This window comes from Lepidochelys kempii, chromosome 20 (genome assembly GCF_965140285.1).
Source record: "Lepidochelys kempii isolate rLepKem1 chromosome 20, rLepKem1.hap1, whole genome shotgun sequence".
Classification (NCBI taxonomy): Eukaryota; Metazoa; Chordata; order Testudines; family Cheloniidae; genus Lepidochelys; species Lepidochelys kempii.
In genome coordinates, this window is record NC_136399.1 from 6,213,990 (window position 1) to 6,455,877 (window position 241,888).

Genomic DNA, 241,888 nt, shown 5'->3' on the forward strand with positions numbered 1-241,888 from the left:
TGTGAGGCTGGAACTAGGTGGGAGACTGTATGGCTGGGTCCCCATGGTGTGCATGTGTGACTGTGTGACTGTGTATGTGTGTGAGAGAGAGAGAGACGGGGGGGGGGAGGCCTGGGGGCAGCTTGTGCACGTGTGTGTGTCCGAAAGCCCGTGTGTGTGTGTAGGTGTGCCCTCCTCTTGCTAGCCACGCCCACTCTGTCCCAAGCCCCACCCCCAGCCAAAGGCGTTTGCTTTTCCAATAGGTACCCAGCACTAGCCGCTGGGGCTCACCCGAGGCGCGTCCCGCGCAGCACCATTAGCCAGTGCCGGGCTCTTTTGGGGAGGTCCCAGTTGATCCTTCGCCCCCCCCCCGCCCCCAAATCCATCCCCCCCCCCGCCGAAGTGTGGCTCTCGCCCCCTGTGGTGTTGTGGGGGAGGGGGGCGCAGCAGGGATTCCCTCCCCCCACCCCCGCTCAACCCCCAAATCACCCCCCTCCCCGCCGCGATGTACGACTGCATGGAGGCGTTCGCCGTCGCTCCGCGGCAGCTCTTCGATGTCACCAACCAAGGCTCCTGCATGCTGCGCAAGGCGAGCATCAGCCCCTGCTTCGGGGCGCTGGATCCCTTCGGCTGGCCCCAGCCGGCCAGCCTGCAATGTAGGTGGACCCCGGTCCCTCCCTGGGGAAGGGAGGGGTTGGTGGGGTGGGCCGCGGCTTGACTGATGTGGGGCCGTGGGTGGGTTGCCACGCGTGGGGCTGGGCCGTGGGTGGGTGTTTCCGTGGGGAGGGGCGCACGCCCGTGGCTGAGCGCTTCGGTGCGCCAGTGTGGCCGGGCTGCCCGGGGGATGGGGCGCGGGGTTTATACATGTGCGGCGGGGGGGGAGGGTTGTTACGCGAGTGGGCGGGGGGGGGGAAGCAGAGAACCCACTTCGCGCCCGCGGTCTAGCCCCGGCTCTTCGCTTCGCTCGTTTCCTGCTTTAGAACTTCACGCCGGGGGGGGGGGGAAGTTTGGTGAGAAGCGTTTTTGGAGAGGGGTTGGGGGGGGCCCGTGGGTCCCCCCCCCCGTCATCCTCCATCCATGGCCTCTCTCCGCTTTACCCTGCTGATGGGGTGGGGTGCAGTGCGGGGGACAAAGTGGCTCGGTTCCAGGAGCCCCGGGGTCCCCTGCCTTGTTTGGCTGGGGTGGGGGGGCGCGTGTCCCTTTCCAGTCCCCCTTTGTCTTCAGCGCGTTAATGAAAAGCCCCGGAGGGCAGGAAAATGAGGACCAGATGAGGGTGCGCTTTGAAGCCAATCCCAGGGGACCTCGAGCAGGGGGTGGGGGTGTGAATGGGGGGCGGGGAGCAGGGCAAGAGGGGTCATTTCTTCCATCCTTACTAGCCAGAGCCAGGGAATTTTTTGTTTCTTTCTTTTAAATATGGAAATTTGGCGGCGATCCACTGAGCCGTGCAAACAGGATGAGGGATTGGAGAAGTGCTGGGAGAGGAGCCCTGTGGCCGGAGGTATAGGGGGCACAGCATTGCGTCTTGCACCCCACCTGTAACCCCCCCGGCAGGGCCAGGAGCAGGGAAGGGGAGTGGAACTAGTAAATGGAGCCGGGGGGCAGCGGGGGGGAGGAATCTTCCATCCCCAGGACCCCGGGCTGCTCTCAGCCCACAGGCTCCCTTTGAGTGGCGGCCAAATCTCTCCGCCTTTGGCAGCCACCACTACTGTTTACAAGTTGAGGAACAGGCTGTTTTCAGCAGCCGGTTGTAGGGCAGGGCGAGCGCCCGTCTGCAGCCCCGGGCACCTAGCAGGGCAGAGATGGGCATAGGGATGGTGTGGGGCACCCCCCCCCAAGTAAATCTGACCGTTTCTCTGTTCCATCTCAGCCCCCCCCTTCCAATGGTTTCATTTCAGAGCCAGCCCCACCCCGCTCTGCCAAGCTTTTTCCTGCCAAGGCTGCCCCTCTCTCGCTAACTCCTCGCTCCAAAATGTGGCACATAACCCTTCCTTAGCACCCTGGGCCTGGGAAGCAGGTCGAGGCCTGGCCGAATCCCTAACACGCCACCCCCGCAAAGTTCCCATCCAGATGAGTTTTTTTTAGACTAGGAATCCATTGCAAAGCCAGGACCTGTCTAGCATTCAGAGCCAGGTGGTAAAGACACCCCAAAACACTGTGGGGGGATTGGGGCCCCCATGTGTGTGCCTGGGGGGAGGAGGGTGACTGCTTTTCCTTTCTCTCCTTCATTTGCTCCCAGCTCCCAGTCTACGGTACCCATCCCCCTGGAGTTTTTAGCTTGGGCGGGACCCCACCTCTCCCAGGTGTAGTGGGGATGCTGATTAACCTGCTCCCAGCTTGGGGTCTCCTCCCCACTCTATGGCAGGAGGGTGGGAAATGACCCAGCAGTCCCTGCTCCCAGGAGCCATGCTGGGGGACAGCTGCATACAGATGTGCCTGAATGGTTCTGTCCAGACCTGGTGCAGACTGCCCCAGAGAACAACCAGGGCTGAGTGCTCACCCAGTGCCCACCCAGCTGGGAGAGCCAGTTCTCTTCTTGTTACCTCAGCCATCTGCTTTCACCACAGTGGGAATCAGGGATCGGGGTCCAGGGATCGGGGTCCGGTGGAACATGCATGTTCCTGTGGTTGTTTAGAATAGTAGCAGCTAGATGCCTCAGCTGAAATCAGGGGCCCTTTGTGCCAGGTGCTGCAGCAGAGCCAATCCCTGCCCCAAAGAGCTCATTGACGTCTGCATAGACGAAGGGAAACTGAGGCAAAGGGTCTTGCCCCGGGTCAGTGGCAGAGCTGGGAATAGAACCCAGGTCTCCGCATCCTGGGTGTAATGAGTCGCTCCTTGGCACTGGCTGTGTGTGACACCTAAAATGTTCTCCTCATTTGCCTGGAATGAGTGCCCCCCCTTGCATTAACACCGCTCCCTGTACCCCAGCGACCTCTCTGCCCCTCGGTTCCAGCTGGCAACCCAATGTCAGAATCCCCCCTCTCCTTGCCCCAGCCCCAGCCCCAGCCCCAGCTGACCCCCAGGTAGTTTGGAGAAGCAGCGCTGGACTGGCCCACCCAACCGAACTGTTCTTTGCTCGCCCCTCCCTTTCCTGAGTGAGGACACACCTCTGTCTGTCCTCATCTCTGGGCTGGCAACTCCTCTGGCTCAGGGCCTAGCTGCTAATCTCCCCCAGTGGAGCCAGGCCAACCGGGTTGTCCCCACCTTGGGGCTGGCTCCTCTGCTGTCATCCCCACTGGGAAGGAGGGGCTTGTGGTGCTGCCAGATCAGAAATCCCACTCTGCCTGGCTGCCAATCACCCTACAAGGGGCATAGCAGGGGGAATCAGGCTGGGTAGAGGGGTGGCCCCTGCTCTGTGCACACTGGGGGAGCTGGGGCCAACCTCACCCCTCAGGCAGCAGGGTACACAAGGCTCATGGGTGCAGGTCTTACATCAGCGTGGCCTCACTGAGATGAGTGACCAGGCCCCAGGACCCCTATCCAGACCCTAGGTGGAAGAGTCCTATTTTGATTTCCCTGCCTTCCCGCCCCTATCCCCTCCCCACCTTGGCAGCAGTCTTCCTGAGGGCAACTTATGGGGTAGTTCTCTTCAACCCCCCTGTTCCACTGAGCCAGATGTCCTGGAAACCACAGTGAGCGAGGTCACCAGGGTGGCCCCGGAGCGGCTGTTGTCAAAGGGAGTAGGAGGGAATTTGGGGCTGGGCTGGCAAAAGCAGTGGCTACTAAGCTTCCCAGCCTGGTAGCCTGTGGCACCTCCCGGGCAGGGAAGAGCTGCTGTAGTGATTGATCAGGGACGTGGATGTGGGTGAGTGTGTGTCTCCTAGACAGCAGAGGAGCATGCATTTGTTTGTGTGTGTTGGTTTGCATGGGTGTGTCTGGGCATGGGGTGGAGGTGCGGTTCTGGGTGAGCCGGGAGCCCTGCCCCCGGCTGGGCTGTGTGTCTTTGCTTGAGGCTGCAGGCATGTGTGGGTGTTTGGCTGTGGTGTGTGTCTCAGTGTGCGGGGGAGAGGGGGGCCGTGTGTGGATTACTCCCTTTGTAAAGTGTCAGGAATGCAGTTACTGAGACAAATGGCTTATATAGCGACCCAGCTGCAAACATTTTACGGCCGGTTATAAATGGCCTGTTTGAAGCTGTGCGAGGCGAGGGCAGGAATTTCCTCAATTTCAGCAATTTAGGCTTTAAAAAACAAAAAACAAAAAAAAACCCCCCAACCTCCACCAAACTTCCTGCCCCAGGTCAGGCAGCGGGAGAACTGGGAGTAGGAACCTTGGCTGGGCCCAGCAAGAGCAAGTGGGCTGGGCCATCAGCACCAGGCTTGCGGGAGAGCTGACCCCATGACATCTCCCTCAGGAGGCTGCCCAGGGACCTTGTATTAAAGGGTTCAATAGGGCCGTGGATTGCCGCTGATCCTGGCATGGTCCTGGCAGATACCAGTCAAGAGCTTTGCAGCCTCCTGTGAGCATGGGGTGTCCTGGCTGCCAGGTAGAGCTGTGGGACCACAAATGAGCCCAGATAAGATAACTGGTCCCCAGTGGTGTGTGCCCCTAAATGTTCTCTTGCTGGAGGGCAAGACTGCCCCTGCCCTTCTGCCTGCCATGCCTCCAGCTAGTCCAGGAGCGGGGCAAGCAAGGTGGGTTGGTGTCCTGTGGAAGACGAGCTTTGCAGGGGGATTCACAGCCCAGAGCCGCACACGCAAGGCCCCTGGCTACCAACACCATCATAGCGACTGGCATTAAGCAGCCCTGCTGGTGGGCAGAGAGGCCAAGGCCTGAACAGGCCGGCCTGGGGCAGCCCAAATTCCCATCTGACCCTCCGGGATGGCCCCCAAAGGATTCCCCCAACAACTGAGAACCGAATGCCCCACACCCCAGGAGCCGTGGGGCGGAGTGGGCCATGACCCCTTCCAGTGTGCTCCTCCAAGTCTCTGGGGGCATTTGGCTCTTTGGAGACTCAAGGGGTGAGGATGCTGGGGCTAGCGCCTGTTGGTGCAAGGGGTGAGAGATGCAGGGCGGGTGCCGCGCAAGTGGGGTGGCTGGAAAAGCCATGGGCGGCGGGGGCTGCTAAGTAGTGGGGGGATCCTATGGGGTGAGTCACTGGCTGCTCCTCCTAGAGGGTTCAGAGCTGTGGAAGGTGGTGCTGGGATGGGAAAGCAGTGCAGGGCTGAAGGAGGAGGGGATGCCAGGCAGCTGAGCCAGGTTGCAGCATGCGGGGAGGGGTAGCTACAAGGCTGAGCTGGGGTGAAGCAAAGGGGGAGCAGAGACAGGGCAGGGCCGAGCTGGGCACAGCACCTGCAGTCCTTCCCCCTCCAGCCCACCCTGGCCAGCTGGGGCCTACGTCGGCTGCAGAGCTCAGCCCCAGTTAGCTCGGCAGCTGCCTCTTCTGTGCTGAACGTTTCCTGCCGGTGGCTTGGCTCCCCTGCCTACACCCTCCTGCTGGTGCCCGCTCTGACGCGGGCATGTGGCAGCGGGCAGGATGCAATTGGCTAGCGAGGGACCCTGCCCTGGGGTGACGCCACCCCCGGCCCCTCTCTGATTGGCTACTGGGCGGGTGGTGGAGGGGCACCTGCTGCACGGAGAGGAAATGACCCAGCATTATAGGAACAGGCTGGCAGCGGGGCCATGGCAGCGGGGCCATGGCAGCAGGGCGTGGGGGGGAGGAGGGGAGTACCGTGCGTCAGGTGCCCACGTGGCTTTGGCAGAGAGACGATTGCAAGCCTGAGCTGGTGCCTGGGGAAGGAGATTGAATCACGGGAGCCCGTCGGCGCCTCCCCGGGCAGCCCCGTGTAAAACAGCCTGGGGCCGCAGCAGCTGTGGCTGCCTCTGAGTGCTATGCCCCAGGATGCGCGGGGCCTGGGCCCTTCCTGGCTCCCGGCGCTGGGTCTGCAGGTGGGGCTGTCAGATTGCCAGGGAATGGGGTGACAGGCTCCACGGATCTGTCCCTCCGTCTGCGTGTCCCTCCATCCCACACGCATCCCCAGGGGAGTGGAGCGCCCAGCATTCTCCCTCTGGGGTTGAGGATTTAGGGGTGCAGGTGGGGTGGTTCAATCCACCCCTTCCCCAAAGTAACACCCCCACCCCAGGGCTCCTGGGAGGGTTGGCGTGTTGTGTACAGAAGCTATTAGGAAGGGATTAAGTTAGGGTTGTAATGTGATTCTCTCCAGGAAATGACAGGCCCGATAGCTGGTGGCCTCAGCGGGCCAGGAGCCTGTCCCAGCCTCTTGTAAAGTTACCAGCAGGCTCCAGATCTGATAAGAAGCCAGGAGCTGGGCCCCTTTTTCTCTCTCACCCAATGGATGGGGAGGAAGCGCTGGGATGGGGGTTGGGGAAGGGCAGGGGCAGGAGGGGAGGAAAGCTGATGGGGGGGGCAGGGGGGAGAGAAATGTTGCATTCAGCCCTGGATCCTGGGGCCAAAGGGATGGACATGCAATGAGGGGAGAGAGAGGGAGCTGGATGTGTGGGGTAGGCGGAGGTGGGTGAATGCCAAGGGGCAGAGGGATGCGTTACAGGGGGTGGGATTAGGAAAAGTGGAAAAACATTGTGGCAGGAGGACCGATCCAGCCAGAGAGCGACTCTCCCCCAGGGGAAAGGCTAGGAGCCCCATTGCACTGGGGCCAGGAGCTGGATGGATCTGACAGGCACGTTGTCCCTCCAGGGGAAGGGCCAGGAGCCCAGGTGCTTTAGGTCAAAGCGATGTAGTAGGGACCCACCCTGCCCTGGCTGGGAGGGCTGCACTAGACACCACCAAGGGGCTCTTCTCTGCTCCTAGATCCCAAAGTCCTTACTCCCCGCAAAGGGGAAACAAAGCCCCTGGCAGTGTTAGGTCAGTTACAGATACAGACCTTGGGTCTTGGCCACCTGCTCTCTAGGAGGAGAGTACAGCAGGAGTGATTCAGGGCACTAGGATTCCATTCCCAGCTCTGCCACTGACCTTGGTCAAGTCTCTGTGCCTCAGTTTCCACCCTCTGTCTAGACTGTCAACTCTTTGGGGGCAGGGGTCGGCTCTCACTCTGTAGGGTGAGGAGGTGCAATTGAGAGAGTGCTGTCTGGGTGCCCATGCCATCGCTGAGCCCCTTGCAGTGCCAGGGGCAGAGACCAGAGAGGGCCCCAGAGCTGAGCCTGTGTGTGGGGAGAGAGGTTGAAATATAATGGGGTGTATGAGACAGGATTGCCCCCCTCCATGTAATGGGAGCTGGTGGGGTGCAGCGGGCACCTCTCTGCCATCCACACTGTTGCTTGGGCCAAATCCAGGGCTGGCACTTTGATCATCCAGAGCAGCAGAATAAACAGCTTTTAAACTGTTTCACAAAGGAGGTCAGTGTATTATCCCCATTGTATAGCTGTGGAAACCGAGGCACAGGGAAGTGACTTACTCAAGGTCACACAGCAGAGCTGGGACTAGAACCCAGGTCTAGCCTGAGTCCCAGTCTAAGGCCATAGCCATTAGGCAGCACTGCCTCTGCTTTACCCCCATGGTTTTGCCCCACCTAAGCCTTTGCCTGGATCTGGTTTTGCATCTGACAATTAGGCTGGTTGGCAGAGCTCTGAGCTCCACCAGAACCACCATGAACACTCCCCTGGCCTTTCCCCTCTTGGCTCAGTGAGCGCAGACATTGGGAGGCAGGGCTCCTGGGTTCCCTCCCCAGCTCTGGGAGGAGTGATATCTAGTGGATAGAGCAGGGGAAGGGAGTCAGGCCTCCTGGATTCTCTTCCCGGTTGCTCCAGGAATTAGCCATGTGATCTTAAGCCAGTCAGTTCCCCGCGCTGTGCCTCAGTTTCCTCGTGTACGAAACCCCCGCTCTGCCTCCCGGAAGCTTAATTAACAAGTGTCCGCGGAACGCTTTCAGATCAAAGGGCAAAGGATCAGTGTTATTAATCACTCTGGCAGGTTGCTGCTCGCTGCACCTGCTGGCATGCGGCAGCCACCTGACGGGAATGCAAAGCCCTGCTCCACGCTTTGACTCCCTGACATTGCCTGGCCCTGCTTTAACCACCACCATGGTGTTTGAACAGCAACCAGTCCTTTTATCCAGCTGCTGCAGACACAGGAACGATCCTGGGGGGGATGAGAGCATCTTCCATCCTGTACCAGAGCGGTTTGGATTGAAAACACAGAGGCAGATGCCCCAGTAGCAGCCAGCTTCGTGGCCCACATGCAGTTACACGCCACCGGGTGAAGGCAATGTCTCAGGGAGACCGTGGGGAGCCATGGAGCAGCCCAGGGCCAGCTCTGACCGGAACCCTTTGCTGGTGCAGCAGTATTGGAGAGGGGGTGATTTTTAATGGCATTTCTATGCCAGCCAAAGCCCCAGTGTAGACGTGACCTGGTGAAGACCTAGCCCAGGCTGGGAGCTAGCGAGCCAGAGGCCTGGTCTATGCTTGAACATTTGGTCGACCTAGCTAGCTACATCGCTCAGGACGGTGAAGAATTTCATGGCCTAAGTGCTGTAGTTCAATCAACCTAACAAAGTAGGAAGTGTCTACATCATGGGGGGAGGGATAGCTCAGTGGTTTGAGCATTGGCCTGCTAAATCCAGCGTTCTGAGTTCAATCCTTGAGGGGCCATTTAGTGATCTGGGCCAAAAATTGGGGATTGGTCCTGCTTTGAGCAGGGGGTTGGATTAGATGACCTCCTGAGGTCCCTTCCAACCCTGACCTTCTGTGATTCTGTGTGCTTAAGTGGCCCATCGGCAGTGGCGTGGCTGTAGCAGCTGCCATGTAGACAGACCCAGAGACAACGCCAGGATCCTATCTGCGTCCAGCCGCCTCAGTACAAAATCCTCTTTATACTCCTCACAGCAGAGTCCCATCTAGGACTGATGCCCTAAAAGGTATCCAGGATCCAGGCAGATGCCCCTGGAATGGAGCACAAGTCACATTGTGGTCGCCATTACACCTCACTGGGCTGGGTCATTCATAAGCACATAAGAACAGCCATACTGGGCCAGAGCAATGGTCCATCTAGCCCAGTATCCACAGTGGCCAGAGCCAGATGCTTCAGAGGGACTGAACAGCACAGGACAGTATCAAGTGATCCATCTGTTGTCCAGTCCTAGCATCTGGCAAACAGGTATAGGGACACCCTGATCAAGGGATTTTGAGCCTGACCATCTTGGCTAATAGCCATTGATGGACCCATCCTCCATCCACGTAGCTAATTCTTTTTTGAACCCATTTATACTTTTGGTCTTTACAACATCCCCTGGCAATGAGTTCCACAGGTTAACTGTGCATTGTGTGAAGAAGTTCTTCCTTATGTTTTTCTGCAACCTGCTGCCTATTAACACAAAAAACAGGGATCAGCCAATAAAATTATGTGGAGGGGTAGATACCACTTCCTTATTCACTTTCTCCACACTGTTCATGATTTTATAGCCCATTATCACATCCCCCCTTAGTCATCTCTCTTCCAAGTTGAACAATCCAATTTTTTAAAATCTTTCCTCATATAGAAGCTGTTCCATCCCCCTAATCATTTTTGTTGGCCTGCTCTGTACTTTTCCCAATTCTAGTATACCTTTTTTGAGATGGGGTGATCAGCACTGCACACAGTATTCAAGATGCGGGTGCACCAGGGATTTATATAGTGGCAATACGATATTTTCTCTATCCCTTTCCTAATGGTTCCTACCATTGTTGGCTTTTTTGGCTGCTGCTTCACATTGAGCCAATATTTTCAGAGAACTATCCATGAGGACTACCTGGTCTCTTTCTTAAGTGGTAACAGCTAATTTAATTCAGATCAGGATCCTTCTCCCCTCCAATAGCTGAAAGTCTCTAGGATACTGCTTCTGGGGGCTGAGGAGATGATAAAGGGTTGCTAAGAGTCTCCATAGAAATGCAAAGCTCTGTTGTCCATCCGGGAAGCAGGAGCCTAGCACCTTACGTTGGGCCTGGAAGCCCTAGAGGAGAGACACCGCTACTTGATTTTTGTTTATTCCCCATCAAGGAACGAACTGCTTGTCCACATGGGAAGTTATACTGATATCATCATCCTGGGATAAAGGGCTCTGGCTACCCCAGTTTAACCTCCTATGTGGACACTCTTAGGTCTGGTCTACCTTTGAACTGTAGATCGACCTAGCTACAGTGCCCACTATGAAAAACTTCACCCCCCGGAGCCTGTAGTTAAGTCAGCCTGGTCCCGGGGGGAAGATACAGCATGGGTGATGGGAGAATTCTTCTGTCGATCTAGCCACTGCAGCGCAGGGAGTTTAGGGTTGCCAATTTTGGTTGGATGTATTCCTGGAGGTTTCATCACATGACATAATCTTTAAATGAAAGATTCACCTTTAATTCCTGGAGACTCCGGGACAATCCTGGAGGTTTGGCAACCCTCCATCACTCAGGGAAGCGGGTTGCCTCCATCAACGGATGAACCCCTCCTGTTGATGTGGGAAGCATTAACGCTGTGGGGCTGCAGCAGCATCGCTGCAGCTGGGCCACTGGACCGCCCGTAGTGTAGACGTAACCTTAGTCCAGAATAAGAGTGGCTTTTCTCTGACTCAGTTTAAATCACTTCCAAAGTGACATAAGCTATATCGGATGTTAGACTGGGATAACTATAGTGGTTTCAATTCCCCCCACGTGCCCCCATCCCTTAGCTTATCTCATAACTTCCCATGTTTTTGGTTTTGAACCTATTTAAGTTAAACCACAGTAAACTGCTCTTAATCTGAGACCTTGTCTACACAGGAAAGATACACCAGCTGTATCAAATCCGTCTATCTGGCTGGGTGGATGCCTGCTTGGTACACCGTGTTTGTACCCATATAACTGTGTTGGTTGGGGGGGCTGATTTTTCACGGATCGTGATACTGATATAAGCCCTCAGGTGGATGCAGTTATACTGGTATATATTCCCTTCCCATCTGGGAATGAGCTACACCGGCACAGATCCATTTGTACTGGGATAATTGTGCCAGCCCAGTAACTGTGTCTGTGTGTGGTTACACTGCTTTAACTAGATCGGTAAGGTTCAACCACTACAACTTCCTAGTGCGGATGGAGGCCAGGAGTGCCTCAGGGGTGGGGGGAGGGGGGTGCTAGACCAGGGTAGCTTTACCGGTGCCTTCAGTCATACTGAAAAAATCTCTTGTGTAGACAAAGCCTAAATCGGTTTCAATTCGCATCTTTTAATCTGATGCTGTTTTGCCCTGTAGACAAGGCCTTGGATTTGAAATTAACATAACAGCAACTGTATGGGCTCAGACTGCTGCTTGCAAGTCTTCTATCTATCTATCTATCTATCTTCATATGCACCCAACTGTCTCTTTCTCCTCCCTCCACATACATACCTCTCTTCCCCTCCTGGACTTTTCCCCATTTATGTCAGCGGCAGCAGGATCGCTGGGGCTTTCTTTATAGACCAAAGTTGCCTTTGGTAAATAGCAATAAATAGCTGAAGGAAACGGCCCGCCCCCGCCAGCCAGCGTGGCGGGATGCGTGGTGCCGGCTGCAGGAAGAGATGCTCCTTTTCCAGCACCGCAAGGTATAACATACACACGGGTCAGAGCGAGTCTCCCAGCGTCTGGGCATTGCTTATTAAAATCTCCCCTGTGTCCTGCCCCTGAGATGAGGGGTCTTAATCCAAGGGCTTGGTGACCAGATCCCCGCTTGGGCAACCACTCCAATGAGAAGAGATTCTCCTGCACGGTCCCTCACTAAAACCATCACGCAGCACTGCTAACCGGCTGCTTTGTTCCTCCCCAGAGGCAGCTGCGTCTAAGGACTGCTCGTGTTTGTAATGGGTCCTCTGGGAGGAATGTCCTGTGGAATCAGTGATGGTCCCTGCTCCCCGCATTTGGGGGAAGGGGTGTCTTTGGATAAGTGGGTGTAGTTTTGACTCTATCTAATAACAAACACTGGCAGAGAACTTCACGTTAATCGTATTATACTTCGGGGATGTAGTGGTTTGCCTAGGATCACACCGAGAATCAATGACAGCTGGAAATAGAGTGAGTCAGGACTCCTGGGTTCTTTAACCACCATACTGCCTCCGAGAGCTCAGACTAGAGCCTGGAAGTCTTTATTCCTTGGCCCCTGCTTTACTTAGAAGACGCACTTGCCTAGATTCACAAGCCCCAACTGTGTTCTCCATTGCCACACGCCTCACCCAAATCCAGGATTAGAACCCAGGAGTCCTGGAGCCCAGCCTTGGGCTCCACATACTAGGCCATGCTCTCCCCCAAGATCTTTGGTTAGAATCCAGGAGTCCACTAGGCCACACTCCGCACCCAAGCCCAGGATTAGAACCCAGCAGCCACCTGCTACTTCTCGGTGCTGTGAGTCTGGTGGACTGGGAGTCCCACAAGTAGTGGGGATCCTGCCCCCACATCTCTAGCCCCTGAGCTGGCAGCCCTATTCCACCTGCTTGGAGGCAGAGTGGTCCCCAGCAAGGGCTGGGAACACGTGTGGGTTTGTTCGTCCGGTGCTGAAAGGCACAGGGCAGAACATCAGATGGCTGGCGGTGCAGGGGGGATTTATGACCCGCCCGGCTCTTCCCCTCTCCTCTGCGGTGGGAGGCCCTGGGCACAGCATGAACTGTCCTGACACTGGATTTATTTCCTCCCCTCTGCTCCCACCTGTTGCAGGGCTCCGGGTTTATCTCTGCTAATGATGCTGGAGCCTTGTCAGCCTGGCTTCGGGGCTGCAGCCACAGGGCAGTTGGGGGCCCCTGGCTGTGGTTTGTGGGGTTTGAGCATCACCCTGATTTAGGAGGGCTCCCCCGAGCAACCAGTTGGAAAGATATTTCCCTCTCTCTCTCCATCACACTTTCTTTCTTTCTTTCTTTCTGCCTCACACGCACCCTCTCCCACCACTCTGCTGCTCCAGGCAGGAAGGAAGGAGGCTGTAAAATGCAATCAGGAGGCCAGGAATTTTGTGGCTCAGTTCTTGTTGATGAAATGGGTGAGCCCGGTTTTGCCAAGCCTGCTGAGGGAGGGGTTTATTTTGAGAGCAGTGTCTGGGGGGAAGTATCTGGGAGGAGCAGAGCTGTGTCAGGGGATGGTATTTTGGGGGGAACAGGTATGCAGGGGGTGGTACTGGGAGGTGATATCTGGGGGGAGCTGTGCCGGGGGACAGTATTTTGCGGGGACTGGTATGCAGGAGAGCGGTACTGAGGAGTGATATCCGGGAGGAGCAATATCCAGGGGAGCTGTGTCGGGGGGATGGTATTTTGGGGGGACCGGTATGCAGGGGGACAGTACTGGGGAAGGGATTAGGGAGCTCCTAGGCTGGATTTCCAGAAGGGTGCCCCCCTCCCTGGGGACCAGCCCTCTCTCTTGCCCACAGCCAGGCCTGGGTATCTCTGCCAGCTCTGATGGATCATGGGGCTGGGCAGACGAGGCTGATTCGGGATGGTTTGTGGGAATGGATTTGGGGGCAAGGACAGGATAGACTCATTGCCTCAGGGGGCCCCCTCAGAATCCAGCTGTGTCCCTGGGGGGTAAGGCCTTTCCCCAGCACCTTTCAGCAGGACCCTGTCACAGCACTGGGCCCCCTGCTTCCCAGAGACCTGCCTCCTGGTGCTGGTGTCCCAGCCAGAGGATGGGGGCCAGGGCAACACAACGAACGGTGGCTTTGAACCCACCCCTGGGGTGGGGGACCAGGCCTCCTCCACACACATGCCCCTTCAAGGGCTGGGGCCTGTAATGATCACTAGGAGCCCAGCCCCACGCCCAGCTCTTGCATGCTTATCAAGAGATGGCAGCTGGGGGCAGGAGGGCTCTGATCCATGGGTTGGTGACCCATGTCTGCAGCTTAACCTTGGACCCACTGGAAGCCACATGGCCAGTGCAGTCCCAGCTCTCAGACCCCAGGCTCCATAGCAAGACCGGGGGAAGGGGCGGGGAAGGGGGGGCCTGACCCAGTCCTGCATGGGCCTCGGGCTGAGTGTGATGGAGTGGGATTGGTCCCTGGGGCAAGATCCAGTCCACATCGGATTTCCCCACTCCCTTTGCCCCCCATGTAGCTTGGGAACTGCTGTCTAACCCTACCCGGACCCCAAGGCACCTTCTCTCCAGCACTCTAATTCCTGGGGTCAGCTGAGCACTGTCCCTGCCCCAGGGGCCCGCGGGAGGCTTCTGGAATATTGCATGGGTTGGGTGTCTAGGCAGTTGGCTCCCATGGGTCAGATGCTGGTAAGGGAGGGGCCTTCCCTGTCCCATGGAGACAGATCTCTGGGGGATGGGGCTGCTGGTGGGGGAGAGGAAGCTCTAAAGGGGGTGAGCAGCCTATCCCGGCAGGGAGCAAGGGGCAGGAGTCCTGCAGCAGCCCTGAGATGTTCCTATAAAGTGGGTGATACATGCATGTAAGCACTCACCGGGAGCGTGCACACCCAGAATCAAATCAAGACGTGCTCACCGGGGACTGCGCCCCCAGAATTAAAGCCAAACATGCTCACCAGGGGTTGAGCATACACACACAATCTGAAGAAGTGAGCTGTAGCTCACGAAAGCTTATGCTCTAATAAATTGGTTAGTCTCTAAGGTGCCACAAGTCCTCCTTTTCTTTTTGCGAATACAGACTAACACGGCTGTTACTCTGAAACACACAATCAAGCGCACACATGCGCTCCCATTTCTGCACCCACACAAACACAATCCACACAGGCACACTCTCTTGCAGACTCACAATCAACTCCGCTGATGTAGAGATACACACAGCATTCCCATGCCTTTCAAAGGCGCCTCCCTGTGTGTTTATGGGTTACTTTCAGGTAAATAAGAGCCTGCAATTGAGATATAATCACCTTACCCTCCCCTCCTTTGTCTCTCTGCTGATCTCCCAGGCGGGAGGGGAGGCACAGGGAGAGGTCTCAAATCCCCTATTGTCTTATTGTAAAGAAGGGAAAAAATGCAGAGGGTTAAGATTCATGAGCCTCTAATCGTCCACTTGGCCTGTCTGTCATGGAGATGAGGTTGTCTCCCTTGTGGGGGAAGGGACAGGGATGCATGGAGTCAGGAGCTCCCCCATGCATCAGCCAGAGCAAAAGGCTAGATGCTCCCCCGGGTGAGATCTGGGGTGCAAGGGGTGCAGGAGAGGGGCATGGAGTGTGGGACCCGGAGTGCTTGCAGGTAACTAGTCCGCGGGGCCAGCCACCAGCTTTGCCCCTAGATCTGAACCCCCGTGGATCTTTGGGGGTTCAGAGCTGAGGTTTTGGCTGGAGGCTCTAATTCTGTTTGGCAGAAGTTGGGGCAGAAAGGAAGCCTGGTGGAGAAGCGAGTGATGGCAGCTTGGATGGCCTGTGAAACTGAGGCCTGTTTCTTATTTATGTTATGGTGGGAGTCACCAGGTGGTGCTGTTGCATAGTCATGCTAGTTCTTAGCCTGCGGGCAGTGCTCTGCCTTGGAAGAGATGCCCTATTGTTTAGTTTGTTGGAGGATGGACATGCATCTCCCAGAGAGCTGTTGCAAGCAGCAAGAGACAGTTTGCACCCAGGGTGCAAGGGGGCTGCCCCCTGGCCACAGATGGCAGAGGCAGAACCCCACACCCTGCAGTTGGGTCTGCTCTCTGCGCTATGCCAGGCTCAGCGGTGCCCAGGGACGGCAGCACTGGGGTGGTGTTGGGGGCTAGTGCTCCACACTTAATGGAAATATTGTTTGTGTGTATGTGGGAGGGGCTGATGTTTCTGCCTCCATGTGTCATTCCCTGTGAACTGCGCACATGCATGGGGGGCAGGAGAGCAAGTGGGATTTAGAGGGGCTGGGGTTGCCACCATGACATCCAGGAGCCCATAGAAACCCTCCATCTAGGCCCCCTTCCTTAGTAAACTTTAGCTGTGGCCGGGTTTGCTCCCTGCCCTAATCTCTCCAACCAGGGTTAATTATTCTTGAGGGAGTCTTGCTCCCTGGGAACTGGGCTTTGGGGTTGGGGTTCAGATTTATTACAGAGGGGGCTGCCTGTGTGCCGTTTGTGACCGCCTCTGTTCCAGGTCTGGCGAAGGGACCGTATGCAAGATGCACTAAGTAAACTACCTAGTCCTCTGTGCTACTGCTTTCTCTCGCATTGGGAAGCTGATCAGCGAGGCCCTGAGATCCACACCCCAGTATTATAACCGCTGCTACAGTCATGCCGAGAGGCCCCTGCTGTGATCGGGGCCCTGGTGTGCAAGGTGCTGTGTGCACTGCACAGGGTCGCCAGTGGCAGTGGTGGTGCTGGAGTGTTGCTTTGCCATCTCCGATTCCTGGCCGCTGAGGATTTCTGCCTGAGCTTGCAACGGTTGTTGGGCAGCAAGGGCGGGCAGAGGATGCTGCTCCCCTGCCCATGCAATCTGTGCCCTGCATGGGACCAGCACGGAGCAGGGCCCAGCTTGGGGGCAGCGCTGCCTTTCTGCCAGCACTAAATGGGGCTGGGAGAAGTGAGGCAAGCGAGGACATGCCCCTTGAGCCTGCACCCTGCTGTGGGTGGTGGCGATAGAAGAGAGGATCCCAGTAGTCTATGTGCCACCTACCACCGTCTCTAGCCCGGCTGTATGCTCCCAGCGCTGGGCAAGGGCCGTGTCTGGGGTGTTGGGTGGGGAGCTGGGGAAGAGCCAGAGCCAGCATCCTGGGAGCAGGGGGAATTAGGCAGGTGGTAGAGGGGGAGCTGGTATCCAGGGAGGGGGAAAGGATCTGAGCAGGGGGCTGTAGCCAAGGAAGGCAGCTGGAGAGGGTGCAGAGTGGAAGTAGGGTAGTGCCCATTGACGGGGCAGGGTACTGAGGAGGGAGCCTGGGGAAGGGGGTGTGGGTGAGGGTCCCATCTTTCAGCCAGAAGCAAATGTCTGGGGTGTGTATCTCTGAGCGTTTCAGGATGAGACTGGAAAGATGTGTGGACACCAGGTCAGCAGCAGGACCTAGGTGTTCTGGGCTCAGTCCCGTTGCTTGTGGCTGCTTCCCCGATTCCCACCCTTTTCCTGGGTGGGCTGAACAGTGCCCAGTGGAAAACCCTCCTCTCTAGAGGGCTCACCTTGTAGCCTGATTTACCACTAAAGACCTCAGGGAGAGGCTACAGCCTCAGGGAAAGAACCTAATCCTGTTCTAGTATAACCCTGGCTTCTACTGCTTGAGCTACAGGAGCGTCCCCCCTTAGCCGCTAACAGTACAGGGCCTATGGCACACAGCTGGACAGTTCCGATTGTGTTCAGTAGAGGGCAGCATTGCACACATGGACAGCTCTGCTCCTCTCTCATACTATATAGGGGCTAGTGGCCACTCAGGCCACAATTTGCACAAGAGGAGCAAAGCAGTGAATGAAATACGCTACCAGTTTAAAATGTCTCCCCTAGAAAGTTCCTGGTTTTCAGGTATCCTGTGGGATGCTGCTGAACTCTGGTAGTTGCCTGGAAACTTTGCACCTGTGGTATTTCTCGGTCTGTTTCATCATTAAGTTCCAGAGTTAACATCACATCAAAAGGGAGCAGTTTGAGTTACTGCTTTTGGCTGGCTGGTTGCAGACTCAGGCCATGCTTGTGGTCGTGTTTGGAAGGTTATTGATATAACTTGAAGGCCTGGCAACTTAAACTTAAATTTTATAGAACCCCCTCACCCCCCAAAACCCAGAGAGAAGAAAGATTGCTTGGAAGTTGCAAACTCTGCCATGCTGGTTTGTTATTGTTGGGTCTCTTGTGAGTGCTGGACAGGGTGTACTAGTGTGTTGTTGTAGGGTTGCTTCTTTGCACAAGTCCGTACACACTGATTTATTTTAGAGCTGCTCAGGGGCATAGGACTCCACACGCTGGTTTGTTATTGTAGGGTTGCTCAGACTCTCTGGGCTGCACTGGCTGGTTTGTTATTGTAGGGCTGCTCAGAGGCCCAATGTTGTAGGGTTGCTATTGTTTTCCTTTTTTAAGAAAAATGAATGTGGGATGCTGGCCCCCCGCCCCCTGGCTTTGCAAACAGGGGAAGCTGATGCTTTGGAGACTGTCCAAACCTAGGCAGCACCCAGCTCCCCCCTCCCCGTTCCATTGCGGGGCTCCACCTGGGCTGATGGGGTTTCTGGGACTCAGCTGCCCTTCCAAGGGGTAGGGTGGGGATAAAACAGCCAAAAGGCAAGAGGCGGGACACATGATGCCCGGCCCTCTGTGGAGGGATAAGCCCGCAGTCCCCCTGGGGTATGGGTGTGCCCCCTCCATCCCCCTGCGCCCCTCCTCGTGCTGTGGGCCTGGGGGAAGGGGGATTAGGTTACACGGCTCTGGTAACAATTCCAACCTGTTTGGACTGGAATGTGGCATTTAGAGCCCGGCTACAGGAAATTCGCTCTGCGCTGAAAGACAGAATTGAAAACAGTTTGCAGCCCGGCCTGGGGGCGCCTGGCTGGCTCAGGGCGGGGGCGGGCAGGGGAATGGGGGTCTGGCTCTGGCCTGGGGTGGAGGGCAAGGGGATGGGGGCCTCGCTCTGGCCTGCAGGGAGCAGAGAGATTGTGGGGGCTGGTTCTGGCAAGGGGGAGAGCAGGGGGATGGGAGGATGCCTCTGGCCTGGGGGGAGAGCAGCAGATATGGGGGCTGGCTCTGGCCTCGCGGAGCAGGACAGAGGATTGGGGGGCTGGCTGTGGCATTGGGACAGGTTGTGGAGGGATTTGATTCCCCCTCCCTTCCCTGTTCCCCTCTGGTTATTTTGGCCAGTGCCAAATACCTAGCAAGTGGCCTTGGCTGCCCCAGGCTGGAGGGATCCCACAGAAGCATGTTCCTTGGGGCCCCTCCTGACCCTCCTCCCCAACTCCCAGGAAACCCCCATGATGGGAAGCCCCCAGCACCAGCACTCAGAGAAGGTTCCTTTCAGAAGTTGGGGGGGAGGGGGGTTTACCAACCCCCCTCTCCCCCACGCTGTCAGGGCCATCCCTGATCGCCTGGGTCTTGCGGCCCTTGGAATTTACCCGGACGCTGGCTCCTGATGCCCCTGCCATTCCCTCTCTCATCAGCCGTGGAGACCCAGAGCACGAGTTCGGAGGAGATGGTGCCGAGCTCGCCCTCACCACCCCCGCCCCCCCCGCGTCTACAAGCCCTGCTTTGTCTGCAACGATAAGTCCTCTGGCTACCACTACGGCGTCAGCTCCTGCGAAGGCTGCAAGGTAACGGGGACCCCCGCCCTTGGGGCCCGCCGCACGGCTTGGGGCTCAGCCAGCTCCTTGCTTTGCCCCTCTGGAGCCTGGCTCTCCGTTGGGCACCCCTCCCAGCTGAGATTGGGGCCCCATTGTGCAGGGCGCTGCACAGACCCCAGCTGAGATCAAGGGCCCGTTGTGCCAGGCGCTGCAGAGAACCCAGTTGAGATCAGGGCTCCATTGTGCCAGGGACAGTCCCTGCCCCAAAGGGCTCACAGTGCAAACAGAGAGGAACAAAGTTTTGGAAGTGCAGTCATTATTTTGCAGGAAAAGTGGCTTTTAGTCCAAAATCGAGTGTCCAGTGGGTCACTGTTCTGGAATAGCAGCACAGTCTGAGGGCCTGAGCGCTGGGCGAGGGCTTGGGACCCCTGGATTCTAGGCCTGGCTCTGTTGGGTGACCTGACCAGTCACTGCCTCTCTTTGTGTCTCAGTTTCCTCACCTGTAAAATGGGGCTAGTGATAGGTACCCCCTTTTTAAAGTGCTTTGAGATTTGCTGATGAAACAAGCTAGGTGTCATTATTATTTCAGTCCATTTCCCCATGTAGACAAGCCCTAAAAGAATGACCAGGATAGAGACAATTTGTGGGGCGTGAAGGCCGAGGGGGACTCTTGACCCATTTAAAACTGATCCCAGGGAAGAGCATTTTGAAAATGATGACCCTGTGGAACTCACCACCACTGGATGTTCTTATGCAATAGGATCTGTCAGGGATGGCCTAGATATATGTGCTCCCTCAGTGCAGGGAGAGGGACTGGGTGACCTCTTGAGGTCCCTTCTGGCCCTACATCTCTACGATTCTATAGGATTTAGAGAAAGGCAAGGGCGGGGAGGGATAGCTCAGTGGTTTGAGCATTGGCCTGCTAAACCCAGGGTCGTCAGTTCAGTCCTTGAGGGGGCCATTTAGGGATTTGGGGGATTGGTCCTGCTTTGAACAGGGGTTTGGACTAGACGACCTCCTGAGGTCCCTTCCAACCCTGATAGTCTATGGTTCTATGAAAAACCAATTACATGAATAGTGAATTGCATAGGAGGCCAGGATGTGCAAAGGGGCCCAGGGGGTTGGGCGCACTGCATTTGGGCACCCCACTCCCTTTGTAGATCCCAGCCAGAAGGCCTACACATTCTCCTGTTGACGGCACAAGCCAGCTCCTAAAAGCCAGGGGTCAGGAGGGATCAGTCCATGATTGCCTGTGAGAAGGGGGTTGAGAGTGTCAGAGCTGGAGCACCGGGCTGGAGCGGCCATTGCTCTTAGCTGCTGCAGCGACTGGTGCTCCAGCAGGCCAGACTGGGGGGTTCTGTTTGCGTTTGGGGGTGCAGCTTTGCCAAGGCACCTGCTTGGAGCTGTAGGGCACATGGGGTAACCCCTTCCCTGCCTCTTCTCCCCCCACCACATCCTTACCTCTGAACCCCGCTCCCCATGACCTGCATGTCCCTGTCTCCCCCCACCACCTTCAGGGATTCTTTCGCCGAAGCATCCAGAAGAACATGGTATACACCTGCCACCGCGACAAGAACTGCCAGATCAACAAGGTGACCCGCAACCGCTGCCAGTACTGTCGGCTCCAGAAGTGCTTTGAAGTCGGCATGTCCAAAGAAGGTGAGGAGCCAGGGAGCAGCGGGAGGGTGGGGGCAACAGCCATGGGCGGCTGGGAGGTGGGGGAGGAATCCACCTGCAGCGGGATCAGATGGAAGGTTGGATCCAACAGGGGCATGGCCCCATGCAGAGAGACTGGCCCACATGCACCTGTTCCCCTCCCCCCCAGCCCTCTACTCCTGCATGCTCTTGTGTTGCCCAGGGCCCTGCCCCATGGCACTGCTGTGCCCCAAGACTGGAAAGTCACTGGCACTAGAAGTGGGAGAGCAGGGGCTCCTCCATGAGCCCCATAGTGTTTGGTGAGAGCTTTGCCCGAGATCTTTGCCCAGCTGGCACAGATGGGGCCGGACTGTGACGGGGCTAGGGCATGGCATCCAGGCCTGGCTTCGGATCATTTGGATCTAGGGTTCGAGTTTGGCCCAGTTCAGGTCTGTGGCCGGGGGGGGGTGGGAGTTTGGATCCAGGCTCTGGTTTGAGGCCTGTCTCATGGAAGTCTGGTGCCCATGGCAAGGCCACGCTAGGACATGCTTCCGATACGGGTAGTTCTTGGGCTGGCCGGGCCAGGGTAGCCGGAACCAGGTGGGAACAGGACACGGGCCAGAAGTGGATCCGAATCTCACCGGGATTCAAATCCTTGGTTCTGGCCCCTTGGCAAAGTGGGCTTTGAGGCCCAGCACTTGGAGCCATGGTTCACAGGTGCCACCGTAACCGTGCCCCCATGGTGGTGATCTCTCGTACCCACACCCCGTCCCCCCGCCCGCTTTGCTGAGTCACGCGGGAGTTGGCGGAAGGCTTGGAAGAGGGCGGCTGCCCCTTTAAGAGTGCTGTCAGCCGGATGGTCCATCTGGAGACAGAGTGCCTCTTGGCGGCTGTTGCTTTTACTCCCGACTGCTAAGGCATGTCCTCACGAGCCGGCCAGGGTGGGGCCCCCATTAATCACTGTCTCTTTAAGAGCCCGTAATTAGGAATGTCTGTCTCAGCCCTGGCCATTGATTTCCAGGCCCCTGTCGCTTTAAGGGCGGAGGGTTTTTTGGGGCCGGTGAGGGCGAGATGTCTTGAAGGCGACCGGAAATGGGTGGTCTGTGGGAACTGGGCCAGGATTGGGCAGGGGCGGGTATCCTTGGCATCCCTCCCACTCCCCCAGCGCTGGCCCAGCTAGAACTGAATGGGCTGCAGGACGCCCCTCCCTCCCCCCCCGAAAAGAGATCAAGGGGCTGCCCCCCTTGCCTCCCTGACAGCTGGTGGGCATGTGAACAGCACTGCATGGGAAGACTGGCACAGGTCCCGGATCTGGGGGACCTGCTGCCTCTCTGAACTGCCCTTCCCTGCTACCCCCCACTCCACACGCCTGCTAAGCTTCGGCTGTCTCACCTGATTCTTCAAACAACCCCCCCCACACCCGGCCTCCATGCGTCACCCTGGCTTTCGATGGGCTGAAGGTGCCAGTAGATAGGGTGGGGGGGCAGAGCAGCTCCCCCCCGGCCCCATGCCATGGCAGCCCAGGTGGTTGTGCATCTGGGGGGATGGGGCTGGATCCCCAAGGTAGTGGGGTGTCTGGGGGGGGGGTGAGCTCTGCTGGCAGCCCCTCCCTGCCGGCATTGTGCTGGCCGAGGCTATAAGTGGATATCCTGCCGGCTCGCGTATCCTGTTGCCAGATTCCCCCTGGCGCTCCGTGCTGGGGTGAGCCGGAAGTGCAGCCTGGAAATGTGCGGCCACAGGGCGGGCCGGGAGAATGTACACGCAACGGGAATGCTGGGACCTGGGGGGGCGGGGGACCCTGCTGGGCTCGCTGGGCCCCAGGACTGCTGGTGCCCTGTTTTGGGGATGGCAGGGATGAACTGACCCCCACCCTCCAACCCCCGGGCATGGGGCTGTCTCTATCCCTCTGGCTGAAGCCTAGTTCATCTCCTTCCTTCCCCCTGCCACCAGGAGGCCAAGCCAGGACGGGTCAGGGCTCAAAGTACTTTGCAAGGGGCCCGCCTGGACAGGTGCAGCAGGAGGGCTCCCCGGGGAGCAGGGCCGGGGCGGCCGGAGTGGGGCAGAGGGAGAGCCGGGAAGCCCCATCCTTCACAGGGGATACCGGGCAGCCAATCCGGTGAGCCACGTCAGGCACTGCCCCGTGTGCTAAGCCGTGTGGCCAGTCAGAATCCATTGGTGCTGGGCGCCTGCACGTGGTCTCAGACTTTTGTACTGGCGACCCCTTTCACGCAGCGTGTGCGACCCCACCTTATACATTAAAAACACTTGGTTATGTATTTAACGCCATTATAAATGCTGGAGGCAAAGCGGGGTTTGGGGTGGAGGCTGTCAGCTCATGACACCCCCCACCCCCCCGTGTAATAACCTCGCGACCCCTTGAGGGGTCCTGACCCCCAGTTTGAGAACCCCTGACGTGGTCAAAGCCGGACAGCCAACCAGAATCCATTTCCATTGGTTCTTAACCCACATTAGAAGCCGGGTAGCCAATCAGACTGGGCTGCCAGTTGCCAGTGTTAGAAGCTGGACGGCCAATCAGGTTCCAGCCTCCCCCCCAGGACACATGCCCCAGGGGTCTAGCCAGCTGGGGCACTGTGAAGACAGGGGCTATTGGGGTGCCGGGCAGGCCTAAGGGGGGGCAGCTATCATGAGCCAGCAGCCAGCAGGCTTTGGCGTGATGGGATCCCTGGGCATATGCTGTGGGCAAAGGGGGAGAGCCTGGGGGAGCAGGCAATGCCATGTCATCCCCCACTCCCATTTATCCGAGTACCCCCCACTCTCCTCCCCCCCCACCCCCCGCGCTTTATCTGGCCTCCCTGTCCGCTGCTTCCTGTTTTCCTTGGGCTGAGCACAAGCCTCGGTGTTTCCCAAGCGAAGGCGGGGAGGGTGGCTGGGAACCGCGGTGGGCAGGGGCCAGCTGGACTGGCCGAACCGCCTCCGTGGGTCAGGATGGGCGAGGGGTGTAGAATCTGCAGGGGGAGCATGGGGACACCAGCCCAGTGCAGCCTGGCTCGGAGGAGGTGACACCCAGACCAGCTCCTACTGGCCCTCCCCTTGCCGACCCCTGCATGCCCATCGTCTCGCTGGCTGCCCCCAGGGCCACGTATGAAAATGAGCCTCAAGGGGCACCCATCGCTAGGGGAGGGGGCTGGCAGGTTGCTGTGGGCAGATGCTTGCTGGGCCATCCCCGTGCCGATCGTGCGCATTAACTGCTGGGAAAGGGGATAGAGCGCCAGAGTGTATAAACCTGGGTTACCAAGGTTGGCCCCGGGGCAGGGGGAATGTTTCCCTCTGCAGAGACAGGATTCGCTTCCCCCTGCCCAGGAACTGGGACATGCACCAAATGCTCCCTCACCATGGCAATGCAAAAAATACCCCCGTCTCACGGGGTGCACTGTCTAAATAGAGCACTTGGGGAAACTGAGGCATACAGACAGCAGTGAGTCGCTCATGGTCAACCAACAGAGCTGGGACTAGAACCCAGGTCTCTCCTGCGGGCACAGCCGCTGCTCCCATCACTAGCCCACACTGCTTCAGAACAGCCAGGCTGAGAAGGCGCGCCCAAAGCGCGTGATCCGGCTGGCCTCAGTAGCAGCTTCCTGGTCATGTGGCCCCTCCAGCCCCAGCCAGGGTAGATCAGCGTCGCTGCGCTGCAGTCAGTGGGGCCAGATCCCCGTAGGGTGTAAATGGGCGTCGCTGCGCTGCAGTCAGTGGGGCCAGATCCCCGTAGGGTGTAAATGGGCGTCGCTGCGCTGCAGTCAGTGGGGCCAGATCCCCGTAGGGTGTAAATGGGCGTCGCTGCGCTGCAGTCAGTGGGGCCAGATCCCCGTAGGGTGTAAATGGGCGTCGCTGCGCTGCAGTCAGTGGGGCCAGATCCCCGTAGGGTGTAAATGGGCGTCGCTGCGCTGCAGTCAGTGGGGCCAGATCCCCGTAGGGTGTAAATGGGCGTCGCTGCGCTGCAGTCAGTGGGGCCAGATCCCCGTAGGGTGTAAATGGGCATCACTGCGTTGGAGTCAGTGGGGCCAGATCCCCGTAGGGTGTAAATGGGCGTCGCTGCGCTGCAGTCAGTGGGGCCAGATCCCCGTAGGGTGTAAATGGGCATCACTGCGCTGCAGTCAGTGGGGCCAGATCCCCGTAGGGTGTAAATGGGCGTCGCTGCGCTGCAGTCAGTGGGGCCAGATCCCCGTAGGGTGTAAATGGGCGTCACTGCATTGGAGTCAGTGGGGCCAGATCCCTGTAGGGTGTAAATGGGCGTCGCTGCGCTGCAGTCAGTGGGGCCAGATCCCCGTAGGGTGTAAATGGGCGTCGCTGCGTTGCAGTCAGTGGGGCCAGATCCCCGTAGGGTGTAAATGGGCGTCGCTGGGCTGCAGTCAGTGGGGCCAGATCCCCGTAGGGTGTAAATGGGCGTCGCTGCGCTGCAGTCAGTGGGGCCAGATCCCCGTAGGGTGTAAATGGGCGTCGCTGCGTTGGAGTCAGTGGGGCCAGATCCCCGTAGGGTGTAAATGGGCGTCGCTGCGTTGCAGTCAGTGGGGCCAGATCCCCGTAGGGTGTAAATGGGCGTCGCTGCGCTGCAGTCAGTGGGGCCAGATCCCCGTAGGGTGTAAATGGGCGTCGCTGCGCTGCAGTCAGTGGGGCCAGATCCCTGTAGGGTGTAAATGGGCGTCGCTGGGTTGCAGTCAGTGGGGCCAGATCCCCGTAGGGTGTAAATGGGTGTCGCTGGGTTGCAGTCAGTGGGGCCAGATCCCTGTAGGGTGTAAATGGGCGTCGCTGGGTTGCAGTCAGTGGGGCCAGATCCCCGTAGGGTGTAAATGGGCGTCGCTGGGTTGCAGTCAGTGGGGCCAGATCCCTGTAGGGTGTAAATGGGCGTCGCTGCGCTGCAGTCAGTGGGGCCAGATCCCCGTAGGGTGTAAATGGGCGTCGCTGGGTTGCAGTCAGTGGGGCCAGATCCCTGTAGGGTGTAAATGGGCGTCGCTGGGTTGCAGTCAGTGGGGCCAGATCCCCGTAGGGTGTAAATGGGCGTCGCTGGGTTGCAGTCAGTGGGGCCAGATCCCTGTAGGGTGTAAATGGGCGTCGCTGCGCTGCAGTCAGTGGGGCCAGATCCCCGTAGGGTGTAAATGGGCGTCGCTGGGTTGCAGTCAGTGGGGCCAGATCCCTGTAGGGTGTAAATGGGCGTCGCTGCGCTGCAGTCAGTGGGGCCAGATCCCCGTAGGGTGTAAATGGGCGTCGCTGCGCTGCAGTCAGTGGGGCCAGATCCCCGTAGGGTGTAAATGGGCGTCGCTGCGTTGCAGTCAGTGGGGCCAGATCCCCGTAGGGTGTAAATGGGCATCACTGCGTTGGAGTCAGTGGGGCCAGATTCCCATAGGGTGTAAATGGGTGTCGCTGGGTTGCAGTCAGTGGGGTCAGATCCCCGTATGATGTAAATGGGCGTCACTGCGTTGGAGTCAGTGGGGCCAGATCCCCGTAGGGTGTAAATGGGTGTCGCTGGGTTGGAGTCAGTGGGGCCAGATCCCTGTAGGGTGTAAATGGGCATCACTGGGTTGCAGTCAGTGGGGCCAGATTCCCGTAGGGTGTAAATGGGTGTCGCTGGGTTGCAGTCAGTGGGGTCAGATCCCCGTATGATGTAAATGGGCGTCACTGCGTTGGAGTCAGTGGGGCCAGATCCCCGTAGGGTGTAAATGGGTGTCGCTGGGTTGGAGTCAGTGGGGTCAGATCCCCGTATGATGTAAATGGGTGTCACTGCGTTGGAGTCAGTGGGGCCAGATTCCCGTAGGGTGTAAATGGGCGTCACTGCGTTGGAGTCAGTGGGGTCAGATTCCCGTAGGGTGTAAATGGGTGTCGCTGGGTTGGAGTCAGTGGGGTCAGATTCCCGTAGGGTGTAAATGGGTGTCGCTGGGTTGGAGTCAGTGGGGTCAGATTCCCGTAGGGTGTAAATGGGTGTCGCTGGGTTGGAGTCAGTGGGGCCAGATCCCTGTATGATGTAAATGGGCATCACTGCGTTGGAGTCAGTGGGGCCAGATCCCCGTATGATGTAAATGGGCGTCACTGCGTTGGAGTCAGTGGGGCCAGATCCCTGTATGATGTAAATGGGCATCACTGTGTTGGAGTCAGTGGGGTCAGATCCCTGTATGATGTAAATGGGCATCACTGCGTTGGAGTCAGTGGGGCCAGATTCCCATAGGGTGTAAATGGGCGTCACTGCGTTGGAGTCAGTGGGGCCAGATCCCCATATGGTGTAGGTGGGCATATCTCCATCGGGGTCAGGCCAGAGCCCCACCTCCTACAGATCAGCCTAGCCCCACCGAAGTCAATGGTACCACGCCAGTTTACACGGGCCAGGGATCTGGCCCATAGGGTTGATTTGGTGATCTCTGTTTTAAAGAGGAGTGTCCCAGCTGTGGGGGGTGTTTGGGCTGGGTCAGACCCCCAAGGGCCAAATGCCCCCCCGACCGTGTGGCTCCCACACACACTCCCAGCTACGGACTCTGAGCCAGGGTCAGGGCTGGTCACTCGGGGCCGTGTCCTCACCCCCGCCCCCTCTCCGGCAGCCGTGCGGAACGACAGGAACAAGAAGAAGAAGGATGTGAAGGAGGAGGTGGTGGTGGACAGCTACGAAATGACTCCCGAGCTGGAGGAGTTGATCCAGAAAGTCAGCAAGGCCCACCAGGAGACCTTCCCCTCGCTGTGCCAGCTGGGCAAATACACCACGGTGAGCCCCCTGCACATGGCACTGCCCGTCTCCCCTAGCTCACCTGGGAACCCCCTTCTGCCTTCCCTGCTTCCGTCATTGGAACGTGCCTCCGGGTCCCTGCACCCCGAGCCCCAGGGCTCAGCCTGTGGGAATAACAGAGCCGCCTTTTACCACCCCGGGCTGCCCACTGCTGTCACAAGGGGGAGCTGTTCTCAGCCAGGCTGCTCGGCGCCCCCGAGTGCGCAATCCCCAGGGAATGCAGCGCCGGGATTCTGCACAATGGCTACCAGGTGGCACTGGTGCCCCTTACAGACCCAGGTTCTGTGCCTGGCTCTGGCGTGGAGACGGGGGTGGGGCACCCAGATGCCATGCCCAGCCCAGTGAGGAGCGGGGGTCAGGGTGCCCAGTTCCAGCCCTGGCTGGAAGAGGGGGTCAGGGCACCCGGTTCCATGCCTGGCCCAGCAAGGAGAGAGGGTCGGGGCATCCAGGTTCCGTGCCCAGCCCAGTGAGGACAAGGGGTCAGGGTGGCCAGTTCCGGCCCCGGCTGGAAGAAGGGGTCGGGGTGCCCGGTTCCGTGCTTAGCCCAGTGAGAACGGGGACAGGGTGCCTAGTTCCGTGCCCGGCCCCGGCTGGGAGAGGGGGTCGGGGCGCCCAGCCCCATGCCTGGACCTGGCTGGGAGAAGGGGTTGGGGCGCCCGGTTTCATGCCTGGCCCAGCGAGGAGAGAGGGTTGGGGTGCCCAGGTTCCATGCCTGGCCCCAGCTGGAAGAGGAGGTCGGGGTGCCTGGTTCCGTGCCTGGCCCTGACGGGAAGAGTGGGTTGGGGCACCCAGGATCCATACCTTGCCCAGCGCAGAGAAAGGGTCGGGGTGCCTAGTTCCAGGCCTGGCCCTGGCAGGGAGAAGAGGTCGGGGTGCCAGGTTCCGTGCCTGGCCCCGGCTGGGTAATCTCCCAGCAGCCGCAGGTCACCCTCTGGCTCTTAGTTGCAGAGGGTAGGAGACGATCCCCACCTAGGCCCTGTGGTGCAGCACTAACCCCTCTCCCCCATTCCCTCCCCCAGAACTCCAGCGCCGATCACCGGGTTCAGCTGGACCTGGGGCTATGGGACAAGTTCAGCGAACTGGCCACCAAGTGCATCATCAAGATCGTGGAGTTTGCCAAGCGCCTGCCGGGTTTCACCACCCTCACCATCGCCGACCAGATCACCCTGCTCAAGGCGGCCTGCCTGGACATCCTGGTGAGGAGCAGCCTGGGGGTTTAGTGGGGGACTCAGCTGCCTAGAGTCTCTTCTTCCTTGGCCCGTGGCTTGGTGAGACCCTGGGCCCCTGCCCAGCCCAGGGCTCAACAGGCTTTGCCCACTGTGTGGGGAGGAGCTGGCCCAGTGGGTCCCGGCGCTCACCCCACATCCCATCCCTGGCAGATGCTGCGGATCTGTACACGCTACACACCAGAGCAGGACACCATGACCTTCTCGGACGGGCTGACCCTGAACCGCACCCAGATGCACAACGCCGGCTTCGGGCCCCTCACTGACCTGGTGTTCGCCTTCGCGGGGCAACTGCTACCCCTGGAGATGGATGACACCGAGACGGGGCTGCTCAGTGCCATCTGCCTCATCTGCGGAGGTACCGGGGGTGCTGGGCACACTGACGCCATCACAGCTGCTGCAGCCCTGGCCTCTCCAGCAGGGGGCGCTGTAGGGGGTGGGGCAAGAGCACTGGCCATGGGAGGAGCTCCCAGCTACATCAGCCAGGCCTCTCCCAGCAGAGGGCGCTGTGGGAGTGCTGGCCATGGGGGTTTGAGGGGGCTGGGTATGGGGATGTGACAACCAACGTGTGTGTGCCCCACAGATCGGATGGACCTGGAGGAGCCAGAGAAGGTGGACAAGCTACAGGAGCCGTTGCTGGAAGCGTTGAAAATCTACGCCCGCCGTCGCAGACCCAGCAAGCCATACATGTTCCCCCGCATGCTGATGAAAATCACCGATCTGCGAGGCATCAGCACCAAAGGTGCGGGCTGTCCGCTGGGCACTGCTGGGGAGGAAGCTCACAGCACTGGTGCTTCCTGACACTGCTGGGGTGGAGGCTTATGGCACCAGTGTCCTTGGGGTACTGATAGGGCACTGCTGGGGGGAAGCTCCCAGCACCCGTCTCCCACCTGGTACTGACAGGGCACTGCTGGGGGGAAGCTCCCAGCACCCGTCTCCCACCTGGTACTGACAGGGCACTGCTGGGGGGAAGCTCCCAGCACCCGTCTCCCACCTGGTACTGACAGGGCACTGCTGGGGGGAAGCTCCCAGCACCCGTCTCCCACCTGGTACTGACAGGGCATTGCTGCGGGGAAGCTCACAGCCTCCTGCAGTGCCGGCTCACTGCTCCTTTCTTCTCCCCACCCCCATCGCAGGTGCGGAGCGAGCCATCACCCTGAAGATGGAGATCCCTGGCCCCATGCCCCCCCTCATCCGGGAGATGCTGGAAAACCCCGAAATGTTCGAGGATGACTCGTCGCAGCCGCCCCCATCGGCAGAGCCCCCCAGCTCTGAGGAGAGCCCTGCCGAGAGCAAGAGCCCTGAGGAGACCCCCTAGCACCCTGGGGAGTGGGGGGTGGGGACTGGGAGAAGCCCCATCCTCAGGCACCCCACCCCCTTTCCAACACCCAGCTGGTTCGAACAAGCCAAAGCTGCCTTCAATCTGCCCCCCATTGCTGGGGGGGGCAGGCATGGGCTGGGGGGCAGCTAATGGAGATTGTCTGTGTGCTGCCTCAGAGGTGTAGCTCTTGCCTTAACCTTCTCTCGGGAGGGGGGGGCAGTCTGGAGCCTCTCTTTTTCCCCCCCCCCAAGCTTTTTTGTTTTCCAAAGTCTGACTCCAAGCCAAAAATCTAGTGGGGGCAAGGCCGGGCCAGGGAGCTGCCTGCCTGGGGTGTGGGGCAGATCCCTGGAAATGGACCGAGAGGGGTTCAGCGGAGCCCCCCACTCTGTCCCAGCACTGCAATTGCCCGTCCGGCGGGGGGTGCCCTGGAGCCAGAGAGAGAGACTTGGAAGTGAGCCTGGGCTGGGATGTCGGGGTGTCGCCCCCCCCACTCTGCATCCCCAACGATGCTGCCTCCAGATTCCTGGCTCATGATCAGTCAAGACCCTGCCTCCTAAACGGACGTTCCCCGCTGGAACCCAGGCATCCGGGACAACTGATGCAGATCTCTGAAGCGGCGGATTGCTGGGGAACAGGCGGGGGTCGGAACAGCCCCTGCCAGCCCGTGGAAAGCCCAGAACACCTGGGCGTGTTGGGAAAGGAGGCTGAGCTGGGGGGGGCGTGGGGGACTTTGCCCCAGCATGGATGCTGCCCGTCACCCAGTGTCCTGCAGGTTTCGGGGGACGCGGATCTCAGAGGGGGGCGGCGAGGTCCAAGTTTGGGAGGTTTATTTTATTTTATGTTTTTGTTGTATAACGTGCTAATGGTTTGGGATAACTCCTTGGCGGTGGGGGATGAGGGGTCACTGTCCCGTCTCCTGGGGGCTCTGCTGGGATGGGGGGGGGGGGCCCAGAGGCAGGGGGCCAGGGCTGTAGGGCTGTATCTGGTTTTGCTTTTGATGCTGTTCAGGTTTGCTACAGTTGGGGCGTCTTTTGCTCTTGACTCCCCACCCCCCCATAACCTCCAGTTCCAACCCTGCCCCTGTGATTCCCCCACTTCTGATTCCCTACCCATAACCCCCCCCCCCCATGGCTTCCCATAGCCTGACTAACCCATTTCCCCCTAACCTTCCCCTTCAATCCTGACCCCGCCCCCACAATCCCCCTCCCCAGCCTCACCCCTTGGTGCTGATGATTTTGGGAACACAACACTAGAGACCAAAGATGGGGGGGGGCACGGGGGCAGGGATTGGAGGGCAGGAGCTGGTGGGGTCACATGGGGACAGGGAGCTGCCACCTTCCCAGGGCCTCAGCCCCCCCCCCCCCCCCAACAAGGCTGCTTTATGATGTATCCATGGGGAACATCCCCCCCCCCATGCCCCTCGGAAATGGGCACCATTGGGCACTGCCAGCTGGGACCCTGCTCCCTGCCGGGGGTGAGGGGAGCACCCTAACCCTTTGCACAGCAGCCTGGAACGCGGCCCCAGGGGGCAGCACGGGGGGGGGGGGGGCCTTCGCACATCATCCCCAGCCGCTTTGGGACCCAGCTGCTCTACAGCACCCCCTGTGGACCAAAGTAGATAGCACCTCTACCCTGACTCCCCCTATAATCCCCCCTAGGGCCAGCGTCATCCCCCAAAACCTCCACTCCACTCCTTGCCCTGGAGGAAATATTGTCACCCACCCCCCGAGTCGTCCCCCAGCTGGGCGGGGGGGGGGAAGCGGTGGCGGTTGAATCCGCCCTCCCCACCCAATGCACACAGCCCCTGTGGGCTCCCCCTCCCCTCAGCACCCCCCAGCTGTAGGGGAAGGAGCCCTGCAGGGTCGCTGAGCTGTTACACTACAGAATGGGGCGGGGGGCTCGCCCCCTCCTAAGGCCCCTGTTGGTCCTGGGGCTGCAGTTCCAGACTCCTGCAGCAGGGGGCCGCTGCCACCCTCACAAGCAGGTTCTGCATCGTGGGGGGAGGGGTTGGCCCCGTAGCATGGGGGGGGGCAAGGGAGGTGCCCAGACTTTGCCACCTTTGCCAGGTGTCCCATGCCTGCGAGCCTGGCCGGGGGTGGGGGGGGCCTGCAGGGGCAGGGTGAGCTGTAGCCACGTGCTGACCCCTGCAGCCTCTGCAGCTCCCAGCCTGGCAGCACTTTCCCTGTGTTATTTATTGGCCTATCTTCATCCTGGGAAAGGGACCCAGTTGCCCCCTACCCCAACAGAGAGTGGGGCGGGGGGAGCCCCAGGGGTCCCGCCCTGGCATGAGACACAGCCCCATCCCCCCCCCCCCCAAATCTCTGCTGCTCCCTGATCCTGTTGAGCTGCCAAAAAGAAATACCCCAGACCTTAAACCAAAGCCAAGGACCCTGTTACAGGGGGGATCTGGGAGGGGGGCTTTGCACCCCCCCCCACTCCCCTCGGTCATGTTTACAGCCAAGCTTTACATGGTATTTTAAAAGAAAAGCCCCTTTCCCATTGCCCACCCCCTTGTTGCCCAGCTCTCGCAGAGGGGACTTTTCTATTTTTGCAAAATAAAGTGATGGAAACTCAGCCCCGCCAGCTCCTGCTTTGGTGTGTGGGGCGCCCCCACCTGGCCATCCCAGCCCGTCAGCACCCACCCGGCCGCGGCCTGATGGGATGGGCGGCGCTGGCCTAGCGTCAGGAGGCACCAGCCTGTCTCTGCTCCAAAGGACTCCTGGTGGAGATGATGCAGCTGCCTCTGGGGTGGGGCATGGGGGCTGTTTATACAGGGTTCCCTTGCCCGGTGCCGAGATGCAGCTGTCTCTGGGGTGGGGCATGGGGGCTGTTTATACAGGGTTCCCTTGCCCGGTGCCGAGATGCAGCTGTCTCTGGGGTGGGGCATGGGGGCTGTTTATACAGGGTTCCCTTGCCCGGTGCCGAGATGCAGCTGTCTCTGGGGTGGGGCATGGGGGCTGTTTATACAGGGTTCCCTTGCCCAGTGCTGAGATGCAGTTGCCTCTGGGGTGGGGAATGGGGGCTGTTTTTACAGGGTTCCCTTGCCCGGTGCCGAGATGCAGCTGTCTCTGGGGTGAAGCTCTTTAACAGCCTACAAGTAACGCACAAATCCTGCCTCATAAAACACCCCTGTGGACGCTGCAGGCGGGGAGAAGGCTCCATGGCTGGACCTCCCAGGAACACAGCTAGGCTGGATTTGGAGGTCTAATCTACCGGGGGGGCGGTACCCCCAGCCCCGCCCGGGTTCGATGTTGACACAAGAAAGGAGCACCCCTCCTGGGTCTTAGTGCTGCCTGCAGCTTGCTGAGCCTGGCCATTAGCCAGCCCAGCTCAGGGCCCCGCTGTGCCAGGCACTGCCCAGAGCAAGAGACGTTCCCTGCCCGGTGGAGCCCAGGATCCAGCTAGACAAAGGGAGCGAGGGGAAACCGAGGCACAGCAGGAGAGTGACGAGGCAGGAATAGAACCCAGGTGTCCTGGCTGTGCCCTGCCTTCCTGAATGCGGATGGTTCTGCAGTAATGACCCCCACACAGACACACCCGGGCAGTAGCCCTCGCTCCACCCCTCCGCTGTGGGCTCTCCCAGCCACGCCGCATCGTCCCGCACTGGAGAGCTTCCTGGCATGGGCTGGGCCCGTCCACACACCACGACGTGCTGCAAACAGCCCCAGGGTGCAGGGCCAGAGGGTGGGGGCTGCTGCATCAGCCGTGGGAAGAGCCCCAGCAGCTCTGCCCAGCCCGCCATGCAACACCCAGCCTGGGAAGGGGGGACCCTGCTGCAGCCCCCGGAACCGGGAACTCTGGAGATGCAAGAGGAGCAGCTATGGGGAGCAGGGGGCAGGACTGATGTGGGGCTGATGAGTCCCCCCACACACTTTTTTTAAACTTGTCAGTGCCCCCGAATTCTGAGAACAGCTGTGCCCCCCTCCCCCCCAACTCTGCTGGTGCCCCTCACTCCTGACCCGCAGCCCCCCGCCAGCTCTCCCAGCCCTGCCCCCCTCCCAGCTCTGCTGGTGCCCCTCATTCCTGACCCACAGCCCCCTGCCAGCCCCGCCCCCCTCCCAGCTCTGCTGGTGCCCCTCATTCCTGACCCACAGCCCCCTGCCAGCCCCGCCCCCCTCCCAGCTCTGCTGGTGCCCCTCATTCCTGACCCACAGCCCCCTGCCAGCCCCGCCCCCCTCCCAGCTCTGCTGGTGCCCCTCATTCCTGACCCACAGCCCCCTGCCAGCCCCGCCCCCCTCCCAGCTCTGCTGGTGCCCCTCATTCCTGACCCACAGCCCCCTGCCAGCCCTGCCCCCCTCCCAGCTCTGCTGGTGCCCCTCATTCCTGACCCGCAGCCCCCCGCCTGCTCTCCCAGCCCTGGGCTACCCAGCGGCCAATGCCATCTCGAGCTGGCAGTGGGTCGGGCTGGATCTGGCTGATGCTAGAGGCCTCAGGTCTCCTAGCTAATAAACGCCATGGGGCTAACGCAGCTGCCCCTGCCAACCCAGCACAGCCACCAGAGGCCAGACCTCGGCTGGAGCCGGGGGGGAAGACCCCGGTGACATCGCTCCCTGGTCCAGGTCAGATCTCAGCGGCTGCCATTCCTGGTCTTGCAGTGACCCCTGCCGGCCACTGGGGGTCGCCATTCCCCAGCTTTGTGCGGCCCCGTTGCTTTTTGCGTCACTCCCCTCATGCTCCCACCGGCCTGGGCCAGCAGGGGGCAGCAGAGGGGCGGCAGCTTCGCGTGGTGGGGGGGGCTGGAGGTAGATTCTAAACACTCGACAGTGGGGGTTATTGGTTAAGGGGGAGGAGAGCGGGGGGGGGGGACAACCTCCGTCCCTCTGTAGTGATGGAGGGGGCAGAGAAAAGGAGGGGTGGAGACAGCCCCCTGCAGCACAGCGCCCCCTACTGAGCCCCCCAGCACAGCACCCCCTACAGAGACCCCCCCCACCACTCCCTGCAGCATGGGACCCCCGACTGAGCCCCCCCAGCCCAGCTCCTCCTACTGAACTCCCCCCGCTCCCTGCAGCATGGGATCCCCGACTGAGCCCCCCAGCCCAGCTCCCCCTACTGAACTCCCCCCGCTCCCTGCAGCATGGGATCCCCGACTGAGCCCCCCAGCACAGCACCCCCTACCGAGACCCCCCCCTGCTCCCTGCAGCATGGGACCCCCGATTGAGCCCCCCCAGCCCAGCTCCCCCTACTGAACTGCCCCCGCTCCCTGCAGCATGGGATCCCCGACTGAGCCCCCCAGCACAGCACCCCCTACCGAGACCCCCCCCCACTCCCTGCAGCATGGGACCCCCGATTGAGCCCCCCCAGCCCAGCTCCCCCTACTGAACTTCCCCCCCCCCGCTCCCTGCAGCCAGGGACCCCCGACTGAGCCCCCCAGCCCAGCTCCTCCTACTGAACTTCCCCCCCCCGCTCCCTGCAGCCAGGGACCCCCGACTGAGCCCCCCAGCCCAGCTCCCCCTACTGAACCTCCCCCCGCTCCCTGCAGCATGGTGCCCCCTACTGAGCCCCCCCAGCCCAGCTCTCCCTACTGAGCCCCCCCCCCGTTCCCTGCAGCCAGGGACCCCCGACTGAGCCCGCCAGCCCAGCTCCTCCTACTGAACCCCCCCGTTCCCTGCAGCATGGGACCCCCTACTGAGCTCCCCAGCCCAGCTCCCCCTACTGAACCCCCCTGTTCCCTGCAGCCAGGGACCCCCTACTGAGCCCCCCCAGCCCAGCTCCCCCTACTGAGCCCCCCACTCCCTGTAGCATGGGACCCCCTACTGAGCCCCCCAGCCCAGCACCCCCTACTGAGCCTTCCCTCCCCCCCCTCAGCATGGTACCTCCTACTGAGCCCCCCAGCCCAGCACCCCGTAGCGCTGTGCTGGGGCATTGGGGGCCAGCACAAATTGCGAGGAGACAGCGCACCCTGCTGAGCCCATCCCCTGCTCCCTGGGATTTCCGGGGCGTCTCTCACCCATGTACTGACCAGGCCCCACCCTGCCTGGCCTGTGAGTGGTGACAGATCTTAGTCCGGGGGGGCAGGAGGGGCAGGGTGCAGAGCCCCTTCCCCCCCCATGCGGGGTGCAGCCTCCCGTGTCCCTCCCAGCTGGCTCCATTCCTGCAGCCTGGAGGGGGGTTCATGTATCTCTCCAAGCTGGGGGTGGGGGCGGGGGGGATGCAGGCGCGGCGGGGGGTGGGGGGGCTGCTGCAGGAGGCAGTTAAAGCTGAAAAAACCCTCTGTGGCCACAGGGGCGGGAAGTTTTCTAAGAGCCAGAAACCAGCACAATGGGGGGGGGGGGCGGTTCACTCAGCCTGAGCAGCTGCGACCTGCCCAGCCCCACACCTCCGTGCTCTGCCCACATCCACAGCCTCCCTGCCCGCCCCCAGTCCTGCTCACAGCCCCCACCACGGCCATGCACATGCCCCACTTACACATACGTGCAGCCCGCTACAGACATGGTCACGCCTGCCCCCTCCTGCATACATACAGCCCCCCTCCCCCAGACGCTTGTACATGTCTGACCCATGCTCAGTGTCCCCCTCTAGTGGCTGGGCCACAGAAGAGTTTCATGGACTGCTATTGCCTTACTGGTGCCCCACAGAAGGTTTCGCTTCTGAACCCAGAGGCTGCGAGGTCAGGCCCCCGGGGTGTCACGGCCTGACCATGGGCATCTCAGTCCTGACTACTGGCCCAGCCCTGGGCTTCCTTCCCAGCCCTGCTGACACCCCTCAGTCCTGCCCGACAGCCCCCCCCCCCACTGGCCCAGCCCTGGGAACGCCCCTGTATCTCCTTTCAATCTTCACACGGCTCTTTCCTTCTCTCCCCCAGCCCCCTGTGCTTCCCCACCCAGCCCCCATGGCACCCTCCCCCTTGCTCTCCCCCCCCCCAAACCATTTCCACTGCACTGCACGGCTTTGGTTTCCTATCACAAAAGATTCATGCAAATTGCAGCCAGTGCACAGCTGCCTTTGAAGGAGGAAGGACTGTGGCTAGTGCAGCTACACAGCGCCCCACGGCTGGCCGGTCCCCAGGAGACATTGGGATCCCCCTTTCCCGGGGGCTCCATTCAAGCCGGTGAGTGCCCTTGTTTGCTATCCCACTGCTGGAACCAACAGCCTGGGTGCTGGGGGGTCTGAGCTGTGAGTGTTGACCCAAACAGCTGTCCGGGGCTGGGCGGGTCAGGGGCCGCAGCGGGGTGGGGGTGGCGTGACACTGATCTGTGTCCAGTGGCCCAGATCTGACAGCCTGGCTCAGGGGGAATGTAGGGAAACTGACACAGCGGCTAGACTCTCCCAACGGGACTGCTCACTGACCGCTCAGGTAGTGGCTACTCCTGCCCTGAACAAGGTGGGTTCTGAACCCCGGCACTTTCCATCCCCCCCAGTGTCATGGTGCATATGCCCCGTACTGATAAAATTCTCCCCTTTGCAAACATTCTTCCTTTTACATCTTGTTAAATGTTCCCTTGCGCTTATACTGTGAGAGCATGAAAGGTGAACACCCGATCCACAGCCTCTTTCTTCCCGAGAACGAATCTAGCTTTCTCTTTTTGTATCTTCTATCTGTTTCTACCTTCCTTTCTCTATCAATCCATCCCAATATACACCATTTCTTTCTTTCTTTCTTTCTTTCTTTCTTTCTTTCTTTCTTTCTTTCTTTCTTTCTTTCTTTCTTTCTTTCTTTCTATGTAATGTACTCATCTCCTTAGTATCCAGGGCCCCATCTGTGCTGCTTTGCACACACAGCTGGGATCGCTGCCCCCCACTACCCCGGGCCGGAGAGGGGTGTGTCTCTGCCGGCCAGGCCAGAGCCATCCCCCACTTCTCGGGTTATGAGACACAGCACTTGTCCACGGGGCAGGGGTCTCCACCCAGCTCTGTGCTCTGCAACTGGAGTCAGCCGTTGCACCTGGCATCAGAAAGTCGCGAGGCTGCAGCTGGGCTGGGGTGGCTGCACCTGGGGTCTGGGAGCTGAATCCCATGGGATGAAGGCTGTGCCGTAGATTCCAAGGCCCACTGAGATAGACTAGCCTGACTCCACAGCACAGGCCTGGGACATCACGCCAGCCAGCCCTGCATCCCCCCGATCCCCGGGGGCTGAGCTAGAGCCAGGGCTGTAGAGCGTTGGACCAAAATCAGCCTCAGCTCCCCCTCAGTCTGAGCCTGCTAAATCCTCTCCACTTTGCCCCAGGGGTGGGGTGATATTTCCCCACTGTGGGCAAGGAGCCCGATCTGCCTCCAGCCAGCTCCATGCTCTGTCCATTCACTGTCGGGGTTCGCACAGCTGTACCAAACCCTGTCTTACCCGGGTGTGGTGCAGGATGCTGTGAGGTCCCAGGGCAGACAGATCCCCATGCAATGGGGATATAGAACCTGTGTGATCCAAAGGCTTTGATCCCACCCCTGCCCCGGCACTGCCATGCTCTGAGGCCCATAAAAAGGTGACCAGCAACGGGCTTTTAGCTTCTTGATGTTGAATGTGCAAGGTCTGGGGAGGGGTCTGTGAGAGCCAGAATTGGCCTTGCTGTTTGTTTGCATGTTAGAAAGTTCAATTTTTTTCTCCCCTGGGAAACGCTAAGGAAGACTAGGGAGCTGGTGGACAGATGGGCTCAGACACTGACTGCAGATGCTGAGAGGGGGAGAGATTTGTATTCGGTTTGTTTAAAACCCTTAGCTGTCTTTTCGCCCCTATGAAACTCCAGCACCCAATGAACTCTGTGGAGAAAAGCGTTCTTTGTTAAATTTGAGGTTTCTCAGCCTTCGGGTCCCAGCTAGCCAATTCACACCCCAGAGACCCCCAGCCCCAGGAGCAGAAAGCTGTGATGCTCATTTCAAGCTGGTCTGGTGTAAATTCGAAGCAATTCCATTATTTCCAGGCTAGTCTGGGTGGGAACACTTGTACCCAAACCGACCTGAGCTGAGGTCAGGAACAAACTGCCTTTCACTCCCCCAGCTTTAGCTGCTCTGATTCCGAAGGGGAGTGCTCACACCCCGAAATGGCAGAGTTGCTTTGGATTTGCCCTTTTTGCTGCCAAGCCTGTGTGTGGATTGGCCCTGAGGCCCAGGGGGAATCAGTTCAAACCTTTATTCTTTCATGGAAAAATTCGGGCAATGTCCCACGTTGGTGAACGCTCCTATGGACGTCTGGCAGAGGGCTGTGCCAGGCGACAGACCTTTGTGTCGTGCCCTAGGGTGCGGTTTGGGTGTTGTACCCCACTGGGGAGTGGGATATCTGACCCCCATCCCATGCCCGAGCCGCAGATGGGTTGTTGCAGCCTCTAACCAGTGAGTTTTGGGTCTTTCACTCCCTCTGGAGCATCTTGTCTTTTAGCTCTGGTCGTCCCCGGTTCAGTGCCTGGTGGGTTGGGCCAGGGGCTCTCAGCCGGGTTGGAAATTCGTTCCCCTAAAGCCAGGGGCCCTTTCCCAGGGCGTTGCTGGCCTCTGTGTCACGCTGTGGGCTGGAGCATCGAGGATGTTGTTTGTCACTGAGTTTTTGTTATTTCCGATTTGTAGACTTACGGGAGCCCTGGCTCCCAGCTTCCCGCCCCTCCCCCGCTCTAACTGATTGGACCCCACCCCCTCCCAGATCTAGGGATGGAACCCAGGGGTCCTGATTCCCAGCGCTAACTCCCTACACCCCACTCCCCTCCCAGAGCTAGGAAGAGAACCCGGGAGTCCTGACTTCTCCAGCTCCCGCCCCACTCTAATTCTCTAGACCCCACCTCCCTCCCAGAGCTAAGAAGAGAACCCAGGAGTCCTGACTCCCAGGTCCCCCTGCTCTAACCGATTGGACTCCACCCCAAAGCCAGGGATGGAACCCAGGGCTCCTGACTCCCAGCTCTAACTCCCTACACCTCACTCTCCTCTGCAAGCTGGGAAAGGAACCCAGAAGTCCTGACTCCCAGACCCCCGCTCTATCCACTAGACCCCACTCCCCTTCCATCTCCTCCTAGAAGTTTGGTGCTCATGGGAACAGAACCAGCCCCAGGGGCCGGCTGGTTGTAAAGGGGAAGTGCCGCTCTGCAGCCGAGGAACTAGCAATGAGCGAAATGGTGCCGCAAGAGCTTTGCTGGGGACCAAAGGCTGGTGGGGGAGTCAATCCTGGGCCCGACGGGCTGCTGTTATGGCCTGGTTAAATGCGAACCGTGCAACCCCATGCCCTTTAACCCAGGCAAATGCCAGGCAAGGTGGACGCCCAGGTGACTGCCTCCAGGGCGTGGGCTCTGTCTGGGGATGCTGTGCCCCCAAGAAGGATTTAGGGGCCATTGTAGATAATCGCCCCAGTGTGAGCTCCCAGCATGACACCGTGGCCGGAAGGGTCAGTGCGGTCCCTAGGCGTTGAAGGGGACTGGTAGGCAAACATAGGGACGCGCTCGCACCTCTGCGCCCGGCGCTGTACTGGAATCCTGAGGCCAGTGCCGGGCGCTACGCTGCCGGGGGTGGAGCGAGTTCAAAACACAGATCCAGGGGCTGACAAAGAAACCTTTTGATGAGAGGCTGAATGGGAGAGAAGGCTGAGAGGGAGCTGAGCTGTGTGTCCGGTACTGACACGCCGCAGAGAGGGCTGAGGGCTGGAGGCTTCTCTCCACCTCGCTGCCAAAGGAAGCTGCCTTTTAAAACCAGGCTGGGGCATGTTCGTTTAAGAGGTCGGCTCTCAAAATGAGCTGGGGGCAGTTCTCTGGCCCAGGCTACGGGCGCTCAGATTAGCGGATCACAACAGCCCCGTCTGCCCTTGGAATCGCTGAATCTGTAAGATCCAGTTGCTAGCAGCTGCAGTTGCAATAAGATGCAATTTCCTAGCTGGGCGGGGCTGGGTGTCAGGACTCCTGGGTTCTAGTCTCAGCTCTGCAAGGAGAGTGGTGTCCGGTGATTAGAGCAGCAGGGGGCAGGGCTGAGTGTCAGGACTCCTGGGTTCTATTCCCAGCTTGGCCTTGGACGCATTCTGTATCTGCGAAATCAATCACCTTCCTGTTCCTCGCCTGTGCGTTCTTAGGAGAGGGTGGGAGGCTGGGTTCATTCGTGTCTAGCTCCAAATCCCACCGGCTAGAGGGGGAAACTGAGGCACAGAGCAGGGCCACGCCCGGTGAGTCAGCGATGGAGTTAGGAACAGAACCCAGGAGTCCTGGGTCTAGTCATGTGCTCTGACCACCTGCTTCCGCTCTGCCGTGATCGCGTGTGGAGGGAAAGTTGGGCGAAACCTGTGCTAACCACAGCTCCTGCCTCTGACAGGCACCTGGCGTGGGGGGAGCAGGGGGAGGCTCTGGGCAGGGCTGTGCCTGAGGCCCGGCTCTGGGCCACCTCTGCTCATATCCCTTAGGTGGAAAGGAAGCATCAAAAACTCGGGGGCACGGGGGGAAGCCTGGGCTGATGTGGTCACACAGTGCACGGGGAGAGGGCATGTGTGGGAATCTCCAGGGCGGTGTGTAGCTGGGCAGGTGGGGGCATGGGTTTGAGCCAGTGTCCTCACTGCAGCAGAAGCGGTGGGGTTTGTGTGTGTCAGCTCCTGTCCCCACAGCCCACCCTGGGGTGACCCCAACCAGCTCCCTGGAGGTGAAAGCCCCTGGGCCCCGTCTGCACTGGGACGGCTCCCTCCCAGGCCAAACGCCATGGCTACTGCTGCAGGGACGCCAGAGTGTGTGTGTGAAGGGTGTGTGTGCGAGAGGCCTGGGTGCACGTGTAGAGTGTGTGTCTGGGTGAGTGTTTGTTTTGTCCTGGTGTGTGAAGGGTGTGTGAGTGAGGGGGCCTGGGTGCACGTGTAGCTTGTGTGTGTGTGTGTGTTTGTGTCTCTGGGTGTGTACAGGGCGTGTGTGTGAGGGGCCTGGGTGCACGTGTAGCTTGTGTGTGTGTGTGTGTTTGTGTCTCTGGGTGTGTACAGGGCGTGTGTGTGAGGGGCCTGGGTGCACGTGTAGCTTGTGTGTGTGTGTGTGTTTGTGTCTCTGGGTGTGTACAGGGCGTGTGTGTGAGGGGCCTGGGTGCACGTGTAGCTTGTGTGTGTGTGTGTGTTTGTGTCTCTGGGTGTGTACAGGGTGTGTGTGTGAGGGGGCCTGGGTGCACGTGTAGCTTGTGTGTGTGTGTCTCTGGGTGTGTACAGGGCGTGTGTGTGAGGGGCCTGGGTGCACGTGTAGCTTGCGTGTGTGTGTGTCTCTGGGTGTGTACAGGGCGTGTGTGTGAGGGGCCTGGGTGCACGTGTAGCTTGTGTGTGTGTGTGTCTCTGGGTGTGTACAGGGCGTGTGTGTGAGGGGCCTGGGTGCACGTGTAGCTTGTGTGTGTGTGTGTCTCTGGGTGTGTACAGGGCGTGTGTGTGAGGGGCCTGGGTGCACGTGTAGCTTGTGTGTGTGTGTGTCTCTGGGTGTGTACAGGGCGTGTGTGTGAGGGGCCTGGGTGCACGTGTAGCTTGTGTGTGTGTGTGTCTCTGGGTGTGTACAGGGCGTGTGTGTGAGGGGCCTGGGTGCACGTGTAGCTTGTGTGTGTGTGTGTCTCTGGGTGTGTGAGGGGCCTGGGTGCACATGTAATGTGTGTGTGTGTGTGCAGGGCGGGTGTGTGAGGGGCCTGGATACACGTGTGTGTGTCTGGGCCTGCTGTAGGGAGGAGGCCATTTACCACACTGCATCCTGTGTCCCTCCCTCCATCTGCATCAATACGGGGTTGAGAGAGATTTTCCATCGTTCCTGGGGTGTGGGGGGGGAAGAGGGGGCAGGGGGGAGAGGTTCTCCAGTATTCCCAGTGTGAGGAGGGGGGGTTTCCCTGTTGTTCCCTGTGGGAGCTGCCCAGAGCTGAGCCCCTCTATGGACTGGGCCCCATCCTGGAGCTGCCTGGCCCCAGGGAGTGGTCTAGGGATCCAGACGGTGTGTGTGTGTGTGGTGGGGGGAGAAGTGAAACTCCCCAGGCCAGGGTGGGGGGGCCAGGCCGTGCCCCCCGCTCAGCACTTTCACTTCCCCATGGCAGGGAGGCCTGGCTCTGGGCAGGAGACACCTCTGCCTGCCGCGGGGAGGGCGGGCAGACAGCTGCCCCCCACCCCTAACCATCTCCCCTCTCTGCCAGACCATGAGGGGCACCGGGCTGGTGGCAGGGCTGGGCCTCCTGCTGGTGCTGGCGATGGGGCAGGAAGAGAAGGCGCTGGAAACAGGTAAGGAGAGGAGATGGGGGTGTCGGGGTGGGGGGCATGGGGCAGCATGTTGCTGGAGGCAGTGGGATGGCCGGGGGGGGGGGCACGGCAGGAGACTTGTCTCTGGTTTGTCTGGGCCCTGCAGCGGGTGAGACGCCTGTGGGTGCTGGGGAAGGGACTGGGGGTGTCACTCAATCCAGGGGCAGCGTGTGGGGAGCCCTGGCCTGTGTCCATTTTGGGGCCCCATCGGTGAGGTCAGGGAGAAGCCTCTGGCTGAGTGGAACCCACCCACTGCCCCGCCCCCCCGGGGTAGCCCAGTATAGCCCCCCAATCCTTGCCCAGCCCTGCCTTGTATCCCAGCCTGTCCCCTGCTCACCCGCCCAGCCCTGTCCTCCAAGCCTCCCCGCCAGCTTTGTGCTGCCCCCTAGCCTGCCCCTCAGCTCTGGCCCCACTGCCCTGCCTCCCCCAGTCCTGCCCTGCTCTCCCCCCCGTCCCCCAGCGTGGCCCAGGACACTAGTCCAACCTGGCCTCACTCCTAGTCAAGGCTTTTGCCATGGCAGGGTTGCTCTCCTGAGTGCCCGGCTGCAGGGCAATGCATGTCTGGGGAATGGGAGTGATGGGAGGCGGGCTGGGGGCTGTAGGTCACGGGCTCTGAGCAGTGGGGGATGCGCAGTGGGGGGCTGTGTGGTGGGGGACAGGGTCAACACAGTGGAGGTGAGGGTTGTATGGTTGGGGGGCTGTACAGTCGTGGGGGGCTGTGCGGTGGGGAGGGGGGTCTCCCCAGTGGGGGGGTTGTATGGTTGGGAGGCTGTGCAGTGGGGGGCTGTGCGGTGGGGAGGGAGTATCCCCAGTGGGGGGGGTTGTATGGTTGGGAGGCTGTGCAGTGGGGGGCTGTGCGGTGGGGAGGGAGTATCCCCAGTGGGGGGGTTTGTATGGTTGGGAGGGCTGCGGGCTGCGCTGTACGTTGCGGTCGGGGTCACTCGGACGGTATCCCCGGTTCCCTGCAGGTTCCTGCTGGCCCCGCGCCTCCTGCCGCGACTGCATCCGCTCCCAGCCCAGCTGCGCCTGGTGCAAAGCGCTGGTAAGTGCCCATGGGCACTGGGGGGAGGGAACACACGCGAAGGGATCCCCCCCAGCTGAGAGCAGAGCCGGCTCATTGAGCAGCCCCACGGCCCCCAGGGAGCCCAGCTGGGGCCAGGGGCTGGGCCAGGGCAGGAAGGATCCTGCTGCTCATGGGGGCCCTGGGATGTTCTGAGCTGCAGTTGGCGGGGTCTCCTGCTCTCCTCCCACGGTACCTTCTCTCTGGGGGGCTCCTCTCCCCTCCCATCCAGCCCCACTCTGAGCCCCAGACCCACTCCCCCTTGGCCTGAGGTCCACCAACTCCAGAACAGGGACCCCAGGATGCTGTCAGCCCCACTCGTCTGCCGCAGCCGGACGCCACGACCCCCTGAGCCTGGAGAACAGCCCCCAGCTCCACCAGTGCCCCTCAGCCCTGACCCACAGCCCTCTGCTGTCCCCGCCCTGGGCTCCCCCCACACCTAGCTACGCCGGTGCCCCTCAATCCCCCCCCCGCCCTCTGCTGTCCCCGCCCTGGGCTCCCCCCACACCTAGCTACGCCGGTGCCCCTCAATCCCCCCCCCGCCCTCTGCTGTCCCCGCCCTGGGCTCGCCCCACACCTAGCTACGCCGGTGCCCCTCAATCCCCCCCCCCCGCCCTCTGCTGTCCCCGCCCTGGGCTCCCCCCACACCTAGCTACGCCGGTGCCCCTCAATCCCCCCCCCGGCGCCCCCTGCTGTCCCAGCCCTGGGCTCGCCCCACACCTAGCTACGCTGGCGCCCCTCAATCCCCCCCCCCCGCCGCCCGCTGCTGTCCCCGCCCTGGGATCCCCCCACACCTAGCTACGCTGGCGCCCCTCAATCCCCCCCCGCCCTCTGCTGTCCCCGCCCTGGGCTCCCCCCACACCTAGCTACGCCGGTGCCCCTCAATCCCCCCCCCCGGCGCCCCCTGCTGTCCCCGCCCTGGGCTCGGGCTGTCAGACAGAAGTGACTTCTCATCCCAGCCGCGGCCTCTGATTCACCCTCGACCTTTTCCTGTTCTTCCTCTGGCTTCTCACGAACTTGGTGTTTGTGAAAATAACACAGTGAGTCAGGCCGACTCGGCTCTCCCCCACCCCCAGCTCTGCTGGTGCCCCTCAATCCCGACCCGCAGCCCCCTGCTAGCCCGGCCCTGGCCCTATCTGGAGCAGGCACCTGTTAGTGCTGTGGGCTTTGGGGCTCGTACAGGGGGCCTGGAGCTGGATCCCCAACATCCCCCTCTCTGGGCGCCCCCCTCCCACGCAGCCAGAGCATTACCCCGAGTGCCAGGGAGCCGTGCAGTCTGTGTCCAGCTGCCTCGGCCCCCCCAGGCGCGATGGGTAGGACCCCCCCATGCGGAAATCCTCTCTGATGCGTTATCCCAGCCGGGGGTGGGGGGTCCCAGCTGGCGTGTGACAGCAGCTCACCACATCCTGTCACCCAGCAGGGCAGGAAGCCGGGGGGGGTGGGGGAATCTCCGAGCATGAGGGGGTCGTGTAACTTAACAGCACCGTCCCCATCTCTCACCCCTTCCGGCTGAGGGGCTCAAGGTGCAGCACAGACAGGGGTCCGGGGGGAGAGTGTGCGTGGGGGGAGGGAGGAAACTGAGGCAAAGAGGGGGGGGGCGTGACTTGATGAGGCCCACACAGTGACGGTGGCAGAACTGGGAAAAGAGCCCAGGAGTCCTGCCTCCCAAGGCCCTATTGTGGTTGTTCGGTTTGGTGCCGCTCTGTCCTGCAGAGAAACCGGCGGCTTTGCCCTCTCGGGAGCTCGTGCCATGGGGTCTGGCCAGCGGGGGGGGGGGGGTGGAGCACAGATCCCTGGGGGACCCTCTGCCTCCTGGCACAGACAACCATGGGCACCAGCCACTGGGCCAAGCAGACCAAGCCCTTCCCTCCCCTCCGGGCATGGCTGGGCTGAGTGGAGGAGCTGCTGGCGAGGATGGGAATGGGGGACTGCCCCAGCAGTGCCAGATGTCCCCCGCCTTGCCTGCCAGCTCCACTTGCAGGGGGCTGCACATATTTGCCAGCCTTGAGAGGGGGCAGCGTGAAACCCCAGTGGTCCCGCCCTGGTGTGGGGCAGCAGGAACAGCTCCCAGTCACCCCCCCTGCCCGCTACGCCCATGCCTCCCAGCCATGCAGCTGGGCTGTGCACCAGTGTAACTGCTTGGAGAGATGGGTCAGTGCAACAGAGAGGATAAAAGACCTACTACCAGTGCTGGCCGAGGGAGTGCTCCCATAGCTCACGGGGCCGAGGAATGTGCATTGGGAACGGAAGGATGGGGGCATCCAGTCCAGCTGTGTCAGTGGGGGCGGTCTGCAAAGGGCTTGGGGGGGCACGATGGTGAAAGCCCCCCAACCCCCAGACATCCCATCCCCCACTGCTAATGCTGTGGTTTGTCACCTACAGCAACAGGAAACCATCAGTGAGAAACAGATAAGATAAACGCCACCAGCAGCACGTCTCGCACATCCCGGGGTGGGGGGGGAAGGGGGCAGCCAGCAGTGGGGGGTCTCCTGATAGCACCCTATCCCTAGGGGCTTGGAACGGACCACAGGGAGTGCCCCCTTCTGGGGCAAAGCGGTAGGGGGGTGCCCCCGCTGCTCTGCCAGTGGGCCTCAGAGTGGGCGAGGGAGCTGGGCTTGCCCAGCAGGTGCCCTGGGTGGTGCTGGTCAATGGGGAGAGACCTCAGGGGGGCAGCGTGTTGGGGGGAACAGAATTGGGGGGAGGTGCCTCCCGGCTGCTCAGGCTTGTGGGCTGAACCCCCCCCTCCCCTCTCCAGAACTTCACCAAGGCGGGCGAGTCGGACGCCACGCGCTGCGCCACGCGGGGGGAGCTGCTCCACCGCGGCTGTGCCCTGAAGGAGGTGGTCGAGCCCCGGAGCCGGCACCAAGTCCTGGAGGACGCGCCCCTGAGCGACAGCGCTGAGCAGGAGACGGTGACCCAGCTGGCACCCCAAAAGATCGCCCTGTGGCTCCGACCCGGTGGGTCCCACTGGAGGGGGGAGGCTTGTGGTTAGAACTGGGCCCCATGCCAGGCTGGGGGGAAGAGCGGTGCTGGGGCCCAGCTGTGGAGCTGGGTCTTCTCTGGCCTCCCAAATCCCCTGCCTGGGGCTGCTGATGCCTGGCTCGCCAGCCCATGTCGGTCACGTGTCTCTGCCAGCACCATGGATCAGCCCTTTGCTGGGGTCCCAGGGGTTTGTGCACCCAGGCCACGAGGTGCCTCTGAGAGACAGGGGGTGTGTGCCTAGAAATACAAGCACTGGGGAGATAGTGATGAGACAGAGGGATGTGGGATGGATGGATAGATCGCGGGGGTGGATGGACAGGTATGTATGCAGCTGGGTGGGGAGACAGAGGGGTATGTATGGGGGTGGGTGGATGAGTGAGTAGGTGGATGAAGGGGGCTGGGTGGGTGACCAGAGAGGTGGGTGGGTAGACGGGTTGGTGGATGGGAATGGAGTATACATTGCTGGATAGAGTGGTATGTATGGGGGATGGATGGATGGAGGGGGTTATGGGTAGATAGAGGTGTGGGGTGGCTGGATGGGTGGAGGATTGGGTTGGTGGATAGAGTGTTGGAGGAGTGGGGCAGATGGATAGGTGGAAGGATGGAGGGGTTGGGGGGATGGATGGAGGGGTGGATGGGTAGGTGGATGGATGAGGAGGAGGAGGTGGTAGGTAGGTGGATGGCTGGTGGGGGATGGATAGGTGAGGGGATGGGTAGGGGGTGGGAGGTAGGAGGATGGGGGGATGAAGGAGTGGGGGATGGATGGAGGGTGGATGAAGGGTCTCCCCACAAGCCCCTGGCCTTGCAGCGTGATTCCCTGCTGAGCTGGGTCCTTGGCTTCCCCCCCTGCCCTTCCCAGGAGAGCAGCATAGCTTCTCGGTGCGGTTCAAGCGGGCCGAGGGCTACCCCGTGGACGTCTACTACCTCATGGACCTGTCCTACTCCATGAAGGATGACCTGGAGAACATCAAGAAGCTCGGCAATGACCTGCTGGCCGCTCTCAGAAACGTCACCAAGTCAGTGAAGATTGGTATGAGGCAGCACCCCACAGTGGGGCGATGCCCCCCTGTTCTCCTCGTGCTCCACTCCCCAGGCCCCCATGGGGTGATGCGCCCCCATTCTCCTCATGCTCCACCCCCCAACTCCTCGAGGGGCAATGCCCCCCCACTCTCCTCATGCTCTGCTCCCCCCATGGGGTGATGTCACCCTGCTCTCCTCAGACTCTGCCTCCCCCACCCCCTGTGGGGTGGTGCCCCCCCCACCCCTTCCTCACGCTTTGCTCCCCCACCATGAAGCACAGATGGAGCCATGAGCTGTGGGAACCTGGCCCCCTCCCTGGCCCCATAGTCAGAGCTCCATGGGGCTGGAGGGCAGCTGTGGGAGAAGTCAGGGCAGATGGTACAGGGCAGGGGATGGTGGGTCTAATGGTTAGAGCGGAGGGGGCTGGGAACCCAGACTCCTACATACATACATACCCTTCCTGGTTCTGAGAGGGGAGTCTAGTGATTAGAGCAGGTAGGGGCTGGGAGCCCGGACTCCTGGGTTCCATACCTCACCCTAGGAGGGGAGGAGGAGGACTGGGGTCCATCCGGCACAGGTGGGGTCCCCCTGTGGCGACTGTGGGGCCAGCATCTGAACCCAGCACCGCCTCTGCCCCGCCAGGCTTTGGCTCCTTCGTGGACAAGACGGTCCTGCCCTACGTCAGCACGGTGCCTGCCAAGCTGCGGAACCCCTGCCCCGACCGCTACGAGCAGTGTGACTCGCCCGTCAGCTTCCGCCACGTGCTGCCGCTCACCGACAACGCCAGCGAGTTCGAGAGCCGCGTGAGCCAGCAGCGCATCTCGGGCAACCTGGACTCGCCCGAGGGCGGCTTCGATGCCATCATGCAGGTGGCCGTGTGTGAGGTGAGCCGCCGGGGGCAGTAGCCACGGGCTCTGGGTGGCGTGGGGCGTGGGAGTCCGGCTGTTGGGCATTCCCTGCCTTTTTGTTGGCTCCCAGTATGTGCACGGCTGTGTGAGTGCGCAAGTGTGCAAATGGGTGTGTACAGGCACATCGCTGCCAGGGAGTGTGTGTGTGTGTGGGTGTGCACGCACACACACGGGTGTGTACGTGTGCATGGATGCCAGGGTGTGTATTAGTGTTGGTGTGTGCGTGGCTGGGTGTGATTGGCTCTGTGTGCTCAACGGGTGTGACTGTGCACGTGGGGGGGGTGCACGCACGGGTTATATGAGCACAAGGACACCTGTGCACGTAGGAGTGTGTGCATAGCTGTGGGAGGGCACGTGCTCACACGTCCGTGTGTGGGCACAAGGGTGTGCATTGCTGCAAGGCGTGTGAACAAAAGTGCATGCGTGTGCCCACGGGTCTGGGTCGATGTAGGGGGTGGCACCAGTGGGAGGCCATTGTACCTGCTCACCCCCCACCCCCGCCCCACCAGAAGCAGATTGGCTGGCGGAACGTGACGCGCTTGCTGGTCTTCACGTCAGATGACGTCTTCCACACGGCAGGGGATGGCAAGCTGGGTGGCATCTACCTCCCGAATGACAACCAGTGCCACCTCGACACTGACGGACTCTACAGCAAGAGCCACATCTACGTAGGTTTCCCCCCACCCCGTTCGGTGCCCCTCGGGGGGCAATGGGGCCGGTCCCTGCAGCACCCTGCACCCAGCTGGGGGAGGCTGGGACGAGGACGGGGGCAGTGAGCATGCCCTGTAAAAGCGAGGGGTGCAGCCGGAGTCCAGGAACGGCTGCCCGGATGCCAGGGTTCTATGCCTGGGTCTGGGAAGGGAGTGTCGTCTTGTGGTTTCAGCAGTGGAATCTAGGCTGCCTCTTACTACACCCGGAATGACCTTAGCCTTTTTCGCAGCTGACTCATATTCAGTTCGTGATCCCTGCTAACCACCACATTTTTTTTCAGCACTGACTCCCCAACCCGGCTGCAGTCATGCGTTTGATTTTTCCTTCCTAAGCAAAGTACTTTGCACTTGTCTTTACTAAATTTCAGCTTGTTGATTTCAGACCCGGTCTCCCACGTGTCCGGGTCATTTTGAATTCTAATCCTGTCCTCCAAAGTGCTTGCAACCTAGGGTGACCACATAGCAAGTGTAAGAAATCGGGACGGGGGTGGGGGGCAATAGGTGCCTATATAAGAAAAAAAACCCCAAATCGGGACTGTCCCTATAAAATCGGGACATCTGGTCATCCTATTGCAACCCCTCCCAGCTTGGTGTCATCTGCAAATGTTACATGCCGCTACTCCACTCCATTAGTCAAGGCACTAGTGAAAATATTAAGTAATACTGGACCCAGGACTTACCCCTGCAGGACTGCCCCCGCCCGGCCCCCAGCTCTGCCCTCCCTGTTTGAGAGTGAACCCTCCATAGCTTCTGTTTGAGGACGGGCTTTCAACCGCTTGTGCACCCACCTTATCGTAATTTCACGGAGACCGCCAGCTCCCTAGTTTGCATGTGAGACTGTGTGAGAAGCCGTATGAAAACCAAGCTACGGCGCTTTGACAGCTTCCCCCATCCGCTAGACCAGCAGCTCTGTCAAAGGAGGAAATGAGGTGGATTTGTTCTTGATAGACCCGTGCTGGCTATTCCTTATCCCCTAGTCAGAGGTGGGCAAACTGCGGCCCACGGGACCGTCCTGCCTGGCCCCTGAGCTCCCGGCTGGGGAGGCTAGCTCCCAGCCCCTCCCTCGCTGTCCCCCTTCCCCGCAGCCTTAGCGCGCCATGCCACCAGCACTCTGGCCCGCCGCTCCTGCTGGGCAATGCGGGCAGTGTGGCTGGCTCCGGCTGGGCGGTGGGGCTGCGAGCTCCTGCTGCTCTGAGCAGCATGGGAAGGGGGTGCGGGGGTTGGATAAGGGGCAGAGGGTCCCGGGCGGGGAGCAGGGGGCGGTTGGATGGGGCGGAGGTTCTGGAGTGGGGCAGGCAGGGGATGGGGAACAGGCCGCATTGGATAGGCATGGGAATCCCGGGGGTGGGCTGTGAGCGGGTGGGGGCATGGATAGGGGTTGGGGCAGTCAGGGGACAGGGAGCAGGGGGGGGTTGGATGGGTCGGGAGGTTCTGAGGGGGGCAGTCTGGGGGCGGGGGCCAGGCTGTTTGGGGAGGCACAGTCTTCTCTACCCAGCCCTCCATACTGTTTCTCAACGTCGATGTGGCCCTCGGGCCAAAAAGTTTGCCCACCCCTGCCCTAGCTGCTTACAGATCGCTTGTTTAATAATTGAGTCCAGCAGCTTTTCAGGGGTTGAAGTTAGGCTGGCTGGGCTGGAATTCCCCGGGGCCTTTGTTGCCCTGTTCAAAGCCCAGCGCTATGTATGCCCTTCTCCAGGTATCTCACTCGGCCTCCATGACCTCTCCGAGTTAATCGCGATGGGTTCTGAGTGCGCCAGCTAATTCCTCAGGCCCTGCCGACCCTGGGTTCCGTTCCTGTGCTGGGAGGGGTCAGAGCCCGGACTCCTGGGTTCGACTCCTGCTTGGATGCCACCCTGGGCTGGCAGTGCTGTGTGGTGACAGGTGGGCGCTGCCTCTCGTTGCAGGATTACCCCTCGGTCGGGCACTTGGCCCAGGTGCTCTCAGCCTCTAACATCCAGCCCATCTTTGCTGTCACTGGCTCCACGCTGCCCGTGTACCAGGTGAGGGCAGGGGTGGGCCAGGGGCGGAGCTGGGGGAGGCGGAGCTGGGGGGCTCACTCACTCACCCGGCCTCTGCCCCGCTCCAGGAGCTGAGCAGGCTGATCCCCAAGTCGGTGGTGGGGGAGCTGAAGGAGGATTCCAGCAACGTGGTGCAGCTCATCTCTGACGCCTACAATGTGAGAGGGAGGGGCAGCTCAGGGGGAGGGGATGATGGCATGTAATGGGGGTGGGGCTGAGGGTTTTGAGGGATCCTTGAAGGCCCCCCCCGGCCCCAGCACCCAGCATATACCTGCAGGGCGCCCTCTGGCCTGGGCACCCCATGCAGGGTCTCCTTGGCACTAGTGGGGAAGGTGGAAGGGCTGGGTGGGGGTGTTGCCTAGTGGTCAGAGCAGTGGGGCCTGGGAACCAGGGGGGTGGGTGGAGGGGCTGACTACCCAGCCAGCTGGCTGGGGGCTTGGAGGGGCTGGGTGGGTGGTAGGAGCTGGGGTGGGCAGGGAGCTGGCTGGAAGCTGGTGGGGCAGGCGGGGTGGGTGAGCCAAGGAGGGTCCCTGCAGCCTGAGGCCCCCCCCTGCTCCCGCGGCTCCTGGACGGCTCCCTGTGCCCCTCTCCCCCCAGAGCCTGTCGTCCACGGTGAACCTGGAGCACTTCCAGCTCCCGCCCGGCGTGAGCGTGGCCTACGAGTCGCACTGCGAGGATGCCACCCGCTCCCTCGGGGGCCACAGTGGGGTCTGCTCCGGCGTTCGCATCAACCAGCTGGTGAGCCCCCCCCTTCACCCCACACCGAGCCCTGCTGGGCTCTGGGGACCCCAGGCTGAGCTGCCCCTATGGCCTGGCTCCTCTCCCCGTCTCTGACACCCTGGGGTGGGGGAGGGCAACCCAGCCCAGGCCCTCAGTTGGGCCACCAGGCTTGGAGGCTGGGGTCGTCCTGGGCAGTGTTAGGACAGCCTGACCCACTGAGGGGGAGGGGGGGCTGGGTAGCTTGTCCCAGTGGGGAGAGAGGACAGGCCAGCTCAGTGGGGGGAGGGGGGCTAGGGGAGACAGGTGAGGGGAGGGGGCAGGCTCGCTCGGGGGTGGGGGGAAGCTGGGGGCCCGCTGAGGAGAGGGGGCAGGCTCGCTCCTGGGGTGGGAAGCTGGGGACCTGGTGAGGGGAGGGGGCAGGCTAGCTCAGTGGGGGGAGGGGAGCCCGGTGAGGGGAGGGGCAGGCTGGCTGGGCGGGGGAGAGGGCGGCAGGCTGGCTCAGTGCGGGGAGGAGGGCTGGGGACGGGGACAGGCCAGCTCAGTGGGGCATAGGGGGGGGTGTCTACTCTAGGCCTCGTGGCCGGGGGTGTGTGTTTACCCCTCCCCCACATGCCCGTCTCCCCCAGGTGAATTTCACGGTGACGGTGCAGGCCGACACCTGCCTGGAGGGTCCGCACGCCTTCGCGCTGCGGGTGCTGGGCTTCCCCGAGGAGGTGCACGTGGAGCTGCAGACACTGTGTGAGTGCCCCTGCAGCCAGCCGGAGCCCCACGCCACCCACTGCAGCGGGGGCCATGGCACCCTCACCTGCGGAGTCTGCAGGTAAAGCCCTGCCCAGACGCAGGGGAGGTGGGGGGTGGGGGGGGTGCAGATTGGGGCAGGGGGAACAGACTGCTCAGCAGGATGGGGTTGGGAGTCTGGCCTAGTGTGGGGCTGGTCGTGGCCTGGGCTGCAGGGAGTCGGGGGGCATCCCTGCTGAGCGGGGAGGGGCACTGGGGGCAGCCCAGAAGGGGGGGGGGTAGGAGGGGGCAGCTAGGCTGTGCGTGTGTGTTGGTGGGGCTGCAGGCCTCTTGGCCCAGTGGCTTGGAGGGGGGGGTAAGAAGCCCCCCCCGACATGTTCCCCTGACCGCCTCCCCCACCGCCTTGCAGCTGCAGCCCTGACCGCGTGGGCCCGCTGTGTGAGTGCAGGCTGGCGGACGCCGCGTACCTGCAGGAGGGGTGCCGGGGCCGGAACGGCACGGGCCTCCTGTGCGACGGGAAGGGGCAGTGCGTGTGCGGGCAGTGCCAGTGCAACAGCAACGTGCGAGGGCAGCACTGCGAGTGCGACGACACCAGCTGCGAGCGGCGCGACGGGCAGCTCTGTGCAGGTGAGGGCGGCGGGGCCGGGCGGGGGGCCTGGTTGCCGGGGCTGCCAGGCTTGGGGAGGCCAGAGCTCCGATGGGCTGGGCAGGCCCTGGGCAGCTGCTGCCTTGCCCGGTGGGAGAATGGACGGGGGGAGGGTGGCTGGTGGGTTTTGTGCAAGGCGAAGGAGGAATAGAGAGAGGGGCCGGGTTGGCTCCCAGACCGAAGCGGGTGCTCGCCCAGGCTGACGGCACCCTGCCCCCGTCCCTCCCCGCAGGCCGGGGTCGGTGCCAATGTGGGAGTTGCCTGTGCGACCAGGGCTACGCGGGCAGCGCGTGCGACTGCAGCCTGGACACCAGCGCGTGCCTGCAGGACGGCGTGGAGTGCAGCGGGCATGGACGCTGCCTCTGCAGCAAGTGCGAGTGCCAGACGGGCTACTTCGGCCGGCTCTGCAGCCGGTGCCCGGGCTGCCAGACACCCTGCGAGGAGCACCGGTGAGAAGCGGGCAAAGGGCAGAGGTCAGGACGGAAACTCAGCACCGCCCACCCCAAGAGCCCAGGGTGGCAGCCTGTCAGTGCCCTAAGGCCAGGGGAGAGGGCCGGGTGGGGTGGGTCAGGCTGGCGGGGGCGGGGGCAGCGAGTGGTGGCAGGGGGCTGGGGGTGGCTCAGGACAGTGTATTTGTGTGTGTGGGGGGAACGGGACGGACAGTGGGAGGGGCCGGCTGGGGATGGTGGACAGGGCAATGCAGGCAGGGGGGACCCTGGAGGGGCCAGCTGACTGCAGCTGTCTCTCTGGGAGCCCTGCAGGGACTGCGCTGACTGCAAGGCCTTCGGGACGGGCCCGCTGAGCCAGAACTGCAGCACCGCCTGCAACCACACCACGGCCACGGTGCTGCCCGAACCCGCTGTGAGCGAGCAGTGGTGCAAGGAGAAGACGGAGGACGGGCGGATCCTGCTCTTCCTGATCGAGGGCATGGACGGGGGCACAGTTCGCCTCACGGTGAAAGCCAAGGACGGTGCGTGCTTGGCCAGGGGGAGCCAGGGACGATGAGCACCAGTTGGGGTTGGGTGGGGGCTTGGGTAGAGGGGGTGACATGGGGCAGGCTAGGGGCTGGGGCACTATGCCCCAGGAAGGGTGAGCAGCAGGGAGAGAGGGGGCCCAGTGTGGGCCAGAAAGGGGGAAGCCAAGCAGTCGGTGGGGGGACAGCGAAAACAGGGAGGTGGGATGCAGCTGTGCGGGCTGCCGGGGGGGGGTGGCGGGGGTGCGGCGTGGCTGCAGGCTTCACTCAGGCCGGTGCTCTTCCTCCCCTCCCTGCAGCTGTTGCTGACCAGACTGCCATGATCGTGCTGGGTTTGGTCTCGGGCATCGTGGTCATCGGGCTGCTGATCATCATCGCCTACCGCATCTCCGTGGAGGTCCTGGACCGGCGGGAGTACATGCGCTTCGAGAAGGAGCGGGAGCAGGCCAGGGGGAATGAGGTCAGGGCCCCACCCCTGCTGTCGGCGGCCCCTTCCCTCCCAGCTCAGGCCTTCCCCCTTGCCTGGCCCGTTCAGCCCTTGGCCACTGCCAGTTACTGTTACAGGGCCTGTCAGAGGAAGTGGCCTGAGGCCTGGGACCAGATGGGAGCCTGCGAGCTCCCTCACGCCACGGCCATCCAGTCCCAGCCCCCAGGCTGAACTGGTCGGGTTCCCCGGGCCCGATGGCTCCCTACCTCCTTCCCCATGGGCTGCAGCCTGTATGCCCTGTGTCACGTGCCCCGGTGGGTGAGGACGTTCCAGCACCTGGCCCAGTCTCCTCTCCGGGCCAGGCCCCCAGGTGGATCCGGCTCATCAGCTCCAGATGCAAAGCAGGGCAGCTACTTGTCCTAGGTCAGCGGGAACAGACCCCCGGTTCCCTGAGGCCACCCCACTCCTGCCTCCCCTTTGATTCCAGCAACTTCTCTGCCCTCACAGGTGAACAACCCGCTGTACCAGAGTGCCACCACCACGGTCATCAACCCCAGGTACAACGACGACTGAGGCATCACGGATGGCCAGCCACCAATGGCATGGGCCCCCAGATGCCACGCTACGGCAGCCACCCCGAGCTTGACTGGGCCTCTCCTGGAAGGGAAGGCGCAGGCAGAGGGCCTGCTGCTCGGCGGAATCTCACACGGCTACCCGCTGCCAAACAGGCTGCCAGGTGCCCCCACTTGTCACTGGAGGAACAGGGTGCGGCCCTGGCTCCATTCTGGGGCCCGTCCCAGCCTGAGGCCTCCCTGCTTTAGTAGCCCTACCCTGCCCTCCCCTTGCAGCGCTAAGCCCCTGCCCCGAGCCTGCTGCTTCTCTGCCCCCTGCAGTGCGTCCGTCAGCGACCCCCAGCACCCAGAGAGCAGGAGCTGCTGTCCACGCCCAGCAGAAGAGCTCTGGGGTCAGTGACTAGCAGGAAGGGCCGGGCTACGGAGCGCCAAAGCCCTGCTTTTGGGGGCTTCTCTCATTTAACAGGGAGCACTGTAGGACAGAGCCGAGCCAGGGGAAACTCATGGCCAACCGTGGGGGGGTGGTAATTGGAGCAGGGCTCTTCAGCACCAGAAGGAAAACAGCAGGCGTAATCCCTCCTCCCAGCCGGGATCAAGAGCACCAAGCCAGTAAAACCCCACTGTGAACTGGGTGCTTAACAACTACTGAGAGCCAGAATAAACCTAGGGAGCCTCTCCCTCTTTATCTCCTCCAGCACCCTCGGGGCTCTCAAATAATCCCCCCCGCAGACGAGGAACTGCCTCCCCCACTTCGCTGAGTGAATACAGAGAGGAATAAAGGGCTGGGGCAGCAGCCAGCTCAGCTCTTGCGTGATGTTTTATTGTGCGCTGCCACTGACAAAGAGTTTCCTCGCAGGCAGCAGGGCTGGGAAGATACAGTGACCGGGGCAAAATACAGACAGGCTGGGGGAAATTTGCATTTGGCCCAGGTGTAGAGCAGGTCGAGCCTCTCTCTCCCCTACACTACTAACTGCAGCCAATGTTTTCACACACAAAAACTCAGTCAGGGCGAAGTGTGTGTGTGGGGAGGAGGAACACTCGCTCCCCTTCTCACTAAGTAGCTGTTTGTCAGTGGTCGCAAGGAGGTGTGTGTGCGGGGGGGGGGGGGTCACACTTGAGAATCAGCCGCTCACACTCTTACACCCCATGTGTACGAGGCAACCAGCCTGCCTCTCTCCAGGCCCCTGCCCTGTGCTCTCACAGGCTGTCCTTTCGGAGGAGGGAGCCTGGGGTTACTCCACATCTCTTGCGCCTGCAGTGACCACCCCTTCCCCTAAGCACAGGTGCAGGGACTGAACCCAGCCCTGGTGACTCAAGCACAGAGGTGGGCAAATTACAGCCCGTGGCCCACATCTGGCCCATAGGACCATCCTGACCAGTCCTTGAGCTCCCGGCTGGGGAGGCCAGCCCCCTCCCCTGCAGCCTCAGCTCACCACACCGCCAGTGCTCTGGGTGGAGGGGCTGTGAGCTCCTGCCAGGCTCTGGCCAGGTGGCACAGCTGCCAGTCCTGGTGCTCTGAGCAGCACGCTATGGGGGCAGAGGGGTTGGATAAAGGGCAGAGGGTCCCAGGGGGTGGTTGGCTAGACGTGGGAGTCCTGGGGGGCCCATCAGGGGACAGAGATCCCAGGAGGGGGCAAAGGAGCAGAGGGGATTGGATGGGTCAGGATTCTGAGGGGGGCAGGCTTCCCTACCTGGCCCTCCATATGTTTCAGAACCCTGCTGTGGCCCTCAGGCCAAAAAGTTTGCCTGCCCCTGCTCTAGCAGCAGAAGGCTTTATGCTTGAAGCTAAACGTTCAGGCCCACTGGCTTAAGGGCAGTAGTGGAAAAACCTCTCTCCCTGGGCTAGGAGGGGGAGAAAGGCCCCTGCTGGGTTAGCACCAGGTAAACTGGTATCTATATGTAGCTAATGGGGCCCTAGGGTTGAAATGAACAGGTGTGGGATTGTTCCCAGCCCTAGAGAAGCCAAGAGGACATAGTGGGGGTGAGGGCAGGGGCAGGTGCCCAAGTGGGGTTTGGTGATAAGAGAGTCTGGGAGGAGGTTCTGTATATTTCCTCATTTCCGCAGCTTCCCATGCTCAAAAGCAGAACCTCCTTGCAACTGCGTCTGCTTTCCTGACATAAACAAGTGTCAAATCCCACAAACGCGGGGGGGAGGGGGAACCACACAGCATCAGGAGAGCCAGCCCCAGCTGCAGGCTGCTGCTCCACAGCACATGGGAGAGCGAAGGTCCCAGCTTGGAAGCCCCCTCAGCAGAGGGGGCAGGGAGGGCCCCGCAGGACAGAGGCTGCAGTGTTGGAAGTCAGGAAGCAAAGCTTCCCCCTTGCAGAGCAGGCAGGCAGTCAGAGAGAATCAAGGGGCAACGCCACCCAGGGCCACATCCTGTTACACGCCTGACAAACCCAAAGGTACTGATTAAACACAGAAATTGTGACAGCGCATTACCCCAGTGCTCCGGACTGACCGTGATTAGGCCCAGGAGGACATGCCAGACCCTCTCATAGCTAACTAGGCAACGAGATGCCAAAGAACCAGAAATGCTCCTCTAATCCCCAGCCACGCACCTTATGTCCTATCACACGAGGAGGGCTGGTACGCACTTTCCACCATCCTCGCTCCTGTAACCAATATTAATATCCACATTAGCTGACCCTGAGCCTTATGAAAAAGCAAAGTTGTGGCAGAAAGTTCCATGGGTTAATTAAAATCCATACTTACCCTGGTGACAGCAGATTTTTGACCCTTTAGCTACTTGGGAGAAGTTCTTGGTTCACTGAAACTTAAAGGCCAAGATTGTGTTATTTATTATCTGTCTTATGGGAACACCTAAGAGCCCATTGGGCTAGAACAATTTCTAGCGTGACTAGTGATTGCAGGCATCCAACCCTGGACCCTTTTAATGGGGTCTGTTGTCCAGAACATTAAGTATTTGCTCTGTGAAAGCAAGGGCCCTCTAAAGAGCCTCACAGCTAAGCTCCCAAAAAATCACTACTCCCTTTTTCATAAGCCTTGACTGTATGCTACATGGGCTTTTTTTTTTTTTTTGGGGCGCTTCACTGCTGCTCAGACCAGGATCCGAGCCCCTAGAGTGAACCGAGATAAGAAGCAGAGTAGAGTTTAGAAAAGAAAAAACAAGTTTTTATTTAAATACTCTAAATAGGTCACAAAGGAACAGACACCACACTAATGGTAAAAAGATACAAGTTTATAACATCTTATAAAAACTACAGTTTAAAAGGGATTCTCATTTATCTCATCAGTAACACACGCTCCCCCCACCCCCATCGCAAAATAAGTATATTTAATTAAAAAAAAAAAAAAGACAAATAAGTAAGCCATGGGACTTTCCAGATATCACTCAGCTCGGATTCACTAACAGGAGAGTTCTTGGTCCATCTGTCAAAACAGTAGTTCTGGGACAACTCAGGGGCCACTTCGCGCCTGCCTTCAGGGATCAGTCATGCCACAGTGTGGCTAGTGCGACTGTGTTCATTCTGCTTGTGAAGAACACCTGGACAGCCATGCCCTTCTTGTTCACACACTCCTTGACTCAAGGGCAGGCCAGGGTGTGCATGTGTGTGGACTCTCTCTCACGCTTAGCTGGTGGCATGGTTTCCAATCCCTGCCCTTTGGGGGCTCATGCCAGAAAACACCCCTCACTGCAGCCAGGCGTGTGGTTTTCTGTCTGGGTGATTTTTAAATGCTCACAAAGTGGGGAGGAAATTATCCTGGCTGGAGCTGGGAAATGGCATGATCAAGGTCTAATAATGCACATGAACACTACTCTACAGCTAACCTCTTCCCTGGGCCGTTCCAGATATGGGCCTCACCTGAGAAGACATCTGAACACAAATCAGACCAGAGTCTGGTGAGCTTGTCATGCATGCACACTAGAGAGCAGGGTCCCATCTCTGAAATACACACTCACACAGTCTCCTTCCCCCCTACCCCCAACCTGCCACCAGATGTGGGCTCACTGGATACAGATGCTACAAGAAAAATGAGTTTTACATGGGTGCACGAGGAGATGAAGTGCCCATTTGCACCCCACTCCAGAGAAGCAGCCAGCCTGACGCCCATGACTCCGCAACGCACCTGCTTTTCAGCCTCGGAGGGGCTGGGCGTAGCTGCATTACTGTGGCTGCACCAGTGCGAATGCACCACGCTGTGGCAGTAAGGGGCTTGCAAGAGCATGGTTTACCCTAGCTTAAAAACAGGGGAAGCCCCGAATTGCACCAGAAAAATATGTTTACAGTGGAGGGTTGTAGTGTTTTAACTACACTCCCCAGCACAGATGAGGTGTGGACACGCCTCTTTGCTACAGTCAAGTTAGAAGCCAAGTTTACACATCGTCTTGTGTGTGTTACTAGAACTGACAACTTTTCAGTAGATTTATTTTGGAGTGCGGGTGCTAGCCAGATTGCCCTTTTGCACCCAGCTCAGACAGAGAAACTTTTGTTTCTCGTCAGTTTCAGTTGTGTTCCTTGTCAGTTTCACTGCCCCCACCTTTCTCATGCCAATTCGGCTGTAAACCAGCTAGGAAGAATAAACTCATAGTCACGACACATCTGTCAATATTACTCTTTATCCCAGGGCACAGCTCGTTAAGGGCTTGTGTATAAGGGGAAACTAAGGAAAATTAATCCTAATTAATTAAAGGTGTGAATTTATAGTGAATTAGTTAAACTGCATTAAATCCCTGTGTGAATGCTCTTATTCAGAATTAAAGTGGTCTTCATTCAATTGATCTTAATTCACTCTGGAATGTCATGACAGGTTACTTTTAAGAGCATTTAAAAATAAAAACACATGTTCAAATCACCATAAGTCACTAATTTATAGATATAAAACTGAATACTTTTTCCATGTATCAGCTGAGGGGGTTTGCAGAGCATGAGCCGTAGGTGAATCCAATGAGCCTCTTAGCCCCAGACCCATATTTTTTACTGGGAATGGAAATACCTCTGCAGAGATGGTTTAGAAAAAGGAAGCCCCAGCTGCAAACAATTTGACCTTCAGGCTTCAAAACAGCTGCAGCTTCTATAGTGCACTGGCAACCTGCAGCGTCAGCTAGATGGACGAACCCTTTCTCTAGCACACTGTGTGCATGCATCAGCTACTCAAGGAGAAGGACGGTCTGTAGCAGCAGTGACAGCAGTAGCTCCTCACCACCAGGTCAAAAAACAGGTTTTGAGAAAAACCCCAGCCACACAGACCACACACGCATCGAACTCTGCAACACTGAACGCAGGCAGCTTCAGGCCCTCAGAGGATCTGAGCAGTGAGGCTCCCACCCAACAGTTTCCCATAATTTAGAGGTCTCTGCCCCAGACCACAGGTGTTCCATCCGCTATGAAAGTTCAAAACCAAGAGTGAGTTAGTCTGTCTTCTAAACCAGCATCTGGTTTAACCGAACTAACCGTTTGCCAACACCCTTTTGCCAGTAGGACTACAGGATAGCTTGTACTGCCCCCTGGTGCTGGGCAGAAGTACAGCCAGATTGTAACAGGCGGCCAACCAATGTCACGTCACAGCCAACGCCCCAAGATCCACCCTCAGCAGTTCTACATAGAAGATTCGTGTTCCAATAGTAAAACTTCATACTTCTTTCTGCAAAAGTGAGTCAGTATAATTAGTGCAGGGAGAACACAGATACGGAGCAGTACTCTGCCCAGGGTTGGTGTCAGAGCTGGGCCTAGAACCCATGACCTTCTGACTTCCAGTCGATTGCCTTACTCATTGGGTGGGGTCAGGAGAATAAATAGCGACAGCAAACACACAACGGGACATCCCATTTCAGCCACTGTTGCCAAGGGGCAAAGGAGCCAGGGCTGAACAGCCAATCACGCCTGTTTGGAAGAGAATCTTAAGTCTAGGATTAAAGGTTTTTCTGGTGATGTTCTCCAGGCCAAGATACTTCACGTTAACGCCTCTAGGCTTTCAGTGTTGACTCCACCCATGAAAACTCGTTCTACGGATGTGAGACACTGTCAACGAGGTATCTTTTAAAGAGGTCAGGATTTCTGGGGGCCCAAAAGATTGATAGGCCAACTCTCTGTAGGAGCCAGATACTAGTTCCTCAGCGATGCTGATGTTTTGATGTGATAAGGGGCTAGGTAAAGCTGATTTCAGCTCCCTTCACCACAACACGGGGGCGTGGAAGGCAGGGAATCTCCTTTTACCAAATAGAGAGGGTAAAAAAAGTCTTATCAGCTTCTCTGATGAGCAGGAAATGTTGAGAGTTCCTTTAAATTCCATCATCGGTGAAAGAGAGCAGGGAAAGACTCGTGGAAAAAGTGACTTGTCTCCTTCTCCATCGGCTTTGACCCGACTGGACCAGCTAGAATGGTAACCACCAGTGGTTGGCCTGGAAGCTGCTTCCATACAACACTCCTACAACCTTATGCCCCACAGCCAGGTTGCAAGGCCCAACACTGTTCAAACAGCCACCACCTCTTCTGTCCAGGACAGCTTGGCCCACGAGCCTGTGGTGGAAGTGTCCTGAACTTCCTTCCCTGCTGTGCCAACCCAGGTGCTGCCAACATGGAACTCCCAGCTGAGAAGCTAGCCAGTCACCCATCCCATTGCTCCCCACAACGGAGCCACAGGCATTCTGCCTAGTGTGATTCTGAATGACGGAGTCAACGGGGCTTCCAGCGCTTCCTTGAGGAACACTATGCCTCAGTCTAACCGACCCCATGGGCGCCAGCAGCCTATGCTTTGATTCCAGCCAACACCCAGAAGCTCCAGACATACAACAGGGTGTGATTTTCTCGGGCAGGGAGACTGAAAAGGAACAATTCCAAGTCGAGGTTGCAGGGGCCTAACCGAGAATCATGCAAATGGCACCAAAAATGAACCATTCTGAAACGGTCTCCAAGAGGCGGCCTGCCTTTAACACGCAGCAGGAGCGGATCACGGAGTGTTGTAACTAACACTCCGCTCTTCCATTCTGTATGGTTACAAGCAGAGCCTGCATTTGTCTGGCCAAGAAGCAGAGGATGCCCATTTAACCTCTCCCAACAACAAAGTATGTTAGATACAAGCAGGAAATTGGACCATTGTGATTTCAGGATCTAAGGAGCTCAGGTGCCCTGAACTCACAGCTCCAGATGGACTCAGGGGAAAGGTAGTGTTTGACACCTGGGAAAGACAACCCAGGCTACCAGGTTCTACTCTAGCCGTTCCCCAAAGGAGACCACAGTGCATATGCAGACGCTGTACTCCACTGGGGAGAGATTTGGACGAAGAGCACCGCTCGAGTAAAGCATTCATACTGGTGTATCCAGCATGCAGGTGTGGAGAGCACGTGGCTGTCGAGATCCTACAAAATCAACCAAGGATGCGTCAGGCCAAGCCAGGGTGCCCTGTCCTGCGCAGGGAAAGACACAACTCTGTTCTCTTTGGAAACTGGCTTTCAGTCCCATCTTTGAGGGACTGGGGAACGCAGAGCAGAATCTGGCAGCAAGGAGCATTGCAAATCTCCCCCGACAGAGTGTCTCACTGAGATATTTGGGTAAAGGGGAAAAAAAAACCAAAAAAAAAAAAACCACATCCAAGACAGAAACCCATTCCTATTTCCTTAGTGCGCACGCACATGGGGTTGGGGTCGGGGGGGAGGAGATGAGAGAGAAGGATGAGCAGCTGGGGGCAAGGGAGGCTGAAAGGACCTAGAGACCCAAGGGAACACAGCAGCGAGATGGAGACAGAAGGTCAACTTGCTAACATTAGCAGAGCCCCCGCTGGCCTAAGAAACGTAGGAAGTATCTACCTTCGCCGGACAAGGCCAAGCTGCACCAGTGCAGAACACACTCTGCTGCTGGGAAAAGCTGCTACAGAAAGGATTTTATTTCGCTATGTAGCTCGCTACGTGGGGGCAATGGTGGGGGGGCTGCATGATTTGAACTAAGAAGGGACAGAGCCACTGACATTTTAAAGAGCATTTGGGTCATTTCCCAAGAGCACTTTGCTGCAGTGTCACTGATGCTCAGAAAGCCGAGTCCAGATTCTCACTGCCCTGTGTAACCTTCCCCTACGCTCTGCTCCCCATTGCCCCAGAAGAATTACCAGGGCACCAAATGACATCTTGGGGCAGAAACAGGAGATCTGAGCTGCAGCGATGCCAGCTGCTGTGCACAGAGACTAAGCTTAGCTCGACCTGGGCTATGGGTCATCTGGGTGGGTCATCCTAGACAGGGACAACTGGGCGGGGCTCCCAGCAGAGCACCGAGCAGGAAGTATCCAATATACTGCTGTCACTGCAGGGGGAGTGGAAGACAAGGTGCAGACGGGAACAACATCTTCCTTCCCCACACATTTGTTACCAGCCGGGAAAGGTCTGATCTTTAGCGGACACTCGCTGGGCCTGAGTTTTCAGATGCAGGGTATGAACGTGCGTTGGGAGCCAAGAGGGGGATTTGGGAGGCAGAGTCATCACTTTGGTAACAGGCTTTTTCTGGCTTGCAACACTCAGGGCTCCTGAGCATGGCTGGGGAGCCTGGCCCCCTCCCTCATGCTCATAGTTTGTTTCTTTCAGAAGAGGAAGTTTAACTGCCTTTCCCTGCAGGTCTCTTTAGCTGTTTCTAGCTCTCTCTGAACTGTGCAGTTGCTCCTGGGCCACTGGAGAGTTGCCGGAGAGATCACAGTTTATTTAAGTGGTGTCCACCCCCAAGTGGGCAGGGCACTAATGTACTGGAAGTGAAATCCGAGAGTGGGTTACATTCCCCCCCCAAATCCACAACAGACACTGCAAAGATCCATTCCTGGCTAGCCCACGGGGTCAAACACAAAGGGGTAGATCTTATCCCAAACTACAAAGCAACTGAAAGCCTTCCTGAGCATGAGCCAATCCCGGCAGCGTTTGAGGCAAGAACATTTCCGAGAAAGCCAGATTATGGGTTGCTGCCTTGAACCAGACTAGGATCTGAATTCAAGGGGGCACAGGGACATGTGGTAATGTGATCACCCCAAGCACCCTCACATACACACACACTGGGGCCAAGGAAGCAGGACAGCCTCTTGCAGAAGCCGTTCCCCCCCAGCCATGGGCTGTATACCCCGAAGCACTGCCTGTCATCATCAGGGGTTTGGGTGTTGCTAAGAGACATTCAGATTCCATGCGGGTTCACCCCCGCCACGTGTGCAGCAGCTGCTCAAGCAACACCATTTCACAAGACACTGATCGCACGAGTTGCTGGGTGTCACAAGAGTTTCAACTGAGCCCCCGCAACCGCCACCCTCCCCCGCAACGGTGCGCTCTCCTCCCTCCCCCTCCAATGTCCCCGCTTGTTTCTTGAAGGTGGAAAGAGCAGGAGGAAACTCAGTTATAAAATCAGACACCCTAGAAATAAAAGCTCCGCAGACCTCAGAACCAAGCTCTCGGCTGAGATGAGTTTCTGCATTTCACGCCTGAATCAAAATCCTCCACAGCTGCTTCTCATAATCCACCGCTTTGTTGGTCTCTTCCGGTGAGACTGGTTACAAAGAGAGTCAGAAGAACACCACAGTTGATTTCCACCCCGCTATATTTCATACCTGTGAGCTCTGCCTGGGCGTGAGCTGGTTGATCAGGTGATGGCAAGTGTTAAGAGTTTGAGGTGAGTGTAGCTAGCTTTGCCCTGTTGTCCCCCGAAGCCTTTCCTGAGAGGCAAATGGTGATACTTCAAAAACAAACCAATGGAAAAGAAGGTTTATACACAGCTGCCTGTGGCTTCTGCTGGTTGGGTAGAGATTCCAGATCATCCTCATCTTATTTACAGTGTCCAGACCCCATCTGAGAGTCTAGGAGAGTCCTCAGCTCTGCCCCACCTAGGCCGGAAGAGCAGGAGCAGGCAAAACCAGACACAGAAAACTGAAAATCCTGTCCACTTCCTAGCTTCTCCAATGCATCGCCCTGGCTCCTAAAGCAGCAGCTGTGAGTCAGGGGTTTTGGTCTGGCAGCCCTGGCACATTCGTTTGTGTCTAAGCAGCCGATCTGTCCTGGAGAAGCTCTGCGAAAGATGGAGAAGAGAGAAGGGAGTTATTGCAACATCAAATCCAGCCAATAAGAAAAGCACCAATGCAGGGCAGCGTGCGCTGTTGGAGTCTGTTATGGGAACGGCAGGACCAATCTCTGGAGCTAGGAAAGACTCCTAGGACAGCAAGGCACGGCTAGATTCTCTGCTGAGCATGGGGAGCTGAAGTCAGGTCCAGCTCCCCCACATTCAGGGTGCTTTGTGCTGACCCCAGCCCAAGTTATAGTAGTCGGAGGGCTGCTCTTGCTTACACAACTGGCCTAGGGTCGCTTAGGCCATTGGTTTTCAAACCGTGGGTCGCAGTAGCTCTGGTTAGCACTACCGTTAAAAGTCCTGTCGGCTGTGCTGCCCGGCTAAGGCAGGCTAGTCCCTACCTGTTCCAACACCGCGCTGCACCCCAGAAGCGGCCAGCAGCAAGTCTGGCTCTTAGGCAGGGGGGCCACAGAGCTCTGTGCTCTGCCCCCGTCCTGAGCACCGGCTCTGCACTCCCATTGGCTGGTGCTCAGGGCAGGGGCAGAGCACGGAGCTGTACCTGCTGCTGGCTGCTTCTGGGGGCGCAGCATGGTCCGCAGTGCCAGGACAGGTGGGAAGCCTGCCTTAGCACCCCCGCTGCTGAACAGAAGCCGCCGGAGGTAAGCCTGTGTCCGCAACCCCCTGCCCTGAGCTCCCCCCAAACCTGGAGCCCCTTCCTGCACCTCAAACCCCACATCCCCAGCCCCAGCCCAGAGCCCTGACCCCCTCCTACATCCCAACCCCCTGCCACAGCCCTGAGCCCCCTCCTTCACCCCAAGCCCCTCATCCCCAGCCCAGAGCCCTGACCCCCCTCACACACTCCAACCCCTCGCCACAGCCCAGAGCGCCCTCCCATACCCTGAACCCTCATTCCTGGTCCCACTCTGCAGCCCTCACCCCTGCACCCCAACACTCTGCCCCAGCCCCGAGCCCCTCCCTCACCCCCCATCCCCAGCTCTGTTGGGTCATGGGCATCAACAATTTTCTTCAACTGGGTCACCAGAAAAAAAAAAGTTTGAAAACCACTGACTTCGGCAGTGAAAGGTTAGCACAGCCATGTCCTATCCCCACTCTCTACCCCAGCTTTTAATTACCCCTGGGTGGGTCCCCTAACTTCTCTCATGGGAATTCCCCACTGGCTGTTTTCAGCCAGTATCCAACCTCTTTTGCACTGTTTGAGGAGCACAAGGGGCCGGATCGTAACCAAGGACCTGGCCCAGTGCCCAGCCATGCTGCTCAGCTGAACGAGCCGGTGTTTAGAGAGAAGAGACAGCCCCACATGGTTAAGCAGTTCACTGTTCTGCTCTGCTCGGTGGGAACCTGGAGTCTAACCCAGCTCTGACACAGACTCTGCAAGACAGCTAGGCCAACAGCTTCCATGCGTGGCTACCGACTGGGGGTGCCTCTGTTTTGGGGGAGCCATCCTGGCTGGCTGCTGGGCACCTGCAATCCCAGCAGAAGTCCAGGAGAGCTGGCGGTGCGCACAGCTCTCAGGTCATAGATAATGGAGGGACCCTAAAAGGGCAGCAATTTCTGACCTAAAACCCTTCGCAATCCCCTACTTCCCAAGGGGCTGTGGGAGGCTTTGCTCATGCCTCTGCAGCGCTAGGAAGATGAGCCATGCTCTGTGGGCCCTAGGCACAGACCTGCACTGCTAGGGACAGACCAAAAGCAACACCAGGCAGATTTGACGGGCCCAGAGTGAACCAGGAATGAATTCCCGGCAAGCCCTCATCCAGGCTGTTCGTAGGAGGCCGCTGGTTCTGATAGGAAGGAAGTGGCTTCCCCCGCTGTGTGCACACAGATCTGAGCATGCTAGCTCCCAGTGATAAGACACCGCCCTGCTCTGGGAAACCACGGAGCTTGGCGGCGCGAGACCAGGCCCTTCCAAGTACAGAGCCTGGGCTGATGCCTCTTCCCAGGAAGGGGCATCTCCTCCCCACGCCCAGCTGCTGCAGGAGTAACCCTTGCGGGCCGTGGGTGGGGGAGTATCTGCAGCAAAGCGACCCCACCCCTCGCTCGGTGGCGTGCCTGGCTGGGGGTGGGGGTGGGGTTACCTGCATGCAGCGCTCGCATTGGTAGGGCTTTTCGCCGCTGTGCACCCGCTTGTGGCGCTCCAGGTGGTACTTCTGGATGAAGCGCATGTCACACAGATCGCACTCGAACGGCTTCTCCCCTAGGGAAGAGCAGAAGGGGCTGTGATAGGGAGGCTTGTACTGCCCACTGCCCCCCCCTCCCCCCAGTGCTGGCACGCAGCCCCATGCCACCGCCTGGCTCCGAATCCCCACTGCCCTGCATGACCCAGCCTTACCCTAGACCCCCACGCCAGTCTGTTTGCCTTGCATCTCCGCCCTCGTCTCCTACTGTGCCCCCCCACTTCCCCTATCGATAATGCCACTTCGAACCACCTCTCCTCTTCATTTCCCTTTCCTAGTCCTGTCTCCACGCCTTCCTCTGTGCTGCCCCCTGCCCGTGGGCAGCCTCTTAACCCATTTGCAAAGCCGCTGCATTCTCCCCATTCAGCGCTGCCCCCAGACGGAAAGATCATTCACCAGGCTGGTCTGCATTAACTGATCAAGAGGTGCCTGCCCCGCAACGGAGTAACCATCTGATCTCGTGGCTGCACCACACGCCACTTTCCCTTGAAAACTCACCAGGACAGGGATGGATTTAATCCCGCATGGCATCCCCTCTGCACAGCCTGTTTGGTCCCCCTCTTTTCTCTGATGTCACAGCCCCACCCTATTCTACAGCTCACAGCTCTCCGCAAGCTGGGCTGTTCGGGGCGAAGCAGCAGAAAAGCAAAGAGAGGCAGAGCACTAGGGACAGAAGATCTTCCACCATCATGATCCAGGCTCTCAGCAAGGAACGGCTCATACGGCAACAGCCGCTTGCGCCTAGTCAGATCCACTGGTAGCAGCTAGAATGCAATGCAGTGAAGGCACCATTCGCAAACTCTGCACCCAAGACCTAATGCCCAGGCAGGTACATGTTCTGAATTAAACATCGCTAGGACACTTGTGCCCTCTTGCAACCTTTTTGCTTAAAGAGCTGAGCTGTTTGATTAATAGAGCCCCTGCCCCCTCTGGAACACAGCTCAAGCTACAGACGCAGCTGGAGTTATGGATCAGCCTCTCAATGCTTCACCCCCGTTCTGCTTCTGAGCCAGAAGGCCCACAGCAGCTATCAGCAGAGCAAGACCCTCGCTCTCCTGGCTCTTTACCAGTATGGATGAGGATGTGTCTCTTGAGATGGTAGCTGCTCCGAAAGGCTCCGTAGCAGTGCTCACAAATAAAGTTCTTGGGGATTCTCAGCTGGAAGGAGCCGTTCTGCTCAATCACCATCACCTGTGAAGCACAGACAGACCCTCACCGTTCCAGCGTATGGCACAGCGAGCACATAACACTGCTCTAGGGTCAGGTTCTGCCAAACTATTCACCCCTTCCTACCCCCTTCCATTTGGTGATGTCCAAGCACTCCTGTGAACTAATCAGGGCAGGGACCACTTTTGTCATGTGTCTGTGCGGTGCCTAGCACAACAGGACTCCGGGGCCCCTAGCCACTGCATTAAAGATTGTGAAGCACTTTGAGATCTCCCGATGAAAAACTCTACGTAAGAGGTAGGTACATGATTACTGCTACAATACAAAATAGTTTAGCCTCCCAATTCTCCTAGAAGGTAAGAAGGAAGATTAAGACACCGAGAGGTTAAAGGATATGCTTGTGACCATGCAGAGAGTCTATGGCAGGTCCAAGGACAGAACTCAGGAGTTCCGATTCCAAGTCCCATTGCTTTACCCACAAGACCACTCTTCCCATTTTAGCAGAGATTCTTCTTGCAGGTGAGACGGGTTCAGTACTGCAGGGAGAGCTAGTATCTGCCACATGATGCGAGTTCACATTTTGGTTTGAGGGTATCGTGTGTCACTGCCCCACCTTTACCCCAGTGTCACTCTTGGAGCCTGTGAATTCATTTCTCGCCTTCAAGGTGCTGGGCCCTCAAGGCTGAACAGTGTGATCATGAGGAGCTGGATGCCTGAGCCGCGTGACTGTTTGAAGCTAAACACCTGAAATGCCCTGCTGTCTGAGAAACAGGCAACAATGCCAACAGCTCACTCAGAAAGACAGGCTGGCCCTGAGCGTGGTAAGACTTCATAAGGCAGCCCCATCTGCCCCACTCCTCCGTGACCATATGACGGACGATTACCTGCCTTTTTAATGGTCTTTTTTGGCTGCGATGCTTCTGCTGGCTCTGCCTCTTTACGGCTGCGAGATTTCTCACTCTCCTGGCGGAGACCCTTAAGGAGAGAAAACAGGGGTCAGTTCTTTCCCTGTGTTCATTTCCAGAGCCCCTTGCCCCCCAGAATCCTCTGGAGACACCCTGAGCCATTACATTTAGACACCCCCCACTGTCATTGACATGACTAGAGAGATGGTGATGGGGCAGGATCAGGGTAGAGATGATACCTGTAACAGCTCCCCACATACCAGCATGTTCGGGCTGTTCCCTCTCTCTCCATTCTCTGTCTGTTTGGAGCTCTGTTTTGGCATCATCTTCTTGCTGGCAACAGTTGGCACGAGGCACACCCCAGAGAGGCCCTCACAGGCCAGGAGGCTCGCCTAAGAGACGAGACAAACAACCATGAAAGATGCAGGGTTGAGCCGAGCTTAGCCAGCCAGCCAGCCATAACCTAACCAGCCACTGCCCACACATGCCAGTGCCCTCTATCAGAATGAATCCGACATAGTCAGCTACATGTGCAACTACACCACCCTCTAGTGGCTGGAGGTCTACAAAGTGAGTCTATAAATTAATACTACTTGTAGCGAATGGGAGAGTTCCCTTGAGCTTAAGGAGTGCAATGTTTTGGGAGCAAGCATTCCAGTATTGTGGTGTTGTGTCTGCAATCGTGTTGGCTGCACATACTTAGCTTCCTGTTTAATTCAACAGATACCCCGTTTGATCAGAACTACATCGTTTGCATTAAGTATCTACTTCTACCCATTGTCACTGTGGGTCACCAAGGGCTCTACAGCCCATTCAGCTTGACAGTCACCTCCCAGTGACGTTGCATTCCTGTTACAGATGGGAAAATTGGGGCTCATTACCTGAGCCATCTTGTCTGTCTGTCCTCAACAAACGGATTGTAACAATTCTTTAGCCTTAATTCTCTCCCAGGAAAGAATTTTACGATTAGAAAGATTTTATTTTTTCAGTTAATCATTTTTTGCTGGTCTTGTCCAGTACCCTCCACTTTGCCGACATCTTTCTGGATTCTGAGAGCCTGGAATTGTGTGTGGCGTTATAAGGGAGTCTTCTCCCAGCACTGCCGGGAGCTGGAGAAGCTAGACGGGAAGGTAACTGACTGCACCGCTTTTACAGATGAGTCATCCCAACCCTAGCCCTGCTTCTGGATGGATTCTGGATAAAGGGGGTTGATCGCCGTGCCTCGATATTGCTGCAGACACTTCTCTGGTTTAGTCTGAGCCTGTGAGTTTAAAAAAAAAAAAAAAAAAAAGCATAACTGAATCAATTGACAAGGGATGGCTAGAGAAAGAAACTTCTTTATCTGTGAGTCAAAGCACTTTCATTCAAAGAGAACCCAGGCAAAATTAATTGCTTAATATTAGCAGAGGTTTTGCAGAAAGGTGGGGAGAAGACACATAATACTCTCTCTCCTGTTTCAGAGTAACAGCCGTGTTAGTCTGTATTCGCAAAAAGAAAAGGAGTACTTGTGGCACCTTAGAGACTAACCAATTTATTTGAGCATGAGCTTTCGTGACCTACAGCTCACTTCATCGGATGTTTATGAGCTTCTCTAAGCCCTGTGTAGTTAGCCTTGACAACATTTTGCAGATGGGGAGACAGACAGAGGTAAAGTGGCTGGCCCCAGGTCACACAGTCAGAGCTGAGAGTAGAAACCAGGAGTTATGACTCTCAGTGATCTGCCCTAACCTCTAGCCACACTCCCATCCCAGCGCTGGGAAGAGAACCTGGGAATCCTGACTGCCACCTTGTGTTCAAACACACCCCTTCATTCTTCGAATACCGACACATACAGAAAGGCTGCACTAGGTGCTCTTCCACATTATTATTTCGTAGTTCAGGAGAAAGTGTCTAGAAGTCATAACTTTCTATTCTTAGAAACAGGAAACATAAAATCTGACTCTGTAGTGCCAGCTGCCTGCTCTGCGATGCTGCATGGAAATACAGTAAGACTGCGAATGAGCAAGCAGTAATGAACGTAACTGTGGATTGGTTTCAGAGTAACAGCCGTGTTAGTCTGTATTCGCAAAAAGAACAGGAGGACTTGTGGCACCTTCGAGACTAACAAATTTATTTGAGCATCAGCTTTCATGAGCTACAGCTCACTTCATCAGATGTGGATTGCGGTTCCTGTCCATGCATGCAGAAGTGGAGTGAGAGAGCAAGTTTGTGATTTGCAGGAAGAGCAACACACACATGGGTGTGAACTACTATGAGTGCGGAAACACAGTGCAGCACAAGTGAGGTCCGGTGCCTGAATCGGAGGAAGTCGGCACCACAATACGTGCTCCATGTAGCATCCCAGAGCGCACACAGGGTAAGTGTGCACAAGCACGCAGGTTGTTGCAGGGGAGCACTGCTAAATACAAGTGCATCTGCACCATGCTCATGTGCAACAGCCCCAGCCTGTGCACAAGCGTGCAAACCACAGCACGGGTGTGCAAGCATGCAGCTACGCCCAAGGCGGTGACCCAAGAGTGCAACGTTGCAGCCTGTGCTTGTGTCTGGGCGTGCAAGGCCTGAGCACGAGTGTGCGCACAAGCGCGTGGGGGGCGGGCAAGACGCAACGCCCACGAGTGTGCAAGCGACCGCGCACGCGGGTAGGTGTAAGTGTGCAAGCCACAGCCCCCGAGCGTGCAAGGGCCCCGGCGCGAGCGTACAAGCGCATGCGCGCAAGGCCGAGGCGCAGCGGGGTGCAAGGCCGGGCCGAGCCGGCTCCGGCCCCCTGTAGGGGCGGGGCCCGTTGGCCCCCGGGGCCCGCTGCCCGTTGGCTGGGGGGTCCGTACCTGGCTCGGCCGCTGCGGGCTCCAGGCTCCGCCGTTGCCTCCCTGCTCTCCCCCGGGAGACAAGTTTACAAACAGCGGCCCGAACCCTCTCGGCCGCCGCCGCTACCCCGGAACCGGAAGCGCTTGACACAGGGGTCACGTTCAGTCCGCCCGGGCGGGGCCAGCGCATGCGCGGGGTCGCTCCTGAGGCCGCCCCTGCCGCCATCTTGGTGCAGGGAAGGCAGGGAGGGGGCTGTTACCAGGGTAACCCTGAGTAGCGGGAGGGAGATCCTGAGGCCTCTGGGAGTGGGTTCGCCTTGGACTCCATATAAATCCCTGGAGGAGGGGCTCTCCCTGGCCACCCCCCAATATACACCCCCGGTGGGAGGGGCGCTCCCTGGCCCCACCCCCCCATATACACCCTTCTGGTAGGAGCGGCTCTCCCTGGCCCCGCCCCCAATATACACCCCTGGGAATGAGGGGATTATGCCCCACTCCCATCAGTGGTGAACTGGGGCACCAGGGCATGGAGGGGGGTCCTTTGCACCGCAACCCCTCTCCACCATCAGGGGGTGAAAACAAATACCCTCTCTCTGGTGAGAGGAATCCAGACATTTGGGAGACACCTAGGGTGACCAGATGTCCCAATTTTATAGGGACAGTCCCAATATTCGGGGCTTTGTCTTATATAGGCACCTATTACCCCCAATTCCCTGTCCCGGTTTTTCACACTTGCTGTCTGGTCACCCTAGAGACACCCCATCTTGCAGTCCTGCGCTGCAAGGCAGGGAAGCAGTCTTGGGCTCCCATCTACGGCGCCCTGAGGAGCAGGTGTTGGCTTTGTAGCATCCCACTGTGGACCCCCCAGAACCTGGGAATAAGGGGGATCAGGATATGCAGTTGTACTGCTGGAGTGTAGATGGAAAAGGGGGGCTTTTCTTACCCCTTCCTGCCAGGGGGTAAGGTTGGGGTAGGGGAGATCGGTCATTGAATCAGCACGTTACTCCCAGTCCTGCATTTTCCACAGTAATTAGCACGAGCCTCACTTTGCTCCCACTGACATACCATTGATATGCTGAGCGCTGTGGGAAAATCTCACCCTGATTTGCTATTGGTTCTGATTTCTTTCCCAGTCCACTCTTCTTCTGGTGACTCCTGCTCTCTGTGCACGTCTATTTAACCTGAAGAAGATCTCAAAATGCTTTGCAAACCTCCATGAAGAGCCACAACCCATCTGCCAGGTAGGGCTGTGTTGTTATCATCCCTGATTTACAGATGAGGAAACTGAGGCACAGAGGAGTGACGTGGTTAGGGTCACGCAGCGAGTCAACAGGAGTCTGACCTTGTTCTAACACAGTGTGACAGTGCAGGGGGAAGAACCAAGTTTGCTAGACAGGGCCAGCATGCCAGTCCTATTGATGCAAGATTGCCTTCACTTCAGAACTTCTGTACTTCACAAGTAAACTCACACTTCTCAGGGAGGCTGCCAGCTGGGTCTGTTTTGAAAGAAAGAGTGGCTGGAGAGGCGGAAAGTGCTTTAAAAGTGTCTTGCAGCCTGAAAAGCTTGGTCTTTTGACACTCAAAGAAAGGGTCCGGGTTTAAATCTGATGGACAGTGCTGACAGCTAATGGCTCATGGTGTCCAGTGTGTTATCATTTTGGTGAGTCTCAGAGCTTCTCTTAGGTGATAATAATAATCCCTAGCTTTTATCAAGTGCTTTCCATCAGTAGATCTCAAAACACTTTACAAAGCAGGTCAGTATCATTACTCCCATTTTACAGATGGGGAAACTAAGGCATAAAGAGGGGAAGTGACTTGCCTGAGGCCATCCAGCAGGCCAGTGGCAGGAATAATAATAGAACCCAGGTTTCCTGAGTCCCAGTCCAGCACACATTACCTCTCTCAGTGTTCATGTCACAAAAGCCACCAGCACAAAGGGCACTAATTAGTGTCTTTTTGTTACTCCTATTTATGAATTAATGATTAATTAATAATTAATCACAAAGAACCAGGGATCACCCAATGAAATTAGAAGGCAGCAAGTTTAAAACAAACAAAAGGAAGTACTTCTTCACACAATGCACAGTCACCCTGTGGAACTCTTTGCCAGGGGATGTTGTGAAGGCCAAAACTATAACAGGGTTCACAAAAGAACTAGAGAAGTTCCTGGAGGATAGGTCCTTCCATGGCTATTAGCCAAGATAGTCAGGGATACAACCCCATGCTCTGGGTGCCCCTAGCCTCTGACTGCCAGAAGCTGGGAGTGGAGGACAGTAGATGGATTACTCAATGATTGCCTGTTCTGATCATTCCCTCTGAAGCTCCTGGCATTGGCCACTGTCAGAAGACAGGATACTGGGCTAGATGGACCGTTGGTCTGACCCAGTGTGGCCGTTCTTATAGGGTATCACTTACGGGACTAAGGCAGATCTCAATTATGGTAGGTACTGAACAAACATTGAGTAAATAGTCCCTGGATGAAGCAATGGATGGGCCAGGGAGACAGAACTCCGATCCCAGTCCTAGACACGGCCTTCCATGACCAGGATGGATGGACGCACATGAACAGAGAGCAGTGGGCTGGGGCAAGGCATACCCTGCTGCTGTCTGTGCTGTACTGGCCGGGGATGTCAAGCTGGTACTTTCCATCAGTGCTAAATTAGTGTTATTATTATTATTGAACATTTGTATTGTGGTAACCCAGGAGCCCTAGTCCCGGAGCAAGATCCCACCGTACTAGCGCTGTACAAACAGACCGTCCTTGCCCCACAGGTTCAAAAGAACGTGCATCCCAAAGGGATTTTTGCCTAACAATCTCTGTGCATTGAAAAATCCCCCCACCTTAGGGCAGGATGCTGACAGCTAAGGGACTCACTGTTCCCTGCGAAGCTCCTCAGAGAAACAGGGATCTACACGGACTCCTGTGACCCCCTGACCTACAGACCCCTTGCAATAAGTGTACACAGCCCCACGTCACTGACAGGTGTTTCAGAAGCAAGGGGGACCCTTAGTGGCAGGGACTGGCAACTGCAGCCTTCATGGCTACCACAGTCACGTGACCAGTCACAATCATACACATTTTAAGAAGAAAAGGAGGACTTGTGGCACCTTAGAGACTAACCAATTTATTAGAGCATAAGCTTTCGTGAGCTACAGCTCACTTAGCTCACGAAAGCTTATGCTCTAATAAATTGGTTAGTCTCTAAGGTGCCACAAGTCCTCCTTTTCTTTTTGCGAATACAGACTAACACGGCTGCTACTCTGCAACACATTTTAAGGAGAGTGATCACTTTAGATAAGCTATTACCGGCAGGAGAGTGGGGTGGGAGGAGGTATTGTTTCATGGTCTCTGTGTATATAATGTCTTCTGCAGTTTCCACAGTATGCATCCGATGAAGTGAGCTGTAGCTCACGAAAGCTTATGCTCAGATAAATTGGTTAGTCTCTAAGGTGCCACAAGTACTCCTTTTCTTTTTGCGAATACAGACTAACACGGCTGTTACTCTGAAACCAATCACAATGACCGTTTCACAGATTGCAGATCTGGGATGTCGCAGGTGGCTTAAAATAAAGTGTGCCTTGTTGTTGAAATCCCTATTTGCGCTCAATAAAAGTCTGGCAGGGATCTGTCCCTTGTTGGTGCTGGCCAGTCCTGTGATGATACCATGTGGACTGACCCCTGTAGTTAATTTCCCATTTGGATCCGTAGGTCAGGGTATAGGAATTGATCCTGATGTGGTGTGCTGGCCACGCTGCTCCCACAGAGTTCCTTTTCCCTCCCCACCTTCCCTTCCTTTAGGGGATACTCACGCAGAAAGCAGGCAGCAGGCTGTTGGGCAAAGCACATTTGGAAGGTAAGTGGATTCTTATGAATTAGGGGTGGTTTCCTGGAGTGGAGTAGGTCTGTAAAAGGGTGATATTCATTCTTGCAGGTAAATGAGATGGAATAAAGGGTGAGTTCAAAAGCTGAAAATTTAATGATTTACAGTGAAAGGCCTCATCTTACCCAGGGGTTGTGATTGTAACATGCTCTCTGTGACTCAGATCCCTCTCTGCCTTCCAATTACTTTTCAGAACGAGTAGGTTTCATGGTCCTTACTATTTGCAGCCCTGATCATAAACAAGAGTAGTATTTATTTTAACAAACGAAGGAGGAGATTTTCCCCAGGAGCACAAGTGGCATAGAAAATCACTGGGGCTTGTGCTCTGAAATCCCTTAGGTACTTTTGAAAATATCCCCCTCAACCAGTCAGCAGTGCTGCCAACTCTGATGATTTTATTACAAGTCTGACAATATCTGGTGCCTGAAAACCGTAGTTCCTGGATTCCTGTGGTTAGAAGAGCATCTCAGCTATCATTTACAAAAAAATCTAAGTTTCTAACCCTCATGGTTGCAGAGAAGAGTGTGAAAATGTGAAGCCAATGTGACCTACAGGCTCAGAAACCAGTAATTAAAGCAAAAGAAGCCCATTTTAATTTTATTTGGTTTAAAATCATGATATTTTTTAAAAATCTCATGATTTTTGGGACCTCACTCATGATTTTAGAAAGCTTGGGGTTAAGTGATAAGTGAATCAACAGGAGAGAAGTTTGGCTCAAGAAGCAAATTAAAGCCCTGACTCAGGAGAGTATCAGCTTGTGGGAGTTAAGCACATGTTTAATGTCCTTTCCTCAACTGGGGTCAAAGTAATGTGTTCTTTGGGAATGAGCGCTCTCCAGTGGTGCTGCAAGGACCAGAAAAGTTGGGGGAGCTAAGCAGCAACCAAAAGAGGGGGGCAGCTGGGGGATGCCCATTGGAACAAGAAGTGTCTCCCTGCAGAGCTCGTCCTGTTCCTGCCTTTCCCACTACCTATGCTTGGCTCCTGCTCCTCCTGCGGATGACCCCACTGTCCAGGTGACCCTGGTACCCAACTCCCGACATCCTCCAGTTCCACCTCGGGCTCTCGGAAGCTCTGGCTTCTGTGCTGCCCTGTCTGGTCCTGGCTGCAGCATCCTGGCTCCCCCTGTGCTGACCTGATACCAAGCACCTATATTCTCAAAAGGGCAGGGGCGAGCTGGGGAGGCTCAGGGGAACAAGGGATGAAGCCTTGCATGGCCTGTCTGGTCTCCGCCTCCCCCTACCTGTGCTCAGCTCCTGCTCCCCACTTATATAAATCCATGGTACGCCCACATCTTGAATACTGCATACAGATGTGGTCCCCTCATCTCAAAAAAGATATACTGGCATTAGAAAAGGTTCAGAGAAAGGCAACTAAAATCATTAGGGGTTTGGAACGGGTCCCATATGAGGAGAGATTAAAGAGGCTAGGACTTTTCAGCTTGGAAAAGAGGAGACTAAGGGGGGATATGATAGAGGTCTATAAAATCATGAGTGGTGTGGAGAAAGTGAATAAGGAAAAGTTATTTACTTGTTCCCATAATATAAGAACTAGGGGCCACCAAATGAAATTAATGGGCAGCAGGTTTAAAACAAATAAATGGAAGTTCTTCTTCACTCAGCGCACAGTCAACCTGTGGAACTCCTTGTCTGAGGAGGTTGTGAAGGCTAGGACTATAACAGGGTTTAAAAGAGAACTGGATAAATTCATGGAGGTTAAGTCCATTAATGGCTATTAGCCAGGATAGGTAAGGAATGGTGTCCCTGGCCTCTGTTTGTCAGAGGGTGGAGATGGATGGCAGGAGAGAGATCACTTGATCATTACCTGTTAGGTTTACTCCCTCTGGGGCACCTGGCATTGGCCACTGTCAGTAGACAGGATATTGGGCTGCATTGACCTTTGGTCTGACCCAGTGTGGCCGTTCTTATGTTCTTATGGTGACTCCACTGTGCAGGTGGCCCTGGTTTCTGACATCACCTGTCTCCTGCCCCTGCACTCCACTGCCTGGTCCTAGCTGTAGCATCCCAGGTTACCTCCATGCTGACCTGTTGCCGAGCACCTATGTTCTCAAAGTGGGGGGCATGGGTCCTCTGTTTAAAAAGTGGGGAGGCAATTGCCCTTTGCCTGCAACCCCCCCTCACCCCCCAGCCCTGGCTCTGTCACCTATGATGCTCTTGCAAGAGCAGATTTTCCTTTCTCCTTGTTCTCTTCTCTCAGTCTCTCCTTGGTCACTCCTCCTTTTGTATCTCAGCATCCATCCTTTCTAGAAGGAAAGCTCTTCAGGGCAGGGACCTTGGCTTCCTTTGTGTCCGAGGTGCTGCCAACTGTAAATAATGCGTTATAATAACCAGCAGAGATGGACCCTGCAGGATCCAAACACTCTAGATTTTGGGGGAGATTTGGATCAGAGTGAGCCAAATACTGGGCCAAACCAAATGGATCAGACTGAACAGGCCAGATCTCAGCAACCCTGAGCTTTCAAGTCCAAGCTTTGCATTTCAGGTACATAAACTAAGACCTGGCATCTGCAAACACAGTTCGGGGGGACACGACCACCCTCCCTATCTTTAAGGCTAGATGGGAGAGGAGGCTTGAAACCTCTGCCTCTTGTAACTTGGGGGCTCAGCATGGGAAAGGTTCAGAATCAATGAGGTAAGAAGACTGTAGCCTGCCCTTGATTTGAGTTTTGTATTCGTTACACTAGGAACCTCCTAAAAATTGCTGGAATTTCCATTCCTGAAACAAACGGTTGCTAAATTTAAATCCCCAATAAATGGAAACAAGTCTTCAGGCAGCACTTAATCAGTCTGTGCATTGCCCCAGGAGAACGGCTGTGGCTGGATTGGAAGAAGGCATGAATGGGTTTTATATCCAGTAATAACATTTATAGCTTGGCAGGCTCAGATAAGAGTAAGTACTTCTCATGCTGTAATGTGAGCTGAAAGCCTGTGTGGGATTGGAACATAATTTTTTGTTACCACCTCTGTACATCATTGCATATTCGGCCAGGTGCATGATGGGATTACATTAACTTTTCTTTGAAGTAGCAGTTGTTGGCAGGATTCATGAGGCCAGACTGGATGAACCAGTCATTTGATCCAGTGTGGCAAATCCTCTACAAGGTCTGTTTTGTTCCATTTGTGCACTGGGAGTTGCAAGGTTTGCTTTAGCTGTAGGATGCACAGAGCAGGAGAAAGACAGAAATCAGGGGCGTCAGCATAGCAATTCCATTATATCAGGTGTAAGAAAAATTGGTGCAAGTGGGGAGGTAGCACTCACCTGGCACTCAGTGAGCAAGTGTGACTTGCACTGAGCAAGTATTTAGCGGAGAATTAGCTGGTGCAGCTAAATTGGGGAATGTATTTATTAGTTGTATTAAAGGACCCACTCAGGATAGGCGCCCCATTATACTAGGCACTGTATAAACGTATGGTGATTGATGTCCCTGTCCAAAGAGTGTACAGTCTAAATAGACAAGGGCAGGAGAAAGGAAGCTTTATCATCCTCATTTTCATAGAATCATGGAATGGAGGTTATAAAGTTTTTTTTTCATAGATATTTAGGTCAGAAGGGACCATTATGATCATCTAGTCTGACCTCCTGCACAATGCAGGCCACAGAATTTCACCCACCACTCCTAATACAGAAAATTCTTTCCCGGGTAACTTGGATCTTACCCCATCTAAAAACCCATCACAGTCCATTGGGCCTATTTACCATGAATATTTAATTACCAAAACCATGTTATCCCATCATACCATCTCCTCCATAAACTTATCGAATTTAATCCATTTTACAGAGTGGAAACTGAGGCACACTGAGATTCATGTAATTTGCCCCCACTCACACAGGGAATCTGTGGTAGCACCAAGAACTAAACTCAGCTCTCCTAAATCCCAGGTCAGTCTCTTAATCACAAGACCAGCCTTTCTCTCACGCGTATTAGGATGTTGAGGGCATAAGTTAATGTTTAGGGCAGAGGGTGCTCATTTTTCCTGCTGCATAAAAGTGAACCTTGTATTGCACATCCATTGCTTGCTAAAGCAGTCTCCATTCTCTGCGCTTTCTCGTGACTTAAATTGGTGCATTGCATGCAGGGGCTTGTAGTTCCTACAGTACTTGTTGACCTCCTCCAGTAGTCTGATGGAGTGCCGCACCCTGGATTTATAGTCCTTGCTAGCCACACCTCTGCAGGGAATATGAGGGCAGGGCTCTGTGGACTGCACTGGGCCCAACAGAGTGCATTTTGGCCAGAGCTGCCTAGTTCATTTCACCTCTGGGAGCTGGCAGGTAAGGAGCTGCTACCTCTCCACGGTGCCTGAACCACAAGTAGGGGGGAACGAGAGAGAGGGGCTGGGAGGGAAAGAAGAAAGGTGTTCAGAAAGCTCCCATCGGTGGCCCCTTCCTCGAGCACCGGATGATCCGTAATGATCACTTTTCCCAAAGGAGTTTGTAGTGTCTCAGCATCACTCTGGCCTGGGCTGTCCCTGGCATTTCTGTGGCAAACAGCAATTAGCACACAGAGGTATCTCGGATCCAGCCTGTTTGGACTGAGCCCAGCAGGGGGCTATGTGAATTTGACTCTATTTGTGTCTGGCAAATAGAAAATCTTCTGGAAACAGCAAGGGGTCCTTTAAGAGCTGCTGTGTGGCGTGATTTGTCAGTAACAGATCATTTCCTTTGTACTTTGCCCGTGTGATCTGGGTATAGTTCTCACAGGACTGGACAGGTAACAAGACACTGGGTGGCTTTTTTCCAGAGTGGTTGTACAGAGGCATGCTCGGGGGGAAACGACTGACGATGGCAGAAGACCCCCTGTCCCACCCCGCCCTGGATAAGGCGGCTGGCGAAGAGTTCCTGCAGGAAGCTTTCCAGATCATCCTGGAGGAAGCTGTCAGGAAAGGGACAGATGTCAAAGAAAAGGTGGGGCTCCTGAGGGCAGTGGCGGCTGAGCAGTCCAGGAGGCTGGAGTGTAGCCCCACCCCTTCCATGGGGTAGCCTGTGGCTGGCCCCTCTTTGGTATGGGCAGGGGAGGGAGTTTTCCCTCTTACCCCAAAGGTGCTTTGCAAAGGGCTCCTGTCTGTTTCTAAGCCGAGTTGCTGCCAGTGGTGATCATTCGCCCTCTCCCTGTCTCCAGGTGCCCTTTGCCCGGAGCAGTGATGATCATTGGCTTTTCCAAGCCATTGGCCGGAACATGGCCCCACCAGAGCAGTGATCCAGCTGGCCTTAACCAGTGCTACAGGCCACGCCCTGCAGTCCAGGCACAGACCACCAAGTTGGCTTCTAACACCTGGGCACAGACTGAACAGCCACCCCCTGCTACCTGGGCACAGAGTGCCCCACCACCCTGGCACAGATTGCCTGGTCACCCCCTACAATATAGGCACAGACCACGTGGCTACTTCCTGCCACCAAGGCACAGACTGTCTGGCCACCCCCTGCCAGTCGAGAACAGACTGCCCAGCCGCCCCCTGCAGCCTGGGCACAGACCACCCATCCGTACAAATCAGCACCGATCGCACCCTCGGCTTTAATATTAAAGGGGAGCTCGTGGAGACTGCACGTCGCAGTCTGCAGTTCAGCCTGGCCACTCAGCTCAAGGAGCATGGTACATCTTTATGGACTGCACCCGTGCCTTAGAGAGGAGAGCCGCCACAGGCTGCACGCCAGCACCCATCCACACCATACTGTGCCCGCTCATGCCTTAGATCGCAAGCAGAGGAGTGACTTTGCTCGGCATGTGCTGTCTGTTCCTCTGACTGCTACTGGCACTGTGCTCCGCTGTCCCCTCTCCCTAGGGAGGATCTCCAAGTACTCTGGGCATGCCAGGGCACCGAGCTTGGAGGCCTCGCTCTGGGAGGCAGGCTGGCATTGTCCCACTTTGCAGAGGGGGAAAATGAGGCCCCGTGGTGTGAAAGAGCCTGGGGAAGGGCTCTATGTGTTGTGGCACAGGGGTCCTGTGGAGCCCCGGGAGGGAGCAGTTCTGGGATTGCGGCCGCAGGGAGTGCCTCTCTCTGAGGTGCTGCTCGGACCCCATTCCCCTCCTGTCCTTTCCTGTTTATGGGCTCAGTCCATGGGAAATATATGCACAGTCCTAGGCACTAAGCAAAGGCTGGACGGATACGCTGCGGTCGGGGGAGCGGGGGTGACCATTCCAGACTCCTCCATTGCCAGGGATGGTGGGGTGGAGAGTGCCTAGAAATGAGCTTCCCCCTGCTGCTGCTTAGACAGGACCCGACTTCTTTCCCCCAGCCTGGAGTAAGCCCCCTCACACATGTGCACAGGCTCCTGAGGTCATGAGCTGGGCATCTTCTACCAGCCTTGCCCCCAGCTGTAGGGGGGCTCCTTGCTGAGGTGGGCCCTGCTTGCCCTGTGCCCCCTGGAGAGGGAGCCTCCAGGAAAGGGCTGTTTTCCCAGCTCAGCAGGACCGGAGCAGACTGCTGATGAGTTGTCTCTGTCTCTTCAGGTCTGTGACTGGAGGGAGCCCCATGACCTGCAGAAAATCCTGGACCTGGAGATGAGGAGCAGTGGGGAGCCCCAGCAGAGGGTGCTGGAGCTCTGCCGGGATGTCATCCACTACAGCGTGAAAACATGTAGGTGATGAGACACTCTGACGGCTGGGCCTGGTGCTGCCCATGGAGGAGGTCCCTGGCCTCCTGCTGCCTGTGTGTCAGAGGGAGAACAAGGCTCGCCCTCCACTGAGCAGGGCCTGAATGCTAGGTCAGAACTACATCCATAAGGGATATCAGCGCAGCTGTGACATACCAACTAGGGTGTATACGTCACTGGAGCCCAGCCAAGTGAATGTGGCTATCGCCCTCTAGCAGCTGCAGCCCAAAGAGGGTAACAGCCTTAAAACTGTTACAGCTCACAAAGATTCTCCTTTAGCTCAAATGGTAGAGGCTGTATTTATGGACTCACAGGTCCTGGGGGCTGCCCAGTGTAGGGCTGAGCTGGAGACTGATGTCTGCTGATGTTACTTCGGATCTAGACCAGGTTTAATGAGAACAAAAGCTCTGTTTCCTGCTCTTTCCCTGTGTTAAAGGCTCTCTCTCTCTCTTCCCTCCCCCCTGCCCCAGGTCATCCTCGTTTCTTTAACCAGCTGTTTTCGGGGCTGGATCCCCATGCCTTGGTGGGACGGATGATCACAGAGACGCTCAACACCAGCCAGTACGTACTTGCCCTGTCTCTGAGCACCCTTTGCCTGAGCTGCCCAGGCAGGCAGCGCATCTGGCTGGGGGTGGGGCACAAGGACAGTTAAGGACACAGGAGAGGAAGAATGCAGGGGCTGTTTGCTGCCAAAAGACAGGGAGTGGTGGGTGAAATTCACAAGGTGGGGGGAAGTTCTGGGTTGTCATTTTGGCCCCGAGGGTCCCAGAGGCTGCAGTCTCTCTCCTTTAGATGTAGATGGGGTATGGATTTGGCTCTCCTGACTAACAGCACCACCAAAGCTGGTATAGTGCGGGCCCAGGGATTGTGCATCTCTGTCAGAGCACCTTCATCTTTACCTGCAGCCTCCCCCTATTCCTGCCCTGGGCTCCCCACACACTGCTCTGCTGATGCCCCTCAATCCCGACCCACCGCCCCCACTACTGTTCCACGCCCAGGTGCTCTTGAATCAGGGCTCCCATCACTGCCTAGCTGGTCTGCAATCTGCAATATGGCCCAGCACCCTGCAGTTTTCACTTCCCTCCAGGGCTATCCATCTCCTGTGCAGCTCCAGGGACGCCCCTCCCCCAGTGGCCGGGTGCCCCGCTGAGGTGTGTCTGTGTGGCCCAGGTACACCTACGAGATCGCCCCTGTGTTCGTGCTGATGGAGGAGACGGTGCTGAAGAAGCTGCGGGAGCTGATTGGCTGGGGGAGTGGAGACGGGATATTCTGCCCAGGTGCGTGAGGCTGGTATACTGCCAGAGGGAGGGTCAAGCCCAGGGCACCCAGGGCATCACTGCCCTTTCGTGAACCGGGTTTCCTGCAGGGCTTGGAGATCCCTGAAAGAAGTGTGTGAGCAGGGTTAGCAGCTGGCACCCCAGCTGACATAGGGGGCAGACTCCGCCCTCCCTGGCATACACACTGGGCCAGAGCCAGACTCGGCCCTCCCTGCAGTTTGCCTTTATGGTTCACTTAAACAGCAACAACAGAACATAACCTGTGGCCAAAGCTTTCTCCTGAGCTTGGCTCTTCCTAGGGTGCTTCTCTGTAGGACTTCCCCGATCTTTACCCTTAGTTCCCTCTGCCTCCATCCCGTTTTATGTCCCTCCATCCCGTTTTATGTCATGGCTTGGACCGGATAGGACCTCCCATACAGAAGGAGGCAGCAGACCTCTGTCTCTCTCTGCAGGGTTCTGGCGCCCGGCACTAAGGTGAGTCAGCAAAAAAGCCCTGCCTTCTTATGCAGAGTCCTAGAACCTGATGCTCTTACGGTGATATACCACCGAAACCTGGGCCTTCCTCCCAGCAGTTCTCGGTCAGTGTGAGCATCCTCCTGGCAGTGCCCTGCCAATCCAACCTCCTTCCACCAGTGTGAGCTTCCTCTCAGCAGTGCCTTGCTGATTCCAGCTTCCTCACCACAGCAGTGTGAGCATCCTCCTAGCAGTGCCCTGCAGAGTGAGTTTCTTCTCGGTGTGGTGATTGAATCCTGCTCACGGAAGCCTCCTTCCCCTCCAAAGCTGTCCTTGTTCCTGTCCTGCAGCACATGGGGAATGGGTGACAGGCTTGCACTGATCTCTGTGGGTTTGTTTCCCTGCAGGAGGCTCCCTCTCCAATATATATGCCATGAACGTGGCACGGTACCAGCGTTTCCCGGACAGCAAGCGGACGGGCATCTGGGCACTGCCGAGGCTGGCGATGTTTACTTCGCAAGAGGTGCAATCTGGAGTTTCCCCTTCACTAGCCATGACAGGCGCATGAGAAGACGGGGCTGAGCTTCGTCTCCCCTGAAGGATGGGGTGCTGTAGTGTCACCCCACTGGAGCCGCGAATCAGCAGGGCCCAGAGCATGACCCACTTCTTCCCTCAGCATCCGTGCCATTTGGCTTAACCCCTGCCATCTACAGTCCCCCTCCCCAGTTTGGCTGGCGTGCCATACACATAGCCCAGCACAGGGACCAGGGGCTTTTGGGGGTCCTTTTCAAACAGGAAGCATTGCGTTGTAGGATGGAGTTAGGCCAAGTGCGTGAACCAGAGGGTTAAGGGTTGCAATGCCTGAGGGTCGCTATCTGCACCGGGAAGGATGCCCAGACCTGGATTCAGCTGGATTTCAGAGTAGTGGTCTGTCCCGCACTTGTAGATGCCTGAGAGGTGTTGTGGGAGGGAGGAGAGGGACGCGACGGAGGGTGCAGTTCAAAGAACTGCAGCCCAGGGCTTCTTGCCGTAGCCTTTTTCTGCTAATTTGGACCAGGCCCCAAAATCCCGTAAATGTCTTAATCTGTCTATACCGTCCACACCCTTCGAATGGGCCTCTTACCAGAGTACCAGGGGCCCTTTTGGAGAACTAAGGCACATCAGTTCTCCCTCCACCCGGGGTCCCCCGTGGGAATAACGCAGCAGGGCTAAAGTATCACAGAATACACAATCCAGCATAGGTGCTGGAACTAGGAGTGCGGGGGGTGCTGCAGCACCCCCTCACTTGAAGTGGTTTCCATTATATCCAGGGTTTACAGTTTGGTTCAATGGCTCACAGCCCCCCTGCAATACAGGAGAAAATGGTGCATTCAGTTAAAGCAGCCCTGACTCCTAGGGATTCTGCAGCTCTCACCTCTAAATGACACTTCCTGCCCTGTGATTAGTTTGGGATTGGACCCTGGCAGGAGTCAGTGCTGATTCCCTCCCTTCTGCCTTCCCCCATAGTGCCACTACTCCGTCAAGAAGGGGGCAGCTTTCCTGGGCATTGGCACAGACAACATCTACCTGGTCGGAGTGGATGAGAGGTGAGAGCTCACGCTGGGAAAACTTGTGGCCTTTATCCAGACCTGGCACTGGTTCCATTCGGCTGAGCATGCCTCCTTCCCTTCCTACAGCACCTCCTGCTGGGAGAGGCTGGTATGACAGTCGCTGGAAGCACCCCAGGACTTCTTTCTGGGAGCTGGAATCGCCCCAGCAATCAGCGCCCCCTCCTGGGAGAGGCTGGGACTGGAGTAGCTGGGTGCGCCCCAACACCTAGGACACATGCCCCATTTCCTTCAGGCTCTGTATCTGGAGGAGGCTGCGACTGCAGTGGCTGGGAGCTCCCGAAAGCCATCACTCCTCCACGGGTCCTATCAGTGACTCTTGCTGGCCTGAGCAGGGAGCTGGGTAGCTAACAGCTCCCACAGGCGCTTCCCTTGAACCACCTGCATGGACTTGGGTAGAAGAATCCATCTCTGCTCTCTGCATGGAGGCGGACCCCAGGGATAATTTGTGCTCTCATCCTCAGGGGGAAAATGATACCTGCAGACTTGGAGAAACAGATCAACAAGGCAAAATCTGAGGTGAGTATGGGGTGGGGCGAGGGGGCCTGGTCTGCGGAGCAGGGAGCAGACTGCTAGGTACACCCCCGTAACTGTAACACCGCCCACTGTCCCTCTTCCCTTCCAGGGCGCGTGTCCTTTCTTCGTCAACGCTACCTGCGGCACCACTGTGTTGGGAGCCTTCGACCCACTGGTGGACGTGGCAGACGTGTGTGAGCGCCATGGGGCCTGGTTTCACGTGGACGTGAGTCCCCCAAGGAGGGCGGGGCAGGGAGATGTGCCCTAGGGAGCTAGAGATTTAGGAAGGACTCCGTCCTTGAGCGCATGTGACTTTGGCACAGACAGCTGACCGGGAAGGGAGGTGGGGCTAGGGGAGCGGATGAGGAGGTCACTGGGAACCTTCGGTTACCACAGCTTGGCTGAACTGATCCAGCATTGCTGGTAATTGACAAGCCCTATCCCTAACCCCCACACGGCTTGTCTCCACAGCCGAGTTCGCTCCTGTTGTAGTGTGAAGGATCCTGTGATCTCTCTCCCATCCACCCATGCAAACCATCACTCATGTTCTGCGATGCTGGTAACACCACTGGGGCACCGGCTGAAGCCGAAGTGAGTGCAACTGGTCTGCTGCCATCACTCCACAGCGAGGATGCAATGCTTGGGGGCCGCTAGTCCTCCAGTGCCTTCCCATCTTCCCCCTGGGCCACTTGGACAGTAGTTTTGTGTGTGTGCCATCTCTTGTGCATCCAGACTGAAAGTCACCTGCCAGTTCATATAGGCCAGTTTGGTGTTGGAACCAACAGCTGCATTCCTCCTGCATTCCTCCTCTAGTGTCCTCTCTCCATGTGCACTGGGCCTCTTGCAAAATCCAGGCAGGAGACTTTAGGGTCAAGCTCTCCCCTTAGAGCAGCCAAAGGCAGGGGATCGTAGATGTCACAGTGAGAGAAGAGGCCCTAGGCTGGGCTAGAAGGGACCATCTTGAAACAGGGCTCCCCTTGGCTGAAGGTGCAGCATGCCTCAGTCTCAGCGGATTTAGCCACATGTAGCTCCCCACTGGCTGTTGATTGAACTCAAAGCACTACTGTCTCTCCCTGTTCTTCCTTGGCAGGCTGCATGGGGTGGGAGCGCCCTGCTCTCCAGAAGACACAGACATCTGCTGCGTGGGATAGACAGGTGCGTACTGTCCCCAAACCGGGGGACAGGGTTAACTGTCATGCTCGCAGCTTCATGGGAGTAGTGGAGGTCAGAGCCTGCTCGATCAGGTGAGGGGCCGGTTATGCAGAACTTTACATCGGGGTGAGGAACTTCAAGGACACACTGAGAACAGGAATTGAGGCAGAGCTGGAGATGATCCCTCCCTGTGCGATCCAGCATGGGCAGCCTGTGCCTGTAAGACCCTGAAATTAGCACATGGTGGCATCAATATCAGTTTGTGCAGCTCTGCTCCTGCTGGTGAATATCCCATTCCATACACCTCCTGTAGCTGGCTGTCCGCTGCCCAGAGCACCCACAGCCATCCCAGTGCTCCCCTGCTCTCCAGCCCTTTCCCTGGCCCAGCTGATGTTAATGTCTCACTGAGTCTCCCTTTCCCTTGCAGGGCGGATTCGGTGGCTTGGAACCCCCACAAGATGCTGATGACGGGTTTGCAGTGCTCTGCCTTCCTGCTTCGAGATAGCTCCGTAGGTTTTCGCCGCCATTCCCTCCCCTAAAAAGAAAAGGAGGACTTGTGGCACCTTAGAGACTAACCAATTTATTTGAGCATAAGCTTTCGTGAGCTACAGCTCACTTCATCGGATGCATACTGTGGAAAATACAGAAGATGTTCTTATACATACAAACCATGAAAATAAACACCCATTTTTTCATGGTTTGTATGTATAAGAACATCTTCTGTATTTTCCACAGTATGCATCCGATGAAGTGAGCTGTAGCTCACAAAAGCTGATGCTCAAATAAATTGGTTAATCTCTAAGGTGCCACAAGTACTCCTTTTCTTTTTGCGAATACAGACTAACACGGCTGTTACTCTGATTCCCTCCCCTGCAGAGGCAGGCAATTATAACCCCGCTGTGATGGATGCAGCTTATGTTCTGCTCTCTACAGTGTCTCCTGCTGGAAGAGGCTGGAAATGAAGTGACAGGGAGCTCCCCCGCAGCCAATAGTCCTGCCCCATTCCCTACAGTGCCCCCTGCTGGGAGAGGCTGGGACTGGAGTAGCTGGGCACTCCCCTTCAGCCAGTGCTCCTACCCCACTCCCTGCAGCACCCCCTGCTGGGTGTTGTTGGAAGTGGAGTTTATGTGACCATGTAGAGCCAATCCAGCTCCCTCAGTGCTCTCTTGCTGGCCTGGATGGCCCATGCTTTGTCCCTGCCTTCCCATGGGGCCCTGGTCGGGACATGCTGATGTGTTTGCCGGACCCTCCCATTTCAGGGCCTGCTGCAGAGGTGCCACTGCGCCAACGCCACCTACCTCTTCCAGACCGACAAGTTCTATGACATGGCCTACGACACGGGAGACAAGACCATCCAGTGTGGCCGCAAGGTGGACTGCCTCAAGCTGTGGCTGATGTGGAAGGCCAATGGGACCGAGGGGCTGGAGAAGCGAGTGGACAGGGCCTTCGAGTTCACTAGGTATGGGGTGGGGGATACAGGTGTACCCCTGACCCCAAGAGGTGCTCTAGTGATGCCCCATGATCCTTACAGATGGATGGTGTCTCTAGCTCACGATTGCTTTATGCCCACCACAAAGATCAATGATGTGTTCTTCATCCTCTCTAGGTACCTGGCTGATGAAATAAAGAAAAGGGAAGGTTTCCAGCTGGTGATAGAGGTATGGGCCATCTGGAGCCATTGCTACACCACGGCTCATCCGGAGCTTGTCGTTTTCCAAGGGAGCGGGGAGAGTGTATCATGGATTCCCAAAGCCCTTATTGATGGGTGGGCGGGCAGCAGCTATTTAACCTTGTTATGTGAGTTTACCAGCAATGAAATCCAATCTCCCTGGGTGTTCCTAGAGCCATAAGCAAGGGGGGAGCAGGCTTGGATCCTGTCCAGGCTCCAGAGGCTGCACCTCCATTAGCTGAGGTTTCAGGGTGCTCGGGTTGTTTACTTACAGAGATCCCTGCTGGTGACCCCTTCTCTTTTACCTCCCCCAGCCTGAGTTCGTCAATCTGTGTTTCTGGTTTGTGCCGCCCAGCCTCCAGGGCAAGCAGGGCTGTGCTGATTACTGGGAGAGACTGGGAAAGGTGAGTACAGGGAATGCTGGGAGTGGGCTGGGGATGTGGGGGCCCTGTTTTCTGATGGATAGATAGTCTCTGTGGATGGTAGTAAACTCCAGTGCAGTCCCCCCCAGACTTGTGGAGAGAGACAGAGAGAGAATGTGTGTGTCTGTCTGTCCTGTCCCCCTGCCAACTCCCAGGCTGCGGCACCCCAGCTTTCTCTTTGCTAGCTGCTTCTCTAGCTTACTGTGTACTTAGACGTCACTGTTTCTTTGTATCCAAGGTCCTAGGTCTGTGTCCCACTGGCCTTAGCTGATGTCTCTTGTCACACTTAGACACCAGAGTTCCAGGCATTATCCATGACAGGGATTTTCAAAGCTGCCTGGCAGAGTTGGACATCCAGCACCCAGGGAATCTCTTAGGGAGTCCCGCACCCAAATCCCATTGACACCTTTCAAAATCCAAGCTGCTATATGGTGACCCCTTGTGGGGACACTTTCTGGCATCAGCCCACAGCACAACAGGTGTGCTCAGCCTCAGTTTCCCTTTTATTTGAAAGGAATGTAGCCCATCTGCCTCTGGGCAGAATGTCTTCCTATACACCCGTGCTGTGACTCCTCCACCACCTTGCAAGTGAAACCTTTCTCCAGTGCCCACAGTGAACACACCCAATCATTTCCCCCTCCCCCCGTCTAGGGCCTCACCCACCGCAGAATCAGTAGCAGCACGGTACTCCCACTTCCTTTGGCGCCTGCTCCAGGTCTCCCTGCCTGGGTATGACTACCCTTCCCTCAAGGCTTTGCCAAAGAGCTCCCCAGCTTTTCCCTAGGAGTCCCACCCCTGCTCAGGGGGATCCACCCTCTTGCTTCTGGGCTCAGCTCCCCCTGGCTGAGCTAGATCTTCCCCTTTTGCCTTGGGGCCACTTCCCAGGCCTTCTACCCATCAGGGTCCCTCTACCAACAGTCCTGTTCCTGCTCCCACCCCAACTTAGCTCTCTCCACTGAGTCTCCTGAAGCTTTTTCCCCAAGCAACTCCATCACTGCTCCTCTGGGGCTCCTGCACAGCTCCAGTGCCTGATTCCTCTGCTGGCTCAGGGGGCCCTCTCTTAAGCCTAACTGGAAGGTGGCTGACACATCACAGGTGCACTGGACCCTAATCCTTCTTAAAGGGGACAGTCACCACACAAGGCCCCAAACCCTGAGCTAGCTAGATGGGCTGGGTTGGCCATTGGAAGGGTCTACTCTATAGCCCAGGAGAAGGGTTACAGGTTTGTATCACAGCTGGCTAATTAGGTGGCTATGTGCTCCACTGACTGATGCTGATGTTATGTGCGGCTCCGCCTAGGTGGCTCCAGCTATCAAGGAGCGGATGATGAAGAAAGGGTCCATGATGGTGGGCTACCAACCCCTTGGCAGCAAGGTCAACTTCTTCCGCCAGGTTGTCACAAATCCCATGGTCACCAAGCAGGATTTGGATTTCTTCCTGGATGAGATTGAGAGACTGGGCACAGATTTGTAGGGAGCCCAATAGACACAGCTGATTGCATAGGAGGAATGGCGGTTGTGGGGCAGTCCACATGGGCTGTGGAGATGCACCAAGCTGTGTGGAACTGGCACAAAGCTCCACCTGGGTTGCCTCCAAACAGGCTTTTCAAGTCAAACACAGTGCTCCTTTGTCGTTCCTCCCCTGCCCTTAGCAGTGCTCTGGCCTAAGTATTCCTGATTCATTTACTTAAGCACATGTCAGTTCTTAATAAATGCTTGGTAAATGCTTCCCTCCCCCCCCGCATTTCATAAGCAGCACAGCAGGAAACATGGCTTTTGGTTTTAGATCCAAACCACTGCCACCTTTGTTAAATTGCCATACCAGTCCCGGTGCAAATTCTGCTTGCCCCCTCCCCCCGTATCATATTCTACTTGCCTGCTAGCTAAAATGACTCACCTTGAATGGGTGGAAGTTTGCAAAACTGTCTTAAAGAGACCACCGGGCTCTTGGTGGGCTTGGAAGTTCACTGCTGCAAGAAGTCTTGCAACATTGCCTACTGCTCCAGAGAATCAGTAACACAATTCTGATGGAGGAAGCAGCATGGTCCAGTGGTTAGTGCACTGCCCTGGGACTCTTTATCTATTCCCAGCTCGCTTTCTGCACCTGTAAATGAGTCACTTCCCCTCCCCGAGCTTCAGTTTCCTTGTCTGTGAAATGAGGACAGTGAGACTGACCTGCTTTGAGATCCATGTACGCATTCTCAGCATTGTCTGAGAGTTCATAAGAACGGCCATACTGGGTCAGACCAATGGTCCACCTAGCCCAGTATCTGGTCTCCTAACAGCAGCCGGTGCCAGACACTTCAGAGGAAATGAACAGAACAGGGCAATTATTGAGTGATCCAGTCCCAGCTTGTGGCCATCAGAGGTTCAGGGACACCCAAAGCATGGGTTGCGTCCCGGACCATCTTGGCCGATAAGTTCATTGAGGATAGGTCCATTAATGGCTCTCGCATTCTTTTATACTTTTGGCCTTCACAACATCCCCATCTTTTTGCCCCAGCTCCCAGCCTGCTTGCTATCCGCCCTCCTGTCTGCAGCCAGCTCACGGCCGTTCAGTCTTCTGCTTCTAGCCTTTTTGCCCCCATGCACCAGGCCAAGATCTCGGGGGGGTGGAGGGGAGGGAGGAACGGGAGGGTACAGACCTCCTGCTGGCTGGATGTGGCACTGGCTGGTGTCCACACTCAACTTGGAGCCAGCAGGTTCATGCTGGCATTTTAACACGCTGAAGTGGGGGAACAGCGGCTTTGACTTGGCTCAAGGCCTCATCACCACTGGGCATTCAGAACATGCGGAGAGCCGGCGTTTGCTAGCGCTCCCCCCTTGGAGCCCAGCTCAGACAAGGCCACGGGGGCTGCTTGCTTGGACAGGAGCCAGGAGCTGCTCATGTTCCTGCTTTGGTATTGGGCACAGAGGCAGCGAACGGACCCGCATCACTCCCAACGCAGGGCCCAACCCGGCCCGTGCTGGCCTAGTGAAGTGGCTTTGCTGCAGCAATGCTTGTGCAAACTGGCTGCAAATCAGGAGGACCTCCCTTGCCCCTCCCCGCCCAAGGAATACCACCAGTACACAGTGCGTTCCCCATGGGCACAGACCTGGCTCTGCACCCCAACCCCACAACATGCCCTGTTGTGGCAGGCAGGGGGACGTCCCAATAGTGGGAGAGGGTGTGGCCACAGTAGCCCAGCCCCCTGGCTATTCCCCGGCTGCCATAAGGCCAATAGGGACCATATACAACATAAACCTAACAGCAGAGCCCTGTACTGGACTATTTTTTAAATCCCGCCCCGCAATACCCACTCCCCCCAGCTCCCACCCACAAAAACTTTAGGTCCCGCAAATCCCACAAGAGAGAGACAGACTCCCCCAGCCTACTAACAAAACACAACCGTTGGTTAATATATTATATATAAAAATGGAATTCAGACAATTTTACCACTAAAAGAATAAAACAAAATTTGCTTAAACCATATAAAAATAATACTTTAACTCCTAGAATAGACATCAAATCTCTTTCTATCCCTCGCTTAAATTGAGGTATCAAAACCTTTATTTTAAAAAAAAAAAGCTTGCTTTACCTTGCTGAAATTCTATTTATGACACACTGCTGTCGTGTAGATCGCGTATCACGTCAAAACAAATTACGCCAACACTTTCTCTTAAAAGATGCAGATTTTTTTTTAATGATAAAAAGTTGTTTAAAGAAACTGGAATGTTTTACACCGTGCTAGCACCGGTTTGGGAAATTTGAAACAAACCATTCAAGTTACGTATAGATCAGGATTACTCTTGCTTTCTGAAAAACATTTAGCGGCAACACTGCTCACCACTCTAGGTTTTTGATAGAAATTTTTAAAGAAGGCTCAAGCTAAGTGATCGATAAGGTGGTCAATTTGAACAGCAGGTGCAGCTAAACTTGCATTTTGTTTTCCTGCAAATTACCGCAGTCTGCTTTTTTGCCCACCCAATCCCATCTGAAACAAAGTACATTTTACCTGCTCCCGCTGTGATGACAGTGGGTCCTGCGGTATCCCAGTCCCACTGCAGAGCTCTAGCTATTATTAGTCTGTCCTGGCCAGCAGCGTAGCCAAGTGGCCCCAGAGCAAGACAGCTTCCTGCCCCTCTTGCAGGGCTCTGCATTGGGGCTGGGATGAAATCCAACTACGTGGGGTTGAGCTGTGATTATAATCAGTGAGAAGCAGGGCCTGAGCTGCGCTGGCTTTGAGAAAGTTTATTTCTTTGCAAGTATAAAAAGGCTTCAATTGTGCTTCTTGGTAAAAACGGTCTTTAAAAAAGAGCTGCCTAGATGAGACCCCAAGGAGAGATCGGGGGAGTGGATCCCCCAGGTTCTTCTTCGAGTGATGTGCCTGTGAGCGGGCAAAGGGTCTCCCACTTTATAGCTGTCCCAGATCACAGGTGTCTCCTCCCTCTCCATCTGCCCCCACTCTTGAATCCATTCCCCGGGGCTATCCTGGGCCCCCTACTTGGACTGACCCACCCCAGCTAGCAATTGGTGGCAGGCTGGATGGGGGAAGCAGCCAGACACATATCTGGGGCCTGACTCAGTGGCACTTGAGGCTGCTGGCAGTGAAAGTGGCTTTAAAGGAGGTACATCTGGCACCCTGAGCAACCACCCACCTCAAGGGCCTCTCTGGCTGAGGTAAAGTAATGGGAGCTGCTAGACACTGAGCTCTTTGGAGAATCTGGCCATGTTTTCCCCACTGCACATGTAGGTAAACTGAGGCATGGGGCAGGACAGAGGCCAGCATTTTTCAAAGTGGCCACTGATTCCTCGGTGCCACCCATGGCCTGGTTTCCGAGCACCCTCCACTCCAGCTAAGATCAATGGGAGTGGTGGGTGCTCGGCCTCTCTGCAAGCCAGGCCCTGGGGGGTCTTAAATCAGACACCCCAAAACTAAAGCGCCACTGTCAAGGCCACTCCATCCCCTGGACCAGGGGTTCTCAACCTTTTTCTTTCTGAGTGCCCCCTCACCCCCCCAATGTTATAAAAACTCCATGGCCCACCAGGGCCACAACTGTTTATCTGCATATAAAAGCCAAGGCTGGCATTAGAAGGTAGCAAGCAGGGCAACTTGCCAGGGTCCCACACCAACCTACATTGCTCAGACTTCGGCTTCAGCCCCGGATGCGGGGCTCAGGGCCCCAGGCTTCAGCCCTGCACAGCAGGGCTTCGGCTTCCTGCCCTGGGCCCCAGAGTGGCTAACACTGGCCCTGCTCGCGGACCCTTGGTTGAGAGCCGCTGCCCTGGACTAAGCCCCCCAGATCTCCTTAGGCCCTGCCTGTGTCCCGGAGGCAGTCGAGGTCCTCGGGCTGGAGGGGCACCCCGTCCTGGGACAGGATGGAGAGAAGGCAGATGACAGTGGCCTCCTGCCTCGCTCGTTTCCTCCACTCCAAGAACATGCTGAAAGCTCGCAGTTTGGTGTTGCCGGGATTGTTCTCCTCGATCTGCTCCAGACAGTGATTCTCCAGGCCCAGAAACTCGATGCCGATCTGCTTCCAGGACTTGCCCATTTTCCCTGCCAGCTGCATCAGCTGCTGCTCTGAAACCAGACTCTGCCTCTCTGGGAAAGAGGGGAGAAGAGTCAGCCAGGAGAGGCTGGGGCTGGCATAGCTGGGAGCACCCCCAAAACCAGTGCTCCTGTTCTGCTCTCTACAGCGCCCCCAGTGGGTGAGGCTGGGACTGGAGTAGCCAGGAGCTTCCTCAACAGCCAGTGCTCCTGCCCCACTCCCTACAGCACCCCCGGCTGGGAGATGCCAGAGCTGGAGCAGCCGGATGTGTCACCCACAGCCAGTACTCAAATTACAGGGGTCTTCAGAGGGGATTGGACCCCCTTACTAATTTTAGGGGCTGCCTCACTGCTGTCTTACGGACCCCTTAGTTCTCACTACTATTTAAATTAAAGCAAGCCACTTGGTATTCAGGGCCACTCCTATTTTCCACATCATTGGAGCTCGGGCTGCTGCCTTTCCCCTACAGTGCCCCCTGCTGGGAGAGGCTGGGAACAAAGAAGCTGGGAGCTCTCCATGCCTGTCACTGAACCACCCTGCTCTGTGGCTGTGCTCCTTACCGTAGGCCTGCAGCTCACTTGCCCTGGTGCCGCTATTCACAGCCTCACTGCGATTTGCATCATCGCCACTGTTCCCAGCATCTCCTCCTGTCTGGAGCTGGTGGCCCTGGACCAGGTCCAGCCTTGGGATATTGCACAGCACCTGGTTGGTGATGTCTAGCGCTTCCTGGGGGTATGTCTGCATCAGCAGCTCAGCCACCTGGATGCGGGAGGCGCCGTCCAGCTTCCCGCGGCGTATGTGGGGAGCCATGCCCCCATGGAGCAGGTAAAACTTGAACTTCTTGAACTCCTCCTCTCCCAGATCCTCCAGGATGTGCAGCACCTGCTCACCCATCTCCATCCTGGCACCTCACCCTGGAGCCCCCCCGAAAGGCAGACCTGCAGGGCCTCAAAACAAAGCAGCCAGGTGATTTGGGGTGACTGGGTGGAAAAGCCTCTGTTCAGCCTCTTCAGGGGACCTGCTCTCTGAATGCCCCCTCCTCACTCCGTCCCTTAGACTCTGGGGTCCCCCTTTCAAAATTCCTCTGAACTCCAGGATTCGCTGTCAGTTGAACCACAGAACCCAAGTGTTTCTGAGGGGAGGCCCCAGTGCCCAGGCAGCTAGGCTGAGCAGGGAAGGGTCACCTCACAGCACAGAGGGTTTCCCCAGCCTACCCCAAAAGGTCCCTGCTGTCTCAGCAGCACGCCCACCCTGCAGCCCCTGGCCGCTCCCAAAGCGAGTGAGTTCTGCAGGTTTCGGTGAGAGATGCCTTTTTCTGCAAAACAGCACCAGGGTCTTGCAGACAGACAGCATGGCTAGGACTCAGGACACCTGGGTTCTATTCCCAGCTCTGCTGGTGACCTTGAGCAAGTCACATGGCCTGCTCTATGCCTCAGTTTCCCTTCCCCACCTTTTGTCTGTTTAGACTGCAAGCTCTTCGGGGCACGGCCTGTCTGTGCAGCGCCTGGCACGATGGGGCCCTGGAAGATTATTCAGTGTGGAAATCCGGAGCCACCTGGTTTTCCCTGGGTGGCATCTGCTCTCAGTGGTAACACGATTTTGGGGGGGAAGGAGGGGGTTGGGGAAATGGGTATTTCAGGGGTGGAAGGAGCTAGCGTGACAGGGCTAAAGGCCGCTCCCAATGGGGCAAGACGGGTAGCGGAGCCCTGGCTGTCCACACACACGCACACTCAGACACCACAACCAATGTGCTGCACCCCAGAGCCAGGAGCCCCAGCCCTGCCACCTCGCTCCCAGTCCGCCCAGGCCTCCCCAGCTGGGAAGCCAGCCAGGGGCCCAGGTCGCCCCACGGGCGGGTGGCACTTTGCGTGGGGGACGCTCCCAGGCTGCCCTGAGCCCCCCGATACAGGGCACCCGGGGGCCGGAGCCGGGGGCCGCCCCTCCCCCCATCCTACCCAGGGTTTACAGTTTGGCCCCATGGCCCTCAGCCCCCCCGGTTACCAACTGTCCCAGCGCCCCCCGATGGCGCCTCCCCCGCCCCGAGATGCGGGCGCTCTTCCAGCTACTCCCGCCCCTCCCGGCTGGGCAGGCCCCGGGGGCCGTTAGCTTCCGGGGGGGGGGAGGGGAAGGAATCGCAGCCCCCAGTTCCGACCCACCTCGGAGCCCCTCTAGGGCGGAGCCCGGCTCCGCTCCGCGCCTTCCGCAGCGCGAGGCGGCATGACGTCCTCCCCATCGCGGCGCAGGCGCAGTACGCGCGCGTTCGGCGTCCTCCTCACTGCGCGCGCGGGGGGTCCGAACCCTTTCCGGGAGCGCAGCGCGCGGCGGCAGCAGGAAATAAATATATAAATAAATAAATAAAAGGAGGAAGCGGACGCAGCCCCTCCCCCCCGCCCGGCTCCTAGCGCGCGCGCGCGCGCGGAACCCCGGGTCCGCCCCGCCCCCTCCGGGGACGCCCGGATCGCAGCGCTGGGGGGGGCGCTGAGTGCGGGCGAGGGGCCGGGGCTGAGGAGCGGGTGGGGCGGAGGTGTGCCCTGGTCCCTCGGGCTCCCAGCCAACCGGCCCTTGGGCCCCCTGCCCCGGCGGGGGTCTCTGAACTTCCTCGGGGTCCGGACTTCATGGATCGCATTATCCCCCTGGCAGAGCTCGCCGCCCTTTACAGGCGGGGAGGAGTGACTCCTTCCCGCCCCCACCAGAGCTCAAGCAGTCCTGTCACCCCTCTGTCCGACAGCTGGGGAAACTGAGGCACGGTTTGACTCCCCCCATCAGAGCGTCCCGACTCTCCCACGCGGAGCAGGGCTGGGCAGGGAAGGGCGGCTGCTGATGGGGTGTCTGGCAGGCAGCGAGTCCCAATCTAAGACAAGGAGGAGTGTACTTGTGCACCTACCACTCTGAAACCTATAGACAATTTACAAAAATGCGGCAAAAAGAACAGGAGGACTTGTGGCACCTCAGAGACGAACCAATTTATTTGAGCATCAGCTTTCGTGAGCTGCAGCCCACTTCACGGGATGCGTGTCTGAGGAAGTGAGCTGTAGCTCACGAAAGCTGATGCTGAAATAAATGTGTTCGTCTCTAACGTGCCACAAGTCCTCCTGTTCTTTTTGGGGATACAGACTTACACGGCTGCTCCTCTGAAAAATGCTGCAGGAGATCTACATGTCCCTGAAGACGAGCTCTGTGGAGCTCAAAAGCGTGTCTCTTCCACCAACAGAAGTTGGTCCAGTAAAAGATTGCTTCACCCTCCTTGTCTCGCATATTCTGGGACCAACATGGCTACAACAACCCTGCAAAGATGCTGTCTTGAAGTTTCAGAGTAACAGCCGTGTTAGTCTGTATTCGCAAAAAGAACAGGAGGACTTGTGGCACCTTAGAGACTAACCAATTTATTAGAGCATGAGCTTTCGTGAGCTACAGCTCACTTCATCCGATGCATACTGTGGAAACTGCAGCAGGCTTTATATATACACAGAGAATATGAACCAATACCTCCTCCCACCCCACTGTCCTGCTGGTAATAGCTTATCTAAAGTGATCATCAGGTGGGCCATTTCCAGCACAAATCCAGGTTTTCTCACCCTCCACCCCCCCACACACAAATTCACTCTCCTGCTGGTGACAACTCTTTACACAATGTGCATGACAATCAAGTTGGGCTATTTCCTGCACAAATCCAGGTTTTCTCACATTCCCCCCACCCCCATACACACACAAACTCACTCTCCTGCTGGTAATAGCTCATCATCTTGAAGTTGTGCTTTTAATTCATGTCACGTCGCTCCCTTTATGGGGGAATTCTTACTACAGGGACGAGGCATCTGGCTTGCTAGATGAGTGGAAATTTGCCCCACAGAAACTCTTATTTTTCAAATAGAAACCATCGCCGTTTGTTAGGGCTGCTCGCCAATCACTGAGCATTTCCTGCGAGAAATTCAGAAGGAAATGAAACTTTTTTTTCACTTTGTTTCAAAATATTTTGTGGAAACATTGGATTTTTGCAATGAAACATGCATGTTTAGTGTTCTTTCCCCCTCTGTTCTCCTCTCTGAAAGGAAGGAAATGGGGGTTGGGAAAGAGAGAGAAAGTGGGAGAGAGGAAGCAGACAAAAAAGTATTTCAAATTGACGAAAGATTGAAAAATTTGCAAAGTAAAATGTCCACCAAAATTGTTTGCATGGTTCAAAAAGCTACTTCTCACTGAAAATACTTTAATGGAAACAATTTGATCAGTTCTGGTATCAATATTAATACGACTGACACACACGTTCTCTCTCTCCCTACCCACCCCATTCATAAACAGCCTATCTTTGTTGACATGCAAAAGTTGTACCGTTTCGGCTATACCCATATAGTTAAAGCAGCACAGGCTCCCTCCCTGGTGTGGATGCAGTTATATTGGTATAAGAATGCCTAAAATAATATCCAGCTTTTATAGAGCACTTTTCATCAGTAGTTCTTCAAGTGCTTTACAAAGGAGAGCCCTATCATTATCCCTGTTTTACAGATGGGGAAACTGAGGCACAGGAAGGCTAAGTGACTTGCTCAAGGTCACCCAGTGGTAGAGCTGGGAATCAGAACCCAGGTCTTCTGAGGCCTGTGTCAACCCTCAATCCACTCGGCCACACTGCAAGGGGAAGTAGCTATGCTGGTATAAGGCAATACCAATAAAGGAATCCACACTCCTACTGGACACCGTTCTCCTGGGACAATGTCCCTGGAGCAGCATGGCTGGGAGCTGCTGGGAGCAAAGCCTGGCCCTGTGAGTGAGCCGATGGCCGCAGGTTCCCCTTGGTGCACTGCACAGGTACAGTAGCGTTAAAACTGTACCCTGCTCAGTAGGAGGTGCCACCCCAGGCAGACAGGTCCCAACTGGCAGCCAGCTGGGGCTGGAGTTCATGGCAGCTTGCCCTGTTAGTGAAGCCAAAGGGCTGGGCTCTGTCCTTTCATGGTGCAGAGGTGGTTTTGTGCTCACAAACCCCTTGATCTACCCCAAGTGCTGCGCTGCCCTGTCGATTAACCTGCTGGCCGAGAGGATTGTGTCAATTGCTTGGGGGGTGGGGGAGTGTGAATGGAGGAACCGTGCCTGGTGTCAGGATCGGCACCCAGTGATTGAGACAATGCCAGAGTCTGGGTCTTATCCAGAGGTGGAGCAGTAACCTGTTGAACCAGGCACGTTTGTGTGTGTGTGCAGAATTCTAGTGTGGCCTTTTCCCCCATGGGAGTGGATGGAAAAGAGTCCAGCTGCCGGGCGTGAACCCAGGGCTGAGGCATGGGACGGCCCCTGCTGTTACTCTGGCCCGTCCACAGACTGCACAGGGCTGTCTCAGTACAAGAATGTCCAGTGTAGCTCGCTGGTGCATGGCTGGGTTGGCAGCTGCTCCTCACCCCACCCCAGGTCTCTCCAGAGAGCCAGGCCCACTGGCAATGCCCTCTTGCCCAAAGCCTCCCTGGGGAAGCGACAGAAGGCCCGGCCTCGTGGGGGAAACGTGATCCAGCCCGATCCACTTGGGACATGCTGAGTAAGAAAGGAGCCAAAGGGGCGGAGACGGGCACGTGCAGCTCCTCCATGCATCCTGGCAGCAGGAGCTCTCGGTAGCTGGGGTGTCCGGCAGGCCTGGGTGCAGCTGAGTGTCCTCCTGGTGCGATGGGGAAGACGGTATCCAAAGGGGCCCCTAGCTGCGGCAGGACCAGGAGCGTGGCGTCACCAGCCCCCAGAACGTATTCTGTTGAGAACCCCCCCCGGAAATCCAGTTAGTGACAGAACTGGGCCCTCGCTGCCCTGGGGGGTAATGGAGTTGGGGCCAGGCCAGAGGGAGGGGGACACTACCAACTGACTGAGCCAGAGGCATGGGCACAGCCTAGCAGGGAGGGCCAACACCCCTCGCTGCTGGGCAAGAGCGACAGGCTGTGACCCAGGGGCCTAGAGGAGAAGGGGACCCTAGTACTCTAGGGAGATAAGTGACCCGCGATGAGGCCGGGGGTGTCTGGCACGGCAGCTGGGTGAGATCTGCCCCCTGTGACCGAGACCAGCCTCCGGGCCGGGTGCCCTCACCTGCTCGAGCGGGCAGTGGATCTGGGCATACCACTCCTGGCAGTACAAGCACACCTGGATGCCCTGGCCGATGAAGAGGCAGGTCCACATGATGATGTTCCAGATCGGGCTCTTCCGCTTGTCGTTCAGCAGGAAGTTGAAGATCACTGAGGGGAGAGCCAAGGGGGAGGCCGGGCAGCGACTGCCCCATCCCACGCGCCTCCTGTCCCCACCCCACTGGGGTCCCCCCGTCTCTGCTGAGTGACCCCGTAGCCTTGTGAACTGGGCCGAGACCCACTCAATCCTCTCCCATCTATGCTTCATTGGCCACTACTGTGGGCTGGCGTGGGGCTGGCTAAGGTGCTCTCCATTTGCCCCCTTTTCACCCTGGGAACCGAGAAGCCGGGCACTAGGCAGCGCTCACCTCCAATGATGGCAAAGAGGGTGAACATGACGGGGTAGAAGAAGCCAAAGCAGAGGGTGATGACGTATTCGTGGACGATGGCGGACATGATGAAGACTGACAGCATGGCTGCGACCCGGGACCTCCCTCTGAAGAGCTGGAGGGCAGGGAGAAGGCACTGAACCAAGGAGCCACAAGGAGCAAGGTCCCAGACCCCAGCTCCCCCCAGGCCGATGGCCCATCCCATTACTAACCCTCGCCCTGCCAGGAATGTGTCTAGTGCCACACCACCCTTATGGTGAGACCCCCCTCCTTGTCCTTCCCCCAGCTCCGCACCATCCTGGCATAGATCCTTTCCTCTGCATGAGACCACCCCGCAGCAGGGAGCTGGATCCAGAGGAGGGAGCCTCACTGTGTCCCCTCCCTGCATCTACCTCCCCAGCCCAGGACCATTTCTGGCTGCTCGCCTGGCACCCTGAGCTGGACGGAGAGCAGCGAGGATCCTTTCAGAGCCCAAAGCCCCCTTGCATCATCAGCAGTTCCCGTTTCATTGAGTCCAAGGGCATCATCCTCACTGCCTGGGCTGGTGAGCGCCCCCTCCATCAGGGCCGCTGGCCTGGGCCAGGGAGCCAGAGCTGGGCTATGATCATCTGCAGAGCTCCCTGACCAAACAAGGCTCCAAGCGCCACCCGCACCCCTGCCAGGTGCCGCAGTGACGGCCACAATGTCCAACCGGCACCAGGGCCACATACCCAGAACAGGTCCTGGTAGACATAGTAGTAAAGCCAGTCGTGAACCACCACGTTCCACGTCCGGTAGTAGGTGGCGAAGGACGTGGAGTTCCACCAGTCCTGGGCACGCATGCAGGGAGAGGGACGAGGGAGAGAGGGGAGTGAGCCCGGGCCGAGGGTGCTGCAGCGCCCACCCGCGTGTGCACGCCCATCTGCAGCACCCGTGGTGCCCACGTGGCCCTGGAGCTTTGGTGTCCCCCAGCCCCTGCAGCTCCGCTGCACTGGTAGTGCCCTCTGCCCATCTTGTAGCTCTCAGACAGAGCGGCCACCCCTTCCCCACCCAGCTCCGTGGCACAGGGGAGCCCAGCTGGGCCTGGGCACTGCAAGCCAGCTCAGGAGCCCCCAACAGGGGGCAGGCAGAGCCCTGGCACAGGGCACCCTGGCTGAGAATTTCAGGGGTGTGGGGAGAAGAGACCCTCGAGCTTTCTATGGGTCCCACATCAGGGTGGGTGGCGGCAGGGCTGGCCCCAGAGGGCCCTCCCCTCCCTCCCCCAGCTCACCTTGTAGAAGGTCCGGTCCGCAAAGCGCAGCATCTCGGCGAAGGCATTGAGCCAGCAGTGCAGGAATGCGAAAAACGACAGGAGCAGCAGGAAGGTCCCTGCAGTGGCAAGAAGGGGCGTCTGGCCTGGGTTGGGCTGGACGGCTCCGGGCTGGGGCAGGCGCGCCTGGTCTCTGCCCCCCGCCCCAATGCAGTCTGTCACCTCCGGGGCCTCCTCCCCCTCCATCACGCCCTGGGACCGCTTGCCCATTCCCGTCGCCGCAGCCTCGCCAACCTTCACGCCCGCTGTTCCACAGCGGGATTGCCCCGACCCTTAGGGGGCACTGCCAACCAGGCCAGCTACCCTGGCCTGCTGGTTACTTACAGCAATTATCACACCCCCAGTCCCATATGACCCCTCCTCCCACAGTCCCCCCACGCACCCAGCCCCACATGGCCCCTCCCAGCTCTGCACAGCGCTGCCCCCTCTCCCCAGCCCCACCCAAGGAGGGGAGTGGTGGGGGCCGTGTACCTGGAAGGGTGGCGTTGAAGATGGACAGCACCAGCATCTTGATGCTGAAGGGCTGCTTGCTCATGTTGGTGAAGATGGGGATGCAGAGGCGCTCCAGGATGAAATAACTATAGAAGAGGCAGCCCAGGAACTGCCAGGGGGACCCAGTCAGGGATGCTGCTCCCCGGGCCCCTGGAACGAGCACGCTCTGCTGGGGTGCAGAGTTAGAGCTGGGGACACGCCCCGCTCCAGCTCCTCCCAGAAGCCTCCCGCCGGGAGACTGAAATGCTTGTCACTGGGCAGTGGAGTTGAGAGGCCTGGCGCCGTTCACACCTCCCTGAGCGATTGCCTCGGGCTCTCTGCAGACTCAGGCAGAAGTCTCCGCGCCGCTCGCACTCAGGCGACGTTGGCTTTTTGCAACCACAAGGGCTGGAGGCTGTTTTGTTTTTTTTTTCCCAGGGTCCAATTTCAGTCTTTCGTTGGAAATTTGAATATCAACCATTTTCCGCCAAAACATTTCCGCTTTCCGGCATTTTTTGACACCCTCTCACCCCCGCCCAAGTCAAAACTCTCAGCAGGAAGCAGACACTTCTGCCGGAAAAGGTTTTGTCAACCCCCGCCCAGCCCAATTTTCCAGTGAAAAACAAGTTTGCTGGGAAACGTCAATCATCCTCATTTTGCAGATGGGAAACTGAGGCACCGAGGGACTGAATGACTCGCCTGGGGTCAGAGGGGAGTGTGTCACAGGGCAGGAGGGGATTGAAACCAAACAGCCATCCTTCCCCTCCGCCAGCTGGCATCGCGCACGGCCCGCTCTGGAAGAGGGCTGAGCAATGGTTTCCCTCTCTTTAGATTCCTGCCTGGTGGGAAGGCCGTGTCTACTCTTAAAATTCAGTCCCTCGCTACGGCGCTTCAGTGTAGCCACGTAGCTAATCTACCTCCCCAAGAGGCGGTAGCTAGGTGGACGGAAGAATTCTTCCAAGGGTTAGCCTGGCATAGCTGCGTCTTTCCAGGGTGTGGATTTGATCCCTGAGAGATAGCGATGCTGATGCCAGCGTAGATCGGGGTGGCAAACTTTTGGGCCCGAGGGCAACATCTGGATGGGGAAATTGCATGCAGGGCTGGGGCAGGGGGTTGGTGTGCAGGAGGGAGTGCAGGGCGTGGGAGGGGGTCTGGTGTGCAAGAAGGGGCTCAGGGCAAGGGGTTGGGGCAGAGGAAGGGTGCGGGGTGTATGAGGGGGCTCAGGGAAGGGGGTTGGGGTGCAGGAGGGCATGCAGAGTGCAAGAGCGGGCTCAGGGCAGGAGTGCAGGGAGGGGTGCGGAGTGTGTGGGGGGCTCAGGGCAGGCAGTTGGGTTACAGGAGGGGTGTGGGGTGCAGCAGGGGGCTCAGGGAAGGGGGTTGGGGTGCAGGAGGGGTGTGGCAGAGGGCTCAGGGCAGGGGGTGGGGGTGCAGGAGGGGTGCGGCAGAGGGCTCAGGATAGAGGGTTGGGGTGCAAGAGATGTGTGGGGTGCTGCAGGGGGTTGAGGTGCTGCAGGGGGCTCTGGGCAGGGGGTTGGGGTACAGGAGGGGTGCAGGGTGCAGCAGGGGGTTGAGGTGCAGCAGTGGGCTCAGGGCAGGGGGTTGAGGTGCAGGAGGGCATGCGGAGTGCAAGAGGGGGCTCAGGGCAGGCAGTTGGGGTGCAGGAGGGATGTGGGGTGCAGCAGGGGGCTCAGGGCAGGCAGTTGGGGTGCAGGAGGGGTGCGGGGTGCAGCAGGGGGCTCAGGGCAGGGGGTTGGGGTGCAGGAGGGGTGCGGGGTGCAGCAGGGGGCTCAGGGCAGGGGGTTGGGGTGCAGGGGGCTGCAGGAGGGGTGCGGGGTGCAGCAGGGGGCTCAGGGCAGGGGGTTGGGGTGCAGGAGGGGTGCGGGGTGCAGCAGGGGGCTCAGGGCAGGGGGTTGGGGTGCAGGGGGCTGCAGGAGGGGTGCGGGGTGCAGCAGGGGGCTCAGGGCAGGGGGTTGGGGTGCAGGAAGGGTGCGGGGTGCAGCAGGGGGCTCAGGGCAGGGGGTTGGGGTGCAGGGGGCTGCAGGGGGTTGAGGTGCAGCAGGGGGCTCAGGGCAGGGGGTTGGGATGCGGGGTGCAAGAGGGGTTCGGGCTCTGGCCTGGCGCCGCTTACCTGGAGCGGCTTCAAGGTGGGAGCGGCGCGCACCGGTGCCAGGGCAGGCTCCCTGCCTGCCTTGCCTGGCCCCGCATGGGCTGTGCCTTCAGACTATGCCCCCCCATCCATCCCTCGTGGCTGGCACCACTTCCCTGCGGCCCCTGGGGGAGACGGGGGGGAGAGGGCTCTGCACGCTACCCTTGCCTGTGGGTACCTCCTCTGAAGCTCCCATTGGCCGCGGTTCTCCGTTCCCGGCCAATGGGAGCTGCAGGGGGCGGTGCCTGGAGGCGAGGGCAGCGCACAGAGCCCTCTGCCCGCCCCTCCCCCCCCCGACACACACCGGGGGCCAGCGGTTTCTGGGAGCGGCGCTAGGGGGTGGCAATCCCGCGGGCCAGATCCAAAGCCCTGAGGGGCCGGATCCGGCCCACGGGCCGTAGTTAGCCCGCCCCGGCGTAGACCATCCCTTACATGCTCAGGGTCTAACTGATCGATGGATCAGGGCTGGGAAGGCCCTTCGGGGGTTTTCGACTTTCTCTGCAGCATGGGGCACGGCTGGGCACCCCGTAAGGATATCTGGGCGAAACGCAACGGCCTGGGTTAGCCAGGGGGTCAGACAGGAAGGTCAGGGCCCCTTCTGGCCTCGAACGCTAGGAAACGATTTCAGAGGAAAGCAGCCGTTCTCACCTTGGCGAAGTTCTGAGCGACGTATTTCCACCGGATGTAAGGGGTCCTGGGGGAAGGGAGTCGGTCAGTGGCTGGAGCTTCAGACTATGCCCCCCCATCCATCCCTCCCACTTGCTCAAAGACCCAGCACACTCATGGGAAGCAGGTCAAGCCTGGGAGGAGTGGGGCTTCCCCCAGGTAGGGATCCCTCTGTCCTCAGCACAGCCCCCCTCAGGAAGCTGGCAGAGGAGTGATGTCCCTGGTGCCCCTCCTCCCCCTCTGCCATGGCATGCAGCAGGCTCACCTGGGGTAGCTCTCTCTGTAGATCAGCGTGGGGCAGAACAGAAAATACAAGTACGTTGACAACGCAGGCAGCTTCACCTCCTCTGGAAGGAGAAAACCAAATGTGTGGCTAGGAAATGTCTGCAGGGAGCGCTGGGGGAGAGGCAGAGGGGCCCTGGCTGGCACCGGGCCCTGGCAAAGAGGGGCCCTGGCTGGCACTAGGTACTGGCAGAAAGGGGCCCTGGCTGGCACCAGGCCCTGGCAGAGAGGGGCCCTGGCTGGAACTAGGCCCTGGTTGGCACTGGGTACCGGCAGAGTGGGGCCTTAGCTGGCACTGGGTACCGGCAGAGAGGGGTCCTGCGATCAGTACTTACCGTCCAGCGGCTTGGCATGGATGATGCCGGGTACGGCCTCCCGCAGGAACGAATGGCTTTTCATCAGGAACCGGATCTGGAGAGGAGGGAACAGGGAACTTTGCTCATGCTCCTGAGCTGGCCGGTCCCCAGAGAGCCAGCCCCCCACCGCCAGCCAGAACTGCACCAGGGCTGGGGGTGTCCCCGGTTCCCTAGAAGACAGAGATGCATGGACACCGTACCGAGAATCTGGCTAGCTCCTCTCACAGCTCCAATCTTCCCCCTTCTACCTGCATCCCATGTGGACCCCACAGTGGAAGCTGGGCCCCCATCCAGAAAGATAGGACGACCCTAGCTTTGTGGGGCTGTATGCTGAGCCAGATGCTCAGGGAGACTCCAGGAATTTGTCCAGAGAAACATCTGGTTGGAGACATCTACAGTGGGACAAGCAGGAGTTCGGGACAGCTGGACGGTGACTGCAGGTCAGGACAACTGGTCCTGCTGAGCCATGGGGCCCTCCTGCCCTGCCTGTGCCTGGTTCTGCCCCTCTGTGCCCAGCCCCATGGCACTCACCTGCTCGAGGATGACGATGAACCTGTATGCGAGTGGGAGCTGGTGCTGGATCACCGTGTAGACGGGGTAGAAGCCAAGCATGGCAGCGTGGCAAGCCAGCAGCGCCCCCCAGAGGATGGCAGTGAAGGGGCGGGGGAAGCGCACGGTGTGGTAGGAGCCAGCCCACAGCTGCAGGGCTTTGTAGGGGACCAGCAGGGTGTAGAGGAACATGACCAGCCAGGTGGCCAGCACTGTGGGGAGATGCTCGAAGGCAAAGATGAAGAGCTCAAAGTCCAGGATTAAGCTGCAGGGGGAGAGGAGAGCGACGCAAGACTCAGAGCTGCACCATGGACCCTCCATGCATCATGGGCCCGAGGGACACTCATGGCCCTACAGACCCTCAGGGCCCTATGGCATTCCACTAGGGGTGTTCATGGCCCTACGCACCCTCAGGGCCCTATGGCATTCCACTAGGGGTGTTCATGGCCCTACGCACCCTCAGGGCCCTATAGCATTCCACTAGGGGTGTTCATGGCCCTACGCACCCTCAGGGCCCTATAGCATTCCACTAGGGGTGTTCATGGCCCTACGCACCCTCAGGGCCCTATGGCATTCCACTAGGGGTGTTCATGGCCCTACGCACCCTCGGGGCCCTATGGCATTCCACTAGGGGTGTTCATGGCCCTACGCACCCTCGGGGCCCTATGGCATTCCACTAGGGGTGTTCATGGCCCTACGCACCCTCAGGGCCCTATGGCATTCCACTAGGGGTGTTCATGGCCCTACGCACCCTCAGGGCCCTATGGCATTCCACTAGGGGTGTTCATGGCCCTACGCACCCTCAGGGCCCTATGGCATTCCACTAGGGGTGTTCATGGCCCTACGCACCCTCGGGGCCCTATGGCATTCCACTAGGGGTGTTCATGGCCCTACGCACCCTCGGGGCCCTATGGCATTCCACTAGGGGTGTTCATGGCCCTACGCACCCTCGGGGCCCTATGGCATTCCACTAGGGGTGTTCATGGCCCTACGCACCCTCGGGGCCCTATGGCATTCCACTAGGGGTGTTCATGGCCCTACGCACCCTCAGGGCCCTATGGCATTCCACTAGGGGTGTTCATGGCCCTACGCACCCTCAGGGCCCTATGGCATTCCACTAGGGGTGTTCATGGCCCTACGCACCCTCAGGGCCCTATGGCATTCCACTAGGGGTGTTCATGGCCCTACGCACCCTCGGGGCCCTATGGCATTCCACTAGGGGTGTTCATGGCCCTACGCACCCTCGGGGCCCTATGGCATTCCACTAGGGGTGTTCATGGCTCCATGAACCTTCACTAGGGATCTTCGTGCCCTAAAGCCCTCCTGTGAACCTTCACTGCCCTATGGCAAACACTGTGGACCTTCCCAACTCTTACGGACACCGGGGAAGGCTGCCCCAGGCTTCCTCCCAGTGCTCCCTTGGGAAGCCCTCAGGCCGCGTATTCTCACCATGCAGGGGATGGGCCCCAACTCATGTTCTCGTGGTTAAACCCCCCTCCCACACACCCCGCCCTGCTGCTATCGTCGCTGAATGGGCAGAGAGGAAGGGTCTCCCCGGGGTGGGGGGAGGGAGGGGCTGGAGAAAATGCCACTTTCTGCTCTTCAGTGCAAGCTGAGGTCTCTCAGGCTGGGATGTGGGGCCCTGGGGATCTATCACATCCCCAGAAACACTGTGCTCTGATTGGTCAGGGCAGGGATCCCCCTTGGCCACACCCCCAGGCACAAAAGGCCGTGATTGGTTGAGGTGGGGACCCTCCTGGCATACCTCCCTTGGTCAATGAAGTCCACCGCAACAGTGCTGACGATGAAGACGCAGAGCATGGCGATGAACATGTGGTAGATGGTTCGGAAGTGCTCCGTCTCCATCAGCTCGCTGGAAAAGAGCCGGGCAGGGAGCTCATGTTCCCCGCCCAGAACTGGGGGGAGGGCAGGGGCTGCCCCACCCTCCCTGCGTCCATGTTCCCCGCCCAGAACTGGGGGAAGGGCAGGGGCTGCCCCACCCTCCCTGCGCCCACAGCCTCTTCCTGGCTGCGGGGCGGGAGACTCCTCCAACCTTCAATAACAAAGCTGCTGGCAGATCCTCATCCCCATTTTACAAGTGGGTAAACTGAGGCACAGAGCGGCAAAGAGCCTCATCTGAGATTGTGGCACAGTCAGGACTCCTGATCCCCAGCCCCCCCCCACCCCCCGCAACTCTAGCCACTAGACCCTGCTCCCCGTCCAGAGTTGAGACTGGAACCCAGGAGTGCTGACTCCCAGCCCTGCCACTATACCCAGTAGATCTCATTCCCCTCCCACAGCCGGGCAGAGAACCCAGGTGTCCTGACTAAATGACCCAACTTGTGGTTGCCCTGCAGCACCAGCACAAGGGGCCCCTCTAGGGGTGCACACAGCTCCCCCCTCCCCAGCTCTGTCTCCCCCACCTCCCATTCTGTAAGATTCGACAGCACAGGGGCCATTCCAGGGCATGTCGGGGAGGGGGGGCAGTTCTGGATGTGGCAGGGGCAATCCCTCACCCCACCTACTCCTTGGTTGCCTCTAGGGTCGCTGAGCAGCCTTCAAGTCTCCCCGAGGCAGCCCCAGGATGAGCCCATCGTGTCAGGTGCCCTGTGCTGGGCATTCAGAGCTCTGGATGGGGGTTTGGTCCATCCCAGCTGCCAGGTGCTGCTGCCTTGCCCCTGGCGTCAGGCTGGCACACATGGGCATCTCGGTGCAGCTCCCTGCCCCTGTACATGCAGGCCGTGCCAAGCCGTGCCATACTCACTCGAGCAGCGACTGCCGGTCGACGAACACCTTCCGCTTTTCCAGCAGGGAGCCTCTCCCCCTAAAGGATTCCAGGGGGGATTGGGGTTAGACCCGGGGGAGAAACCCCCACCCCCGAATCGGTACTGCTTTCCGCGTGCACCTTCCATCCCAGGGTAATGGCCACCCCTTTCTAATGAGCTGGTGCATGCTCACCGCTGCCGGCTACTGGGTGGAACCAGAAGAGCTCAGCTGTGTTTCACAGGCCCTACACTACTAATTGCTAACGAGGATTCTCCTGCAGCTCAAGCCGGAGAGAACTGGGCTTCTGCAGTAGCCAGGTTCATGTCCACTGGCACCAAGCAGCAACCACAGACCGGGGAAGGGGCTTTCACAGCCACGTTCCCACACCCACTGCACTTCTAGGGTAGAGAGCAGCCGGTCACCATCCCCACCAGCTGCAAGGTGGGTGGGCGGAAGGTGTCCCTCCGGGGGGATCAGCACGCGCGGGTCTCCAGTCTGATGCTTAGAGCGTCTGGTTAACAGGGCAGTAGATACTGGCGTTCCAGCTGCCATTGGGGCCCTGTGACACCGACATTGCCTGTACCCTAACGGGCTCACGGGCTAACTGGACAAGGGGCAGGAGGGGAAACTGAGGCACAGAGGGGGGCAGTGACTTGCTGACGGTCACGCAGCAGGAATGGGACTAAAACCCAGGTGTCCTGAGTCCCAGTCCAGCACCCTCGCTACCGGCCCAGGCTGTGAGTGACTCTACTCAGCAGGGGGGCCTGGGTGGTATCTGGGCAAGGGAGGGGGGCACCAGCTTTCAGCACCGCTGCCATGTCAGTGCCCCCAGCACCCCGTGTCACACCCCAGACACCCCCATCTGGGTTAGGTTGGAGAATCCCTGGTTGGCTGGCGGCCAGGAAGGGGATCCCCGAAGCAGGGGACTCCCCAGGGTGGTGCCGCATTGGGGCAGGGAGAGGAGTCCCGGAGCTGGGTGGGGGGAGTGGGGTGCTGGGTGGGTGGATCCCCTGCCCTCTGCTCTCACCTATCCTCTCTCTCCAGCCGGCCCTTCCTGGGGGGTTGCGGGTAGGACCGCGCAGCCTCCTCCACGGCCTTGTCCAGCAGGTCTCCGAGCTGCCCCTGCATGTGCTCCAGCAGCTCCGACTTCACCGCCTGCCCCAGGGGAACGAGGTGGTGACTGGCCTCCCCAGGGAGTATCCCAGCATGCACCTGGGAGGTGCTTCCCCTGCCCCCCCAGTTTCTCACATCCTCATCCCAGCTGCCTCCCTCCAGTCCCTGCAGCTCTGCCAGCTGGTGCCAGGGCCTTGGGGGGACCTGCTCCTCCCAGTGCCCTGCTCCAGAGCCATCAGCGTCCTCCTCTAGTCCTGATTCCCCCCCACCCCTACCCCGCAGGAGACAAGCTGCCCGGGGGGAAGGGCTCTCCCACGGGACCTGCCCATTGCTCCTTCCCCGGCAACCATCCACCTAGCCCCCGATGCCCACCCCATCCCATCCCCCGGCCCGCCCCAGACCCAGGTGGAGCCCTGCCTTACCTCCATGTGTCTCCTCCATTGGATGAGGCTGGTGACACTGTCCTGTTGCTCGATGTTCCCTGGCGGGGGGGAGCCGGGGGCAGTGGGTCAGTCACGTGTCACCCACTGGGTGGTGCCCCCTGGAGGGGAGGTGCTGTATAGCCCAGCTCCTGTCAGAGCCGGCGTGCATGGGGGGCCCCACGTGTCCATGCCAGAGGGGTCGGGAGCTCTCTGTGGCCACGTGGCAGGGCCAGAAAGATCCCCATTTGCCTGGAGGTTTGGGGACCCCCACCCCATTTCCGCCACGGCTTGGTGCCATCTCGTACTGTGACAGAGGCAAATTGGAGTGGGATGGGATGGGCCCCTGGAAACCAGCCCACCGAGCCTGCATCGGGGGCAGCGCTGCAGGAGGGGTCGGCTGCCAGCCCGGCCTGCTGGCTCACAGGGACTGGTGGGGCATTGACATGCCAGCCCCAGTATGGGCTGGTGCCACCCCCTGAGCCTGGAGCTCCCAGGGCTGCAGCTGCTAGGTCTTAAAAGGATGATGGGACACACCTGAGCTGCCAGCCCCACCTGGCAAGCTCCCTGCCTGTCCACCCCAGCCAGGTAAGATACAGACCCCCACCTCCCACCCCACCCCCACTACCTGGGCCTGGGCACACGGGTCTGAAATGCCACATGGTCACCACAATGTACCGGGCAACCCACATGGCTGTAACATGCCACACGCCACCACCAGGCACCCGCACACGGCTGTGACATGGCACACGCTGCTCTAGCCCCAGGCACCAGTGACATGCCCCAGGCTGCTCCAGCCCCGACACCTGCATGCTCGGCAGTCACTGCTCTGGACCCAGACACTGCCCCCCCCCAGCTCTGATGCCCCTGGCAGGTCCCGTCTATACTTGGGCGCCTGCCCAGAGCTCCTGAAATACTGCGCCCCACCTCCCCTTCCTCCTCCTTCCTATCCCCCCGCCCCCGCTCTGCCCCTGCTCCTCACCATCCAGCCCCTGAGTCTCCTCCTCTTCTGCCTGCCTTTGCCCCTCTCTCTTCCTCTGCCTGGCTCTGCCAGGGGCCCTCTGAGCTTGCTCCATGTTGGCTCCGGAGGGAATGGGACCAGGTCAGAGCGGCTGCCCCAGAGCTACCATCCTCTTCCTCCCATGGGGCTGCCTCCCTCCCCGTGCTGGGCCCTGCCCAGTCAGCTGATTGGCAAGTGGGGTAAAGTCCTTGGAGAAGTTTTTCCACTCTGGGATCCAGGCTGGAAATGGGAGCCTTGGACCCTCCTTGCAGGGGTGATAAGATAAAGCCCTTATCAGGGCAGAGATAGCAGGGCCTGTGGTTCCAACCTCTGCCCCCAGCCAGGGTCACCCGCCCACACACACACACTTTAAAACTTTGCCTTTGGGCACAGAATCATCAGGTCCCACCCACATAGGATGGGCCTGGGCAGAGATGGAGTGGGCACCTAGACTGATGCCTTCGCTCTTCTACAGGCCGGTTTGGAGACAGGCGAGGCTGCGTCCCTGTCTCTTGCTGATTGTGGGTACCGCTGGCTCTTGGATATTCCCAGCATGCTTTGCACAGGGGGATTGCAGCATCCTCTCCTGGGGCAACCCATGTGTGTGGGTCATAGGGAGGGAAGGAACAGCTAGAAAGAGCGGGCTGGGTCCCAGGCTGGGCTCCCAGTTAGCCCGTCCCCTGCTGATCTCTGTTCCCCCTGTGATCTCACTGGGGCACGGCGCTCATCTCTGCTCCCTGCCCTACACCGTGACTGAACAGGTGCTATGCTCTGCCCCAGAGCTAGCTGCAGCTCAGTCAGGGAAGGGAAAGGGATCAGCACTAGGTGTAAGGGAGCTCCCAGGAGGGGAGAGGGTGTCACGGCTGCTTACACCAGCGAGTCATTTGGCCCGCAGCCTGCCAACATTCCAGAGTGAGGATTCAAACGTCTTCTTGCTGGGCACTGCTGCTTAGGGACCACCTCCCTTCCCCTGCCCTCTGCCCCCACCCCCGGGGGGGACCCCTTGCTGTGCCTCTCCCCCCCAGACTCCCCTGTCTCTGCTCCACACGGGGGGCCCCTCTTTGTTCTCCTCATGCCCCAGAACAACCCACCCCCCTCCATGAAGGAGCATCTCTGCCTCTCAGGCCCCCAGAGGCTCCTCTGCCCCCAATTTGCCCCACTCTGCAGTGGCGGGGGGTGGGGGCAAATGGACCCATTGGCTGGATAAGGCAGCATCCTGCTGGAATTCAGCCCGTCTGGCTGCCTTGGACTTCCCAGCAGGGCTAAGGCGAGGGGAACTTTGAGCCAACCGGGCAGCTCTTATTGGCAATTGATGAGGGGTTACCGAGATGACACCTCTGCAGGGCTGAGCTCTCAGGTCCTCCAGCCACAGGGCCAGGGCTGGCTTGGAAGAGGCTACGTGTTACGGTCCCGCCTGCACTTACAGAAATCTTTGAACCCAATCTAGTGCTGATGCCAGATCCCTAGTGAGCAGCCCCCTAGACAGAGGCCTCCAGCCAACTCTGGGGCAGGGCCAGACCTGGAAACTGCCCCCCCCTCCCACCAACACACACACACCTGCCCCTGGAGGGATCCCCCAAGGTGGGACAGAGGCATCAGGGCCCTCACTCTCCTCTACAGGCCTACAGTCCTCAGCTGGACTCTATTTCCCCATGAGGCACTGCCTCCTCTCACCAAGAGGGGAACCATGGTGCACCATGGGAGATGTGGTCCAGCCCAGAATATAAAAGATACTTTTTTTTTTTTTGGCGCACTGAGGCTCAAGTGATGGCTCTGATTCTCTTCCAACTGGCCTCAGCCACTCCGGGCGGATCTCATCCACATTGTCAATAGCATTCATTAAACAGAGGGCTGCCGATGGACTCCAGGACGCAGGTAGGGGCACATAAGCGTGACGGATGCTCCTTCCTCCAATGGAACCGAGTGCGACCAAAGAAAAGCAAGTCGCTGCAACTCCCATCAGTACCAACCTGACCAAAGGGATGGCGCAGCATCATGACTTGCTGCCCTAAGAGAGGGCCCTGTTCCAAAGACTGGTGGAGGGTCAACACTGACATAGGCCAGGTCTGCGGTACAAAGGCGTGGTGACGTTCCCCTACCCAGCATTGCTATGCCAGCAAAAAAAGCCACGTTGATGCTGTCTGTCATTCGTCAGGGTGGCAAAACTGTGTCTCTACCAGGGGTTATGCCGACAGAGCCTGGCAGAAGCGTGGACTGGCCATAGGAGCCGGGATATCCAACTGGACTAAGGGCAGGCTAGTTATTCTGGTACAGCCTATTTCCCCAGCTAGACAAGCCCTAAGATGGGGTCTGGAGGGCACCAGGAGGGATGCACGGCAGAAAGAAGGCAAGCGCCAGGCCCTCCAAAAACCAAACTCAGCTTTATTTAAAATAAACATCTCCCAGAAGCATCCAACAATCCTCAGGAGGGCGCGTTAAGGTAAAGGAGCTGCGGGACAGGTCACAGCAAAAGCACAGCTGTGGGATGGGGCAGGGCGAGCCGGCAGCCTGGCCCTGACTCCCGCTCCATTTGCCTCTGCTCCAGCTGCTTCCCACACCAGGCTGGCAGCAGGACTCTCCCCAGCCAGCTGCTTTCCTGGGGGGGCTCAGGAGGAAGGCCAGCAAGTGAAAGGTTGCTTGGCCCACGGCTGACCCCCCCCCCATCCCTTTCTCCCCTCCCAGCTTCTTAATTGATGTCTGACTGCAGCTCAGGATGTGTGTGTGTGTGTGGGGGGCCTCCTGAGATTTGGGGGTGCAGGGGTGAACTCTTGCTGGCTCTTTCCAGCCTGTCCCCCAAAGCCATGCTGCCCTTCCCAGAGTACCCCCCACCCAAGATCCAACATTAGTAGCACTCTTCCAATACTAGCCTTCTTTGTTCCCCACCCAGAAAAGCAGTTCACCCCCCCCCGTCCAAGGGGGAAACTCCCCATTGCAGGAAATGCATCTCTGGGTGGGGGGGTTGGAAGCACCAGGGGATGCTGCAACCCCCTGCCTCCGCCCACTCCCAATAGCTTATTGAACAAACACCTGCACTAGCAGACTCCCAAAGCAGCGGCATGGGCTCCAGGCTGCTACCACAGAGCTGTTCCCTGCCCCCTGTGCCCAGCCAGTCCTGGGTGTGAATGGGGCAGGTGGGAGAGGCCGATCCTCAGCGAGGGCAGCGCCCCCAAGCTGCCTTCAGGCCAGCTCCTTCCATCAGCCACAGTGCCATGTAATAAATTAAAGGCAAAATGCTTCTGTATCCTCGGGCTCTTCTTCCCACAGCGTCTATCAGGCTGAGCCTCCTCCAGCCCCGCTCGAGCCCAGCCCACCCCTCTCAGTCACTCCCATTGGGCAGGCAATGGGGGTTGCCCTCCAGCCCCCCCGAGCCGGCCAGCGGGTGGCCCTTCTTATCCACACACCAGCACTGGCCTCGCCTCTGTCCTTTGGATGCCCGGCACTGTAAGAGGAAAAGACAAGGGGGAGGGAGGGTGGGAGAGAGGACATATCAATGGGCTGATCGACAGTCTTGTAATCGGAGGCATTTCCACCACTCGCCTCGCAACGAAGCCCCAGCTCCTGGAATCATGGGACCATTACATGAAAGCTGAGATCCTTCCAGAGACTGGGAGTATGTTTCTAGCCCTCATGACTGCAGAGAAGAGCTAGAGATTGGTATCTTCTAGCTTTTCCTCTAGCACGTGGTACCCCTACATCTCCAAGTGCTTTACATATAGATGGGGAAACTGAGGCACTGGAAGGGGCAGCAACAGTACTGTATCCACTAGGCTGTGCTGTCCCGTAAAGGATGAGAATCCAGATGGGCAAAGAGACCCCGGCGCAGTAGTTGGGGGGACATGGTTTAAAATCTCTGGCTGTTTGTAGCTGGTGGTGCTTGATCTTGGGTAACAGTCAGATGGTCCCAGGCACTAACCCGGCATGGCAGGGAGTGGTAGAAGACACACGCACTGATATGCTAGGGCAGCCGACAGGGCATAGGTCAGTGGGCCAGTGGCTGGACACAGAGGTCAATGCCCATTGGGCTGATCACCTGCCAGTCCAGTGCTGGGTCCGGGCAGCCACTCACTGGCTTCCCGCCAATGCCCTGCACCCACAGGGCTCACTGCTCTGACTCCATCCAGCCCTCATGGTGCCCCAGGCCCAGAGGTGCCCACCCCAGCTCAGGGGAACCCACCCCAGCCCTGGCCCTGGCCCCTACCTTACCTGTTTTTTCCTGTAGAAGCCTTTGGTGTCGCAGTTGGGAATGAAGATGTCCTCTCCACTCCGGTACAGTGGGGCCTTGAGCTCCAGCATGACAGCTGCCAGGTGCATGCGGCATGGAGCCTGCCAGGGGCCAGGACAGATTGCAAGTTCAGGAGGGATGGGACTCGCTGGGCTTCCCCCCACAGCTCTCAGAGCTGCCTTTTCTCCTCCCCCCACCCACCCCCATGCCCCAGCCAGCCTATGCATTGGGCTCTGCCCTCCTCTTCGCCAGTAGGGGCAACCAGCATGCCGGGGAGCTCATCTCCCTGCAGCAGGAGTGCTCCAGCCCAGTGATTGCAGAGCCTGGGACAGCTGTTTGTAACCTACAAACTCAGTCCCAGCCTCTTCCACCAGGGGGCGCTGTTGAAAGTAGGGCAGGGGCACTGGCTGTGGGGGAAGCTCCCTGTTACTGCAGTCCCAGCCTCACCCAGCAAGGGGCGCTGTGGGGTGCAGGGCAGCAGCTCCCAGCTACGGCAATGCCAGCAGGAGGTGCTGCAGGAGCGCTGGCAGGGGATCCCAGGAGTGTTCTCTACCGGTGCTGGATGCCTGGGCAGGAGATGCCTCATGTCAGACTTCCACAGGCACATGCTTGCGCTGTCCCTGTCCCTGCACCCCTCCCGCAACGCACCGTCTCCAAGTCCGGCTTGCCGTCGCTGTTCAGCGAGATCTGGTGCAGCCGGTCCTTGCCACTGTTCACCTCCACCAGGGGGCCGTGGTGCTGGGGGGGCCTAGGCTCCAGCGTGGGGTGGCTTGCCCTGCGACTCTCCTTCCGGCTCTCCCCTGCAGAGGAAGGGAGACAGAGCCTGGGGCCTCAGCCTGCCACGCACCCTCCCCTGCCCTTCCCCACCCCAATCTGCAGCCAGAGTGACCTGTCCAGCACAGGGCCCTGTGGCTTCTGCTGGGGTCAGGCCCCTCAAGGATGCAAAGGGGCCACCCTAGCTGCGCCAGCCTGGTTGCTTGGGTGAAGTGAGTTTGCTGCATCCTTACCTATTGCCAGGTGCCCATGGCAGATGCAAATGCAGCCACGCCCCCCTGGCTGAAGGGGGTGCCTTTAGGTCATTGCTTTCAGGGGCTACCACCAACTCTGGGTGTCATAGAATCATAGAATATTAGGGTTGGAAGGGACCTCAGGAGGTCATCTAGTCCAAGCCCCTGCTCAAAGTGGGACCAGTCCCCAATTTTTGCCCCAGATCCCTAAATGCCCCCACCCCAAGGATTGAATTTACAACCCTGGGTTTCGCAGGACAATGCTCAAACCACTGAGCTATCCCGCCCATCCCCCCAGTACTAGTCTTCTTTGTTCCCCACCCAGAAATGCAGACCCCTTGGAGACACCCAAGATCCGGCACCATGGAGCACCTGCAGCTCCATGCACCCAGGAGGTGAGTGGACCTCAGTCCTTTGGGGCCCGGGGCCCAGAACCCCGCAGCAGCGCCCAGGCCAGGTTCACCAAAAATTGTGCATGCTTGAGTGATTGAAATCCAGCCCTGAACTCTTGCGAGGGGGGCAGGGGGGATCTTGCCCCAAATTACTGCTTGCCCAAGGGCCCCAATCCCAGTGCCCAATATCCAGCATCCCGTTGTGCACTCCCACGTTCCGACACAAGGGGGAGCCAGCGCTCCTGGGATTGGTGAGCAGGCCAGAGGAATGGGTGAGTAACTGAGAGCAAACCCACAGATGGGCCTGAACAACCCTCCCCCCCTCCAGAGCTAGCCACCCTCCTGCAAAGAGTCGGGGTCCCTTGATACAACAGCTCCTACAGGGTGGGTGGAACATGCCAGGAAGCAGCTTTGGGTGTCTCAGAGTCATTGAATGGCCGTGAACATCCCCCGCAATCTGCAGCAGCCTTCCAGCTGCCTTAGCCCTGGGTGGAATTGCTCAAGGCATCTCTCCTCTGCTGGAGAAAAACCTTTGCTTTATAGTGGGGTGGAGCAAACAGCTGGATTCTGCAGTCGCACCACGGCCAGGTCTCACCGCTCTCATTAAACGTTTTTTGTCCTGTGTTTGTACAGCACCTAGCACCACGGGGCCTGGGTCTATGACTAGGGCTCCCAGGTGCTAAGACATGGTCAGTTTAAGGGATAGGCTCAAGATTTAGGCTTTTCTCCAAGAGTTGGGGGGAATTTTTACTTGATCTCTTATTATGGAAGAGCCTGGCATGAAGTTTGGGGTAGGGGGTGCAAGCAGCAGGAGAGAATTTAGGCTGAACTGGAGGCTCAGACACAATAGCACAGACCCTGGCACCATTCTTGAAAGGGGATGGGGGGGGAAAGAAATTGAGGGTCCTCTGAATACCCGCTCTGGAAGGGCTTTTGCCCCTGTGTTTCATGCCATTGCTTGGATGGATGGCTCTGATCTGCCCTGATCCCCCAGCCAGGACCCCCCATCCCCGGTACACAGCCACCCCCCACTGGTGGGGTTTGTTACAAGGCGATGGATTCCTCTCCTCCCCCACCCCAACGCGTTCCTCCGAGCTCCCCCAGCCAGCACGGGGGTCTGCGAGACTCAACTCCCCAGCCACAGCAGTGTCCTGAATCCTGATGGAGAATTAGTTCTGGGTGGCTCCCTGCGGCCTGTCTGTTGCCATCTGACACCCCCATGCCAGATCCTTTCTCTCCGGCCAAGCACAGGGGGCTCGCCCCCGGACCGGTGCTGGCTGAGAGAGCGGTGCTCTGAGCCAGACACCTTGGGGGAAGTTCAGTCCCAGTCTCCCATACAATGGTCCCCCACCCCGCCTCAGTCTGGCTTTTGCCCCTCAGAGACCAATCTTTGCTGGCAAATTTTAGCTACTGCCAGCTGGAACCTTTACTTGGGTCCCCCCCTGCTTCGCCACGTTCCCAGACTTGGCTCAAGTCAGCAGCCTCCCGTGGGCCGGCCTGCTGGTAGCTAGACTGGGAGCTCTTTCGGGGCAGGGGCTGGCTGGCTGTGTTTGTACAGCGCCTAGCGCCATGGGGCCCTGGCCTGTCTCCCACCCTCACAGCCCAGGGGAGGGCCTGTTCCCCTTCCCAAGCAATATATCCACCCACGGGCCCTTTCTCCCATTCAGGAGGCTGAGCCCACTTCCTAGGCACCAAAATGTGTGTGTATGTGTTGAGGGGGATCAGGCCGGATCAGGGCACCTGGTAGGGACACCTCCATGGGGGGGGGGGTGGCTAGAGGTGATCCTGCTGGACTCCTGCTGGGAGCACCCATGGGCCATTGGCAGCTACAGCTGCTGAGGCAGGGGTGAGCATGGCTGCATATTGCCCACAATAGAGACAACTCAGGGGACAGAAGCCCCCCCCCACTTCTCAGGCAGCCCCCAGCCCCTTCTTCCGCCAGGCTCCCCCCCCACCTGGCATCAAGCCAACCCAGGGCAAGCAGAACCCAACCCACTTGGAGCCTCTCCCCCTCCATCGCGCTGGGCAATAGACAAGGAGCCACCCAGCCTCCCCTGTCACCCCCAGTGTCCTGCAGCAACACCCCGGGGTCTGAACCCTCCCCACCCCTGAGCCAGAGAGGGGCAATGCCCAGCCACTCCCTTGGGAGTGCGCCCCCTGGCCAGGGAACCCCACTATGGCAACCCCCAAGTGGAAGGACCCATCTTCTTCTGCCCCTCTAGGGGGAGGAAAGAGACTCAGTTCCGGGGAGTGGGGAGGGGCGGGGGGGGAAGGGGGGAGAAAGCAGCAGCCTTTGCCCTTAGAAACTAGGGAGATGCCCCCCAACTTCTGGGGGTGCTGCTAAGTGTCACCAGGGATCCCCCCGATCTAGGCTCAGCACCTCCGCGAGGGCTGCCCTGTGCCCTTACCCCGAAGCTCAGCTGGGGGGGGGGGTCCAAGGATCCCCCCCATCTGGGCTCAGCCCCGAAGCCCAGCCGCGGCTGCTCTCCCCAGCCCGCCCCGCACTCACCTGCCGGGGGCTCGGGCTCCGTGTGGTTGCGGCTACCCTTCCTGCCCCCCACGGCCCGGCACACCCCCTTGCCGAGGAGCAGGGCGTGCAGGGGGGTCCGCTCGCCGGCCCGGGGGATGCAGCGCAGTCCCCGGGCGCAGCTGGGCGTGTAGACCCCGCACGGCTCCCCCAGCTCCCGGACGCAGCCCTTCTCCCCGCAGGCTTCCCGCGGCGCCTTGGCGCTGTCGGGGGGCGCCGCCGCTGCCCTCTCGGGGGCCCGGCAGCCGGCTCGGGGGGCGCAGGCCGGGGGGTCCCCGTCCTCGCAGCTGGGGCACTGGCCCAGGGCGCCCCAGGAGCCCGGAGCCAGCAGCAGCGCAGACACCAGCCAGCAGCCCGGGAGCATCTTGGCCGGCTGGGCAGGGGAGGAGCCGGACCGTGCTGCGCCCCGACTGCTCTGGGCTCCCTCCCCACGGCCTCGGCCCTTAAATACCCTGCCCAGCCCACAACCTGCCTCCAGCGCTGGCCCCGGAGCGCCAGGTGTCTGCAGCCCTGCCACCCCCCGGGCGGTGGGGGGAGCGTGGGCTGAGCGCTGCCCGGCTCCGCTCCCACCCCCGCTGCGCTCCGGCCCCCCGCTCTTGCCCCCCCCCCCCAAAAACCCTCTCTCCTCTTGCCCCCCTTCCAGGCTCCCCCGCCCCGCAGCTCCTCCCCCTGGCTACTCTCTGTTCTCACCCCCACCCCTCCTGTCTCTCCACCCCACCCCCATGTTCATTTCCAAATTCAATTTCCCCCTTCTCTCCATCTCGGAGATTCCTGGGATTCTGGGGGCGGCGGGAGGGGGGCGGGGGTCGCCTGAGCCCCTCTGAGCTGCAGAGGCTGAGAGAGGAAATGAGACAGGCCGGGGGAGGTGGAAAAGAAACATGCCCCCGTCCCAGACCCACAGTCCCAAGAGGGAGCTCCAGGCCTTACACCCCTTCCCAAGGGGTCATCAGTTCCAGTCCTGCCCCCCACATCCCAAGAGGTAGCTCCCTCCTATCCTATCTGATTTAGTTGGGGTTGGTCCTGCTTTGAGCAGGCGGTTGGACTAGATGACCTGAAGCCCCTTCCAACCCTGATACTCTATGATTCTATCCCTCCATTCCCAAGGGGTCAGCTCCCATCTCCATGCCCCCATCCCGAAGTGGGAGAGCCCATCTCCATCCCCTGCCCCATTCCCAAGTGGGGGGCCCCATCTTCATCCCCCTCCATTTCCAAGGGATCAGTTCTCATCTCCATCCCCCCCATTCCCAAAAGATCAGCTGGCTCCCGTCTCCATCTCCCCATTCCTAAGTGGGAGAGCCCATCTTCATCCCCCTCCATTTCCAAGGGATCAGCTCCCATCTCCATGCCCCCTTTCCCAAGTGGGAGAGCCCATCTCCACCCCCCATTCCCAAGAGATCAGCTCCCATCTCCAACCCCCCCCCATTTTCCCAAGTGGGAGAGCCCATCTTCATCTGCCCCAGGCCAATTCCCAAGTGGGAGAACCCATCTCCATCCCCCTGAGGCCCATTCCCAAGTAGGGGAGCCCACCTTCATCCCCCCCATTCCCAAGGGGTCACCTCCCACCTCCAACTCCTCATTCCCAAGTGGGAGCTCCGATCCCCCCCCCCCCAGTAATTTCTCTTCCTGTGATTTGGATCTAATTCTCTGAGCATCTCTTTTGAAAAACCAAACAACCCCCCCACCCTCTCAACCAAACAGAAACTGCTTTCATTTAACCCAACCCCAAAGAAGCAAAGAGCAAACAATTTCCTGGTGCCCAATCCCTGATTTCCCCTCCTTTCCCTGGGGGCGCTGGGCTGAGATCATGGTTCCCCCCCCTTCTTCCCTCAAAAGTACATTTTTTTTCAGGGTCTGAATGAATATTGTTGCCTTCGCATGGAGCCTAAATGCCTGGAATATTTCATGCTTCCAGCCCATCTCTGTTGTGTAATCCAATCGCCGAGCTATTTCCCTTCCCCTGTCTAATTCTTTCCTAAAACATAACACATCATTTTTACTGCTGGCCTTTGTGTGCGCAGAGCTGAGTCTTAAAACAATGTGCTTATTTGGCAGGCTAGGTCTACTGATTAGAGCGGGGCATGGGAGTCAGGCCTCCTGGGTTCTTGACTAGCGGTTAGAGCAGGGCCCTAGGGAGGGTCAGGTCTTTTGGATTTCTTGCTCTGAAAGGGAGTGAGTTCTAGTGGTGGCAGCAGAGGGCTGAGGGTCAGGACTCCCGGCTTCAGTTCTTGGCTCTGGGGGAGGAAGTGTTGTCTAGTGGTTAGAACAGGAGGCACTAGGAGTCAGGACTCCTGGGTTCTATTTTCAGCTCTGGAGAGAGTGTGGTTTAGGGGTTATAGGAGGGGAATGGGAGTCAGGATGTCAGAGCTTTGTTCCTGGCTCAGGGAGGAACTGTGGTCTAGTGGCTAGAACAGGAAACTGGGAATTAGGACTCCTGGGTTCTATGAACAGCCCTGCCACTGACCGTGTGACCTTGGCCAAGTCACTTTCCTTGCCTGTGCCTCTGTTTCCATGTCTGGAGAGTGCCGATGATATTACTTTCCTATCTCTCTTGTGGGGCTTTATTAATGTCAGTAAAGATCTTTGGATGTTGTTAGTATTTCTTGGAAATTTTCACTGCTCATCTCCAGGGTTTCTGTTCTGGCTACTCCCCCCATTGCTTCCAGCATTTTTCTTTCCTTGCTTCTGGTTTTCAATAATCAGCTTTTCTTACATGTTTTAAAAACAACAAAATTCAGTTTTCTGTTGGTTGCCGCTCTTGCAAATCCTTATAGGCTCCAAGAGCATGGGAGTAAGAGGAGCAGACAGAAATCAGTGTTACACGGCTTTCCCACCCAGTGCTTTCCAGCCAAATCCCTTCCGAACCTGCAGCTGGTCAATCCTCAAAACCCTCCAGGGATGTAGGCGGGTCAGTATTATTGGCCCTATTTTACAGATGGGGAAACCGAGGCACAGAGCCCATAAAGGGTCTCACCCAAGATCACAAGTCTGCCATAGAGAAAGGTGCCGAACTCAGCATCACCCTCAGCAAAGCACTGTGCCTTTAGCAAATGGTTGTCCCTGGAGCCTGAATGGAGAGACGCTTGGGAATATTGCACGCTTCATTTTCCTTTACATCAGTAGCAGCACACACACACACACACACACACACACCCCTGAAGATGCCCTGGGCCTAGTGGATCGAGCACTGGGCTGAGACCCAGGTTCTAGTCCCAGCTGCTGGGTGGCATTGGGCGAGTCACTCGACCTGCTGGTGCCTCAGTTTATTCACTGGGAAAAGGAGGATCGTGACCCTCCTTTGTAAAGCTCTATGGCTGAGAAAAGTGAGGTGTTGTCATTAAGCAGCTCCACTTGGAGGGGCTCCAGTCTTTCAAAGGGCTGAGGAAAGAGGTGCAGTTAATTAACGGTTCACATGGCTGTTGAACTTGAATTTGTATCAATCATACCCCAGGGACAGGACCTCTCCCTGGTAAGAAGCGGCTGTTGCAGATGCTTGCCACCGGATGGCGCCCCTTAACCCTTCGCTTTCAGAGGACTAACTGGGTGCAGGGCTGCGAAGCCACCTTTGAAATGCAACCGAGAGCTGCAAGCAAAGCAGGGCTAGTGATGGACAGGCCTCTCTGCTTTCTCCGGCCTGAAGCTGTGGGGGCAGAGGGGGGACCCCCTGCTCAGAGTTGAGGGGGGGGGCTCTGATATTGTTCAGGCCATCCAAGAGGTGATGATTTCATTCTGAGCAGGACTCCCAAGTGCAGCTCCGTCCTCTGGAACACAATCAAGCAGCCCTGGGAGGCAGCCACAGTCCACTTCCCATAAACAAGGCATTCTTCGGCCCTGAGCGGAACATGCCTCTTACTTTTCCTGAGATCCACCCTCACTCTATTTGCATTTCCCCATTTTCCACCCAGGATGCCCATGCACGCTGCCCCAGGACAGGATTTTAACACCTAGGGCCTGATCTCTGTTTACTTTTGTCCATGACGTTCCAACGGGGAAAAAGAGGCGGATTTGTAGCCGGGAGTGAAATCAGCCATGGGAACAGCTTCTCAAGGGATGTGGCAAAGGCTCCGTCCCTTGGAGTTTATGAACCAAGCCTGGATAGCTTTCCAAAGGGTAGGCCCTGACTCAGCCATGCGCTTTTGGGCTCAATGGAGGAATTAGCGGGTGACTTACTTGGCATGTGCTATGCTGAAGGTCCGACTGTCTGTCTCTGGCACTTACAGCACGATTACCATACATCTGAGTGCTTCCTAATCTTTAATGGATTTAGCCCCACACGACCCCTTGGGGCAGGGCAGTGCTACTATCCCCATGTTCCAGATGGGGAAACTGAGGCAGAGAGAGTGAAAGGCCGAGATCCACAAAGGTATTGAGGTGCCTGACTCCCGCAGCACCTCCTATCTGGGCACCTGAACAGGGAGGCAGATTTTCAAACCAGGCCGTTTCGTTTCAGGGGGCTGGGACCTGAGCTCTTTTGACAACCTGGTCTCAATAGCGCCAGGTGCTTGGGAAAATCTGACCCTAAGACTGCAGTCTGCAGGAGTCTGGTGATCTCAGCTATGCCCCGTCGGCCCGGACAGCGCCCCCTGCTTGTACCTGTGTGCAGCGGGGTGCAAAGTGCTCCTTGACCCGAATTCCCCCCTCACTCTGCCGGCAGCATTTAAACCCGCTTTGCCCAGGTGTAACTGACTAATGCAAGGTGCCAAGCAGGGGAGGATCGGACCTGAGGGGGAGGACTGGGATCCAGGGGTTAGAGCAGGGGAACCGGCGCCAAAGCCCTCAGGCTCTGTACTTGGCTGTGTGGTCGAGGGGTTAGAACAACAAAGTGGGAGCGGGGACTCATGGCTTCTGTTGCCAGCTCTTCCACGGGATTCCTGAGAGATCTTCAGCAAGCCATTTCACCTCCACCCACTGGGTGGATGTGCACCATTGTCCCCTGCTGGATGGGAATCAGACCTACTTCACTGTGTGTCATAGGCCCTCTGCTGCAAATGGAGATTCTCCTTTAACTCCAAGGGCTGGGCTGTTGGAGCAGGTGCACCCGAGTGCTGTCCCTGCTAACACTGGGAAGCTCTGGATGCCTTCTGTGTGTGATGCAGCGACAACCACAGAGCCCTAGACTGGGGGCAATAATTTAGTAAGGGATGATGCAACCCACAGAAAAACAGCGATTCCCCTAGCCGGGGAGCAGGGAATTTGCATTTCCCTGGCTAGTCAGATCTCCTCCATGCTGCCTAGCAATGAGGAGGTCCTGTCTCAGAGCTGTGCTGGGGGTGTGTGTGTGTGTGTGTCAGAGGCTCTGGTTTTGCATCATCCTTGCCCGTAGCTACTGCAGGCCATCAGGTGACCCGCCTGCTCTTGCCAATACAGAGGGGTTTTTTGCTCGGGTGCCCTGGCTGCTCCTCAGCCCAGAGGACTCACTGCAGTGCTCTGAAGGACATGAGGCCGCTCCAGCAATCTGGACACCTTCCCCTTCATCCTGCGGCAGAGCGAGTGACTGGACGGGCACGGCTCGCTGGAGGGCTAGGCTGGGACGTCAGCCAAGCAATGCTTGAGGTAACAGGGGAAGGGAACATGCACGGAGCCAAGAGCCACGGCTCAGAGGAGAGAGGGACCTCAGGCTCAGCCTGGCGGGGTGGGAGTTACTCCAGGAAGGAATTTGGCCCACGGTGTAAAAATAGAAGGTGGAGTTCAAATGCAGGCATGTCTAGGATGAGGAATGGAGGCAGCTCCCTCCCAGCATGGCGCAGAGGGAGCTCTGCTATGGGGGTGAGAGGGGCCATAGCAATTTCAGTGCAGGAGCTCAACTCAGGGCCTGAAGTCTCACAAGTACAGCCCAGGCAGCGACAGGCTTTTCACCTGCCTGCCAAGCTGCTAACAACCTGGAGTTGCTGCTGAAGAGGAGCCACTGACCTCTCTCTTCAGCTCCTTCTAGGGCCCTCCTCACTGTATGAGTTGAGCCCTCCCCTACTCGCTGATGGGAGTTCACCCTCACAGCTCTCAGGGATTAGTCCCGTTTTACAGATGGAGAACAGAGACACGAAGTGGATTAAGTGACTTGCCCAAGGTTAGCCAGGGGAGTTTGTGACTAACTGGGAACAGAACCTGGGTTTTCTGTGTCCCAGACTAAGGCTCTACCCACTAGCCCACCCTTCCAACACCAGAGCCAAAGATTGAGAGGAAAAATAATGTACGAATACCATCGCTTGCAATTTTGTGCATCTCCTTCTCATGCAAACTAATAGTAACCAGGACTTGGAAAATGTATGACGTTGATGACCTAGAGGCTAGACAAGCCAGCCTACTAGCCGGAGGTTGATATGTGAGACAGCGTGGGTGGGCTCACAAGTGAAGTCCAGGGGCAAGTGGAGAGAATGGGGAGGGAGCTGGGACTCCTACTGGTGGGTTGAGGGGTGTTGTCTCCTCCCCTCCCTCCCATACCAACCAGCACCTAAACAGTATGACAGGCCTAGGTCCTGGGGAAGGGGGCTATTGTCCTTGCCATGATTGACAGCATCCTGGAGGACCCCTTCCCTGACACAGCCTTTCTAGTCACCCACCATTCTAGGGCCATGGGGGTGCCCCCCATTATATGATCAAGTGGTCCTTCTCACTTACAATGCCCGGGGATCCCCCATCATAAAACCCTAGGGTATCACGCCCTTGTAAGACTTGGGTGGTCACTCTAGTGTGAGGGCCTTAGGTAGCACCTCCTCGATTCTAGTACCCTGGGAAGGGGGGCCCTTTAAAGGGCCCTGAGCTGGAACCTTTCCTAGCACCCTGTGGAAGTCCCCATTAAGGGGCTCTAGGTGGCGCCCCCATTCTAGTCCCCAAGGGTCCCCCATTCTAGGGCCCTGGGCCCCCCCATTATAGGACCCCCCAGTCTAACGCCCAGGGGTCCCCCGTTAAAGGGCCCTAGTTGCCCATTCCCATTTTAGCATCCAGGGATACCCCCTAGACTCCCCCTCACAGTCTATGGCCCCCCAAGTCCAGTGCCCGAGGGTCCCCCAGTCGAGGGGCCTCGCCCCCTCCCCCCGGCTGTCTGCAGCCCAGGGACAGCGTTTAGCCCCACCCCGCTCTTTACGTCATAATCGCGCGCCCCGAGCGCGGGGCGTCATCATCAGCCGCGCATCCGCCAGAGCCGCCAGCGTCACATGACCAGCCCCCGCCTCGCGCTCTCCCGTCCCAGCCTCCGATCGGTGTGTAGCACTGCCCGTCAAAGTGGAGCGCTCGGGGATTGGCCGGACCGGCTGTCGGGGGGCGGGAGGGAGGCAGGGGAGAGCCGGCGGTGGGGTACCCGGATGTGAGCTGAGGCGGGCGGTGGCGGCCGAGCGGGTCGGGAGAGAAGAGTGGGGAGGGGTCCATGGAGGGAGAGGACGGGCCTGGCTGGGTAAGGGGGAGCCCGGGCGGGGAAGGAGAAGGACGGGGGGGAGGGGGCATCCTGGGGAGGGGGGATGCTCTGAGCCCAGGGTGGGTTGTGGGGAGGGGATACCTGGGGAGAGGGAAGGAGAGATACCAGGGAGGAGGGGATACCCAGGGCAGGTGAGGAGGAGAGGGAAAAGGACGGGGGGAAGGGGAGGGGATATCTGGGAAGGGGGGATCCTGGGGAGAGGGGATACTCAGGGAAGGGGAGGGGAAGGGATGCTCTAAGCCCAGGGTGGGTTGTGGGGAGGGGATACCTGGGGAGAGGGAAGGAGGAATCCCAGGGAGGAGGGGATACCCAGAGGAGGAGGGGAAAGGGGATGCTCTAAGACCAGGGTGGGTTGTGGGAGGGATACCCCAGGTGAGAGAAGGGGGAGATGCCCAGGGCAGGTGGGATGCAGGAGGATAGGGAAGGGGGATGCCCTGGGCCTAGGGTAGCTGAGGGGGGAGGAGATACCCAGGGTGGGTGAAGGGAGTGACTGCCCAGTTGTGGGGAGGAAGCAGGTGTCCAGGGTGGGTAAGGGAAAGCGGGGAAGGGTGCCCTGGGGTCTGGGTAAATTAAAGGGGGGGTGCCCAGTGGGATGTAAGGGGACGCCTACAGTGATTTAGGGGGGGAAGGGGAGAGGACACAAAGGGTGTTCCGGGAAGGGGAGGGAGGATGTCTGTGTTCCCCGGCTGACAGGAGGTGAGTGTGGCAGGTGCTTCATGAGTTGGTGCCCTGGTATAGCTAAGTACCCTGTTGTGGAAGGTGAGTGGACAGATGGCAGTGGGTGCCTAGTTATAGGAGGGAAATGGATGAGGTGCTGGCGGTAGCTATGGATGTTCTACTTGGGTATCTGCCTGGGTCCCCTAGGCAGTGTGTGTGTGGTGGTAGGTAGGGCCCAGAGATCATGGGAGGAGAGGTGGGTCTGAGGACTGGTCATAGGACTAGGCAAGTGCTGAGGGAATGTGCAGGGGGTGCTTCTCCTGCTGGCTTTTTGGCATCAGGAGTCTCTATTCTAAAATGCCTGTCTCTGTAGCATTGGCTGTCGGAGCTAGCATACTGACATTATTAATAATTCTTCATGTAGCACCAGGAGCCTGCTGGGTGCATTCCAGAGTAGAGCAAAGTCTGTGGTTTGCGTGGGAACGGCTTAGGTTCGAAGGCCAACTTTCCCAAAGGGGGTCAGTGATTTGGGGTACCTTAATTTATTAGGATTGCCTGCATCTTGGTCCTGATTTTCAGAGGTGTTGAACAGCCCCAGATCCTGGTGACTTTGGTTGCAGATGTGAATGCTGAAAATCCCTAAAAATCAGGCCCGAGGTGCTGCACTCCAGTTGAGAATCCTGAAACCACTGGCGTCGTTTGAAAACTTTAGCCTGAATGACTGTGAAAGGCCCTTTATTTCAGTTGTGCTGTGCTCATTAGAGGTGTAGGTATTGCTTGATCAAACCTGAGGTGAATGGAGCAGATGGGCTCTGTAAAGTCAGGTTTCAGAGTAACAGCCGTGTTAGTCTGTATTTGCAAAAAGAAAAGGAGTACTTGTGGCACCTTAGAGACTAACCAATTTATTTGAGCATGAGCTTTCGTGAGCTGTAGCTCACGAAAGCTCATGCTCAAATAAATTGGTTAGTCTCTAAGGTGCCACAAGTACTCCTTTTCTTTCTGTAAAGTCAGACACTACTAATCTGACACCACCTATGCCCCATTTGGCTTCCTTCTGACTCCAGGAAAAGACAAGACTCTTTACCCTACTGCTGAGCCTTGTGATTTGTACATGGAGGTGATTTCCTTCTCTGCCCCTCTTCCAGGCTACTCCACGGTGAAAAAAACTCCAGTACCTGCTGCTGCTAGTGATTTTTCCCAACAGGCAGAATGAAACTGATGTGAGGCTGATCAGTTTCATGGCTGCTTGGGGAAGATCTGAGCAGCAGCAGAGGCACTGGGGCTGTGTCTATCTGCAAACTGAGGCCTGGTCTACAATTCAAACTTGTACTAGCATAGCTAATGTCATCTGGGGAGGCAGTGCTCTTATACCGCTAGAAAGTCTCTTTTTGGGGGTGTATACTGCTATGCTGGTGCAATTGTGCTAGCATAGGCTCTGCCACGTAGACATAGCCTTAGGAAGCATTGTGCTGCACAGGGCTCTGGTCACATTTGGATGGTTCCAACTGTTAGAGTTGGAAATGTAACTTCCTTTTTAAAAAAAAAAAAAAAAAAAAGGCATCTTGGATCTCTGTAGAAATAAATGGCTTAGTTGCCCTTCAGCTCGGCTCCTTCTCGCCTGTGGAAGCTCCCTACTCATCACTGGAGTGTGGGTTTTTCCAGCTCTACATTTGGGTTGTACTGATGCCAGTGGCCTTGAATAAATACCAGGCGTGTCTTACTGGTGCTCTGATTGCACTAATCTTTCTATCTCGAGTCTCAAAGGCAATAACCCTTCTCCTTTTCCCCAACACACAGGTCACATTTTTTGCTAAAACTCTTAAAGGGATTTATGGTGGGTCCAAGTCCCTGTGAGCTTCTGTTGTGTTTAGGGATTGGTCAGAAACCAACTCCTTTTGGGGAGGCTGGGCAGGTTCACCCTGATGATCTCTGCTTCTCAGCTGGGGTTGCAGCTCTTCCAGCTGTCTTGGAAGTTACAGGACTTCTCCCTGCCCTACCTGTCATTTCAGTCACTATCGAGATTGACTCTCTCCTCCGATCAGTCCGTGATGCCAGCCTCTGTCGTCCTCTTGTTACATTTTCAAACAAGTGCCTTCATGCTTTGTTCCATGCTGCCCGTCATGTTTGGGAGGCGCTCCCTGTAAACATCCACAACGCTACCTTGTCCTCCTCCAAGACTCTCCTTAAAGCTCTGCTTTGCTTTGGTGCCTACACAAAACTTAGCAAGGGTTTGCCAAGACACTGCAGGTCATGTGGACCAACACTGTTTCCTTGGGCTCTCCCATTTGTCTGTATCCATCTGTTGTCTCTTGCCTTATGCTTAGATGGTAAGCTCTTCGGGGCAAGTGATGGTCATTTGTGTGGTACCTAGCGCAGTAGGCTCCTGGTCCATGACTGGGCCTCCAAGTGCTACAGAGTACAAATAATAATAATTTAGTGCTGTTCCGGCTGAGCAGACAGTCAGTGACGTTCATGTTGCCATCTCTGGTCTGGGAGCAAAATCCCTGTTAGCCCTTGTCTCTGGCATCTTTCCTACACTGTGGGACCTGCCAAATCCCAGATACTCAATGTGTGACTCCCAGCACTGGGGGTTAGTTTTGGGAATGGGGGGTGGCAAGGGGCCGTCTTTGGAGCCAGGGGATCAGAAAGGTCTCAGCGTTGTGTGAGGGATGGTGGGGTGAAGAGAGCTGGAAACAGCTGCAGGGTGTATCGGTCTGGCTGGGTTGGATTGCATGGGTTAGAGGAGGCAAGGTTTCTTTGAGTGCTCGGGGAGGAATAGCTGTGTGTATGGACACAGTGTGGCCTGCGGGTGAGGCCAACATTCTGTTGTAACCAAGTGCTGCTTTCTCTCTTCTCCTTCTCTGTACCCCCTCTGTGCTTTGAAGAGTGCCTCTGTTTCCAGTTCCTGGTGTCTCTGTACAGCTTTCCTCTGGCTGGTGTATTAGCACCAGAGAGTGGTGTTAGCATTCAGAGGGTCAAATGAAAACTATCTCGCCACTGGCATGTAGTCTTGGCCGTTATCTCTTTATAGGTTTCTGTCTTAGTGGATAGTAATAGAGGAAGTGTTTTCTTGTGGTTAGAGCTAGGTCTGGGAGTCGAGACTTCTGGGTTCTACCCACTGGCTGGGATGGGAGCTCAGAGGTTGAAGCAAGGGCTGGGAGTCAGAACTCCTGGATTTTCTCCCCTCTTCTGCTGCTGACTTGTGTATACGTGGGCAAGTCACTGCCTCTATCTGTGCCTCAGTTTACCCCGTAGAACAGGGATAATACTTAACATGAGTGGTGCAAGACTGACTATCAGGTGCATTATGCATATTGTAGCATTTGATCACAGCCTGAGGCAGGAGAACAGCAGTGCCTGTCTGGCTCCCGATCCCTCCGAATAATGTAACAGTTCACACAGTGGATTGCTAGGTGTGGGATGTAGAAGGGCCAATGGAGGAAGTACATGCTGTTGCTGTCTTTCAGTGATTCGAAGAGCTGGGCTTCCAATGCCCTAGTCTCCTCTGATGTCTGGATAATGCCTTTTGGCTGTCTTGGCTTTTCAGGAGCAGAGACTGTATCTTGGCTGGTGGACTCCAGGGTCTCATTCCACCTTGTACGTGCTAGCCAGCTTCTTACCCCCTTCCTTTCAATAGGTTGACTCTCACAGCCATAATGGATGACTTGAACCTGCACTACCGGTTCCTGAACTGGAGGAGGAGGATCCGGGAGATTCGGGAGGTGCGGGCTGTCCGCTATCAGGAGAGATTCAAACACATTCTCGTGGACGGGGACACACTGAGGTAACTGGCAGGACTGGCAAACTGGATAGTGGGGGCGGAGCAAGGAGCAGCCATAGCAGGGGATGGCCTGCAGTCTTCTCGCCTAGCATGGGGAAGGCGTCTGTTGTGACCGGGTACTGTCTCGCTCTGCCTCTGCAGCTTGGGAATGAAGCAATAAAGTGAAATTGTTGAGGTCTCTGAAGGCCTTGCTTGAGATCTCCAGTTTGGTCCTTTCTCTGCGCTGGGTGTTGCACACAAAGGTGTCGGATGGACTCTTTAACCTAAGCATCTTCACTGAACAAATGATGCATCCTGCGGTTATTCCAGTAGGTTGAGACTCACAAAAATTTAAGCTGGAAAAGGCACCTTGGGTCATTGTATCATCCCCTCCTCCGTCCAGTGTTGTTGGTTAGGACATGGTTGTGATGTACAGTACATTCTTCTGTGCTTTGTCCTGACTAATGTCCCAAGTGACAAGGCTTACCTAGAGGAGATAGATTCTTTTGTGGTTCTGTTCCTGGCATCTCCCGTAGGCAATCCCTTGTCCCTCTCTGTGCCTCAGTTTCCCCATTTGTAAATTGGGATGGAGGGAAGGATACTGACCCACCTTGCCCTAAAGCATAAGTGTATATAACATGCTTTGAAATGCTCTAGAACTACAGAATGTTATTTGCAGGTGTGGTGTTTCCAAGCTTGGCAGGTGGCTGATTGGACTGAGCTGCAAATCCCACAAGTAAGGGGATTGGGGAATGAGGGGCTTCTGCTGCTAGGACCAGCAGCCTTGTGGCATGCCCTAGGACTGCAGCCAGGAAGCAGAGCTGTCCAATCTAAATGCTCCAGAGTGACTTGTGATTTTTGGGGGCCCAACTTGAGACACCTCCAAGGGGCCTGATTTCCAGAGTGCAGGTGCTCGGGTCTGTCTGAGAATTGGCCCCCTCCAAGGCATCTCACATGGGGCACCCAAAATTGCCAGTTGCTTCTGAAACTCCAGGCCTTAGTCTCCTGCCCAGGGGGCACTTGGCAATGAATTGGGTAATGACTGTTCCATTCGCCAGCTCAGCTGGCAGATAAGCATGACTGGCACCTTCGCCAGATGGATGTGGTCGGCTACCCAGCCACATGCTCCCCACACCCTGACTTCCCTTGTCATTTAAAGTGCCTAGCCCAGATCATGATGTTTAAGTAACCCAGCCTCTTATTTCTTGTCTGCAGTTACCATGGGAACTCCGGGGAGGTTGGCTGTTATGTCGCCCCCCGCCCACTGACCAAAGACAACAACTACTTTGAGGTAAACTTGCTTTCTGGGGCTGGGTGAACTCCCTGGGTCGGAGCTGATCTAAAGATCCTTCCGTGTGTGACACCACCTCTTGTCCTCTCTTGCTAGCCCAGCGTGCTGCGTCTCTGTGCTCTGCTGGCTTCGCCATATGTTCAGCCAGGGATTTCTGTACTGAGATTCCTGGATGCTAAAACTGACATGGGCCTCCTGCATAACACCAGCCAGAGAATTTCTCCCAGTTACCCCTGTAATGAGCCCCATAACTAAAGCAGCCCTTCCAGAGAGCCATCCAGTCTGGCTCTGAGTCCTTAAGAGTTGGAATCCACCACTTCCACGGGTGGTTTGTGCTGGTGGTTAATGACCCTCACTGTTACAAATTGGTGTCCTGTGTCTGGTCGGAATGTGTCTGGCTTTAACTTCCAGCCATGGGTTCTTGCTCTTCCTTTCTTTGCTAGATGAAAGAGCCCCTTAGTATCCAGTGTTTTCTTCCCATGAAGGTACTTCGTGATCAGATCACCTCTCGGTCTCCATCTTCTCTTTGATAAGCTGAACAGGTGAAGCTCCGTTCTTGGAGATGGAGCCTGGCTGCTACTGTTGGTTTTTTTCCATTCTCCCTCACTTGAGCTTGGAGGGTCTAAATTCTCTCGCCACCCCGTTTCTGGAGGTGCAGCCAGCTTGTTGTTGCGCAGCATGGCTGTGTCCTGGCTGATCACCTGAGCCACTGTGTTGGTGTGGGCAGGTGCCGACGAGGAGCCGAGCCCATGTTCATGGCTGGAAGTGTTGCTGTTTGAATGGAAAGTGATTGTTCTCGTAACTACTTGCAGGTGTCGATTGTGGACAGTGGTGTGCGGGGCACCATTGCCGTGGGCCTTGTGCCACAGTATTACAGCCTGGACCATCAGCCGGGGTGGCTGCCTGATTCCGTGGCCTACCATGCTGACGATGGCAAGTGAGTTGGGTGCCCCCCTGCTTGCCAGATTAGCGGAGCGTTGAGGCGTGGCTGGGGAGCACATTGGTGTGTGCGTTTCCTGTGGCATTTCCTGAGCTGCTGATTCAAAAGGGCTCAGGGGGTGTGGGGGGAGTGGCGGAGGGAGGGAGGGAGGGAGGGGCACAGGCTGCTTTGGTTGAGGCCTGCTATACAGGGGGCTTTAGGTGCTGGCCTTTGTCACAGGGGCTGTGACTCTTGTGTGGAGTGAATGGGGGGTTGGGTGGATGCAGGAATTAATTTGATCAGCAGTAAAAGCCCTGAGGAGACCAGTGGCCCAGCTAGCCCAGTGACCTGTCTTCCCACGGTGGCCGGTTCCAGCTGCTTCAAAGGGAATGAACAGAACAGAGCAGTTTATCGAGGATCTATCGCCTGTCCAATCCCAGCTTTTGGCAGTCAGAGGTTTAGTGGGGAAATGACACGTAGATTGCTCTGGGTATCGCTCAACACATAGACATCCCCCCTTGTGCTGGAGCTGCGTGTTCCTTCTCTCTGTGTAAACCTTCTGGAAAACGTGCCAAGCTGCCACTGCCATGGAATGTCTGGTGCTGTCAGCCCTAGATTCTTAAGCAGGCATCAGCATCCTGCTGGGCGCTCCACTGAGCTGCTCCATTTGCTTCCCTTCCGAGGCAGCCCCACATCTGTGGTGAGGTCTGTACCCTCTGTGCTCATCCCCTCGTATCCAGACAGGAAGAACGGCCCAGGGGTTAGGGCACCAGGCTGGCACTTGAGAGACTTGAGCCCAGGTCTCCCAGACTTCTGGGGTGATCTTGGGCAAGTCATATAGTCGCTCTGGGCCTTGGTTCCCCATCAGCACCTGCCTCACACATACCATACATTAAAGATTGTGGGGTGCTCAGAGCTCCGCTGATGGGGGCCAGATAAGTACCTAAGATGGATAGACGGCCAGTCCGAATTAGCTGGCTGCCAAGCTGTCAGATGTCCAGGCAGCTTCTTGCAGGGATCAAGGTAACTGCATTGAGGTTAGCTGGGTGCTACCTGGAATTCTCTTAGAGACACCTGGAATCTTACTGTGCGAATGGGAGGGTTACTCCATTGATGATGCCCTGACAGTGTTTTGTGTCCCTGCGGAGGCCCAGGGGCCTATAGGCACAAAGTGTTCCTCCCTCCCCTGCTTGTTAATTTTGCCCTTTGTGCCGAGCCTGGGTGCCAATGAGTCTCACGTTGGGGCATCTGCGATGCTTTCCGAGGTCATTCCTTGCTCTTTGCACCCTCAGGCTCTACAATGGCAGAGCGAAGGGCCGACAGTTTGGGACGAAGTGCAGCTCGGGGGATCGGATTGGCTGCGGGATCGAGCCAGTTTCTTTTGAGGTCCAGACAGCCCAGATATTCTTCACCAAGAACGGAAAGAGGGTACGAGCTGCTTATTGGAAATGGTTGTCCATCTGGCTGGGTTTCTTACTGCTTGTGGGGGAGGGATCTGTTGAAAACCAAGTTGCTGGTGGAACTCACCTGTAGTCATGGCTTTGTGGGCATCAGGGCAGGCTCTGCAGAGATGAGGACGGGCAGAATGTGTGAGCTGCTCTTCCTGGGGCTAGATCCTCTAGATGCAGAGCAGGCTTCCTCCAGTGACATGGCTCAGCTGTGACCCACAGAGACCCCCTGACCCCATAGGGCAGAGGTTGGGGTTCAGCTCCCATGGCTAACTCTGCTACTGCTGGCAGGATTGACTGAAATACCAGGGACCTGTCGTGCTGCGAGCAGGTGACATCAGAGGTACAGGAGGCTCACGGAGGGTCTTGCTGGCTGTATCCCGTAGGTGGGCTCCACCATAATGCCCCTGTCCCCGGATGGGCTCTTCCCCGCCGTGGGGATGCACTCGCTGGGAGAAGAGGTTCGGTTGCACCTCCACGCCGAGCTGGGCAACGAGGAAGACGACAGTATCATGATGGTGGATAGCTATGAGGATGAGTGGGGCCGGCTCCACGACGTGAAGGTCTGTGGCACGGTGAGTGAACTGATGGGTCGCCCCTGCAGGGAGCCCGGGGCAATGTCTGCCTTCAGCTTAGGTGCAGGCTTTGAACCTGGTCCTTCCTTAGAGCGAAGGTAACCCAGTTCCTGCCATTCCCCTGCCCTGGGTCTCCTCCCCTCTCCAAAGAGAGCATCTTAACGCTGGGGGCAGGGATCTACGGAGCACGTGCTATGCAGGGTGTTGGCTGCCGACCTAGCTGGCAGGTGATCAGGGTCCCCTTGAGGCATTGGCCCCTCTCTACAGCAGGTGCTGTGCTCTGTGCTGGAGGGAGGGAATGGTCTGAGCTTGACGGATTGGCTCTGTGCTTGCGTTAGTTTGGGTTCTTACTGGGGTTACCAGGGGCTGTGATGTCAAACAGGGAAATTCCTCTGAATCCAAGGGTCTCTGGCAGGAAGGGCGCAGGTTGGAATAAGGTTTTAAAGATTCTCCTTCCCTGCCTTGTAAGCTACAGTGGCTGCTGCCATTTATACCGTGATAGCCTATAGACGCCCCATTGTGCTAAGCGCTGGACAAACCCAGAACAGATCTGCCCTGAGGAGCTGACAAGCTAAGTCTAAAATGAGAGACAACAAGTGGATACAACAGTGGGGGAGCCTAAGGAGCCAAAGAGACCAAACTGGCATCTTTTCTCCCCAGCTGCTACCCAGAGAGGTAGCATGGTCTAATGAGCGTGGCTCTGGACTGGGAGTCTGGAACCTTGGTTCTCTTTCCAGTGCCTCGGTTTCTCCTTCTCTGAAACAGGGACAGTGATCCTGAACTGCCTGCATACAGTGCTTTGTGATCTGTGAGGGGGAAGTGCTGGCTAATTGCTAGATAGAATTAGCATTACCCAAGAATGTGCAGGCTTGTGTGATCTTTTCCTCCAAAGCCAGATTGTTGGCTCTGTTAATTCCACAAACACACAGATGCTTATTTATTTTTAGTCAAGCTCGAGGTGGGGGTAGTGCGGGGGATTTCCCCCTACCCCCTGGAAATTCATCAAAGAAGTGGAATTGTTCCAAGCAGCTCTTTTGAAAACCCTGCTTGGCTTTGCTTTTTGGGCACCCCGGCAGCGATGCATGATCTCATAAGTGATCACCGCCCAGTTAGAAGGTAGAGCCTTGAACTCTTTGCCAAGGTGCCTCAGTGCCTCCTTTCCGCTCGGCACTGGAAAGCAGCAGGAGTTGAAAATTTGGGACTAGCTGTGTATGATCTGTGCTTAGCTTGGGAGTTCTGAAGTCACTGGGTTGGGCGCTGCTGCGTCACAGTCCAGACACTCGCTCCGTCCCACTCGGCCTAGGGATGAAAGTCTTGAGGTCTCTCAGGACTCATGGCTGCCATTCTGCCCCACTGATTGGGGGCATCTTTATTAACTGTATATAACTGGGAGCTGCTTTCTACCAAGATCAGTTCTGAAGATGTGTCCTAGTCCCAAAAGCATTTATACTGATGCACAAAGTGCTTCTAGCCCTGACTGGCTGTGAGGTACAGGGCTTCGCAATCGCTCTGACGCCACACTTCAGCCATCTTTGCAAAGCACGGTGAGATCTGTGGTTATTAGCCCCTTTTTTACAGATGGGGAAATTGACTGGCTGCAATCTCTAGGGCAGTATAAAATCTCGGAGTCCTGACTCCCAATCCCTGACTTTACCTACAGGGCTATGCTCCCTCCCAGAGCTGGGGATAGAACCCAGGAGTCCTCACTCCCTTTCCTCTGCTCTCACCCATGGGCAGCCCCGCCCTTAGAGTTGGCAAAGCCACTCTTTACTGATCCCACCAGGTGCAAAGCCTTGGTCTGTCATGAAGAGGGCTGCAAAGCTAACAAGCCAATTGGCTCTGTTTCAGCGTGAACCTGTGGAAGGGTATGAATGCGTCCTTGGGATGCCCGTATGTCATTGGGGCTGCTGCAATACACAATGAGCTTGGCAATTGCATCTGTCTCTCTGCAGCGCGACCCGGTAAAATCCCCACTGTAGGCTGCTCCTGTCCGCTCCTGAGAGCGACGCGGCTAGTGGAGTCCCACAGGCTGGTTCGCTTGCCCCTGAAGCTAGCCGAGTAATCCAAGACCATGCTTCTCCATCCTTGCAGGGGATTCTGGTCTGGAGTGGCCATTCCCAGAGCCCAGCAGTAGCTTGGAGCGCTGCCATGCTCTTTCTGTTCCCCAGCTGCCATGGTTACCTGGAGCGTGGTCCCTATAATTATCAGATGGGTTTTACCCTGGCTGGGGGCAGGTGAGGAGCAAGTCCCTCATTGGCTGGGGAAAAATCTCAGGCTGCCATGTGATGATCCCTCTGCATGGCTGGGTTGTCACGTAGCTTCCGGGCCTTGGTCCTACAAGCCCAGCCTGTGGACGTGCTTCTTGCTGGTGTGGGCAAGGTCCAGCACTAGGCCTTGTTCAGCCCCTTTCCCTACCTGCAAAGGGTACAAGGCTGACGATCAAAGGTGGGGTTGGGTCCAAAGGGATGAGGACCAAAACGAGAGCCGCGTCATGCCTGGCTCTGCACCGGCCTCGCTGAGTGTCTGTGCGGGCTTCCCTGCAGAAGCCGGCTCCTCGGGACGTTCTCTGCCCATGCTCTGCTGCACTGACCTCTCGATATGGGTCATTGCCACAGGGTGGTGGAGCCTCCGGTTGAGTTGGCTCTCCTGGCTCTGTTTTTGGCCAGCACGCCCCGCCCTCTGGAACACTGCTTCGCTTCCCTCCCTGCCTTTGCGGAGCAGGGATCTCTGTGTTCTGGCTGCTCCCCAAAGCCGGTGGGTGCAGCAGGGCGGTTCGTCACCTGGCATCCCAGGCGAACCCAGCAGCGGGGCTGGCGGTAGCTGCCTTGTTGGCGTAGCTGTAGGGCCTAGCACTTCACCTCGCTTCCAGCACCCTGTTGTGTTCGGTAGGGTGAGAAAGGAAACTGCTGAACGTGAGGGTGGATCGACCCATGGGCGTCTGAATTTCCCGCTTTCTTTGTTGCTGTGTCTGGATGCTCGCTGCCCTTCTAGTGGAGGTAGAGCCTGTGGCTGCTGCATTACCCCTGATGCTTCCGGGGCATCCTGAGTGCCGCATGCTCTAACACATGCTGTCCCACGGCAACGGGAGATCTGTGGTTAAAGTAGGGGACTGGGAGTCAGGACTTCTGGGTTCTGTTCCTGCCTCTGAGCCACTTTCTGACCACAGGCAAGGCTTTGCCCTCACTGCCCGTTTCCTGCCTTGTAAAATTAGGGCCAGTAATATCTGCTGACATCACGGTGGGGCTTATGAGGCCGGCTTAGTCTGAGGGATTGGAGGGACTGGCTCTGTAATGAAGTGCACAGCAGTGTCTGGAGCCCATTCTTGTTCGTGAGAGGGCTCTTCCCAACGCCAAACATACCTTCTCCTCCTCCTCCCTGGTCCAGCTGGGGTCCTTTTCCCCTTGTACTTGCATCTCCTCTTTCCTCTGGGGATCCCAAAGTCCTGTGGTAGAGGAAGACAAAGGCAATCCTTTGCTCACAGATGGGGAAACTGAGGCACGGTGGGTGTGGGGTATGTGACTTGACCGAAGTGCTGTTGTCCGTGGGGTTGGAAGCTAGAACCTTGTGCTAATCACTAGCTGCTGCTGCCTCCTCTTCCCAGCTGGAGCTCTCAGAGCATTTCTACCCTCTCCCAGAGCCTTTTTCAAAAACAAACTCGGGGCCCAAACCTTCTCCAGCTGTTAAAGGATTGCAGCTGTGAACGCAGACCCCACGTCGCAGCACATGTGACGGCCGCTCGTGTGTGCCGGATGGAGCCGGGCCGGACCATTTGATCAAGGCGCCGCGGCGGGGAAGAATCCGCCGTCTTGGGCTGCATCCTTTTCCATCTCAACCTCTGTTAACCGCCCCCCCAATTCTCCTCTGACATTTCATTGCAGACAACATCTGTGAAGTTGAATTTTGAGGCAGGGCCAGGAGAGACATTCCAAGGCCTTCGCTGACCTTTAGACAGAGCGAGTGTTTCTCATCTGCTCCCTGGAACGGCTGTGTGGGGTTTTGCCATGGCTCCTGCCTGCCAGGGCAAGTCTCTTTGGTTCTCCCCCCCACCCCCCCACCCGTTCCCTCTTGCCATGTGTAAATACCGGCCAGCTCAGCCGCACTACCACAAACGTTCGAACAATGCACGGTGCTAATTGACGCGGGAGGGTTGGCAGGGTGTGGCGTGAACACCGAATTAGGAACTTTATAAATAGGCTCTTGCATTCTTTCACGGTACAGCTGGCTCCTGTGTGCGACGGCACCCCACCTTTACTCCCTTGGTTTGCATCAGCCCCAGCAGAAGCCACTGTCCCTCTCTCGGGCAGAGGGATTCCCACGCAGGTGCTGAACTCTCCCATCTCCAAAGCAGCAGGGTGTGGTGGCTGGGGTTACTGGGACTCAATAAGGATAAGTGCAGGGTCCTGCACTTAGGATGGAAGAATCCAATGCACCGCTACAGACTAGGGACCGAATGGCTAGGCAGCAGTTCTGCGGAAAAGGACCTAGGGGTGACAGTGGACGAGAAGCTGGATATAAGTCAGCAGTGTGCCCTTGTTGTCAAGAAGGCCAATGGCATTTTGGGATGTATAAGTAGGGGCATAGCGAGCAGATCGAGGGACATGATCGTTCCCCTCTATTCGACATTGGTGAGGCCTCATCTGGAGTACTGTGTCCAGTTTTGGGCCCCACACTACAAGAAGGATGTGGATAAATTGGAGAGAGTCCAGCGAAGGGCAACAAAAATGATTAGGGGTCTAGAACACATGACTTATGAGGAGAGGCTGAGGGAGCTGGGATTGTTTAGCCTGCAGAAGAGAAGAATGAGGGGGGATTTGATAGCTGCTTTCAACTACCTGAAAGGGGGTTCCAAAGAGGATGGCTCTAGACTGTTCTCAATGGTAGCAGATGACAGAACGAGGAGTAATGGTCTCAAGTTGCAGTGGGGGAGGTTTAGATTGGATATTAGGAAAAACTTTTTCACTAAGAGGGTGGTGAAACACTGGAATGCGTTACCTATGGAGGTGGTTGAATCTCCTTCCTTAGAGGTTTTTAAGGTCAGGCTTGACAAAGCCCTGGCTGGGATGATTTAACTGGGAATTGGTCCTGCTTCGAGCAGGGGGTTGGACTAGATGACCTTCTGGGGTCCCTTCCAACCCTGATATTCTATGATTCTATGACTCCTTGGTTCTTCTAGCTCTGCCACTGACGCAGCGCTTGACCGTAGCCATGTCACATCGCTGCCTTGTGCCTCAGTTTCCCCTCTCTAAAACTTCCGAATTCTGGTGTGAAGGCTTAATGTCTGTAAAGAGATCCTCAAATCAACAGCATCTTATGAGTGCAGAGTGTTACTTTTAAATAGGCTCATTTCCTGGTCCACCAATACAGAGACCGTCCATTTTCCGAAAGAGACAGACTGCTTGGAGAGGGGCATTTGCCTGGGACAGAGCTTCTTACAGGCACAGACCAGTTTTGTTTCTTCATTTCTAAGTCACCTGTCCCCCAAAATGCTGTGTCGGATGAGAGGGGTCTTGAATGCAAACATCAGATGAGCTCCTTGGGGACAACCTAGTGCTGTTGGCAGCTGGGGAGTGGGGCTCCTCTGACAAGTTGGTATTGGGTTCTTCTGGGGACTGGATCAGCGCCCAGATGTGCCAGCTGGGGCATGCCAGCAAAACCATAGTCCTGCATGTGAGCTTGGCACCAGAGTGTTTGTCTCACTGAGATGACTTAGGCTTGGACAAAGCTACCTGTCCTGTTGTCCCTAGTGGGGAAATTGTGCACGAGGCAAGATCAGGCTTTTAAAGCCAAGACTAGGAGCTGGGAGTCGTGGGTCAGTGGATGACCTTAGCCAAGTCGCTGCTACTCTTTGTGCCTCAGTTTCCCTCTCTCTAAAACTGAGGGTAGAGAGAGCATAGGTATCTACCCCCAGTTGCTGACCTGGACAGAGGTCCCTCTGACTGCTACTCTCAGGGCAAAGCTGGCTCTCCATTCTCCAATCCCTAGCAGCTGTGATTCTGGCATCTTTCAGAAGTCGCTTGTTTGGCTTCTTTTAACATCATAATGTTTGCAGAACTTCTGTTATCTGCACTAGGGTAGCACCTTTGGGCCCCAACTGAGATAGGGGGCCCCGTCATTCTGGGCCCTGCACATACAGTGAGAGGTGATTCCTGCCCTAGAGAGCCTGAAAATTAAATAAACAAAAGGCCAGCGAAGGGCTGGAGGGAAATGAGGCTCGGACTAGACCTGGGCTTTCTGTACGTGCAGTTTTGTCCTGGTGTAACTGGTGGTCGGGGTGATTTGTTTTTTTGACCCGTCCGGTTATACCAGTACAACCCCTAATGTGAGCACAGGTATGCTGGTGTAAAGGTGCCTTTGACCGGTATAGCTTGTTCCATTTCCCCTACAAGAATAGGTCACCTTTATACTGGTAAGTCTGCATTCCCATCAGGGGCTTGTGCTGCTTTCACAAGATCAGTACAGTTAAAGCATTGCAGCGTCCGTGTGTGGACAAGGCCTGGGATTTAAAGATGGGATGTTGTCGGGTAGCCTAGACTTTACAGCATGTGCTGAAGAACACTCTGCTTTCTCTTTACTCAGCCTGAGAAGACCTGTCTTAGCTCGAGCTAGCCACTGTGGTCCATCCCACACCTCTAAATCCTAGTCTAGACAAAGCTCCAGACACCTGCTGGAGGTCATGCAGCAGGTTGGTGGTAGGGCCGGGAATAGAACCCGGGTGTCCTCAATCTTTCCAGTGCCCTCACTGCTAGACTAACTGCCGCCTGTGTATTTTCTCTCCTTAAGAACATGTTGGTGGCTTAGCCAGACGGCCGGAAGGGGGGTTGAAACAGTGGGTTCTGGGAAGGAAGGAGGCCTGGCAGTCATGTTGTTACACAGCCACTCCAGGAGCATGAAAGAGTCTTTTCCTCTAATCCTCGGTATAGTTCAGGCCTGATCCGATCCCTTTCTCTTGCCTGCTCCATCCCACTAGTGACGGGAGCGCATAACTAACCCTGATCCCTGCTGGGAAAGGGGGTCCGTGGGTGGCCCTGCCACACAGCGTGTGGGGGTGGCATGAGCCTGCGGGGCTTTAAGCAGCATGACGGGAGATTCCCTGCACTGACAGTGGAATCTCAAAGGCTCTAATCTTGGGTCCATCCAACTTTCTCGCCCAGGGGTCCTTGCGCTTCCTCCCCTTTCGTGGCTTGCAGCATGAACGTGTATTATCAATGAGACAGAGCTGGGCGGGAGTGGGAAGTTCTGTCGCTCTTCCAACACTTTGTTTGGTACTTACTGTTTTACCTGGATGTCCCTGGGATCCAGATACGTGCCCAGTCCCTCTTTGAATCTTGCTACGTTCTTGCCCTCAACAACATCCAGTGGCAATGAGTTCCACAGTCTAACTGTGTATTGGCGTGGAACATAGCCCCTTCTTTTCCAACTTCTACCTGTTCCTCCATGTGCCTGACTCAGAATTCTGGTGGATAGCTAATTACTTTTGCTACTAATTGAGGCCATAGGATGGCTAGTTGCTGCCAGCTCCTTACCCGCGGGAAGACCAAGCCATCTGTGATGAGACTACCTACCTCTTATACCTTGCTTTTCATCAGTAGATTTCAAAGTGTAATTATCTCCATTTTCCTGATGGGGAAACTGAGGCACAACGGTGACATGACCTGCCCCAGGACGGTGGCAGAGCTGGGAATAGCACCCAGAATAGCTGGTGCTCTATTCACTAGGCCACACTGCCTCCCTCTAGTGGATGGGCTCTGGCACTGCTGTGTTGCCAGAGAGATGAACACAGTGAGCCATCTCTGTGGCACATCTAGGGATTTTTAGCTTTGGGCCCTAGCGAAAGAACAGACTGGATCGTGAGGATTTCCCTGCACCCGGGGGCTGAGGCAACAATGAGTAATAGGCAGCAGCAGTTCATGGAGGACACGTTATGCCCGGCAAACTTGAGGGCTTTTTATTTTCATTGGCTGGAGTGACTTTGGCAAAGGGTTTGAGATGGTCTCGCGCTCCCTGTCTTGGGGAACTAGCTTCAGTGCATGCGAATCCAATTACCCTCCTGGGCTGGAGCAGACCTGTGTGGCGTTGAGATGAGGCTGGGGTGCCGTGCAGCTGCTGGCATTCAGCCTTTTATTTAGCAGCTGGGAAGAGTTTGCTAAATTAGCTGACCCACTGAAATTGCGGGGTGGCAGATACCAGTGCAACAAAGGCCAAGGGAGCTAGGAAGGTTGTCGATGTGGGCGGGAAATAGCCATGGGTCTGCGGTGTTGCCCGCTGCTGTGATTTCTCTCATGACTCTCTCGCTGCTTGGTGTCTCTTTACTCCTTAAAGCACCATCTCCTGGAGTCATGTGACAGAATCCTCAGCTTGGTTTTTTTTTTTAATTACTGAAAGTTTCTAGCTCTTGTGCTTGTGGAGAAAAGCTAGAAAACTTGACCCCAAATGTTCAGAAACTGGAAAGCCAATAAAAAGGATCACAAGCGATTTTTTAAACCTCGTGATTGGCTTAAAAATAATCTCGCAATTTTTGGAGCCTGACTTGGCGTTTTTGGATGTTTGGGGCTGGCAATGCTGGATCTGAACCTTGTTTTTTTGTTGTAGCATCGACTGCTGCGAGTACATGTTGCCTTCACAGAGCTAGCTACGCCAAGTAGCGAGTGTCAGCAGGCTCCGGCCCCTCGAGGGAAAACCCACTCTGTGCCTAGTCGGTGGGCAGGGGCTCCGAGGGAGATAGGCAGCGAATTGGCTGAGAGTTTGTAGTGCAGTAGGGGCCCATGTTAATTCGGCTGCACCTATGTTACAGATCCGGTGTTAGGTGTCCATCCAGCATGCCTAGAACCAGCCCAGGCTCCCAGGTGCAAGTACAAGCACCTCGCTGCCTGGAAGGCATCACTGCCGAGGGCTGAGGTGGGATGCAGAGCAGTGCTGCCGATCAGTGGGCGGGAGCGAGTAACCATCCCCAAGCAGCGGGGAAGGGAGGCGAGAGGCGGCGTTCGGGGTGGTCCGAGCGTCTCCGGCCAGGAGTGTGTGTAGTCAGCCCCCCTTCCTAGCCCAATTCCCAGTAATCAAATCTCCTCTCGGTCTTTTTTTCAATCAACTAAACAAATTGAATTCACCGTCAGGCTTTTTTTTCTAGCTCTTAGCTCACTTTTGTGGTTCCTGCTCCAATTTTGAAACTCCCTTTTTAAAATGTGGACCCCAGAACTGTGGCCAGTGTTGCGATGCTGGTCTCAGCAGCGCTTCATTAGAATCCAAAGTCAAGGCTACGCATTCTGTGCTGCAGCTTGACGCTGCAATGGAGAGTACGGCCAAGATTTTCAACAGGGAGACTAAGTGGCCCGTAGGGGAGGGATGGCCTAATGGTTAAGGTGCTAGCCTGGGGCTTGAGAGACCCAGGTTCAGTTCCCCACTTTGACTGTGACTTTGGGCAAGTCATTTAGGGGGATGCTGCCATTTGAGCCTTTGACAACAAAATCCATTCTTAACCTCTCTTGTGACTCCATTTCCCCATGTGAAATGGGGATAATAGCAGGGTTGGGCAGGTAAATACACTAAGGATTGTGAGGTGCTCAGACACTGGGGACAGGGCCTAGATTTAGGTGCTTAAGGGCCTGATAGTTCAGCTGTTTATAAAGGATTGTTGGCATCATTGTCATGTAATAGATGGAGAAACTGAGGCACAGAGCAGGGTAGGGGGTGAGGACTTGCCCCATGCCACCCAGCAAAGCAGTAGCAGAGCTGATGTCTTTGAAAGCGACTAGTGATTTTTTTGCATGTCTGGACTGCTGATCAAATGGCCTGGTTTCCAGAACGCAGGTGCTCGGGACTTTCTGAGAATTAGGCCCCTCTAAGAGGGTGCCACACTGGGGTGGGGTAGGGGCAGGGGCCTCCGAATCGCAATTGCTTGAAGGCCTGGGACATGATTTTCAAATTTCCTGTGCTCTGCCTACTGCACCATGCTGCCTTTGCCTAATTTTAATAATGTCCGACTGACTAGCTCTCTGATACAGCTTATCATAGAATCTCAGGGTTGGAAGGGACCTCAGGAGGTCATCTAGTCCAACCCCCTGGTCAAAGGAGGACCAATCCCTAAATGGCCCCCTCAAGGATTGAACTCACAACCCTGAGTTTAGCAGGCCAGTGCTCAAACCACTGAGCTATCCCTCTTCCCTACCAGGAAAGAACAATCGGTGAAAACCACCTCCGCCCTTGGGCCAGCCTAGAAGGGGAGATTGCAGACTGTTCCTCTCCATCTTGCCACCCTTAGTGCTGAATAAGTTTGCCCCTGCTAAATTCCCCCTCCCCCAATCCGTTGAATCTCTAGCCAGGGCTTTTCCGTTTTAGCTCCAGACTGTCAGGAAATGATAATGCACATAATTCACATTCTTCTCTCGGACAGTCTTATTACTGACGGCCCTTGATGAAAGGCCTGGTTTGGGTGCTCCGGTTGGCTGGGAGGGGGAGGTAAAGGGCAGTTTTATCATGTGTCTGTCTGTTCCGAAAAGTTGGTTGTCTTGGAATTTTCGTCATCTGCGCCACAATCGCCTCGGGCCGTCTCCTCCCCGCACACGCTCCCCGTCCTGGGGAATTACACGGGCCTCTTTCTTTTTCCAAACCCAGCTGCCTGCTAGGAAGCATCATTTGAAGGGAAGCTGGCAAGGGTGGCACAAATGCCCCCTTGAGAAGCCCTGCTGAGATTATGGGCTGATTCCCTCCCTGCCCATGGCAAAGGATTCTTAGGTTTGTCCATACAGGGACCCCCTGGAACCTTCATCCATCAAGTCAAGATGCCATTCAGCAATGTGAGAGAGGCCAGGTGGCATGTGCCCCCTCCTCACACCAGGTCCTGCCCCCCCTCCCCCCCCGGTTGAGAACTCATACCTAGGTGACCAGCCAGCATGGGACTGCCTTTCCAGAGGGGCACTGTATTCAACCTGCCTACGCACTCAGCGGGCTGCCTGAGCCACTCTCCAGCTTTGTGCCTTGTTCTTCGGGGGGGGCCTTCTCAGACTTGTCCTCGATCCTTGCAGTTCCTTTTTCCTGGCTCAGCGCCACCCCCATCAAACCAAAGAGGAGCTGCGCTTGCCCATTGCAGCTTAGGAGCCACTCCATTGTGCTCTGCATTGGGAGGCTTCCAAATTATAGCTCTTTCAGGCCTGAAGCGTCTGTGTGTGATCATCTCTTTGAGCTCCAGCAGCGACCGAGCTATTGAGGGTCCTGTCACACACTCTCTGAGCTGTGATTGCTTCTGAACGCCGCGGAAGACACGGCGCAACCCTTATGGATGCAGCTATCATTGTCTCTTAGCGCAGAGAGCGTTCCCAGCTCCAGTGGGGGCGAGGCAAACGCATTGTTGTATGGGTGTATGGCCATGGAATGGGGCACGAGGGAGGCCGGAGGGTGCTGGGGGCTGCACTTTGAGCTGGAGTGCGGGGGCTGGGAGGGATTGTGTAGGCCTGGGAGGAGTCCCTGTTGATGTTGGATGGCACAGGGCGGGGCTGGGGGGCGTAGGCTGGTAGCCGCTACTCAGTCTGTTATTCAGATGATGCCTTACTAGTTTTAAAGCAGCTAATTAAAAGGGGATTAAGGTATTTTGTGGGCAGCACCGCTGGGTGAATCACTGCCACTGCTGTGAGCGCTGCCATGGCACTGGGTAAACAATGCCCCCCTCCGGTCTCCAGGAGGAGCGTGCATGCCAGCACCTTTGCTGGGGCAAGTTGCAGCCGAGGGGCGTGAGCTGCTGGTGGGAAGCTTCCCATCTGGGAAGGTCTCCAGGGCCAGGGGCCCGGCTGGTGGGTGCCAAGCCTGCCCCTAGAAAGCGGTCACCCAACTCTGGGGTGCCAGCACTGGGGTCTGAAGGTATCTTCCCACAGATTCAGGGCAGCGGCAAGCCTGGCACCTCCCACGCTAGGGGTGAGAGGTCGGAGGTCAGGATCCTACAACCCATGGGCTCCGTGGCTGCTAGCCTGTGGGGCAGGTTGTGCTGGTGGTTTTTGTGTTGTGAGCATCCCTGGAGCCCATTTCCCTCCCCAGGTTTTAGGGAATGGGGTGGGGAGAAGGAGCCACCAAAGAGTCTCAGACTGTGCCCCCTACCTGGGAAACCCCTGGATATGTTGCCCCCCCAAATCCAGCTTGGATTAGGTCTGGAGAAGCTTCCAGGGGATGGGAATGGAAAACCACATGGGGAAATCTTCCCCCACTGCCCTTCCCTCACCGAAAGGCAGTTCCGCCATTGACTTCAGGGGAGCCAAGGTTCCCCCCAGATGCCTTGAGGCACCCCGCCTCAAGGGCTTTGGAGTTGCTCTGTAAGATGCCAGCTGCCCTGCACAAAGAGTGGAGCCATAGGACTGGAATGGTCGCTGAGGTTATGCCTGGTTTTGTGGGAGCCCCATCACATCATCCTGGCCAGAAATGGATCAGGTCCCTTCTTCAGACAGCATAGGGCACTTGCCCCCAACCCTTCCTACTGAGGCTGCAAACCCACTCCTCTCCTCCAGCCTCAGCTGCTCCCTGGCCAGTTAATTCAGATTTGTTCTTGTGCCAGCGTTGTCCTTTGGCTCCTCAAGCTCTTCCCCCTTCCCGGTGTAATTTACCTAGAGCAATTGGATCCCCCTCAGCCTTTGTCTGGCTGAGCAAGCCAAGCCCCTCCTGTCTCCTCTTGTGAGATCAGCTCCGTTCCCCTGGTCAACCTAGTGGCTCTTCTCAGCATGTGCTCCACTTTGAATGCCGTGTTCTGGCCTGGAGCACATGCTCTGGTTGTGTATTGCAGCAGAGCTAGCTGAGGGAGGATTGTGCAGGGGTGAGGGCTGTAGCCTGGGGATTGGGACACCCAGGTTCAATTCCTGGCTTTGCCACACACTTCCTATGTGACCTGAGGGCAAGTCGCTTAGTGTCTCTGTGCCTCAGTTCATGGCTACTGGGGAAAACTGCCCCACCTCGCAGCAGGGTTAGGAGGTTAAATACATTGATAAGTGTGATATGCCCAGAAGCTGCGGTTATGGGCGCCATGTTTGTACCTACAGTGGATCTATTAGAGCATGGAAAAAAATGTCCCTGGCTCTGAGCAAGCCCCTGGCTCTGCACAGCTGAGTGGCCCCACAAACCCCTGGCCATTCTGCATCTCCCCCAGTGTTTTAGAGCAGTTGCTGTGCCCAGGAAACTTACCCTCTTCATGTAATGGTGTGCAGGCTTTTTCCCATCAGCCTGTAGGACTAGCTCCTGGTCTGGTGCTGTCATTGGCCCCAGCCCTGTCTGGACGCCACATGCATGCATAATGTGCAGCCACCTACATTATCTGCTGTTCTAATCGACGGAGCTGACATGCTCTTTTACGTGATCCTACGTAAGTATCCTTCTCTTCTAAGCTTGCTTTCTTCCAGCAGGGGAACATTTACAGTCTCTTTCCAGTGTTGTTCCTTGTCAAGGAGTGACCCGAGGTGACTTCGTCTTCCAGAGCCTCGTGCTGATTTTATTTTGGTTCTTAAATGGATGAGCAGTTCTCAGAATCCCGTGGCAATGCAGCGACTGAGTGGAAAAATGTAAACCACTGACCCTTTCCATGGCTTGGCAGGAGCCAGCAAATATTGGTTCAACATGCAGCCGGGCTCCGAGATGCGGGGTGGGGGAGCTAAAATGGACAAGATGCTTTGGGCCTGGTACAAACTAATCTGTCAGCTCCAGCTGTCAGCCAGTTCGTGTGTTGTTTTCTTGATTGCCAGGCCTTTGACGTGGTGTGTCGGCTCTTGCAACTCTGATCTTGTGAGTGTAAATAAGACTCTCTTCCTAAGAGATGAGCCCAGGCAGCCCTGGGGAGCAAAGGAGGGTGTGAGGTTGTCTCGTTTATGATCCCTGAAGGGATATTTTTCCACGCAGCTGCGTTAGGTGGGACAAGGGCCCGGCTTGCTGGAGGCAGGAAACAAAAGCTGATGTCTGTGAAGCAACAATTGGAATGTCGGGCGCTGTCCAAAGAAAACCTCGTGACACAGGGCTTGCCTCATGAATCTGCAAAGCTCCCGGCCTTGTAAACATCCCCTTCTCCTCCTGAAAAACCCAGATTTTGCAATTCCCTCTGGATCCTTAGAGCAACTGGGACAGAAAATGCAGCTTTCTTCTCTCTCCTCCCCACCCTCCCAAAGTTAGCCAGATCCCAAGCGAGATCAGTTTAACTCAGTCTGTACTACTAGGACACAATCTATTTTTTCTCTCCAACAGAAGCTGTTTCTTCTAATGACTCCCCTTTCCTCCCCAACCCCAGGGCTTTTCGGGGATGGCTGGCTCTCTTGAGGAGTTGGCTATGGGGTGTTCTGGGTGATCTGGTGGGACGTAGGGGGTAGCCTAGAACAGCTGTCGTCGCAGGGTTGTCCCTGGCTTGTTTGAAAGGACTGAGCGGTCTCATTCTGCTTCCTAGAAGATGCTTCTCTGTATCCCAAGGGGGACAAGGCCTGACATGCTCTTTTATGTGACCCTTGGCCAGGCGAGCAGGTTGGCTGGCTTCTGTTACTTCCTTTCCCTCTTCTGTTGAAACTTACCAACCTTCAGTTCTGAAATCTGTCTGAGCCCCCCTCCCGGTCCCCAGTGTTGGGGGCATAAGTCCCTCCCACTGGGCGGAGCTAGATCACTGTATAACTAAGCCAGACTGAGTGACCCCACCCATAGGGCTGCAGAGACCCAGCTGGTCTCCTTCCATACAGGCTTTTCCATAAGCCATTCACTTCACCTTGAAGTGCCACGATTTAAACTGGGCCGGAGAGCTGAGTGGCATTCTCCTTTGCTCCCTGCCGGGCTACGAAACACTCCCAGGCTAGGGACAGATGGAACCTGCAGCCCAGGCTCCCCCGGGTCACTTGTGCAGTGCAGACAGGAGCAGGGCCTGCTCTGTGGCCGTGCAGGGGACCTTTCCAGGGCAAACAATCGATCATTCTACAGGTTAGGGGTTTGCTACCTATGACTTGTGAACAGGTGCCTGGGGGGTGGGGATTCACCCCGTCCTTCCTGTATTGCTAAGAGAGGGGAGGGTGTCCTGGTTATCTGGGAGTGGGATACTGGGTGAGGAGCTGGGACTGTGTTGGCATGGGAAAGATGAGAACTGCTGCCATAGGAGTCCCTGCCTTGTGGGTCTCCGGTGCCGCGTCTGCTCTCAGAGGTTGACTCCGATCTCCTGTTCTCTGCAGCTCCTGGAGTACGTGGGCAAGGGGAAGAGCATCATCGACGTTGGGCTGGCCCAGGCAAGGCACCCCTTGAGCACCAGGAGCCACTACTTTGAGGTGGAGATCGTAGACCCCGGGGAGAAGTGCTATATTGCGCTAGGCCTGGCCCGGAAGGTAAAGCCACTGCGGGGAAAGTGCCTTCTGGATGGGTCCCACACATCCGTCCGATATGTGTGTCTGTCCACGAGCCTGCTGATAGCAAGAGTGGTTTGAGGTGGGGCTTCGGAGACCAGGTTGTTCTGAGGAGATCTCCCATCCGTGGGATGACCCAGCCTAACCATGTTCAGCTTCCACGAGGTGCCCCGATCGTTACACAAGCTGCATGTTTTATTATTGTGCCTATTTATTAAAAGCCCCTTCCCAGGCACCCCTCTCCCCCCCAGCAGGTGAATGATCTAGCCAGGCTCATTTCTCTTTGTGAGGTCTCACCTGATTGTGGCATAGGAGCCATCCTGTAGGCTGCGCTGCCTCCCCCTCGAGAATGCAAACCACCCCCTGCCCCTTTCCTGCCATCTGTTTGTGTTTGTCCTGACATGTGGTCTGGATTCATGCACTCATGTTCATCTCCCGGGTGATGCAGCACATTACCCTCCCCTGCTGCTGCTAGCATTCCTCATGGCACATCGGGCTTGCCAGGTCCAGTCTCTGTGTGAGAGCTGGCCCTGGGGTTGGCTGTACCCACGTTGCCAGGTTCCATTCTCTTGCCAAGTCAGCTACTGTCTACAGGGATCTGCTTGTTACCCAGCTGTGCCTTGTCTGATGACAACCTACGAGTGAGGCTGCCAGGACAGCCCTAATCTGGGACAGTGATTGGAAATTGCTCTGCCGGCACTACGTGAAATGAGGGGTGGGCTCTCAGTTCAGTTCCTAGTGAGGGAGTGTCTGCATTGCAACGGGCACCTCTGATGACATTCTCTGCGGGGACCATGTAAAGTCGGGTCTGCACTTAGGTTTTGCCGTGTTAACTGTGTCGGCTTTGCCCCCTGACTTATTCCGGTTCAGAGAAGCGAAATAAGCGATACCCGCATAAGCAGTTTTATACTGGGATAACTCTCTACACTAGGCTTTCACCTGCATCACCGCGTTGGCAAAAACCTACCTTGATGGCAATAACTCTGCCGCTCAAACAGCTAAGAGCAGGCCTGGCCTAACGAATGAGACCAACACAGACCCTCTTAGGCGCTTTCTTCCCTAAGAGAGAAGGTGTTTTCTGTTCCCAGGTCTGCCACTGGCTTGCAAAGTACTTCTCCTCCCCCCTCCATGCCTCAGTTTCTCCATCTGTAATGTGGGGACAATGATACCTCTTTGAAAAGCGCTTTGGGATAAGAGCTAGGGATGATGATTGGTGGTTAAGATGAGTTGATAGGAGGTAAGCACTGAGGAAAGACTACACTGTTTGTAGTTTTCACATGAGTTGGTTGGCGGGTTGCGTTCTGGAATGAAGGGGGCAACCTGTCCATGGCCAGACCCCAAAGGAAGCTGCCCCTCCTCTCAGAAGAGAGGACTCAAAATCGTTAACAGGGCAACAAAATGCCCACGTGAATGGCCCACAACAGGCAGGAGGTGCCCCTGGAACCTGGGCTGGGAAGAAGCCAGAAGCGACCCCGTTTAATCCCGCTGTTCCTTGCCCACTTTTGCTGCAGCTGGAATGCGGCAAATAGGTGGAAATGGGCGCTTGTGTCCAGCGGTCTCTTGGGGGCAGGCCAGGTTAAGTGTGACAAGCCACGCTGGGTCACAGCATTGTCAGCTGGAAACCCTAAATTCCATCTACCCCTTGTACTGGTTTGGTCCCTGTCACCATATTGTCGTCATGTCACGACCTTCCGTGTATTTAACCCCACACGCCCCTAACCCTAACCCCATTGTACAGATGGGGAACAAGCACAGAGAGACTGAGTCCGTTTAAACTGTTCCCTAAACCTGGATCTGTGGGACCAGGGCTTATGGAGTTGGGATTTCTTGAGTGTCCGCACTGCGTTGTGAACCTGGGTTTGCAGCTGCTGGACCCGCGTCTCAGCCATGCTAATGTATCTGCGCTGTGCTGCATGGACCTTCTGACTCGGGGCTGCAGCTTGGCAGGCATCCCACACTGCTAAAAGACAGGGCTTGGAACCGAGTCTCAGTGGGACTCTGGCTCTGACCCACCCTCCCAGCAGGGTTCTAGGACTGAGGGCTTAGCGCCCTGAGTCAGAGTGATTTGTTTGTGGACGGAAGGGGGGCTTCAGAGCCCAGGTTCAGTGTTCAGTGTAGACATGCCTTGTCCAAGGGGCAGCCATTTGACTAAGTCCCAGGTTTGCGTACTAACCACTGGACCATCCTTCCTGTCTGATGTCCAGGTGATATTGTCGGGACTGGCAGCACCCCAACCCCTCTGATTGATGCAACAGGCCTATCCCTGTCCTGGGTCCCCAGCCCCGTAGCGTTCCCGCTGCGCCGCTAGCCAACGCACGCTCTGCACTGGGCTGGGCCACGGTGGAGCAAGTTGCTGCGTAGGTCCCAGGAGCATCTTTCAAACAGGGGCCAGAAAGCTCTGGGGAGCAGGTAGCTCTGAGTCACCCTTGACTCATGCTGGTGCTGGCTGGCCTGCTGTTAGCCTTGGCAGCCTTCGGGCAGGGTTCCCTCATCCCCGGTGGTTTGGGATTGGTCTCGGTGCAGTGCATCCTCATTCATTGAGCTGCAGCCGTCTAATCCCAAGGGATTTACCTGTCGGTGAGTCATGCACCTGAGGCAGGCCATGCCACGGCCTCCCAATTAACTCTCTCATGGGCCAAGCGCTCTGATTGCACAGGGCCTGGTTCCCCTCCCCTTCCTGAAGCCAAGCGAGTCACAGCCTCCATCGGGGATGGCGGGAGGGGGCATGCCGTGGTGCCAGGGATGTGGCTGGGGGGAGTGGGGGATGTGTCTGCTGCGCTTTTACAGCTGGATTTTCCATCTCGGCCCAAGGCCAAAGGCAAACTCACATTTTATAGGGAAATATTTTAGCAATTCCCGCTGCTGGGACTCTAGGTGATAATGGGTGAAGTCATGAGACCCACCCTCCCTCCTCTCTCTGCCCTAGGACTACCCGAAAAACCGCCATCCCGGCTGGAGCAGAGGATCTGTGGCCTACCATGCAGGTGAGCGAGGCAGGACTGGAATGGGGAGGAATCTAAGTCTCTGGCCAGAACCCAAAGGAAGCTGTCCCTTCCCAGTTTAACCATGCACTCCCCAAATGCAGCAGCATCACCCAGGGGCAGCCACTGGCAGTCAGTGCAATGCACACAACTTGGGGGACGGTGGAAGTGTCATTCTCCCAACACTGGACACCAAGCTTTTAGTGGGGGAGTTTTCAAAAAGCAGCTAAGGGAGTTAGGTGCATAAATACCCCTGGGGCTTGCAGAAGCTTTTGAAAATGTCTTTAATGTCAAAGGGTCCGGCTTTCATTCTGCTCTCGGGGCAGCCTCTCAGCGGTGGGGTCTGGATCGTGAGTGGAGAAGTCCAGGGAGTTGGCAGCCCACCAGAGCGAGGCCCGGTGAGGCTCGGTGTTTGGTGCCAAGTTTATCAGCCGGGAAAGCTGGTTAATGTTCAGGCCACAGGTAGCTCCACTTGCTTACAACCCCACTGGTTACTGCTGCCATATCTGCCCATCTCCGGCTTGCGATGGATGATGGTGGTCCTCTTAGCTCTGAGTCCTCTCGCGCTGTGGGCTGGATCCAGTCAGACCCACTGCACTCCAGCAGGGATGGGGGATGAGTTATTTCCACTAGGGGCTCAGTTCATCTGGCTGTTGCCTTTCAATCTTCTTACGTCAAAACTGGCCTGCCCCCTTTCTGCTGCCACACGCTCCTCTGGGTCTTTGATGCTTGTTTCTGCCTGCTTTGAATTTAGCCCACATTAATCTGCACCCCAGGAAGAACAGCGAGCCATTATTAATTTGCTAAGTACCCGAACATGCAGCAGCCCTCTGTGCGTTGTCTATAGCAGGGGTTGAACCTGGGACTCTTAGTCTCAAATCGTGAGCCTCTCCTACCTGAGCTAACAGACCGTAGAGTCTCCTCTTCTTGTGTGTGATTCAGCCAGCGGGAACAGTCACCCAGTAGAGGGTGGGTTACAGTAACATCCCCACTACTGACTCTGCTCTCGAAGAGTGGTTCTCACCCAGCCCCTGTATGGAAGCTGGGCTCAAGCACTGAGGGCTGCAGGCCCGGGTGTGGACACATTCCCCCTCCCAGGGCTCATGATAAGAATGAACCGAGGCTGGCTCTTGTGTTGCTCGCTGTGAAAGCCCAGGGGACTAGTGGGTGCTTGGCACCAGGCTCTTAGGCAGAGCAATCGACCAGGGATCTGGAGGTCGGACTCCCTGGAGCCTCCAGCTGCCTTTCCTTAGAGGGTCAGATGAGCTTCTGTGGCCTGCGATGTGCAGGAGGTCAGAATAAATGATCACCGTGGTCCCTTCTGACCTTAAAATTGACGAGTACAGCGAGACCTGGGGTTTCCCTGTTGGCACCGTGTCTGCTCCACTGGGCCAGAAGGAGCTGGCAGTGTGGCTAGCTGAAGAGTGGGGTTCTCTCCCCTGCCTTGGACTGTAATGCTGGCTTTCGGCTGATCCCCATCAGCTGAGAATTAGCTACTAGCATGCTGAGCCAGCTGTCCCACTGTGGCTGCTCCCGGCCAGCACGCTCCACCAGCTGGGAGCTGAACAGCTGCTGAGTGCAGGGTTGGTCCTGGGGACTTGTTCCTGTGACCTGCTGCCTCTGTGGCTGCCTAGAGCTTTTGGAGGTGCTCGCTGCAAAGACCAGCTCCTGCTCTGATCATTCTGGCCTGTGTTACCCAACACACAGGGCTGTAAGTGTCCGTGCTGAACCTCTCTCTAGGGGCCCCTCGGCTTGATCTCTGGATGTGAATCGGCATAGCTGCTCCGAAGTCAGTCGTGTGACACCAGCCAGGCATCAGGCCAAGTGTGTGTAACCACACAAGCAGATCTCCAAGGAGCCACTTGGCAGATCAGAGCCACAGTGCTTAGAGCCAGGTGGCTGCTTGGCTCGGGGTATGGCTTTGGAGCACCACCTGCATCTGCTGCTGCCCAGGCTCAGCCGTGCTTTCGGGAAGGGTGTTGAAAAGATTTAGGTGATGTTGCTAGTCCAGCAGCAGAGCTCCAAGCATTTTACAGAGAAGGGCAGTAGCCTTATCCCTGTATGACAGAGGGGGAAACTGAGGCATGGGGCAGGGAAGTGGATTTCCCAAGGTCATCCAGCGGCAGAACTGGGAATAGAGCCCAGGTCTCTTGAGAGTCCCGTCTAGGGTTCTACACACAAGGCCAGAAGCTGCTGAGGGCAGGATTTTTACAACCAACAGTGCCTGGGTGTTTTCAACATCTCTGCTTGAGTCACCCAGTTATGGGCTCCCAACCCCTGGTTCAGGAGCCCCATTGCCACCATCTAGTGGTGATCGGGGTTTGTGTGCGGGTGCCTTGGTGGCAGCCTGACCTCTTGCTATCTCTGGCCTAGGTCAGCCCTTGAGTCTTGGCTCTTAGTGGCAGAGGCACTGTTGATGCAGTCTCAACCCTCGATGGACGATTGAGGCCTGGTCACCGTAATCCTACCGGGTCCTCTGGCTCCAAGACAGCAGGGCTGGGAGCCTTGTGGCCCTTCCCTCGGGATTGAAGTTGTTGGGAGCTGTCCCCACTCTCGCTCCGCATTCCATCCCTTCCCTCCGTGGGCAGTCCGACCTTCTGGGCCGCACTCCCTTTCTGCCTGATTAAGGATTTTATTTTCTCTGTCTGACTTGTCTCTCTGAAGGAAAAGCTGTAAACGCTTTTGATTCCTGGTGGTTTCTTTCCAGTGCTCGGCGCCAGGGGAACATTCAAATTCCCATCCAAGTATTCGATCTGCTGCCTCCCACTTCCCTTCGCTGGCCACTTCACCTTCCTCCTCCTCCTCTTCCTGGAAAAATTCTCCTCCCACCTTTTTTCCCTTCGTGTTACCCAGTCTTTGCAGTGCCAGCTGCTGCTCTGAGCTGCCATAACCTCTGGCAGACACGGGCGCTCAATCAGTCCTGCAGCGGGGGAATGTCCGGGCAGCAGAGCCCAGGCTGGGAGGTAGCGATGCAGACGGGCAAGAGCTTCTCCTATCCGCTCGTGCTGCAGGCGAGTGGAGGAGGTACCACGTGGGTAGGGGGGAGAGTCTGCAGAAGCGAGGGGCAGTAACCCGGCCCTAAACTCCCTCATGGGCTTCTGTTCATTGTGTGGCCCTCTCCCTCCGTCCCTGGCTCCTGCCAGCTCCCTGGTTTGTGGCTGGCTGGCGAATCGAGGGCAATCTCTTTTGTTTTGCTGCCTCTGAGTGTCCGGCTCCGGCTCTCATCACCCTCCTTATGGCACGGAGCTATCTCGGATGCTCCCCTCCCCATCTCTGCCGGGGCTGTGGCTGGTGTGAGCTGAAGGCATCCGTGAGGAGTGTGGGAGGCCTTGGTGGAGGCCAGCTGCCCCGTGGCTTGGTCACAAGCAGAGATCTTCGGCCTGCAGTGCCCGGCTTGCTCTCTTGGGCCAGTGGGTCTTTGCGGAGGCCTTTCTCCTTCCTTGCCCATCATCTTTCTCTCCCCCAGGGTGGGCTGGCTAGCCAAGGGCAGCTGAACATTGCTGCCCATGGTGAGCATTGCAGCTGGGTGCCTGGGGTGTGCCCAGATGCCCCAGTGCCAGGCCAGTTCTCAAACAGTTGAGCATGGTGTGCAGGCGGGTGCATGGGGGGCAGAGGCAGCTGCTGTGACCCACTTGTGTCCAGGTTTCCCAGCTCCCTTTGGCCACGTTGTCCTTTCCCTGGCAGCCCCAGCCAGTCGCTCGTGGCTCCAGCCTGGCCTCCCCCACCCCCATTTTGGATCTTGCCTCGTAGCTGGAGCTCAGCTGCCTGGCTGGCAGCCCCAGCGCAGTCTGAGTTGGGTTTGGCGAGCCTGATGGCTGGGTGCCTGGGCTCGAATAGCTGACTGAGGTTGCAGCACAGTCTAGGGTGCTGGGAAGCAGCAGACCTGGGTTCTAGTCCGGGCTCTGCCTCGACCTGCTCGGTGAACCGGGAGAAGCCCCTTCTCCTGGCTGTGCCTCAGTTTCTCCTCCATTCTTTCTGTTTCGTCTTGAAGCTCTTTGGGGCAGGGGAGCTGCATGGCCCAATGGGGCCTTGCTCTCACTTGGGGCTAATAGAAAAACTACCCATCAAGGAGCCAATCTCCTTCCAAACTAGGACTTTTGGGAGTGAGTGGAACGCGGAGTCCAGCCGGGGCCGAGAACTCCTACATCTCCTGAACACACACACACCCCCCCGCCGTCCAGTGCAGCCGCTGGCCTTCGTCTCTCCGGGGTTAGACCGAGGGATGCTCCCCATGCTCGCAGCATGGTTCTGATGCCAGTGCCCAAGGGCCAGTCACCATCGGGGCCCCATCGTGCTGGGCGAGGGTCGAGCTCACGGCCTCCCTCACCCAGACCTGGGTAGAACACACCAGTTGAGGTTGCTGTGGCCCCAGCTCAGCAATGGGGGGCGCGGAGCTCCCTGGCTTGGGAGGTCTGTGATGCTGGAGGGGAGGGGGCAAGGAAGAAAGGATTCCAGCCTAGCTCCGAGGCCGAAGGGGGGGGTACTGAGGAGTGGGTGTATGGGACCCTGTGGGTAGGTGGAAGGAGCCAGGAGGGGAGAGCTGGGCAGGTACCGAACTGGCTGCAGAGGGCACGGGGTTGAGATCTACTGGGGGGGTCTTCCCTCGGCAAGGGGGGCAGCAGCAGGCCATGGCCCCCTCGTTGCACCCTGCTGGTGCCCTGAGACGGTTGGGAGGTTGGAAAATCTCCAGCGACCTGGTGCAGGGGATGGCGTTCTCCTGGGCTCCTTTCCATGTGGCATGAGAGGGGGCTGGGTTAAGCCTTCCCTTGCCCCCGCCCCGAGTACCGTCCACCAGCAAGCCCTGCTCCCCCCAGCCTCCAGGGGTCTGTTTCCCTCCGGTTATCCTGCATGGGCCCTGGTGCCCGCCCCCGCCTGTGGCAGGAGCCAGGGGATCCCCTACAAGGCGCGCTCGCTCTCGACACACAGGAATGTTTACACAGTATTATTCCCAGCTTCGGTTTCCCTGGCAACGGGGAGAAATATTTACCGCCCCTTCGCTGGGTGCATCTCCCTTGTTTGCTGAAACAACCCCCCCCTGCCCCCCGCCAGGCCTCCGCCTTCTGCCTGGCCCATGTGCCTTGGGGCTCCTTGGTCCACGAACCAGCCGCATGGTGCGGGAGGCACAGCCGGGGCCCCCCTGGCTCCTTTCACGTGGGCTCCCACGCTCGGCTTCTCTCCCCTGGCACCATCTGCTCTCTGGTACATGAGAGCCCATTCAGCGTGTGGCCCCAGCCCGGAGCTCACCCCGGTGCATCAGCTTTCTTGCAGCACTCCCGGGTGCAGGCCATGGCCGGCTGGGCGCTGGGGTCTCTCAGGGCTAAGAGGAGGGTCTGGCGCCGCTGGGCGTGTGGTCAGCCCCCTGGGTCCGGTCCATGGCTCGGGAGGCAGCTGACAGTACAGCCAGCTGTGGGGGCTGAGGAGGTGGGCGGGTTGGGGCTGGCAAGGGAGCCGAGATAGGGCAGGGTGAGGCCTGGGGTGCTGGCACCGTGCCCTCTGAGCGATCGCTCTCCCCGGCCTGTGGTAACATGGGCGCTCGCTCTGCAATTCGCAATCTCTGCACAGGAGCAGACACTGGTAGAGACCGGGGGGGCAGGGGGGTGCGTGCAGCCCACCCCCCCCGAATACGCCCATCCCCCCAGCTGCTGGGGAGGAGGAGTACAAGCAAACCACCTCGGTGGGCAAGGGCAAAGCGCCAGGTAAGCACAGTCCCTCATGCACCCATGGTGGGATCACTCATAGCTGGCAACTAGTGCGGGTCCAGCTGTGGAGCATTGCAGCGGGAACCCTGCACCTCTAGGTCTGTCCTGTCCTCCATGCAGCAAAAGGCCCAGATTCCCTGGACAATCACCTGCCCCCTGTCCCTTATTCCTGTATCCCATCCTCTAAGAGCAGCTGTTAACCTAGAGCGTCTTCCCCCAGTAGCCCTTAAGTGGGGGCTGACCTGGAACCTCAGCCCCCAAAAGCCGGATGAGCTAGGATTCCTCTCGGCAAGCCTGCTCACAAACCTCCGCGTGGCCCAGCCACTAAAGGGGGGCAGAGAGCCGCACTCTGTGCGGGGTCCACCTCTCCCCCAGGCTCGGCCCGTGCTCTCTCCTATCCTGGCCCGAGTCCCATGGCGCCAGTGCGGCTGTGAGCTGTGTGGCCCAGGTATCTCGTGCCATCTCCCACTGGCGGACGTAGTCTGACCCACCTGCCCTGCAGGCAGAGACCATGTTGGTTGGTGTAGACCGGTGGTGCTGCCAGGCTGGAAATCTCCCCAAAGAGTGGCCACGTGCCTGGGCATCGCTCCCCTTCCCGGGCCGCCCTGCCAGGCCCGCCATGCTTAACAGCCTCTCCTCTGCCTCTTCCTTCCAGACGATGGGAAGATCTTCCACGGGAGCGGCGTGGGCGACCCCTTCGGGCCCCGGTGCTACAAGGGCGACATTATGGGCTGCGGGATCATGTTCCCGCGGGATTACATCCTCGACAGCGAAGGTGTGTGACCGCACGTGGCTGGGGGAGGCGTGGCTGGCCCCCGGGGACCTGAGATCCAGTCCTGTAGCAATGAGTGTAGTGCTGAGGGCTGCAGCCAGTCCCCCAGCTTTGCCCCCGGTGGTGAAACAAGACTCAGAAAAGCAGGGGGGATGTGGAGCAAGGCAGCATGGTCTAGTGGCTAGAGGCAGGCAGCCGGGATGGCGTTTCTGGCTGTGCTGCTGACCTGGCCGAGTTGCTTCGACCCCCTGGCTCAGGCCTGGTGAGGGCAGGGGCTGGCGTTCGCGGGGCACCCTGGGTGCTAGGCAGTGCCGATGGGTGCTAGGCAGTGCCTTCGCTGTGGTGGCTGGACGGGGCTGAGCGGAGGACATGTGGTAGCAGCTCCTGGGGGGCCTGTCGGGGGAATGAATCTGGATTGGGGGTGGGGGGTCCTTAGTGGGGTTTAATCCTGGAGCCGCTGCTACGTGAGTCGAAGGGCCCAGCCTGTTGCAGAGACCCCAGCGGGTGCTCCCTGCATGGGGTACAACCCAGCCCCGGGGTGACCCGGCTTTCCCCACCACCCCAGGCGACAGCGACGACAGCTGCGACACCATGGACCTGAAGCCCAAGCTGCGGGGCGTGCGGAATGTCATGTACCTGCACCAGGAGGTGGAGGAGGAGGAGGAGGAGGAGGAAGAGGACGGGGAGGAGATGGAGCAGGAGCACGAAGGGAAGAAAGTGGTGGTAAGAGCTGGGCTTTGCTGGCACCTGGCTGGGGGCTGTACCGTGGGGCTGGGACAGCTTGGGGAGGGGGTGGGGGATGCGCTGGGTGGGGTGGCTCAAGGGAGGAATGTGGGGCTGGGGGGTCAGGCCGGGGGCATGGTTGGGGGATGTGCCATGGGACCAGTGTGGGTCAGGAGGGGGAATGCACCAGGGGCTGGGGCATGGTGGGGAACACGCCTGGGGGATGACTCGGGGGAGGGGGAATTTTCCAGGGTGATTTGGGGGAGCAGGGGGTGTGCCGAGGGGTGGTTCCAGGGCACTGGGGATGTGTCATGGGGCTGCTTTGCCCCATGGGGTTTTTTCTGCTTTGCATCCATGCTGGTAGGAGCCGGAGGCCCTGCCGGGAGTGACGGGGTGGCTCTGTCTGGGGTCCTGGGACCCCGCCCCAGGGACACACACTGGCACAGCTCATGGTGCTGCCACCCCGTGCAACAAGCTTGAATCAATTGGAGCTGACTGGGCAGTGCCCAGCCCCCAAGAAACTGCAGCCCCTAACCCAGGGGCCGACCGGCCTGTTCTCCCCCGTGCCTTACTGTGACCTTGGCCCAGGCCTGGGTACGAGCTGGCTGGATTTCCCTGGCCTGAGGCGCCCCCTAGTGGCTGATGCCACAATGTTCCCCTCCTCCAAGTGGTGCTACAAGGAACTGGCTTTTTAGCAGTGCCGGAGAACTGCGGACTAACACCACTCCAACGCCCGGCTCTGCGGCCTGCTGGCTGGGGCTCGGATTGGCTGTACTGGAGTCCTCCTGGCTGGCTGGCCTGCACCCCTGGCTTGTTCTCCTCGGGCTTTACGGCTCCTGAGCCCATAGGACGGGGTGGCTAAAACAACAGGCCTGGCGGGGCCCGGGGGCTTGTGGCATCTGGGTTTAACAGAGGCCCGGGCTAAAGAGTGTACACATCTAGCCGTGGTGCATGCTGGGAAGCGTCTCTGTGGGCAAAGTGGGGGGCACTTGCAGTCATTGCAGATTGGGTTACTCCCAACAAGGAGCTGCTGTGGCCCTTGACTGGGCATCTCCCAGCGTGGAGCCGGATGTCATGGCTGTACTGAGTGGGGCCCTGGGCTGGGAGGGAAGGGGCCATGCTGTGGCAGTGAAGGGGTTAACAGCCCGCGGCACCATTCTGTCCCCCCAGGTGTTCTTCACACGCAACGGGAAGATCATTGGCAAGAAGGACGCGGTGGTGCCGGTCGGCGGCTTCTTCCCCACCATTGGCATGCTGAGCAGTGGGGAGAAAGTCAAGGTGGACCTCCACCCGCTCAGCGGCTAGGAGCCAGGGGGCATATCCCGTCCTCTGCCCCGCTCTCGGGGTCAGCACCTTCCCCATGGGGCACCCTGGGGACGTTCTCCATCACTTCAATCCCTCGCGCTTTGAGCCTCTTCCTGTAGGGGGCAGTGCTTTGTCGCTGGTGGCCAAAGTATTATCCCAGCTGGTTCCGCGAGTGCCCCACTGGGCCCTGGTGCCCGGCAGTCTGCAGGTGGGATGTTGGGTGGCTGGAGAGAGCTCTGGAAGCTCTGGATGTGCCTGGTGCTGCCCCCCCAGCTCTGTCCAGTGCCAGCCAGAGCACAGGGCAATCTCCTGTTTGTAGCAACTTGCCAAGCCTTGGGCCCAGCCTGTCCGTCTCAGTGTGGTGTGTGACATGCGGAGACAGGTGCCGCCTGAGGCCCAATTCCCACCCCCCTGTGTGGGGCTGGCCCCTTCCCCCCAGCTGGCGAGATTCCTCTTTGCTTTCATTTCCTGTCTGGCTGCTGCTCTGTTGCAGGGATCCTGGTAGCTGGGCACCCGGCTTGGGCTCTGGCTACCACCTGAGCATGCGTGAGATCTGTGCCCACTGGGGCCTCTCCTGTTACCACGGATGGTTTTACAGCACTGTGGCCTCCTGCCTGCCCCAGCTTGGCCTGCCCTGGTGTTGGTGAGGAATCAGGCACCACTCAGATGGGGGTCTGGGCTGCCTCGAAGCCTCTCCCTGCTGTCCTGCGGTGCCTGAGCCTTGCCCCACTTGCTAAAGAGCCGGCTTCCTGGGCTTCCTCCTCTGCCCCTCTGTAGCCAGCGATGGCCAACCCTCCGCCCCTCGTGCCCACACTGGTTGCCTTATTACAGTGTCATGCCATCCCTCGGGGGGCTGGGATGGCCTGACCCATGGTCCCAAGTCCCCAGGCCATCAGTCCGTCTCCCCGGGGGCAGGGCACAGGTCAGGGGGCAGGCTAGGGTTTTGTCCCTGACAGCTGTCTCGTTCTGCCCTCTGAGGTCAGGGGCTGGGGGTGTCAGGGGGAGTGAACACTGGCTGCTGTGGGCCCTGATGTAGCGTCAGGCTGGGGCTGGGCCTTGAGGGGACAGTGCTGCAGCCCAGGGCCCCTTTGTGGGGGGCCACAGTCAGCAAACCCCGGCCCTGCGTGGGGTGATCTCAGCTGCCCCTCACCCAGCCCCCTGACCCTGGAGCCCCCTAGACCCCAGCCCATCTCCCCTCCTAGGGATAACCAGGAGGTCTGTAAGGGGCAGGGCAGATGGGTGGGTTTCTTCAGGGTAACTGGGGCTTCCCCCATTAAGCAGCCTCCCCCCCCACCCCAGGCAAGCTTGGAAATTCTCGCTCCCCCCTAGCCTGGTGTCAGCATCCCCCCAGGTTGGGCTTGTAGCCAGGCTCGGGGCAGACCAGCCCTCGCTGCTCTGTCCGCTGTTTCCTGCAGTCCAATTCAGCTTTCCACTTCCCAGAGTCCATGTGGACCGGGTCAGGGCTGCCCCCCAGTTCCGAGTCTGCCCGTGGCTCCCTCTCCCACCCCCTTTGAGGGGTAGCTCCCTAGCCTGTGGCGGGGGTTCCCCTTGCTGGGCTGGAGGACGTGGCCCTCATGTGGGGTGGCAAGTGGGGGGTCACGGCGGGGAGGCCTATTTCCAATGCTGGGGATTGCAGCACCTGCCACAGAGCTTACACATACCTCCCCCCACCCCCTAAATGCTGGTGCCTGCCCTACTGCCAATGCGGGGGCAAAGGATGGCGATGGAACCCGCCTGTGCCCTCCAAGGGAAGCGGGGGCTAATCCAGCCAGGGCTTGGGCAGCCTAGTGTCTCAGCCCAGGCTGGCGGGGCTGCAGGGAGTGAGGGGGATGCTCTGATGGGGGGCAGAGAATGAATTCAGGGGGCACGCGAGGGTTCGTTGGCAGAGTTAACGTTGGGGCAGGTTCCTTCACTCCTCTCTACGGCTCTCTTGGGACACCTGGGGCCAGGGCTGCGCCCAGGTGGCCGCTAGCCAATGAGAGCTGAGTCGCTGGAAGGGTCTCTCCCACCCCTGCCTGGGCTGCCCCAGCCCTGTGATGCCAAAAGCTCCCTGGGCCTACGGGGTCATGTCTGTGATGGCTGGGGGGCTGGCTGTGGACCAGGTGCCACTGGGGCTTATGCTGCTCTTTCTTTGCTTAATTGTTACCAGATCTTGTGAATGTAAAAATCAGCCCCCTCCCCCTTTTGTGTATCCCCCCAGCCCAGGTCTGGACACAGCCCTTAGCTGCTAGTGGGAAATCAGTGAGCCTGGGGAGGGCTCCAGTTGTGGGACTCTCCCCTGCTAGGCTTCAGCTGGGAGGGCATGATGCCCTGGGCTGGGACCCTGCCCGGGTCCCATCTGCATGGAGCCCATCCTCCCTCCCCCCACCCGAGATGGGGATCTCACCAGTGCTGAGGCTGCTGCTGGCTGAGAAACCCGGACTTTGCACCTACGGGGAATCAAGTGTTTTGACCCAGCCAGGTTGAGATCCCCCCAATCCCCACCCCCAGTCTGCGCTCTCCACCCTCCGACTTACACGTCTGTACATACTGAGATCTTTATACACACTCAATAAAGATGGAGTTTCCATATTTATCTGTATCCGGCTCCTGGCATCTTTTGTCCTGGTTGGTGCTGCCCTGTGGCTGGCCCCGTGGGCAGCAGGGATCCGTGGCAGGCAGCTGGGCTGTGGGATGGCGGGTTGAGGATCAGGGCGGATCGATTTAAATCAGCGGTTTAAATCCTGATTTAAATCACCAAGCCTTAGTGTAAACCATCAATTTGAATCAGCTTCTCCTTGTGTGATTTGGTTACTTGTTAAAGAAAGGTGCATTCGCTGTGGTTTGTATAACCCTTAAAGCGGGTTAAGTTACAGCTGAATGGAGCCTTGACGCTAAATTTGGTCCATCTTTTGGTGAGCTGGGTGGGGAATCATAGAATCATAGAATATCAGGGTTGGAAGGGACCTCGGGAGGTCATCTAATCCAACCCCCTGCTCAAAGCAGGACTGATCCCCAATTAAATCATCCCAGCCAGGGCTTTGTCAAGCCTGACCTTAAAACTTCTAAGGAAGGAGATTCCACCACTTCCCTAGGTAACGCATTCCAGTGTTTCACCACCCTCCCAGTGAAAAAGTTTTTCCTAATATCCAATCTAAACCTCCCCCACTGCAACTTGAGACCATTACTCCTTGTCCTGTCATCTGCTACCACTGAGAATAGTGTAGATCCATCCTCTTTGGAACCCTCTTTCAGGTAGTTGAAAGCAGCTATCAAATCCCCCCTCATTCTTCTCTTCTGTAGACTAAACAATCCCAGTTCCCTCAGCCTCTCCTCGTAAGTCATGTGTTCCAGTCCCCTAATCATTTTTGTTGCCCTCTGCTGGACTCTCTCCAATTTTTCCACATCCTTGTAGTGTGGGGCCCAAAACTGGACACAGTACTCCAGATGAGGCCTCACCACTGTCGAATAGAGGGGAATGATCACGTCCCTCGATCTGCTGGCAATGCCCCTACTTATACATCCCAAAATGCCATTGGCCTTCTTGGCAACAAGGGCACACTGTTGACTCATATCCAGCTTCTCGTCCACTGTAACTCCTAGGTCCTTTTCTGCAGAACTGCTGCCGAGCCATTCGGTCCCTAGTCTGTAGTGGTGCATGGGATTCTTCCGTCCTAAGTGCAGGACTCTGCACTTGTCCTTGTTGAACCTCATCAGATTTCTTTTGGCCCAATCCTCCAATTTGTCTAGGTCCCTCTGTATCCTATCCCTATCCTCCAGTGTATCTTCCTCTCCTCCCAGTTTAGTGTCATCTGCAAATTTGCTGAGGGTGCAATCCACACCATCTTCCAGATCATTAATGAAGATATTGAACAAAACCGGTCCCAGGACGGACCCTTGGGGCACTCCACTTGACACCGGCTGCCAACTAGACATGGAGCCATTGATCGCTACCCGTTGAGCCCGACAATCTAGCCAACTTTCTACCCACCTTGTAGTGCGTTCATCCAGCCCATACTTCTTTAATTTGCGAGCAAGAATACTGTGGGAGACCGTGTCAAAAGCTTTGCTAAAGTCAAGGAACACCACATCCACTGCTTTCCCTTCATCCACAGAGCCAGTTATCTCGTCATAGAAGGCAATTAGATGAGTCAGGCATGACTTGGCCTTGGTGAATCCATGCTGACTGTTCCTGATCACTTTCCTCTCCTCTAAGTGCTTCAGAATTGATTCCTTGAGGACCTGCTCCATGATTTTTCCAGGGACTGAGGTGAGGCTGATTGGCCTGTAGTTCCCAGGAACCTCCTCCTTCCCTTTTTTAAAGATGGGCACAACATTAGCCTTTTTCCAGTCGTCCGGGACTTTCCCCGATCGCCATGAGTTTTCAAAGATAATGGCCAATGGCTCTGCAATCACATCCGCCAACTCCGTTAGCACCCTCGGATGCAATGCATCTGGCCCCATGGACTTGTGCTCGTCCAGCTTTTCTAAATAGTCCCGAACCACTTCTTTCTCCACAGAGGGCTGGTCACCTCCTCCCCATGCTGTGCTCCCCAGTGCAGTAGTCTGGGAGCTGACCTTGTTCGTGAAGACAGAGCCAAAAAAAACATTGAGTACATTAGCTTTTTCCACATCCTCTGTCACTAGGTTGCCTCCCTCATTCATTAAGGGGCCCACACTTTCCTTGATGACCTTCTTGTTGCTAACATACCTGAAGAAAACTTTTCTGTTACTCTTAACATCTCTTGCTAGCTGCAACTCCAGGTGTGATTTGGCCTTCCTGATTTCACTCCTGCATGCCTGAGCAATATTTTTATACTCATCCCTGGTCATTTGTCCAATCTTCCACTTCTTGTAAGCTTCTTTTTTGTGTTTAAGCTCAGCGAGGATTTCACTGTTAAGCCAAGCTGGCCGCCTGCCATGTTTGCTATTCTTTCTACACATCGGGACACTATATACATGTGAGTTAGCAGGTATGTAGCTTAATATTGTCCGATTATTAACCACATTTTTAGTGTGTTAGAAAATGGTGAATGATATATTTCACTTTGTGTGTCAAGCTGCATTAGGATGGTAACTGGAATTTCATTAAGCACATCAAACTGCACAGCAAATGGATTTTCATTCAACAAAACAAGCCCTTACTCCTGTGCATCCATGACCTGTTGTGCCACATTTATAAAGCCCCTCCCCCCCCGCCCCAGTTACATCCTTTCTTTATGTAGACAAGCTGCCTTTGACTCCAAGTTTTTGCAAGAGGCTCACGGATTCAGCATATTTATTTTTGATTTCAGTGTTTGAAGGGATGATAAGTCGTTTAGGCCTTCACATATTTTGTATGAAATTCAAGTATAATTTTAAAAAGGAAAAAAAGTACAAAATAAAGTGGATTTACGTTACAAAAATCCATTTTTTTTAAATTGTTTAAAAAAAATGGTTTTTTCCCTGCCCTGTTGAGGATCCTGCTGAGTGTGGCGGCTGATTCGCTGCCCTGCCTGGTCCTGGCTTTGCCTCTGCCCCCCAGCTGGCATTCTCAGTGCCAGCTGTACTGGGGGCACGTTGCCCTGGCCTTGGAGCCAGGCTGGCTGCCTCTTGGGCTTCTCCTCCTTCCCCAGGCTACTAGAACATGCCTTAAACCAGGGTCCCGTCCAAATCAGGCTGCTCCAAGACACCCCCCCCCCCGTAATTGCTGCATCCTGCAGTGTAACCGCCCAATAGAGACCCTAGCAAGGAACAATGACCCTGGGTGGGGCATTGTCCAGTTGCCCCTTACAGCTGTAGCAGCAGCTGGAGAAGTGACTGGATTTCCCCAAGGCGGGGCAGCTGCCTGGGCCTGTGCCAGCAATGGGTAGGGGGCACCTCTGCCAGTCGGTCCACTGCTCTGGTTTTTACCTCCCCATGTTGGGTAACGTGGACCCTCCAGCCTGGGTTGTGAACGCCCGCTGCGGTGAGTTCCTCTGCCGTGTGGGCCGCTCTGGCTTTGCTCAGGGCAGGCGCTGCCTTGTTGCGGGGTGGCTGCCGCTCTCCTGCACCCAGCACCAGTTGTGGCTCCTTCATGCTGCTTGTCAGGAGCAAGAGTCGGGGCCTGGCCAACGCTAGTTCCAGCCTGGGAGCCCAGCTAGGTGCAATAGCCAGTGATGCAGCAGGAGGTGGTCCGCTGCTGACTGGAAAGAAGAGGCCTCCGGCTGATGCTGAGCGGGACACGGCCCATACCTTTGGCTTGTGCTGCTGTTTTAGACAGATGCAGTGGAGGGGGGTGGGGTGAGGACGTCTGGGCTCCCTCCAGACTCAGGCCCTCATCTCTCTGCTCACCATGTTAACTCTGAACCTTACTGATGACCATTCCTCTGTAATGCTTCCAGTTCCACGGGCAGAGCGAGGAAGCCAGGCAGAACGGTAAGTCTTAATGCGTGAATGGTGTAGGCAGGAGAGATTAGATTTATTAGGAACTGGGGAACCTTTGGAGAAAGGAAGAGCTCATACAAGGGGGATGGGCTCCACCCAAACCAGCATGGAACCAGACTGCTGGCATCAAAAATTGAAAAGGTTGTAGAGGATTTATTTATTTATTTTTAAACTAAAGGCTGGGGGAAGGCCAAAAGGAGCAGAGGAGCACACCATTCCAGCAGAGACAGCCCTGAAGGATGAATTTATTAAAGAGGGAATGCCGTAGTCCAGGGGTTCTCAAACTGTGGGTCGTGACTCCAAAGTGGGTTTGTGACCCTATTTTAATGGGGTCACTAAGGCTGGTGTTGGCTCTGGGCCCCAGCAAGTCTGAAGCCCCACTGGCCAGGGCTAAGGTTACATGCCCCCTGCCCAGGGCAGAAGCCCTTGGCCTTCAGCTTTGGCCCCCTTGCCCAAGGCAGTGGGGCTCAGTCTTCGATCTTCCCTCCTGGGGTCGTTTAGTAGTTTTTGTTGTCAGAAGGGAGGTCATGAAGTTTGAGAATTGCTGCAATAGTCTCCAAAAAGGATAGGAAAGAATAAGTAATAAGGAGGGATTTCAACTTGGACTGACTGGGAACTTCACCTCTGGCTGGGATAAAATTTCTAGGCAGGGCTAATGGCTGCCTCTTGGAGCAGCTAGTTCTGGAACCCACAAGGGAAGAGGCACTTCTTGATTTTTGTCCTAAGCGAGCCCGGGGTCTCGCCCAGGAGGTGAGAGGAGCCGAACCACTTGGTAACAGTGACAATAATTCAATGTAATACCCTTGTGCAGGGGGAAATGCCAAAGACGCCCACCCTGGTAGCATTTAACTTCCAAAGGAGGGACTACACCAAGACAAAGAGGCTAGTTAAATGGAAACAATAAATCCTAAGACAGTAAATATCCTAATGCCACTATATAAATCCATTGTTCACCCACACCTTGAATACTGCGTGCAGGTCTGCTTGCCTGGTCTCAAACAAGAGATATTCAAATTGGAAAAGGTACAGAGAAGGGCAAGAAAACTTCCAGATGAGAAGCGGTTCAAAAGGCTGGGATTGCTGAGAAGAGCTGAATGGGGCAGGGTTGGGGAAGGGGGTATCTATGATAGAAAGCTATAAAATCATACCTGGTGAGGAGAAAGTGTCTAAGGAGGTGTTATTTACCCTGCCCCATAACACAAGAACTGGGGCTCACCCAATGAGATGTAGCAGGCAGCAGGTCTAAAACAAACAAAAGGAAGTACTTCTTCACACAACACACAGTCAATCTGTGGAACTCCTTGTCAGAGGATGTTGTGAAGGCCAAAACTACAACATGGTTCAAAACCGAATGAGATAAGTTGATGGAGGATAGGTCCTTCAATGGCTATGAGCCAAGATGGTGAGGAACACAGCCCCGTGTTCTGGGTATCCCTAAACCTCTCGCCATCAGAAGCTGGGAGTGGATGACTGGGGACAGACCACTCGCTGGCTGCCTGGTCTGTGCGTTCCCACTGGGTTGGCTGGCCCATTGGGCTGACCCAGTATGGCTGCGTTCTCTCTCATATCCATCTCACTGGTTTCCTCCCAGTTAACTTTTAGCAAAGCCAGCTGGCAGCTCTGGATGGACAGGGGCAAGGAGGAAGGGGGCTATTCTATCTTCTCCATCATGGCTCATCAGGCTTGTATCTTCCAGGCGTGCATTACGCAGTGTGGCTAACATCTGTCATGGGTGGCTCATTCTCCCCCCACCCTCCCCTGGAGTGGAGCTGGGGAGCGGTTTGGTTTGGTTTTTAAATGTCTGGTCAAAGCAGCAAACCTGGCACTGGGAGGGGGCTGGTCCTTTGATCCCGGGAGTCATTGCACCATCTGGACCCAGCCCCCACGGGAGCTCCTTCTCCCTCCCTCCCTTCCCGCTTGCTGGCTGAGTTCTCCCTTGCTGCTCCGATCCGACAAGGGGCTGGGTCTCTCACTCCCCTCAGCCCCTTTCCCAAATTCCAGGCTCGGCTCGGCCCGGTAGGCGCAAAGATGGGCCTGGAGGCAGCTTGCCCAGAGCAGTGAGCCGGGCTACACAGCGGGGCAGACGCCTGGCGCCAGCTGGGAGGCACTGGCGGGGGGGCGTATTTTCCCCCGGCAGGTTGTTCTAGGGCAGTTACAAGTGGGATCCGAGAGCTTCCGTCGAAATTTGTACAAAGGAGAAAAAAAGACGCGGCTGGCTAAGGCCCCACGTTCCACTCCCCCCAGTAGACGGCAGAGAGACGCCTCTGCCTGGAGGTCATATAAATTCTTTATTAGACAAAAATAGATCTCTTCTCTTAATTAAATCGCCCCCCCCCACGGAGCGAGGCCTTCGGCAGCGGCCGGCTGCAGCCCTTCCTCCGCACTGGAGGCAGATGGCGAAGCAGCGGCTGTGGGGCGTTGGCTGGGCCCCAGCTGCCTCTCCCCCCAAGGCGCTGGTGCTCTCGGGCAGCAGGGCCAGAGTCGGCCCTGCCTGCGCTGGCGGGGTCTCGGCTGAGGGAGCAGCCCGCCCCCGTAGGCAGCTGGCCCCCCGCGAAACAACCGCCCCCTCGCATTGGGGCTGACGTTGCACTTGCTAACTCTCCCGCTGCTGGGCGGGGGCCTTGGGGATAGAATCCAGGAGCCCTAGCACCCAGCCCCGCCCCCGCTCTAGGTCCCACACCCCTCCATGAGCTGGGACTAGAACCCAGGAGTCCTGAGCGCCAGCCCCACTCCTCCTTTAACCCCCTAGACCACGCTGGCTCTGCTCTTGAATCCTGTCAAAGCCAAGTGCCCGCACCGATCAGGCCGGGAGCATGAACTTGTCCCTCCCACTCCCTCGGCGCCCGGCAACCCCAGGCAGGGCCAGGCACCCTGGGGTGGGCCCTGGCCTTCCTGCCCCCTGCTCCTTCAGCACTTACAGCTTCTCACACACTTCCCCCTCCAGGATCCCTCGTCCCCTTGGCAATGGCCCAGCCCCTGGCTGCCCACCTCTTCCATGCCCCCCACTGTCTCCAGTGACCCTGCACCCCCCGAGGCCACCCCCTTCCACAGCCCTGAGCATTAACCTCTGCTATGCCACCACAGGGTGTGAGACCGAACCGGGCCCCCCCGTTAGGAAGGTGCCTTTGGTTTTTGGTGGCTCTGAGAGGGTTAAAGCTTTGAGCTGGGGGGGGGGAAGGGCTAGATGAGAAACCCCCCCTCCCCATCCCAACTGACGGGAGAGAGGGATCAGGCCTGTGTGAGGGTCAGCAGATGGGTGGGCCGCACCCGCAGGCCAGCCCCTGCCCCCGCTGGGAGCCGCTGTCCCCTGCGTGGCTGGGCGCTGGCCGGGGAGGGCGGCGGGGGGGGGAAGGGGCAGGGCTGGCATCTCTCTGCGGGCCGTGGGCGAAGGCCAGCGCCCACGTCTCTCTCCCCCAGCCTCGCTCATTTCCGGTGCGTCCCCAGCATGACCTTGGTGATGAAGTTGACGATGGCCAAGGCCGGCTGCTCAGGGTCGAGCTCGGCGAAGAGGTGGCAGACGTTCTCGCAGGGGCTGCCCTGCTTCTTAGCCACAAAGCCGAAGAGCCTGCGAGGGAGGAGACGAAACTGGAGCGAGCCGGCCGGCAAGCCAGCTTCCCCGGCGCTGACCCGGCCTCCCGCACGGCGCTGACCTGACCCCGTGGCGCTGACCTTGCCCCACTGGGTCAAACCTGACCCCATGGTGCCACTCCAGCCCCACTGCACCCACCCCAGCCCTGCTGTGCCCACCCCGGCCCCACTGATCCCAGCCTCATTGCACCCACTGTGGCCCTGCTGACCCCAGCCCTGCTGCGCCCACCCCAGACCTGCGATGTCCACCCTGGGGGAAACAGGGTGAAATCATAAGGATGCTACAAGCAAGCGCATCCATGGGACAAACAGAAAGGCCAGCCCCAGAGCAGAGCCCTGCAGGTTACTGGACAGGGTGGAGGAGTTCCCTGGGGAAGGGTTTTTAATCTCAGCTGTGCTGGGGTCCCTGTGGGAGGGTCTGTCTGTCCCGGCTGTGCAGGGGTCCCTGGGGGAGGCTCTGTCCCAGCCGTGCAGGGGTCCCTGCGGGGAGGCTCTGTCGGTCCCGGGCGTGCAGGGGTCCCTGGGGGAGGCTCTGTCTGTCCTGGCCGTGCAGGGGTCCCTGGGGGAGGGTCTGTCAGCCCTGGCCGTGCAGGGGTCCCTGGGGGAAGGCTCTGTCCCAGCCATGCAGGGGTCCCTGGGGGAGGCTCTGTCGGTCCCGGCCGTGCAGGGGTCCCTGGGGGAGGCTCTGTCTGTCCTGGCCGTGCAGGGGTCCCTGGGGGAGGGTCTGTCTGTCCTGGCTGTGCAGGGGTCCCTGGGGGAGGGCTGTGCAGGTCACAGGGTCTCTGATTCTACACCAGGGCAGCCCCGTGGCGTGAGTGGGCTTTGGCTGCAGCGCTGGCCCGGCCCCTCCCTGCACTCACTTGGAGGTGGTGCCGTCCGGATTCGTCCACCTGCAGTTAAACAAACAAACAGCCCTTGTCGCTCAGCAGGGAAAATGATATTTGCTCCAAGGGACACCGATGCTAGGGGGAGCACCCGTTGACGCCAGACTCCCAGCATGGGGCTCTGTGGGGAGCGGGGCAGGAGGGCTGGCCATGGGGGGGGAACTCCTGGCTACTGTAGTCCCAGTGACCCCCAGCAGGGGGTGCTGTGGGGAGCGGGGCAGGAGCGCGGGCCATTGGAGGAGCACCCGGCTACTCCAGTCCCGGCCTCTCTGCAGGGGACGCTGTGGGGAGCGGGGCAGGAGCGCAGGCTGTAAGGGAGCGCCCGGCTACTCCAGTCCCAGCCTCTCCCAGCAGGAGCGCAGGCTGTGGGGGAGCGCCCGGCTACTCCAGTCCCGGCCTCTCCTAGCAGGGGGTGCTGTGGGGAGTGGGGCAGGAGGGCTGGGCGTGGGAGGGAATTCCCGGCTACTCCAGTCCCGGCCTCTCCCAGCAGGGGGCGCTGTGGGGAGTGGGGCAGGAGTGTAGGCCGTCGGGGGAGCGCCTGGCTACTCCAGTTCCTGCCTCTCCCAGCAGGGGGCGCTGTGGGGAGCGGGGCAGGAGCGCAGGCCATCGGGGGAGCGCCCGGCTACTCCAGTCCCGGCCTCTCTCAGCAGGGGGTGCTGTGGGGAGCGGGACAGGAGTGCAGGCCATCGGGGGAGCGCCTGGCTACTCCAGTCCTGGCCTCTCCCAGCAGGGGGCGCTGTGGGGAGCGGGGCAGGCGTGCAGGCCATCGGAGGAGCGCCTGGCTACTCCAGTCCTGGCCTCTCCCAGCAGGGGGCGCTGTGGGGAGCAGGGCAGGAGCGCAGGCTGTGTGGGAGCTCCTGGCACCCACTGTTTGGGTGTGGACGTGTCCGATACCTCCTGTCCTGTGGGTCCGTGCTGCAGAAGGTGATGCTGGTCACAGGGTAATGGCGCCGGAAGAACAGCCTGTTGGATCAAGCCAATGGCTGGGTGTCAGTGCAGGGTGCTGGGCAGGTGGCCCGGGGCAGGGTCAGCCCCCCAGCACGAGGACGGGAGAAGGGGCAGCGAGGGGATGGGGGGGAGGGGTATTTGCATTACAGGGCAGAGCCTGGACAGGTGATGCCCGCCGTAGGTGGGGGGTGGGGCCTGGGATGCTCCACGGTAGGCAGAGGGTGGAAGGGATGCCCCAGAGAGGGCAGGGTTGGGGCCTGGGCAGAACCTGGGGGTCTCCCCTTACAGATCAGGGCAGGAGGGGGACAGCGTGTGCCTGCCCAATGGGACTGCCCCCTAGGAGGGGGGCACGGTGCCTGCCCACGTGGCAGGGGAGACACTTACTTCCTCTGATTGTCTGTCAGGGTGATGCCCTGGGTCGAGACCTTGAAGTGCACGAGGCAGGCGGGCGGGCGGGGGCTGCAACTCAGGGTGCTGGCGGCCGCCTTGGCCACGGCCTGGGGGCCCGTCAGCGACTCCGTCTCCACCGAGCTGAGGTAGAGCACGCTGCAGGCTGGACAAGGGACGAGCCGTCAGCACCGGGGGGCAGCCCCCAGGGGCCTTGTTCCCCCCAGCCCCTGGCCTCAGCACCATGCCCCAGCCGGGGGGAGCCGGGCTGGGGCCCCCCACAGGTCTGACTGGGGAGTCAGCTGGCCCCAAAACCCACCCCCAACTCTCTGTGACCCACCAGACCCCCCTCTGCAGACCCCAACGGAGAGACCCTCCCACCCCAGTCCAGGTCTCCCAGCCAGGCCGCCCTGCGCTGCCAGAGAGGGTGGCCATGAAGCTGGGCCTGGCCTGGGCTGGCTCTTTGCTGAGTAGCCAGTGGGTGTGGGTGGGCATCTCCCAAGACCCCCCAACTTTACCCATGTGATCCCTACTGCCCCCATGCCACCGCAGCCGGCTCCCAGCCCCAAGGGGGTGCTGGGACCGCCCACCCTGCTCGGCCCGTCTGACCTACCCGCACCCTGCTTCAACAAATCAGCCGCCGTGCTCACGTTGGTGGGAATGGCCATGTCCGGGGTCTCCTCCATGGGATCTGAACGAGAGAGGGATGCAGAGGCAGTGTGGGCTAGTGGCTGCAGCAAGCAACCAGGACTCCTGGGTTCCATTCCCAGCTCTGGGAGGGGCATGGGGGGGCTAGTGGTTAGAGCAGGGGGGCGGGGCTAGTGCTGGGAGTCAGGACTCCTGGATTCCATTCCCAGCTCTGCCAGGGGCCATGCCCTGGGGACAGGACTCCTGGGTTCACCTGTCTGTGCGGCCTGAGTTCGTGTCAGTGTGGGTGGTGGGGATCTGGCCTGCTAACAGCAAAACAAGCCCTTGTTTCGGGGGGGATCTGGGTGCTGCCCTCATGGAGCAGAGGGGCCCTGGGCTTGTGGCCTTGTCCAAGCAGCCAGGAACCGCCTCGGCCAGGGCTGAGGGATGCAGGCGGGATTCAAACCTGTGGGTAGCGCCCCCTTGTGGGAGAACGCAGTCAGGGCAGGGCCTCCCTCTCTGCTGACAGAGGGGTGCAGGGCGGGAGGTGCGGGGAAGGGTGCTGCCCCCTCCCTGGGTGCCCGAGTGGGTGTGTGCAGAGCATGTTCTGCAGCAGTGTCAGATGGGACCATCGCCACGGGCCCCTGGGGCTGAGAGGTCTCCAGAGCCGGGGCTGGGGGTGCCCCCTCCCTGGGTACCCACCTCTGCTGGGGATCCGGAGCTTGCAGGGCAGAGAGATGGGGGTGATGGAGTGCTGCGAGACCAGGGCGGGCAGGCTTCCTGTAGGGCACACGCACAATCAGCTTCCCCTGCCCCAGCCCCTTCCCCGGGCCCACAATCAGCGGCTCCTCTGGCACCTGCCCCCACCCAGCCCTCTTCCCCATGCACCCACCCTGGCCCCCTTCCTCGATGCCCTTTGCTACCCAACGCCCGAGCTCTGATGTCCTTCTGCTTTCACCCCCTCCAAGACCCCGAAGCAGGTCCAGCCTGCTGCCCCTCCCCTCTCCCCGCCACTGCACCCCAGACTCCCCCCTGCAGGCAGCGAAGGGGCGGGGGGCAGAAGCCCCAAGCGGCGGCTGGGGTGAGGGACAAGCTGGCGTCTTTGCAGGAGACCCAAGGCCAAGCTCCGTGCCTGGAATGGGCTGGGGTGGCAAGATGCCCCCTGCTGCGGGTGCCGATCGCTCAGTGGTCGACATGCCAAGGGCTGGCAGCCAAGGGCCGGGGAGTTGAAGGACATGAGTGGGGGTCCCCCACCCCCATCACTCACCGAAATAGGGTTCATTCTGGCAGCCCTTGATCTTCACCCCCTTGGGGCCTGTCTCAATCAGGAAGTGACGCACCAGCTGCTCCATGGGGTCACCTGGGCAGGGACCCAGCCAGGTGAGAGACCCTCGCTGCAGACCCGCCGCCCCTCCCCAAGCCCCACGCCCTGCCTCCTCCTTGGTGCCGGTGGGGCTGGGAGTACCCTGGCAATGGGGTGGGCACCAGCTCCCAAAGGGCAATGGAAGGGCTAGTAGGGTAGGGGAGGGGGTTGGCAGTCAGGACTCCAGGGTTCTGTTCCTGGCTCTGGGAAGGGAACGGGCTCTAGTAGTTTGAGCAGGAACGAGCCCAGGAGCCAGGACTCCTGGGTTCTCTTCCCAGCTTCCTGCCCCAGAGTCTGTGCCTCAGTTTCCCCACCTACAACCTGGGGGTAATGGTCATCGGTTCCTGCTGTGGGGCTCAGCCAGGGGTGTCTGCGCCTTACCTTTGGAAGGGAGGGTGAGGCAGTTGGCCGGGGGCGTCGCCACTTTCAGAGCCAGCCCGTAGGCACCTTGGAAGGAGTTGCTGTCGCGGATGAGGAAGCAGCCGGGCTCCTTGTCCTTCAGCAGGGCGATGGCTGCTCGAGGGGGACGACAAAGGGAAGAGCCTGTTTGAGCTTCCTGTGTCAGCCGTCACCCTGCCCGCTCCTCTGCCAGCTGTCGCCTTGCCTACATTGCCCACGAGGGAGGATCTGTGGAGAGAACCACGGCACCCCCCCACGAGTCCCCTAGCCCTGTAGCAGCCAAGCCCCGTGGTGCAGGTGGGGTGCCATTCAGGGGGGAAGCTGCCTCCTGCCCCACAGGGGTTCATGCCCAGATGGTGCCCGCTGCATGGCCCTGGCCGGGATGGAATTCGGGCTGCATGTCCCAGCCTGCCCCTCCATACAGACTGACTGGGGTGACTGGACAGCCGAGCTCTGAGGATGCCCCTGGTGTCCTGGATGGTTCTATATGGGAGGGGTGTGCGGCCTTCTAGTTAGGTTTGGGGGTCGGGAGGGGCGAGGCTGACAGCCAAGACTACTGGGTTCTATCGCCAACTGTAGGGTTCTGATGGGAGTGGGGTCTAGTGGTTAGAGCAGGGTGGCAGCTGTCAGGACGCCTGGGTTCTGATGGGAGTGGGGTCTAGTGGTTAGAGCAGGGTGGCAGCTGTCAGGACGCCTGGGTTCTGATGGGAGTGGGGTCTAGTGGTTAGAGCAGGTGGCATTTGGCCCTCTGGGTTCTAGTCCCAGCTCTGGAAGCTGAGTGCAGCCTGGAGAAGGAGTGCAGGTCTAGGGAAAGATTTTCCCTACTTAAAAATATATCACATGGCTGCTGCTAAATTCTAACCAACCCGTGTGTGAACTGAATCAAGGTAAGCCCCGCTCCCCCGGCCCCCCCCCAGCACACTGTACCTTGGTCCCGGGACAGGTTGGGTTTATACCAAAACTTGGACGTATCCTGGACAAATTTGACGTTGCTGTGGCTCTCCGGCTGCGTGTCTGAAAGGGAACAGCGGCCCCCGGTGAGCCGGACGGGGATGCCGGTGAAAGAAACCCTTGCTCACGTTTCAAGGGGGAACCTACTAAACTGGGGGGGGGGAGTATCTCACCTTCCGTCATTGCTTCCAGCTCAGCCTCTCCCAGCAGGGGGCGCTGTAGGGAGTGGGGCAGGAGCGCTGGCCATAGTGGGAGTTCCCAGCTACTCTGCCTGGCCTCTCCCAGCAGGGGCTTTGTAGGGATCGGGGCAGGAGCACTGGCCATAGCAGGAGTTCCCAGATACACTGCCCGGCCTCTCCCAGCAGGGGGCGCTGTAGGGATCGGGGCAGGAGTGCTGGCTGTAGCGGGAGTTCCCAGATACTCTGCCTGGCCGCTCCCAGCAGGGGGCGCTGTAGGGATCGGGGCAGAAATGCTGGCTGTGGGGCAGCTCAGACCCTCACTGCCTGGGCTGGCGGACTATGAAAGGACCCTGGTGCCGTCCTCCCATCCCCGCAGCGGAGCCTATCTCCCACCTGGGTCTGGCCTGGCGGTGTCGGGCGCGAAGGTGACGTGGTGGCCTGTCCCGGTGCCCCGTCCTGGGGGTGAGCTCCTCTCCCAGCTGCCAGCCGCTGGTGTGTGGCGCTTCTCAGGCAACGGCGGCTGCTGCAGTGAATCGCAGGCGTGGCCCTGGCTGGGGGAGCCCGGGGGCAGCGGGCTCCTCTCCCCGCCCGAGTAGTAGGCTGTGGTGATGGGGAAGGCAGGGGTCGGGGAGCACTGCAGGTCGGAGGGGCAGTAGGGGGCTGGGACCTGCACGCTGATGGGGCTCGGGAGGGGGCTGCCGTTGGGGCAGCGGGCCAGGGTGCCCGGGGCCAGCTCGGCTCTGTCACTATGCAGGTGCCCGTTGTAGGGGGCTGGGTTCCTGAGCGTAGCTGTCGCTCTGCAGCTGGCACAGGCCGGGCTGTGGATGGGCGCGGTCGGGGGGCTGCGTTGGTCCAGCCTGTCCATGCCAGGAGGCAGCGGATGCGCTGGGGTCCCATTGCTGGGGGATGAATCAGGGGAGACAGCTGGGTAGCTGGGGCCATTCAGGTGACGCGGGCTGTCTCCCGGGTTCACCCTGGATAGGCCGGTGCCCTGGGGCGGGCTGGCGGGACTGTGGGCTCGGAGACAGGGCTGCCTTGGGGCCGGCCCATTGGACTGGGCCCTGGAGGTGGCTCCGTGGGCACAGGCCTGTGTTGGAGAAGGGGGCTGTGTGGGGCTGGGCGTGGCCCCTGGCAGGACTAAGCTCATCTCTGGGGTTCTCTTGTCGCTGGGTGGGGCTGTGTCCTCGGGGCTGGAGCATGCCGAGCTCTCCTGCAGGCTGGCAGCCGGGGTGCTGCCTTTGGGCATCGCTGGGCTGTGGAATCACAGAGGGGGCACACTCAGTATCACCCTAGGCACCAGCCAGCACATGAGGGGCAGGGCACAGTACAACCCGCAACACTGGGGCCAAGGGCCCACAAAGGGCAGACAGAAGCTTGTGCCAGGGCAGCAGGGCACAAGCTGGTGCTTCCCCGGGGGACCCCAAGAGGCTGTTCCTAGTGGGGACGACTGTCCCCTGGCCAGGGGCAGGGAGCTTCGACCCTGGCACAGCTGGTGCAGGGGGAGCAGTGCCCTGGCACCGGGGGCATGAACCTATCACTCCCAAGGGGTGTTGGGGGCCTGGCAACTGACAGGGGAGCTGGTCTCCTTTGAGTGTGTGTGTGTGGGGAGACTGCTTCTGGCCCTAGGACCCCTCTGCCACTGGGCCTTGCTGCGCCCACCCTGGGATCTCTGGGTCTCTGCTGCATGGGTGACTCCATAACCACCCCCTGCCCTGCACAGTGGGTGGCACGCACCTGTCTTTGCTCTGCACCGGGCTGCTGGTGTGCAGAGGAGTTGGAGGGCCTGACAGCTCGGGGGGCGTGGGGCAGGCGGCGTGAGCCTCCCAGGGGGGCTGGCGCAGGGAGCCAGGGGCGTCTCGCCAGGGTGCCTCATCCCCAGGGCCCTGCATCTCTGGGGGGAGAGCAGCCAGCGTGAAAGGCAGGCCATGCCCCCCACCCTCCTGGCTGTCAGCCAGATTTCCCCCCTCCCCATCGGCCACATACCAGCCCGCTCCCCCCACAGCTATAAGCCACCCACCACCCCCTTTTAGCCACCATCAGTCCTCTCCCCTGCGTGGCTGTTGGCAAGATTACCCATCCCTCCATTAGTCACACATCAGCCCTCTCCCCCCAGGGCCACTAGCCAGTCCCCAGGCCTGGTAGCCAGTGCCATGCCATATTAGGGACTCACCGGCAGGCGTCTGGTCCTGGTGCCCCGGGCGTGGATAGCCCTGGCCTGTCTCCAGGGACTGGGGCTCGTAGCTTTGCTTCCTGGAGGCCGGGTAGGCTGAGCTGACAGGGGACGCCGAGCTGGATGGGGGCGAGTGGTAGCCCGGCGTGTCCGGGGGGGAGGCGCAGGGCCTGGCTGGGGACCGGCCGTAGAAGGGTGGCTGGGGGCAATGGGTGGGGGGGCCACAGGCATAGGCGCCGTGGGGCAGCAGGGCGGGGTAGGGTGGGCCATAGCGGTAGTGGAAGGGCTCCAGGCTCTGCTCCATGCCCTTGTGGCCCTTCTGATGGGCGCCGGGCATGGGCTGTGCCAGGTAGCTGTGGCCGAAGTGCGCCGGCATCTTGGCATGGGCGGGCTCGAACTCAAAGACCTCGTGATGCCCCCGGGTACGCTGGCTGTAGGCGGCCGGCATCAGCAGGGGCAGGGACTGGCCGGGGTGCCCTGACCGGGACAGGGGGGACTTGGCACGCTCATGGGCCCACTCCTCGGGCTCGCGGCTGCCCAGGTGCAGGCCGTAGAAGGCGGTGGTGGGGGGCAGGCCGGCTTCCTCGTGAACCTTCTCCTGGCAGTCCTGGCACGGGCACAGCTCCAAGCCGCACGCGGGCTCCTCCTCCAGGATCAGCACCTCCCGGTAGCTGGGCGGCTTGTAGGCCAGGTCCTCCCGCTTACCGGGGCTGTGGGGCAGCTCGTAGGCGTAGGGGTGGGCGAGGGGCTGCAGGCCCTCGGAGAGGGAGCGATACACCCGCCGTTTCTCCCCCGGCCCGGTCTCCTGCGGCAGGCAGGGGTAGCCCTCGGTGGGGTGCAAGTGGACCCCATTGGTGCTGTAGACCAGGCGCCGGCGCTCCAAGGTGCCCTCTGGCCTGTAGTAGGCGCCATTGGGCAGCCTCTCGGGGCTGTGGGCGCCCGGGCAGCTCTGCGAGCGGTAGCCCAGGCGGCAGGAGCAGTGGCGGGTCAGGCCGGGGCGCCGGCTGGGGTACGCCAGAGGCCCGAAGGGGCTCATTTCCACCAGCTCGTCTTCCAAGATGGCCGTCTCCCTGTCCCTGGCCCCGTTGCTGGGCGGGCATCCCCCCAGCTCCCGGTGCGGGGATGCCCCGCTCTGTTGTTTGGGGGTCTCCGGCCTGGCCTTGACCCCGAAGCCCCCGAGCAGCCTGTCCAGCTCCTCCCTCTCGGCCGGCGTGGGCAGCGGCTTGGCGGGAGGGGAGGGTTCGGCCAGCATGGAGGAGTGGCCCGAGTCACTGCTGACGGAGAGGAAGCGGCTGCCCTGCTGGGTGGAGTCGGCACTGGCCGGGCTCCCGCTGCCGCCGCCGGAGAAGCCGCTCAGGTTCCGCCTCTTCTTGATCTTGGCGTAGAGGCTGCCGTCGATGGGGCCGCGGGTGTGGGACATGTCTGTGGGGGAGCAGACAGCAGGGCCCAGTCAGGGCTGTCCTCGGGCACCGACCGCACAGGGATGCCAGGACGTGTGATCGGCCAGCAGCGTGGGGTTCGTCCCTGCCAGCAGGGGGCAGCACACACGCACACAGGAGGGCTCATCCTCGCCAGCAGGGGGCAGCAGGGACACACACACACGGGGGAGGTCTCATCCCCTCCAGCAGGGGGCAGCAGGGACACACACACACGGAGGAGGTCTCATCCCCTCCAGCAGGGGGCAGCAGGGACACACACACACGGAGGAGGTCTCATCCCCTCCAGCAGGGGGCAGCAGGGACCCCCACACACACTATGCAGGGCTCATCTCCGCTGACAGGGGCAGCAGGGACACACACACACCCCCTAACTTCCATTCATACCTTTGAAAATCTCACTGACAACCACAAAACGAAACCCACCACAACTTCATGAACAGAGAGAGCCTCCCCCAGAAAAAAGTTACACACACGTAAAGTCACACACACACACACACACAGACAGAGACGCAACCCAAAGAGGCACATACAGACATGAACACACACGTGTCCTCACAGACACACATGCACGACTTCAGAAATTCACTTAGACTCGTTCCACCAGGGGGTGCTAGACCCCAGGAACAACCCTTCCTGCCAATGACCAAATATCCCGGAACCATTACTTTCCCACAAATCCCCTGGTGGTTTAAGACATTCATTTTCTGCCCCCGCCCCAGCCCCCCAAACCCTCCCCCAATCAGAGAAGCCATCACAGATCCTCATGTCAATCCCTTTATCAATTCACTCCCCTTGGTTTGGAATCTCTCTCTACAAAACTGTAGGTCCTACACAAACACTGGCTCTTGCTTCAGGGGTGGGTTTTGCTGCTGCCCCTTCTCTCCCTGCGGTAGGCGCTGTACATATGTCACAAGCAGCTGGCCCCAAAGCGATCGCCATTAGAGCCAGTCGTGCATTTACTGACAAACCGGCATGGGTGTGTGTGGGGGGGGAATTCGTGAAGACAAATGCTGATTTAGCAGAAATGGTTTGTGAAGCCAGGGCAGGGGCGGCAAGTCCCCCAGTTCGAGCTGTGTCTGGAAAAAAGTTTTGACAATTTCGAAAGAAAACGTTCCAGTTTCCCAGTTCGTAATGACTTTTTGTGCTGCAATTTTGGCTCATTAGAGTGAAAAAACATTGCGGGGCGGGGGAGAGGAAGAAAGGTCAAAATTGAACCAAAATGGTTCCAAGTGATCAAAACAAAACATTGACCCAGTGACCCAAACTGACATATTTTCCCCAGTTTTTTGGGTCATGTTTTTGGAGGTTTTGACTTTTCGTCCTGATTTGGGAGAGGAACATTTTTGAAACTCTGGAAAATATTCGTGGGACAGGAAAACCATCTCCCTCCTCACAGTCTGAAGAGACAAAGGGCAGGAGGGGAAACTGAGGCAGAGAGAGGGGCAGCAGCTTGGCCAAGGTCCCAGGGCAGCGGCTGAGCTGAGAAGAGAAGCCAGGTGTCCTGACTTCCAACCAGCCCCGTAGTCACATTGTTCTCTATGGGTGGCCCCACTGCCCTGGCCAGTCACTCCTGTGGCATACGGGAGCGGGTGGCTGGGGGTGGCTGTGCCCAGGCCCTGCCGGTGCCCAGACGTACCTTCCAGGCTGTCCTCGTGGTGCAGGTTGAAGTTCTCGTAGGAGTCCCAGCGCACCATGGGATCGGAGATGTTATAATCCACTGTGATGGATGGGCTGTTCCGAAAGGTCTCCAGGCCTGAGGGGAGAGAACTGGTGAGGGCCACGGGCTGAGGCAGCCCTCCAGCTGGGAAATGGGCCCTTTGTGGGCTGCTCCCTCAGTGAGGGACTGGGCTGAGAGCAGCCTAGCTGAAGGGGGTGGGGGGTCTCCTGGCTGTTGGGGGGCTCCCACCAGCTGGGGGGGATCTCCTGGTTCGGGGGGTCCTCCCAGCCTGGCTCAGGGCAATGGGACTTCTGGCTTGGAGGTGTCAATCCTGGCTCGCTGGGGGGGGGTGGGGGGTGTCCTACCGGCTTGGCCCAGGGGGCAGGGGATTCCTGGGCGAGCTTGGCTCAGCGCAGCAGGGTGGGGGAGGCTTAGGGGGTGCTACCACTGTGCAGGGGAACTTTCCCCCCTCCCTGCCTGCCAGCCCCTCACCTTTCATCTTCTCAGGGCCAGAAGAGAAGACGAACTCCACGCTGGCTTCAAAGGGGAAGCGCTCGTCTGGGGAGAAGAAAGGAGAGCGTAGCACACGGTGAACAGAGGAGCTTTTGGCTGAGGGTACAGCAAGAGGGGGTGGGAGGTCCCAGGCATGAGGGGGCAGGGGGAGCAGAGGGGTCCCAGGCACGAGGGGGCAAAAGGGAGCCAGGGGTCCTGGGTATGAGGGGGCAGGGGAAGAAGAGGGGTCCTAGGTACAAGGGGGCAGGGGGGATCCCGGGGTCCCAGGTACGAGGGGGCAGGGGAAGCACAGGGGTCCCAGGTACGAGGGGGCCAAGGAGAGCAGAGGTTCCTGGGTATGAGGGGGCCAGGGGGAGCAGAGGGGTCCCAGGTATTGGGGCAGGGCAGGTCACTGCCACGAGGTGCGTACAGGGTTCTGAGCTGCATGCTGACGCCCCGTTTGGAGCCTGCCCATGGTACCGCCCCCTGCCCTGCTCACCTTGCCAGGCCTCGTCCAGCTCATCCTTCCCGAACCAGAGCTGGGTGCCGTGGATGGTGCACGTGTGGAATTGGATGCGGAAAACCACGTCCCGGTCAGAGCTGCAAGTCTGCTTGTGGTAGCACTTCACCTGGCGGGGGAGGTGAAGGTGGAATCAGCCCTGCCGTGGGGGCCCCCCCCCGGGCACATGCAAACCCACGGACACGCCCACAGCCCCCCATGCACACCCACGTCTGTGCACACACACACATGGATCGCCCCATCTGCAAACAGAGGCACACTCATACACACCCATCGTGCACGCTGACACCCCCACGCTCGCACGCACACACACGGGCACACTCACCCCCCATTTGTGCACACTGGCACCCCCCCCATCCTGGGTGTGCACAGCCCCAGGCTCACACCTGTTGCCTGCCTTGCAGAGCTGTCTGGCAGGCAACCGAGCCTCAGCCCCCCAGTTCCTCCTGCTCTGTTGCTAGCAGCCCGCTGAGCCCGGGCTCAGAGCTGGTGGTGATGGGCTCTGGACTTTGTGCCCACTCCTTACCCGGCAGAGCCTCCCCCCTTCCTGGAGCTGGCCGTACTCACCATCACGTCCCCTTTCAGCAGCAGGGCTGGCTCCAGGGTGACACACAGCTTCTGGGGGCCGGGGCCCGGGACGCTGCTGCAAGGGAGGGCAGAGAAACACGGGGCTGGGGTCAGAGCGTTGGGGGACGGGCCCAGCAGCTCCCAAGCAGCAGGTGCCTCATACTCACTAGATCCCCGAGGTGTAGACGAGCTGCATGGACTGGTAGATCTTCAGGAAGGGCTGGTAGCCTAGGGCGGGATGGGGAGAGGGGGCAGAGGGTAAGGGGGCAGGCTGCTTCAGCCAAGGGCTGAGCCAGTCTGGCAGGGAGCCCTCGTAACTGGCTCAGGACACAGGGGCATGAGCTCCCTGGCGAGGGTGCAATGCCACACCCATGCGTGCAGGCCCGAACAGCTGGTTCACACGCGTCTGTGCCCCGGGACTCCTGGGGGTGCACGATGCAACGCGGGCCCACTTTGCACACGCCTGCAGGTTTGGGCATGTGAGCGTGCCCGTTTTGCACACCCCAGCACATTCGCACCCGCGTGAGCGTGCCCATCGTGCACATGCCGATGGGCGCGCGTGTGTGCACGTGTGCCCATTTGGCACACAGCAGCAAGTTGACGAGTGCTCATTTGCACGCACCCGTTGGGTTGGCGTGCACGCCAGCATACACGTTGTGCACGGGTCTGCAGGTTCACACATGCGTACTCACTTGTGCGTGCGAGTGTGAGCGTGCACATTTTGCACACGATGGCAGGCTCACCCACACGCGTGCGCTTGCTTTGCGCACGGTGGCTGATTCCACCTGCATGGGTGCCCACCTGTTGCACGTGGGAGCGTCGGCACGCACCCGGGGCCGGAGTCTGCGTGTGCCCCCTGGCACTCACCTCCGCTGGCCTCGAAGCTGGGGATGGCGGGAATGAGGACGTGGTGCAGGAACAGGGTGTTGCTATTCATCTTGATGGTGCCCGACAGCAGCCCGCTGAAGTACTTGATGTACCTGGGGGGTTCAGGGGGGACAGCTCAGCCCCAGGGTCCTGGCCCTCCCCGCACTGGAGCGGGCGGGGGGGGAGGGGCCAGCCAGTGGGGACCCTCCCCTGTCCCTGAATGGTCACCACATCCCCCTCCTCCGCCTCTCGCCCCCACCTCACCTTTTCTGGGATGGCTGCAGGGACGCGGCCACTTTGTCCTCGCAGAATTTCCGCATGGTCAGAGTGCCAAGGGCCTGGTCCGCGCTGCGGGGGAGAGCACAGGGGTCAGCGCGGGAGCCCCCGGCCGCCAGAGCGACCCCTGGGCTCGGGGCCTGACTCTGCTCCAGGGGAGGGGAGAGAGGGGAGCAGAGGAGTGTGAGGGAAGGAAGAAAGGTGTGGGGAACTGCCCTGGGGGGTGGGGGGAACAGCCAGGGCCGGGGGGGGGGTATTGGTGGAGGGGGTGGGAGTGGGGAGGGGAAGAGCCCTGGGGGGTGGGGGGAACAGCCAGGCTTGGGGGGAGGCTGGGTGGGAGTGGCGGGGAGGTGGGGGGAAGAGCCAGGGTGGGGAGGCGGGGGAGGCTGGGTGGAGGGGGTGGGAGTGGGGAGGGGAAGAGCCCTGGGGGGTGGGGGGAACAGACAGGGCAGGGGGGGAAGGCTGGGGGGAGTGGGGAGGGGAACAGCTCTGGGGGTTGGGGGGAACAGTTGGGGGTGGGAGGTAACTGCCCTGGGGCAGTGGGGCTGGGCCAAGGGGAAGCAGCCAGGGCGGGGCCGGAAATAGGGGAAGGGGACGAGCACACGCCAAGGGATGGGGGGTCAGCCGGGAGGGAAGCTCACAGCCCCCCCACTCCGTACCTAGCAGAGATCTTGCTGTAGTGCATATAGGCGGCCACGATGACGCCCGTCTTGCCCTTGTTCCCCTGCAGCGGAGCGAGAGCGTCAGGGCCGGCGTCCCCCCCAACCCCCCCAGCACTGCCAGGGCCCTGCAGGGTGGGGTCCCTGCTGCAGCCCAACCCCCAAAGCAGCATGACCCCGCCATGGGTCAGGGGCACTGCCCGCCCCAACCTCCCCCCATTCCTCGCTGTGCCCCTCCCCAGCCCCCCGCCTGCCCCCCAGCTCCACCCTGCCCCCTCACCTTGCAATGCAGCACCACGACGTGCTGGGGGTCCGAGTTCAGCCAGGTCTCCATGGCTTTGCAGATGGAGCAGATCTTGTCCAGGGGGGGCGCGTGCATGTCCGGCCAGCCGAAATCCTGAACCTGCGCCACGTTGGGGTGCAAGCAGTTAGATTCCTCCTCCCACCCCCAACACAGCCAGCTGGGAAGGGCCAACTCAGAGCTAGAGAGTGGGGTCCCGCTGCCCCCTCCCTGGAAATGGTGCCCTTCCCTGGGAGAACCCAGGGATCTCCCGAAGGACGTGGGGTGCCCCTCCCCTCTCACCTTGGGGTTCAGCCTGCTGATATCATGGCGCTTCTCGGACAGGTTGAAAAGCTGCAAGGCAGAGAGCGAGCTCATTGGCTGCCGGACCGCGACTGTATCCTCCCCCTGCTCCCATCCTCCCCTGCTCTAACCACTAGAGCCCCCTCCCCGCCCAGAGCTGGGATAGAACCCAGGAGTCCTGGCTCCCATCCTCCCCTGCTCTAACCACTAGAGCCCACTCCCCGCCCAGAACTGGGATAGAACCCAGGAGTCCTGGCTCCCATCCTCCCCTGCTCTAACCACTAGAGCCCACTCCCTGCCCAGAGCTGGGATAGAACCCAGGAGTCCTGGCTCCCATCCTCCCCTGCTCTAACCACTAGAGCCCACTCCCTGCCCAGAGCTGGGATAGAACCCAGGAGTCCTGGCTCCCATCCTCCCCTGCTCTAACCACTAGAGCCCACTTCCTGCCCAGAGCTGGGATAGAACCCAGGAATCCTGGCTCCCAACCCCCTCGCTCTAACCACTAGCCCCAGCTGCCTTTCCCTGTCCCCTACCGTGTACTTATCCTCGTGCTTGGACTTGAGCATCTGCGCCACCTCGCGCAGGTTGCCGCGGTAGCGCTGCTCCTCCAGGGCAGGGGGGAAGAAGACGGAGATGATGCGCTCAGTGATGTAGGTCAGGTCGAAGTCATACTTGCGCTCCATCACGTGGTCCAGGCTGAAGCTCCTGGGGTGGGGGGTGAGTGTCGGGGTGTACCAGCTCCTGGGGGTATCCCACCCCTGCAGGGCGGGCAGCTCCCTGGGGTATCGCACCCAACTAGCAGGGTGCCTGGCTTTACCCCACCTCGTGCAGCCCATTGATGTACCCCCGGATCAGCAGTGGATCCCCCCACTTGGTGTCTGAGCCAACCCCCCCTCCCCCCCATGGCAGGGGCAGCGGGCAAGGAGCAGGCTACGAGCCGTACCCTCCCCGGCCTCACCCACTCACCTGGGCAGCGTGCTCCGTTGCTTCGAGGTGTGGAGGGATTTGGTGGAGCCCTGGGGGATGAGAGGGGAGGGGGGATGCCGGTCAGCGTGAGGAAATCTGGGGTCCCCGTGGCCCCGTGTTAACTCCTTGGCACCGAACCACAGCCCCGGGCCCAGGCTGCTGGGGGGTCGGGGACGGGAAGCAGGGTGGGAACGGCCCGGGAGAGCGGGGAGCGCCTGCGACAGGTCCCGCCCGGGCCCAGCCTGCAACTCGCGATCCCCCGGGGGGATGTCAGAGGCCAGGATCCAAGCTGCCCTCGCTCTGTTCCCAGAGTCCCGCTGACCTAATGGAATTGGCTGTGGGCGGGGGCCCCGGCTCCCAGCCCAGAGGACGGGCGGAGTTCTCCACTCGCCTCCCCCCACTTGTAAGATCTGCACCGGCAGGCTAACTCCTCGCCCCCCGGCTGCACCTCTTCTGCCTCAGGCTGCACAGCGACACCTGCTGGGGGCAGCCAGGGTGCAAACAGAGCAGGGGGAGGGGGCGGGGCGGGGCGTGTGGGGGGCACTGGGCCTCAGAGGGCGTGGATGAGACAGGTCAGCACACTGGGCTCCCACCAGCCGGCACAATGGGGCTTTGGCCCAACCCCGTGTGTCCTACGGCAACACCCCACAGGGCCTAATGAATGGGCAGGGCCGGAGATGGGCAAACAACCCCCTCCCCACCATCACCCCATCCACCCACCTCCCCGTACCTCATGGCCCAATTCCCTTCCACACCTGGCCAGTATGGGAATAACCATGCAGGGTCCTGGAAGGGAAATCCAGATCCCTTCGCAAGCTCCCCGCATCAGGCGTCGGGGACGTCTCAAGGGGAGGGTTTCGGAGGCTGGCCCCCGATCACACAGAATGCCCCCTGCAGCGTCACTCCTCTGCCATCACAGGCCAGCCTGCCCCCGGCCCTGCACCAAAATGGACGGGGCAGAGTCCACGGGGCAATGCACCCCTGCAGGAAGAGGGCTCCCCCGGGCTGAATTCCCCAGGCGCTATGGGTCAGCAACCCCCCTGGCTGCTTCCCAGATCTGCCTTCTCCCCAAGGAAAGGGTCATTTCTGTAGCCCACCCAATAAAAAATCCCAGCATCCAGCCATCCCCCAAGCTTTGGGGGGAGGGGGCTGGGATCTCTCCCCATTTCCCCTGGGGCGGAGGGAAGGTCCCATGGCGGCTTATGCCAGGAGTGGGGCATGGATTTGGGGTGGGGTGGTGGCTGGATAAACGGAGGCAGGGACTCACCAAGTGCTCGATGCGCCGGGCCGGAGCAGTGTTTCGCCTCTGGAGTAGGGGGAAAAGGGAAAAGAGAGCGTGAGTGGAGTTGACAGGAGGAGATGGAGATTGATAGCGACGCATCAGCCCTTTCCCTGAGACGCCAGGCCTGGGCGCCGAGCCAGCTGGCCCCGAGGTCAGCAGCTAGAGTTTGTAAACCTCCCCCGATTGCGTGATGTGGCCCGGAGCTGGGGGTGGAGGAGTCAGGAACCGGGAAGGAGCAGCAGGAGGCCTTGCTGGCGGTTCAGGGAGGTCAGAGGTGCTCTTTTGACAGCTTCAGCAAGTGGAACTCCCTGTTTGCTAGCAAAGGTGGCCCAGTGACGCCGGAAACCTTGCTTCTAGTCCCAGCTCTGCCCCTGAGCTGCTGTGTGACCTGGGGTGAGCCTGTGTGCCTCAGTTTCCCCTCCAACTCCTTGTTAGATAGTGCGTGCCTTCTGTCTGTTATGTAAGCCCCTGAGTCATTCACAGCTTTGGAGCCTGGCACTTTAGCAGCTCACGCTTCTAGTTCCACAGCGCACTCCCCATGTTGGCCAATGAGGCAGCTGTCACATGTACAGCACCCAGCGCAATGGGTCCTGATCTCAGCTGAGCCCTTTAAGGCAGGTAATAAGGAGGGATGAGCCCCAGCTCCGCCTTGGGGACCAGTTCAGTGTCTGTGGGTTCCTCAGCCCCTCTGCTGAGATTTTTCAGGGGAAGCCAGCAGGTGCCCCCTTCCCCCACCCCCGCTCCCAGCTGTTGGGAAGTGAATTGTGGCCCTGTTTCCTTCCCAAGTGACCTGGAGCCCAGCTGGCACAACCGGTGGGCAGCAGGGGAAGTGAAATTGACATCGGGCTGAGGCGGTCTGCCAGCGAATCAACTTGGGAAAGGATACAGGATCAAAGGGAGCAGGTGGGGAAAGCTAACGCTGGCCAGAGGGCTCTTAGTTCCAGGAGCTTCTCGACCTCCTGCTCACGAGCTAGGGCACAGAGCAGGGTGGGGTGCTGGAGTCACCCAAATGCTGACACTGGCCATGGGCACAAAGGGCTAAGATTGACTCCAGGGATGGAGAGGGCAACGCAGGACTCAGCCGAGGGGAACAGACCGGTGGCCCGTTCAGTCCAGAAGACACCAGTGGCCCATCCTCCCAGAGGAGACTGAGACTCGTGGTCCATCTGGCCCAGAAGAGATCCAGGGTCCATCCAGCCCTGTAGCCCGTTTCCCACAGTGGCCAAGCTTGGATGTGGCCATGGAAGATGAAGCATGGAGGAGGAGTGCCTAGCAGGCTGCAATCGTCGTATGTTTCATGGCCATTAAAGGCAAAGCTGTTGAGTCCATGGGGGCTGTTGGTGGAAATCCAGCCAGTTATTCAGGTGCCCAAGATTGGATCTAGGGGCCTCCTAGGCTCCCAAATGGACTATGTGTCAGCCTGACTGCATCAAGAAAGCAAATCTGTGTGGTCAGGCTCCATGCTCCAGGCCCGACATCAGCTGTGGGGGTCAGAAAGCTGCCTGCGGGGGTTAGTATTGCATTGGCAGCTTCCTTGGGAGCATCAGGCTACAGGGACCATGGGCTGGCAGCTCGGAAATTCTGGGCTGGGGCTGCCCCAACTTCTAGCTATAAGGTACCTAGATGAGCTCCCTCACCACAGGATCAGAGCACATCACGTGAGGCACCCCCATGAGGCAGGGCAGGGCTATTATCCCTGTTGTATATGTGGGGAAACTGAGGCACAAAGTGACAAAGCCATTTCCCCAAGGTCACCTGAAGCCTGTGGCAGAGCAGGGATTTGAACCCAGGCCCTCTGAGTCTTACTTTAGCCCCCTATGACTCTGAACATCATCAGAACTCTCCTCACCTGACTGTCCTTCACACGCTGGTGTCATTTGCCCCCACTATGCCCTGGTGTAAGGGCAACCCGAGGTGTGGCATGATGGAGAATCAGGCCCTGGCAAGTTTCCCAGGGGACTTTCCTGTCTCAGGCCAGAGAGGAACCCTCCTGCCAAAGCCACTGGCTGGGAGATGATACATCTGGAACTTCTCTGACAGGGCGGAGTGGGACGATTTTTCACTGCCAAGGACTGAGCTCACCAGGCAGCAGGTCCCAGGGCTGACGTCCACACCAGCTGTTTGTGCACCAGGCAGAGACAGCAGCATCGAGCTTCCTCCACGCTGCTGCGTTGCTGACGTACCCCGGTGTAGCACCCGGGCGCGGGTGCACTGCAGGCAGCCACAGGGTGACTACTCCCTCTGGAGATGGGTTCTATTCCCTCCCACCCAGCCTGCCAGGGGACACTTGCCCACTGAGACACCAAAGGCAAAGGCCACCAAACAACCATCAGCTGGTGACAAATAGTCATTGCTGTCCTGACCCAGCTTTGAACCAGTGACATACTCACGAGCCTGAGCCTGCTCCCACTTATTCTCCACTGCACCCCCTATCCCTGGCCTGGATGACTAGGGGACTGGAATACATGACTTATGAGGAGAGGCTGAGGGAACTGGGATTGTTTAGTCTGCAGAAGAGAAGAGTGAGGGGGGATTTGATAGCAGCCTTCAACTACCTGAAAGGGGGCTCCAAAGAGGAAGGATTTAGACTGTTCTCAGTGTTAGCAGATGACAGAACGAGGAATAATGGTCTCAAGTTGCAGTGGGGGAGGTTTAGGTTGGATATTAGGAAAAACTATTTCACTAGGAGGGTGGTGAAGCACTGGAATGGGTTACCTAGGGAGGTGATGGAGTCTCCTTCCTTTGAGGTTTTTAAGGTCAGGCTTGATAAAGCCCTGGCTGGGATGATTTAGTTGAGGTTGGTCCTGCTTTGAGCAGGGGGTTGGACTAGATGACCTCCTGAGGTCCCTTCCAACCCTGATATTTTATGATTCTATGATAAGGCCGGCCACCAGGAAACACTTCATCCGGTGGGGTTATCCCAGCTTTTCACATCAGGATATACCCCGGCATTGAGGCCCGGATGCCACCCGACTCCCAGGCTCACTCGCAACATGGGTATCTGCACCACTTCCCGCTGGTTTAGAAGAACCCCCTGGAATTTACCCGGCCTCGCTACGGACTCCGATCAGGAGCTCTCTGGCTGCTGAAAATCAGGCCTCCAGCTGGGCACCCGAAAGTCGAAGCGCCCAATGGAAAGGGCAAATGGCTCACCCAGCGCTGAAATGCAGCCAGCTCTGGGGTGGGACGTGGCTGCTGGTTTGCAGCTACGCTGCATCCCATTTAGGACAGGAAGTGAATCCGAGTGTATTCCATGCCGGTGGCGCTGTGCATCTCCAGCAGCCCGGTGCCCTCTGGAGGGATCTAGGCCAGAGCGGTTGATGAGCCTGCTACGGGGTCAGCTGGGTGAGGTGGATCTGTTCGCTCACGCACTAGATCCCGTGCATTAAGATCCTGAAGGCCCAGGTTTAATTTCTGCTGCCAGCGTCCCAGCCCGGAGCCCGGCATTACCCAATCCAGCGGAGGCCAGTTGGAATGACCCAGGTTGGAATTTGGCCAGGACCGGGTGGAGGCGGCTCCCACTCTCGAAAAAAGTTCCAGGGGAAGGAGCAGGAGTCACCAGGTGCTTGGTTCTCCGTTTGGCCTGAAAGATAGCATCTCGAGCGGCACCGGGGTCGGCACCGGGGCCAAGGGACGAGGGCTCCTTTCTGAGCATCCCACGCAGCGGCCCGTCACTCTGGGACTTTCCTGAGCCGTCTCCCACCCACGCCCCGACCCAGGCCTCTGGCGAGATCGACCAGGGACCCAGCGCTGGCAGATATGGACTCAGGGGGAGCAAGGCTGGCGGCTGCCGGGGCCGGCACGTGGAAACCGCCCGTCTCCCGCACCCCTACCCATTCTAGCAGCCGGTGGCTCAGTGAGAGATCGCCGGAGGGATGCCAATGGGGACAGACCAATCTTGGCACTTACCAATTCAGGCGGGGGAAGGGGCTGGCAGGATGACGCCACCTGAAACAAGAAGCCAGAGTGGGGGGTCAGGGCGGTGCGGGGACCCCGGCTGGGCAGCGTCTCCTGCAAATCAGTGCCGTGGCAGCCACCGGGATGCTTCTTCCACCCCCCTCCAGACGGGACGTCTCCTCCCCTGGGTTGGGGGCGGGGGGAGGAGGGGGAGGAGACTGTGGCTGGCTCCTGAGGTGGGCTCTGTGCAGCGAGGGGGCTGGACCCCCCTTGGCCGTGGGGCAGGGGTGTTTTTCTTGGCCCCGGCCGGCCCTTTCCAGCTCGGGCATACACAGAGGCCGCGATTCATGGCAGGGCCTGGGAGGCGGTGAGGCCGGAATCGCTGGGTGGGGGGAGGCTATATATAGAGAAACATAAACAGGGTGCGACCCACCCCGGGCTTGGGGTGCACAGGGAGCCCATTCAGCCCGGACCCTACCACACCTGCCCCCGGCCCCACCCCGCCCCCACTGCCTGGCTCCGGCCAGAGAGAAGGAAACGGGCTCGGAGGGGGCCGGTGAGCCCTCCCCTGCCCCACCCCCCCACCTCAGGGGGGCACCTGGCTGTGCCAAGATTGCCTTTCCCATAATGCCTCGGTGGCTTTGACTCAGGGACGAGCGGAGGCCGCTAAACTCAGTGCAGCAGTGGGTGGCTGGGGGGCGGAGGGTCTGTGCCGGAGTCTTGGGGGCAGAGCTGGTCTCTCCGCGGTATTAAGGGGAGTACAATTCCGCACCCCTGCCCTCCGCCCTAGCCCTGTGTGGGGCGAGGAGCAGCTACAGCTGCGTGTCCTGCAATGGGTACGTCTGTCCCCCACGCTAAGCCGGGGGCTGCGGGTCCTGGGCTTGTGGCCTCCGTGTTCCCAAGCCCGTGCTTGAGCGTCCACCCTGCACTGTCCACCCCTCTCCTCCACTGCGCCCCCAGTGCCAGCCTGCCCCCGCCGGAGTCAGCTCCTGCATGCCCAAACCTCTCTGCCCTTCGCCCACTCCCTCCTGCCTGGCTCCCCTGTGGCCCAGCTCCACGCCCCGAGCCCTTCTAGCATCCAGGAGAGTTTATTTATCTCCTGGCAGCCAGGAAACGGGAAGCGCCGGAGATCTTTATCGCTTGCGTGGTCCTTACAGCCAGGGGCGCTGCTGCGTATCCAAGGGCTGTGGGGCACGAGCAGGCCTGGCTTGGGGAGCAGGGCCTGGCAATCCACCCAGGCCGTGTCATGCCACCCCTCCCTCCCCGCCTGCCCTGCCTCCTGGCACGTCTCTGTCCAAGCCACCTTGACACCCTGGGCACCGTCCTGGGAGCTGGCCAGACACGGGGCTCCTTGCCGGGGCTCAGGGTTGGGTTGGGAACTGGCGGAGGAGGTGAGGAGACAACCCCGGGGGAGAGGGGGTCGGATCAGTGTGGGACTCGGGGGGAGGCGGCGTGGGGAGTGCGGGCCAGGGGCGCTAACAGGAGATTGTGGGGAGGTGGGATGGGGCACGCAGGCCAGGGCAGGGCATGTTGGATCACAGAGGGGATCGGGGGGAGGTGGGATGGGGACACGGGCTGGGGGGCACATGTTGGATCAATGACGGGCTCGGGAGGGAGGTGGGATGGGGACACGGGCTGGGGGGCACATGTTGGATCAATGACGGGATCGGGGGGGAGGTGGGATGGGGACACGGGCTGGGGGGCACATGTTGGATCAATGACGGGCTCGGGGGGGAGGTGGGATGGGGACACGGGCTGGGGGGCACATGTTGGATCAATGACGGGCTCGGGAGGGAGAGGTGGGATGGGGACACGGGCTGGGGGGCACATGTTGGATCAATGACGGGCTCGGGAGGGAGGTGGGATGGGGACACGGGCTGGGGGGCACATGTTGGATCAATGACGGGCTCGGGAGGGAGGTGGGATGGGGACACGGGCTGGGGGGCACATGTTGGATCAATGACGGGCTCGGGAGGGAGAGGTGGGATGGGGACACGGGCTGGGGGGCACATGTTGGATCAATGACGGGCTCGGGAGGGAGAGGTGGGATGGGGACACGGGCTGGGGGGCACATGTTGGATCAATGACGGGCTCGGGAGGGAGGTGGGATGGGGACACGGGCTGGGGGGCACATGTTGGATCAATGACGGGCTCGGGAGGGAGGTGGGATGGGGACACGGGCTGGGGGGCACATGTTGGATCAATGACGGGCTCGGGAGGGAGAGGTGGGATGGGGACACGGGCTGGGGGGCACATGTTGGATCAATGACGGGCTCGGGAGGGAGGTGGGATGGGGACACGGGCTGGGGGGCACATGTTGGATCAATGACGGGCTCGGGAGGGAGAGGTGGGATGGGGAGCGCAGGCCAAGAACCAGATCCGGGGCGTCTTTGCAGCGGCAGGGACACACTGTAAGAACCTAAAGGGAGCCGAACGGGGACCCCCAAGCTCCATCCCCGCACCTCTGCCCCTCACCCTCTGGGAGACAGGGCATGGCTACAGGATGAACCCTGCCCCCCTGGGTTTGCAGCCAGAGCCCCAGACCTCCCCCTCTCGCTCCCCATGCCAGCCGGGTGCACATCAGCCAAGGGAGGCCCTGGCCCTGGCGCAGGGAGAGGACAAGCCACGGCTGGCTGGGTGCTAGTTAGTGGGACCGGAGCCGGGCAGAGCCCCAAGCATCCCAGCCTTGGCAGCACCACAGCCCCGCATGCCAACACCGAGTAACAACAAGCCCCTAATTACAGGGCACACAGAGGTCCTGCCAGGCAGGGAAGGTAGAATTAGGCAGGTGGGTTCTGCCAAGCCAGGGTCTCCCTGGGGCGACGTCCTGTGGCCAACACCAGATGTGTCATTGCTTGCCCCTCAGCCCCATAAAACACCTGGCGCACCGTGCGGAGGGGATTCCTTCCTGACCTCCCCGCACCCTGGAGAATGAGACTGAATCAGCCAGGGGCCATAAATCTCTGTTAACAATGGTCATAAAATTAGATGGGCCTTTTAACGAGCCAGCTGAGGGACTGAACTGAGTGCCACCCCGTGGCCCGCCCTCCCCTTGTGGGGCTGAGTGGGCAGGTACTTCCTCCCTCCTGCCCACCCTGGGCTGGGTCTATACGCTCCCCCCAGAGCCATGGAGGTGGGGGCACTTCCCTTAGGAAGGAATGGGCAGGAGAAAGGCTATAGGTTGCCTCTTGCATAAGGAGAAATGAGACCACATTCCCCCCCCACCCCAACAGCTCTCCCCATCCTCCAGGCTTTGAAATCCCTCCAGCCCCTCAGAGCAGCCTGCCATCCCCCTGCCCGAGCCCCTCACTGAGCTGACCCTCTGGACTGCACTCCCCCCAAGCCTCCCATTGATCAGACCCCTCTCCTGGCCTACACTCCCCATCCCTGAGCCCCGCACTGATCAGACACCCCACCCCTGGCCTGCGCTCCCCATCTCCCCGAGTCACACATTGATCTGACCCCTCCACCCTGTGCTCCCCATCACCACCCCCCAAATCCCACACTGATTTGACACCCCCCCCGCCGGCCTGTGCTTCCCACTGCCCCCCAAATCCCTCACTGATTCGCCCCCACCCCTGGGCTGCAATCCCTATCCCACCCCAGGAGCCCCTCACATATCCAATCTCCTTTCCTTTCCCTTCTTCCTCCTCCTGGCTAGGCAATTGGTGGGCAGCCCACCTTGGTGCAAGAGCCATCTCCTCCGCAGCTCTTGCTAGCCACCTTGCATCCCTTCTGCAAGCCTCTCCCACATCTCCCGGCCTGTTAACTCCCCTCCCCTCCCCTCCCGCAGTTTCTGTCTGATCAACATTTGCTGTCCAGAGCAAAGTGTGTTGCACAAATCATCCCCAGCGCAAACTTCCTGCCCCCTCTCCCCGCTCTGCCTCTTAGCTTCAGCCTGGGAAAAGATCTGGCTCAGCCTGCGGGACGGAGAGGGGGCTGGGATGTGGGAAAAGCACCGTGAACAGAAACTCTGGGAGAGAGGCAAATGGGCTTGAAAGCTACAGGGGCCATGTGGAAAGGAGTCCCCCTCATTGCTGCCCCCACTTGGGGCCACTTTCCACAAACAGGATCAGTGTTTGAAGAGCATGTTGCTTCTACCAACCACCACACATCACCCCTGCTCCCCAAAAGTCATCTTGTAGGTGGGGAAACTGAGGCACAGAGCGGGGAAGGTACTTGCTCACAGTCATGCTGTGTCGGTAGCAGAGCGAGTGACAGAACCCAGGAATCTGGGCTCCCTATTCTACGCCCCCCCCCCCGCTTCTCCAACCATTAGAGTACACTCCCTCCCAGAGCTTGGGATAGAACCCAGGAGTCCTGGGCCCCAGCCCCCTTAATCTAACCACTAGACCCCACTCCCTCTCAGAGCAAGGAACATAGGAATCCTGCTGTCAGTCCTCTAAACACTGGATGATGCCTCGGTCTATAAACCCCCCTCTTGCAAAGTTTCATCTCAGGGTAACATCACCTCTAAGGGACCCTGATAGCACCTCTGGGCAGGGTACTTGCTGGGGCACGGTGCCCAGCCCTGCCCACCCTTCCCAGTAGCAGGCTCCTGACTCCCAGGGACCTCCTGCCAGCTGCTATTCGAGCACTGTGGCTGGTCTGCCCCCTTTTACAATCACCCTCCCATGCCCCCTGCTACCCCCACAGCTCACCCCGACTCAGCCCCCTCCCCGACACTGAGCATCGGTCCAAGCCCATCCCCATCCTCGGCTGGCCTGGAGTCCTCTTAGCTCTGCCCTAGGCTGCCCCCTGGTGGAGGGGGCGGAGAGGGCCGATCAGAGGGGCATCCTGTCCTGTCCCGGCCTCGCCCACAGGTCCCCCTGGCTGTCAACAATGGAGCTATACCTGGGGGGTCAGCAGGGCAGGGTGGCGCTCGTCTTTAGGATGCCGGGTTTCTCCATCCAGCTGTTCCCCGCATGGAGGGGAGCCCCCCAATTCTCCCTCCGGTGCAGGATCTTCTCCGCTCCCTCTATCCTCTCCTCCCTCGCTCAGCCACTTCTCCCTTCGCCCCCCGCCTTCCCCTCATCTGACTCCCGTGCAGCCCTCCGCTCCTTGGATGGATGGACGGACGGAGGGGTCTGAACTGAGCAAAGAGCCCTGGAAAATCCCGGAGGAGAACTAGCAGCCTCCAGCTGCAGACGCTGGCCTGGGGCCAAGAAAAACTCCCTGCTCCGCACAACCATAATTACACAACCAAGGCTTAAAGGGCCAGCGACGCCAACTTCGGGGACTCCGGCACAGTGAGCCAGCTCCGAGGGCTGCAGGTAGCCGTGGGGCTCAGCATGGGGCCACCTGCATCCCGCCGAGAGGGCTCAAAGCCCGGACTGTGCCTAGTGCTGGGCCATGAGGAACTGTCCCTGGCAATGGGTCTCAAGCCAAGTGTGTTAGGAGGGGATGAGAGTAAAGCTCGGAGCAGTGTTCCAGCGCTGTGAGCTTCCTCACAGCAGTGCCCTGCTGGGATCCCAGCTCTGTGAGCTTCCCCACAGCAGTGCCCTGCCAGGGCCCCAGTTCTGTGAGCTTCCCTAAAGCAGTGCCCTGCCAGGGCCCCAGTTCTGTGAGCTTCCCTAAAGCAGTGCCCTGCCGGGACCCCAGCGCTGCGAGCTTCCCTAAAGCAGTACCTTGCCAGGACCCCGGTGCTGTGAGTTTCCTCACAGCAGTGCCCTGCTGGGATCCCAGCACTGGGAATCCCCACAGCAGGTCCCTGCCGGGATCCCAGCGCTGGGAATCCCCAAAGCAGCACCCTGCCAGGACCCCAGCACTGTGAGCTTCCCCACAGCAGTGCCCTGCCAGGGCCCCAGTTCTGTGAGCTTCCCTAAAGCAGTGCCCTGCCGGGACCCCAGAGCTGCGAGCTTCCCTAAAGCTGTACCCTGCTGGGACCCCAGGGCTGTGAGCTTCCCTAATGCAATGCCCTGCCAGGACCCCGGTGCTGTGAGCTTCCTCACAGCAGTGCCCTGCCAGGACCCCAGCACTGTGAACTTCCTCACAGCAGTGCCCTGCCAGGACCCCAGCACTGTGAACTTCCTCACAGCAGTGCCCTGCCAAGACCCCGGTAAATCTGAGTTTTCCCAGCGCAGCTCCCACAAAGCTCCAGAAACCCGCTCTGGCATTAGCAGCCGCAGTCCGTCTCTCAGAGAGGGAAGGACTCCACATCTCATGCCAGAGCCCCGGGGAATGTTTGCTCGACCACGCTGCCAGCCCCCCACTCTTCCCTCCCTCGGCGCAGCACATTTCCCACGGCCCCATGTTCCTGCTGCTCTTCAAACGGGCTCCCTTCGGCTCTTATCTTGCTCTGTGCTGGCCTGGATAAGGGCCTGGATCTCCCAGTAAACAGGGCTGAAGCCCGGGTCACTGAGGCTGTGTTTCATCCCTCCCTCCCCTAAACCCCTGACTCTGTGGGGCCGCAGTGACCTGTCCCTGCAGTCCTGCAGCTTCCACCCACAGCCGGCCGAGCTCCCCCATCTCCCTGCCGCCAGGAGCCTCTTCCTGCCCTCTGGGGGGCTTGTCCCCATCCTCCTTCTGCCCCACGGGGGTGAGCAACCCTGCCCATTCCTGAGAGCTGGCGATGGGCATGGCCACCGTCCCCAAGGCTGGCATGCATCTCCTCTAGCTGCAGCCATGGTGGGGTCCCTCGCTGGGCCCCCAGCACCCGCCGAGCATGGCCTGGGAGCTAGAGGGGCGGGAGCGCTCCAAGCTGGACTGTGCAGGGTGGAATTGGGATAGCTGAACCTGGGTAAGTGGGGCCCCAGCCCTCTATGGACAGACACCCCTGCCTGCTGCATTGGGCGCCCGTCAGCTGGGTTTGCCCATCACACATGGCCAGGAAGGGACATGGTCCCAAAGGCTGGGCTCCAGCCATCTCCCCCCACCCCTCACCCCGATTCGGCATCATGCCTTCGCCTACCTTCGCTTCGCATTTCTTGTGGCTGGCGATCTTGCAGGCTGTAGGGGAGAGAAAAGGGGGTGTGAAGGGGAGATCCCTGTGCAGCCTAGGGTTAGTGTGCTGCAGCCTGGCTCCTGGTGAGCCCAGGGGCTGGGAGTGTGAATCCTGGTGCTCATGCACTGGGGCCTGGCTCCCAGTGTGCACAGGGGCTGGGAGTGTGAGTCCTGGTGCTCGTGCACTGGGGCCTGGCTCCCAGTGTGCACGGGGGCTGGGAGTGTGAGTCCTGGTGCTCGTGCACTGGGGCCTGGCTCCCAGTGTGCACGGGGGCTGGGAGTGTGAATCCTGGTGCTCGTGCACTGGGGCCAGGCTCCTAGTGTGCACGGGGGCTGGGAGTGTGAATCCTGGTGCTCGTGCACTGGGGCCTGGCTCCTAATGTGCACGGGGGCTGGGAGTGCGAGTCCTGGTGCTCGTGTGCTGCGGCCTGGCTCCCAGTGTGCACGGGGGCTGGGAGTGCGAGTCCTGGTGCTCATGCACTGGGGCCTGGCTCCTAGTGTGCACGGGGGCTGGGAGTGCGAGTCCTGGTTCTCATGCACTGGGGCCTGGCTCCTGGTGAGCACAGGGGCTGGGAGTGCGAGTCCTGGAGCTAGTGCCCTGGGTACTGTGCTGCTGAGGCTGCGGGTTGCCAGGCTGGGATCTCTCGGACCACCCGCCCCAGCTTTGAAGAGGGTAAAGGTGGTGGGGGCTGGTACCTTGGCAGACGAGGCCCAGCACCTCGATGGATTCCTTACACACCACACACGCTCTCTTCTTCTTCTTAAAGGCCTTCTCCTTGAAGCTGTGGGGCTCGGGCACCTTTTCTGGCTACGGAGGCAAACACAGGGCAGATTTGGTACAGGTGTCTCTAAAGAATGGGAGAGCAGTGTGTAGTGCCCATGGGTATGGAGCCACGCACAGTGCTCATGGGCACAGAGCCACGTCTAGCGCCCTTGGGTACGGAGCCACGTCTAGTGCCCGTGAGTACAGAGCCATGCGGAGCGCCCGTGGGTACGGAGCCAGGCATAGCACCCATGGGTACAGAGCCAGGCATAGCGCCCATGGGTACGGAGCCAGGCATAGCGCACATGGGTACAGAGCCATGCGGAGTGCCCGTGGGTACAGAGCCAGGCATAGCGCCCATGGGTACAGAGCCAGGCATAGCGCCCATGGGTACGGAGCCAGGCATAGCGCCCGTGGGTACGGAACCATGCATCACGTCCATGGGTATGGAGCCACATGGCGCACCTGTGGGTATGGAGCCATGTCTAGCGCCCGTGGGTACAGAGCCATGCGGAGCGCCCGTGGGTATGGAGCCATGTCTAGCGCCCATGGGTACAGAGCCATGCATAGCGCCTGTGGGTATGGAGCCAGGCATAGCACCCATGGGTGCAGAGCCACGTCTAGCACCCGTGAGTACAGAGCCACGTCTAGTGCCCGTGGGTACGGAGCCAGGCATAGCACCCGTGGGTACAGAGCCACGTCTAGCGCCCATGGGTACAGAGCCATGTGGAGCGCCCGTGGGTACGGAGCCACGTCTAGCGCCTGTGGGTACAGAGCCATGAGGAGCACCCGTGTGTACGGAGCCACATCTAGCACCCGTGAGTACAGAGCCACGTCTAGCACCCGTGGGTACAGAGCCACGTCTAGCGCCCGTGGGTACAGAGCCAGGCATAGCGCCTGTGGGTATGGAGCCAGGCATAGCGCCCGTGTGTACGGAGCCACGTCTAGCACCCATGGGTACAGAGCCATGCGGAGCGCCCGTGGGTACAGAGCCACGTCTAGCGCCCGTGGGTACAGAGCCAGGCATAGCGCCCGTGTGTACGGAGCCACGTCTAGTGCCCGTGGGTACAGAGCCATGCGGAGCACCCATGATTACAGAGCCACGTCTAGCGCCCGTGGGTACAGAGCCATGCGGAGCGCCCATGTGTACGGAGCCACGTCTAGCGCCCGTGGGTACAGAGCCACGTCTAGCGCCCGTGGGTACAGAGCCACCTATAGCAACCGTGCCCAGAGAGCCCAGGATACAGCCCCACTCGTGGGCACAGCGCCACGTCCGGCACAGCCGGATACAGTGCCATGTGTAGCACCCACAGCGACAATGCCTTGAGCCCCGCATGGCACCACAGTCACCCTGGGGCCAGCATCGGGGCCTATGGCACCATGGATAATGGCCTCACGTGTCAGCCGCATTGCCGGGGGGAGCTTCTTTCACAGCAGGGCCACCACACCACTCGCCACTTCTTATTGCTACAGTGACATGAGCTGAAGATTTGGATTACAGAAGTGCCTGGTGTCCCCAGCCAGGATCAGGGCCTCATTATGCCAGGTGCTGCACAGACCCCAGCTGAGATTAGGGTACCTTTGTGTCAGGCGCTGTACAGACCCCACTGAGATCAGGGCCCCATTGTTTCTGTCAGGCACTGCACAGACCGCAGCTGAGATCAGGGCTGCGCTGTGCTGGGTGCTATAGAGACACATAGGGAAACAGCTCTCCAACCTTAATAGACAAAGGGGTGGGAGGGGAAACTGAGGCACAGAGCAAGGAAATGACTTGCCCAGGGTCACCCAGCAGGGCAGTGACGGGCCCAGGGAGAGAAACCAGGTCTCTTGAGCGCTAGGTCAGTGCTTCAATCACTAGATCATGCTGTCTTTCTGGAGGAGCCTTAAAGGAGAGAGCGACAGGGCACTGGACACCCACCTGCAGAGGGTGCTCGGTCTCTACAGCCCACTCCATGCCCCAGTCCCCGGGCACAGCAGGCCCTACGCCCTGGGGCACTACTGCCAGATTTCACTCTCCCAGCCCCCCCCAACCCGAGCGCCAGTTAGGGCCAATGACTGTCAGCTCTGCACAGAGGTCATCATGAGAGGGGCGGGAAATGTGTCCTGCAAGCTGCGGGGGTGGGGGCCCTTTCCCAACCGCCTCCCCCACGCCGCGGGTTCCTCGCTGACCCCCATCCCCCTCCTGGCTTCCCAGCCCCACAGCGCAGCACCAATTAGCCAGAAACGCAACAGCTGGCCGGCCGGAAACGCAGCCTCTCGAGGGGCCGGATTCCAGCCATGCGGCCGGGGTGGGGGCACGTGAAATGCCATGGATTCCCCGCAGAGCCTCCTTCCCTGCCCCCACGCACCGGCCCGCTGCTGGGGTGGGCTCAGTTACACAGGGCCAAATTCCACTGGCCTGAGCCCACCACCGTGCCCAGTGAATGAGCAGGCTGCAGCCTAGTGGGACAGGCACAGGGCTAGGGATCCTTTCTGCTAGTGCTAGACTGAGAACCAGGACGCCTGGGTTCTACCCCCACCTCTACCTTGGGCAAGTCCCTTCCCCACTCCGTGCCTCAGTTTCCCCTCCCACCCTTGGTCTGTTTGGCCCAAGAGCTTTTTGGGAGCAGGACGGCCTTGATTTATGTACATACGTACAGCGCCTGGCGCAACGGGGCCCTAGTTCTCAGGGCCTGCTGCAGTAACAGCAGCAACGCCCCCACCTTTGCAGCAGGGGGTGGGTGGGTTCAGAAGGCAGGCCGAGTTAACTGGCCTCGTTGGGGTTAGCCCTGAAAGCACTCAACACTGAGACGGCCACAGCCCTGCCGGTGCCCCAGTGCTGCCCCCTAAGGGCAGGGGCTGTTTATTGCTGCTTCCAAAGCCCTGTCTCCCCTCCGCCCCATTGCATGGTCTGGCCACGCTCCCCTTTGGGTTTTGTGTATGAAGGTGATGGGGCAGTGTGGGAGGGGTCTGAGATCCTCACCCCACCTTTAACCCAGCCCTGGAGGTGGCCACCAGTTCAGGACAGACACGGGATGCCCCCAAAGCCCCCCCCCATTTTTCTCTTCTCTCACACCGCTCAGTGGACACTGGAGCCAACTACCCCGCTGCACCCCGGTAGCCAAGCCACCCAATCCAGTGGCCATGCTCACTGAGCTGGGGACATGGGAACTGCAGCCGCCGTCCCGGGCCACTGGCACCAGCTGCCCAGGCTGGCAGGAGCCGCGCCCAATTGGTTCCAGCCAGGTTTCCCCCCCATCTGGTTAATGACGCCTGAAATCAACCAGGCAGCCTCCTCCCCCTGCCCCCCCGGTCCCCCCCCAGCAGGGCAAGAGGCTCCTGGGACATGTAGTTCGTCCCTGGGGAGGAAGGGAAGGGAAGGGGTGACTGAATGAGGCCCTTTGCCTGCGCCTATATAAACCCCGCTGAATGGGCCATTCACACCGGCTGGGGCATGGCCGCCCGCGCTATAAATAGCCATGAATCGCCAGCTTTGTTGCCCGGTGCGAAAACAAGGATCTTTCTTAAAGGGCAGGATCGGGGGTGGGCCCAGTGAGATGGGGGTGGGGCAAGGGCCATGGCCCAGCGAGATGTGGAGAAAGCAGGCAGGGCCCAGTGAGATGGTGGGGGGGAGTGGTGGGGGTAAACCCCTCTGTGCTAATAAGCCCCCTCCTCACTGTGAGCTGCATGCATGGCACAGGACCCGCCAGTCACCCCTGGGCAGGTACCCAACAGAGAGCGCCCAGCCAAGCCTCTGGCTCCAGACAGGTGCTCAGAGGGGCTCAGATACGCTGGGGATGGGCACGGTACAAAACCAGGCCGCGCGCTAGACGGGCACCGCTGGTGTGCATCCGGCTCGGCTCTAGCTTGGGCTGAGGGACACCTGTGTAGACAGGTTGCTTAGCTGGAGTAGCCTGTCCCCCGTTCTCGCTGCCCGGCCCCTCGTGCCATCAGCCGGGCAGCGTCTCACACACCCTTTGCACAGCGGTGGGCACTGGGCGGGGCAGGATCAGAAACACCTGCCGGCCTGCACATGACGCAGCCCTCACCCATGGCCCCCCACCATCCTTGAGCCCCACCATCCTCCCTCCCCGACCCCGGGCAGCGTAGGCTGTGGGCAGTGCCACCCAGCCAGGCTGACCCTCAGCGCAGCAGCTCCGCTTACCGGCATCCTGTTCAAGACGCGTGGGGGCGGGCAGAGGGCAGTCCCACCCTGCGTCCTTTCCCTTCAGGGCGGGCTGCTCTCTGCCCAGGCTGGCGGTGAAATACAGCAGGGATCTGGCTTAGCTGTGGCTGCCTTTCGCAATCCTTGCCCGTGGGGAGCTGCGACACAGTCAGCCCCCTCCCTCCCCCCCCGCCAGCCCTTCCCCGCTCCCAGCCGAGTCCAGGAACCGGGCGGGAGAACATGTTTACTCACTGGCTTGGGTCACGATGCTGCCTGCTGAGTGCCCATGCCTCGGGCAGCGTACCAGCATCTCTGGGTCATACTCGCGGCTGGGCCCTCCTCCCCGGGCCTGCAGGCCTCTGGGCGTCACCCAGGGCATGGGAATACCCCATCCTATCCACATGCCCCCAGCTGGCCCCCACTTGCGGGCAGAGTTCAGTGCCCAGAGCCCATTCACTGTGGTTTGGGAAGGGGTGTTGTGAGCAGGGAGAGAGGGAGGAGAAATGCAGAGGGAGGAATGGAGACAGGATGGAGCCAGGACCCAGATCCAGCCCCCACTCAACTCGGGAAAGGGGAGATTCAGGCCTCCACAGGCTCGGCTCTCCCTGCCGGGCAGCTGGCAGAGCAGTGCGGGAGGAGGGTTCCCTATAACATGAGAGGCACTTGCCCAAGCTGGCATCACCCCCCTCGCCCTGTCCTCGGCGGGGGGACAAGACACATAGCCAGCTGTGCCCAGCGCCTCCTCCGAGGCAACGCCCCTGTTAGTGCCACCCTAAGGGTGGATCAAGGGCAAAGGAGCCATGCTATGACCCTTGGGGTGGGGGGAGTGTGTGTTCCCCCCTCCCTCTAGAGATTCACCCTCCCCCCTAGGGAGCTGGCAGAGAATGGCTGCTCCTGATGCCCCATAGATAGCCTCTGCCCTGCCGCCCCTCTCTGGTTGCTCCTGGTGTCCGGTGGACGAGCAGGGGATGCCCTGCTGCACCCCTTAAGAGTGGGTGCCAATGCCCCCAGGCACCCACACCAGGCCACAGCAGAGACACCAGCCCTTGCATTTCAGTCTAGATATACACGGGATGGGAGGTTCCCCTTAAGCTGAGCTCCCTGTTCCCTGCTCAGGAAACACGCCCGTGCTCAGAGAATGGCTGGCAGGGAACGGGTAGGGAGGGTGCCTGGCCTTAAAATAGGCCCTGTCAAACTATCAATGTTAGAACTAGCCTCTCTTCCCTTGGGCCACGGATCAGGCCAGAACTGAACGGCCCAGAGAGACCTCCCTCCCAGTCAATCTCTTTGCCCTGGAGCCCAAAACCACACTGGTCAGTTTCACTCCCCTCCCAGCAGCATAGTCAGTTTCACTTCTTGGTTCCCATGTGGGGTCAGGTCTGGAGGAGGGAGGGAACCTGGGAACGTCTTGCCCGGAATCCGGGGATCTCGCTTCTTGTTTGGAAACCAATTCCACGAAAATTACCGGGTTGGTAAAACCCTCTGTGTGCACCAAGCCTCAGCCACGGCCCCCGGCAAGCCGGAGAATGACCCTATAATTCCCATCCCCTGGTGCCCGCGCCACCATCACCCGATTGCAGTCGCCCACGCTGGTGCCGGCACTGCTCGTGAGAGTGTTTTATAATCCCCAAAGCGCCCAGGCTGGGACGGTATAAACGGTGGGTCTGTCTACACAGCAAGAGGGGCCTGAGGCTAGCCTACCCAAGCGTGCTGGAATCCAGCTGGCATGGGGAGTCACAGCAGTGAAGCGAGAACAGCGCCATGGGGGGAGGAAAGGGGGCAATCCTGGCACAGACCCTGGCTATGGGCTCAGCTCGCTAGCCCTCTGTGCAGCCTGGCAACACCTCCTGGCTAGGCTCTGGGCTGAGACCCAGCAAACTCGTTTTACGCAGGGGCCCGCTGGATGGGGACGGCCGGCGGGGGAAAGAGACTTGAGGTTCCCCCAGTGAAGCTGGTCAGAAAATGCAGCCCCAGGAGGGGGCACATTGTCTCCAGATCAGCCCCCCAAATATTCACTGAGAGGCAGGCGGGTGGATGTGGGAGAGCCATGGGCATCGCCCAACAAGGTGGCAGAGGGGAGGCCGGTGTGTTGTGATCTGTGTATTGTCCAGAGATGTGCAGGGCTGGGCCCCAGAAGCAGCACCCAGACCCTGGCTTTGGACCCACCAGCATGCAGAGGGGATCGGAGAAGCAGCCAAAGGGTCAGTGGTAGCTGCCAAGCTCCTCCCAAGCACCCTGACCACTTGCCTTTGCCACGCTTGGCTTGGAGAGGTCAGCACAGGGACTTCGAGCTCTACAAGTCACTGGATGGGCCAGGAGAAACCTTCCCTCCCAGTGCCAGCCGGTGCCAATGCCGGGCCCTGCCTGGTTAACCCTTCCCTCCCAGTGCCAGCCGGTGCCAATGCCGGGCCCTGCCTGGTTAACCCTTCCCTCCCAGTGCCAGCCAGTGCCAATGCCGGGCCCTGCCTGGTTAACCCTTCCCTCCCAGTGCCAGCCGGTGCCAATGCCGGGCCCTGCCTGGTTAACCCTTCCCGCCCAATGTCCCTGCTGTACACACACCATCATCTCTGCTCATCACCTCCCGTTACTGAAGGGCTGCGATCTGGCCCCGGGGACTAGCTGGAGCCTCTGGGCCGTGCTGGGCCCAGGGAAGCAGGGGCCCCACAGTCCAGCCTTTCCTCCTGCTGCTCCAAGCCCGGAATGGCTCTGGCTGGGCCATGCTCCAGGGCCCCGGCGATTAGCAGAGCCCTGGCGCCCTGACAGCCCCGTCACAAGGCCGGGCTCTCCCAGAAGCTATTTCTGAGTCAGCCGGACGTGGGACCTTCGGATGGCCCCGGGACCTGCCTGTGGCCCCCCCACCCTCAACATCCTTCCCGCTGCATGGGCTGGGGACAGTGCCTCCCACTGGCTGGGGCTTGGCCCCCTCCATCTCCACGTTACCTTGGTTACCAATGGAGGGTCCGACCCACAGGTGCACCCCATGGCTGACTGCCCTAGATCCTATGAGAGGGGCTTGACCCCCCCAAGTAAGCCCCATGTCTAACCCCCCTAGGTCCTCTGAGAGGGGCTAGACCCCCCCCCACACATGCACCCCATGTCTAATCCCCCCATATCCTACGAGAGGGGCTTTATCCCCAAGTGCACCTCATATCTAATCCCCCCATATCCTATGAGAGGGGCTTTATTCCCAAGTGAGCCCCATGTCTAACCCCCCTAGATCCTATGAGAGGGGCTTGACCCCCAAGTGCACCCCATGTCTAAGCCCCTAAATCCTATGAGAGGAGCTTGACCCCCAAGTGAGCCCTATGTTGCTGACATGCCCCCCCCAACCCCCCACTGCAGAGGAGTTGATCCTTCTTTCCCACTCCATCCCACCCCCACCTTCCCTGGACTGGTGGGGCTGTCAGCTGAGTTGGGGGGTGGGAGGGTAAGGAGGGTGGGGGTGGTCCTCTCCTACCCTGCTGGAGCCTGGCACCCGGGTGCTTTCTTGCCTTCCTAGTGCCCTCAGCAGCATCTCCACCGTGTTCCTAGGCTTCATAGCAGCCGGCGCGGTGCAGGGCTGGCCGGAGAGGCTGAGCCCTGGTCCCCCTCTTGGCTCAGAGCCCCAGGCCGGCCGGAGAGAGCGCCCGCCCGTGCCGATGCAGCCCCCTCCAGGGTGGCACCAAACGGCACGGTGGGCTCAGCCCGTCCCAGCAGAGGTCTTACTCCCCCGGCAGCCCAGCCCGGTCAGAGGCAGAGGGGGCCAGGGCACGGGGGATAGGATGTGAGACTGGAAACAATGAGCCAGAAGCTGGCCCAGGGGCTGGGATCAGGACGAAGGGACGAGCTGGTGTTTCCTGACTCACAATAGCTGCTTCCCTTCGCGCTGAGGTCACGGCGAAGGCCACCACGGGCGGGGCCCTGCCTGCCGGGACAAGGCTGGGCCTGGCTCTGGCCTGGCGATCCTGCGCACCTCGGAGCATGTCATCGGCGAGGCTTGGACGCAACTCCGTGGGCCAGGCAGGGCTGAGTGCCGACGCACTTGTGACACCCATGAGGCTGCTGGCCCCTCCCCAGAGGCAGCCAGGAAATGCCTCAGGCGGCTCTTCTGGCCCCGGCTCCGGGCTTATCTCCAGCAGCGCAGGGTGTTCAGTGTCAGGCCTAGAGGGGTCGGCAACCCTCTGTCCGCCGGGGCAGGCAGGCCCCAAGCATGGACGGGAGCCCCCAGCCCTGAGCGGAGGTGATGGGCTCCGGGACAGAGGGATAGAAGTACACACACAGGCATCAGACGTACAGGCATTGCCCCTCCCTCACCTGACCCCCCCACCCCGTGCATGCCAGCAGGACTTTGCCTGGGACAGCCCCCTCCCCACCTTCTCTCACTCCCGCTCAAGGCAGCAGAGAGAGCCTGAGAGTCAAGACCTGACCCCTTCTCCCTCCCCACACATAGGAATAATGCATTCCTGGCCCCCCCGCCCCAACAGATCCCCACCCTCCCATGCCAAGAGCTCCCAGCCTCACTAAGAGACCCCCTGGCATGAGATTCCCACTGGGAGGCCTTCACTGGAAGATGCCAGCTCAGCTTTCACTTCTCCCTTCCACCCGAGAGAGGAACTCAGCCTCCTGGAAGGACACACCCGTGGGTGGATCATGGCGGGGCTCGAACCCGGGGCTGCTGGGTGTAAAAGTAGCCCGTCCTACCGCCTGAGCTCACGGGACAGGTCTCCTAGCACTGAGGCTTGGCCAACTTCAGGAGCACGGCGCAGCCCTGCGAGAGTGGGGGGGCGAATCCCGAACACCCAGTTTTGTTTTCTTGCCCATTCTGTTGCCCCTCCAGGGATGCCTCCCTGGAGACAGTCCCCAATTGCCCTTCGCCATCCTCCCTCTTCCCTGCTCCACGCTTGTCCTCCTCCTCCGTCTCTCCACTGTCTCTGCCCTTGGCCGGGGCCACAGGCACCTTGGGAGGGTGCCAAGGGGCTGCCACTGGAGTCTTCTGACCCGCTAATTAAGTGGCCCCTGGCAAATTCCCGCTGCAGTTCCCTGCCACCCTGGCCCTGGGTTAACTGCTCTGCGGGGGAGTGGAGCTCTCGTGCAGACCCAGGCTTCCCCCTCCCTGAGTTTCTCCAACGCTCCCTGTTCCCCAGCACCTCAGGTCAGTCCTGCGGCCCATCCCGCGGAGATTCCCCTGCACATGCCCCGCAAAGGGCTCCGGGGGCCTGCGGGACCCACCTGCGCTTTGAGACCGGCCTGCTCTAGAGGTCAGGGGACTGGCCTGGGGCTCAGGACAGCTGGGTTCCAGGCCCGGCTCCGCCTCTCCAGCTGGGTGACCTGGGGCAAGTCATGGCCCCTTTCTGTGCCTCAGTTTCCCCTCCAATCCTCAGGCTAGACTGTGAGCTCTCTGGGGCACCACTCTGGCTCCAACCAGGGGCCCATCTAATCTGCTCTGCTGCCTTTAACAGCGGCCCTAGCCACAGAGGAGGAAGGGGTGCGACACCCTGCAGTAGGTTATGCAATAACCTGCCTGCAGAAGAGCCAGGAATAGAACCCAGGAGTCCTGCTGGCAATTTCCTGCTCTGATTACCTGGCATGCTAGATCGAAGCAGCCTTGACTCCTCCCACAGTACCAACCCGGCACAAGTCACCTCGTTCCTCCCTGGGCTGCTGGCATCCCTTATGCAGGCAGGCTCCTTGCTCCCCATGGCCCTGGGGGCAGGACAGCATCGAAACTTACACCTGTTAAGCTTCGCCCTGAGGCCAAGAATGCACAGAGCCCAGGTGCAGGGGAGCACCATGATTTTGGGGTGCAGCAGCCATCCGGAGCACCCCACAAAACCATCCCACTCCTCTTGTGTCTGCACAGCTGAACTGGCTTTGCCAGGGTGAGAGGCCTTCCGGGGGGAAGGCTCTTTCCACTTGCAGTCTCCCACTGAAGCCTGGAGAGGGTGCGGTTTTCAGTATGGACCCCTGTAGCGTCCTCCCCCACCCGCCCAGCCTAGCTTCCAGCTCCTCCCAGCCCAGGGAAGTGATCTGCGGCCCCAGTGCAGCTGCCCCTTTAAGATGCACCCACGTGGTTTCCAGACCTGGAAAACAGTTCTCTTTGCCTGCTTGTTCCTACTGGGAACAGCCGTGGGGGGAGTGACTCAGCCCGGGGCTGGCTGGAGAACCAGCTGTCAAGTAGAGCAAAAGGAGGCAAATAGTGAGATCTGGCAAATCTTGAGTGCACATAAGAACGGCCACACTGGGATCCAGCTAGCCCGGGATCCTGTCTTCCGACAGTGGCTGGGGCCAGATGCTTCAGAGGGAATGAACAGAATGGGCAACCATCGAGCGACCCTCCCCTGGTGTCCAGGAGGAGGTTTAGGGGCACCCAGAGCATGGGGGTTGTGTCCCTGAGCATCTTGGCTAATAACCATTGGTGGACCTATCCTCCATCCGCATATCTCATTCTTTTGGGGCCCCACTCTTGGCCTTCACGACATCACCCTGGCAATGAGTTCCACAGGTGGACGGTGCGTGGGGTGAAGACCTAGGGAGGCGAAAGCCGGGCCTAAAGGTGTTTCCCCCGCTGGGTGTTTTCACGTGCACGGAGCTGCACACCCTGGTGCAGAGGCCTGGCACGAGTGCTCATGCAGGACATTCACACTAGGGGTTGCCACTGGGGGGGCGGCGGCTTTCATGCAAAACCACGCCGACCGATCCACCCGCCAGCGCCTCCTCGCACACTCTCACACACACGCCCCGGGCATGCGGTGCTACGGCCCAGCTGTTCCGCGCCCTCAAACCCAGCAAGCCATGGTGACGGAACGAACCACTCCGGACTAGATTTTCACACGCCCTCAGCTCCTGACCAGGCACCAAAACAAGCCGCCAGCTCTACAGAGAGGCGCAGTGTGCGGGGCACCGGCAAATCCAGCCCGGCCGCTGGCAAACCCGGCCCATGCTGGTCTGGGAGAGAGATGTCTGGGATCAAAGGCCTCCCTGGTGTAACAATGGAGTTGCATATGCTTATGCCAGCAGTGAATTTGGACCGTTCCCTTTTCGGACGAAGGGGCAGATTAGGCTGCACCAATAAAATAAACACAGAGGCCAGCTGGTTGGAGAGAGAGCGGAAGTGGCCGCAAACCCCGACGCCACGGCCGGCAGGGTTCAACTGCTAAATGACGCTGCTTTCTAATAAAACAGGAGCTCAGTTCTTCTCCTTGGCCCACATTCCAGTCTCAAACCAGTATCAATCTGGAGTCACTCCATTCACATTGCTTTGCATTTACACTGGGGATAACAATGATCAGAATCTGGCAGTACGACAGGGAGGCAGTGTGGCCTAGTGAATACAGCACAGGGGCTCAGAAGAAAGAAAGAAAGAAAGAAAGAAAGAAAGAAAGAAAGAAAGAAAGAAAGAAAGAAAGAAAGAAAAGTAACAATGGTTGCCCCAATCTCCAGCTCTCTAATGACGAGTCTGGGATCCATTTCTCCCCCAGGAATCCCAGTGCCCTGCAGATCTTCCACTGATTTAAACTGTACGCTAAGGACCAGCTGCTCGCATTGGACACACCCCTCCTCCCCCAGCAGAGAGGGCCAGGGGCTCCCCCCTGCGCTGCCGCTCACCCAGGGAATGTCTGCAATCAGCTGTGGGGTGTGGCTTGCAGGGAGGAGAGGGTTTGCAGGGTCAGATCCAATGACCTGGTGGTCCCATCCGGCCTTAAATCCTGTGTCCCATTCCCAGGACCCGCACAGTGGCCTAGAGAACCAGCATCGCTCCATCCTCCCCAACTCATCGCCCTGTGACAGGCCTGACAGCTGCCCCGCCGGCCCAGGGCTCTGCCCGGTCCCTACCTTCATTCTGATCTTGCTGACCAGCAGCTGGCTCGTCCCCCCTTGGCTGGACACAGTGGCGTCTCTGTCTTATTCCAGCTGCCCCCGGCCACGATCTGGCTTAGGGGAAACTCCTGGGTCAGAGCGAGTCCTCTGGAATGCAGCCCCGGCTTCCCTTAACCCAGAGCAGTGGTGAGGAAAACACACCCTCTCCTCCCTCAGCCGCTTTTCCCAGCCCCTTTTCCCACCCTCCTTGCAGGGAGGCTGAGCGTACTGGCTTCCTGCCACAGAAATGATATCATCTAAGGGGGGGGGATTAGCCCCTGGACACAGACAGCCCAGCAGCCACAGGGAGCATTAATATAACGGCTCACACAGCTCAGCCCTGGGACCCCCCTTGCAAGGAGCAGAAAGCGTTAATGTGAAGGGATCAATAGCTTGGCCTCTCAGCCCTAAGGAATCCTGGTGGCCCCCGGATTCGTGGGGGTCAGAGGTTGGGCAGACTTGCCCCCTCGTGCTCGGCACATGGCCTGTATACCTGAGCTGGGCCGGGTCCAAACATGGCCTAGGTCCCGTCCCGACCCCCACAGCTGGCCCCAAACAGCTCCTGAAGTCCCCTTGAAACCTGGCCGCTCCCCGGAGAGTCCGAGAATTGGGAACGTTTCTGACGCTCCCCCCGGCCTTGCGTTTTCCTTTCATTCCTCAGCAGGGCTAGCTGGAGAGCAGGGGCAATGGGGCGTCTTCGCTGGACCAAGGGGCTAACAGTGGCTTGTTCCCTGCAGGGGAGATTTCATGAAATCTCTGTTCCAATGGGGAGGCAAGGACCCCGTCCCTCTCGTGGCCCCAGCTAGGGGGCAGTACAGTAACGAAGGATGCGGGGGCCAGGCCATATAACAGATTTAGGACCTCTCTCCTTTACCCATTGTCACCTGCACAACAGGCTGAGGCCAGGGGCCCCTTGCGCTGGGTTTTGCATAGACAGCCCCTGCCCCAAAGAGCTCACTGTCCAAATGAGATGGGAGAGGAAACTCATAGACTCACAGATATTAAGGTCAGAAGGGACCATTATGATCAACTAGTCTGACCTGCACAATGCAGGCCACAGAATCTCATCCACCCACTCCTGCAATAAACCTCTCACCTATGTCTGAGCTATTGAAGTCCTCAAATCGTGGTTTAAAGACTTCAAGGTGCAGAGAATCCTCCAGCAAGTGACCCGTGCCCCATGCTACAGAGGAAGGCGAAAAACCCGCAGGGCCTCTGCCAATCTGCCCTGGAGGAAAATTCCTTCCCGACCCCAATATGGCGATCAGCTGAATCCTGAGCATGTGGGCAAGATTCACCAGCCGGATACCCAGGAAAGAATTCTCTGTAGTAACTCAGATCCCACCCCCTCTAACATCCCATCGGGCCTATTTACCATGAATAGTTAAAGATCAATTAATTGCCAAAATCATGTTATCTCATCATACCTTCTCCTCCATAAACTTATCGAGTTTAATCTTGAAGCCAGATAGGTCTTTTGCCCCCACTGCTTCCCTTGGAAGGCTATTCCAGAACTTCACTCCTCTGATGGTTAGAAACCTTCGTCTAATTTCAAGTCTAAACTTCCCGATGGCCAGTTTCTATCCATTTGTTCTTGTGTCCACATTGGTACTGAGCTTAAATAATTCCTCTCCCTCTCCGGTATTTATCCCTCTCATATATTTATAGAGAGCAATCGTATCTCCCCTCAACCTTCTTTTGGTTAGCCTAAACAAGCCAAGCTCCTTGAGTCTCCTTTCATAAGACAGGTTTTCCATTCCTCAGATCACCCTAGTAGCCCTTCTCTGTACCTGTTCCAGTTTGAATTCATCCTTCTTAAACATGCGAGACCAGAACTGCACACAGTATTCATCCGATGAAGTGGGCTGTAGCTCACAAAAGCTTATGCTCTAATAAATTTGTGAGTCTCTAATGTGCCACAAGTCCTCCTGTTCTTTTTGGGGGTACAGACTAACAGGGCTGCTCCTCTGAAGCAGTATTCCAGATGAGGTCTCACCAGTGCCTTGTATAACAGTACTAACACCTCCTGATCTCGACTGGAAATACCTCGCCTGATGCATCCCAAGACCGGATTAGCTTTTTTCACGGCCACATCACATTGGCGGCTCATAGTCATCCTGTGGTCAACCAATACTCCAAGGTCCTTCTCCTCCTCTGTTACTTCTAATTGATGCCTCCCCAGCTTATAACTAAAATTCTTGTTATTAATTCCTAAATGCGTGACCTGACACTTCTCACTATTAAATTTCATCCTATTACGATAACTCCACTTTACAAGGTCATCCAGATCCTCCTGTAGGATATCCCGGTCCTTCTCTGTATTGGCAATTCCTCCCAGCTTTGTATCATCCGCAGACTTTATTAGCACACTCCCGCTTTTTGTGCTGCGGTCAGTAATAAAAAGATTACTGAGGCACAGAGCGGCGGGAGGGATTTGCCCAAGTCACCGACCGAGCCAGAAATAGAACCCAGTGCTCTGCCCACTAGACCACACTGCTGCTTGGTCTAATATAGTTCTTAGCAAGGATGTCGCTGTGGTTGCCAGGGCACCCAGGTGCTCCGTGCTGTCTTCCCACCCCCTTTGAACACCCCCCAAGTTGGCATTCAAGATGCGCCCAGGCCCCGCTTTGCCTGCTGACTCCCAAATCTCACCCTCCCCTCCCCAGAGACGCCGTCCCATCTCCATGCCCGGCGTGGCCCTGACTTGCTCTCCCAGGCGAAGGCAGGGCCCACAGCACTCAGGAGCCGGGCTTGGGAGGAACTCTGCCGGCTTCCTGTGACCTCCACGGCTTGGAGCCAGCAGGCCCCAGCTCAGCCAAGTGGGACGGGAAGCCCAAGGGGTGGCCGCGAGTGGCTGGAGCAACAGAGGCTGATCCACGCTCACCAGGGCATCACCAAACAGTAGAGCTCATGCTCTAATAAATTGGTTAGTCTCTAAGGTGCCACAAGTCCTCCTTTTCTTTTTACCAAACAGTGGGTGCTCCCTGCAGCCCCCCTCATCCCTTTGCTCCAGGTCTGTATAACCACGGGGCCGCGGCGAGCAGGCTGCATCACGCCTCTTCCAAGGTGGAATGGGGGGGTGTCAGGGCTGTGGGGGGGCGGATCTGGCCCCATTGCTCCCTCAGTGGGGCAGGACGCCCCAGTGAAAGTCCAAAGGGAAGCAAATTCGGTGCCGTCATCAGCCCCTGGGCTCTGTGCGCAGGTCACGGGGCGCCACCTTGTGGGCAGGCACCAAACTGCACGGGGGTGAGACGCAGCGGGCAAAGGGGCTCCAATTTTATTATTATTTGGATTATCGGCGCCCCACCCAATCTCAGCTCAAGACCCCAGTGCGCCAGGGGCTGAATAAACACAGCCCCTGCCCCAAAGAGCTGCCAGTCTACGTACCGGCCTTTCTAACCGGGGGCTGCTACCTGGGAGAGGGCGTGAAACAAACCCCGTCTGGTTCTGCCGCGCTGAACCCAGCCAAAGGCTAAAGGCGAATGAACAGCATCAGAGCACAGCAGCTGTTTGTGTCTCACAAGGTTTGGTGATTAGAGCAGTGAGTGGGGGATCAGGACGCCTGGGTTCTATTCCTGGCTCTGAGAGGGCAGCGGGGTCTAGTGATTGGAGCTGGGAGTCAGGACTTCTGGGTTCTCATCCCAGCTCGAGGAGGGGAGCGGGGTCTAGTGATTGGAGCAGGGGGCTGGGAGTCAGGACTCCTGGGTTCTCTTCCCATCTCTAGGAGGGCAGAGAGGTCTAGTGATTAGAGCAGGGGGCTGGGAGTCAGGACTCCTGGGTTCTCGTCCCAGCTCTAGGAGGGCAGAGTGGTCTAGTGATTAGAGCAGGGGGCTGGGAGTCAGGACTCCTGGGTTCTCGTCCCATCTCTAGGAGGGCAGAGAGGTCTAGTGATTAGAGCAGGGGGCTGGGAGTCAGGACTCCTGGGTTCTCTTCCCAGCTCTCGTTGGGCAGAGAGGTCTAGTGATTAGAGCAGGGGGCTGGAAGTCAGGACTCCTGGGTTCTCGTCCCAGGTCGAGGAGGGGAGTTGGGCCTAGTGATTGGTGTGGGGGACGTTGGAAGCTCAGGATTCTGAAGCTCTGCAAGTGCCTCACTGTGTGACCCTGGCCAGGTCCTTTCCCAGCTTGAGCCTTGGCGTCCACCCCTCCCTAAGGCGTGGCGGGACTTCCCATCGGCAAAGCGCTTGGAGATTGGTGGCGGGACCCAGGGGCTGCCCGCCTGCGGTTCAGGATGCCACGTCTTCGGAAGGTGCCCGGCGCACAGAGATGTGTGCAACAGCTGAGCAGAGGGGAAGACAGTGTGGTGCAGTGGGCAGGGCGCTGGAGTAGAAAGGAGGAGACTTGGGCGCTGGGCTCGGGTCTGCCACAGCCCCAGACTGGCCCTGCCTCGCTTTGTGCCTCAGTTTCCCCGCTTGCCAGCTGAGGCTTGCAGCCTCCAGCACACCAGGGCCCCGGTCTCTGTTGTGCTGCTGTGATCGAGCAGGGCCTGTTGCCAGTTCAGGGGGATTTTTGAACATATTTATTATCTTGGCAGCAGCTCCCTTGGGGCTGAATATCAGAGGAAAGGAAACGTGGGGGAGGGAATTGGCTGCCTAGCCACCTCCTTCATGGGCTCATCACAGGCAATTAGCCCTGCCATGGCCAACCCCCTCTCCGAGCAGGGCCTGGCTGAGCCGTTTGCATCCGGTGTCCTGGCCACTGTCACTCCATCATGCCAGGGGAGGGGAAGGCTGTTATCAGACCTGGAGCGGGGCCAGTCTTTCTGTGCTGGCTGCTGGGATTCTGGCCTGGATCCAGCTTCCCCAGGACCTGGGAGGGGCGGGGGGGGGGAGTTAGGAGCCATGCCCAGGGGGCTGCAGGGCCCGAGAGCATGGCATGGGCTCCTGGGATTGAGGCTGGCTTAGGAGGAGGTTTCCCCCCAATCTCCCCATTCATGTTCCCAGCTGACGGAGTGCAGACAGACACAGATCCATGCGGGGGGCACAGCTCCCTGGCAGCCCAGTGCCCTGAGTCTGTTCTGCAGCCTGGGAACACTGGAGCGGGGGGGACATCATGAGATGAGTTTGCTGGGTCTCAGTTGGGCCCTAACTGGCCCACTGGGGCTTAGGGGTATGTTGGTGGGTACGCGCTGGGGACTCCGCCCCATTCTCCAGCTGGGGGGAGGGTCTCTGCTCTTCCTTGGGCCTAGACGCTGCCCTTTATGCCAGCTGGGCACACAGGGGGCAGGGCTGGATGAGGGGCTTGTGGCGAGAGAGAGGAGGTTTTGCGGCAGCTTGGCTGACTGGGGTCAGAACAGTCCTGGGCTGATCCCAAGGTGAAACGCTGCAGGGGAAAAGCTCTAACCCCGCCCGCCCCGGCCACTGTAACTGGCCCCAGGCCCCTTGGTGAAGGGGCCAGCCAGGCCCACCGGTCCCAGTAGCCGCAATAGGTGCGACCTGCCCCAGAGGCTGGGCTAGCACGATGCCCCTGGATCTGCTTGCTGGGCCCTTGACCCCGGGAACCAGTTGCTAGCCAGGCTCCTCTCTGCTCTCTTATGGAGAGCCTGGGGGCAGCTGGGCGGCTGGGACCAGTAACCTGAGCAGGGGGGTCCTGGCTTTGCCAGGCGCGTGGCCCGGCTCCAGGATGTTCTGGCAGCGCCAGGCTGGAGCAACGGGGTTGTCAGAGCAGCCGCTGTGCCCGGTCTGGCTCACTGCAGGGTGGGCACCGGTGCCTGGCTGGGTTTACCCCCAGGCACACGCTTCCATGTGGGCCTGGCAGGAGCTGGGAATGGAGCAGGGGGGCTGTGGGTGGAAATGGGGCAGGGGCTGGGGCATTGGGAGCCATGGGGAAATGATAGGGGCCAGGGTGATGCTTGGGAACAAGCTGGGGCTGGGAGGGGAAGGGTTGGGAAGGGAGCGGGAGGGCCTGGGGGTGGGCAGGACAGGGCCTGGGATGGAGAGTGGAGTGGGGTCTAGGGGTAGGGGGTGGGCATGGGCTGGGGACCCCCCCTGTTCTTCAGCTGTGAGGGGTCTCTGCTCTCCCTGGGGCCCAGACTCTGTCTGTCCCCCTTCAGAGGCTGCCTCGCCCACCCCGGGGTCCGTACGGGGGAGTCCCCACGGCCTCCAGCCTGTCACCCTTTTGTCAGCACAGCCTCTGCCCCCCACCCACACTCTGTCTTTCTCCTCCTCCATGGCAACTTCTGGGGTGGAAAATCCCGACTCCCTCCCAAAAAACCTTTCTGGTTGCCTCGCAGCCTTGGGGGCCTGGCTGGGCTGGGGGCGGGGGGGGGGCGCAGCTGAGCTTGTGTCCAGCCCACTGTGTAAGCTCCCCTCACAGCCCCTCAGCTCCCACAGGGGCACCCAGAGGTTAAGTCTCTGGGTTGGAACCAACTTGGGCTCAGCATTAGCCCTTCGACAGACAGCTCCCCACCACAGCCCGACAGAGACCCTGGTTGTAGGCAAGAGACAGGGGCTCGGCTGGGCTCGATAATTCGTTATGGACGCTGCTGGGCCTAGCTGCCTTGTGCGAAGTCCTGGCTTGGACTTAGTGCATATGCCACTGCACACAGGAGCTGGGCCTATAAGGCCCTCTACCCCCCAAGCACTTTCTTCCCTCAAGCCTCCTTCCACCCTCCGGCCGGACACGCTGGCTCCGAGAGACATGACGCCAGCAGCTCGTTCGCAGAAGACACGGGGGATGCTGCTTTGCATGGAGAGCCTCTTGCAGCTGAAAAAAGAAAAGGAGGACTTGTGGCACCTTAGAGACTAACCAATTTATTTGAGCATGAGCTTTCGTGGGCTACAGCTCACTTCATCGGATGCATACCGTGGAAACTGCAGCAGACTTTATATACACACAGAGAACATGAAACAATACCCCCTCCCACCCCACTGTCCTGCTGGCAATAGCTTATCTAAAGTGATCATCAAGTTGGGCCATTTCCAGCACAAATCCAGGTTTTCTCACCCTCCACCCCCCCACACACACAAACTCACTCTCCTGCTGGTAATAGCCCATCCAAAGTGACAACTCTCTACACAATGTGCATGATAATCAAGGTGGGCCATTTCCAGCACAAATCCAGGTTCTCTCACCTCCTCACCCCCCTCCAAAAACCACACTTGATGATCACTTTAGATAAGCTATTACCAGCAGGACAGTGGGGTGGGAGGAGGTATTGTTTCATGATCTCTGTGTATATATAAAGCCTGCTGCAGTTTCCACGATATGCATCCGATGAAGTGAGCTGTAGCTCACGAAAGCTCATGCTCAGATAAATTGGTTAGTCTCTAAGGTGCCACAAGTCCTCCTTTTCTTTTTGCGAATACAGACTAACACGGCTGTTAGTCTGAAATCTTGCAGCTGAGGGTCTCTATGTCTTTGCGGGGGGTGAGAGGGAGGGAGCACAAAGACAATTACAGTCCATTTTTTCAGAGGGGGAAACTGAGGCACGGAGCGGCAAAGTGACTTGCCCACAGTCACTGGCAGAGCCAGGCGGAGAACCTGGGTCTCCTGAGTCCCAGCCCAGGGCTCTATCCACTAGGCATCTGAAAAATCTCAAAATCTCTCTTTTCCCCTGTCCGGGCCTCAGTTTCACCCTCTCTAAATGGGGTAATAGATTGTGAAGATAAAATCCATTCATGATTGTAAAACGCCCAGATGCTGAGCTGATGGGCCCATGGAAAGCACCTAGCCAGCCAGTCTTACCCTATGACTGCTGCAACATCCATGAGATCTTTTTCCCTGGCAGCTCCCGCCTCGTGCTCCTGCCTGTCAGATAGACAAAGTCTGCAGGGCGATGAAATCAAATGACCAGGGGCTACGCCACGGTAACAGGGCTTTGGGAGACCATGCCTGGGTTTGACGCACACACCCCAGGCTGCTCCCGAAATCCATGTCTAGACCGGGGATTAGCCCCAATTCAGACAATGGCCAGCAGCCAGCATGGGCAGGCGGTATGGCTGGGCACCAGGTTCCATTCCCTGCTCTGCTGCAGATGTCTTGTGTGCCCTTGGGCAAGCCACTTTGCCGTGCCGTGCCTCAGTTTCCCCCTTGGGGCAACGGGGCTAATAGTACTGCCCCACATTATGGCATGTGGAGGGCTCTGCTGCAGGAAGTGCTGAGTCAGGGACAGGGTGTGACAGATCCCCACGCAGACCAAGCTGCGGCTTGCCCTGGTGCAGCTAACCCCGGGCAGCTGGTGCGATCCATTGTCTGCTGCGTAGGTTCCTGGCCTCTGAGCGCTGAGTCCCAAGTATAAACAAGGCCTTTGAAATTCTCCTGCAAACTTTGACTCTGCAAAGCCACTCCCTGCTGATTGGGTCGGCCTCTCCCTGGGTACCTGAGCCACTGCTTGTACTCCCACACGCCCCACTGCCCTGCCCTCCAGCTCCCCGTGATGGGAGAACAAGCTGCTCGTAGTGATTTGTATGGCAGTAGCCCCTTTGAGGCCCCAGGGACTAGATCAGGGCCCCACAGACACAGTCCCTGCCCCCCAGGGTAGCAAAGGGGAAGACACCGCAAGCGACTCGTCTGACATCACCCAGCGGGCCAGAGGCAGCTCTGGGAACAGGTCTCCCCAGACTTCTGCCCCACATCACAGAGCTCACGTCAAGGACTCAAGAGGGTGGGTGCAGAGTAGGCAGGGAAGGGCTGTTTTCCCCTTGTGCGTCCATTTCTGCCCAGTCATTAAAGGGTTGTGACTTCATTAAAACCCCAGGCAGCTGCTGTTTCTATTGGCTGAGAAGAGATGAAATGACACATTGTTGCAACTCGTGTTCCACCCAGCAGCCGTGCTCAAGCTAGTGACATTTTTAGCTCTACTGAGGGATCTCCTGTCCTTATACCCAAGGCTCTGTGATCCGTTTGCAGACTGCAAATCCAGTCAATAACTTTCTGACTAAAACAAAACAACAATCACTCGCGATTTGCATTACACTCAACAGAGATTACAGCCCCCTTGCCCACGAGGCAGCGCCTGCCCCAAAGAGCTCACCATCCACGCAGACAGAGAGTGGGGGAGGGGAAACTGAGGCAATCAGAGCAGGGAAGCGACTCATCTAACATCAGGGGTGAAGCTCGGAAGACAACCCAGAGGGTTTTGACTCCCAGAGCAAGGCTCTAGCCAATATATCACCCCGCCTTTGCTAGACCATGCTGCTTCCCCATCATCTCCAGGGGCAGTTCTGGCCTGTTGTTTCCATCAGCTGGTCCTGCTGAATTCCAGGAGCTTCCTGCCAGCAGAGTAGATTCCTAGTAGCTACTTGTTCCATCAGCCCTGGAGTCCCCACTTCTCTCCACGCTCCCTCTCCTAGCCCCTCCATCAGTGATACCTGACACATCCCCCCCCCCCACATCGTGAATTAGACGTCTGTGAGGATCCCCGACCGGATCTCCCCCACGTGCCCTCCGCTCCCCTTGCTCCGGCCAAACACACACACACACATGCAAAATCCCCTCAAATCGGGTTTTAACCTCAAAAAATGCAAAGAACGCCCTCCGAATCAGAGGGTGCCAAGAAGGCCGGAGAGAGAGGCTTGGAGAAAGGGAAAGCGAGAGCTCCCAGCCTGGGGAGGAATTAAAATATGCAGGCAGGGGGAGCATGCAAACAGCACAGAGAGGGGCTTTATTTTCCCAGCTGGAAAAGTTCATCAGCGCTCTCAACTCCCTGACGCAGCTTGGTGCTTAAACCCATCATGTCGGGTGCAAGGGGGAGCCCCGACACAGCTGCCTCCTTGCTACGGCAGCCCGCCCGCCCCCATCGCATGGTCCGGGGGAGGGGTGGCTCAAACCCCTCTGGCAGCCCCGGAGGCTGGAGGAAAGCAAGGTCCTCTCCTCTTGGAACACACTCAGCACTTCTTGTCCTCCGAACATTTGCCAGCGCATCCTTCCATCCTAATCTGCCTGTGGAACTCACCGCCTCATGATACGGCTGGGAATTTAGGGTTTAAACAAACGGATTGGCTGTTTGTGGGGGAACATGCACTGGTCCTAGTTGGGATTTGTTATTAGTCAGGATGTAAATCCAGGGATTTAATTCAGGGCATATGCCAGTCCCAGGGGGTCAGAAAGGCTCTTCCCTGGTGCAATGTTTATAGCATAATTGTCCATACTGGGGAGTGCTGCCCCTGCCTTTGAACCAGCCGGTGCTGGCCACAGGACTGGCTGGGCCCTGCTCCACTCCATTACAACAGTCCCTGTGTCCCCTCTCCTCAGGAGCTGTTGGACGGGGGTTTCTGAGCTGGGACCCTCACTGTGCAGATGGGGGGCCAGGCACCGCGAGGGGAAGTGACTCATGTTGGGAATCGGAGGCCCATCCGGGGAGTTCCCGGCTCCTGTTTCCCCTGTTTAACCCCCTAGATCTCGTCGCCTTTTGCAAAACAACGGCTCCCACTGCCTGACGGCGAACCCCTCGCAGCCACGCACACTTCTGCGCCCCCCTCCCCCCGCAGCGCTTCCTCCCTCCCAAAAGCTGTTCGTCACATGATCTGACCCTTCCCCCCCCCCCCTTGATGCGCAGATTTCGGTAACTCACCTTGGTCAGTTGCATTCTTGTTCTGCTGCCTTTGCTCCCCCGGGTTGGCTGACAGCAGTTGTGTCCCCAGCACTCGGAGCCACTACCCCAGCCCATGAGGTCCCCACCGCTCCCTCCGGCTTTTCCTCGGTCTACGCTGCTGTTTTCTTCCTCTGGCTCTTTGAAACTGCCTTGAAAACTCCACCTCCTGCCCTGCTCCCCCCCGCTCTGACACACAGTCTCTTAATAATATTCCGCCTGGTGCCAAAGCAAAGTCAGCCGTGCCAGGGTGAGCTGCGATCTGACGCCGCTGGGGCCCGTCAACAGGTGGAGACGGAAGATCTCCGGGATGCAACCAGGCCAGGAGCTGACGGGGAAGGGGGCTTAACCTTTGGGGCTAATGATGTGGGGGCAGGAGGGGGTAGATTTTAAGGGTGAAGGGATCCTTGTTCCAGTGCATGATTCCAAGCGGTGGAAATAGCTAATTGGAAACAGATTCCTACTCTGAAACCCCTCCAGAGCAAATAGATATACGTGCTGTATATATATGTGTGACTATGTGTGTGTCTATTTCCTTCCAGCCTTCCGGCTCTGGGGCTGCAGACCCTCGGCCCGGCTCACAAGAGGAGGGATGACTTTGCTTCCCACTCACCCACCCTTTCCCATCTCTCCCAGGCCCTCCGCATGGCCAGGAATCAGATCAGATAAGGAGAGAAATGGAGGAACGAGGCATCTGCCCCCCTCTCCCCCCCGTGGCACCACACAAGCTGCACAGATGGCGGTCTGGGAGAGCCGGCAGGAGGGGGGCTAGAGGCAGTCCCCTGTTTTAGACCCCCCCCCCCCACAAGGTTGTAGGGGTGGGTAGTGGCCTCTGCTGGCCATAGTGCTCATTAATTAACTGATAATGATGCCAAGGGCTTGATGGAGCTTTCCACCCCCAGGGGTCAGCGGAGGGGAAGGGACTTGTCGGGCGCCTCCTGGCGACAGAGCCTGGGCTAGAATCCAGGAGTCCTAGGAGAACGGTGGAAGTGCCCCTCCGTGCTGTGCCTGGAGCAGCTCTACAGGGATGGAGCCAGGGCTGGGATGAAGGTGGATTTCGTCTCTTGCATGCGGAAGGCGTGGGCTGGGGTCGGGGAGCTTCCCCGCCCCGTCCCTAGGGGTCAGTGGGTCAGAACCGTTGCCCCGCTGTGAGGGACCAGTGTCGACACGGAGCACCCCAGAGCAGGCGGGCGACAAATTCCTTCCTGCTGCCGGGAGGAAGCCAAGTCCCACTAGGTAGCGCAGCTGTAATGGGGCTGGGTTACGGCCAGGAAGCAGAGGAGCCGGGGGACGGGCTGGAGGGGACGTGCGCGGCTCTAGGCAGTGGCCTCATGGCTGAGGCTCTAGATCAGCGATCAGGAGATGTGTGGGCTACTCCTTGCCCTGATGGGGCAAGTCACTCACTTCCCTCTGGGCCCCGCTCCCACCCTGCATCTGTCTTGCCTGGTTGGACTGCGAGCCCTCTGTGTCTGTGCAGCGCTGATCTCGGTGCCTCTGGGTGCTCCCATGATCAAAGAGCTTCCACTGGCAATGGACAGAGGATGGGGGTCCAGCGATCGTTCCCAGGACTGAACTGGGAGCACTGGCCGGGGAGCAGACTGCTGGCATGGCAGAGCCCTCTGGAAAAGATATTCCAGGGCAAGATGGGCCCGTTTTGCAACCAGATCCTTTGCGGTAAGATCTGCCGGTGTTTTCAGCCGCTCTGCTTGGGGCCATGCCTGTTTGCAAGCCCAGCCGTGGCAGCTCCTGTGTGTAGCAGGGTCCATGCCCTGGCCAGGAGCCTGATGCCTGGCTTTGGAGTTACTGCAGGATCCTCATCTCAATGGCGGGGGGGTGTTACGCTCCCAGCGCCAAGCCCCCTCTGGCTCCAGGACGTGCCACTCCAGATGGAATCAATGGGCGAGCCTAGGCAGGCACAGTGGCAATGAGTCACTGCAGCAACATCTGCCGACAGCAGCAGCTGGCCCTAGACATCTGGCCCTGGACCCTACGTTCACTCTGATCCCCTGAGCTCCCAGCCCAGGCACCCGCTGGCCTCAGCTACCTCTCAGCGACTTCTTTGGGACCTGTTTTCCCTGGGTTTCCTTTCCCAGCTGATCCCTAACTCTGAAGCCATCACCGCTGGGTTGCAAATCCATGGTTAACCCGCCTCCCCAAACCTGCCCAAAGGGGAAACAAACAGATGGCACTTCGTGCCGGAGGAGTGCCCGCCCCTGGGGTGTGGGGCAGAGGCGTTTCTGTCCATCATCTCTGCCTTCACAAGATGGGTCTTCTGCAGTGGGGGGCAGCACTGGCTAGTGGCTCAGGTACTGGCCTAGGGGACAGGACACCTGGGTTCTAATCGCTGCTCTGCTTGCAACCTGCTGTGTGATCTTGAGCACTTCTAGGCCCCTTCAGGGCTCAGGGGCTGCTTCTCGCTCGGGCCTTGTCTGGGGAAATGGACCGTCAGTTAATATCCCAGGTACATGGGTGTGAATTTCCCTGATGCACACAAATCCCCCGGGCTCTGTGCAACACCCTGGCCCCTGATCTCCGTCAGGCATCCTCAGTGCTAGCCTCTGGGTTTCATTTCCAAGGCTGTGGGGAGAGAAGATCTCAATGGAGCTCAGCTCCAGGGAATGGGAGAGCGGCACTGTCCGAAGCTGAGCATTGCCAGGGGGCGGAAGTGTCTCCCGACTCGACGACTGGGATTAATGGGTGGCTGGGCAGAGCCTGCTAATACGGGTGGGAAACCATCACCGAATTCCAGATTCCAGCTGCTTCGTTTCATTGAAGCGGGGGGCGGGAGGGGGGGAATCTGGGGATATTGGTCCCAGCAAAACAAGAAGACACAGTGTGCCCCTTAGGGGCCTGCTGAAATTACCCCGAGCCCGGTGCTGCGGCAGGCAGGGAGGGGCTGGGAGCTTGTGTGGTTGGGTGGAAGAGGTCACGTTCAAGGTTATCCAGAGTTCAGCCTTAAAAATAGCACTTTTCTTGGCTGCTGAATATGGAGGTTGTTTCAAAACAAACCGCTTGCATATTTATCTGCCTGATTCTTCCCTGCCAGTCCCTGAGGCTTTAAACCCCCCGGCCAACATCAGACCCTTCATTAACCCCCCCTGTGCATTGCTGGGGTGGGGCGGCAGCTTGGCCTGGTCTTGGGGCTGGCCTGGCACTCAGGGGACCAGGGCTCCTGCAGCCATGGGGGCAGGGGCCGGGGGGGGGGCAGGGCATGCTCGGGGCTTCGGTGCATGGGCTGGCTAGCCTCCCCAAATGGGGGTTCACCTGCCACCCAGGGAACCTAGTGACTTCTTCCTTCACTTCCAACGCTGCGGCTGACTCTTCCCAGCTGGAATCGGCCTCGTCAATTTGCTCTGGACCCACCCTGGGAACGCTCGGCTCTTCTGTGCGGTCTAGTGGCTGGGCCAACGGGCCATTAATGCCCATTAGTGGCCCAGCCTTCTAGCTCCTGCCAAAACACCTCGTGCCTGCGTAATGTAGGCTGGGGGCTTGAGCCCAGCTCTCAGCCCGTGGGGGGCCTGGCTCAACGTCAGAGCTGGAACGATGGGAGCTTATCTTCGGCAGCCAGAGAGCACTGCGGGAATGCTTTTTGCGTCATTGTACCTGGGTTCCGTCGGCCGCTCCCTCTTCTTGGCCAGGCCGGGATTAATTCATTAGGAACAAGGGCAAAGGAGCGGCTGAAATCAGTCAGCAAAAGCCCTTTTAAGCCCTCCATGGCATCCTCTAACCCCCCACCCCCGCAATGTCCCTTTCATGGCCCTTGATCACATTAGCTGGTGCCATAAAGAGGGAGAATTAACAAAGGGTTGGGGTTTAATGTCTCTGTGGGAGAAGCTCTGAACCAGCCAACCGCCCCCTGCCAACCCTCTGACTAACTCCTTCCTTCTTTCTAAGGAGTCTCAGAAGAACGGCCAGACTGGGTCAGACCAAAGGTCCATCTAGGGCAGTGTCCTGGCTTCTGACAGTGGCCAGTGCCAGGTGCCCCGGAGGGAATGAACAGAACAGGGAATCATCAAGTGATCCACCCCCTGTCACCCATTCCCAGCTCCTGGCAAACAGAGGCTAGGGACACCATCCCTGCCCATCCTGGCGAAGAGCCATTGATGGACCTGTCCTCCATGAACTTATCAAGCTCCGTCTCTCTCTGGAGATTTGACTTTTCCCATGACTGGGAAAGGGGAGATGCAGGGGAGGAGACCATGGGTCTGAACTACTGGCAGAGCAGCCCCTGGGGATTTCCCAGGGGAATAAGACACCCCTGAGAGGGAGGTGCTGGAAGCAGGGCTGGAGAGAGAAATCGGAACAGTCAACACCTTCCCTCAACAGCTCTCAAAGCACGTTGCCATGGGTAATGGATTTACCCTCACAACCCCTCTGAGAGACAGGGCAGGGCTATTATTCCCCTCATATTGATGAGAAACTGAGGCACAGAGTGGCTAACTGACTTGCGGAAGGGCATAGAAGATAAAGCACGGAATTGAACCCAGGTGAATCAAGGCGCTAACCCCTGAGGGACTCTTCCCCATAAAGCTAAGATGAGCTCAGCTCGGCCCCTACCATCGCTGCTGGCTTGGGAGACCCCCTCTGTGAGCCACTGGCCGGGGCCCCTAGTTTAGATTTCTGCTGTGGGGATGGAGGGTGGGGGGGAAGGGACACGGCTAATAGGACAAACCTGGCAGACATGCAATTACACCTAGTCAAAGCACTGACTTGAGAGCAGGCTCCAGCCCTGCTTGTTATGAGTCACCGGGGGTCTGACGTCTCCCATCCCAGCACATAGGCTGGCTATGAAGCAGAGTCCCTAGCTAACCCACTCATCTCTCCGGATCTCCCTACCTGCAGCTAACCTCACTCCGTCTTTACAAAGGGCCCAGCCCCCCTGTATCTGGGCAGTGACAAAATTCACCGAGGCCCACGCATTGGGCGCCCGCCCCTGCCTTGCGTTCCAGCTGGGGGCTCTAGGGAGCTATGCGCGGTTAGTGGCGAATGGATCCCGGGGCATTTTAATAACAGAGACAGAAACTCAATATCCCGCAGGCCCTGAAGCAGCTCAGGACTGCCACGGCGTCAGGATAAAAATCAACCCTCAGCATCTAGCTCCCTGTGCTGGCTCCCACCCTGCTTCTGCTGGCAGGTCATGGGGTTTGGTCCTGATCTGCAAAGCCAGGAACAGGCCAGGGATCAGCTACTTTAGCGATCGGGTCTTCCTCCAGAGTAGCGGATCATGATCTTCCAAAGAGCTCCCGCCCCCTGGCTCCAAGGCTGTCGGTTGACTGCAGGATGGCTTCATGGTTAGGGGTTCGTTTCGGATTTAGGAGACCCAGATTGCTCTGCTCCAGGTGTCCCGGGTGATGTGCAATATGTCCACACCGCTGTCACAGGATGTGAATCTAGCTAGCGTGAGTACTAAAGAGGTGAAGCTGCAGTATTGGGAGCTGCACATGCCCACTGGGAACCCTGGGGTGATGACTTGTGTGGCTGGAGGCATGGCTGCTGGTAGCGAGATTAAAGCTAAGCGAGCTCTGGTATGTCTACACTCCCCCTCTGAATACAATGTAGATAGACCCTGTGCCTCGGTTCCCCAGGGATAACAGCACTGCCCTACCTTGCAGCAGGAGCGTGAGAACAACGGTATTAAGGATTGTGAGCTGCTTGGGTGCTACTGGGGCCACTGAAGTGCAGCAGTAGCAGTGAACAGGAGGTTAGGAACTATTAGGGAAAAGGGACAGAAAATACCACTATGTGCACCCATGCTTTGAATCCTGTGCCCAGTTCGGGTCACTCCATCACAAACAGGAGACAGTGGAACTGGGAAAGGGACAGAGAATTGCAGCCGAGATAATCAAGGGCCTGGAATGGCTTTGGTACAAGGAAAGACTAAAAAGATTCAAATGGTTCAGCTTAGAAAGGAGATGCCTACGGCGGGATATGATAGGGGTCTATCAAATCAAGAACGGTGTGGAAAAAGTGAACAGAGAAGTGTTATTTACCCTTTCCCACAACGTGAAAGCCAGGATCTCCTCCTGAAATTAATAGGCAGCAGGTTTTAGTTGTTTTAGTACAAACAAGAGGAAATACTTTTCTGCCCAACACAGTTAACTTGTGGAGCTCATTGCTGCGGGATGTTGTGATGGCCAAAAGCGTAACTGGGTTTTAAAAAAGTTAGCTAAGTTCATGGAGGGCAAGTCCATCAGTGGCTATTTGCCAAGATGATCAGGGATGTAATCCCTCATCCTAATAAGGGGGATCCTAATCCTCTGATTGCCAAAAGAGGAAGACAGGGGTGGATCTCTGCCAAATTGCCCTGTGCTGTGCACTCTCCGTGATGCTCTGGTACTGGCCACTGTCAGTGACAGGTTACTGGGCTAGATGGACCATTGGTCTGACCCAGCATGGTAGATCTTATATACTTAACATAGATAGAAGATTCCCCTGGGGCATCACACTCCCTTGCTAGATGGCCTGGGTGGAGCTGCCCATTTTGCAATCTGCTGGGTCTGGATTGTTCATCCCACCAGCCTCGGGCAGCTGCAGGAGTGAACTTTATGAGCACCAGATCAAACTGGGGTGCATATCACATGTTTGAATCATGTTGATGCTTCTTCCATGAGCCCCAGGGCTTTGTGCCAGGAGTCAGACGTGATCAACCCGGCCCGAGGATTGCACTGGCAAGAGGATGCTTCACATGGATATGCCTGGAATGTGCTTTCTCCAGGGTCTGTCCTGCCTCATTGACAGGGTCACCCGCCCTCGGCACCCTCCAGCTCGCACTGCAGCTAAATCAAGCTGCTAGCGCTGGATGAAAAAACATTTCCTTGCTCCTAACAGCAAAGTTGCAATGAAAACCAACCATTTGTTGCTTCTGTGGGCATTTGCAGAAGACAGGTTTCCATTTTTTGTATTGGAAAAACAGACAATTTCTGACCGAACTCAAAACAAAGTTTGGGCTTCAGCCAAAACTTTTCAGGTTTTGGCCAGAAGGAGACAGTTTTTGAGGCAAGCAGCCACTTCCCGTGAAAAGTGGCATTAACTCGGAAACCCAGTTTCCCATTTTTGATGGAAGTTTTCGATCGGCTCTAAAAATTTTAGGTTTCAGAGTAGCAGCTGTGTTAGTCTGTATTCGCAAAAAGAAAAGGAGTACTTGTGGCACCTTAGAGACTAACCAATTTATTTGAGCATAAGCTTTCGTGAGCTACATCCGATGAAGTGAGCTGTAGCTCACGAAAGCTTATGCTCAAATAAATTGGTTAGTCTCTAAGGTGGCACTAAGTCCTCCTTTTCTTTTTTCTAAAAATTTTGACTTCCTGCTTCTAACCATGCAACTCCCAGCCTTGCCAACCCTTCACTGATTACCATCCCCATGCCGACTGATTCTACCCTAGAACATCATAACCCCACCCCCCACGCTTTTTCATGCCCTTCCTCTTTCATCAGCAATATGCTCTGTTCATTCCAGTGCAAGAGGGGGATTTAGAATTGCCCTTGATCAGCTCAGAGGGGTCAAAACTAAAGCTGTAGGAGGAATGGGGATTTTTGGTTCACGGCTGGTGCTGAGCAAGCGGAGAGAAAAAATATTGTTTCGGATCAACCTGAAACAAAAAGTGCCCTGGAAATTTTTGGCCAACTGGAAAGTCAAAAAAATTTTCCACTTCATTTTGGATGTTGATGCTTTTTAAAATGTTTGTAGTTTTCCAAAAATAAAACGGAAGGAAAGTTTGAAAGGGCAAGGCGTTTCAAACAGACACGTTTGGATCCTTTGCGGATTTTGTGAGGGGATTGGTTTGGGGGTTTGTTTGGTTTTTTTTTTGACTGAAATAATATGCTGAAACAGACATAAATTTGTGAAACGTTTCGGTGGACCCGAATCTGCATTTTTTCAGAAAAAAAAGAAAAGAAAGGGTTTAGCTGAAAAATGTCACGTGGTTCTAATCAAAGCTGCTACTTGCCTTGCCTGTACTAGGATTCTTTCCCCGCCCCCCTTTCTCCTGTTGAAGAGGAGGCCCATGTGTTTGTACAGAGCCTAGCACAGTGGAGCCTGGATCTTGGGCAGGGCTCCTAGGTGCTACCCTAATACACCTAATAAAGCAGCAGCAAAAAGAGGGGGCATAAAGCCCATTTTCTTCCTTTGCAGGTCCCCTGTAAAAGCCAGGCCAACGGCTGCCGACACAGACAGTCCCAAGAGAGCATCTCCATGGCCGCATCCTGTGCTTGCAGAAATGTGGCCCAAATGTGTACCCAGATGTGAGTCTCAGCAGAACAAAGGAGGGCTTTCAGCATCTGGGAGGGGCTGGGGGAGCCTCGGAATTGCTAATCACAGGCATGTTTGCGTTCGAATGTAAAGGGAGCAGCAACCAGCCAAAGGAAACCGGGGGTGGGGAGGTAGCCCTGTGGTTAAGACACTGGCTGCGTGACTCAGGCTACCTAGGTTCAATTCCCAGGCTCCTCGGATATGTTATTTGACCTCTGTTTCCCAGTGATAAAACAGGGCTAATAAATATTATTTGCACTGCCATGGCACCTTTGAACTTGAGCAATGGGCCAGCCCCACATTGTGCTAGGCACTGAACAAACACAGAACAAATAGATGGGTCCTACCCCAGAGAGCTCGCCATCTAAATAGAGACAGGCTAGGAGGGTAAACTGAGGCACAGAGCGACAAAACACCTTGCGCACAGCTGAGGCTGTGTTAATCAGCTCATTAGTTATTATTCCGATTACCATTGTGCCAGGGGCTGTACGAACAAGGCAGCTTAGAGGAGCTTACAAACCGGGGATAGGACAAGAGACAACATGCAGGAGGATCTAAGGTAACGGTGAGACGAACATGGCCAGCAGGAGGATGCTCCCTTTGCTGGTGCTATTTAGCTTAGGCTCTTCCAGAGGCAGGGCCTGGCCCTCGCTCTCGCTCTCGCTCTGCGTCTGTGCAGCGCCTGGCCCAAGAGGGCCCTGATCTCAGTTGGATGCTTATAGAAGAGCCAAGCTGGGCCTGCCGCAGATCCGCAGTGCCCAACCCCTCCCGGACAACTGGGAGAGGGTAGATGCATGTTTGCAAAGCAGGGAGGCAGCACTGTTCCCCATTCCCTCAATGGCACCCCTTCTTCCCACCCCACTGCCCAACGCCGTTCCAGGACCCCAGCCGTTGCACAGAGACCAGTGAGAGCTTAGAGCCTAGAGCACGGGCAATGCTGTGTCTGCAAATCCCACCCCTCGCCTGGGTAAAGCATCATCATCATTCAGGTCCTGAGGTGCCAATAGAGATCGGGGCCCCGTAGGGCCCTGCACAGACACCGAGTGAGAGACAGTCCCAGCCCTGGAGCATGCAGGCTGACGGTGGGGAAGCCCAGGGTCACCAAGCAGGTCAGCAGCAAAGCCAGGAACAGAAGCCGGCTCATCTGACTCTCCCTGCAATGCCCTCTCCATGGCCCACCCACACTACAGCTATCCAGACCCATGAGGCACCCAGAGGCCGTCTTACTCGCGCCAGAGAGGCTTGGTTCCTACCAGACGGCGGCTCCTAATATAGGAAGACAAAGCCCACGGCGAACAGGAGGCTGGAGCTCTCAGGGGCACAGAGCCCTGCTGCGGGCCCTCGGGAGGCACGTGAATAATTCCACTGGGGAAAGAACCCTGGGTCACCTTAACTTGCTTCCTACGTGGTACTGAAAACACTTGGTCTCACGTTAGTTGTGGGAGGCTCAGCACCAAACTGAAACAGGCCCAGTTTGTCTAGTGGTTACAGCAGGGCGACTCCCAGCTGGGAGTAGAGTGGGCCATGTGACAGGTTTAGTGCCCCAGTTTCCCCCTGATGAAAGGGGAATTATACAGGATTTCCCAACAAGGTGGCTGAGAAATGAATCGAATCAATGAGAGGGAGGGGGAAACAGTTTGCACCAACTCAACCACTGAAGGATTTTTTTCCCCGGAGGTAGTTCAAATTTCCCTTCCGGCCTTCGATGAGGAGCCATCGGAAAAGGAATGTTTGCAACTCCAAAGCACAGCCTCCCCATTCTGCTATTCATGAACTCCTTCCGTTCACTTCTTGTTGTGAGAGAAGGTGGTGCTTGCAGGACAGGCGAGTATCACAGGCACTTGTGCAAAGATAGATTTGCACGGCCACCGAGGGGCGTTGGAGGTGGGGGACAGAGCAATTGATACCAGGCAGTTCTGGCTGCTCTATTCAGCAAGTGATAAACAGCCAGTACATGTAGCAAGGGGTGGGTCTACTCCCAGCTCAGTGCCTCAGTTTCCCCTCCCAGCCTTTGTGGTGTCTCGTTTACTGACTTGTCTCTAAGGGGTCATCCGGCTGAATGATGAACCACAGCAAGCTGGGGAGTGACTGTACCCCGCCCTAGGCTGCCGTGCTCTGTTTGCATGCACCCTCAGTTAGCCTGCAGCAGGCTTGGTCTGTAGATAAGCCCTCAGGCGTATGGCTGTACAGCTCCAAGCACACTCAGGGACCTCTCAGTGCTACTGTAATACATGTAATAACAAAGCACCCTTATCGCTTCATATATCTCCCACAAGCGCAGGAGAGAGCTGCCTGCTTTCCTCTCCTCCCATCCACTCCAAAGACTCCCCCATTCCTTACAGACCCTCTGAGGATTTGCCATCACTTGTCTCTCTCCAGTCAACCCCCCTTGCTCCTGTAGCACCGGCCCCTGCCTGTTACTTCACACTTCTTCAGAGGTGGAAGGAGTGGTCGCAGCAGCATTCCTTCATCTGGGCCTCCGTTCCATTCCCTCTGAAAGCATCTGCCCCCCTCACGGCCTCTCCGGAACTGAAAGGGACAGAAATTCTCCCACAGCTCTCGGACGAGGGCATAACAACCCAGCAATGTGCCAGATGAGCTAGGGTGACCAGATAGCAAGTGTGAAAAATGGGGACAGGGGTAATAGGTGCCTATATAAGAAAAAGCCCCAAATAATCGGGACTGTCCCTCTCAAATCGGGACATCTGGTCACCCTAAGCTGAGCAAACAGGAAACTGACCTGGAAAGAACAGTGTTTAAATGGACAGTAACCCACCTGCCATACTGGCTCAGTTAGTCCATTTCTTGGACCTCCAAATCCTGGGAGAATTTTAACCTTTTACTTCCCCATGAACAGCACTGGCCAGCTGGCTGATGAAGCTCTCGAGAATTGTTTATTGGTCCCTGCTATTGGCTCACCAGATGGGTCTGAGGGCTGGCAGGACACTTAAGTGGGGCCCATCTTATATTCAAGGGCCCTTGTGCTCCGTAGCAGCGGGATCACTCAATTTACTAAAAAAGAAAAGGAGTATTTGTGGCACCTTAGAGACTAACCAATTTATTTGAGCATGAGCTTTCGTGAGCTACAGCTCACTTCATCGGATGCATACTGTGGAAAGTATGCATCCAATGAAGTGAGCTGTAGCTCACGAAAGCTTATGCTCAAATAAATTGGTTAGTCTCTAAGGTGCCACATGTCCTCCTTTTCTTTTTGCGAATACAGACTAACACGGCTGTTACTCTGAAACCACTCAATTTACTGGTATCCTGGGACTGTAAATGGGGCAAAATTTGTAGTGGCTTCCTTTAAAATCCCACAAGGGAGGCTTTTAATGAATTAAATATGGCAATGGGTTGAACAGCCCGTTTGAATCATTTTGCTATTTCCATGTTCAGTTTCTAATGTGCCACAGATTTCAGATCAGAGTTGCCAGAGGATGGATGGGTGGGGAGTTAGAGCATTTGGCTACTGGATAAGGGCCAACTGGGGCTATAAACACATGGGGGAGCAACCTGGGACTGTGGGATAATCACATGTCCTGGGTATTTCTGCTAAAAGGAATAACATTGGCAATTTGTCATCATTAGGTTTCAGAGTTAACGGTTCAACTACCTGAATCGGGCAGTCCAGTGCTATTGTTTCAGGCTGTGTGCAAACTCAAGCAGACATCACGGCGTCAGCATACACCCTGTTTACATTTTCAAGGTTATGTTTACAACCGCAATAGCTAGAATCTAAGTCAAGTCCCAAGCACACTGCAAAGAGCTACAAAAGGATCTCACAAAACTGGGTTACTGGGAATAAAATGGCTGATGAAATCCAATGTTAATAAAAGCAAAGTAATGCACATTGGAAAACATAATCCCGACTATACATATGAAATGATGGGGTCTAAATTAGCTGTTACCACTCACGAAAGAGATTGTGGAGTCACTGTGGATAGTTCTCTGAAAACATCCACTCAATGTGCAGCAGCAGCCAAAAAAACAAACAATGTTGTGAATCATTAAGAAAGGGATAGATAAGACGACAAAAAATATCATATTGCCTCTATATAAATCCATGGTATGTCCACATCTTGAACACTGTGTGCAGATATGGTCGCCCCATCTTAAAAAAAAATAATATTGGAATTGGAAAAGGTTCAGAAAAGTGCAACAAATTATTAGGGGTAGGGAACAGTTTCCATATGAGAAGCAATTAATAAGACTAGGACTTTTCAAAAGAAAAGAGTCGTCTTTGGAAAAAAGACGACTAAGGGGGGATATGAGAGAGGTCTATAAAATCATGACTGGTGTGGAGAACGTGAATAAGGAAGTGTTATTTACTCCTCCTCATAACACAAGAACTAGGGGGTCACCAAATGAAATTAATAGGCAGCAGGTTTAAAACAAAAAAAGGACGTATTTTTTTCACACAATACACAGCCAATCTGTGGAACTCATTGCCAGAGGACGTTGTAAAGGACAAGACTATAACAGCATTCAAAAAAGAACTAGATAAGTTCATGGAGGATAGCTCCATCAATGGCTATTAGCCAGGATGGGCAGGGATGGTGTCCCTAGTCTCTTTTTGCCAGAAGCTGGGAAATGGGCAACAGGCGATGGATCACTTGATTCCCTATTCTGTTAATTCCCTCTGGGGTACCTGGCATTGCCCACTCTCAAAGACAGGATACGCGACTAGACGGACCTTTGGTCTGACCCAGTATGGCCGTTCTTATGTCTTAATCAAACAACAAAAGCTTAACTTTTGCAGCATAATTCTTCAGCGAAGAGGTGTATTTCTCAGCTGTGCAACCCACATAGAACCCTGCTTAGCCAAACAGTGCACCAGACTCCTCTTAAAAAGTACTGTTGGCTTCAAACAGGCTCACTTATTTGCCATGCCCCTTTAGAGAGTTTTCAATCAATTCCACACTGGGCCAGACCCTCAGCTGGTGCGTAAAACGGTCAATGTAGCTTTGCAAATTTAAACCAGTTGCATGTCTGGCCCTATTAGCTTAAGTGCCCCTACGCCATGTTCTCTCTAACAACTAGAAACCCCAGAGAGATACGCTCTGAAAAGGAACTAGATAAACCCACATCTTGAGGACACCCTGGTCAGCCCACCCAGCTGATCGCAATCAGCCCAGATTTGGGGCACTCTCACACTGATTTCCCCTCCCCCCTTCCGAGCCAGCTCTGCTAGGTTTCCACCAACTTCAGATCCCTTCCCACAGGGAAAGGGGGGTGCCGGGATGGCGCACATTTGCCAGCTGCTGCACCAATACCTTTCCCAGGGAGCAGATCCGCAATGCCAAGAGCGCTGCTCCTGCCCCAAGCCTGACTGTCACCTGGGGGCGGGTGGCGGTGTGGAATTAAACTTGGCCAGAGTAACACAAAAGCCGTCCAAGCCCAGGGATCGGACACAGAGCTCTGATTGTGCAAGCGAAGGCCGAGATCGTGCTGGTTTCTCCTGCAAGATACGGAATGAAATCAGGCCCCAAGGTGATTAAAAATAATAAAAAAAAAACATAGACAAGGCCAAGCATGTTCTCAGCTCAGTGCAGTTAGGAAGCCAAAAAGTCCTAGCGTTGCCAGTTCCAGCTTCCTGCACAAACTGTACGGGAGGCAGCGCAGGGAGCAAACATCCTGTTCCCAGCCTAAGGACCTCCAACGACCTGCAAGGAGCTGGGGGTTGTGCAAGTGCCGGGCTTCGCTGCCGATTCGCAGCCCCTGGTGCTCAAAGGCAAGGGAAGGCAGAGCCCCGGGGGTTCATCTATGCACCCTTGCAGAGACTTCAGAAGGAAATTAATGGGAAGAGGTACACTGTTCCTGTAGGGGAATAGACCCTATTTTCAGGTGAAGATCAAAGGCCAGGCACACTATGGATGGTGGTGCAGAGACACACCCTAGGATCCTTCAGACTGTGAAGCCAAGCGGACAGGGCGTTCCATCTTATCTAAGGGGGATTTCAGCCATCCTGAAAGGACTTGAGGTAAGCTAGCCTGTAGATGGGAGAAATGGCTGGTGAGTTAAGTTTAGGCTTCAGCAGGCGTGTGATTTTCTTTGCTATGTAACCATTTGTTTCCAATATTTGCACTTACTATCTTTGGAATCTCCATTCTGCGATGACAACCTTAATTCTTCCTTTCACCACATACACTTCCAAGTGCCGTGCACTAAGCAGAGCGTGGGGATCTGGAGTTGAAGCTCGTATTCCCGGGGAGTAGCAGGGCACAGGGCCTGGGCACTCCAGAGGGATGCTGGGAGGACTCCCGGGTGGGTGCATGCCTATGGCTAACCTGTAGAGCGAGAGCAAGGCCTGCAGAGGCCTGGAAGGCAGAGCTTGCATTATCAGAGGCTTGGGGAGTGAGGGAGCTGATCTTCAGCAGGCACAGACAAGAAATCTTGGCACTAAGGGCAGGTGCTACTGAGGGGACTCACAAGTCTGGCTACCTCAGATTTTAAGAACCAGATTTTAAGAGAGATTTGGGCACCTAGCAGATTGCCCAAAGCCCCTAACTCTCAGCGACTTCCAGGGGTGCTTTTGAACAGCCCAGCATGTACCCAAATACCACTGAAAGACTGGCCCTCAGGCCCCGATCCTCCCATTGTCAATGGAAGTTCGGAGCCTAACCACCTTTGAAGAACAGGCCCTAAGTGGCTTGCCCAAGGTCACGCCAGCAGCGTGGGGGAGAGCAGCAAACTGAACTGGAGGCGGACTCCCAGGTGAGCGGCCTAACCCCGGCGAACCCCTTTTCCCAGCTAACACACGCATCACTCACCTTGGTAACAGCACCTGCACGTAGAGCGCCTGCCAGGACGAGATCACGGGGGAGTCTAGAAGCATGAAGAGCGAATGTCGAGCCGGGAGGACTGCGCTCATTTGCTCAGATGCGGTAATTAAACCACTTTATCTAGACAAATGCAAAACCCAGCTGGAGGTTGCTTCTCAGTCCATTAAACCCTCATGTTCAGCAGAAGTCGGTTCCTCAGTGAATTGCACGGCCCTGTTACAAACCTGGGTAAATTGCTAGGGCTTGTCTACACCAGAAATGCTGCAGTAGCGCAGCCGAGGGCTTCTTCCGGCAGCAATCCATTTCCTCAAGAGGCAGTAGCTAGGTCGAGGGACCTAGCGCTGTCTACATGGAAACTTAGCTCTGTTGAACTTTGTTGCCCAGAGCTGTGGATTTTTCATGCCCATGACGAATGTAGTTGTGTTGACCTAATTTTCTAGGTAGACTTAAGGGCTGGTCTGCAATTCAGTCAGGCATTGACTATTTAAATCTGGTTTGTATGAGTTCAGGGCAATTCGGGGGATTGATTTCAGCTGAACTGCTCTAAGCCAGCTGTAGATCAATTTTTAAACACTGAGGGATGGCTGCACTATTTAAGTTGATTTAGAGACCTTCCTTGGTTATCGGACATGATTCTGGCCACATGGCTCCTCTGCATACCCTTGGCTCTGAAACGGATGCGTCTTAACTGTGTCAGCCCACCGAGCCATTGGCTCGGGAGAACTTGGACTTTAGACAAATCCAGGCAACTGCGTGGGGAAAGTGCCAGGTGGGGCTGGTCAGGTGCCACCGTAATGTAAGGTTTATTGAAGCACCTAATTAAAAGGTAGGCAGATGTCAAAAAGGTGCTGAGCTTGCCGCAACTCCAACGAGTGGCAACGAGCAGGCTGCTTTGAGCTAGAGACTTTACAGCCCCAGGAGGAAGTAGTTTGCTGTAGCCAGCAGATACGAGAAGTGAAAGCCATCACTTTGGGGTCGGGAACGGTGCAGAACAGACGGGGGGAAGGCAAAAGGGATTGAGACCAATCACTCTGCCTTCCTTTGGAAGCACATATGCAGGTAAACTAGGAG

At 58.1% G+C, this 241,888-nt stretch overlaps 9 protein-coding genes across 24 annotated transcripts; 4 read left to right on the top strand and 5 right to left on the bottom strand.

Moving 5' to 3' along the window:
- The first annotated feature begins 235 nt into the window (after positions 1–235).
- On the top strand, positions 236–31,916 carry RARG (retinoic acid receptor gamma). Its single transcript, XM_073318692.2, is given in 9 exon segments — positions 236–635; positions 18,871–18,932; positions 18,934–19,020; positions 20,508–20,649; positions 27,168–27,328; positions 28,369–28,545; positions 28,729–28,933; positions 29,159–29,317; positions 29,712–31,916. Coding segments are annotated over 9 exon segments (1,326 nt in total). The 5' UTR covers positions 236–484; the 3' UTR covers positions 29,894–31,916.
- A 10,897-nt stretch (positions 31,917–42,813) lies between these two features.
- On the top strand, positions 42,814–56,582 carry ITGB7 (integrin subunit beta 7). 2 transcript variants are annotated; one of them, XM_073318761.2, is made up of 15 exons: positions 42,814–42,995; positions 43,982–44,055; positions 46,829–47,030; positions 47,915–48,085; positions 48,718–48,959; positions 49,493–49,651; positions 51,598–51,693; positions 51,780–51,869; positions 52,309–52,449; positions 53,058–53,251; positions 53,579–53,796; positions 54,048–54,264; positions 54,577–54,785; positions 55,088–55,248; positions 55,723–56,582. In XM_073318761.2, exons 1-15 carry the CDS (start codon positions 42,914–42,916, stop codon positions 55,786–55,788), a joined length of 2,322 nt encoding a protein of 773 aa, XP_073174862.1. In that variant the 5' UTR covers positions 42,814–42,913; the 3' UTR covers positions 55,789–56,582. The 2 variants fall into 2 exon arrangements, with proteins under 2 accessions (XP_073174862.1, XP_073174863.1); XM_073318762.2 differs by having other exon boundaries at positions 49,496–49,651.
- Positions 56,583–65,030: 8,448 nt separating this feature from the next.
- ZNF740 (zinc finger protein 740) lies at positions 65,031–72,987 on the bottom strand. 2 transcript variants are annotated; one of them, XM_073318311.1, is made up of 7 exons: positions 72,864–72,987; positions 70,920–71,299; positions 70,299–70,430; positions 70,022–70,108; positions 69,034–69,157; positions 67,868–67,986; positions 65,031–65,774 (listed from the first exon to the last, which is right to left on the bottom strand). In XM_073318311.1, the coding sequence occupies exons 2-7, from the start codon at positions 70,926–70,928 to the stop codon at positions 65,685–65,687; spliced, it is 561 nt and encodes a 186-aa protein (XP_073174412.1). In that variant the 5' UTR covers positions 70,929–71,299; positions 72,864–72,987; the 3' UTR covers positions 65,031–65,684. The 2 variants fall into 2 exon arrangements, with proteins under 2 accessions (XP_073174412.1, XP_073174413.1); XM_073318312.1 differs by lacking the exons at positions 70,920–71,299; positions 72,864–72,987 and having other exon boundaries at positions 70,018–70,108; positions 70,299–70,419.
- A 6,840-nt stretch (positions 72,988–79,827) lies between these two features.
- CSAD (cysteine sulfinic acid decarboxylase) lies at positions 79,828–96,357 on the top strand. Of its 3 annotated transcripts, none has more exons than XM_073318367.2 (15): positions 79,828–79,842; positions 81,480–81,643; positions 83,187–83,313; positions 83,800–83,890; positions 84,500–84,606; positions 85,467–85,582; positions 86,566–86,645; positions 87,131–87,185; positions 87,292–87,408; positions 88,273–88,337; positions 88,762–88,843; positions 89,594–89,793; positions 89,941–89,992; positions 90,318–90,407; positions 91,725–96,357. In XM_073318367.2, the coding sequence occupies exons 2-15, from the start codon at positions 81,497–81,499 to the stop codon at positions 91,896–91,898; spliced, it is 1,503 nt and encodes a 500-aa protein (XP_073174468.1). In that variant the 5' UTR covers positions 79,828–79,842; positions 81,480–81,496; the 3' UTR covers positions 91,899–96,357. The 3 variants fall into 3 exon arrangements, with proteins under 3 accessions (XP_073174468.1, XP_073174467.1, XP_073174469.1); XM_073318366.2 differs by lacking the exon at positions 79,828–79,842 and adding an exon at positions 80,928–81,010; XM_073318368.2 differs by lacking the exons at positions 79,828–79,842; positions 81,480–81,643 and adding an exon at positions 82,263–82,328.
- On the bottom strand, positions 94,274–98,265 carry LOC140900702 (uncharacterized). 3 transcript variants are annotated; one of them, XM_073318370.2, is made up of 3 exons: positions 98,110–98,265; positions 96,514–96,900; positions 94,274–96,006 (listed from the first exon to the last, which is right to left on the bottom strand). In XM_073318370.2, the coding sequence occupies exons 2-3, from the start codon at positions 96,851–96,853 to the stop codon at positions 95,714–95,716; spliced, it is 633 nt and encodes a 210-aa protein (XP_073174471.2). In that variant the 5' UTR covers positions 96,854–96,900; positions 98,110–98,265; the 3' UTR covers positions 94,274–95,713. The 3 variants fall into 3 exon arrangements, with proteins under 3 accessions (XP_073174471.2, XP_073174472.2, XP_073174473.2); XM_073318371.2 differs by having other exon boundaries at positions 96,514–96,891; positions 98,110–98,264; XM_073318372.2 differs by lacking the exon at positions 98,110–98,265 and adding an exon at positions 97,404–97,959.
- A 3,356-nt stretch (positions 98,266–101,621) lies between these two features.
- SOAT2 (sterol O-acyltransferase 2) lies at positions 101,622–113,293 on the bottom strand. The gene is made up of 15 exons (XM_073319205.1): positions 113,110–113,293; positions 112,485–112,543; positions 111,977–112,104; positions 110,948–111,001; positions 109,949–110,056; positions 108,166–108,448; positions 107,614–107,689; positions 107,262–107,343; positions 106,979–107,024; positions 104,185–104,314; positions 103,675–103,772; positions 103,136–103,234; positions 102,405–102,540; positions 102,002–102,147; positions 101,622–101,672 (listed from the first exon to the last, which is right to left on the bottom strand). The coding sequence occupies exons 1-15, from the start codon at positions 113,291–113,293 to the stop codon at positions 101,622–101,624; spliced, it is 1,680 nt and encodes a 559-aa protein (XP_073175306.1).
- Positions 113,294–115,843: 2,550 nt separating this feature from the next.
- On the bottom strand, positions 115,844–122,118 carry IGFBP6 (insulin like growth factor binding protein 6). The gene is made up of 4 exons (XM_073318880.2): positions 121,612–122,118; positions 118,352–118,503; positions 117,685–117,804; positions 115,844–116,920 (listed from the first exon to the last, which is right to left on the bottom strand). Exons 1-4 carry the CDS (start codon positions 121,991–121,993, stop codon positions 116,798–116,800), a joined length of 777 nt encoding a protein of 258 aa, XP_073174981.2. The 5' UTR covers positions 121,994–122,118; the 3' UTR covers positions 115,844–116,797.
- Positions 122,119–127,059: 4,941 nt separating this feature from the next.
- Positions 127,060–164,578, top strand: SPRYD3 (SPRY domain containing 3). 3 transcript variants are annotated; one of them, XM_073319136.2, is made up of 11 exons: positions 127,060–127,179; positions 133,329–133,475; positions 134,667–134,742; positions 135,555–135,679; positions 136,954–137,089; positions 137,496–137,684; positions 152,843–152,992; positions 155,937–155,994; positions 162,346–162,465; positions 163,028–163,185; positions 164,356–164,578. In XM_073319136.2, the coding sequence occupies exons 2-11, from the start codon at positions 133,348–133,350 to the stop codon at positions 164,488–164,490; spliced, it is 1,275 nt and encodes a 424-aa protein (XP_073175237.1). In that variant the 5' UTR covers positions 127,060–127,179; positions 133,329–133,347; the 3' UTR covers positions 164,491–164,578. The 3 variants fall into 3 exon arrangements, with proteins under 3 accessions (XP_073175237.1, XP_073175236.1, XP_073175238.1); XM_073319135.2 differs by lacking the exon at positions 127,060–127,179 and adding an exon at positions 128,904–129,013; XM_073319137.2 differs by lacking the exons at positions 127,060–127,179; positions 152,843–152,992 and adding an exon at positions 128,904–129,013.
- An 8,525-nt stretch (positions 164,579–173,103) lies between these two features.
- Positions 173,104–225,982, bottom strand: TNS2 (tensin 2). Of its 8 annotated transcripts, none has more exons than XM_073318432.2 (29): positions 225,770–225,982; positions 203,214–203,325; positions 202,486–202,523; positions 195,588–195,626; positions 191,664–191,702; positions 190,397–190,446; positions 189,964–190,135; positions 189,431–189,481; positions 189,128–189,250; positions 188,848–188,912; positions 188,177–188,260; positions 187,913–188,025; positions 187,213–187,273; positions 187,046–187,121; positions 186,458–186,587; positions 185,959–186,024; positions 185,446–185,562; positions 182,371–183,792; positions 181,935–182,091; positions 180,594–181,453; positions 179,998–180,084; positions 179,053–179,184; positions 178,576–178,668; positions 178,011–178,088; positions 177,295–177,372; positions 176,679–176,847; positions 176,241–176,309; positions 175,323–175,352; positions 173,104–174,439 (listed from the first exon to the last, which is right to left on the bottom strand). In XM_073318432.2, the coding sequence occupies exons 1-29, from the start codon at positions 225,863–225,865 to the stop codon at positions 174,298–174,300; spliced, it is 4,749 nt and encodes a 1,582-aa protein (XP_073174533.2). In that variant the 5' UTR covers positions 225,866–225,982; the 3' UTR covers positions 173,104–174,297. The 8 variants fall into 8 exon arrangements, with proteins under 8 accessions (XP_073174533.2, XP_073174530.2, XP_073174535.2 ...); XM_073318429.2 differs by having other exon boundaries at positions 187,847–188,025; XM_073318434.2 differs by lacking the exon at positions 225,770–225,982 and adding an exon at positions 215,237–215,397 and having other exon boundaries at positions 187,847–188,025.
- Between the last annotated feature and the right edge of the window lie 15,906 nt (positions 225,983–241,888).

Bases quoted from the DNA above. Each gene is read 5' to 3' on its own strand.
- TNS2 (XM_073318429.2), bottom strand. From the start codon at position 225,865: ATGGGCTGGGGTAGTGGCTCCGAGTGCTGGGGACACAACTGCTGTCAG. The intron at 189,251-189,430 runs GTGAGAGGGGAG...AACGTGGCGCAG, and splicing joins TCAGCAGGCTGAACCCCAAG to GTTCAGGATTTCGGCTGGCC. The intron at 178,089-178,575 runs GTGAGTGATGGG...TGTGCCCTACAG, and splicing joins CCAGAATGAACCCTATTTCG to GAAGCCTGCCCGCCCTGGTC.
- LOC140900702 (XM_073318370.2), bottom strand. From the start codon at position 96,853: ATGGAGATGGGTGAGCAGGTGCTGCACATCCTGGAGGATCTGGGAGAG. The intron at 96,007-96,513 runs GTAAGGAGCACA...CCTCTTTCCCAG, and splicing joins AAGTGAGCTGCAGGCCTACG to AGAGGCAGAGTCTGGTTTCA.
- ITGB7 (XM_073318761.2), top strand. From the start codon at position 42,914: ATGAGGGGCACCGGGCTGGTGGCAGGGCTGGGCCTCCTGCTGGTGCTG. The intron at 47,031-47,914 runs GTGGGTCCCACT...TGCCCTTCCCAG, and splicing joins CGCCCTGTGGCTCCGACCCG to GAGAGCAGCATAGCTTCTCG. The intron at 51,694-51,779 runs GTGAGGGCAGGG...GCCCCGCTCCAG, and splicing joins CCACGCTGCCCGTGTACCAG to GAGCTGAGCAGGCTGATCCC.
- IGFBP6 (XM_073318880.2), bottom strand. From the start codon at position 121,993: ATGCTCCCGGGCTGCTGGCTGGTGTCTGCGCTGCTGCTGGCTCCGGGC. The intron at 117,805-118,351 runs GTGCGTTGCGGG...GGCCCCTGGCAG, and splicing joins GCAAGCCGGACTTGGAGACG to GCTCCATGCCGCATGCACCT. The intron at 116,921-117,684 runs GTAAGGTAGGGG...TTCCTCTTACAG, and splicing joins GCTTCTACAGGAAAAAACAG to TGCCGGGCATCCAAAGGACA.
- ZNF740 (XM_073318311.1), bottom strand. The intron at 67,987-69,033 runs GTAAAGAGCCAG...GCTCTTCCCTAG, and splicing joins ACACATCCTCATCCATACTG to GGGAGAAGCCGTTCGAGTGC. The intron at 65,775-67,867 runs GTAACCCCACCC...CATCTTTCGCAG, and splicing joins AATGCGAGCGCTGCATGCAG to AGCTTCTCCAGGACAGATCG.
- SOAT2 (XM_073319205.1), bottom strand. From the start codon at position 113,293: ATGCAGGTGTCGGGGCTGGAGCAGCCTGGGGCATGTCACTGGTGCCTG. The intron at 111,002-111,976 runs GTGAGAGCAGAG...CTTTAGGGGGAG, and splicing joins CGGCTGGAGAGAGAGGATAG to AGGCTCCCTGCTGGAAAAGC. The intron at 108,449-109,948 runs GTATGCCAGGAG...CTCCCCCTGCAG, and splicing joins GACTTCATTGACCAAGGGAG to CTTAATCCTGGACTTTGAGC.
- CSAD (XM_073318367.2), top strand. From the start codon at position 81,497: ATGCTCGGGGGGAAACGACTGACGATGGCAGAAGACCCCCTGTCCCAC. The intron at 87,409-88,272 runs GTGAGTCCCCCA...CTTCCTTGGCAG, and splicing joins GGGCCTGGTTTCACGTGGAC to GCTGCATGGGGTGGGAGCGC. The intron at 89,794-89,940 runs GTATGGGGTGGG...CATCCTCTCTAG, and splicing joins AGGGCCTTCGAGTTCACTAG to GTACCTGGCTGATGAAATAA.
- SPRYD3 (XM_073319136.2), top strand. From the start codon at position 133,348: ATGGATGACTTGAACCTGCACTACCGGTTCCTGAACTGGAGGAGGAGG. The intron at 137,090-137,495 runs GTACGAGCTGCT...TGTATCCCGTAG, and splicing joins TCACCAAGAACGGAAAGAGG to GTGGGCTCCACCATAATGCC. The intron at 137,685-152,842 runs GTGAGTGAACTG...TGTTCTCTGCAG, and splicing joins ACGTGAAGGTCTGTGGCACG to CTCCTGGAGTACGTGGGCAA.